This window comes from Onychostruthus taczanowskii, unplaced genomic scaffold, assembly GCF_017590055.1.
Source record: "Onychostruthus taczanowskii isolate IOZ18803 unplaced genomic scaffold, ASM1759005v1 scaffold57, whole genome shotgun sequence".
Taxonomy (NCBI): domain Eukaryota; kingdom Metazoa; phylum Chordata; class Aves; order Passeriformes; family Passeridae; genus Onychostruthus; species Onychostruthus taczanowskii.
The window spans coordinates 2,249,768-2,533,977 of NW_024503346.1; the positions used below are offsets into that span (position 1 = coordinate 2,249,768).

The window sequence follows — 284,210 nt, forward strand, 5'->3', positions numbered from 1 at the left end:
TCCACCAAGAGAAGCACCACCCAAAGCTTTTATGACTTTTGCAGGATAAAACCATCACCTGCTGAGGAGGGATTCCCAGGACATTATCCACAGGGAGCCTTGGAGCTCGTCTGTATAATCCCAAATAAATGTTGAGGTGTAAAAAGCATTATTCTCTATGCCACTAAAACACAACAATACAATTTAAGAGAGCTGAAAACCCCCAGTCTTATTGTAAATAAGTTAAAAAATAAAGAATGGTAGGGAGCAAGTTATTTCTACATATAAATCAGGATGTCTCAAGCTCCCAGGCACTGAAGGAGCAGCTTATTTAGGAAAATGGAATCAGCTCTCACTCCATAGGAAAGCTTTGTGCTCTCTGAAGGGGATAGAACTTCATGTCAAGAAGGTGCTTTTAAAATTTTTAATTAATTTTTTTTTAATTAATGCTCCAGGATGTTCACACAAAGGCACAGCTATCGACCACTGGATAGGATATATTTTTAATTGGGAGAGGCCTTGCCAGCTGAGCTATAAAAAAAGTACAAGCTGTTAAATAGAATAATGGTGAAGAAAGACTTGGGGGAAAAAAAGTAATGAGAGAAAAAAAAAAAAAGGAAAAAATCTTTAGTTAAAAGAGACTTAGCAGGATTTTGGAGCTGAAAAACCATGAACCTTATCATGAGCATCACAAATGCTGCTCAGGGATGCAGGGATCCTGAAGCCATGGAAATGGCTCTGGGATCCAGGATTATCTGACAGGAGTCCCATGGAAATGAAGAGAATTCAGATTTTGGCGCTGTGCTCACACACATCCAAGGCTGATCACACCCATCCCATGGGAATGGAGAGAATTCAGATTTTGGCGCTGTGCTCACACACATCCAAGGCTGATCACACCCATCCCATGGGAATGGAGAGAATTCAGATTTTGGCGCTGTGCTCACACACATCCAAGGCTGATCACACCCATCCCATGGGAATGGAGAGAATTCAGATTTTGGAGCTGTGCTCACACACATCCAAGGCTGATCACACACATCCCATGGGAATGAAGAGAATTCAGATTTTGGAGCTGTGCTCACACACATCCAAGGCTGATCACACACATCCCATGGAAATGAAGAGAATTCAGATTTTGGAGCTGTGCTCACACACATCCAAGGCTGATCACACACATCCCATGGGAATGAAGAGAATTCAGATTTTGGAGCTGTGCTCACACACATCCAGGGCTGGCAGTGGTGCTCTCAGGGCAGGGCACTGTGGAACAGGGATGCAAGGAACCAAGAAGGAATTGAATTTTCCTCTCTCAGGCAGAACGAGGGGTGGGAGCTGCAGATCCTGCAGGTGTCACTGCTCTGATGCTGACTCGAGGCAAACACAGCCAGCTTGGTGTGAAATTAAACACTTGAATTGCTTCTGCAAGTGTTTTTTATGTGAAATAAGTCTCAGGAGTGCTAATTTTGGTTCTGTTGCATTCCTTTTGCCTCTGGGGAGGGTAACTGGGAGCACAGCCCTAACAAGACTGCTGGAATACCCAACTGTGACTTTTTTCTGGCTCAGACATGGAAAAAAATCTTCCATCCCCACCTTCCAGCAGTGTCCAAGCATCCCTGCAGTGCTGGTGGTCACCCTTAGCCCTGAAATTCTCTGTGCAGCAGCAGCCAGGCTCTGTCCCCTGAGCTCCTGGGGTCTCCCCTTGTCACCATGGTCTTTTCTGAAAAATCCTTTGCCGGGATTTTTTGTCCCCAGAAACCTCAGAGGGAAAGAAAAACAATAATTATCTGCTGCTGTGGAATGCAAAAGGTGCATCTTTGATTGGTCCATGTTGGTTGTTTCTACTTAATGACCAACCATGGTCCAGCTGTGTGGACTGTCTGAGAGCCACGGGTTTTTGTTATTCCTTATTCCATTCTATTCCATTCCATTCCACTCCATTCCATCCCATTCTTTCCTGGCTTTCTGTCTGTATCATTTCTCTATTTCTTTTAGTATAGCATTTTTAATGTAATAGAATGTCATGAAATAATAAATCAGCCTTCTGAAACATGGAGTCAAGATTCTCATCTCTTCCCTCGTCCTGGGACCCCCGAACACAACGACAGCACCTGGAGCAGCAGAGGGGATGCTGAGGTGGAGAAGGAAGGGTTAAATTCCAGCCCTGTGGAGAAGGGTTAAATTCCAGCTGAGTGGAGAAGGGTTAAATTCCAGCTTGGTGGAGAAGGGTTAAATTCTAGCTGGTGGGGAAGGGTTAAATTCCAGCTTAGTGGAGAAGGGTTAAATTCCAGCTTGGTGGAGAAGGGTTAAATTCTAGCTTGTGGGGAAGGGTTAAATTCCAGCTTAGTGGAGAAGGGTTAAATTCCAGCTTGGTGGAGAAGGGTTAAATTCCAGTTTGGTGGAGAAGGAAGGGTTAAACTCCAGCTGGGTGGAGAAGAGTTAAATTCCAGCTGGGTGGGGAAGGGTTAAATTCCAGCTGGGTGGAGAAGGAAGAGTTAAACTCCAGCTGGTGGGGAAGGGTTAAATTCCAGCTTAGTGGAAAAGGGTTAAATTCCAGCTTGGTGGAGAAGGAAGGGTTAAACTCCAGCTTGGTGGAGAAGAGTTAAATTTCAGTTTAGTGGAAAAGGGTTAAATTCCAGCTTGGTGGAGAAGAATTAAATTCCAGCTGGGTGGAGAAGGGTTAAATTCCAGCTTACTGGAGAAGGGTTAAATTCCAGTTTGGTGGAGAAGGAAGGGTTAAATTCCAGCTGGGTGGAGAAGGAAGGGTTAAATTCCAGCTGGGTGGGGAAGGATTCAATTCCATCTGGGTGGAGAAGGGTTAAATTCCAGCTTAGTGGGGAAGAGTTAAATTCCACTGGGTGGAGAAGGGTTAAATTCCAGCTGAGTGGGGAAGAGTTAAATTCCACTGGGTGGAGGAGGGTTAAATTCCAGTTTGGTGGAGAAGGAAGAGTTAAATTCCAGCTGGGTGGGGAAGGGTTAAATTCCAGCTGGGTGGGGAAGGATTCAATTCCATCTGGGTGGAGAAGGGTTAAATTCCAGCTTAGTGGGGAAGAGTTAAATTCCACTGGGTGGAGAAGGGTTAAATTCCAGCTTAGTGGGGAAGAGTTAAATTCCAGCTGGGTGGGGAAGGGTTAAATTCCAGCTGGTGGAGAAGGAAGGGTTAAACTCCAGCTGGGTGGGGAAGGGTTAAACTCCAGCTGGTGGGGAAGGAAGGGTTAAACTCCAGCTCAGAGGGGGCTCTGCTGCTGGGGTGCTGAGGCCAGCTGAGCCTTCAGGGGCTCGGCCCCAGCTCCTCTCCGTGCTCAGCATTTCCATCCAAGCCCAAACCCTGGGCAGAAACGCCCAAAATAAATCAGATTACTTTCCTGAAAGAAATCAGATTCACTTTTCTCTCAGCCCACTCTGCCTGCAAACCTGGGAGGGAAAATGCCAGATTTTATCAATGCCCTTTTACAACTGTTTGCTGCTTTTAATGCTAAACACAATTTTGTCTTTGCATCTCCAGGCCTCCTTTTCCTCCCATACATTGAGCTCTAGATAATTATTCTAATTAAAACCAGGTAAAAACCAACAAACTCAACAGAAATATTTCCCCTTATAAAAACCATGGATAATTCCCTCTCATATCCATTCCTTAGATGCTTCATTACAGTTTTTATTTTGCTGCTCTGATGTTCTTCTCTTCCTGCCAATGCAACTCTTATATATTGATTAATTCCTGTAGCAATTATGGCAAAATACATGACATTTGCCATAAAAAGTGCTATTTTTTCATCCTGCTTAGTGGGCAAAATAAAACACTCAGCCAGACACTTTCTTCATTACATAGTAAGTTTGCAATGTTTTAATAGCAAAATAAACAAGAATCTGTTTAAATATTCCCCTCTGTGTGTAACAGCTCCCCATTTCATTATACAAATGTGTGAAGTGTTCTCTAGAAATTAGATCACCATACAGAATAATGAAAATAATAATTAAAACTGGGTCAGAAGTCGGGGTATTCAAAGGAAAAGACTGAAAAGAGAAATTATAGAAGGTCAAAAGTGGTTTTTTTTTCAATATATGGGAATCTCAAGGTAAAAAGCACAAAATTGAGAGGTAATTGGGATATTACAGGTTAAATACCACATAAAATTACAGATTTGAAATGGAATGTCTCTCAAAATCAAGGTGTTCTGCTGCACAGGTGAGCTTGGCAAGGTGCTGCTTATCAATAAAGGAAAAAACCAATTAAAAATTGTTTCCTGGGCTCCTCCTTCCCTCACCTGCCCATAAAATGTGTGTTCTCATGGTGTGACTTCAGCACAAGTCTTCCTGAACTCGCAGATGAAGGAAGAGATCCCCCCAAAGAGCTCCTGGGAGTCCAGGTCTGCCGGCTCCCCAAACCTCACCTGCAATTGGAAATAAAGAATATTTCACTTCAGCACACCTGAGTGATCCAAGCCAGGAGCTTAATGAAATTCAAAGAGCAGAGAAAAGTGAAATTCCTCCATTACTGTTCATATTAATACAAAGAAAAAGAGGAACAAGAGGTAAAAGAAGAAGGGGAAGAGGAGGAAGAAGCAAACTTTGAGCTGTCTGAAGTCTCCAGGGAACTGAGATCCAAAATATCCCAAATAAAAGTGATCTAGGGAGCTGACACGGAATTACCTCAGTAACCTGGGTCAATCTCTCTGGCTGGACCACAAATCTCCAGCTGGAGAGGAGAAAATTCAGCAAATCCTGAAGTTTTCTGGCTCTGCAGCTTGGCAGGTGAATCCATTCATGAAAGAAAATGTGCACCAAATGTCCTAATCCCAGGACCGGGATGTTGCTCCAGTTTCAGAGGTTATCACTGCATTTCTGTCCCTTTCCTTAAGATCTCTGACCACTGTTAACTATGGGATTTTCTTTCTTTTTCTACAGCCAGAATAAATATATGGCAAGTGGGAATTTCTTGCACTGCTTTCCCCTCCTTTCTTCCCTTTTAAAAAAGAAATGTAGCTTTATTTTCATTGCATTTTAATATGATATGTACCAGCACGTTGCTATAAAGCTTCTTCATTTCCTCACATCTTTTTGACAGCTGGGAGAGATCTCCTTCATATTTCTGAATTAAATCCTGTAATAAAATAAAATTTCTTAATTTGCTGTAGGAGCATAGGATTAAAGCAGGAATTAAACAGCAGTGAAAACATGGGATGTTGCTCCAGCTTCAGAGGTTACCACTGCATTTCTGTCCCTTTCCTTGAGATCTCTGACCACTGTTAAATATGGGATTTTCTTTCTTTTTCTACAGCCAGAATAAATATATGGCAAGTGGGAATTTCTTGCACTGCTTTCCCCTCCTTTCTTCCCTTTTAAAAAAGAAATGTAGCTTTATTTTCATTGCATTTTAATATGATATGTACCAGCACGTTGCTATATTTCTGTCCCTTTCCTTAAGATCTCTGACCACTGTTAACTATGGGATTTTCTTTCTTTTTCTACAGCCAGAATAAATATATGGCAAGTGGGAATTTCTTGCACTGCTTTCCCCTCCTTTCTTCCCTTTTAAAAAAGAAATGTAGCTTTATTTTCATTGCATTTTAATATGATATGTACCAGCACGTTGCTATAAAGCTTCTTCATTTCCTCACATCTTTTTGACAGCTGGGAGAGATCTCCTTCATATTTCTGAATTAAATCCTGTAATAAAATAAAATTTCTTAATTTGCTGTAGGAGCATAGGATTAAAGCAGGAATTAAACAGCAGTGAAAACAAAATCATGTCATAAAAATTTCACATTTCACAAAAGAGAAGCACACACATTCCCTTGCAAGAATTAAGACATCAAAGACAAAAAAAATAAATAAAATAAAAGGAACATTAACATTAGAGAATTTTAAGTGTATTATAAAATGACAAAACCTAAAAAGTGGCAGAGCCAGAGAAGCATCACAAGGCCCTGATTTCCAGAATATTTGGCCTTTTTTCCTGTGCAGCAAACACTGCCACTTCCAGGTGCTTAAGGGGCAGAAACAGGGCTCTAGAAACAAGCCTGGAAATAAAATTTCTTAACTTTGCCTTGTTTGTAACACGCAGATTTTAGATTTTTTTTTTTTCTTTTTGAATTCGGAAAACTTTTGCCTTGTTTGTAACACACAGATTTTAGATTTTTTTTTTCTTTTTGAATTCGGAAAACCATTTAAAATTATGAGCTAGTATTGGGTTAAACTACAGAGTTAGTGTAGGGACTAATTAGAGGGTTAACTTGGTTTAAGTATAAGTAGTTGGAGAATAAAAAGTAGGATCTTGAAAATATATGTGTTTTATAGCTGATTATATAAACAGATGATAAAGTATATGAAAATTGGTTATAAATACTATAATAATACTTTATAAATAATGTTTATTATAAAAATAAGTAGATTTATATTATATAATTAATATATTAGTAGTAAATGTTTGAGGAAATGAATATTTTTTAAACATTTATGCAGTATTAACAGTAGTAACTATTAATTAATATTATTTATAGAAGACAAAACAACTGTGAAAGAAACACCTGGAAGCACAAAGAGGCGTGGGACAGCACAGGTGGACATGGCCACTCAGAGTGGGGACACCTGAGCTGCCAGCAGCCCTCCAGGGCAGGCTTGGGTTGGACTCCAGGATGGATTTCCCATCCAAAAGGATTCCCAGCCCTGGCACAGCTGCCCAGGACAGGCTTGGGTTGGATTCCAGGATGGATTCCTTCATCTAAAAGGATTCCCAGCCCTGGCACAGCTGCCCAGGCAGGGCTGGGTTGGATTCCAGGATGGATTTCCCATCCAAAAGGATTCCCAGCCCTGGCACAGCTGCCCAGGGCAGGCTTGGGTTGGATTCCAGGATGGATTCCTTCATCTAAAAGGATTCCCAGTCCTGGCACAGCTGCCCAGGACAGGCTTGGGTTGGATTCCAGGATGGATTCCTTCATCTAAAAGGATTCCCAGTCCTGGCACAGCTGCCCAGGACAGGCTTGGGTTGGATTTCAGGATCAATTTCTCCATCCAAAAGGCTCTGCAGGGCTGGCATGGCTTTCCAGGGCAGGTTTAGGTTGGATTCCAGGAAGAATTTCTCCATCCAAAAGGATTCCCAGCCCTGGAACAGCTGCCCAGGGCAGGGCTGGGTGGGATTTCAGGATGAATTTCTCCATCCAAAAGGATTCCCAGCCCTGGAACAGCTGCCCAGGGCAGGGCTGGGTGGGATTTCAGGATGAATTTCCCATCCAAAAGGATTCCCAGCCCTGGCACAGCTGCCCAGGCAGGGCTGGGTTGGATTTCAGGATGGATTTCCCATCCAAAAGGATTCCCAGCCCTGGCAGAGCTGCCCAGGCAGGGCTGGGTTGGATTTCAGGATGAATTTTTAATCCAAAAGGTTTCCCAGCCCTGGCAGAGCTGCCCAGGCAGGGTTGGTGGGATTTCAGGATGAATTCCTCCATCCAAAAGGCTCTGCAGGGCTGGCACAGCTGCCCAGGACAGGCTTGGGTTGGATTTCAGGATCAATTTCTCCATCCAAAAGGCTCTGCAGGGCTGGCATGGCTTTCCAGGGCAGGTTTAGGTTGGATTCCAGGAAGAATTTCTCCATCCAAAAGGATTCCCAGCCCTGGCACAGCTGCCTAGGCCAGGTTTGGGTTGGATTTCAGGATCAATTTCTCCATCCAAAAGGATTCCCAGCCCTGGAACAGCTGCCCAGGGCAGGGCTGGGTGGGATTTCAGGATGAATTTCTCATCCAAAAGGATTCCCAGCCCTGGCATAGCTGCCTAGGCCAGGTTTGGGTTGGATTTCAGGATGAATTTCCCATCCAAAAGGATTCCCAGCCCTGGCACAGCTGCCCAGGGCAGAGGTGGAGCCCCCAGCCCTGCAGGGCTCAGAGGAAGGGGAGGTGGCATTTGGGGACACGGGTCAGCTCTGCTGGCTCTGCATTCTGTGCTCTTCAAGGATTTTTCCAACCTGAAGGATTGGAAATGATTGATGGATAATCAGGACTGGATGATTCTGTGGTCCAGGGCATGATCCTAAGGATGACCTTTAAGGTCCCTTCCAAACCATTCCATGATTCTTTGATCCTCTCTAAACCCTCTTCTGTCTGAGGGCAGAAGAAATTCTTTAAAATTCACTCTAAAATTCCTGTTAGTGCTTCTCAAGGACTGCCTGCTCCTCATCCTTGCCTGGGAAGTGAAAACAGGGTGCAGAAACTCTAAAAACCTTCCTACACTGCAAATTACAACATGAGACACCCTCAGAAGGGAATAAAAGGCACTTTCCCTCAAATTCTCCTTATTCCCGGGTGTCAGCACTAACTCCCAGGTTACTCCTCCCTTACTCCAGCCCACAGGGAGGTTGTGCTTGATTTACCTTTAGTTCCTTGCAAAACTGGGACTCCTGGGGCGTTGCCTTGCTTGCTTTGGGTTTGAGGAGCCTCCTGCACTGGACAAGGTTCTCCAATTCTTTTTTTAAAACTAAAAAAAAAAGGAACAGAAAATGAGGAATTTCACCAGCATGAAGAGCTGACCAAAGGGCTGCAATTGCTTCATTTAGGGCACAAGGAAAATAAAAGAGAATGTGGGTCTGCAATACATTTATCTAGGAGTGCTAAGTTCCTGGTGGGAGGTAGAGCTCCTGAAGGAGGCATTTCCTCAGGGAAAAAATGTGATCAGATCCCTGCAGGTGCAGGATAATGCAGAGGTCGAGAGCGTGGGAATGCAGCAGCATAAACCTGACCTTCCCTAGGCTGAGCACTGGGATCAGCCGTGGAAATAACAGCCTGAAAAGCCACATTTTGTGTAGGAAGCTCTGGGTTCCTTTAAAGATAAAAGAATAAAGATCCTCTGTGGAACAGTAAGAAATCAGTAAGAATTCTTGTCAGCTGGGACAGAGGGCACAGCCTGGGCTCTGGCAGCTCCTGCAGCTCCTCCAGGGTGTTCCTGGAGCTGGCAGAAGCTGCTTCCTTGGATTTTGGTGCATCTCCTCCCTCTGTGCCCTGCTGGGACTGCCCTGGAATCCACGGGGACAGCAGGAATCCACGGAGGGAAGAGCCCAGGCAATCCCACCTGGCTGCCCTGGTGATGCCTCAGGTTTGGCTTTTCTATTTTTCAGGTTCTGAGCTGCTTTAGTGTGTGGGTCTGCCTTAATTTATTCTTTAACCCTGTCCAGTCTCTAGCTCAGCCTGCCCAAGGCACCACTGAGGCCCCTCTTGGACATCTCCAACAGTTCTGTTCCCATTTCATAGCTTTGCCCAGCATTTCCCAAAACTGCCTTTAAAATACTCACTGGTTTTGAATTGTTTACTGAAGGTAAATGTTGCATTTAGTGATTTCTGTCTCCTAAAAGGTGGATTGGAATTCTTTGGAGCAGGATAAAGCACACTGCAGGAGCCTCGAGCTGCTCCCAGAGCTGACCCCAGGGCCCAGAAGGGGTGCAAGGGTTTGCCAACCCAAAAGTGAGAGTGAGCATCATTCAGATCTGTTACCAAAGGCTGAAATTGGCAATATTGGTCTGGACTTATGGCCAACACACGTCACACCTTCAAAACACAGATTTTTATAGATTTCAACATAAAAATTTCCACCCACTGACACTCTGCTATCAGCTCTCAAAGGGTTCAGTGTAAAACCCACTGAGCTCACAGGTCATGGGACTGTTCCATGGAGAGCTGGAAATCCATCCTACAAAATCCATCCTACAAAATCCATCCTACAAAATCCACCTTCCATTTCAACAACCTTGTTCTGCCCCTCCTGTTGATTTCACTGGTGCTGGAGTCCTTTTCAGAGAAGAAAACCAGTTTGTTTCCAGAAAGTTCTCGAACTCCAGGAAGTTTCTTCCGCTGCATTCCCACTCCCATCTCCAGAGACCCTCCCAGCCATCACTGTAATGGAGCACTTGTACCACTTAACTTTTGTATTTTATGATAAACTCTATTTACCATAAACTCTATTTACCAGTACATTTTTTTACATTTCTAAACCACCTGGACACACTTCAATATTTCTTTTCTTTTTTTAATTCCTCACAGCAACATGGCAGGTTAAGCATCTCCATGGCAACACTTCACCTCAATGTTCTGAACCTTTAACTCTCTTTACAAACTACAGAGGTGCAGTGAAAACCCGTTCCAAATGACTGCACAGTGCACGAAAATCTGCCTGTGAATGTAGAAACCACATTTACATACCATCAACTTCAGCACTGAGGCCCTTCATGGACGCTGGAAAGGAAGAGGGGAAAATCACGATGATGACATTTATAATGATAATTTCATTTATACAGTGAGAAGCACAGAAGTTGAAGGACTTCATTTTTTATTTGTTGATTATTTCCCCCCCTTCCCTCCTCTCACCATCAGGAACAGCTTCAAACTCTGTCAGCTCCTGAGGAAAGGTGGCCAGCTCGGGCTGGTGCAGGAGGATCTGTTCCACCAGGGCGTGGAGAAGGGTAAACGTCCTGTCCCTGCCCCTCAGCAGAGAGAGCTGCAACAGAGCAGAGCAAAAACACATCCTGAGCTATCAGCCCTCAAAAATAAATAAAACACCAAAAAGGAACAGCAGAGATGCTGACAGAACCCAGGAGTCACTGTCACATTTTCTGGAAAAATCCCTTCACCAGGATTTCTCTCCTGAGAAGCCTCAGAGAAAAAGGAAAACCAAAATTATCTAATTTGCTTCTCCTGTGTTTTGCTGCTTTGGAATGTGGTTTGGAGATTGTTTATCCAACAGGTGAATTGTTTTTACTTATTGACCAATCCAGCTGTGTCGAGGCTCTGGAGCAGAGAGTCATGAGTTTTCATTGTTACCCTTTAGCTTTCTGTCTGTATCTTTTCTCTATTCTTTAGTATAGATATAATATAATATAATATAATATAATATAATATAATATAATATAATATAATATAATATAATATTTGATATGATAATTAATATTATATAAGATTAATATAATAATATAAAATAATAGTTGATATAATTAATATTATATAATACCATTAATATAATATAATATAATGTAATATAATATAATATAATCCTTCCAAGAACATGGAGTCAGATTCCTTCCTTTCCTCACCATCGTGTGGGGACCCCAAAATACCACACCCAGGTGTATTTGGCAAGAATAGAAAACAACAGAATCAAACCTCTGCTTTTCATGTTGCTGCTTCACACACATTCCTGGCTCATACCTGCTGTCTAACCAGGGCCTGCAGCTCACACAATTCCTGATGCCAAGGGATTTTAATATCAGGGCAGGCAGCATTTTGATGTTCTGCCTCATTAGAGGCACATTCAGCAGCACAGAGCCAGAGCTGCTGCCTGAATGGGGAGCACAGCTTGTGATCCCAGGCACGAGAGAACTCAGTGCTCCACAGCAGTTTATTCTCCTCTAACCCAGGGCAGGTGGTAAAATCTGAGCTCCTCTTTAGGAATTATTGCCTCTCTCTGCATGAAAATAATTAAATTTATTGTTTTATAGCATTAGCATGCTAACAAATATTAGCCTACTAAGGCTAGCAAACCTCAGAACAGGATGACTTTAATCACAGGAAGACATTTACTCACTTTGGCCAGAGATGACAGTCGGAATCCTTTGGCCACCTCTTTCCCAGCTTTCTCATTCAGGTGGTTCCCCATGGCCAAAATGTACTCCAAGACAGCAACAAACTTGGGGCTGGACTGCAGCTGCCTGCTTGCCTGGATGTTCTGGATGATCAGCTGGAACACACAGACCTTTGTCACCATGACATTGTCTGAAAAATACCTTTGCCAGGATTTTTCTCCTGAGAAGCTGAGAAAAATTCTCAGAAAAGAAATGTAAACAATGACAATCTGATGGCTTTGGAATGTGGTCTGGAGGTTGTTTACCTACAGGTGCATCTTTGATTGATTCCATGTGAATTGTTTTTGCTTAATGACCAATCCCATTCCAGCTGTGTTGGACTCCCTGAGTCGGTCATGGGTTTTTGTTATTATTTCCTCTCCTCACCTTCTGATGTATTCCTTTCTCTCTATAGTTTAATATAGCAATATAATATAATATAATATAATATAATATAATATAATATAATATAATATAATATAATATAATATAATATAATATAATATAATATATACTAATATAATATAATATAATATAATATAATATAATATAATATAATATAATATAATATAATATAATATAATATAATATAATATATACTATAATATAATATTAGACTAATATAGCATAATATAGCATAACAATATAATATAGCATAATATAATATAATGTAATATAATATAGTATAATATAATATAATATAATATAATTAATATAATATAATATAATCAGCCTTCTAAGGAATATGGAGTCAGATTCATCTCTTCCCTTGTCCTGGGGCCCACAAACACAGATAGACCTTCCTCAGACAGGCTGAAAATGGGGATTAACCCGTGGCATCTGTGCCCCCTGTGCCACCCCTCAGTGTCCCCACCTCCCTGTCCCAGTCCTGTCACGCTGTTCTTTTGAGTTCTTCTAAGCCTTCTGATCTTGACCTTCTTGCAACAAACTTCCTCACAGACTTTATGTAAATAATTGTTTTGCATTCTTTTCTGGAGGGGGAGAAATCTGATGGACTGTTGGTTTGTGCAGATAATATAATATAATATAATATAATATAATATAATATAATTAATATAATATAATCAGCCTTCTAAGGAATATGGAGTCAGATTCATCTCTTCCCTTGTCCTGGGGCCCACAAACACAGACAGACCTTCCTCAGACAGGCTGAAAATGGGGATTAACCCGTGGCATCTGTGCCCCCTGTGCCACCCCTCAGTGTCCCCACCTCCCTGTCCCAGTCCTGTCACGCTGTTCTTTTGAGTTCTTCTAAGCCTTCTGATCTTGACCTTCTTGCAACAAACTTCCTCACAGACTTTATGTAAATAATTGTTTTGCATTCTTTTCTGGAGGGGGAGAAATCTGATGGACTGTTGGTTTGTGCAGTGCCATTGGAGAGGTGGCACTGTCACCCTCCAACCCACTGTCACTTTTGGAAGTCTGTAAATGTTAGAGTCAGAGCTAAACTTCCCTCTTTTTCACCTTAGAAAACCCATTGTCCTCGTCTTTCTGTTTTGTGTCCTAGAGTGCCAAAATCCCTCAGGGATTTTCAGCAAGGCCAAACTCCCCCAGACAAAACTGTGCTGGCACAGCCACCCCAAAAAGGAGTCACATCCTTTGTGGCTGCCAAAACAACTGCAGCTCCTGTGCACAAAAAGGCTTTTGCTGTTTGGGTGCCCAAATTTCAGGGATCAGGGGAAGCAGAGTCTGGAGCTCCATCCTTCACCTCCCTCCCTTCCATTTACACCAGCTCAATGCTCTTATCAAAATTCTTAGCACAGTTTCCCCACAAGGAAGAATAATAAATTCCTGTACTCAAACTCAGTATAATTCAGTTTTCCCAGGGAAGCCACCTCCCTTCTAGGCCTACAGGCACAGGAGGGGATTTTGTTTTCCGTTAAAAAATCTGTATTTTTTTAGTACCACACCTCTTTTCATCAGTCACCAACACAGAAATTTAAAAACAGGGAGAGGATGAAGCACATGGGTGCACTGAAAGCTGTTGTTAAAGAATTTATAGCCCAGCTCAGGGCCAGAGGTTGCTGAAAGCCAAAATTGACATTGCCCCTCAGGATTTTAGGTGTATATTTTGTGGTTTAAAATACGTGCTAGCATGTATAAGAACACACTTAGACACTAATTAGCTCTTCAGTGAACATTAAATATCCATCAAAGCAAACAGTGCGTGGAATTACTTCCAAATATTCAATATTTGGCTTTAGTGGAGGACAGCAGAGGTGCAGCTGCTCCAGGCAGGGTCAGGAATGTCTGCATCTCCCCTGTGCTTTCCATCTGCTCCTCTTCTGAGCTTCCCTCACTGCTACTGTGCTTTGAATCACAGCCAGGCAAAGGATAACTCACAGAACTTCCACATTTTATTTTCATTCCCGTGCAGAACGAGGGCAAAACCTCTGAAGCATTTTTGTGGTGTGGAAATGCTTGTTTTGAATCAAAGCATGGACAAAAGCTGGCAGGTAAGGCAGGGCTTGGAACAGCAGGATCCAGGCACCAGAGTGGCACTTGTTTGTTTGCATCCCCCCACCCTTAGGTCATCCTGGGAAAAGGCAGAGAGGGACTTGGGCTCTGGCTCCCAAAAATTGCAGTCCAGAGGTGTAATCCTTAGGGGGAACAGCTCCTTCAGTCTTCAGGAAATAATAAATCTCCTGGAGATTTGCCAAATGAACTTCCTCTTTGCCTTAGACTGATTCTTTCAGCTCATGGGGCCAGAACCTCCCCACAAAGGGAATTGAATTTTAAAGGTGAAATTCACTTCTGTCTCATCCAAAGGAGGAAAGTTTAATATCTCCAGTAAAATGTTGAAGATCTCTTCCTGTTCTTTTCTCTCTCTTTTGTGGAAGTCTCTCCTACTGCCACGCCCAGTACCCTGAACCTTGGTGGAATAAGGACGATATCAAACACACAAGTGGAAAAAAAAAACCCAAAATAATCCTCCCAAACTACACAGCCTTGAAATGTGTGATTTGGGCCTCTCTTATCAAAGTGCCAGGATGACAGACACACCAGGAGGGCTCCAGTACTCACAGGCTCCAGGTCTCTGATGCTCTCGGGGAGCTCACGGACGCTGAGCAGCAGATCCAGCCTCTGGCCCAGCTGGGGGATTTTACACATCTGCACAGAATGGAGCAGAACAGGAATAAAAAACTCACATTTATACCAAAACATGCATATTCCTTTCATTATTTACTGAGCAATTCAGCTGGGCCATTGCTTGCCTAATTTCTGTGTTCATTTATTCATTTTATTCTGGGCCTTGACCCTGTGGATACACTCTGGCACAGGCCTGCAAATTCACTGTATGCTCCTGGGCAGACATGATTAAAATCAAGTGCAGTCCTTTCTTGTGAGCAAAAATGGCTAAATACCTATAGTTTTATAGATTATGGCTTCTAGATTTTGGGAATCTAGATTTAGATCAGGATAAATGACCTGTAGGAAGAGGAGGGAGTGTGACTTGGAGACACAAAGGGATCCATTATTCTCTTTTTGTTATCTATCTGTCCCAAGTCTTCATCAGAATAATCCTTTCATACTGATTCTGGGTGAGACTGTAAATTTGAGTTCTAAACAACAGCTTCTTGCAGTGGTTTTAGCTTGGAGAATGTCCTAAAACTAGGATGTGGTGTCTTTTAACATTGAAACTCCTCACCTCTAACATAAACTGGTCAACCACGTGCAGCTCTGAGCAAGGACCCTTGAAGGACAGGTACCTTTCTGCATCTTTGGGTGTGGGCAAATATCTGTGAAGGGAAAATTAAAATTAGGGGTCCTCTTCATTCTGTATTCTGATAAAATAATTCTGCCATTCCTTGCCCTGGAGTTTCCTACATTTTGTGTGGTTTGTGTGGTTCATATTTACTGCTTATCCTTTGGAGGCATTTGAACCAACTGGGAGATGGGAAGCAAGAGTGATCTGCAGACACCTCTGGATATCTGGAGATGATTCCATGTAGATAAGGCTTGAAAACAGCCAGGATGTCCAGCTGCAGACATTCAGAGAATTTAGAATGACAGAATATTTTTAAAAAGGTGAAACCATGAGATAGAGGAGTTCAGGCCCTGATTCCCAAAGAGGTTGGATCCTTTCTTATCTCTGTTATGTTATAATCACAGAATATCCTGTTATCACAGAATCACAGAATATTCTGGGCTGGAAGGGACCCACAAGGATCATTTCTGTTATCACAGAATATCCTGGGCTGGAAGGGACCCACAAGGATCATTTCTGTTATCTCATAATCACAAAATATTCTGGGTTGGAAGGGACAAGGATCATCCTGTCCCTCCTGGCTCAGACACCCCAACAACCCCAGCCTGGGAGGGTTTCTCTTCTTTATGTTGATTTTTACAGGGTTTTTTTATTTGCTGAAACAGTGGCAGCACAAAACACAGCCCCACAGCTTCCTCCCAAGGTCACAGAATATCCTCCAGGGCCACAGATTTTCACAAGATTGATGTCTTCAAATATGCCTCCACTTGGAAAAACAAACACAGCAGCACAGCTGCCTTCCTTTGGAGATCTTCCTGCCTGTCTGAGCCACCACGGGGGGAATTCACAGCATTTCTTCAGAAAAACTGAATCCATGTCACAGCTCACATGTGAGCAGAGTAAAGAAGCTGAAATAAGTATTCAGGTCTGCTCTCTTTACTTTCTCTTAAAACAAACTTCTAAATTTGCAGCAAGAGTGATTAAACATTCATGGGCAGAGCTATACATCTCCAGTAAAAGTCAGGGAATTGACTCAAAGATGGAAAAAAGCAAATATTTTAGCACGTTAAACACAGAACAAACACTAAGATTTATTTTGCTGCTGTCAATAATTAATATGACATTTCAATTGCAAAGTTGCTGGGGTTTGAATTAACTCTAGGTTGTAGCAGAGGAAAATGTAATCCTTTCAGCCCACTTTACCATTAAGAAAAAAAATGAATTTTCATTTAAAAATAAGTTAGCTGTAGGCAAATGAAAGGGTGTTTACTCATCATTAAAAATAGTTTGAGCTTTTAAGCAAATTCATAGAACGTATTTCAAAAGGTGACAGCAAACATCTTCATTTAATCAGCAGTCTGATACCCCATAAAATTCTTTAGCTGCATTATGCATAGAAAATGGAAATAACAGATTATCTGGAAGGTTTAAAGCTTAAAGCATTAAACAATGGGAGCCATGAGAAAGGAGGCACAAAACCACGTCAACGCATTCCATAAATATCTTTGTACATGAATGCAGCTCTAATGGAATTTGCGCAATGAAAAAGATTCTTATTTCTCTGAAAAAAAAGTTAAGAGAGGCACGGAGTGCTTTGCTGGGAAGACATGAGGATAAAGAATCATCCAGAGATGGAGAGGTTTCTGTATCAAATTCATTCTTGAAGTTGCCAGTGATATCCCACCACTTCCACTGGATGCATGAGCAGGACACTTTGACTTTAAATATTTTTCACTCTCCAATAGCAGGATTTTGACATCTTTAAGTAATTTTCTCTCTCCTGATGCCTTGGGTATTAGCTTTTCTATTTTTCAGGTTCTGTGCTGCTTTAGTGTGTGGGTCTGGATTCATATTATGGGATGGTGAGCTCTGTGCACAGAGCAGGGAGACAAAACAATTCCTGCTCCAGCTGGGCACCAAGGACAAATGATCCAAATCTCAGCCCAAGAGCACAAACCCCGTGGGCTGCAGAGAGAAAAACAAGCAGGATGGGAGTGCAGGGGCTGAGCTGGAATTGGACACTGAACTGCAATGTGCACATGGAGCAGAGCTGATCCCAGGGAGAGACCCCGGGAGCGCTCGTGCATTTTGGGACCATTTGGGTTCATCCTGGGTGCAGCCCTGGCTGGGCTCTTGTGCTGCCCAAGGTGGATCCATGGAGGAGATCCTTTGAATCAATCCCTGCTTTATTCTTTAGCTCTGTCCACCCTCTGTTCCAGCTCAGCCTGCCCAAGGCATCACTCCAATAGAAGGATTTTTGACATCTTTAAATATTTTTCACTCTCCAATAGTAGGATTTTGACACTATGCCCTGGCTTAGCCACCCTGACAGGTACAATTTGCACTGAGAGGAATTTTCCAGCCCTGGACTGTAATGAGTTTTTATTATTCATTCTTGTTAAGCCTTCTGATGTATTCTTTCTCTGTAGTTTAGTACAGTTTTAGTATAGCATTAATATGATATGATATTATATGATATGATATGATATAATATAATATAATATAATATAATATAATATAATATAATACCAAGCCTTCATTTTGAGATGAATCTCAACTGTTTCAGTTACACTCAAAACTCTCAGGATGGAAAAAAAAAATTCAGTTTCCTCTCAGTGCAAGATTTGCACATGGATTCATCGATTTTGGCAGTAAATAACAATTCCAGGGACAGAATCCTTGAAGCCAGATAACATGGCTTGAATCCTTGAAATTATACAGCACAGAGCAATACAACAATCAATACCCCTTACACATTCCACTGCTGGGAATATTCCCTCAGCATTATTGCCATCAAAGAAAGACTTCAAGGAAAAAAAAATATGATATTTCAAGCTTCATTGCCATCATTATTATTATTATTGTCTGATGGCAAAGAGCCCAGAGGCCACAAATCAGTGATGCCACAGCAATTTCAGCAGCCTGGAGATCCTGGACTGAGGCTGCAGTGCCAGGACTGAATCCTGTGTGACAATTCACTTGTGGGGAATTTTGGAAGGAATTTGAGATGGGACTTTTGAGTTGATTTTTGATAATGCTGTTTATTTTTCTTATTTTCTACACAGGTAGGAAGGGTGAGTTCAGCTCACATCATTACAGCATGGTTCAGAAGTTCACAATATCCTTTTAACTTTTAAGGAGTTATTAACTAATAAAACACTGCTAACAAGGATATTTTTGATTTTGACTCAATCAACACCATTTAAATAGCCAGTGTCCCACCCATGTCCCTTCATACCTCAAAAAGCATGACACAGAATGGCATTAATTCCATGTTTCATGTCCCTGACATCACTTCCCAAGCACAGATCTGATTCTGCAGACTTCAAAATTACTGTCTCAGATCAGGATTTTAAGGCCAAAATTAAACTGATTCCACAAGCAACAGAAACATCAATTATTTACTTCCTCACTTTCTCTGTCAGTGTCCTCTTTTCCCCAGATTTCTTTAGCAAACATTCATTTTTTGTCTCATTTTGAAGCAAGAATCAGTTGTGGTTCAGAAGTTCACAATACCCTTTTAACTTTTAAGGAGTCATTAACTAATAAAACACTGCTAACAAGGATATTTTTGGTTTTGACTCCATCAAAACCATTTAAATAGCCAGTGTCCCACCCATGTCCCTTCATACCTCAAAAAGCATCACACAGAATTACATTAATTCCATGTTTCATGTCCCTGACATCACTTCCCAAGCACAGATCTGATTCTGCAGACTTCAAAATTACTGTCTCAGATCAGGATTTTAAGGCCAAAATTAAACTGATTCCACAAGCAACAGAAACATCAATTATTTACTTCCTCACTTTCTCTGTCAGTGTCCTCTTTTCCCCAGATTTCTTTAGCAAACATTCATTTTTTGTCTCATTTTGAAGCAAGAATCAGTTTCACACCAAGCTTCTGCATGTAAAAATGTTTATTAAAATGCCCCAAATATCACAGGGGGACTGAGATGGAACAGATCCCACTCCAGGATCCCACTTCTTTCCTTTCCTTCTACAAGGAAGGAAACTATTCAAAATTATTCAAAAAGATAAAATCCAGTTCCTGTGGATTTCACAGCCCAATAGTTTGCTCACACTGAAATCTGTCCAGCTGCAGAAATGTCCACCCTGCTCTAAAGCCCCAATCCCTGCCACTCACACAAATATTCCCAATTCCCACCATCCCACAAAGCTCCTTTAACTCTTCTCTGCCTTCCTCCTCTCCCAACCAACTTTCCAAACTTCACATCACTTGCAGAAGATTCTGCCTTCTCCAAAAGGTCCCAAACCCAAACAATTCCCCCCAAAATTACCTTCTCAGTGCTGTAATCTGCTCATCTGTGAGCCCACCACTCTCCTCGTGGATGATGAAGAGTTTGTCCTTCAGCTCACTTGGTTTTATACGGAAACTCTTAAGAAAAATGTCTGGAGAAAAAGGATTCTGGGGTTACTTGGAAGGAAATGCTCAAGGGAAGGGAAATCACCCAAGTAGCTCATCAATGCTTAGCAGAATTTAAAAAAAAATTTAAAAAACCAAAAAAAACCCCAAACAACCAGAATATAAAATATTTAGCAGCTGCTACCATAAGGCAAAATCTCAGTCTTCATATTTGCTTTAAATTTACATAGCAGTCATCAAGGAAAAACAAATCTGAGGATGATTTTCTTGTCTCTTACTGATACCTGCTCCCTGTGTGGCAGGAATTTCTTTTTTCAACAAGAATCCATTAGAGAACTTTGCTTTTATTTGTATTTTCTCCTACACTGGCCTTGAATTTAGCATGGAAATCTCTCAGAACTCTCTTTTTCCTCTAGTGTTCCACTCAAAATCTCCAGAATTTGGAACCTACTGGCATTTTGGAGCTTCATCTTTTTATTCATTAATTTAAGGACTGTGGTTTGCAGCACTTGCAGGAAGATTAATCAGAATTCTCAGGAACAAATTAACTTTTGATCTGAGTAATGTCCATTATAACAAGGATATGCCAAAACCCTCACTGCTGAGAATAAGACACCTCTGTACAGGATTCAAGGCAATCCCATGGCAGGAAGAAATGACAAGCAGGACTCCATCGATATCAGAGGGCTAATTAATTACTTTATTATACTATATTATTCTATATTATATTACACGGCATCTAAACTGAATCTACACAAGAACTCAACCAGATCTTGTGGCTGTCTCCTGACTGACAGGACACAGCTTGCAGAGATGGGTCAAAGAAAGAAAACCCCATCACTCTGGGTAAACAATCTCCATATTCCCTTCTATTTCTGCACAAACACAGGCGCAGCAAATGAAATAAAAATTGTCTTTTATTTCTCTGAAGCTCCTCACTGCAATTCCCAGAAAATATCCTTGAGAAGCTGCCCCTTGCTTTTCTCTGTGGAGAGAAATGTGGCCACAGCTCTGCTGTACCAGATCATTAATCATGTACTCACAGGTAGTGGTGGTCTCTGGTGTGCAGGGAGAAGGTGCTGCAGCCACTGTCCCTGCTCTCCCCCACGCTCACAGCTGCCAGGGGAATTGTGGCTGCAGGGCTCCTGCCCCCCAGCCCCAGGCAGTACAAGGCCAATTCTCCTTCCCGCAGCTCTGCCAGGCACCTGGGGGACAAGGGATGGAGACACAGCTCATTCCTCACTGCTGTCTTCTTTACACAGCCTGGCCCTTTTAAAGCACTTTCCAATGTCAATAAATCTCCACATTTTTACAGCATCCTCCATGGAACAGTCAAAAATATCAATAGCAGAGAATAAAATCTTTGAGATGTTATTTGAGAGTTTCTTGTTTTCATCTGACACCTAAAGAAAGTGTGACATAAAATCTGAGCAGCCTGCCATGCCCAGTGAGAGCTAAAATTAAATCTGATCATCAATTCAAAATCACTCAAGTCCTGTTGATTTTTCAGCCATGCTCTGTCCCTCCCTCTCCATTTGCTTCTCTTGTTTATTTGGGGTAGTGGATCTTTGGGACTCTGAGCTTTTAAAGGAATCCACCTGTGGATTCCAGCAGTGCATAAGTCTCCAGAGTTTCTGTGCCTTCCAGGTTTCACTCCACCAAGCTATAAACAAATCCCCAAATTTAGTTCCCCATCATCCAGCCCAATATCCCTCTCCTGGAACTCCTGTTACTCCATGGCAACTCATCCTGGACCCATCATTCCCAGGAGTCACTAGGCAGGAAAGGCTTAAAGTATTCTGCTCTTGAGGGCTTCCAGCAGAGGTGACTGTGCCAAAATTTAGAGAAAAGCTCTTTAAATTAGAATTAATCCTGGAAGAAATAGCCTGAGCATGCAGAGCTTCCATTGCAGCAGAGTCCTGTGCTTTGGCCTCTCCTCTGGAATTCTGCCCTGCTCTTTTAACTAAGGTCCCAACAAGAGGCTGGGCTTTGCTGTGGGTTTATTCTTATTTAACATTTTGCCTCCTCCTTTTTCTGGAGGGTTTCTGCCTTTCTTTTTCATTCTGGCAGTTCTACAAAACTCTCCCTCCACTCTCTCTTCAAGGTGTGGATGGTTGATTAAGGTGTTCTGTGAAGAATTTAAGTAAGTTTAGCTGCTCCAGAACAAATTAAACATAAAATAAAAATTGCATGAATTCCCATATAAGCAGTCAAAGTGATAAGAATTGTTTAATGGGGCTGGCAGTGCTATTGATCTCTCCTTTCTTCCAGCATGGACTTATGGTTTAATCGGATCTCCAGATGCTCCCACCATCACTTACTTTGCCAGAAAAAAAAAAAGAAAAAAAAAAGGAGGAAGAGAGAGGATTAATATTGAGAAGCACACAACAAGGGCTTTGCTTCACAAGATAAATAGAAATCAATTTTTGTTTGTTAACAAACCTGTTCAGTGTTGCAAGGTAACAAATCCTGGACACACTCGAGGATGGTGTGTTTACAGCACATACAGTGGCAGCCTTTTAAAACCAATTAAAATCATTTTCTGTGAAGTGTGAAGTCTTTTGAGATAATTACTCTGTGCAGATAATTACAATGTAAATTTTTTTTCATTAGCTAGACAGAATTTCTTTCCTCTCTCTTCCTCTCCTTTGATGGTTTAAGAAATTTCCAGGTGTTTTAGGAGCTGTCTCAGAATGGGGAGCAAACCATGGAAAACCACTGGATTACTGAGAATGGAGGGAAAAAGTCATGAGAGAAACAAAGTCCCAGCATCAAATTGGTTCTGAGCACCATCACCATTAGAGGTTTGTGCTGCCAATGCTCCCAGCAGGCTCCAGATCACAACTTTGGTTTTCTGGGTGCCCTGGCAGCTCATTGTAGCGCTTCCTTCTCATGCAGACTGGGCATCTACCTTTACACTTTAAAAAAAAAACTAAATAATAAAATTACTATCAGCACATTCAAATCGAAATGCATCTATCAGAAGTTTGAACAAAATCCAGAGCTCATACTTCACCCATTCAGTGGAGGTCAAGGTGTTCTGCTGCAGATCCAGCAGCCCTTCGTGGATCACATCACATTCTGCAGCTCTCCCAGGGCAGGACTCTGCTGCTCTCTTGTAAGAATTGCTCTGAATAACTCTGCTCAGCAGGTAGATTATCTAGATAATAAGTGGCAGCAGAGAGAAAACTATTTTTCACATACATTCCCTTGAATAAGACATCAATAGTTGGATTTTACAAGTACAGGGCCACAGTCAAATGGGCAAAATAAATCAGCATAAAATAACTCAGGTCTTTCTATGATGCAAAACTCCTTAACTGCAATTTGGTTTTGTCCACACAATCCTAAACCTGTCAGTCTAAGCAGAATATAATTTTACTCTGAAGGGGTTACTGTAAACCAGAACTTTTTAATTCATGTACAAAGCAGTCCAGGACAAAGTTTCTGCTCAGCTCAGTTCAAGCCCACACAACACTCGATTGATTCAGCTGAAATTCTCAGACAATGCTCAAAGATGAACCACTGGCTCTTTTCTCAGCATGAGGACAATCCTAATTCATCCTTAATATGGGGCACGTTATGAAATATCTTATACAGAGAACAAAAAGTGCTTGCAAAGCTCCATTAGGATTCAGCTGTGCACATCACCAGCTTTGTTTGCTTGTTTTAACACTCCAGAGCAGTTCCAGCCATGCTGTGGCTGCAGAGCTGCCCCCACTCTCCCATCTCATCTCGAGCTGCCTTTACATCTCCTCTGAACTGTGCCAAAATCTGAGGCCAGGCTCCACCTCGAGCTCACACTGCCTTGGTTCCATGTCCCAGCAGAACAAATCCATCCCTCCTGCCCTGCCTATAGGATTCAAAGCGACCCCCATGGCAGGGAGAAATGATGAGGAGGACTCCATTGATATCAGAAGGCTAATTAATTACTTTATTGTATTATAACAAAGTATTAATATAGAATTATATTATAGTATTATAGCATTATAATAGTAGCATATTATATGTAATGTAATATAATATAATATAATGTAATATAATATAATGTAATATAATGTAATATTATGTTATGTTATGTCATGTTATGTTATATTATTCTATATTATATTATATTGTATTATATTATATTATATTATTCTATGTTATTCTATGTTACTCTATATTATATTATTATTTATTATATTACACTACATCTAAACTGAATCTGCACAAGCACTCAACTCCCCTGCTCAGAATCTCTTTCCTTTCTCCTAACCAACCAGACACAGCTTGCAGAGATGGTTCAAAGAAACAAAGCCCCATCACTCTGGGTAAACAATCTCCATATTCCATTCTACTTTGGCACAAACACAGGCACAGAAAATGAAATAAAAATTGTTTTTTCTTTCTCTGAGGATCCTCGCTGCGATTCCCAGAAAATATCCCTGGGAAGCTGTGCCTTGCTGTTCTCTGGGGAGGGAAATGCAGCCACAGCTGGCTGCACACTGCCCAGCAGTGCTGGAGCCTCCACCCAGCTGGGATTCACTGCAGCGCTTTCCCCAGCTCACCTTCCTTTTGTCATCCAGGGACACAGCCTCCAGCTCGTAGTGCTGCCTGCCGTGGAAGAGGATGCTGAAACGCCTCCTCTCCGAGTCCTCGCAGCCTCTGACTTGTGAGAAAGGGAACTGCTTCCTGATAGTGCCCTTCTCGATGTTAAAAATGGTCCTGCTGCTGAAATCAAGCTGCGAGAGAAAGTTCTGCATCACTCCAGGCAAGTGATGGTAAAAAAACTACTAAATCTTTGTTGGAAGGCAAAGGCAGAATCCCAGTTTTGCCAGGTGAAGGTGTTTAGATAAAAGGGCAGAATAAATATAATTTTAAAATTACATTCCACCATCAAGAATATAGTGTTTGTTTTAGTGACAAAATGCTCAATGTTTTTTTTAGTGACAAACCCCCCCCCATATATTCCTTGTAAGCTGTGTTTCCACACGTCTCTTTTGATGAATATGCATCAATTTATCACTCTGGGATATTATTTCTTTTTAAATTCTCCTTGTCTCACAAAACCCAGAGCAGAAACTTCCCCTTCAGCACAAACTAACAGCAGAACCACTCGTCCAGTTCCTCACTCCTTCGGTCTCTGAAATGCAGGGGGCTAGAAAAGCAGTTCTAAGTTAGAAGTTAAAACTTGTACACACCACACCACCAAATTCCCACACTGTGCCCTTTCCCTCGGTCCTGTTTATAGCAGGAAACCTCCAAAGCAGAACCTTTCTCAAGATTATCTCTGACTTTTGAAGGCTGCTGGTAATTAGAGAACTGAAATTAAGATAATCCAGGTTCCCAGACTGATAACTTCCACATCTACTACACATCTCTCCATTTTTCCACTTTATGTCTAAAGAAATAATCTTTTCATTCCAAGAAATGGTGGATAATGCTGGAAAAATTATATTTTGTACAGTTAAGATGTAGTAAATAAAAACCACCCTGTAGCATGCATGATTTGGATTGTTCACTATCAAATGTTGTCCAAACTGAAAGAAGTTTTAGTGAAATCCAGGAAAAAACATGAAACCTCTGTTCCTGACTTCATGAAACAGGGAATCACCATCAGGTGTTGTTGACAGAAGCTGGCTTTATTATATTTTATACACTGCACCAAAAGTGAGAATTGTCAAGGTTACCTGCAGGATCCGTTTCTGCCACCGGTAGTGTTTGTATTTGTAGATAATGAAGTTAAATTGGGAGCCAGTTAACAAATCCTGGGGATCCTGGAAAGCAGAACAGAAATCAGGAACACATCCCTGATAATGTGTTCCTGATTTGTTTGGCCACCCAGATCCTGCTGTGCTCAGGTGAGATCTCTCTGTGAGCAGAAACAACACTGGAGCCCTGCAGGAGAATTCCACGTGGAGACAGATGGAAAAATCCTCCTGATTTTTGCTAATCACCTTAATGAAGGTGGAGAGAGAGAGAGAGTATTTCCAAGGGCAGGGACAGGACACAGGGAATGGCTTCACACTGACAGAGAGTGAGTTTGGATTGAATATGAAGAAGAAATTCTTTACTCTGAGCCCTGGAGAAGAGAAGCCTTGCAGGGCCTGAAGGAGCTGCAGGAAAAGATGGAGAGAGAGGATTTACAGGGGATGGAGGGACAGCACACAGGGAATGGCTTCACACTGAAATTGAGGAGGTTTAATGGGATATTGGGAGGAAATCCCTCCCTGTGAGGGTGGGCAGGCCCTGGATCCCTGGCAGTGCCCAAGGCCAGGCTGGACAGGGCTTGGGACAGTGGGAGGTGCAGGGATGTGGTACAGGATGAATTTAAGGTCCCTTCCAACCCAAACCAGTCTGTGATTCTGCAGTTCTGGGATTCTGCCCCACATTTATTAATGCAGGACTCGTTGTTACAGAGAAGTGGCACAGGATGAGCTTCAAGGTCCCTTCCAACCCAAACCAGTCTGTGATTCTGCAGTTCTGGGATTCTGCCCCACATTTATTAATGCAGGACTCGTTGTTACCCTTGGAATAACAACCCTTGTGTGGGTTTGAGCTCCTCAACCCAGGCAATGCCAGCATTTCCAAGGAGCAGCATCACACAGGGCACAGGCAGCACCAGCCAGCTGCTCCTGCCCTGTCGGGTTGGGAATTGGGCTCTTTGTGATTCCCAAACCAGGATTGTATCCTGGAGAGCAACCCAGACACCCTCTCAGCTCAGCAGGGCTCTCCAGAACATCTGAACGTGTTACCAAACTCATCAAAGGAGCAGCCTCACCTTTCCAGCATACACTTCCTTCTGTGCCAAATGCAGAGCTCCTTCAATGCTCACTTCTTTATTTTTCACCATGTTCATGATTTTGAGGATTTTTTCCTGGCTTAACTAGGAGGAAGAAAAAAAAAGAAAAAGATCAATCAAATGTTTTTAGAGACTGGTTTTTCATCTGGCTGTGGAGGATACAGAGTGCTTGTGACACAACCACGGTAGCTGCCATAAAATTACAATTTCACTCATATTTTATGTTCTACTGACAACCTGCCCAGCAAATACAATCTCTCTTTGAAACCTGGTCAAAGTCCACGAGACATCAAATATACAGGGGCCTTTACAACTTCAGAAGATGTGTTGGTAATATCTGGAGATAGAACTGCCAGGGGGAAACCCTCTTGAGTTAGAAACCCTGGCAAGAAGTGAAAACATCAATTTTGCATGGCAGTCTGTCTCATCCTGAGTGCAAAGCCCTGCACACAGGACAACATGAAAGAAAAATCAGGAATATTTGAAATATTCAGGATGAAGAGGGGGCAAACTGCTGTTGGTACGGGGAGGTGCAGCTGCCACGGGGACTCAGTGAAGCGCAGGAAAAGCCAGAGTTCCACTTCCCCTTTTTCTCTGCCCAAAACAGGAGCTTGAGCTGCCAGTGAACTCCCAGAGGAATTTCTGTCACTCCTGAGTGCAGCAGGTGTGGCTGTGATGGCAAACAGGAGCCAAGCCAAGAATAAAGGAGAGGGGAGGCTCGGGGGGCACAGGAGTGCAGCTGTGACACAGCTGGCAAGGCAGAGCTGGGGTTTTGGGGGGAAAAACAACCTTTGAGACAGACCCTGCGTGACAGCCACTCCCCACAGTGACCTCCCTGCTTGCTGCTGGGATTTGAAATGGCCACATTTTCACACCTCCCATGCACTGGGTGGGATGAGATCGGGATGAGTGTCGTATTTGTGGGGTTCCCAGAGGAAGGGAGGAATGATGAACCTGGCTCCTCGTTCTCAGAAGGCTAATTGATTATTTTATTATCTATAAAGGAGGAATGACGAACCTGGCTCTTCATTCTCAGAAGGCTAATTGATTATTTTATTATCTATATTATATTAAAGAATACTAAACTATACTATGCTAAAGAATACAGAAAGGATACAGACAGAAGGCTAAAAATATAATAATGAAAACTCGTGACTCTCTCCAGAGTCCTGACACAGCTTGGCCCTGATTGGCCAATAAATCAAAATAATTCACATGAAACCAATGAAACAACCACCTGTGGGTAAACAGTCTCCAAACATGAGTCTCTCTCACATTCCACATGAGCACAACACAGAATGAAAATGAAATAAGAATTGTTTTCCTTTTTCTCTGAAGCTTCTCAGCTTCCCAGGAGAAAATCCTGGGCAAAGAGATTTTCCCAGAAAATATGAATGTGACAGACAAGACAATTCCCCACTGGACAGGCTCTATGTGAGCAAACAGGAATGTGGATCTATCGGAACTGGAAAACAGAGTTACCTCCAGGCAAAGCTGTGCCAGCCCCAAAGTGCAGGAGCCTGTTGAACTCAGGAAGTGTTTTTGCCTCTTTGGCCTTTTGGAGAAAGAGTCAAAGAATTTTTGCAGCACAATGACAATTCTAATTTCATTTTTTTTCAAATTTAATGTTTTAAGATATTTTCTTTTTTTAAAAAATTGCAGAAAGTAAGAGATTCAACTCAGCACTCAACTCTTCTTTCTCCTTACCTTCACCAAAATCTCTTCTACACTCAAATTCATTTCTGCCCAAGACATGAGAGCAAGAAGAAACATTTCTTAATTTGCTTAGTAATGGACAAGGGAAAAAAATGTTTACAAAAGAGAAACAAATCATTCTGTGTATTGAAATCCAGGGAGGTTTGTTAGGGAGTCAGACTCCTGACAGAGAATCCATCCCCAAGGAGCACAAAAGAAACTCTGCTTGGAGCAGGTTATTTTTAACAGCACCTCGTTATTTTACACCTCTCTTAACTCTCTGCACATCTGGAAGCAGGAGGGAAACATTTCCAAAGCCAAGAGAGGTAAAAAAGGCATTTTTCAGTTCATGAGAACTGTCAGAATTATTTGTCACAAGTCTGCCTGGCTCACTTAGGTTGTTGACAATCACATTTCACGGTATTTTTACTTGCAAATAAGACTTCTGTACCAGACCCTGACCTTTATCATTTTGTGTCTCTGGGGCTTTTCTCTCAGCATGACACAATTTTTGTCATGTGTTTGTTTTGGTTACATTTTTCTTAAAAAGAAAATAAATTTGTCATGTTATCCACCAAAATGCCACTAAGCCAGTCTGTGCTATGTTGCCTAATAAAATGTGACTGGAGCAACCAAACTGAATGTTTCATACAAGACTGAATACCAAAACTTAGAAACAAAAATAAATTCTTCTATTACAAAGCAGGCACATTAAGGAAATACACGAGATTGTGTTAATAATGCACTCACTCACCTGCCAGGTTACAGCAGCTTGTTTAAAACAGATTAAATTGTCATCACCCTCCCCAAATTCAGCAGAGCCACACAAGTGCTTTGAAAGAACTCACAATTGAAGGAAGAGCCTGGGACTCCAGACTTTCTCTGGAAGGAGAGCTGAGGTTTTTCTCTTTTTGGCCTGGTATAAAATATGTGTTTAGTGGGGAGAGAGGAGATTTCCGCCCTGCTCTGGGGCAGCTGCCAGCAGTGCCCTGCACATGGCCCCTCCCAGGCTTTCCTGCCTCTCCCACTGACCTAAAAGGACCCACTAGAGTGTTTGCAGGGAGTCTGGATGCTGTAGAACACCACTGGGAAAATCCCAGATCTGCCAGGAGCCCGTGAAGGAAAAGGGTTAAAGCCACATCATCCAGGAGGGTCTGAGCAGGGCAGATGTCAGAGCCCAGGACACCCTCTGGTGCCCCTGGCAGGGGGCCAAAGACACTTGGGATTTCAATCCTAACCCGTGGAGCAAATGACCAACCTTGTGTGAAGAATCACAAGTCACAGAAGTTTATGTAGAGTGATAATGAATGAATCACAGGGTGAAAAATGGAGTTTTGGGGATTTTACTATGGGAGTCTAGGAGGTAAGATGGAAGGATGTGGGTGTTGTCCTGTCCTTCTTCCTTCTTCTTCCTAGCCTCCATCTTGTGGGAGATGTTGGCACATTTGGACTGGTTTAGAATAGAAGCTGACAGTCTAACACAGGTGATAGGTATTGGAAAATAATGATAAATAAAGTACGCATAATTCATAGTATAAAATGTGGACACCAGCCCGGGGGTGGGCAGTGTGCCCTTGACAGACCTGCTGAGCAGAGCTCTTTGGGTCAGAAAAGGAATGTTTTAGATAAGAGACAATAAACAACCTTGTGAACCAGAGCTGAAGAATTCTGACTCTTTCTTTGACCCATTGGGCTGGGAAAAGAGACTCTCGGGGTCATGCTGACAGCAGGATGAGAGGCAGAGGGAACACCCAGCACCCGGGGCACTGCCCAGGGGTAAAACACCAAAAGTGCTCCTCTGGCTGCTCTCTCTGACCCTCACCCTGCAGTTCACTGCCCCAGAGGGTCACAGGATGGCTCTGGCTCCTGGGCACCCCCTGAGCTCTCTGGGCTTCCCCAGGGGACAATCCCCCCTGCCAGCCGAGAGCCCTTCCCTGCGCTGCCTGCAGAGGAATTGGAGCCAGTGGTGGCTTTGGCTCAGCTTGTTCTTATTCCTCTTATCCCACAGCATGAGGCAATCCCATGCAGAAATGCTCCTGGGATGCGTGCATGTGCACCCACGGGGGCACAGAGCAGGAAATGTGGCTCCCCATCCCCCAGAGGTGTCACCCACACTGGTGTGACAGGGTCAGACATCATCCCAGGCACACCTGGGGGCGATCACAGCTCACCCAGCCCCACAGAGGTGTCACTCACACTGGTGTGACAGGGTCAGACATCATCCCAGGCACACCTGGGGGAGATCACAGCTCACCCAGCCCCACAGAAGTGTCCCAAACACTGGTGTGACAGGGACAGACAACATCCCAGGCACACCTGGGGGAGATCACAGCTCACCCAGCCCCACAGAAGTGTCCCAAACACTGGTGTGACAGGGACAGACAACATCCCAGGCACACCTGGGGGAGATAACAGCTCACCCAGCCCCACAGAAGTGTCACAAACACTGGTGTGACAGGGACAGACATCATCCCAGGCACACCTGGGGGGATATCAGAGCTCACCCAGCCCTGTTCTATCATCTCTGGAGGCACAGAGCAGGAAATGTGGCTCCCCATCCCACAGAGGTGTCACACACACTGGTGTGACAGGATCAGACATCATCCCAGGCACACCTGGGGGAGATCACAGCTCACCCAGCCCCACAGAAGTGTCACACACACTGGTGTGACAGGGTCAAACATCATCCCAGGCACACCTGGGGGAGATCACAGCTCACCCAGCCCTGTTGTATCATCTCTGGAGGCACAGAGCAGGAAATGTGGCTCCCCATCCCACAGAAGTGTCACAAACACTGGTGTGACAGGGTCAGACATCATCCCAGGCACACCTGGGGGGAAATCAGAGCTCACCCACCCTGCTCTAGCATCTCCTGAGACAACAAAGCCCAGTCATGCAGAAATCCTGCTCCCTGCACCGAAGAGAGGTTTTCATTCAGCTCTAGCCAAGCTTTTCATTGTTAAGCATTCCTTACTCTTGTCCTGATGAAACATTGAACAGCCTCACCTGCTCCCTGCAGGAGCAGAGCCAGCAGCTCCTGGGTGTGCAGGATGCAGAGGGAAGGGGCTGGGAGGGCTTCTTCCAAATCCTCTGCCCTCCAGCAGCAGCTTCTGGCTTCAAGGAAAAGGATCAGGTCAGGGCTAATTGCTGCTTTACAGAGAATTCATTAATTTTGAGGCATAAATCTGGCTGAAGTTCGCTCCGCTGCATGCTGAATGTGTCATTTTCAAGACAACAGACACAATCTGGATTGCCTTAAAGCTCCAGCTTGGTGTTATCAACTTCTCTCTCCTAATTTATTCACTTTCACCGGGTTTGAACTCAGCCCAAAATGTGCTGAGTGCTCCCAAACATTTCCAGGGCAGTGGTTTTCTCCTAGGACTGGGGTATCTGAAAGGCCTTCAGTTTCAATTTACATGAAATCCCAAACCAGGTGACTGATGTGGTATTTTTATGTGGCAATTCCACCTTTTGCAACCCAGAGACAGGCTAATATTATTTGTCAAACAGAGCTGCTATTCATCATTTAAATTATCCATCTGTAATAATGTTTTCCATTATTTTTTGCAGATCCATATCTGGCTGAATAATGCCTGTCAACATTTATTCAAAGAAGAAGGGATTCATCAAACAGGAGCTTGATTTCCTTGAAAATATTGGAAATTCTGCCACTTCCAGGAGGAGCTGGAGGAACCCAAAGACATTTTGTTGTAAGTTATTTCTTACTGGTATAAAGGTATGGAGTGATTGATTGCAACAACATCAAAATCTCCAAGAACAGTTCTCAAAACCATGAAGCTACAAACTGGTGCCCATTGTCCACAGCATGGTCACAATGCCAACAATTTTAACTATTTTCAGTATTGAAAATACCACCATATTGAGAAATCTCGAAGCCTTAACATTTCTTAAAATTCCCTCTGAAAAAAATGACACTTTCTAGGTCTCACAGGAGGAAAACACTTCAGATTTTCCCTCAGTCACCAACACGGAGCCTCCTGCTCCACCAGCTCTGAGAACTCATCAGGAAATGACACTTGGAAAGTAATTTCACTGTGAAAATTCAGGATAAATTGCGTGGAGCTGCTTGCACAGGAGACTGATGTACTTTTGTGCTACTTGATCACTGTTTCATCAGTGATCTGCTGAAGGACTGGAGATTATTTTTATTAAATTTGCAGATTTTGATGGGCAGCTGGAGAGAACTGAGAGGGGGATTCAAATTCCAAACAACCTTGACAAACGAGAGCAGCAATAATCTATAATTCAGCAAGCAGAGGGGGAAAAAAATCTGGATGCTCAGCAGGAGCTGCCAGCTTCACAAGCACTGGCTGAAGAACATATTTTTTGCAAAAAAAGCCCAGAAGTTTGAGCAGCTTGCAAAGTGACAGCAGTTCCCACCGTGGTGCTGCTGCAATAAAAGGGAATTTCCCTTGGGGAGATTCCAGACAGCAGCAAAACACTGAAATAAGAGTGCTCAGCACTGATCCTGCTGGAATGGGTGGGAAGATTTCCATGAAAAGAGCTGGATGATCCAGCTCAGGATAGTGAGAGTAAGCAGAGCTTTGGAAAAATGGGATTTCCAAGGGAAGGATTGGGATTTCACAGCCTGGGGCAGGCACGGGTTCATAAGGGAAGGAGCAGGAGGCTCTCTCTGTGGTGAGGTAACGAAAAATGTGAGAGAAAATTACAGCAAAAGAGATTAATTACAGCAAAAGAGAGAAATTACAGCAAAAGAGAGAAATTACAGCAAAAGAGAGAAATTACAGCAAAAGAGGTTCTGCTGAGATGTTTGGAAAATATAAGAATAACACTGAGCCATCCAAGGAAAATTATGGAGTCTCTTATCACTGCACATCCTTAAGAAGACTTAAACAAATGCTTTGGCCCATATCTAACCTTGTTCTGCACTTTAATTCAGTGCAAACCTACAAAGAACTGAAGGTTCCATTGCTTTTCCAGGGGAAAGGGGCAGGCAGAGATTTAAAAATGTTGGAAAACTCCATCCAGCCTGTGAGCCTTTATTTCCAAGGCAGAGATTTCCCTGGAAATCTCCTCCAGGCACCATTGCTGCTTTGTCAGAAGCAGCCTCAGCATCACCACAGTCTGTGGCCTGAATATTTTAAATTAGACTTGATTTCAAAACAATCCTTCAGTGTGAACTTACCCAGAGTACAGTTTCAGTACAGTTTAAATGCTCTGCTCCAAAATGGACAGAAATAGAATGAAGGAGGTGGCTCATACAGGAGCATTTCAGTTTGCTACTGAAATAATAACATTCTGTGCCCTTAGTGATGGCAATTTAAATAATCCACAGTGATAAGAAGTATCAAGGATTATCATATTTGCTTATTAATGTGAGAGTCAAATTAATTTTGTGAAGAAACAAAGATTGCTGGGCTATTTTACAGCCACATCTAATTTTTTAGGAGAAAAACATGCATCCTTCTGCTCACAACCTCACCTTGTGCCCTCATGTCTTGTAACAGAAAGATTAATTCTAAATCTAATGCTAAAATTGCTAAATGCTGAACAAGAGATTTCATCCTGCTGGAGGTTTATTAAATCACATTAGCACCTGCTAAGCAAAAGGTATGAAGTGTGGCAGAGAGAAAGCAGCAGTGATTTCATGCACGTTTAACTGAGGATCCAGGGGCTCCACGAGTGTCTTCTTAATTAGCTGGAACATTTAATGAACAAACCCTTCATTATGTACTAATCAAAACATGGATTAAGAGCTTGCAAAAAGAAATAAAAATAAAAACCCAACGAGCATCCATCTGCTGATGTATCATTTCTGACCTGGCTTTTCCTTTCCCCGGGATTCTGGGTTGTTCATAAATCATCCCAGCAAAATCTTGAGGTAAATTTCTCCTTGTCCATCTCCTCCTAAACTCTGACAGATTCAGCAGGATGTGATCCTTGTCTCTATCAATGGTTTTGTTCTGTTCAGTTCTCAGCACTTTAAAAATAGACTGTTTTTTCCAAATGGGCCAATTCCTCAGGATCACCTACCTGGACATCTATTTAAGCTGGGTCTTAAAGTCAGAAAATAATTTCTGTTAAAAAAAAAAAAAAGGCTTGGGAATATTCATTGTGCTCCCACGAGAATGAATATTGGGAATATTCATTCTGCCACTTCCAGAAGGAGCTGGAGGAACCCAAAGACATTTTGTTGTAAGTTATTTCTTACTGGTATATAAAAATATATTTTATTGTAATTTATTTCTTACTGGTATGAAGGTGTGGAGTGATTAATTGTAACAACATATGAATCTCCAAGGAATTTGGGCAATATTGAGAAAGGAACATGGAGCTCCAAATGGCTCAGGAGCAGGAAATTTAACTTTGTTTGGGTGTGAGGAGGAGAGGATGTGCTTCAGGCCTGTCCCTCAGGCCACCAGAGCTGCAGCTAAGGCTGAGTGCACCTTCATGAACACACACATCAGAAAATATGGACTCATTTGGCCTCATTTAAATAGAATTAATCCCTTGGTAAGTATACGGTGAAAATCCACTTTAAACTACTTTAGAAAAGACCAGGGAAATAAAAAAAAAATAATAATTGAAAAAAAGAAATAGGGGGGAAAAAATCAATCATCTAAGAGAGGTGGCCTTTAAGAAAAAGTCCAATGAAAATTGTAGGGGAAATCCACGGGGATAAAGTGCTTTAAAGCAGTTGATTAAAGTAAAGCAGGGTGGAAAAGCAAAAGGCTCTGACCTTGCAGCATGATCTTAGCAGCTCTCAGATGAAAAGCCTCAGGAAAACACAAAGCCTGCTTTTAAAAGGAGCTCACAAGAAGTTTCAAACTGGTTTTTCTCAGGCACAGTTTGCCTTTGTGGGTATTTTGGTGCTCCTGCAAGCCGAGCTCCGTGCCTGTGCTTTCCTGGGGGTGAAAGTCGGTGACAAGTGGCACCACCTGGCCGTGGTTTCCTGTTTGCTCTCAGTCAGTAAAGCCCTCTCTGGAGGCAGAAATTTGATTATTTCCACACCTGTGCTGCCCCTGAGCCCCCGGCAGAGCAAGAGGGAAGATGAGAGATCCCTGAGAGATCTCCCTGTGTGTCTGTGCCAGCCAGAAACCCCCGGGCCAGGACCAGCAGGGAGAGGGGAAAAACCCTGCAGGGCTGGGCTTGTGCCCTCCCAACCCCTCTGGCATCAACAGCTGCTCCACAGGGATGGCAGCACCTCAGCATCTCCTGCAGCAGTGCCAGATGGGAGCTGCAATCTTATGGCACTTCAGCTGGAGCAACTGATGTGTGGCAAGCTCAAGAATCCAGTGTTTGGGTCACCCATCCTTGCCCTTGTGATTGTCTCCTCTGCCTCTGCTCGGAGGAGAAAAACTTCCAAAATGTGCAAGAGCAGCCCCTGCCCTTTTCCCCTGTGACAAAGCAGAAAGCCACAAAGAGGTTTTGTTTTCCTCCTCGTCTGTGTGATTGCTCTGGGGTTTGCCAGAGCCTGGCCTGGCAAAACTCTCACACCTGGGGAACAAGGGGAGCCAAGCAAGCCGGGCTGGATCCACCCAGCTCTCACCCTTGGCCAGCCAGGAGAGCTCAGAGCCTGCACACAACACAACTCTCCTTTGCCCTGATTCCTCTTCTCCCTGATTCCTCTCTTCCTTAACTGGTCTTTTCCCTGATTGCTCTTCTCCCTGATTCCTCTCTTCCCTGATTCTTCTTTTCCCTGATTCATCTTTCCCTCTGCCAATCCCCTGTTTTCCCTGACTGTTCTTCTTCTCCCTGATTCCTCTTTTCCCTGATTGCTCTTCTCCCTGGTTCATCTTTCCCTCTGCCAATCCCCTCTTTTCCCTGATTCATCTTTCCCTCTGCCAATCCCCTGTTTTCCCTGACTGTTCTTCTTCTCCCTGATTCCTCTTTTCCCTGACTGCTCTTCTCCCTGATTGCTCTTCTCTCTGGTTCATCTTTCCCTCTGCCAATCCTCTCTATTCCCTGATTCCTCTTTTCCCTCTGCCAATCCCATCAGCTGTCCCAGGCACAGAGGAGCTTCCCACGACTCAGTTATCCAGGTATTCCCAAATATTGAAACAAGCAGACTGCTCCAAGTCTCTGTGTGTGGCAGGCACTCAGACAAATCCACAGTGCTGCAAGCTGATGTGTGTTCAACCCTGGCATATCAATCACCTCAGATTCCTGTAGGATTATCAAAAGACTGCTTTTGCCTATAATACAAAGCACTTTTTCTTCCTTCCAATTACCTTATGGAAATTTTTAGCACAGATAATATAAAGTGTTAATAAATCCTCTCTAGCATGGCAGGAGAAAGACTGATTTTTCTCTCCTTGTATCAGGAAAACTTTGCACATTTCAACTTTCTCAAGAATAAAGCACAGAAAAATATTGTCTCCTGCACACCTTCTGCAAACACTCTGTGATATATTAGAGCAGGCTGAGCTCATATCACATAATAGTCCATTACACCAAAACCTACTGCAAATCCCTTGCCAATAAAGCACAAAGTCATCCCCAGTTTCTGATAAACCATCTCAGCCACACACAACCAGCAGCACTTCCACACCAGCCATAACACTTTGTGCTTTACCTGTGAAAAAGTGTCTGCTGTTCTTGTATTATCCATGTCTGGGGAAATTCTATTTGTTTCATCAGTATCCTACAGGGTGCCAAGGAGCAGTTTATTCATGAATCACACCTGCTTCTCCACAGCATGCTGCTCCTCTCTCTCTCTGCCTCTCTCTCTTATGAAATCTTGCAGCCAATGGCTTTTATTAAGTGTTACTTCCTTTTATGCTGAGAACTGAAAGAAACAATAATGATGCTTTCCTTCCTTATGGCAGCTCTGTGGAAAGACCCAAAAAAAAAAAAAAAAAAAAAGAAGTAGAAGTTGTTTGTTTGCTTTTCCTGAACTGATATTTATGTTCTAGAGCCTTCCTGAAATCACTGAGCCCTGAATACTGAAATGGTGATTTATTACTATTTATTATGATTGATTACATTGCATCTGTCTGAACACCCAACATATGTCAGTTCCCACATAAATTCCATGCTAAATGTAAGGGAGTTTGCCTGAGGAGCTACAAACACAATGCTGAGTGTTCCCAGCAGTGTTTTTATGCACAGCAGCAATTTTAACACGTCTCAAACTCCAGCATGGGTAGCTGCACATTGGGGGGGAGCACCTGCAGCTTAATGCACAAGATCCCTCTAAAGATAAACAGCGTTTTAAACGTTCTCTTTGCTGTCTGTACTTCTGGAGAGAATTGTGATTAGGAGAGGGAATTACCAGCAAAGCATTCCTGAAATCAAACCCCAGCCCTGACAAAAATTGTTCAGCAGCTGCAGGGAAAGCACACCTTGGGTTTCCCCTCCTTTCTCTGGTGACTCCTGCAACATCACAAACCCGTGTCAGAATCAATGTGGAGGCTGAAAGTTCTGAGGAGACACAGCTGGAAGGTGAAACTCTGCACATTTTGAAAGTTCTTCTCCTCCAAGCAGAGGCAGAGGAGAAAATCAAAAGCTCTGAAACGTCAATGCAAAGCAGAGTTTTTAAGAAGCAACAGGAATTGAAAACGTTTGGGGTTGATGAAGGTTGAGTTCCTTCCTCTGCTGCTCTAAAAGCAGATTTTTAACAGAAACAAGGCAGGAAGCTGAGGGGGTCGGGGCAGAGCAGGTGCCACTGGATCTCTGTGAGCCCAGGGTGGGCTCTGGCTCAGCCCCCACTCTTGTATTTGGGGGTGCCCTGACATTGGAAGGAAATGATGAATCTGACTCCATGTCCTCAGAAGGCTAATTTATTATTTTATTATCTATATTATGTTAAAGAATACTAAACTATACTAAAGAATACAGAAAGGATGCAGACAGAAGGCTAAAGATACTAATGAAAAACTCGTGACTCTTTCCAGAGTCCTGACACAGCTTGACCCCAATTGGCCAATAAGTAAAAACAATTCACATGAAACCAATGAAACAATCACTTGTGGGTAAACAATCACCAAACACATTCCAAAGCAGCAAAACACAGGAGAAGCAAATTAGATAATATTGTTTTCCTTTTTCTCTGAGGCTTCTCAGCTTCCCAGGAGAGAAATCCTGGCGAAGGGATTTTTGCAGAAAATACCACAGTGACACCCTCACAGTACAAATCTCATCCATCAGTGCCAGAGCTCTGAAGGTAGAAGTGGAAGAGAAAGGATTAGGGAAGAACTCTCCCAGATCACTCGAGGCACTGGAAATTAAATGGAAGGTCAATACCTGCTGATATAACCAGGGTTTAATCGTTTGAACTGATTAAAAGTAATTCTTTGATGGAATGTTAGCTTAACACAGCCAATAATATAACAGTGCCTGACTAAATCCAGCTCTTCTAAAGAAATATTTAATAAAAGATTGTCTTTCAATGCCCTCAATTCTGAGTGCTCTGTGTCTAGTGTGACAGATGGAAATTTTTCACTAAACTAGAAAAAGGATTCCTGGGAAACACCTTTCTTTGACAATTATCTGAAGCCATTTGGATAAAATAAAATAGCAACTAATTCCCTCAGAATCACATTTCTAGAACTGGCCTGTTCCCACTTAGAATGCTCAGCCCTTGAGGAACAACTATTTCCTTTGGAAATTAGAGAATCCCAAGGAACTTCTCTTCCTAACATGATTTCAGCAGCACAGAACATTTCAGAGTGGGGAAATGACAGGTTTTCCTCACAAAGGCTCTGCAGACATGAGGGTCCTTCCCCTCTGCAAGGCCACAGAGGCTGGGAGCAAGCACTTAATCAGAGCAGAGCTCAATTGCTGCCCTTGGAGCAAACATTTTCAATTAATCTGAAGCCCTAAATTACACCTTCCTTGAATAAAGGCTCTGGTGTAATTTCCCTTTCTTTGCTCTCAGTGAATGGATTCCAGCACATGCCAGAATCAGGAGCTGCAGCAAATTCCCTGCTGGAACAAACCACCCTCCAGAGGGGATGGAAATCATGGGGGAAAGGGCTTGGAACCAACCTGGAAGAACAAGAACTCTTTGTGCATTGCCTGAGCAAGGCACCAGGTGAATGTTTTGGACCAGCAGTGCAAGTTTTGCTGTAGGAAAACATCAGCTCTGTTCAGCCTGGCCTGGGACACTTCCACAGCTGCTCTGGCACCCTGTGCCAGGGCCTCACCACCCTCACAGGAGGAAATTTTTCCTAATATCCCATCTAAACCTCTTCTCTGTCAGTTTGGAGCCATTCCCTGTGTGCTGTCCCTCCATCCCTTGGAAATCCTCTCTCCATCTTTCCTGCAGGCCCTGCAAGGCCACACTGAGCTCACCCCAGAGCTTCTCCAGGTTGAACTATCCCGATTCTCCCCCTAAACCTCACGGTTTTTAGGCTAAAAGGACTGGATTCTCTCAGATTTACTCCCAGAGGTTCTGAACAACTTTTCCCAAACTTCCTTCCAGCCACGAGGTGTGAGCATCCCCTCCAATCTCCTGGTCTCTGTTATCTCACAGTGACTTCACAGGCCACAAACCGAACTCCCTGCCTGCTCCCTGAAATTCTAAACCCCAAGGGGTTTTCCAATATCAGATAACCCCATGTGGACTCATTGTTCTGTGCTTTTTGTTGAAGGTAAAGAAAAAAACTCTAAATCTATGACCAGTATGTTTTCAGTCAACCTAAAAATGTGTTTAATAGGCAAAACTCTCTTTTTCATTTCATTAAAGAATTTTCCTAAACCTTTTCTTACCTAAGAAATTAATATCATTAAATAAGTTATTCCAGGTTAAAAGAATGGGACCTGAATGAAATTATTCTTTAAATAAATCCATAAACACAGCATGAACTTCATAAACACATTTTTGCCTCTCATTCAAGCATGAATGTTCCTGCAAGGCCGGAATGCTCTCACAAAGAATTTCAGAGTTGAAAAACAAAGCCTTTCCCTGAAAACTTGCTTCACCTGAAAATTACTGCCTAAGCCTGTTTTATAAAAGGGCCTTTTCTTTTTTTTTTTTCCTGTGGAAATGGTGCTGGAACAGAGAAGAAGTCAGAGCTCCTCGTGACTTTATGGGGGTTTGACCTCAGCATTCCTCTTCATTTCCCACGATGGAGATTCCAACAAGATCTGAACAAAATCCAACCAGACCCATTAGACAGAAACCCTCTCCCAGGAGATTTTGCTTTTTCTGTTTCCTCAGTGCTGATCTAGCACAGAAATGGATGGTATTGAAGATTCCAGTAATTTCTATTTGGCCTAATTTTGATTCTGGTTTTAAGCAAGGAAAATATTGATGCACGACAGTTTGTGCTGCACTGAACTGGAAGATGCATTAAAAACAAAGGGGGGGAAAGAGGGGGGAGTATGAGAACAGAAGAGGAGTAATTTAAAGTTAAAACTCCTGTGAAACAAAATTCAGGTCGAGGGTGACATCTAGTGATGCTCAGCACAAATTTTGCCCATTTTTGCAGCACCCCCACTCATGAAGAAGATTTAAACTTTTACCATGTTTCAACAGATATGCCACGAAATAAATATTTTCCCATAAAATGTGAGTTTAAATTTTTGGGGGGTAATATGAGTTAATTTTTTTAATTAATTCAGTATTCTGAATGCATAATGGGAGGAACCATAAAAGGAAAAAAAGTAAAAGTAGGAACTTGGAGGTAGAGAAAATTCATCTGCTCATTGAAATGAAGAAGTTGGTACACAAGGCCTGATTGACGGAAGTGTCATTTTTTGGCTTCTTTTCTTATTTTTCACTTATTTTACAATACATCTGCAAAGCACAGTGGTAGCTTGACACATAAATAAAGCAAATCAGTAATTAGCAATGGAGCTATTAGTAATTCCCTTGATTGATAGTGCACAAACTATTCAGCTGCTGAATTTTGAACAACAAAACTGTTCCCAGCAGCTTTCTGCCTTAGACAGTGGTTCAGCATCAAGGAAAGGGACAGCCCACACATTTCCAAAAATAACAATTCTTCATCTACCTGAGCAATTTCCTTTGAGCTCCTCACTGTGTGCAGCAAACGGCAATAGAGGAAATCATGGAAACACAGAATCTCTGGGTTGAAAAAGAAATTTAAAGCTCATCTCGTTCCATCCCCTGCCATGGGACACCTTCCACTATCCCAGGTTGCTCCAAACCCTGTCCAACCTGGCCTTGAACAATTCCAGGAAAAGCCAAAGAACCAATTCATAATTTAATTAATTTTTCAACTGCTTCAAACTCATTTCATGCAGAAGTGTCACCCTCTGAATCTCCCTGGTGATCTGACCTTGTTAATTCTGATGCTGCACCCAAAAGTCAAGAAGTTAAACCCGCAATATTCCAATGTCCAGAGGAAGTGACAGCTCCACAGATCTGCTCCTCTGTGACACAAGGTGGCACCAGAAACTGCCTGAATTTCAGGCTATAAAAAGTGGATCATAAAGCAAAACCTTTGAAGAGTTTGTGGATTTAAATGAGAGGAGTCAGAAAGCCAGGGACTCTCAGGGACTGTGCCAGGGAATGGCTCCGGGAATGCCGGCACTGCAGGGGCAAGCAGCACCTGCTGAAAGGTCTGAAACAGCAAGGAACTCCCTGTGGAATCAAAGGTGGAGCTAAAGCAGTCCTGAGGGCAGCTGGACCATCTTCTGAAAGCTGGGAAAGAGCAGCACCCTCTAAAGGGGCACAGAGCCAGGGTCTTGCGTGGTCCAGGATGGATTTTCCTCCTGGAAGAGCTCTGTGACCAAGGGGTGCCCCTTCTCCTGCAGCCTCCTTTTGAAACTTCAGTCCTTTCATCATTAAAACAGATATTCTGCTTTTGGCAAACCAAATATTATTTTTTTTAATTACAAAATATTAAAAATCATAACAGGAGATTGCAGCTGCCTCCTCCCCCCCTCCTTACCTGCCTGGTCTGGACAGAACAGGCTGGGGCAGCTCTGCCCCAGTGCCTGGCTCTGTTTTCAGTCTTGGGCAGCAAGATGAGAATAAAGCAAAGGTTCCCCACTGTGCCCCAGGTCAGGGATGTCACTGGAGCTCCTCACCCACCTGTGCCCTGCACAGGGAATTCCATTGCAGTCAGGAATTGCAGACAATATCCAAGCACTCCCCAAAATCCTCACCATTTTCACATCCAGTGGTGGAATTTGAAGCCCAAGCAAGGCACTGAAACACCCAGCTTCAGCAAGCAGGAGTGCAGGGCCATCTTTCCTGAAGCTGTGGCACAGAGAACACCAGCCAGCTTTCCTCCACCAGGACTGACAGAATTGCTGTTCAGAGGAGGAAATCCGTGGAAATCAACCTCACCTTTGGGCAGCACTGTGGCACAGGGGCTGGGGAGCATCCCCAGGGGAAGAGGCCTGAAATCCATGGAAATCAACCTCACCTTTGGGCAGCACTGTGGCACAGGGGCTGGGGAGCATCCCCAGGGGAAGAGCCCTGAGGACACAATCCTGGGCAGCAGCAGCCACAAATCTGAAAAGGGCTAAACTGAGCCCAGACCTGGCAGTGTTCCCTCCAGGAAGAATTCATCATTATTTTCTGTTTTACACTGTAGGGAGCACTCAGCTGTGCCCTCTTCTGTGTTTTTGCTCTTAGGAAACCTCAGTCATCGATGTTTGCCAGCCACAGGCTGTTACTGAGAGCTTTTGGAAATTCCAGCCTCTGCTTCAGGGAGTTATTCAGGCTCTTTGCTCTTTTTTATCACCAGGCTCTTTGCTGAGGAATGGGAAGAGCAGGAGGAGTCTGCACAGCTTGGCTGTGTTCACTCCTCACTTCCCTCTTCACAAGGAAATTAAGGAAATTTCCAGCAAAAATCCCTGTCCTGCTGCAGAGGAGAAAACTCAGATCCCAGGCTGAGTGAGCTTCCTGCTCTGCTTTTCATGGAGTGAGAGGGAAAGGAGAATTAAACTGAGGAGAAAAAAAACCCCTGTCTTGTAGTTAAGATACAGGAATGATGTACCTGGCCTCCAATCTCAGCTCTGCACAATGCTCAAAGCAGTATTTTATGCTCTGACACTTAATTAGCCAGGGAAGGAACAATAACCCACGAGGCAGGGGGTGAATGTGCAGCAGTGACAGATCTCTGGACACCCCGTTAGCACCGAGGCTCTCCTTCCACACAAGCCTTTCAATCTGGCATGGCTCAAATCAAGAAAATCCTGAGTGATAATATCTCTAGATATTATATCTAGACACAGCTATTAGGTTAAAAGATGTGGCTGGGGGTGTGTATTCTATCCTCACATCTTCCCCTGAGAGCACCTTAATTTCAAAATTATAACAATTTGGAGAGAAAGAGTTTACATTTTCCATTTCAGGGGAGGCTCCTGCCTTTTGTATATAAATCTGCCTTTTCAAACCAAGACAGATCTCTATCCAAAAATAATGAATAACCACCAGAAGACAATAACAGCACAGATTCAAAGAGGGGGTTGGGGAGGAGTAGGGGGGCACTGAGGGGTCACTCTGCCCCTCTGCAGTAGGCTGTGGAGCAATGACACAAAACCCTTCTGTGGGCCAAGGAGCTCCTCAGGTCAGGCTTGATTGCTTGGAGGTTCTGGCACCTGCGTCCTCCAGGGCACTGGCCTGGAAGAGCAAGGCTGCAGAACATTTTGGGAGCTTTCCAAGCAGCCACAAAGGTGTGAAATCAGCTGCAATTCCATTATTTCTGCCATCAGAAGTGGTGCAGGATGAGTGACAGATGTAACCTTTTCATGACACCCCCTTTTCTTTTCAAGACAATATTCAGAGCAAACAAAACTTTAACCTCAGCTTCTGCTTTTGTGCCAAATGGGAAAACGTGCTATTCAGAAACACCTAACTATAGATTATTATTAGACTCAAAGATGTGTAAATAACCTTGTACTCTTCGACTGTGACTAAAAAGAAGGAAAGAAACAGTAGAATAGCTAGTTGTCACTTCTGTTTTCCATAATAAATTCATTCAAGGTTACATGAATCATATAGGCTTTCCAAATCTATTTTGCTTTCTAAATCAAGGCAGTTCTGTTTCTGACAGAAAATATTCTGTATTGTCACCCTGTAGTCTGACATTACTGAAAACAGCTGGCTCCCTTTGCAAACTGCAGAATCTGGAAGAAAAAAAAAATAACAAAACTCTCTAACCCTGAAGAACATTTAAATCCCATTTTATTGTTGAGGAGCAACATTTTGGAGGGCAGCAAATTCCTTGTTATCCCCAAACCATAACAAATAACCAGTCTCTCTCTGTCCTAGAAGTTATTGGCAAAACCAGCGCAGATAAAAGCACTGAAGCTGGAATTTTTATAACCATAGGACACCATCTTCCACACAGAGCAGGAAACCCTTGGACTAAATTAGAAAGGCAGAAGTTAGGCCTAACTGGTAAATAAAATTAAAGGATTGGGTCTCATTGTGGGGCTTTTTTCTGTCCTTCTTGTCTGGAAAGCTGCAGCACTGCAAGTACTGCAACAAAATGAGGAGCTTTGAGCATTAGCAGAACCATTGGTCCCAATATCCCTCCATCCACAGCATGCACAGCTCAGTAAAATGATCTTTAAATCTTTCCAGCCTCCAAAATCCCTCAGTTCTCTCTGGTCCAGGAATGAGGTCAGTCAGCAGCAGCAGTCGGGTTTGAAAATGCCAAATTCACCCATCCCTCAGCCCCAGCAACACAGGGCAAGGAGATTCAGGAAGCTTCCAGGGAGATGAGGAAGATATCCCAGGAATATCTGGCCCTGATGAAGCTGAAGAGCAGCATGCAGCTGGATCAATCACGTCTGCTTGTCTCTCACTCTGCAAATGAGAGAACAAAACTGACACTGAGCATTATTGGTCTAAAGCCCTTAAAATCCCTTTCACATGAGAAGCACCTGCAGCTGCTGGGGAGTGTTTTGCAATCAGGTCTGCTTTGTCTCCTTTTACGCAGGGATGAGAAGGAAAATTGTCCAAAATGTCCCAAAGTTGAGTCTGCTTAAATTAACCTTTTAACTGGCTGAAATTATAGAAATCTTCATCTGAAAGCCTCCTCATTGCAATCAGGATTTCGTGCTCCTTCTCCTCACTAATCACAGTTTGGCAGGCTGCCTCCCCACTTGCTGAAGGAAAACTGAGTGGATAACATCCCAAAGATGCAAACTCCTGGTGCTTGGCTTCAGCAGGGTCTCAGCTCCTTGGGTAAGGTGAGGATTTACTTTTCCATTGTGAAAATTGTGCCAGCAATGTGGTGCAGACAAATTTAACTTCCACTGACCTCAGCTGGTGTCAGATTCATCCTTGCCTCAGATTAGAAAATAACATTATCAGCTATGGGCATGACTGGGAGCTGTAGGAACTACAACTTCTTGGAGGAAGAGCATGGAAATCTTTCCATTTTTGTATTCAATACCTGATATTGCAAGTGATCCTGAAGCCTGTAACTCTGACAGGACAAAAATTGCTCTTGGAAAGCTGGTACCTCAGGACATTGAAGAAAAACACAGCATTTCACTGGACAGAACTTAATCACTTGTGTGTTTACTTTGGTCTCTTCACCTGCCAGGTTCTTGTGAGGCTCCTAAGTCCAGATTTTTTTGAATTATCATGAATTAGAAACCATTTTATATAATTTTATGTATTTTATAATCACTTTATATAATAGAAAATGTCCCAAAGTGTGTTTCTGCTCTTTATCATAACGAGTGATCTGTGTTCCAGTGAAAATTAGTAAAGAGGTTTTTTCTTTAATTAAGTCAGCAAGATACTGAAGAAACACACAGCATTTCACTAGACAGAACTTAATTAGCTGTATGTTTACTTTGGTCTCCTCACCTGCCAGGTTCTTGTGATGCTCCTAAGTCCAGATAATTTTTGAGTTATCATGAATTAGAAATAATTTTGTATAATTTTATGTATTTTATAATCACTTTATATAATAGAAAATGTCCCAAAGTGTGTTTCTGCTCTTTATCATAACGAGTGATCTGTGTTCCAGTGAAAATTAGTAAAGAGGTTTTTTCTTTAATTAAGTCAGCAGTCAAGCAGTTCATGTTCTACAAGTGCTGAATCAAATCTGAAGTTTCCTTTATTTTGTCAAGTATTCCATTATCAAAAACTTAAACTCTACTGAGCCAGCCCTTGAGCAGAGGTCAGCAGAGCTCTGAGCAGCCTCTGTGAAGTGCCCAGGTGGTGAATTCCAGCCTGGGCTCGCAGATATTCCCAATCAAACCCGAGTGCACACTCCAGAAATGGGCACAGAATTCAAAACCAGCATCGTTTGCTTTGCTGAGAGAAAATATTTCATCTTTTAAGTCCTTTTCCATAAAGAATAACACAGAAAAAAAGGCCTTCAGGAGTTTTTCACTCACTGGTTTGGCTACTTGAAACTTCAGGACAACAATAATTCCCTGCTGCATGGGAGAAAATATTTGCTTATTATCCTCTAATTTCCTTTAAAATTGCCACTTTTGTCTGGCAGAAACTGTTGTTAAAAAGAGTGAAAATAAAGGAAAGTGATACACATTTATCAGCCATTATCAGCCTAGTCTCATGTCAAGCATTAAACAAGATTTTTCATTCAACAACATCACAGGGGAATTCTCTTAGGAAATTCCATGATACACATTTAGCAGTAAATGCTACTTTACCTTTCCCTGAAGATTAAATAGTTCCACTAGTGAAGAAACAACTGAGAAATAACAGCATAAAAAAAAAAATTAGCCTTGTTTTTAACTGCCTTGTGAAACATGGCAGAGGTTTTACCTGGGCAAATAGTTCATTTCTGCTGGTAGACAAAACAACCAAATCTTTACTTTCCCTTCATCACAGCCAGTAATTCATTGACTGTGCAGACATCCTCTTATTTACAGCTTATTTTTCTTAGAAAAGGAGTTATTTTAGGACAGAACATGAATGAGAGTAATGTAGACATCACAATAAATCTGATTTCCACATTTAACCCACTGCACCTTTGTGGGCTAGGGGCAGGTTGTCCTGACCTTTTTTAAGGATTGCTCAGGATTCTTCAGAGGATCCATCTGCTATGATTGAAGCACACAAAACTTTTGTTAGAGATTCTTGGGCTAGATAATAATTTCAAGTTTGGAAGCCTCAGACTGTGAAGGGCAGCCCTGGCGTGAGTAGAGAGGCAGAGATGGTGGCAGGGCTGGATCAGAGGCCCTGAAGGAAAGGTCTGACAGTGCAAAACTGACAAATCCAGCTTTGTGCTCGGGATGTCTCATCTTTTCTGGCCAAGAAAGGAATGGGAATTGGGTCCTGCACATCCCTGGCAGGGGCACAGCTCAGGAGCCCAGAATACAGAACAGCACAGAGGAATTTTCCCCCGAACACGCTCCAAAAGGATGAGGCTGCTGATAAATATTGTCAAATCTGGGCCTTTAACATCATTTTTGTGGGGTTTTAAACAATCATTATAGAAGCACAGGGGGTGTTTTCCTCAGTAAAAGTGCCCTAGTTAGAGAACAGGTTTTAACTGCAGCAGCCCACCCAAGTGCTGGAGTTTGCACATAGAAAATTTTGAGCTCGAGGTGCATCCCAAAAGGTTTCTGTTTCTCAGCTGAGTGAGAGCCTGAAGCCCATCTCCAGAACCCACCCCCACTAAATCTCTCTGGGGGCTGAAAAGCTCCTCTGCAGTCAGAATCAGTCTAGGGGTCAAGTAAAACAAGCATGAGAATCCCCCCTTGTCCCTATAAACTTCTGGGGGTGTGAAAGCTTCTAAGAAATACTCAGAGAAGGGGGATTCTGGCAGCCAAACCCACAGAGATTTCTTTCCTACCTGTTTGAGGAGCACAGCTGTGAGAGCCTGAGTCACGCCAGGTTTTTGAAATACACATTTCCTCTCCATCTGCAGGGAACAAAACAGGTCAGGGATTCTGGCCTGGAGGCTGAAAGAATAAAACATGGGAAGGAGATACAGAGGTGAAACAGAGAGGGAGTGAACAATGGTGCAAGGGATGTTTTTCCTCCCAAGGACTCGTTCTCCCCTGGCCTCTGGCCCCAGGGCTGTGGGACTCAAACATGGCTTGAGAGCTCCAGGAGTGCCAGCTGCATAGCAACTACAGGGACAGCAGCAAGGATTGTTCACTCACCAGGGGATGGAAAAACAACAGGTTTGGGGTTTGGGTCCAGGGAGTGACCAAGAACACAGCTGAAGGAGGACTCTGCTCCCTGGGTGCCAAACAAATGTGCCTGGGGAGCAGGCTGTGAGCGGATCATTGGTCAGAGATGCAGGACAAGAGGTGAGGAGGGCATTTCAGACGCTGATTTCAGCGGATGGTGACACTTTCTGGACACTGCCAGAGCTGCAAGGAAACCCTCAGATGTTCCATGAGCTTCCTGACTCACCCTGAGCCAGCACAGCCCAGAGATGCCAGCCTTGGCTGGGCCAGCCAGGCTGTTTTCCACGGTGGATCTGCACTGCCAGCAGCCCTGAGCAGCCCCAGGCTGCAGCTCCCTCCCTCCAGGCCTTGGCAAAGAGGTGGAAGAGCAAAGGACAAGGAAAACTCGGGGAATACACACAGACATTCCCATCCCTAACTCTCCAACCTTCTCTTCACCAGGTTCTGATGGCAAGGAGACCCAAACCAAGCTATAATTTCATTTTCTACACCATGGACTGGAGCAATGCTCTGCCCTTACTCTGCTCTCTTGTCCAAGACGAGTGGACTTCACTGTCCAGGAGACTGAGGACAGGATTGTGTGACATCATTCTGGCAATTTTCCACTCCTCAGGTGCAGAGCAGCATTGCCAGGACACAAATCCACTGCAGCACTGGGGTGGATGTGAGAGCACCCTGCCTGCTTTGCAATAATTGCAATTGCCATTATTTTTACATTGCAATAATCCAGTCACTCCCTGGATCCCTGGACATGAAGCAGGAACTGGCAGCTGAGGAGAAGCAACTTTCTAGATGAGAATACAAAATATTTTGTGACAGATCACGGAGGATTTCCAGTGCTGAGCAGAGAAATCCTTTTGGAAATAAGGGCTCACATGTTGCTGTCTTTCATGCAGACACAGCTTCTCCCCCTCTCAGCACATGTCTCAGAGCCAGTGTGAGTTTGCTATCACACAGGAGGCTCCAGCCCACTATTTTTAGTGCTTAATGGCAAAGCTGATGGTGCCATTAATCCACTTGGGTGTACAACATTCCATTTCCACTTCAAATTGCACCTCAGTGCAAATGGTGGCTTGTCCTGCTGTCACATACATTCAGAAATTCATGATGCAACACATTTAATGACTTCCTATCCCAGCATATTACCTGTGCCACTTGGTGAGCAAATCCCCAGCTATTTATTCACTTAAAATTGCTGCACTGGAAACTGTCCTTGTAAATCTGTCACCTGGAGGTTAAATTTGAGAAGTGCTGCCTCTTGGTATTGAATTATGGGTGCAAGACAATAATTCTGCGAGCTCACAATGAAACTGGGAGAGATTTGTTACTTTTTAAAGCTACAAACCTGCAACAGAAGCCCCAAACATTAACATAAGTGACATTGCACTTGATTCCAAAGTATTTCTGCAAAAACATGAGGTGGGAAGTGTTTAGACATCAGCAAGTGCTTTTAAAAAAATCAAACTAAGAAAATTGCACCACGGAAATATACAGGGAATGAAGTGCAAGGAAAATCTGCCTTATGCTTGCCTGCTTACATGTGATAAATGAAAATCTCCTCAGTGCTGCCGAGGTTTAAATGGGTACAATCCCAGTTAAGACGAGTCCTAGCGGTTACCCAAAGATGCACGGAGGGCGTACGAGCATCCTGCCTGCCCCAAACCCTCCCACGGGGCAGGCAGAAAGTTTTTCCGGATGAAAAGCCCGTTTTGCAGAGGGATTTTACGGCCAAGCCACGCTGCTGGGTCTCTGCAGAGGGCGCCAGACGGTTTGGGATGTGCCGGGATGCCTCTCCAGGTGCTCCAGCTGTCACTCACAAAGGTGCTCGCTCTCCAGTGGCCAATGCTCTGCTCGCAGGGTGAAGTAGGAGTTGGTTTTTTCTTTCTTGCATGTATAAATCCCTTCGTTCTCGTCTCCTTTCTTCCCACTGAAATAGCAACAGATGCTTGGCTGAGCTGCAGCATGCTGGCAGCCCAGCTGCCCCGGCAGACGGGGAAACTCCCGGCTTTTCATCACCGGGAGAGCTGAGCCCAGCCATGTCCTGCTGCCGATTCCTCCCTGCAGAGAGAGCTGTTTGCTGCCGACAGGCTTTGGAGCTCACTTTCTTCTAAAGGAAAGAGCAGCCTGGCATAAAATTCACTGTAAATGCAGATTGATTGATGTTTGCCCTGGTAAAAGTGACTAAAGTCCTGCTTGATTGCACCCCATATGCACAGCAGCAGCTTGGAAGGATTCGTTTTCCCTTTTTCTTTGTTTTTTCTCTTTTTAACCTGTGCTGCCTCAGGTCCCCAGTCACTGGTGAGCTCAGCTGCTCTGCTGACAATGAACACCACACGCTTTGCATTCTCATTCCAGCCCGTGCTGCTCAACACCACCGAGGACTTCAACGACTCCATCCCGACCAACCGGAGCGGCGATGGATTTTGCGAGCAGGTCTTCATCAAAGCCGAGGTCTTCTTGACTTTGGGGATCATCAGCCTGCTGGAGAACATCCTTGTCATCCTGGCAGTGCTGAAGAACGGGAACCTGCACTCCCCCATGTATTTCTTCCTCTGCAGCCTGGCTGTGGCAGATATGTTGGTGAGCATGTCGAACGCCCTGGAGACCATCATGATCGCAATCCTCAGCAACGGCTACCTGATCATTGACGACCGCTTCATCCAGCACATGGACAATGTTTTTGACTCAATGATTTGTATTTCTCTGGTAGCCTCCATTTGCAACCTCTTGGTCATAGCCATCGACAGGTACATCACTATTTTCTATGCCCTCCGTTACCACAGCATCATGACGGTGAAGAAAGCCCTGACCCTCATTGTGCTCATTTGGGTGGCTTGCATCATCTGTGGCATCATTTTCATTGCCTACTCGGAGAGCAAAACTGTCATTGTGTGTCTCATCACCATGTTCTTCACCATGCTGCTGCTGATGGCCTCGCTGTACGTGCACATGTTCCTGTTTGCCCGCCTGCACGTCAAGCGCATCGCGGCGCTGCCCGTCGAGGGCGTGCCCCCGCAGCGCACCTGCATGAAGGGGGCCGTCACCATCACCATCCTCCTGGGGGTCTTCATTGTCTGCTGGGCGCCTTTCTTCCTCCACCTCATCCTCATCATCTCCTGCCCCATGAACCCCTACTGCATCTGCTACACCGCGCACTTCAACACCTACCTGGTGCTGATCATGTGCAACTCGGTCATTGACCCGCTCATTTACGCCTTCAGGAGCCTGGAGATGAGGAAGACTTTCAAAGAAATCGTGTGTTGCTGCTATGGCATGAGTGTGGGACAGTGCATGCTGTAAACACATGGTTTTGGGTGGAAAAAACACGGCCTAGGTGTATAAATATCAATATATTGGTGTATATATTGAGATACAGAGCAGCTCACTTTAAACGCAGTGCCTGAAGGAAGGGTGCAGGAAAGACAAAAGCCTCCTACATGATGCCTTGTTTCCTACTTTTTAGAGTGAAAACCGGTTTCAACTGAATTATTTGACATTTTTTAAATAGTTATAATGGAAGGAAATCCAGAGTGGCTTACAAAACAGCTTCAAAAACTTGCTGGGAAAAAGGAATCCTGAAAGGGAATGCCACTTTCTAGAGACTGAGATAATATTCCCTCTAGCATTCATTTGTGCCTGTTGCTTTATCTCCATGCCACTGCCAACAAGTCAGTGTTTTCTAAAAGATTTCATTGCTAACCTCTCTGGAAAGCTATTTTTCCAAACACCAACAGATAACAGCATTGTTCTACACCCACCTTTTAATGAAAGAATAGGTTGACATTTTTGCTGCTTGCAGCCCGAGTACAGTTTTCAAAGGGTGAAAGCAAACATTTCTCTTGCTCTGAAACCAGTTATCACTACAGTGACAGTGACAGCGTGGCTTCAACAGCTGCCTGACAGGATTGACTCCTGTGAAGGCTTTTGCATTATTTATTGTGATAGAAGAGTATTAGACCCTTGAATTTTTGATTATTTTTTTTAAAGCTGGAATGCCCTGGTCAGCGTAGTAATTGCTATGTTTGTAAAAACTCACAGAAGCCTCCTTTTGATAAACCCTCACTAACAAGATCTGTGGATCTGAACAGCAGAAAGAGCTAAAATGCAAAATACTTTGAATGCAGCTTTGTGTAAAAGCTGCAGGGAGTCCTTAGAAGGATCCACCTCTAAGTTCAGCAGCTGGAAGGAAGTGTGTGGCAGAGAGGACTTTATCCATTGAGAAATAAATCTCCTGGGGCAGGACAATATAAATGTCCTTCCTTCAGCTCTAGCCTGCACTCAGGGGCTGGCTGCTCCTGCCCTGGGGACAGGAGAGCACCAGGGCTGGCTGCCACCCTCTGCAAGCCCCTGTGCCAATGGCACACAAAGCAAGCACCTGCAGCTACCCCAGTTCAGTCTTTGCCTTGTGCAGGACAAACCCTGCAGGTGGCCTCCAGCCAGCAGTGTCCCCGAGCCAGGGCTGCTGCAGACATGGCACGGGCAGTGGCACCACCAGTGCCAGGCTGAGAACGCCCTGAGCCATCCTAAAGGCTGCTTGGCACCTTTCTGCTACCTTGCTTTCAGTGGGGGGGGATCCCCAAACCCTCAGAGTTGTCTGATGCTTTCAAACATCTCAAAGATCTCATCAGACTTAAAACTCTGGTTTATTCCCCCCACCTTCTTCTTTTGGGTGAAGTTACTGGGTTGATTTTTTATATTTTTTTTTCTGGGACTGCACTCTGCCAGGTGAGAATCTGTTCATGCATCCAGAACTTCTCCAGCTCGTGTGTCCCCAGTTCTGCCCCACACTGGTGCTGGTGTTCCAGTGCCAGTGGCTCCAGACCCAGCCCTGCTGCCTGTGGGGAGTCACATTTCCCACTCTGCACCTCCTGGCCTGGGTTTGATCCTCAGCACCCCACAGGGAGCAGCCCCATCTCCCAATCTCATGGGCTGGATAATCCTCCTGGGGCCAAGAACCACCTCTCCCCATGCTCCAGCCACACTCTGTCCCACCACACACCAACCTCACGTTCCCAATTTCTGCTGCCCTCTGATCACACCCAAAATTCCCTAATTGAGTTCTCACTTCCTCTCATAATCACATCCTCCAGACTTCCCCCTTTCCAGCACTCTCTCTGTTCCAACACTTACCCAATCCTATAACCATTCATTTTAGAAAGGTTAAATTTAAATTTAAAAAAAAAATAAAGCAAAACCTCACTGTGGAGCAGAACAGGCACAAATGAAAATTCTCCTGTTTCAAGAAGAGACCAAAGACAATCCCAGTGACTGGCAGAGCCAAATGCTTTCAGCTTTATGTGTGTGTCACAAAGCCCAGCTCAGCAGCACCAAGCTGTGCTCTGCTAGCCCAGCCTGTCACACCTTGCAGCAGCTGATGTGGCACAGGCAGGTGAAATCAGCATGGGGAACCACAGAACTTTTGTGGTGTGCAAAGACTGTGCCTACCTGTTGTAAAAAATCTCTGCTTTTTCTCAGTGTTCTGTATCCCTACACTCTGGAGCATGGTTTGCCATGATGTTCTGCCTCAGGTTATTGTGTATTTAGCTCTTGTTGCACCTGATGTCCTACTTATTTCTCTGATGTCCTCCCTTTTTTCTCTTTTAAAAGCAATTTTAGCAGGACTGATTCACACAGTGCTTTGCCTTTATGCAAAACATACTCTGCTGAATAAAATCTGGAGAGATCACTGAGAATCATGTTTGCTTCTGTCAGAGCAGCACACCACAGCAAACCAGTCTGGGGGCTCACAAAACTGAAAACAGACTCTAACACTGGGCAAAAACCTCTTAGTTCAGAGAATCTTGGAATGGTTTGGGTTGGAAGGGACCTTTGTCAGCCAGTCCCAGCCCTGCCATGGGCAGGGACAGCTCCCACTGTCCCAGCTGCTCCTGGTCTGGAACTCTCCACTCTGCCCACAGAGCTCCACAAAAAGGAGGGGGAAAAGCCAAACTTTCAGTGCCATGTGCAAACACGACAGGAAGAGAATCCATAAAACCCCCCAAAGATCCCTCAGCCCTCGTGGCACCAGGTTATCCAGGAGGTGGGGTGGGTTTGTTCAGCCCCAGGTGCTCACCCTCAGCTCTGAGCCCTGCTTTGGAATTCTGTGCGGCACTGATGGATCCAGGGCTGCAGGATCTCAGCAAGGCTGGCCCTGCTGGGAAGGAAAAGAGGGAAGGACCATGGGGCTGAACCCCAAAACAGCAGTTACAGAGGGAATACTCACAGCTACTGACCCAGGGGGGAAGGGGAAGGGGAAATGGGAAACGAAAGGGAAAATGGGAAGGGAAATGGAAGGGAAAAGGAAAATTGAAGGGGGAAGAAAGGGAAATGGAAAGGGGAAAGGGAAAGGGAAAGGGAAAGGGAAAGGGAAAGGGAAAGGGAAAGGGAAAGGGAAAGGGAAAGGGAAAGGGAAAGGGAAAGGGAAAGGGGAAAGGGGAAAAGGGAAAGGGAAAGGGGAAAAGGAAGGGAAATGGAAGGGTAAAGAGAAAGAGAAAAGAAGAGGGAAAGGAAGGGAAATGGAAGGGGAGAGGAAGGGGAAAGGAAGGGAAGAACAGGACTGCACTGCAACCAGTAGGACAAACATTTTGATGAGAGGGGAGCCCTGGAAGTGGTGCTCAGCCACCCCCAGGGACAGAATGCAGCAGGAGACACAAACCCAGGGGCAGTGCCAGCCCAGCCCCACTGCCCAGCCCTGCACCCTGGGGCTGTGCACACAGCAACCCAGCCCAGCCCGGGCAGGGCAGGGCCCCAGGGTCCCTGCTGGCAACCAGAGCAGCATTTCCAGCTGGGAATCTGCCCCTGAGCAGGGCTGCAGTGAAATGCCACCACTTGCAGAGCTGTCGCTTGTAAAACAACATCTCATCTGCTCATAACAAGAAATGTTTCTTCCTTGAGGAGAGTGCTGGGCTGAACAAGATATGTGCAGTCTCTCCCAGATGGTCTAAGAAATTACAGGGTAAATTATATCTTTTGCATCTAAAGGTATCATTATTATGGATTTATTGAGTCAGTTTTTCTGCAGGAAAATCAAGAAGTTCACAGACACTGTAGGATTGCCATTTGCTCAAAGATGTGTTAGGAAATCCTCATATATTTAAGACAAATATTTGAATTCCCAGGAACATGAGTTATCCTGCTAAGTCAACTCAGCACAGCATATTCTGCCAATTACAGACACATTTGTTTCTTTCATATTAAACTCAGCACTGTGCAGGCAATTTCCCCATCAATAATGTCTAAATATTTCATAATTGACAGCATTTGTATTAATGGGCAAATAACCAAGTCAGGCACAGAACTCTGCAGTCAAACAAGGTCATTATTGAGGCCATTAGTACAAACATTACATTGCCACTGAAATAAGAAGTTTCTATTTGTTGAGGCCTAGGTGGGGACCAGGGTTTGCTGTTTGGTGGCTTCACCTAAACCACTGAGGTGATCTGGGAGACCCTACAAATGGGGTGTCACACTGGAAACCCCTTTTATGTTTGCAGCCCAGTCTCAGCTCCACAGCCCTGGGACAGCACGAGGGACACCAGGGGACCTGGGCACTGAGACCCAGCAGGGGCACAGCAGCTGATCCACAGCTCCCTGGCCCCACATCCAGCGCAAAACCCACTCTTACGGGGTGATTCAAGTCTTCAGAGTGAAATAGAGGAGGGTTGGATGGGATATTGGGCAGGAATTGCTCCCTGGCAGGGTGGGCAGGCCCTGGCACAGGTGCCCAGAGCAGCTCTGGCTGCCCTGGATCCCTGGCAGTGCCCAAGGCTTGGAGCAGCCTGGGACAGTGGGAGGTGTCCCTGCCATGGCAGGGGTGACACTGGGTGGGATTCAAGGTCCCTCCCAACCCAAATCAGTCCACAATCCTCCAGCCCTGCCTGCAGCCAGGAATGTTAACACACCAGGAGCTCCTTCTGGCAGTGCAATGCAGATTTTCCTCAGCCAGGGTGAACACCTCTAAGGAAAGATGAGGTAAAAAAGAGAGTCAGGAGAAGGCAGGGTGGGTTCAGAGCATCAGCAGGTGTGCAAACAGCCCTGGGTGCCGTGGTGATGTTTGAGAAGTGGGAGAGGGCCAGCCCTGAGGGTGAATATCTTTGGTGCCAGGCAGGAGACAAGAAGTGTGAAATCAAGAGTCTGCAGCTAATTAGGACAGAGATCATCCTTGTTCCTGCCTGATCTCACAAAGCCTGCACGTTACTCCTGTCTTCAGCCTTCAAGACCAAAGAGCCTCTTCACAAAGCCCTTGTCTCTCAAAGTGAGTCTGAGCTTATTCTTCACTTGGGCAAAACACCAGACCTTGCACTTGCAGCCTTTTATTGCCTCTACTTACAGTCAATTATGTGCTGCTTGTGAAGAAGTTTGCCTTTAGTAATCTTAAAATTGTACAGCATGTACTTGGAAAGGTCTAAATCTAAATCAAGGACTCGTAATTTCAGGGTTTGAAATGGTACAGGGAGAGTAAATAAATGTCATCTTTCATTTTCAAATTTCTCTGCATGAAAGGAACTGACTTGGCGAATCCAAAACTTTTGGCAAAACAAAACAGAAAGGAGGAAGGACCAAATACGAGGCATGCAGTAAATTTCTCTTTAAGAAAGTAATTAATGTGTTTGAACATCCAGCTTGATGTACAAAACTTAAACCAAACACTTCAGTGCTGCCATCACAAGGGGAACTGCATTGTCTCTGATGTTTATGTAACAGAACATCTATTTCTCCTGAAGGACAGCTGTGTGTCTCACTGAAAGCAGGGGCTATTTAAAACCACAGATCAAGGCACAATACCAACTCCTGCATTGTGCTGTGACCTGAACATTCAGCTCCAGGGGAAGGCAACAGCAAAAATGGACACAATGCCCACCAGTGAACACCACAGCAGTGCTAAAACAGATCTTTTTTTTAAAGCAGAATCAGCTACAGTTCTCTAAAAGCAGTTTTCCTCTCAGGTTTGTTTAAGCTGACAGGGACACCAACAAATCAGGGCTGGAAGAAGCTGCCTTGGGTCTCTGGCTGCCACTCTGTGCCCCCTGCCAGCCACACCCCAGGGCTCTGGGCAGTCTCTCAGCTCTCTCCCTCCTCTGCACTCCTCTGTTCTGTTGTTCCTCAAATGAAACTCAACAGATAAATAATTCCCCCCATTCCCTCTGTAATATTTGACAGTGCTTCCCTGTTTAATGCTGGAAGAAGTCTAAAAAAAACCCCCAATAATCCACATGTAACGTGGCACAAAGCTGCCATGCCATAAATAAACCTACAGCTGTGTGGCTCCAGTTGCTGGGATGTCATTCCTATCCCCCCAAAAGAGCAATTGTGTGCCCAGGAGCAGCTCTGAGCAACTTCCTCTTGGCAAATCCACTTTGGAGAGGCCAGAAGTAAACATTTCAAATCAACCCAGGTAAATTCAATCAGCCAGCATCACCCACAGGAGATTGTTCATGAAATCAAAGAATCCTTTGATTAAAAAGAGAAGCAGCAGGAAAATGTGCACTGAGACACAATTTAACAGTTCCTGTTGGATCAGGAATTGTGTGTGTTTGTAGACAAAGGGACAGTTGCATATTTCAGTGGTAAAAAGCTTTTACTAATGAGACATTGTTCTCTTTGGCTACCTGCATTTAGACAAAAAAAAACACAGGGGTTTTGCTTTTAACTAAGCAAGAGAAGTTGAAACTGAAATTATTTCCAATTGAAAACAAGTACAAGTGGACTTGTGGGTGTAATAACAGTGCAAGCATTGTTTCCACCACTGATTCATGGAATTTAGACTTATTGTGGATGATCTGATATGCAATTTGATAAGTGTATCCTTTTGTTATTGCCCAAAATCCATAGATTCTCTTGTTCTTAACACAAGTCTCTTTCAAATACAAACCAGACGTTTCATAAATTCTGTTACAAAGATAATAACTACTAAATACTAAGTTTTAAATGCTGGAAAAATGGGAATGACATTGAAAACAAGCAAATTATCATAGAACAGTACGTTTTTATCAAGAGATAAAAGAGTGCAGTTCTTTCTTTTTCAGAATTTCTATGAGTGGGTAATAAACAAGTACAAAATCTATTGAAATTAAACCAGGTATACATGGAATCAGACAGGGCACACATAAGTGACCAAATATTCTTCTTAAAAACCCATTCATCAAGCAGAAAAAACATGATATTCTCCAAGTTTCAATTCATTGCTTTCTTTTCTCATATCACAATATCTAACTTGGTTTGGGTTTGATTTCTACCTTCTCTGGCTGTTTATTTGGCAGCTTCACCAGGAGCTGACACACCACTGTGACTTCTTCTTGTAAAGGGTTTTTTCTCTTGTAGTAAAATATCTCCTTTGCTGGCTGACAGAAAAAGCTGCAGCAGCTGCACTTCCCATGCTCAGCTATTTCCAGAGGCAAACACAGAAATGAGGCAAGGAAACATTTGCCTCCACCCCGCTCCCTGAGCAAGAAGATTTTGTATTATTTTATCTACCTTTCATTTGGTTTGATGGGAATTAGTCCCAAACACTGCTCATTCCCAAAAGGAAAACCTCCAAAAGATTCCAGAAAATTTTGCCCTGTGGCTTTGGCCTTTCTATTTCAGTATTGTTAATTTCTGTTAGCTAAAAACATATTGTACTTGTAAGGGTTAAATGGCAAATAAGCCAATAATCCTTTAAAACTTAAAATACAGACATTTAAAGCACCCAAGACCAAATAACAAATTTCAATAAGGAATAACAATTTTTTTTTTTTGTTCAAATAACAAAAAATATTCTAACAGGTATCTCAGTTCTGTGCGATAGCACAAGCACAGTGAAAATCAATGCTCTCCTTCCAAATGGAACCCATTATTTCTCAGGCAGGGTGGATTTTAAATATCATCTTTTGACCTACGTGCAGCTCCTTACCAGAACCTAAGTGCTGTTAAATTACTGACAGGCTGAACGGAGGAGAAATATTCAAGCCCAGCTCAATTATTATGTGCAAAGCAATATGTGGAGAGGTGTTGGATTTCCCACTGGGCACCTCAGGTTTGCTTTTCTTTAGGAAAGCTGCAGAAAGGGCTTTGCTCTGCTCTGGTTGGTGCCTTGCAGACCAAAATGGGACTTAAGTGGTACCATGGACAGAAGCATCTCTTGCATCCCTCCCTGCTGGGGCTCCCTCCTGAAGGAACAGGATTTCTTATTTAGCCACCAAAACCTGCTGCTCAGGAGATCTCATCCTGGAAGGGGAGATATCAGAGAATATGTAGGGGACTCCACATCTTCATCAAAGTCAAATAATGAAACTAGAAAAGTTGGCAGGGAGGATGTTTAGCCCAGGGAGCAGCATTTTCAGGAGACAGCTCAGGGAGCAGAATTTCCTGGGAGAGCTGGAGCTATGTGACAGTTTTGTGCTTTGTTTTCTTAAATGCTGTCCCTTTGGAAGTTCTCCTTAATGAAAAATTATTCAGCTATCCCGAAGTAATGCTTTCCTTTCAATGTGATAATTAATACCAATTTGTTGCCTAACTGCTGAGAAGAAAAGGCAAATAACTTCTGAGACATATGCACAAATATTGCTATTTGGAAAATTAAATCACTGCTGGACTGCCCCCTTCCTTGCTCTGTTGGGGGCTGGAATGAGCAGGACATGCAACACAAGGTTTAATATTACTTTTTCTGAAGAGATAAGTACATCTGGACAGCTCTGTAAATGGTGAGCAAGAGCCCTCCACGATCAAAACCACCACATCAAAGAACTTGGAGCAATCTGATACTCCAAATAAAGGCAAAGATGGAATTAACTAAGAATGCAGCTCCCACATTGAAGCAGCAGTGAATACAAGGTCATTAAGCCATCTGCATAATCAGTGAGCATGTGTTAAAAGCAAAAAGTAATTTCTGTAAGGGAGAAAAGTCTGGAAAAGGCCTTTTCTGATTGAAAAGTTGTAATTGTTGCCCAAAAAAATTGCTTGGCACGCTCATGTTAATGCTGTAATGAATGGATTTCAAACATCATTTTGTTTTCTTTGTGAATCCAACAGCGCCTGGTCCAGTGAGCTGGAAGCTGGGTAATCACACCCACTTTGGCTGGACATTTATGGGGTCTAAGTAGCCAAGATGGGCATTTCACATCCTGCAGTTGGTAACTCACAGTAAAAAATAGCAGCTTGTTAAGAACCTTCCAGTCACCATGAGTTGTAGATGCATTTATGCATATTTATATATATTAATATTTATATATATATATGCATTTATAGCTGTGCATGTACAAGCCGTGTTTCACTTTGCTGATGAAGCCACACTTGGAATCAGTGGCTGACAATTCATAGAAAATCTGGAATTATCTGGGTTTTGCAGTCACATTTGTTGCTTGCACATATGAAAGTTGTTTTTGTTCATGTTGTTTTAATGAGAATTTAAGCACCCTGAGTTCTGCTGCCTTACACCCAGCTAGTTTCAATTAAAAAGTGGAAAACAAACAAGATCCACACATTTACAAGGGTCATTTGAAGACAAACTGGCACAAAGCCATTTATAATTTACTTATAAAGATGAACAAATGGTTCTCTTCTAGACATTCTATCAACTTAATCCAAGCTTATGATTTTTATCTTATTTTGTGGAACTACTAAACACAGATGGAGAAATTGGATGGAGAATTAGAAAATGAAGGTGACTTTTTTAAAAAATTCTTTTTCTCCCCTTTTAATTTCTCTGTGTGGTTAAAGACATGCTGGGGCCAAACTTCAGGCTAAGAAAGTGGGATAAGGCCAAAAGAATTGGGGTTGTTCAGCCTGGGGAAGAAAAGCTTTGGGGTGAGCTCAGTGTGACCTTCAGGGCCTGAAGGAGCTGCAGGAAAATGGAGAGAGGATTTACAGGGGATGGAGGGACAGCACACAGGGAATGGCTCCAAACTGACAGAGAGGAGGGTAAAATGGGATATTGGGCAGGAATTTTTCTCTGTGAGGGTGGGGAGGCCGTGGGTTGGAATTCCCAGAGCAGCTGTGGCTGCCCCTGGATCCCTGGCAGTGCCCAAGGCCAGGCTGGAGCCCCCTGGGACAGTGGAAGGTGTCCCTGTCCACGGAATGAGAGGAGCTTTAAATTCCTTCCAACCCAAAGAACTCTGTGATTTTATGAAATTTATTCAGAGAATGGGAGCATTGAGTTCTGGAAGAGAACAACATCTTGACCACAAGAACCACAAACTGTGAAGTGCTGAGCACTCCTCATGCAAATCCATCCAAAGCTTGACTCCAAACCTATCTCAGCAGGGCAGCACTCCTGAACATTCAAATCCATCCAAAGCTTGACTCCAAACCTATCTCAGCAGGGCAGCACTCCTGAACATTCCCAACCATATCATGTTTTGGAATAACAAATGAGTGAGAAGCCCTCTGAGGAGCCCAGCACAGCTCCCCAGCAGAGCCCCAAACCCGCAGCTCAAATGAAATAAAGCAAATTTAGGCAGCCAGGGGATGCTGTGGCTTGGGGAGCTCGCCCACCTGCAGAGGGTTTGCACATCTTGGCCCAAATAACCACAATGAGGCTGTCTGCAGGTGGGCACAGTGGGCAGGTGGGCACTGCTCTGCCACCCCGGGCCAGGAGCAGGAACAGAACCAGGACCAGAAGCAGAACCAGGACCAGGACCAGGACCAGGAGCAAGACCATGACCAGGACCAGAACCAGGACCAGAAGCAGAAGCAGAAACAGAAGCAGAAGCAGGACCAGGACCACAACCATGACCAGGACCACGACCAGGACCAGAACCAGAACCAGCACCACAACCAGAACCAGAACCAGGACCAAGACCAGAACCAGGACCATGACCATGACCAGGAGCAGAAGCAGAAGCAGAAGTAGAACCAGAACCAGGACCATGACCAGGATCAGAACCAGAACCAGGACCAAGACTAGAACCAGGACCATGACCATGACCAGAACCAGGAGCAGGAGGAGGAGCAGACACTCCACAAAAGCCCTGTCCTGCAGGAGGGCCTGGATTCAAGCAGCTCCATCAGCAGTTCTGCCTTCTCCACCTGGCCACAAGTGTTTATGGACACAAGCAATGTGCCAGTGCTTCCCTGAAATTCATGCTGATCAGCTCTGGAAGGAAATCAGTATTAGGAAGCAGAACAACAAATAATTGCCACGGACCAGTACTGCAAAACAGCCAATTTGGCTGAGATTCAAATGAAAAATTACTATTACTCGGCCTTCATTTGCTATCTGCTGTATCAGAAACTGTTATTAATCATATTCCCAGTTCAGACTCCAGAAATAATACAGTTTAATACCCAGCAGGAAGTGATACATCAACATAATCACCAGAGTGTACATATTTTGGCTGAATAATTGCTTTCTTTCGAGGGAGGAAGATTATGGCCCGTCACAATTCTTGCTTTGACAAAAAACTTCCTTTTAAACAGACACCACTATGGGAAGAGTCACTCAAGTGGAAAAATATAAGTATTGGATGGAACAGTGCACATTAAATGGCAATTAGTGCAGTTCCTTATTAAAAGCCAAACCCAAACCAAACCACAAACCCCAGACAAATTACAAATCAATTACCTCTTACTGTCAAGCACATGATAATTAAAGCTTTCTTGATGCCACACTGTGAGGGACTGGCAGGGGTTTTCTAGTCTGAAAAATGCTGCAAGCTCTGACTTGTTACACTGGCCCACTTCAGTCACAAAAATGCTTGAGAATGTCCAAAAACTGCTCCCAAAATCTGGCAGAGGGCTTCCCAGATGGCTCAGGTGCTGGGGGAAGCCTCACTGGGAGAAGAACTCCTGAGCAGTGAGACTGGAAGCAGCTACAAGCTACAGCAGCAACACAAGTGGCCCTCTGGTCACTATGTGGTGTGGCTGCTGAAATGCAAATATTTACAACTCCAAATTCTCCATTTACATTCTCCAAATAAAACGAAACTGCCAGCAGCTGCTGGCCACGGACATTGAAGGAAGTGTCCACAGGGAATGAATGGGAGGAAAGACATTTCCAGTGCTTCAGCACTCCTTATATCATCAGTGATTCTTTTCATGCTGCTTTTATTGTCTTGGATGGTGACAATGGGTGGCACCTTCCCTGGGCTCCCTCAGGAAGCAGATTTGTGCATTGCTTGTCTCCTGGCTGCTCTCGTTTGTGACATGCTGCCACAATTCCACATCCGTGCCTCTCATTCTCCTGGTCCTGTTAGAAAATGGGGGTTTTTTGGACAATAGATGATTCTTCTCTCTTTGGGGGGCTCCTGCAAAGCCAAAAAAACCAGCTGTGAGGCTCACAGTGGTGTTTCTGAACAGTGGGAAGAGATCATCCCGAAATCTCACTCTGATTTACCCTGGCTGTGCCAACCTGATCACATTTTCACTTCAGCCATGCTGCCACTTAAAAGTTTGCCATAATGCACTGGAAAGGGATTTTTTTTTTTTTTACTCCTCCACATAATAAAAGGAAGGAAGACTGGAAAGACCCTGCTACATCTATAATCAAAGGCAGACTTCATACAGCTTTTAACAAATTTCATTACATGTTTCAAAATGACCAACACGGGATTTTGTGATTACTGCTGCAAGCACTAGGTCTGAAAAGAATGTAAAATAGTTTAAAAAGGAGGAAGGCTTGTGCCACACATGGTAAATATTTCATGCTGAATTTATCTAAGAGACCTCTTTTCCTCAATACCTTGTTCCAGTGCCAGTTTTCCACCCAGGTTTGAGGTAACTCACCTCAAGAGGGGCTGCAGGAGAATTCCTGTTGGCAGAGCAAGTGGAGAGGCCCAAAGCAGGAGGCTTCTCCAGCCCCTTCAGAAACTGAAGAATCAACCATTTTCCTGCCCCTTCCCAAGGTTTTTGAGTGTTTTTGATGTTTAGAGGTGGATTTTGATTGTCTTTGGTGTTTAGAGGCAGTGTTGGGGTCACAAGGAGACTCGATGAGCTTAAAGTACCCTCGCCATTATTGATCCAACATCAGTAATTCCATGGCTCTACAAACTCCCCCCTGAGAGCTGTTCCAAAGGGTTTCATCCCTTTTGGAAAGCACAGCTGTTCCAAATGGTTTCATCCTCTTTGGAAAGCACAGCTGCTCCCCATCTACCCTAATGGTGCAGCTCATGCCAAAGACCAGCAGCTCCATGTCAGGACTGGGGAGAGCTGTAATACAAATACTGATTTAATTTAGACACTTAATGCTTCCTTCTCCTCTCACTCAGTTCCCTTCTCCTCCAGGAGATGAATTCATGTTTTATGGAGGTATTTTTATGCTACAGGGATAAGGGTTTAACTACAGAGTAAAACAGCCAGGACACACCAAAAGTTCAAAGAACCAGGAACACTCAGTTCTTTTCTTTCCTAGGACCTATTGGCACAAAATGATGGTGTGTTTTTTTTTTTCCATCTTCTCACCTCTACCATCAATAGCAAAGATCTTCCTCACAGCAGTTTCAGCAGGAGGAGGTAACTGGAGGACATAACACAGCACTGTTTTCAAGGAAAATTGTTTTCAGGTACCTGCCAAGCACCATCAATACATTAATCATGGTTGTGCTGACACAGCCAGGCAGGCACAGCCCTCCAGCAGTGCTCTGCTCACTGGCAGGTGCTGGGGCTGCTTTTATCATCCTTGAATATGTAAATTACTAACAAATATTTCTGGTTTTTCAGAGAAAAACTTCTCAGAGTCCACCTGGTGTTGGTTACACAGTCCAAGACCAGCTTGTAGGAAATAGAAGCAAAGATTAAACAGTTCCTGCAGATTGCTTTTCATGATGGTGAAAATGGGATTCTTGATGGACACTTCAAACCAAGCACTACTTGGATAATCACAGAAAAATTAAAGCTGGGGAAATCTTTGCAGCCATTCAGGTCTGCAGCCCAGCACGAGAAATTCACCTCCACAAGAAGAAAACCAGGGGGTCCTTGCTGTGTCAAGTGTGGGTAAAACGTGTTCCAGCTGAGCAGCTGGGCAGCAGCTCGGCTTCGGGGGAGCTCTGGGATGTCCCCAGGCCTTTGTGCAGGCTGGGTGGTGGCAGCCTGTGAGTCACCATTCCAGGGAAAGCAGAGCTGGATCCGTGTCCCTGCCTGAAACTCCTCCAGCTCCTCTCACATCAGCACCAGCCTCAGGAGAGGAGCAGCCCGGTGGCCCTGCCACTGAGGAGGTCCCTCCTTGGAGAGGGAACAGAGTCCTTGTCCTTGTTTGCTTACAGGGACAGGCACCCCAGAATGCAGGGACAGTGTGCTGTGACAGTGTGCAGGGACAGTGTGGACAATGTGCAGTGACAATGTGCTGTGACTGTGCAGTGACAGTGTGCAGGGACAGTGTGCAGGGACAGTGTGCAGTGACAATGTACAGTGACAATGTGCAGGGACAATGTGCAGGGACAATGTGCAGTGACAATATGCAGTGACGATTTTCTGTGACAATGTGCAGTGACTGTGTGCAGCGACAATGCACAGTGACAATGTGCTGTGACAGTGCACAGTGATAATGTGCAGGGACAATGTGCAGTGACAATATGCAGTGACAATGTGCAGTGACAATTTGCTGTGACAGTGGGCAGTGACAATGCACAGTGACAATGCACAGTGACAATGTGCAGTGACAATGTGCAGTGACAATGCGCAGTGACAGTGTGCAGTGACAATGTGCTGTGACAATTTGCTGTGACAGTGTGGAGGGACAATGCACAGTGACAATGTGCAGTGACAATGTGCAGTGACAATTTGCTGTGACAGTGTGCAGGAACAATGTGCAGTGACAGTGTGCAGTGACAATGCACAGTGACAATGTACAGTGACAGTGCACAGTGACAATGTACAGTGACAATGTGCAGTGACAGTGCACAGTGACAATGTGCAGTGACAATGTGCAGTGACAGTGTGCAGTGACAATGTGCAGGGACAATGTGCAGTGACAATGCACAGTGACAATGCACAGCGACAATGTGCAGTGACAATGTGCAGTGACAATGTGCAGGGACAGTGTGCAGTGACAATGTGCAGTGACAATGCGCAGTGACAATGTGCAGTGACAATGTGCAGTGACAATGCACAGTGACAATGTGCAGGGACAATGCACAGTGACAATGTGCTGTGACAATGTGCTGTATCCCTTTGCTGTGTGGAGACACGGTGCTTCAATATGAGCCACCAAAACTGAGGAATTTCTGTCACCTTGCTCAGGCTTTTTACTGTCGAATCTACAATCCTTAACTGCAAATTTACAGCTTCCAGAAACCTTCCAGAATCACAAATACATGCTAAGAAAACCTTTTTTGTTTTGCTTTGTGGTATCTAAAGATAAAAGAATTTTCCATGCAGAACTCGAGTGTTAATCCTTCCCCATGTCTTGTAGATGAACTCATTCTCTTTTGCAGCATCTAAAGGGACTTCAAGAGAGCTGGAGAGGGACTTTTACAGGGACAAGGAGTGACAGGGGCATGGCTTCAAGATGACAGAGGGAAGACTGGGATTAATTACAAGGAAACAATTCTTTATTTACCCAGAGGGTGGGCAGGCCCTGGCACAGGTGCCCAGAGCAGCTGGGGCTGCCCCTGGATCCCTGGCAGTGCCCAAGGCCAGGCTGGGCAGCGCTGGAGCAGCCTAGGACAGTGGGAGGTGTCCCTGCCCATGGCTGGGGTGGAGATTCCTTTAAGCTCCCTCTCCAAGCAAATCATTCTGTGAATGGAACTGTTCCAGACGAGAACATTTTCTGTTTCCTGTGCTGGTGACGTGGATGCTATGGCACACTGCACTCCAAGCACTTGCTGCAACCATTTAATGCTTTCATTTTTTTCATTATATGTAATTTGGGACTCCTGGACAAGGAAGTGAGGAGTGCATGGACAACCAAAACAGCTAAAAGCTTTCAATTAGCTCAGTACATCGTTCAGTGCAATTAACATCAAAATGAGTTTGGATTTGTAATTTTTTAAGCCAGCTTCAGAAACAGCTGCAGTGCTTAACTTTTAAAATCACTTCAGCATCACAACAATCTCAAAACTCTTGCTGCACTCAGGGAACTGAAGTAGTTTCCTTTCTACTAAAATTAGTGCAATTATAGCTGCCTTAATGATGCCCCAAGCAGAGTGGAGAGCATGTGGACATTTTATTTTCTGTCCAAGAACAAGTTAGAGGCCATTTCTCCCTCTAAAAGCCTCAGGGAATCAGGAAGGTTTGTAAGAAAAGCAAAGCAACAGAATGGAGACTTGTTCAATCTCTCACCCACCCTCCTGTGCCACACACAGAGATAAAAGTCCTAAAAAGAAAAGAAGTTAATCTGTGCCAAGGTGGAAGATGTGTCCACATCTCTGGGCACTCCCTGCTGAGCTGTGCTTGAGGATGGCTGCACACTCAGGGTGCTGGACACTGCTGGCAGGGTAGCAGAGCTATTTGTCCAACCTGGGGGAAATTAGGTCCTGAAAACAGAGCTGGAGATTCTCCTGCAGGAGCCCTGCAGCTCCTGAACTGCATGACATGACCAGACCAAGCTTTTCGTCTCGCTGAGAGTGACCAGTCCTGCTTCGAGCAACACAAATTATCAGCAAAGCCTCTAAAAGCACTGCTACATGCTGTTTAAATATTTTGCATTATTAATGAGGAAAAGGATCACAGTTTCATTAAATGTCACTGCCCAATTAGAAAGGCCAAGCAACACAAAGGCACAACACTTGTACTGCTTTTTTATAATGAGCTGGGTGCTGATTCTTGTTGATCACCAAAGGACTTGTACAATCTTTGCCATTATATAGGAAATGGCCCCGTGAATGTGTCAGGTGCCTCCTTCAGGAGAGACAGCGTTTTACAGACTGGCAGAGCTCGGGAAATGGCACAGCAATGGAAAACAAAGATCCTTGGGAAAGGATTTTTCACATGGAATGGAAAATAAAGATCCTTGGGAAAGGATTTTTCACATGGAATGGAAAACAAAGATCCTTGGGAAAGGATTTTTCACATGGAATGGAAAACAAAGATCCTTGGAAAAGGACTTTTCATATGAGATGGAAAACAAAGATTCTTGGGAAAGGATTTTTCCAGACCTGGTAAGGGCCTGCTGGAAAAGGAACTGATCAGGGTGACTGTTAGCACAAGCAAGTTCCAATCTGCTGCTTCAATCCATTTATTGGGCTGCTTGGATGCAAAGCTGAACTAACTTGCATTGATTTGTAATAACTTGCCCAAACTCACTCAGATTATCCATATGGTGACCTAATATACCCTTATGGATGGAGAATGTCCCATTCTCTTCCTCCTCCCAGTTTCCAAGAACCCTATCCTGGGAAGAACAGAACTGTATAGCTTGAATTTCAGTGGGAGGCTTCTCAGACTGCAGCATCTGTGCAGATTTCAAATGTTTCTGAATGAAAAGAATCAGGAGATAAATGAGAATGAACTAACTCATCAGCATAATCAAAATAATAATTTAGTCACATTACAACTCAGACAGAAACAACACCCCAAATGGGAAGCAGGATATAATTAGCCTCACTTTCAAGCAGTATTAATGAGCCCAACAATCTGGTTAATATATCTGCTGAGTAATTGATGTATGCAAATTTAATGTTTCTATTGCCATTAATGGCAAGGAGAAGTTTGAGAGGAAATGACAGAATATGTTTGAATTAATGCTCTGCAAGGGGAAAGGCAGAGCACTGACTGCTGTTTTAGCAGCCTGAATCCCAGACACTGATTCATCCACTCCCACATCTCAGGAACAGCTGGAGGACCTGGCCTGACCTGGGGAGTGGAGGGGGTTTGGTTCTCATTTCCACAGGGTGGAGTCTGAACTACCTGGGAAAGGTTAAAGGTTCTGCTGAATCCTCAGCAGGGTCAGGATTTCACATCCAACACCCACTGCTGATTTTTGGGAGAGATGGAATTAGATGTACAGAATCTGATGTTTACAAAGGATGCTCTGAAAAAGCAACAGAAGCAATCCTGTGTATTTTTAAAGAGCAGGGTTGAATAGGGGGGAAATAAATTCATCATACCACAAATGAATTTGTCACACAGATAAAATAAACTTCACTATCTGATCATCACATAGGATTCAGCACAATGGGAAAAAAAAAAGCCAAACCCCAAGAATAATTAAGCCAATGTGCATAGCAGATTCTGAATCGAGCAAATTTGCTGCACTGAGCCTAGAATTTAAATGATCTTGTCTGTGGATGACTAAAGGTTACTGCTCTCACAGTTCAAATGGAAAAATGTGTTCATCAAAAACATATCTATTAGCCTCACAATAGTAAGCACTCCGTGAATACAAAGAAGTTTCTTAGGAATAGGTAATGCTGAAGGCTTACCCAGAAACGAGGGAGCTGCCAATTTTCAGAAACAATTACTCAATTTGCCAGCAAACATATTTTCCTTCCTAGCTCTGGAAGGAGAGGCCTGGTTGTACTCAGACACTAATGCCCATGTTTGCAGCTCTATATACTTCGGTATTTTTAATTTTCTGGTAACTTGTCTTGATATAATTTTAGAGATTCTATTAAATATTTTATAGAGCAGCCCGTTGTAAATCAATCTCTGACATAATGTACCATTATTTCCCATAGATCTTTTTCTGCAGCTCAAATGCATTTCAATAAAGCTCTAAAAGCCCTGGCAATGACAACACTGTGTGTTGTGCATCACCATGGCAATGCTTCAGAAAATAGCTTTGATTTGGGGTCGGAAAGATCAAACATTAGATTAGATTGAAAGTACAGAGTTCATCTCGATACAACCTGAAACTATCATGGCCTAACTGTCTGTTCTCAGCTGCTGAGATTGGAGGCAAGACTGAGGCAGGAGGAATCCTGCAGGATGCTGAGGGGATTCAGACCTTCAACAGGACACAGTCAGAAAGCCTCAGTTCAGGGTTGAGGTCCAGTTTCCCAGAGCCAGGAATTCAAATTTTGAGCCAGCCTATGTCAAAAGGCAAGATTTCAAAAGAATTAATAAGAATTCAAAAGAAGAAATTGTTCTGGATGGTCTGTGGCTTTCTGTATCACTTAACCTTTCACTTAATCCTTCAATTATGCAGCTGGACTGCTCTAAGATGTGAAATGGTGCTTTTGCCTTGGGTGTGAAAGAGAAAATGGTACATTTGAAAGCTTTCCTGCTCAGTTGTCACCCCCCGGAGCCCTCTCTGGATAACCCCTGGCTGTGACAAGCAGCCCTGCTGTGGCCTGGGACAGCTGGATGTGGTTTGGCTCCCCTGAGTGCAGATTCCAGTCCCAGCTCTTCTGCAATTCATCCCTCCACACCCCCAAACCCACCCAGAGCTGCCCCAAGCTGGCAGCTCCATGGTTAATCTCGGCCCTAGAAAAGCCTAACAGCAGGAAAGGAACTTTTTTACTAGAGGGGGTTGGTTGAGAGGTTTTTCATGTGGTTTTGTTGTTTGGGCTGTTTGGTTGGTTGGGTTTTGTTTTTTTAACCACAGATACTTTTTCATGTTTTGTTGTTTGGGCTGATTGGTTGGTTGGGTTTTGTTTTTTTTTAACCACAGATACTTTTTCAAAGGACAAAAAAAACCCCCTGTTTGTGGGGTCAAGGTGGGTGGGAGAAACCCACAGATTATTCCTTCCTTCTTTCCTCCTCCTCCCCTCTTAGGGTAGCTTCACAACTTGATTCAGAGAAACAGCCATTGTTTCAAGTCGAGTGAAATTCCTTCCTGTCCCCTAGCACGGAATATTCTCTCTCCATGGAAGGATCCCTCTTCAAAACCCCCTCTCACTCTGCCTGCAGAGCCAGGCCACTCAAGCTCAGGGTGTCCCAGCACTCAGAGGCTGCTGCTCTGTGCAGACAGAAAAGCAATCAAGGGCTCAGTGGCAGAAATTTCTCTTTAGTCACACAAAGGATTTTTAAGGACTCTTCCAGAACTGGTAACTTGCAGAGGTCAGTTCTGTCAGCCCAGGGCACAAAACCACAGGAGCACAGAAAATGGAAGAAGGGAACAAAGAATGGACGTGGAGGAGGCAGGGAGTTATCACTGGGCAGTTCAATCCCAGCTCTGTGTGTGATACATCTGCTTAAATTCAAAAATGGCAAAAATATGTGAAGGAGAAAAATCTTGTGTTAGTTTGGAGGCTGGGGTAGCCACCCTGGAGAGCTCGTGCAAGGTTTCATCACTGCAAGATGAAAATCAAACACAAGAGACAAAGAAACAAATGACCTATGAGTGATACAGGGGAGAACTCATCAGCAATGCTTAACTGCAGACTGAGGGTGACTCAGAGCCAGGATATATGAAAGAGAGATGTCAAGGCATGGAAAAAACAAAACAAAATTTAAAATATTCACTGGTTCTTCCAAAAGCTTGTGTCATCCATGTACTCTTTTATGAATACAAAAGTAACTAAAATTGAAAGTATTCCATTGGAAGTAAAACTGTGTTTAAGAGCACTTTCCAGGGTCTGTTCTCATCCAGGGACATAAAATAAGACATGGAACTGCTCAGGCAGTAATGTCAGCTTTGTAAAACCAAGAGATGACTTATTTACTGGTTAATACTCTGCCAGACTATGACTTCTTATGGGAAAGCCAGGATTTAATATGAGCTTTGCTGTCAGCAGAGTTGCAGGATGGGGCACTCAGCCTGTTCCCTCCCTGGGGATATTTCAGATGCACAGAATATCCATGTGTGAGCCTCTTCTCTGCCTTACTCAGAGCCCCAGAATCCCAGAAAGCCCATCTAAAGCCACGGGAAATCAGATTTCCTTCAGCTTTGCTTCCACTGAGCAGTCCAAAGCAGGCAGAGCTTTTCAGTGTTGGAAGTGTTCTGTTAACTTCAAATTCTTTGCTCATTTCTATGGGCAGCTCTCTGTTAAAGGATGAGGATTTTGTCTTCAGCTCCGTGAATTTAAATCACTTCAGCCAAATTGAGATTACCTGATAATGGATGAATCACCTCTAGGTCATTAGAACTGCACCTTCTGAAGCTGGCACTGAACTCCGAGGGGAATTTAAAGGAATTGGATGTTTTTCTGCTTCACCTTCTGGGCCAAGAGAGCTGAGCCAGGAGCTCAGGAGATAAACCCAGTGTGACAGTGGCAGCCTGAAGGGGCTCAGGCTGCTGAGACTCTGCCAGATCATTAATTAGTCCTTCATTAAGGTTCAGGATCTGCATATTGGATTAATGCTGGGAAGCAGCTGGCCAGCAAGGAGCTGTCCCACACCCCCACGTGCAGCCAGCAGGAGACACAAGTCAGCGCCACAACAGCCCACAGAGATCATTAAAAAGCACATTACAAAAGGATTTATTCTTCAATAAAATAAAATTTCTTGTGAATGAGGAAGCAGCTACATTCAAACTTTTCTGAAACAGAGGACAAGAGTTGTTTGGGCTTTTTATGGAGTCCCAAATACAGCTTTGAAGTACTTGCTCAGCACCAGAATTCTTTTTATCTTATGTGCTTCAAGAAATATTCAAAAAGCCACTAAATTCTTCTGAGGTACAGTTAAACCTGAGCCTGAGAGCTCACAGTAGTCTTACACTGTGGTCTAAGAAAGAAAGTGAAGAAGAAATCGGAATTGTTTGCAAATCAGAGACAAATCTGTTAATCAGATTTTTTTTCCTGTGCTCATACACCCCCAGAAACCCCAAAAAACCCAAGGTAGAACCAGCATTCATTACAGGCTATTCATCTGGGTTTGTTTGCTAGTTGCCAACCTCTGAGCATTCAAATGTGCAACCTTCAAGTCCTTTCATATTAACAAAGATATGAGAACGGGAATGTCACAAACTCTGTGACCTTTATGAAATGCACAACTGCATGTTTAGAAGAAAATTGTATATTTAGAAGAGAAAAACAGTTGGTAATGTTCCGTGATCTTCAAAAAATGTCCAGAAAGTTGAATATTGGACATTCTTGACCTTTCTAATACACAGATGCTCCAGCTACAGAAGAAAAATGTAAAGTTGGCTCCTGGTATTCTACAGAAGGAAATAAAAAGCTGGATGAGGTGAGGTTTTTAAGTTAATGTTAGGAATTTTTTTTCCTAAAAATAATGGTCCCTCCATTCATGTGGAGCATTTGTGACAACGAAAATAAAAGCATGTAATATAGACCCTAATTTGTGAGCACCTATGGCTGCTGCCTTAGAAAGTCAATTCAGATGTTGACACCAACCAGTTAAATATAATGTAGGTCCCCATGGAAATTATTCCAAATTTTATCTTCAGTCCACTCCATTTAAAGTATGCAAGAAATTATTGTTAAGCATTTTTTGAAAGCTCCAGTGGCTTATGCAAGAACCCCTATTGTTAACCTAGATGGAAAACACTTTTCTAGCTGGCATTTTACATCATTTTTAAATATATAAATCTACTGCTGAGCATGAATATACAGCTTAAAATTTCAATTGGATTGGCATTGTCCACTGAAGTATTTCCTGTGAACTAATTATCTCCTCATTCCTTCAACTAAAAATCTGAACAGTCCCAAGGTTTTTTAATCATTTCTTGCTTACACCATGCTTTGCTACAAGGCCAGGCTGTGTTTGGCAACGTGGGCAGAGGCAAATGTTGCCACGTGCTTCCAGGGTCACATTTTCTATCCCTAAAAGGGAAACTTTCTCAAAGGAGGGAAATTCCAGTTCCTGGTGCTGCTCAGTGCAGAACAGCTCAGAGGAGCAGGCAGGAATGGCACAGGGGAGCCAGGGCTGCCCCTCTGCATCTGAGGAGAACATCTGGTTCTGGAGAACCAGCTGTGCAGACACCTGGGGAGAAATCCTGCTCCAAGAGAAACTGTGGGAGACACCTGGGGAGAACATCTGGTTCCAGGAGTAACAAGAAACACCTGTGGGAGACATCTGGGGAGAAATCCTGCTCCAAGAGAAACTGTGGGAGACGCTGGGGGACAATATCTGGTACAAGGAGAAACACCTGGGGAGAAATCCTGTTCCAAGATAAACAGCTGTGGGAAACACCTGGGGACATCTGGTTCCAGGAGAAACAGCTGTGCAGACTCCTGGGCAGAAATCCTGCTCCAAGAGAAACTGTGGGAGACTGGAGCTGCCAGAGGAGCCACTGTGGGCCCTCTCAACCTCCCCACTCTGTGATCCCAGAGCAGCACAAGCTCAAGACTATTTCTTCCCAGTTTCACCTGTGTGCACTTGCTGGAGGTGACTCAGGAGCTGCTTTATGTAAGTTATTGATCTGGGGTCTATCAGCTGCTAAAAATTCCTGTCTGCCACCGGTGGGTGAGAAAATCTACTCAGCTGTCACAGCTGGATGACACTGTCATAAGAGTAGAGGACGGCTGACCTGGCTCTTAATTAACATGCCCAGTTTCTATTAATTTCATCATCTCCAGCCCTGGTGGTGATGTCACAGTGGAGCAGCAGTGATCCAGTCCTGTTGCATTAATAATGGACATTTTCTGTAGTCACCATCCCCTGGCAGCTGCTTCTCAAATTACTTCTGTCCCCACTCCCACCCTCTGCTGCTTCTCAAATCACTTCTGCCCCCATTCCCAGCCTGGTCTTTCCCTTCCCTGACCCTGCAGTTACCAGGAGAGGCAGAGGTGCTCAGCAGAGGATTTTTCCAGGTGGGTTTCCTCCTTTTTTCACTGCCTGTTTTCATGGCAGGTTATTATTCTGGGGTCTCTGTGGGTGCTGATTTCTCTGTTTGTCACCTCAGTGCCATCTCCTCAACTTCAAAATGGACCAAAGAGTTCATCATTTCCTCCTAAAGTCTTGATTTTGCTCTGAAAACTAAAAAGAAAGAATCTGAACTAAGCCTGAGCCCTTTCTGCTCACTGAGAATTAAATGCTGATGTTAAATACTGGCTTACAAAAGACTGCCATGTTCACCAGGAGAGTAAAGTGAAGATAAAACAGAATTATAAATGCTCATGTAACTTCTGTCTGCACAGAATTTCCTGTCACAAGCGTTTAGAAACACTTCACCCCTCACAAAACCAGAATTCAACAGCTCTGGGCCTCACTGCATCAGAGTGAACTGCTTCACACCAGCTTTTAGAATCAATTATTTTGGCATAAAAATCCATAAAATATGTGTACATTTTTCTTCCATTCTTTAAATAGCTTTTAATGTTATTTCCATGGAAACCACTTAGAAACACATGCCTGATGTTTGTGGGTTCAAGCATCATCCAGGAACTCCAAACCCCAAAGGCTGCATCAATAAGCTGAATTCCTAAGGTCCATTCCCAGCCATTGATACACACTGATGTTTATTTGCTTCACAAACCAGCAGAAAACAGAGCTGCTTAACACAGAGAAGTTTAAAGCAGACAATGTGTATTTTAGGCCTTTTTCTCCAGTACAATTACTTTTCCTGCAGTACTGTCAGAGGCAGCTGAAGTAACAGTTTTAATAACAGGCAAAACTGGGTTTTGTAACACCAAAAATAAGGAGTTATTTCTTTTCAGGCCAGCAAAATTCATTGCCACATTGGCAGCAGCAGAACTTCTCCCAACTCTCCTAACTTCTTGGTTAGCTGTGGTGAATGTCACATCCATTAAAACCTGATTATTCCAAAAACAACTCAGAACAAAGCAGGCAGCACCAGAGAAAGCTGAGGGTTTCTGGTTATTAGCAAACTCTTCAGTTTCTCAAGGGTTTAATACATCTGACACCCAATTAGAAGCAAAATATTCTCCCAATTTATTATTTTTCTTAATTATCTTGAAAGCATTTCTAGAAGGCAAGTGACCAATTAGTCTGTGGGGTGAGACACCACAGAAACCACTTGGGGTTTCCACAGAACTGGGTCTGCTGTTCTGTCAGACTGGTAATTAAGGCACGGATCACTCTGATTTATATCAATTTTATAATTGCAACACTACTCATGTCACTGAGCTGCACCCAGCTAAACCAAGACTGTTTTCAGGTTGTTTCTTTAGGATCTTTTGGAATTGGGTTATTTTTTAGGGCTTATCCAGGCTTCTGGAAAAAGAAGATCTGTTCACAGATGGCTTTTCTTCTTCTTAACCTTCCCTTCTACTTCTTCTGTTCTTCTTTGCTTTGAATGCTTAAGAACCTTTGTACAACATTCCAGGTTCTTATAGCTTTCCAATTTTCAGCTCTCCTTTCTGATTCCCCTTTTAAATTCACATTACTCTATCTCCTTGCTCTTCTTTCCCATTTTACCAGCTCTGGGATCACAACAGTGTAGTTAAGAATTTGCCTCAGCAAGCTCAAGCGAGCAGTCTGTGACAAACCAATAAATTTGCTAAAACCATGAATAATAAGTGAATTCTCATGCACTATCCCACAGGATAACAAATAATGAAGAATATGTTACTCATTATTAATAAGCAATAATGAATAATGGGATATTGGGAAGAAATTCCTCCCTGTGAGGGAGGTGAGGCCCTGGCACAGGGGCCCAGGGCAGCTGTGGCTGCTCCTGGATCCCTGGCAGTGCTCAAGGCTGGGCTGGGGAGGGCTGGAGCAGACTGGGACAGTGGGAGGTGTCCCTGCCCATGGCTGGGGTGACACTGGGTGATCTTTAAGATCCCCTCCAACTCAAACTATTCCATGATTCTCTGATGGGATTGCATGATATTCCCAGCAGATCTGCTCATACTTGGCAGTGGCTCTGGGCTGAGCCCAAGCAGGCTGAGCTCCCAGAATGTGCTTGAGGCCTTCTCAGCATGAAGAGCCCCCTTTTGTCTGTGCACAGCCAGCTGAGGCACAGCAAGCCTGGCTCCCCACAAGACCTGGGGGGTGAGGGCTGCCTGGGGCCACTTTCACCCCTGGCAGAGCCCCAAGGCCTGTGCCCATCCCTGCTCCAGGAGCTGCCTGCACCGGGCTGCTGAAGGAGCCCCTTCCCAGCAGCTGGTTTCAAAGTGAGCAGTGAGTCATAAATGCACTTCAGCATTCAGCCCAGCTGTGAAAAGCCAGCAGTGCCATCCATTGACTGAAGGATGTAAGGCATGTGCCTGGCAGGGCAGAAATGCCATCAGCAGGCTGGCAACACCCCTCCACTCATCAGAGTTTGGCAAAGTCTTCCTGACTGGAGCCTGGTCTCCAGCAAGTTCCTGCAGCGCCTGGTCAGATATGTGAATTAAAGGATATGTCAGCTGTCAGGTATGTTAAAGGATATGTCAGCTGTCAGGTACGTTAAAGGACATGTCAGCTGTCAGGTATGTTAAAGGATTTCACTGATACACACAGAACATCTCTGCTCACACCCGGTGTGAGGGATGGGCGCCTGTGCCAGTGTCACAGAGAACACAGCGAGTCACAGGGTGGGCACACTCCCAGAGGCACAGAACAGGCTCTCTCCTCCTCCTGAGGTCACACAATCAACACCAGCATAAAGCAAGATCAGAACCAGGCACTCCTGGCACTACAGCGCAGCTGGGAACAGGGCACCACATGCCCAGAGCCCCAGAAAAGGTTCCTTATTTTGTAAAATCTCAAAGCCGACAACCTCAGACACAATGACTCTATTTATAGTGGTGCTACTTCACCAATTCACACTTGAAAACATGGCATAAGTCTTTTATAAATGATAGGTTAGATGCTTTAACAGAATGTTCCCCATTTTTAAATGTTAGGAAGATCAGCAGACTAAAAAGCTGCTTATATCTGTGGCTGTAACTGACATTGTTCCCTAGCCATGGGCTCATTATAAGCGACTCACATCTGTGAAGTGCCTGTTTATATGCAACATTATCACTATTTAAAGTTTGGTCACTCAAGTAGTTTCAATTTTTGGTGTATCTCAAATTCTGGCTGAAAAGGAGAGCAGAAGAAGACACCAAAAGAAGGCACCTCTCCTGCTGGCGTCAGGACACTTAGAATCAGAGAAACATGGAATGGTTTGGGTTGGAACTTGCCATGGACAAGGACACCTCCCACTGTCCCAGGCTGTTCCAAGCCCTGCCCAGCCTGGCCTTGGGCACTGCCAGGGATCCAGGGGCAGCCCCAGCTGCTCTGGGCACCTGTGCCAGGGCCTCACCTCCCTCACAGGGAGGAATTTTTTTCTGATATCCCATCTAACCCTCTGCCAGATGCAAGAACAGAGATGAGGTGCAAGCATGGGGACCTCCCCTCGTGCAGAACTTGCTGTTTGCTCTTCTGCTGAGCCGGCAGGATTTGAGGACCCCTTGGTCCCTTTCTCCTGCTCTGGGGCTGTTCACAGGTGGGTTTTTCCTTCTGGCCAGCCCCAGCAGGACCTGCAGTGCAAAGCAAAGCCGTCTGTTCCAGACTCCAGGCGCTGTCCCTTCAGCACAGAGCGCGTCACTCCTCCCCAAGGCCGTGTCCCAGCACAGCCGCACAGCACCTGCAAGATGTGGTGACAATTTCCAGTAACCTCGGACAAACAGGGGCTAATCACCGTGCCCAGCAATTCACAGCAGCTTTTTCTGAGTACAGATTGAATATTGCATTGCACTAAACCGTCTGAGCAGAATCTCATTATGGCATTATGCAGTGAGAGGTGGAAAAGAGGGAATGTGGCCTTGGCTGTTACTTGTTCCATCTAAATGGACTGACAATTGGCTTCACAGCAATATTGGTGAGGAGCAAAGGGCAGCAAAATCTGCCCTTGGGAATGCGAGTTATGAGCTGCTACAAGAGGATGTTATCAACTATTTACACAGCTTTCAACCTGAAGGGGAAGAGGACAACTGGCTCTTGTACTGGGAAAACAATTTGAAATTGCTGAACATTTAGAAAAACAAATACAAACCACATAGAACGGTTTGGGTTGGAGGGGAGTTTCAAGATTATCCAGTCCCACCATGGGCAGGGACACCTCCCACTGTCCCAGGCTGCCCCAAGCCCCGTCCAACCTGGCCTTGGACAATCTCTTCCCTAATTGCCTGGCACATCTCTTGCTTGTTTTTTCTTAAGTTCTCATGAAGCTAAATTGTCATCAGTAGTGAGAGGAATCAAAAATTAAATCTAAATAAGAAGCTTTTAAATTTAAAGAAGAATCTCAGTGGGAATTTGAAAGTCCGTGGGAATCAGATGAGGCGTGACACACCTCGAGGAGGCAAAGCAGTTTAAACACTCAGCTTCCAAATTTGGCCCCATCATTTTTCACTTCACAAAATACCACTTTGCCCGTGTTAGTGGCAGCAGATGTTAGACAGAACTCAGCACACGGCACCGTTTGCAGCCTCTCTGTGTTCAGTAATCAGCACAACACACAGCACTTTTGCTGGGCTACTCCAAGTTTGAAAGCTCTTTTCTAGAGGTGCAGGTCTGGAGCAGACACCTCACCTCAGAGTGGGCTGCACTGAATGACAAATAGAGTGGGCTGCACTGAATGACAAATAAATAACCACCAAAAATCTTCTCCAAATGCCAAACCCCAGGTACAGGAGTGACTGTTTGCACTGCAGTGCAACATAAATATCAGTCTAAGGGTAGAAGATGATAAATTCTTCACAGACATGAGTTATGCAAACTTTCCTGGGTACCAAAAAAGATGAGTTTGTGTTAAAGCCTGTGTTCCCGTGGGGAATGGCTCCATGACAAACACATCTCAAGGAACCAGCAATGGGTGCAGCAGTTATTGCTCCTCACACGTAGCCCAGGTTTCAGCAAGGTGAGAGCTGCAGTGCTTCTGTGAAGGGAGTTTTGTGTGGCCCATGACATAAATAGGGCAGGAGATTTTTCTCCTTTTTAATGTCTTTATTAAAGAGATTCAGCTCAGGTGGGGAAAAATCGACGGGTTGTCCCCACGCCGCCGCTGTCCCCAAGAGTGGCACGGAGGAGGAGGAGGGTGATGATGCAGCTCTGTCCGCTGGTCTGCAGGCAGAGCTGGGGACTGCGTCCTCACGGGAGATTCGCAGATTCCTGCTTTTTGGTCCAACACTTCGGGTCCCCTCCTTAGTGAACATCCTTCAGGTCAGGGTGTGAAGCAAAAAGGATCCACGCAGGCACTGGACTTCACGCCCATCCTTAGACATCACCTAGGGTCCCCTAATTCTATATTGGTTCGTTGGTTTTAGGGGTTTTCCTAGAAAACGGGAAATTTTTGGAGCGGTGCATTCCTCATCTGCATACGTGGTCCCAGGCCACTCCTATTCTCCTGGGCTGCGTGTCCAGGTGTAGCTCCGGGGCAAGCATTGGGAGGACAATGGCTAAATCACCAACCATTGACGGGCAATTAAAGAACTCTTTACAATTAAGCTAATTTAACAGCAACTGGTCCCACCGGTTTTAGCTCTGTAACCTTAAACAAAAATAGGTATCTTTTTATTCATAACAGCCCAGAGCTCCCAGAGCCAGGGCAGAGGAGCTGTTTGGGCATGGAGCTGAGCCACCCCGTTAGGGTGACATGGTGGGTGCCAAGGAAGAGGCTTCTGCTGTCACTCCTGGAGTTCAGCATCTCCGTGAGGAAATAAGCTCCCTGCTCTGCCGGGCTATCAATCCCACACCCCCAGGATGCGATTCGCACTCACTCACATCCAAAAGGCTGCACATCACACCAGCCAAATGGAAAAACACCTCATCAGAGGATCACTGGAGAGGATCTTGTGGAGAGGAGAATTAATGCTGCTGCCTTGTGTCAACCAAGGTGTTGGAAAATATACCAAGTTTAATTTTTTTTTTAACTTTAGTCAGTTTTCACAGAATCACAGAATGAACTAGGTTGGAAAAGACTTTTGATATCATCAAATCCAAACTCTGTTCTCTCTTGCCCCGGGGGAAGGGAATTAGAGTTTCTTTCCATGGGTATTGTCTCAACAGACTGAGAGTAGCACAGAAGAGCTCAAAGGATAACATCCATCAATGGCTATTAATGAACCATCAACTCCAAACAACAGCCCTGGGGTGCTCTGAGACACCTGGTCTGGGGAAAAAGAAATAAGAATGAGGAGCAAATTAGCATCAGAAGCCATCTGTAACCAATAGGAAACCAAATACTAAGAACTACATTACTTGCAACCAATGTACATTGAACCAGTGAATCTCTGTGGGTTTTGACTGCACAAAATTGGTGGAAAATCCAGTAAAATCCGTGTGTCATGGAATGATTTTCTCTGCATATCCGGGCTGTGTGTGGATGAAATTATTTCTGTGATACATCCTGGCCAGAACAACATCCTGGCCAGAAATAAAGTAATGCCTTGATTCTTTAACCCTAAAAATATCATTGGAGGGTTTTTAGATTTCCCGCAGGTGACAAAGGGACAAAGATGCTGAAAGAATTCTGCTTCCTCCCCAGAAAAGGAGCGAGCCTCATTGCTCAGCAGCACCAGTCTGCTCCCCCCCACACGAATCAGCAGCAAAACCCACTGACACGAGCAATGTGGATATTCTCACTTCTATTTTCCTCTGATTTGACTTTACACCTCTTTTTGCCCAGCCAGACTAAGGGGTTAAAGAGTAAGACCTGCTGGGTAGGGGAAATTCCCCCTTGTGCAGAGGATCCACATAAATTGCCCGATTAAGGAGGATTTGGGTTGAGCCCACAGTTCCCCTTGCTTGGACAATCACAGATCCCCACACATCTCCAGGACAGGTCCACACAGCCCCATTCTTCAAGGATTTCCGGGTAAAATAAACAAGTAATTATTTCTTTGCTGTCCTGTTGAAAAATTTTTCTTACCTTGAAGTCCTCTCAAAGATGAAGGCTGGATTTCACTGGATTTAGAAATCCTAGTACTGCAGTCTTCTCCCATTTGAATAGATTTAATGACTTTCTACTGGTTTTGCTTGAGAAGAAAGATGTCCCTGAAAGCTGATTGTATTTACTTGAGGATCCGTGACCCAGAACTTCACTAATAAATATGTTTATCAACTGCATGTGGATATTCCTTTCCTGGTATCATTTTTATTCTTATTTAACTTATCAACTAGCCCCATTATCTCACCTTCATGATTCAAACACTCTCGGAACATGATGTGAAAAAGCCAATGTACTAAAGAACAGGGCTACTTAAAACTAGTTCACATGCCATGCCCTTAATTTACTATAATATGAAAAAATTTACCTTAGCTTCTGTTTTAAATGAGGTTCATGATCAGTTCACAGCTCATCTCATTACATTTATATGCATGGCATTACTACATCTGTAATAATGCTAAATGACACAGCTTCCAGCACGAAGAAGAAATTGCCTCCCACTCTCACACAGGAACCACTTCCTACGTGTCCATTAGAAGGCATTAAATTTTGGTGCCAGCTCATTCACAATCCCTGAATTATTTGTAGATTAAATAATTCTAAAAACATGTAATGAATCTGCTCTCATGCAATTTAGAAAACTTAGCAGACTTCTAAGATTTCTTCACCATCAAAACATCCTTGTAGTCTGGCTAAGGCACTCTCTCAAGCTGTTACTGAATTCCTGATCACATTTATCCCTGCAAATGGATTTCACTCCTAAAGCAGCTCACTGCAGAGTCCCACAGGCAGCAGTGCTTGTATTTAGCTTGGACTCTCAGCAAAGCACAGACTGAACAACTCTGCATCCTGGATTTCTGGTTACAGAAACTGCACATTAGAGCACACTTCAGTTCTGTCACTGTTCCTACAGCACTGTCAAACCAAGAGAGATTTTGACTTCAGAAAGTCAAATTATGGATGGGAAATTGTTATCTAAGAGGTTTATAATAGATACCTTGATAAAGAGTACCCCCAATGTTACTACACTATACACATTCTGGTAAAAGCATGACAAACCTTTCTGACAAATTATAGAGAATGGTCATTATGGAAAAGTCCTTGCCACACAGGAATTCAAATGCATCTCCTGGTGACATTATACCTACTGCCTCTTCAATAGCTCTCAGCTCAACTCCCAGCTTTCCTTTTACTGATGATAAACAGTGACTGCAATAACACAAATAACACAAAACCAGAGCAGCACTCTCTGGCTGTAGGAAAATTGCAAATGGAAAAAAAGAGTTTATCTACATAGAGACAATCTGAGAGATGGAACAGGGGTTCAGACAGAACATGAATATGGTAGAGAAAGTGCGTCAGTAATTTAGGTTTGGTTCTAAATAACACATCCCTGAGCCAGCTGGAATTGGGGCTCACATCTGCACACCCCACACTCGTGTTTCAGGACTGCAGAACACACTGTTGAGATCTGTGCATGTTTTAGCATTTTGCAGCATGCCTCTTTTCAGTATATGTTATATTTAGTGTAGACACCAAAACATTTTGAGATGTGTTTTTGTAAATATGTGTGTCTGTGCAGAAGCCTTTTTTTAGCATTTTGCAGCATGTCTCTTTTCAGTTTATCTTGTATATGTAGACACCAAAACATTTTGAGATGTGTTTTTGTAAATATGTGTGTCTGTGCAGAAGCCTTTCCTTGAGCTGTTTCTGAAAGCTGTACCTTCTCCCCTTTGTTTTAGTTACAATGAGCAGGACAGAGCTAATGTCTTTTTCTTATAAACCATCTTCACATTAAGGTGTCTCCAGCCTGGCTGCTGGCTCCTTTTTCACTGAGCATACATCACTGGGTGTTTATCATATTGCTCCTTCCTGCTTCCCAACAAAACCTCCCACTGAGCTTTGGAGGCAGCAGACAGCCAGGCTGTGCATATACAGCTGCCAGCCCTAATGCTTTCATGCCTCATTAAGTGACCTCCTGCTCTTTTCTGCACTTGCCCAGGATTTTTGGATGTCCAGCAGCAGCCACACATCTGTCACAGGAGAGCAGCTCCGTGGTCTCTGTCCCACAGCGGCTCTGATGGATCTCCCAGACAGACACAGTGTCCCTGTGCAGAGCCCAGAGCTGCCACTGACATCTCCTGTGCTGAAACCAGAATTAACTCCTGGGATTTTTTTATTATTCAGAAAGAAAATGGACAAAGTTGTAGTCAGAGCACTGCCATGTCAATATCATCTGCCTGCTCCAGTGGTGTTGGTGTGTAAAAGTCACAGAAAACACAGAGCAAACTGCTTTGGAGCAGTAATAGACATTGAAATTGTGTTCTGAGAAACTATTCTTCTCCAAAGCATTCAGAGAGGGGCTGGATTTATGAAGCAAGAGCTACAGGCAGTGTAAAGCCCTGGAACTGGCAGTGCTGTTGAGACAGAACAGATCGTTTCAATACAAGCACAGCTCTCAGCCTCTCTTCTCCTGAGATCCTCCCTGGAACCCATCTGTTCCAGGAGCCCTGCACTCGGCAGCACTGCACCACGCCGTGCTGTCCTGTGCAGCTCCACTCCAGGCTCCTGAAAGGAAAATTCTTCTTATTCATCGACACAGCTCTCCCATTGTCCTCAGGCCTGTGTGCTCACATGGAAACACAGCGTGCCTGAAGAGGAAAGGCTTTGCAGCCGGGAGAGAGCAGGATTTTATTGCTAGGGCTTGACCTGGGGATGCAGTTTCAGGGATATTCACCCTTCACCCTGCCATGAGCAGCTTGGTGGCACAGAAAAATGCTTTTTTTTCCTGCATTTCAGAAAAATGCAGAGATGAAACCCTTGTGACCACAGTTACGAGGGCACCCTCTGCAAGGTGCTGGCAGCTCCCAGCTGTGTCGGTGGTCATGCACTGGAGGAACGGGATGGCATCCAGAGGGACCTGGACAAGCTTCAGAGGTGGGACTGTGCGAACCTGGTGAAGCTCATTCAGCAGGGCCATGTGCAAGGTGCTGCTCTTGTGGCAGGAGCCAGGGAACAGCTGGAGCTGTGCCAGGGAGGGTTAGGTTGGATATTGGGAAAGGTTCTTTCCCCAGAGGTGCTGGGCACTGCCCAGGCTCCCCACGGAACGGGAACAGCCCCGAGGCTGCGCATTTGGACACCGGGATGCCAGGGTGGGATCGTTGGGGTACGAATTTCCCCCCTCTACATTTGAAGCCATTCCCCTGTGCCCTGTCACTTCAGTTCCTGAGCCAGTTCCTGACTCATTTGTTGGGATTGTTGGGATGTCCTGTGCAGAGCTCAGAGCAGGACTGGATCATCCGTGTGGGTCCAGCACAACTCGGGATTTCTCTAGCTCGGTGACCACTTATAAACACCTGGAGCGAAATGACAAGGGAAAATGACTTCAAAACGAAAGAGGGAAGGATTAGACTATTAGGGTGAAATTCTTGGCAGTGAGGATGGGGAGCCCTAGCACAGCTCTGCCGAGAGGAGCCGTGGCTGCCACATCCCTGAGGCGTCCAAGGCCAGGCTGGACACGGCTGGGACGAACCCGCCGCGCCACAAGATATCCGCGCCTCACGAACGCGAACGCTGCGGCTTTAAGGAGGCGGTCGGGGCGTGTGCCCGGCCCGTCATGCCGCTCGGGGGGCCGGGCCGCTGCCGTGTGCCGGCGGTGCCGCCATGTACCGCCTGTGCCGGCTGTCCCCGCTGCTGTCCCCGCTCCGCCTGCCCCGCTCCCCCTGCCCCGCCTGGGCCGCGCTCCCGCCGGGGCCGGGCCCGCGCCGCGCCAGCGCCAAGGTACGTGAGGGCTGAGGGGCCCGGCTGCACTAAATGCCCCGATCTCACAGCGCTCCTCAGCTTTTTGGGGGTGTCTTTCAGGGTTTTTTTCACCTCCATCCCTTCTCTCAGCCCCCATGGGGTCAATAAATCGTGTTTGTCGCGGGTTTCTGGGGGAGCTGGTTCGCACCTGCCGGTGGGCACGTTGGCAGTGTGGGCTTTCTGCGGTTTAATGTCTGCGGCGTAATTTGCACTGTGGTTTCTGCTGCCTCGTTGCGAAGCATCACGGGGTGTTTTAGATGTGTTTTCATGCTTTAAATCGCCTGAATGATGCTAATAAAATCGGCTTTTTAGCTGAAATATTGTCGCAGAGTGACATGGAAATAGGCAGAAGCTTTACTTGCTAAGCTGGATATTATTCCCTATGTGACTGCCTTGGGTACTCCAAATAATATCAGTTGAAATATATTGTTTTGTTTCAATACCATTCCTGGTGTGTGAGCCTGTGAATACAGGGGAATTGGAATGGACTTGAAAGATCAGAACAAGCAATTTTTCAGTCCTTATAATCCATCCTTAAGACTCAGAGCTCATAAGCCACAAAAGAAAAATCTAAAGTTTTAAAACTACAAGGATCAGGATAAGCTGAGCCACACAATTTCCTGTTTCTATATTTGTATGACTTCCTGTCAATATGAAATGCAACGTAACAGAAATAATTACAAAAGAGAAAAACAAACAGATGTGGGGTTAGGGTTTGGGCGGGTGGTGTGCTTACCTTGGGGGTTGTAAGACTGTCTTGTGTGCTAATTTACAATCTTAGCAAGTCCAATAATTAATCAAGAATATTTTTCTTCGAATTTGTATGCTTTGAAACCACAGTGAGACAGTGGTGGCAGGCACTTGGTGGCTCTACCTGTCCTGTGGTGGCTGTCACATTGTCACAACTGGTGCTGAGCTCAGCTGGAAGGAGAGGACTCCTCTAATGTTTCCTGACAATTGCTGACTAATTAGAGACAAATCCTGAGGCTTTTGTGGAAATGTTTTCTTCCTGTCAGTATTTCTTCTCGGGCGAGCGTGGGGAGTTTCCAAGAGCTGCCAGCACAGCTGCCCTCCTTTGATTTTTTTTCAGATTGCTTTGGGGTATGGTTTAGTATGAACTTATGCACTTGAAATGTACCCAAATAAAAATCTATCAATGACTTCTGCTGTGACAAAGATTTTCAGTGCAGCTGGGCTGTTGACACCAGCCCTGGCGTGTCCCTGCAGTTGTTGTCTGCACTGTAGCAACAGAGTTGCTTGTTGCTGTCAACACTTGCAGTTCTTGCTTTGATCAGCTCAGCATTAAGGGTGATTTATAGGAACTTAAACTTTGGTTCTCTTTCCATCAGGGAGCTGTTCTTAAATGGTACCAGGTGGGCTTCCAGTGCTTCTGGCTGCTTAGCCCTGGAGCAAAAAGCAGTGTTCCAGGAGTCACTGGGTAAAGCTGGGCAGTGGCTGGAAGCAAATAGCTCTCACACCTCAGCCTCACGGCTCCAGCAGCTGTGTGGGTGTGCCTTGGCACACACTGCCATCAAATAATCTGGTTTTAATTATGAAACCTGAATTGTGTAAGAATTTACACCAAGATCAGTGCATTCCTTTGACAGGAATAGGTGGGAGAAGGGAGCTTGTGGGAAGAAATGCTCTGCCACAGCATCTGCTGTGCTGATGTGGAAGAGCAGAAGTGAGTTTCTGTCTTCCCAAATCACTCTGTGTGCAAGACACTTCTTTCATCATTTCAGCTAACTGTAATATGATTTTGTGCTTAATGCTAACAAATACTTCTAATTGTTTTCTTTTCAGGATGCAGCTGAACCCCTCAAAAACACAGCCACTGGTCCCAGTGCTGAAAACAAGAAACTCAACAAATCCCAGCAGCTGAAACAAGTTTTTAAAGAATATGGTGCTGTAGGGGTTTCCTTCCATGTTGGAATTTCCTTAGTATCTCTGGGAATCTTCTACCTGGCTGTGTCAAGGTGAGGTTTGTACAGCTGTCTGTCACCTCCAGGTAGTGGTAAAAGTAAAATACATTTACCATTGTGCTTATCTCTGACAGGAGACAGGCACTTTGTGCCTATTGAACCTATAGTTACCTCTGAGTTTTGAGTATGGATGGGTCCATAAATGGACATTTATGGTCCATAAATGGACACATGGTCATTTTGCACAGGTTCATCAGCAGGGAAAACAGCAGGCACAGCACCACCATAACTGACCAGGCAGAAAATGTATTTGTTCTGCAGATATATTTGTTCTTGCTTGGTCTGGAGAGATAGAGCCATGCAAAAGTGCTCTGGGGCTTAGAGATAAAGGTATTTTTCTGGGTGTTGAACACAGTTTGTGCAGTTGAACTGCAGAAAATAACAGCCACTAGAAGAGGATTAGAGTGCAAATACAGGAGTCAGGTGGGGAGTTGTGTGTGTGGCTTTGTTGGAACACATGTCACACAAGGTATTCCAGCTGAGGAGACAAGGGAACGTGTTATTACCCCAAACATTCCCTGCTGCTTATTCCTGACTCCAGTGGGAATACGTGAATGCCTGATTTCTCCTGTTTACTACATTGTGGCACAGGGTGACAACATTTTTTTCCTGATGAAATCTGCTATGTCTGTATTAATGAATTTGGTGGATAACGCCCATTTGAGCTCCTCAACACTTCCTTCACTTGCTCGATTTTAGATAATTTGTCATTTCGTAACACCAAACCTAACAGCAGCTACCTCATTTTGGTTCGCGCTCAGGTGATAAATTCCCCCGAGACACAGAATAAAGCTTAACATAAATTTGTGAAGCCGAAAACTCCGACGCAAACTCACGGTAACTTTTAAGAAGAAAGTTTTAAGAACCCCTTTGCAGACAAACCTCACCTCTAAAGCCCGAGTTAGAACCGCGGCACGCGAACAAAACCGCGGCAGTCGCTCTTTGTAACCCTGAGCTAACGCGGCGTCTCCTCTGTGCGCAGCGGCGTGGACGTGAGCGCGGCGCTGCTCGAGCTGGGTTTCAGCGAGGCCTCTCTGCAGTCCCGGATGGCGGCAGGCGCCGGCACCTTCGTGCTGGCCTACGCCGCGCACAAGCTCTTCGCCCCCGTGCGCATCGGCATCACCGTGGTGTCCGTGCCCTTCCTGGTGCGCTACTGCCGCAAGGCCGGCTTCTTCAAACCCCCTGCCTCCGGCCCCTGAGCCTGCCTGCGGCTCTCCGGGTGAAAGGTTTCTTTCAAAGACTTGTCTGGGTTCAGGTCCGTCTTGTGTTTCTTAATTGTTCTTTCAGGTGAATGTCACTGTGAGAAGTGCTGTCCTTGTCTCTTTTCGCTTTTGCCGCTTATTCTTAGGACAAACCTGTTCAAACGGGATGTGATTTGCATTTCAAGTGGGAATATAAATGCTTGACAATGACCGCAGTTCTGGGTCTTTATAAGCCAGCTTTTGAGCCTTTTTCTTTTCAAAACGGAGTCATAGCTTTCATTTATTGCTGCATAGCTGAGAAACTGTGAGATTCTCCTTCCAACAGAATAAACAATATCTCACTACATGGGTAGTTCTCTTGACAAGGGTATGTATTGGAATCTAAAGTGGCAGGTGGGTGTTTCTTTTGTTAGGAGAGACTTTTATTATAGCCCTTCTTGCAGCACAGCACAGGCATTGAACTCGCTTCAGTGGGAGTACCCATATGATTAATTATTGCAGTCATAATTGGTTTAGTCACAATAGGTGAAGCACTGTTCTGAAACTTTGTGTATTGCTTCCATAGTCCAAGACTGCATTGTTTGAAAATGTACTGGCTAGGAGCCAGCCTTACTAAAGTCCCTTTGTTTTTAAATGTTTGTAGACTCAGAAAAAACCCTGAGCCTACTGAAATCAGTGTAACCACAATTACCTGTGTGAACATACTCCAAACAGCATCAAGGCAGAGAGGAGCTGGGGGGTTGTCAATAGTTTGAGATCTGGCTTTGTACTGGAAACACTTCTTTTAAAATCTTAAAACTAACCCCAGCTGCTTTCTGCTCCTGTGTGTGAAACTCAAATCATCTGCACCAGAAGTGCAAACATTCCAATTCCCAGCTTCCCAGGAAGAATTCCTGTGCTTTGGGCTGAGACTGGTGAATGTAGCAATGAGGGGGCTTTGCCTTCCTTATGGGGACGCTGGTGTTAGAATACAGTTACAGGTGTGGATATCCACATTCCACATTCCACTCAACCTGCAGGCTGATCCTAAAACAGAAGAATTACTGTCACCCTGGGGTAAGCCTGGCTTTTGGGCTCAGCCTGTGCTGCTGTGAGAGCCTGAGCAAGAGCTGGGGCTGTTTGGGACCTGCTGCCTGCTCTTCTCTGAGTTCTCTTTGTGCTTGCACTTACCCCAAGGTGGCTCTGACAGATCTGTTCAGACAGAGCTCTGATTTAAGTAAAATAGCAGCAAAATACCCTGGAATAGCTTTCTAGTTTTGCTAAAATTTAGTGAATAGAGAGGAAGAAAGGGTGGAGTTATGATAAGAGCTGGCTGAGGGAAGAAAGGAGGAGCAAATAACTTCTTGTTATGAGCAGCCTCTTGCCTCCCCCTCAGCCAGAACATTAAATTGCACCTTAACTCCTTCCCCCCCAACAGAAAGGCCCAGGTTTCATGTGGACCAAGGATAAGACTTCAAAATAACTTTGAGGCAGCTTTGTTTACTTAAGTTAGAATAATTTCTGAAAAGGAGGCTTTGTCTTAAATGTAATAAAGAAGGAATAGTCAAAAGTTTTTTTCAAAATCATATGAAACCATTTAAAATCATTTAGAAGTCAGTAGGAGGCACCAGCACTAAACTAGAGTTTTCTTGCTGTAAAGAAACAGCTTCATATAAATTGTGGCCAGAATTCTGATTACTTATGTGGTTGTATAAACTACTGGCAGTTTGTTTAGATGAAGATTTTTGCAAAGTATATTTTAAATTAATTTGAGAATATATTTTGAATTCTGGAGTCCTTGCTTGCAGAAGGATCATTTTTTAAAACTGTTTGTAAAATAGCAAAAAGTCTTATTCTGAAAAGACAATAAAATTGCTTTCTCTTAGTTTGCTTTAAGTGTTTTCCTGGAAAAGAGTTGGCCTTGATTTTGGTGGCAAGGGGCCTGACCCTTGGTACAGTTTAAGAAATGTCTTATAAACATCTGGTGTTGTTACTTGCTGAACATAATTTGAAAGTACTTCTGAGAGAAAGGGCTAGAAAATGTTTGAATAAATTCATTGGAAAAAGGACAGAGCAGGCCAAGCTTTCAATAAACCCAGCAGTTTAAGTAGCAACACATTTGGTACTTACCTTGCAATCCTAAATTGGGATTGTGGGATGGTCAATGACTGGGTGGTACCAGCACTTTGAGCTTCCTTTTTGACAGAGGTGGGAATTATACTTTAGGAATTCACCTCTGGAAGCAGGAGCTCTGCAGAGCCAAGCAGCCACAAGGAACCTCACCGTGCTGGGTGCAGTATAACAAGTCTTTATTTTACAAATTGAGTGCTCACATTTAAAACTAGAGACAAAATCAATTGCCACATCATTTTTAGAACACTTGAAAAAGGCATTCACCTCGCTCAGTTTCAGGTCACACCACAGGTAAGACACCCTGGGCAGCCCAGGGAGGGAGGAGCAGGCATCTCCAGGATATTGCACTGTTCCATAAGCCAGAACAACTTCCTTGTGGTGGAACAACGAACCATTTTCAGCACAAGAGCTTCACACTTACACCAGCAAACCTGGCCCACATGGAGCTGATTCAAGTACATTAAATATTCCACAAGCTCCAGCTAGAAGTCAAATAAATTTATGCTGCAATTCGAGTTTAAGACACCAGCCAACCCAAGGACTTGCATCCCAATTGCCACTAGATTCCAAGACCTGCTTTCCCTATTGTAAGCATTACAGTAGTCACAGTACGAGGCTCCTCTGTGCATCCCACGAGTCACCCTCCTGCAGCTATGTTTTGGATGGGGCAGCACCATCACTCTTCCTGCTGGTGGGAACCTTGGTCGAGTTTGCTGTGATCCAGGGATGGAGAAGTACATCCTTCAGGGGCAGGCGGTGGAAGGGGTTGTGCTTCAGGAGCTTGGAAATCAAATCCCTCGCACCTTCTGTTACAAATGGAGGAAACTTGAATTCCACCTAAGGGAAAAAGGACATTAAGAATCATGCAAAAGTTCTACAGCAATAACCAAATCATTGAACCAAAGGGCTCCACTCAAGTTACCCCTTGGAAGCTGTGCTAGCCTTGCAGGCTTGTGCAACTTCTTCCTACTGAGATGAGACAAAAAATCACTTCATTACAACCCTGAACAAGCTTCTCACTGCTTGTGAAAGTATTTGTATATTCTTGTGATTGTTTTCATTATGCTTCAAACTTGCTGAAACCTTTCTGGAACTAAAAGCATGACCCAGATAAGCACTGGCACTTACCCTGGAAATAGCTCTGTAGGTTTCTTGATAGGTTTTTGTTTCAAAAGGTGGTTTCCCTACAAGGAACTCATAGCACAGAACTCCCAGGCTCCAAATGTCCACCTTTTCATCATGTGTCCTTCCCTCAATCATTTCAGGAGGCAGGTAGTCAAGTGTCCCACAGAGAGTTGTTCTCCTGAAGAAAAGTCCAAGTTAATCATTGATTAAGATAATTAGAGGGTCTATTTCAAGAGCCAGATAAGATGCTGGCAATCATCTGTGCCTCAGCACCACCAGAACAGCTGGGAAAGCCAGCAGGATGTTTTCTACTTCTCCTGAAGGTCTCAGTCCCTGCAATGTCAGTCTTAGCTCCTTTCTTCACCCCACGTGCTAGAACAAACCTGTTCCTCCCTCCTCAGGTGCAATTTCCCACCCTCTCAAAAATGACCAAATTCCCAGAGTAATGTGTGAGTCCAAGTGGAGGTTTGGCATCTCAGGGACCATGGTAACCCTACACCAACCTTCCTTTGAGGGTCAGCGAGGTTTGAAGTAAAATGCAGGACAACAGCCCTCCTCTGTCACACCAGTGTCCTGTTAGGCCCTTGGTTATAGAACACTTTCCCCAGCATTTCAAGAAGCTCCCACGTACCTCCCTTCCACAACAGTGTGACAAAAACTGACACTGCAGAAGGATTTCAGTGCACAAGAGACTGAAGTCTCACCTAGAGGATGGAGCATGCACAGACCACCCAAAGTCAGCAATTTTTAACTCTCCATTTGATCCCAGCAGCAAGTTCTCTGGCTTGATGTCTCTGTGGATGACACGCTTGGAGTGACAGTACGAGAGGGCATCTGCAAGTTCTGTGATGTACTGGGTGCAGAAAGAACAACCTTTAAGCCACAATCTTTAAGATACTGTCACCTGAGTTTATCTGGCTGCAGCACAGCCTTTTTGAGCCATAATTATAATTGTAAGTTAAAGCAATTATCCCTTAACCCTTGAAGCCTGGCAATACAGGCTGTGCCTTGCAATATTAAGCAATTCTGAACATAAATTCTCCACAGCCCTAAGTCTTCCCAATGATTCCTGCCCAGAAGCCAACTAGCAGCTCAGGAATCTGTTTCCCCCAGCAGAGTACAGAACTTGGTCTGAAGGGCTGGCTCTATCCTGCAGATTTCCCAGAGACAGAGGAATGGAACCACCTACAGTAGCAGTTCTTTGCTCATCAAACTTGGTGAGCCTCTGAAGCTCCCTGTAGACCTCCCCACGAGGTGCATGCTCCAGGATCAGGTAGACTCTTGTCACATCATGGAAGTAGCCATATAATCTGAGAATGTTGGGGTGCCTGCAAAGAGATTTCAATGTTCTTCTGAAAAGTTTCTCCAAAACTTTTGACTTCCCCATCCTGCTCCCCCCACCTTTCAAGGCAAGCATGGGAATTTCAGCTCATCCACGTTCCTTCAGCTCACAATAAAGAGATCTTATCATAAAGAAGAAGCCTCATCATAATCCAGGTAACTTTGTTTATTTGCATGCAAACAAAGCAGAGTAAATAGTCACTAAACTTTACCTAAGGTGAGATTGTATTTCCACTTCTCTTCGTAGTTGATGTTCTACACCAGCCTCCTCAAGCTGTGTTTTAAAGAGCACTTTCAGTGCAAGAATAAATTTGCTCTGTTTTTCACGTGCCAGGTACACATTCCCAAATTTTCCTTTCCCCAGAGGACGACCAATTTCAAAATCATCAAGAGACCATTGCCTTCTGCAAGAGGAAAGTTAAAAGCTGGAGGTTTGTGTTGGCTTTCACTCAAATTTACAGTTTACAGCATTACTGTTCAAGAGATGTTTAGTGCTCTAAACTAGATTTTGGTCTTTAAGAAAAGACCAAGAGAATAAAGGCATTGAGATTTTTCAAAAGGAAGTTCTGAAAGCTATTTTTCCCCTCATTAAGCTTCTGCAGACACTACACCAACCACACTACTACAAAAGGAAGACTGTTTACCAAGCTGGTCTCCTTTAGATACTCCTAACCCAGACACATCCAGGGCATGGCAAAACAACTTAAAGTTGCCATAAACAAATCCAACTTCATCCCAAACCAGACTCCAGCCTCCTGCCCAGATGAAGGAGGCTTTGTTTTCAGGAGTACATCTCGTGACTGGGGCAGCAGCTATCAGTGCTCTCCCATGGGAAGAGCTCTGCATTTAGCTCAATTTTCTTTAGATTACAGCAAGTCCTTGCCCCTGACAATTACCAGGTCAAAGGCTGCTTTCCTGGTGTTGTGTCTGCACAGTGTGGGAGTCACCAGGCTCCACAGCCAAAGGAGCTCCAGCAGGGCTCAGATATCTAGAATTCAGGCATAAAACTTACTTTTTAGTCTCTTCACTTTTCTTCTTGGTCTCTTCAGTTTTTTGTTTCGAGGTGCTTTCTGCTTCAGGGTTTTGTGCTGCGTACAGAGAAGGAAATCAATTTATGAACCAGACTCATGGGAACACACACACAGGAACAAATCTAACCCCTCTGCATCATCCGAAGCAGCTTTTAGAATCCATTCAGTGACATTTTAAGCAACATAGCATAGCTGACTGCTGGGAAAGAAACAGCACTGGCAAAATGCAATTTTAAAAGCTTTCTGAGCATAAAAACCCATGAGTTCTTTCCCCCTCCCCAAAGAAAAGTATCCTTGTGCACAAATCTTGGAAAATGTGAGGTCTGAATGCATTTACATTAACTCCCAGCTGGCTGCTGAGCACCTGGAAGTTTTTAACACCATACTGCCTCTAATTGGTTCATTTAGAGATAAATTCACAAGGATGGTGCAGCAACACCCGAGGTGAACCATGTGCTGCTCTTCTGGTTGGGGACACAACCAAGAACTTCCCTCCAGGGCTGTCCCTGGACCAGCAGCAGCTTTGGGAGCGTCACAGCTGCGACCACACGGAAATCACCCTCACAATTACCAGGTGCTGCAGCCTGGGGAGGCTTTTCAGTGCTCTTGCTCGCAGCCTGAGGTCTCACAGCAGCCTGCTGGGGCAGCTTGGCTCGGAGCTGCTGCGCCGTTTGGCTGCTGGGCAGTTTTTGGGCGGACGGCGCGGGTTTTTGGGGCTGCACCGGGACTCGCTGGGCGAAGTTTGCGGGACACAGAACTCGGGCTGGAGCTCCGCTGGTGAGGGAGCGGCTCTGGGCTGAGTGCTGCGACACAGGGACGCGCCTGGGGGCATCCCCGATGGGATTGGTGCCCTGCAAAGGGAGAGGGGAACGCGTTAATTGTGCGACAGCACAGCGGGACCTTCGCAGCCCCGCTCAGGATGGCAAAACCTCTGTAACAGAAACACTAAAAATCATGTATTTAGTTGATTAAAAGGAAATGTTGCTTGTGCTGGTCCAAAAACTTATCAGACCTATTTGGTTTTATATAAAATAGTGAGAAAGTGCCTGTATTTCAGGAGAAAATACAATAAGGAGGATCTTGAGCACTGCTGCACATATGTATCAATAGTAACAATCAATTTGCACAGTGCTTACTTCTAAAAGTTGTATCTAAAATCATTTGATTATACACACTTGCTTTCTCTTTAAGGGCTCTTAAATACTTATAAAGGGCTTAAATACTTATAAGGGCTCTTAAATACTTATAAAGAGGATTTCCCCACTTAATTGGATATGCTAGTATTAGCGATAATTTAAAAAGTCAGCTCTGGGCTGTTTTCTCTAGGAGAAAGCTACTTAAAGATAAATTACTAGTTGGAAACCTGTAGTTAATATGCGATGGGGAGGAAAAACCCCAAAAGTAAAAACTGCAACTCCCTAAACCGACCAGAATTTTCATGGCAAACCCCCAGGCATCGAGACCAACGATGCAGCAGAGATAACTGCTCAGGAAGAGGAGCTCAGACCGCCTGTTTCACACCTTTACCTTGGCAAAGCGGCCTGGGAACGCGGCGTGGTTCTCCTTCATGTTCCTGTCCATAGCGCCAGAGCGGGAGCGGCCCTTACGGCTCTGGCTGAGGGCGAGAGAGAGCCAGCGGGGCTCAGCGAGCGGAGCACAGGAACTCTGAGCTCCCTTATCAATTACCGCTCTCTATCGATAGCGGGCCCGTATCGATACCCCCACACGTTCCCAGGCCCGGCGCGCACCCCGAACCCGCCGCCTCAGGGCCGCCGGAGCTGTTTGAATTCAACCCGCCGCGCCTTAAATACCCCTTTAAACCCCCGCCGCCCGCCATTGGCCGCCCTCCCGCGGCCCGCGGACGCTGATTGGCTTCTTCCGCGGGCGGCCCTCCCGCCCATTGGCTGCCGGGTGCGCTCCGCCGCGCCGCGAGGGGCGCACGCGCCGCGCCCGCCCCTCCGCCGGCGTTGTCGCCGCGCGGCGCGTTACGCACTTTGCGTAGCGCCGCGCCCCCGGCGCGCGCCGCCCGCGCACTTCCCGCCGGCCGAGCCGCCGCTTCCGCTACGCAAATCGCGTAACGCGCCGCGCTCCCACCTGTGGCCGCCGCCGCCTCCGCTCCGGTCCGCGCCCGGGAGCGCCGCCAGGTCAGTCCCGCTCCCGCCAGACTCCCCCCGAGACACCCCCATCCACCCCCGGGCGAGGCCGGGGAGCGGCGCTGCTGCCACCGCGCGCGGGGCCGAGCGCGAGCGGGGCCATTGTGTGGGTGCCCCCCCGGACGGGGCCGAGCAGGGCCGGAGCCTCCCGGTGCGTCCCGGCCGAGCGGCCCCCGGGCAGCGCCACGTGCCGCCAGCGCTTCAGGGCGAGCGCCGAGTGCCAAGGCACCGCCCGGCCCGGCCTGAGCGACGCGCGGACCCCTCGCAGCGCCCGGACCCGCGCGGCTCCCGAGGAGGCGCCGGGACAGCGGGAGCGCGGCCGCTCAGCGAACGCGGCCCGCGAGTAGCGCAGCGAGCGCGGCGTGAGGCGCTGCTGCCCCGCGGCCGCGGAGCCCGCGGGTCCCTGCGAGGCGCCGCGGAGCGAGGGAACTCCGGTCGGCGCTTGGGGCTCGTGAAGAACTGCGATCCAAGGCAACTTTTCACTGTCTCCGCGGTGCTGAAAACAAGAGCGAAGGAGAGCCCTGGTTGTGTGTGTTGGTGTTTACAAGCGGTTCAGGATAGGTAAAAAGAAGATGTCGGGTCGCCGTGTCGCTGCAGCGTGTGACAGACGACAGCTGCCCCGGGGCATGGGGAGCATGGCAGCGCCGCTGCTCGACCCGCGCCCGCTCCGGCTGCCCTTTCTCGAGGCTGACGTGAGTAGCACTCGGGGACGGGACGGTTTGCGCTGGGGACGGGGCCGGGCCCGCCCGCAGCGCCGGGCAGCAGCGCCGGCCGCTTCATTCCCAGCCCGTTCACGTCGCCGTGTTTGGGATCCGGGGTCTGGCGGAAGCGGCGCTCCGGAGCTTTGCGGCTGCGACACAAAAGAACCCCCCGGCTCCCCCCGCGATCCCGCCGGGGGCCGGGCCAAGCGCCGCTCCCCCGCCCGCGATCCCGCCCCGAGCGCGGCTCTGCGGCCTCCGCCGAGGCCCCGCTGCCCCCGGAAGGGGAGCGGGGATGGACCCTCGGGATCCCCGGAAGGGGAGGAATGGGGAGAGCGACCCCCGGGATCCCTGGAAGGGAGAATGGGGAGCGGGACCCCCGGAAGGGGCGGAATGGAGAGAAGGACCCCCGGGATCCCTGGAGAGGAAAATGGGGAGCGGGACCCCCGGAATGGAGAGAAGGGACCCCCGGAAGGAGAGGAATGGCGAGAGGGACCCCCGGGATCCCTGGAGAGGAAAATGGGGAGCGGGACCCCCGGAAGGGGCGGAATGGAGAGAAGGACCCCCGGGATCCCCAGAATTGAGAGAAGGGACCCCCGGAAGGGGAGGAATGGCGAGAGGGACCCCCGGAAGGGGGAACGGGGAGAAGGACCCCGGGATCCCCGGCGTGGGGGGTGAGGGATAGGGATCGGGACCCCCAGAGCGGGGTCGGGACCCCCGCGATCTCCCCCCACCGTGGGGGGGGGGGGGGGGCTCCCGCCTCCCCGCCGCGTGACGCGGGGGGCGTGGCGCCCGCGTGACGCCGCCCCGTTGTGTCGCCCCCCCCTCCCCAAGAGCCGCCTCCCATCGATGTGCGGGCGCTCGATGCAGCAGCCTTCGCGGAGGAGCGTCCTGCGGGCCCGGCCGCCCCCGCCGCTGCCGCCGCCGCCGCTCGATGCGCTCCGCGCTCCCGCCGCCATCTTAGGGGCAGAGCGCGGGCGGCAGAAGGAAGGCTCGGTACGTACCGGCACCGCCGGGGCCGCCCGCCCGCGGGGCTCCGGCACCGCCCCGAGCGGCGCTCCGCCGCGGCCGCGGGCGGCGGGGCCGGCGCGGTGCTGTCCTGCGCGCCCCGTGCATCCATCCATCCATCCGGCGCAGCCCGGGCCGCCGGCAGCACCGGGGCTCCTTTGGCACATGCTGCCGGCCCTGCTGCCGCTCGGCACGGGCCGCCTGCGTCTGTGGCCCACATTTTCATTTACACAGAAAACAAGCGCAACAGGTTTTTCCTCTCCTTTTCCTTCCCTTTCCGCCCCCCTTTTCCTCCCTCTTGCCTCTCCCTTTTCGTTTTTCTCCTCTCTCCTCTTCTTCCTTTTTCCCCTTTCTTCCCCGTTCTCCCGTCTTCCTACCCTTTTCCCCTTCTTTTCCTGTCCTTTTCCTCCTCTTTATCCTGCCTCTTCGTCCCCCTCCTCCCTTTTCCTTCTCTTTCTCCCACCTTTTCTTCACTCTTTCCTCTTCTTTCTCTCCCTTTTTCCTCCTCTTCCCCCCTCCCACTTTCCTCCCCCCACCTCTGCTTTCCACCAAAACCACAGCAATATTTGGTGCCTGCCCTGAGATTTGTTCTAAGGTTCTGGCGGTTTCATGCAACTCTTGTATGTGATTTTTGTTCTTCATTCCAGGCCCCCCCAAGGCAGTCCCTGCTCACAATGTATAGGACAAAAGTCAGTTTGAAAGACCGTCAGCAACTTTACAAACTGATAATTAGCCAGCTGCTCTATGATGGATACATCAACATTGCCAATGGCTTGATAAATGAGATCAAACCACAGTCTGTCTGTGCACCCTCTGAACAACTGCTGCACCTAATTAAGTTAGGTAAGCTGGAATCCAAAGCTGACATAAAAGTCTAGTTTCTAATTCCCCAGTGAATTAAGAGGTTGGTGTCACTGCAAAGACACCTTTGATGCAAAGGTGGTGTCTGGTAATGGCACAGCACTTGCACATCTGGCTACAGCCTTGGCCTCTGTGGGGTTTGGAAGGGCATTCCTGTTTCATCACCAACAAACCAGATCCCTGAGTGTTGCCCAAATCTGTTTGAACTCCCATAAGGACACTCAGGGTGGCTTCTCAAAACATCCCAGTGAACAGGATCACTGAGCCCCCAGATCTGAGGGAAAATCTCACAGTTCTGCTGACTTCAGAAAGAAATCATTCCAATCCGGTTGTTCTGACAGTGTTGGAGAGGGAGCGAGTCCTTCCATTGGCAATCTTTGCTGGCTTGTGTGGATCAGTCCCCAGCAAACAGCTGCACACTCTGGGCTCTCAGCAGGGCTGTCACCTGTTCTGTCCCTGTGCTTCCCTCTGGGAATGCCACAGTGTGGGGAGAACAGGGAAACCCCTGAGCTGCTGCTGGAACGAGCTGACCGAGTCCTGGAAGAGCTCTGCTCGTGGCACCATGTGGAACTCAGCTGGTTCTGCTGCCTGAGCTAGCTGAGTTCTGAGGGTATAAATCTGTGAAGCTTTGTGTCTGCTTGAAATGCAAATTCTAGACTTGAAATGAGCAGATGAAAGCAGCAGGAAGATCACCGCTGGGCTGAAAACTCTTGTGTCTGCCCTGCTGCCCCTTGCAGTGCTGAACTCTGGTCTGTAGCTGCATCTTGGAAATCAAAGTCTGTGAAGTGGGCTTGAAGCCCAGCAAGTTTTTTCCCTTGCAGTGCAGGGATAATTTAGCTTCAGTGCCATAAAATAGGAAGAGAATCAGTAAATGCTTTGAGTTTTATACTTTAAAACTCATGTAATAGTGCTGGGGCTTGTTGCTGCTCTGTGAAAAGCTGACCAGAGGCCTGTGGATGGTCAGTGGCTGATTGTCAGTGAATTTATCAGCATTCCCAGAGCATTGATCAGCATTCCCAGTCCTCACTGGGGCATTCCCAGAGCATTGATCAGCATTCCCAGTCCTCACTGGGGCATTCCCAGAGCATTGATCAGCATTCCCAGTCCTCACTGGGGCATTCCCAGAGCATTGATCAGCATTCCCAGTCCTCACTGGGGCATTCCCAGAGCATTGATCAGCATTCCCAGTCCTCACTGGGGCATTCCCAGAGCATTGATCAGCATTCCCAGTCCTCACTGGGGCATTCCCAGAGCATTGATCAGCATTCCCAGTCCTCACTGGGGCATTCCCAGAGCATTGATCAGCATTCCCAGTCCTCACTGGGGCATTCCCAGAGCATTGATCAGCATTCCCAGTCCTCACTGGGGCATTCCCAGAGCATTGATCAGCATTCCCAGTCCTCACTGGGGCATTCCCAGAGCATTGATCAGCATTCCCAGTCCTCACTGGGGCATTCCCAGAGCATTGATCAGCATTCCCAGTCCTCACTGGGGCATTCCCAGAGCATTGATCAGCATTCCCAGTCCTCACTGGGGCATTCCCAGAGCATTGATCAGCATTCCCAGTCCTCACTGGGGCATTCCCAGAGCATTGATCAGCATTCCCAGTCCTCACTGGGGCATTCCCAGAGCATTGATCAGCATTCCCAGTCCTCACTGGGGCATTCCCAGAGCATTGATCAGCATTCCCAGTCCTCACTGGGGCATTCCCAGAGCATTGATCAGCATTCCCAGTCCTCACTGGGGCATTCCCAGAGCATTGATCAGCATTCCCAGTCCTCACTGGGGCATTCCCAGAGCATTGATCAGCATTCCCAGTCCTCACTGGGGCATTCCCAGAGCATTGATCAGCATTCCCAGTCCTCACTGGGGCATTCCCAGAGCATTGATCAGCATTCCCAGTCCTCACTGGGGCATTCCCAGAGCATTGATCAGCATTCCCAGTCCTCACTGGGGCATTCCCAGAGCATTGATCAGCATTCCCAGTCCTCACTGGGGCATTCCCAGAGCACTGAGCAGCATTCCCAATCTTCACTGGGGGTATTCCCAGAGCACTGATCCGCATTCCCAGTCCTCACTGGGGTATTCCTAGGACATTGCTCAGCATTCCCAGTCCTCCCTGGGGCGCTCCCAGAGCCCCTGAGGATCTGTGCCTGCTCCAGCACAGCCCAGCTCTCCCTCCCTCCTCCCCAGCGCTGTGGGACCGAACCTGCCGTGCCAGCTCAGCTGTGCCCCCAGGCTGCCTTTGCCCAGCCTTCCCCGGAGCCGTGGCAGGCTCTGGGAAGGGGCTGCCAGCGCTGAGTGTCCCCCTGCGTGTCCCCAGGCATGGAGAACGACGACAGCGCCGTGCAGTACGCCATCGGCCGCTCGGACACCGTGGCGCCGGGCACCGGCATCGACCTGGAGTTCGACGCCGACGTGCAGACCATGTCCCCCGAGGCGTCCGAGTACGAGACCTGCTACGTGACCTCCCACAAGGGGCCCTGCCGCGTGGCCACCTACAGCAGGGACGGGCAGCTGATAGCCACGGGCTCGGCCGACGCCTCCATCAAAATCCTGGACACCGAGAGGATGCTGGCCAAGAGTGCCATGCCCATCGAGGTGAGGGATTGGGAGTTGTGGCTGTGCCATGCCCATCGAGGTGAGGGATTGGGAGTTGTGTCTGTGCCATGGCCATCGAGGTGAGGGATTGGGAATTGTGTCTGTGCCATGCCCATCGAGGTGAGGGATTGGGAGTTGTGTCTGTGCCATGCCCATCGAGGTGAGGGATTGGGAATTGTGTCAGTGCCATGCCTATTGAGATGAGGGATTGGGAATTGTGTCTGTGCCATCCCATCGAGGTTGAGGGATTGGGAATAGTGGCTCTGCCATGCCCATCGAGGCGAGGGATTGGGAATTGTGTCTGTGCCATGCCCATCGAGGTGAGGGATTGGGAATTGTGGCTGTGCCATGCCCATCGAAGTAAGGGATTGGGAATTGTGTCTGTGCCATGCCCATCGAGGTGAGGGATTGGGAATTGTGTCTGTGCGATCCCATCGAGGTGAGGGATTGGGAATTGTGGCTGTGCCATGCCCATCGAGGTGAGGGATTGGGGATTGTGTCTGTGCCATCCCCATCGAGGTGAGGGATGGGAAATGTGTCTGTGCCATGCCCATCGAGGGGAGGGATTGGGAATTGTGTCTGTGCCATCCCCATCGAGGTGAGGGATGGGAAATGTGTCTGTGCCATGCCCATCGAGGTGAGGGATTTTGAATTGTGTCTGTGCCATGGCCATCGAGGGGAGGGATTGGGAATTGTGTCTGTGCCATGCCCATTGAGGTGAGGGATTGTAATCAATTGGAGTCCTGTCCATGCCATGCCTATTGAGATAAGGGATTGTAACCACTCTGGGAATTGTGTCCATGCCATGCCCATTAAAATAATGAATTGTAATCAATTGGAATCCTGTCCATGCCACGCCCATTGGGATAATGGATTGTAATCACTTTTGGGATCCTGTCCATGCCATGCCCATTGGGACAACAGATTGTAATCACTTTTGGGATCCTGTCCATGCCATGCCCATTGGGACAACAGATTGTAATCACTTTTGGGATCCTGTCCATGCCATGCCCATTGGGATAATGGATTGTAACCCTTCTGGGAGGTCTCTCCATGTCATATCTGTACCCTGTGGCCACCTCAGTGGGTTGGACTAAATAACTGTCTCAACATAGTGCTTACTCCAGCAGCTGCTCATAAAATCCCTTTGAAGGAAGAAGAAAGGAAGAAGAACCAGGCTGCCCAGGGGGGTGTCACCGCTGGCAGCAGGGAGAGAACTGAGCCAGGGGTGGCTCCTGCTGGTCGTGGCTGTAATGTCTGAGCACAGTTCATGTTAAACCCACTTGTGGCTGTGCAGCCCCCATGGCCATCTGTGTTTTCACTGGGTATTTCAGAACTGTTTCACACATTGATTTGCTTTATCTTTCTCCAAGACAGTTATCAGGTGGCAATGAAAAGTGGGATTTTTTTGCACAGAGCACCCATCAAATTCTCAGCAGAGAGCTGCAGTTTCAGTGCAGCTTCTCTCAATTCTTCCCAGCAGTCAGTGTTTTGCTTTGGGCTGTTTATGAAGGTGATGTTTTCTTGCACCAGCTCTCTGCTACTGAAGTAGTTTGTCCTTGAGCCAAGTTGTTTTGACCTTCATAAAGACAGGGATCTTACTTGTTGACCTATAAAGGGTCTTCAAATAACCAAGAGAACAGATTGTGTGCCTGGTCGTGTCAGAGAGGAGCTGCTGTTCAGCCACTCTGGCAAGCCAAAAACCTACTTTTCTTGTCAAAAACTTGCTTTATTTTCCAAGAGCAGCAACATGTTGAATGTTCTTTGTAGGTCATGATGAATGAGACAGCACAGCAGAACATGGAGAACCACCCTGTGATCCGGACTCTGTACGATCACGTGGATGAAGTGACGTGTTTGGCTTTCCACCCAACAGAACAGATCCTGGCTTCTGGCTCAAGGGACTACACACTTAAATTGTTTGATTATTCAAAACCTTCTGCCAAAAGAGCCTTCAAATACATCCAGGTGAGATACTGCTCAGAGCAGGCGAAGCTCAGATGTCTGAGTGCTGAGGTGGTGTGAGCTGGGCTGTGCCTCAGGTGATCAGAGGGTGCAGGAGCACACAGGTGCAGCATTTGCTGACCTTACAGAGATTGTGTCTTAATTCTGTGCTTCATGGACACTTGTATTTAAGTCTAGAAGCTGTCAGCTTTTTATTCATTAGACCAACTCTGATCTGAATTAACTTGGAAGTCAGTTCTGTTATCTTTGAGCATTTGGGAGTAGGTGGTCGTGGGCCTGGGGGGTGATATCCTAAAATAAGGGGGCACTGCAGGCTGCTCTAGGACAAAAACTACAATGCAGCCAGGGGCAGCCTGTCATTTCAGTCCCACAGGAAACATTTTCCACTTTGTGCTGATAATTCCAGTAGGTTTTTACCACTTTACCACCACCAGCACCGACCCTTCCAGCTGAGCTTTCTTCCTTCTTCACCCCGCCGTGTGTTTTTCATCCAACAGGAAGCAGAGATGTTACGCTCCATTTCTTTCCACCCTTCTGGGGATTTCATCCTGGTGGGGACCCAGCACCCAACCCTTCGTCTGTACGACATCAACACCTTCCAGTGCTTCGTGTCCTGCAACCCCCAGGACCAGCACACCGACGCCATCTGCTCCGTCAACTACAACGCCAGCGCCAACATGTACGTGACAGGCAGCAAGGATGGCTGCATCAAACTCTGGGATGGGGTCTCCAACCGCTGCATCACCACCTTCGAGAAGGCACACGATGGTGCTGAAGTCTGTTCTGCTATTTTTTCCAAAAATTCCAAGTATATTTTGTCCAGTGGGAAAGACTCTGTGGCTAAACTCTGGGAGATATCCACTGGCCGGACGCTGGTGAAATACACAGGTATGTGGCAGGTGACCTTCCAGACTCCTTCTTTTTCAGGTGCTGAGACATGGCAGGGCTGGAAATACTGTCAGAAAATAAGAATTCCAAAAGGCAATGGAGAAACTGCTGTTTTGAGGACAAATTGCCCAAGATTTTTAAAAACATTTCCATTAGAGCAATTCCAGAAGAGTAGCTGTGGTTCTGTGTGTCCATGTTAACATATTTTAGTCTGAGTAGATTTTGGAGAATTTTCTGTCATTACTCACTCCAATGTTCTGGAGGGAAGTTACCCCTGAATTGGGGAAAAGTAAGAAGAAACACTTCAGGGCAGTTGATTTAACCATTAACTCTGTGGCTCTGTAGCCATGGCAATACTCTGAAATGTACCTGCAGCTGGTTTGTTCCCTTTTTTGTGTATTTTTTCCCAAGGATGCAGTTGAGTGCAAGGTACTCACCCTTGGAGCAAGGTGACAGTGCCATGCTTGGATCTCGGCAGAATTTAGGGAAAAACAAAGGCTGTGGAAGCTTTGCATGTGACAACAGCTGTGTGAGAGGCTTTGGGGTCAAGCACTGATGTGCTTAAGCAGTAGGAGCACAAAAGATGCTGGAAATGGTGTGTGGCAGCTTTTGGGGTTTGTAGGTCCCTGTTTGCAGTCCAGCTCCGCTGCTCGCGGCCAGCAGGGAGCAGCACCTTCCCGGGAAAACGTGCAGGGAGGATCCGTGCACTGCCCTGCCTCTCTGGGAGACACGTTTTACCTGAGGGTATGGCCAAGGGAGCTCCTACAGCGTGTGCTGTGTGAGAGATACACTGAAAAGTCCTCAAGGATCGTCATATCTGTGGGTTCTTTCTCCTTGGTCACAGCTGAAAGCCTCATGCAGAAATACCAGGCAGAAATACTCTTAGGTGAAGGATTGGACATGGCACAGCTGGAGTAGGTATTCCTTCTGTCTCCTAAGGAATTTTAGCATATATACATGGACAGCAGGAGGAATTTCCTCGTGGAAAAGGTGGTCAGGCCTTGGCAGGGGCTGCCCAGGGAGGTGTTCAGGGAGCACCTGGACATGGTGCCCAATGCTCTGAGCTGGTGACAAGGTGGGGAGGGGGCACAGGCTGGACTCAAACCTTTCTGGTCCTGTGATACAAGTTCAAAAGAATATTTGTTACTGCACCACCTGTTGCTTGTGGAAGTGGTTGAATGTCACTAGAGGACACAAAGCAACACGATGTGGACTCTGCTGCTCTTTCCAAGGTAAAAAGGGCAGTTTATTTTCTGACTCCTACATTTATAGATTTCTAAGAGTGACAGTGGTTTGGAGGGTGAAAGTGCCACCTGTCCAATGACACTGGACAATCCAAAAGTCCATCAAATTTCTCTTCCATAAAAGAATGCAAAACAGTAAGTTATTTACAGAAAGTGTGCGAGAAAGTTCGTTACAAGAATGTAAATATCAGAAGGCTTAGAAAACCATAAAAAATCAAGGTGACAGTTGAACAGCAGAGAAAAATTGATAGAAAATTGATACTGAGAGAAAATGATTCATAGGTATGAAGACTTCTAATTGTGCTGGCTGTGTTTAGGTGCTGGTCTGAGCGGGCGCCAGGTGCACAGGACTCAGGCTGTGTTCAACCACACCGAGGATTACGTGCTGCTGCCGGACGAGAGGACCATCAGCCTGTGCTGCTGGGACTCCAGGACTGCAGAGCGCAGGAACCTCCTGTCCCTGGGCCACAACAGCATCGTGCGCTGCATCGTGCACTCCCCCACCAACCCCGGCTTCATGACCTGCAGCGACGACTACAGGGCCAGGTTCTGGTACAGGAGATCCACCACAGACTGAGGAGAGCTCCCCAAGCAGGGATTTCCCAGCTCCTGCCCCCCTGGGGGATGGTGCTGCCAGCAGCTGCCTCCGGGGAAGCCGTGCTGGGCTGGTTTGGATTCTGTCAGATGTGACAGGAAAATAGCAAATATTGAGACTCTTTACCCCACGCTAATTTTTTTTATTAGTGTGCGTGGTTTAATTTTTGTAAGTCATCTCTAATTGTACTGAAGAGAGGGAGTGGAGAATAAAATGATCCTGGCAGGAAGGACTAAGCTTGTTCCCCTGCCTGTGAATCACACACGAGATAAAGGGACTGTGTCCTGCTCAGAAGGAGCCAGTTCTGCTCTGTGTTGTGCCTGTGCAATCCCACTGAACTCTGGCAGAGAGTAGATCACACAAAGAGCAGCAAAACTTGGTGTAGAAACTTTAACGAAGCCTTAAGCTGCCTTCAGCCACAATTCATTATTTGTAAAGCTCTGGTTTGTATCTTTCAGTCTGATTCATCAGGTTTTGATGAATTCTTTCTGGTGTTTTTTGCTTATTGGCCAGGTAGGCCGTCAGTTCTGAGTTGTGCCACAAGAATTCAAACAGGATTTTAAATTGTTTAGATGAATTCAAGAAGTGGTCTTCTAGTTCTTGTGTTAAAGTCAGACTTCATCTCATCCTCTTCTGAATTTATCTTAACAAGTGGGACCTCAAAACAATTCCTAATAGTTTTAAGGAATATCCACATTGCAGTTAAAATGTGGCAGTGCTGCTGCAGGTGAAAATGAGAATAATTTTGCCTTAGAGACCTTTAATATCCTCTCAAAGAAAGAAACTTGTGCATCTGAATTTTTGTATGTGTACCTCAGAAATGTCACTGTTTCATCTGAGAAATCTTCATCTATGTCTTACACAGCGCTTCAATTACATTATCTTTTAATTAGTCACAAACCCGGTGCCCATCATTGAGAAACTGTGCTTAAAATTTCTCTAAGTTGGAAAATTCACTACTTATTCTCCCAGAGATCTGCCTGAGCAGAGTCTTAAACTTGTTTTTTGAGGCCTCCTCGTGCAGAGCTCTTGGGCATCACAGCTGGGAGGCTCCTTTGGTCAGAGCTCAGCACTTGCCTTTGTGAGGGTTTTTAAATGTGAGGTGGTTCTTGCTGCTGGATTAACTTCCATTACACTGAGGAATTGTCAAGGGCTGGTGAGGGTACAGGTTTTGTCTGTATTTAAATAAAGATTGCCTTTTAAAAAGCTCTTTGATACATAAAGAAGGAATTGTATTTGTTTTCTGTATAACAACGGAGAAATTGTCAGATATGGGAGGCTTGGGGACTTGGGAATGATGAATTTGTTGTGTTCCACCTGAATCAGGTACAACTACAGACTCAAAATGTAGAACGTGGGATATTTTTATTTAAATAATGACATTTCATTTTCTCTTGAAAAGCTCCCTCTATGCAGAACATTTCTGAGGCTGAATCCTGTTTGCTGCTCCTCTGCCTCTGCGTTGGTGACCCTCAGCAGCAGTGGTGCTGGTGGCCTTTTTGGTGGAGAAACAAGGAGCAGCAGAGCTGGGGGCAGGGAAAAGGGAAGTCCTGACACAGTCACTGGGGCGTGATGTGGGATGGGTGACAGCAGTGAGTTTTTTATTTTTGGAGTGCCACCTTTTTGTAAATTCTGCTAAAGCACCTGTCTGTAATTCATCTTGTTACCGATGTTTGGAATCTGCTTTTAAACGCTCTTTTTGTGGTTTCTGTGTGAAAGCACCGCTGTGGCTGTGAACAGTGGGAGCTCTCACCTCAAGCTTCCGTGGTTCTGGGGGCTTGAACTCACAGTGCAAGAGCAAAAAGTTACCTTTTGAACACAAAACCATCCTGTCCTTGGCACCCTGCTGCCTTTCATACCCTGGACATCCTCCTGAGGCCACAAGGTTGGTGGATTTCTGTTGGAGAAAGAAGGGCTGGGAAAAACTGAACTCATCCTATTGAGGGAGAAAATGCAACCTGGGGTGAAATTCAATGTGCAGGGCCAGGCTGGATGGGCTTGGAACAACCTGCTCTGCTGGAAGTGTCCCTGCCCGTGGAATGAGGTGGTCCCTAAGCCCCTTCCAACCCAAACCATTCCCTGACTCTGGGAACACCTTTCCCCGTGGGAGTGTGGAGCTGCCTTAAATTCCTGACGGGCTCCTGCTTCCTGCTGCTGTGAGAGCCGAGACTGCCTGGAAAGAGGGAGAAGCTGGCAGTGAAACCCTGCCCTGCTGGGCCTGGCAGGGCTGTCTTATCAGGGCTGTGCCACAGCCCCGCTCTCACTGCTGCAAAAGAGGAAACGGGAGCACAGGCAGAGGGCTCAGACTTCCCACTGCTTAACTGCGACAAGCTGGTGCAGGAAGACCAAGGAAAATCCCACTTGACGCGGCATTTTCTCACTTCCAGTGGCCAAAAGGGCTTTTTTTTTGGGTTTTATCCTGCCCTCCTTTCATCTTCTGTTGTCTGAGTTGTTATCTTACCTCGTCTCCGAGTTGCTCGGGGCAGAGCTGTCAGATGGACTCGGCTGAGGGGAGTTCCCTGCCCGGGCACGGCTGAAGTGTCCCAGCCCTGCTGGCTCTGACTGCTCCGAGTGCACAATGACAACGATGGACGCCAGCCCAAGGAGCAGCACTGCTGCAAAGGTGGGTCTGGATTTTGGGCAGGGAAGGGTTTGGTGTTTGAATTCATTGGGATTCTTGGTGATGTTGGAAGTAGCAGCGATGAGACCCCTCCGGTTGTGGCCTTCATGGCCAGAGGGACACTGAGGGGCTGGAGCGTGGCCAGGGAGGGGAATGGAGCTGGGGAGGGATGGAGAATTCCTGAGGGAGCTGGGAAGGGATGGAGAATTCCTCAGGGGGCTGGAAAGGGATGGAGAATCCTGAGGGAGCTGGGAAGGGATGGAGAATTCCTGAGGAGGTGGGAAGGGAATGGAGAATCCTGAGGAGCTGGGAAGGGATGGAGAATTCCTGAGGAGCTGGGAAGGGATGGAGAATTCCTGAGGAGCTGGGAAGGGATGGAGAGTTCCTGAGGAGTTGGGAAGGGATGGAGAATTCCTGAGGAGCTGGGAAGGGGCTCAGCCTGGAGCACAGGAGCTCAGGGGCCCTTGTGGCTCTGCACAGCTCCTGCCAGGAGGGGACAGCCGGGGGTCGGGCTGTGCTCCAGGGAACAGGGACAGGAGCAGAGGGAATGGCCCCAGGGGGCTCGGGGGGGCGGGGTACCAGTAGGAATTTCCCCATGGAAAGGGGCAGGAATTGGAGCTGCCCAGGGAGGGTTGGAGTGCCCATCCCTGGAGGTGTCCAAGGAATTCCTGGAGGTGGCACTCGGGGCTCTGGGCTGGGGACAAGGTGGCATCAGGCACAGCTGGGAACTGTGGTCTCAGAGGTCTCTGCCAGGCTCAGGTCTGTGTTCTGTGAAGTGTTTGGGTTCCTCATCTCGGGGCACAGAAGGCTCTGATGTCCCCCTGTGCTTTTCATGGTGACAAAACCACTGACAGGGAGAAATGGCTTCCTGGTGAGGATCCTGGATAAAGCAGAATTGAAAACCAACAAGTACCTGGAAATAAGCACATTTGTGAAATTATAAAGATATAATGTCAAGGTCCCACCTTACTGCTGTGCTGCAGTGACATTAGAGACACAGATCCTTTCTTTGCCAGCCCTGCTGCCCTCTTGCATGACATAATTTCTTTATGTTACATGTAAACCAGAAAACATTTTGAAACACTCTGTGTTCCTATTTTGAAAGACTGGACGCAGTGTATAAGGTTTGTTACACTTATTTCTGTTTCCATATTCCATCTAGATTAATTTTCTATACATCAGAGGCTCTGCTGCTGTAAGGGTTGGAGAATGCTGAAATCTCAGTTCAAAGTCAATGCCTTGCTGTCCTGCTGACTGCAAGTTTAAGTGTACTGGAATTGGGATTTTCATTGTGGATTATGATCTCAGTGTTTACTGTAAATAAACTGCCTCCTGGAAATTTAACACAAAATGTTATTGGGGGGGAAAAGCTTAGTAGGAGCTCAATGAGTCATTTTTTTACACTCCAAATTTTCCATCAAGGCTTGTAAAGAGCAGGGGGCTACTTTTCACATTGAGTCATCAGGAACTGAGGCAGGGTATTTTTCATCTCTAGAAGAATTTTCTATTTCTACATATATTTCCAATTCTCTTGAGTGGATTGTCAATAAATCAATGTAATGGTAGCAAACTGATTAGCTGTTCTTCTGTGAGCATTTTAGACATGGCCAGAGCCCACCCAGTCAACTTCAGCTGAGTAATAAAACACCAAAATCCTTTCTGCAGCATCATTTATGAGCTCTTTATAAATCCCCTACCACCCTGGCAGTACTGTTTATTACAATACTTATATTAAAACACAAAGGTTTGGTTTTGTTTTTTTTTTAATTTCTCTCTGCACTCCTTGAAGCACCAACCCTGAGCAGCATTGCTGTGACAGGAAACGCTCTGCAATGATCCCTGTGCCCCAACTATTGCACCTGCAGGGGAAAACCCCTGTGAGAGGAGCTCAGGGTGAGCTCAGCCAGGGCTGGGCTTTGGTTGTTGTTGTTGTTGTGGTTGTTGTTGGTGGTGTTGTCATTGCCAGGGGCAGCACAGGAAGCCTTGCAGCCCTTGCTGCAACTTCAAACCCCCGTGGGCTCAGGGACTCCTGCAGTGGCACAGCTTTGGCTGAGGGAGAATGGGAGAGGGTTTGGATGTGCTTGAAGTGGGTCTGGAGTTTCTCTCTCCTGAAATGCCCCGTTCACATCTCCCCACCTCGCCCACAAATGCAGGTGTGGGGCTGACAGAGAGCTCACCTGCAAGGAGCTGGAGCTGCTGGAGAGGGTCCAGAGGAGGCTCCAGGGTGGGCAGGGGATGGGGCAGCTCTGCTGGCACAGCTGGCATTGTTCCCCCGGACAGGAGAAGCTCTGGGGGGAGCTCAGTGTGGCCTGGAGGAGCCAAGAGCAAAGATGGAGAGAGGATTTCCAAGGGGTGGAGGGACAGCACTCAGGGAATGGCTTCAAACTAACAGAAAAGAGGTTTAGGTTGGATATTAGGGAAAAAATCCTTCCCTGTGAGGGTGGGCAGGCCCTGGCACAGGTGCCCAGAGCAGCTGGGGCTGTTCTGGAGCCCTGGCAGTGCCCAAGGCCAGCCTGGACAGGGCTGTGAGCCCCTGGTACAGTGGGAGGGGTCCCCGCCATGGCAGGAAATCCCTCTGGGGTTCATTCATGGGAACATTTAAATTTATTTGAAAGTAGTTCTGTGGACACAACTGTGGGTTTGTAACTGATATTTCTCCATCATTTCAACTGCTGGAGCACCTGAAAAACTCCAGGGTAGCAAGTGGATGGCTCCTGATCACAGCATGAAGTGTCTGAAGGGGTCAAACTTCTGCTCCTGATGTTTAAAAAATAAAAAAGAAAGAAGAGAAAAACCAAAAAGGCGCTGAAATGGGCTGGTTTGTGCCAGCAATTCTTTCTCCTCTGGACAGCAGCTGGTTTGCTCCAGCCCAGAGGTGTAGATTTGGTTGATGAAGCTTTTCAATTCAGCATTTTCTATTGAAGATATTAGAGTCTTTTCTAGCTACAGGATCGTGGCTTTGGGAGCCAGTGTCTAATTTAATCTTGAAGCTACTGTGGAAAGAGGAAGGAAGAGGAGAAAAAACAAAAAGGCGCTGAAATGGGCTGGTTTGTGCCAGCAATTCTTTCTCCTCTGGACAGCAGCTGGTTTGCTCCAGCCCAGAGGTGTAGATTTGGTTGATGAAGCTTTTCAATTCAGCATTTTCTATTGAAGATATTAAAGTCTTTTCTAGCTACAGGATCGTGGCTTTGGGAGCCAGTGTCTAATTTAATCTTGAAGCTACTGTGGAAAGAGGAAGGAAGAGGCTTTTACCAGAGAAAAGCCAGCGAGTACAAAGGCAAAACCAGTAAAAATTTGCTAACTCCCAAGATATCCTGAGTCCAAAGTGGTAAAACGTGTGCACCAGCATGACCAGGACTCAGCTGTGGCCAAGCAAATAGCAACCATTAATCATTTTAAATAACATTCTACCTTAACTGTATTTAAGTCCAAGAAACAAAACCCTTCAGCTGCAGATCATGTTTAGCTTTCCTCCTTGGGTTTTCTGCCTCTGCAGGGTGAGGTGGTTTTGCAGGGGATTTATAACCACAAAGGGGATCTGTTCAGTTTTCTAAAGACAGATTAAAAGTGTATCAAAACTCACACCACTTTGAAGTAAAAAAAAAAAAATAAATAAATAAAATAAAAACAACTAAACAAACAAACAAAAACCCCAAACATAACAAACCAGGAGTAAAAAATGCTGCAGCAAAAAAGCTTCCAAATGCAGCCCTTTTGCTGGTGCAGCCCTGCTGCCCTGGGTTTTGTGCTCAGAGCAGGGCAGGCACTCCCTGCAGGGGAGTCTGTGTGTCCTGCACATCACCAGCTGCAGCCAGGGGCTCCCTGGAGAGAATTCTGCCACGTAATGAGCTCCCCCCACTGCCAGAGCTGCTTTCCTGGGGCTCCCAGCGAGCAGGAGGGGGCAGAGGCTGAGCTTTCCCTCTGCAGGCTTCCAGCCAGAGCCTCCAGAGCTGCCTGAGCCGCTCACAGGGCTGGGGACATCCTCCTCCTCCTCCTCCTCAGGTGATGGACTAACAGGGAAACGCAGCAAAATGAAGGTCAGTGGAAGCTCTGGGTTCTTTTCTTTCTGCTGCAGTTGATTTTGTGACTTTCTGATTTTATTTGTAGTGGACAGAGGGTAAAATCTGCATCCTGCAGGGTCTCTTTGCAATGTGTGCGTTCAGCTGATTTGCACATCATTAACGGAGCACGTGGTCTTAGTTTTTAAAATATAATCCAAATTAACTGTTTCTCAAGAGCATCAGCGTGGCAGAGGAGGGTGAGGGTTTGTTCTGTGTACACTGAGTAATGACAAGTTTATTAAAAATGATCATGAGTGACTCAGACTGGTCACTTCCACATTCTCTTGGAAAAAACGAGGTTAAGAGTTGAGCAGTGTATTACCTCAAAAGAGATGATGTTTTTGCATTGACCCCTAGAAAATGGGTAATGGAAATGTCTCAAGAATTGAGGTCACTGTGTGATGAGGAAAATGCCAAGTAATTTCAGTCTGTGAGCCTGGGAAAGCCTTTGCACTCGAGGCTAAGGACTGGCCACATCCTGCAGAGCTGTCTGCAAGGGGACCTGGGGCTCACAAGAGGAAAGCAGTGCTCATTTTTAGCAAATACTCTTTTCTCCTGGTGCAGGGGGGATGAGTGATGGACCAAACCCATTTTGCAGCGGTTTGTTGCAGTTTTCCCCAGCCCAGGCTGGGCTTTGTGCTGAGCAGGGCTCGGGCTGTGACAAGGAGTGGCTCAGCTGGGCAGGGCAGGGCTGTGCTGTCACCATGTGTCCCCTGCTAATGACAGCCAAGAGTCCAGCTGCTGCCTGGACCTGGGGACTCACGGCACGGATCAGCCCAGCTGGAAACCCCGCTCTGCCCGGAGAAATGTGACAATGGCAGTGACAGTCGTCCAGAAACCATCCACACCTCGATTTATTCAGTGCACCTCATTGCTCAGAAACACGAGCCTTGCGGGGCTGCGCAGAGGGCAGGGCGAGCACAAGGTTTTGGGGGGTGGGCACAAGATTTTGGAGGGATAAGCACAAGATTTTGGGGGGTGAGGATAAGATTTGGGTGGTGAGGACAAGATTTGGGGGGTGAGGACAAAATTTTGGGGGATGAGCACAAGATTTGGGGGGTGAGGACAAGATTTTGGAGGGGTGAGCACAAGATTTGGGGGGTGAGGACAAGATTTGGGTGGTAAGGACAAGATTTGGGTGGTGAGGACAAGATTTTGGGGGTGATCAGTGCAGCCAGAGAGCCCCAGGGGGCTGCAGCTGTGGGAGCTGTGCTGCTGCTGCCACACCAGGGACAAAGGGCACAGCACGCAGGGACAGCACCCTGGCACCTCCAGCAGCAGCAATTCCTGAAAATTTCCAGTTTTTCAAAGAAAATGTTTTGCCTGATTCACAGGAGGGTGAGGACCCTGCTCTGAGGAGGACACTTGTACCCAGCAGAACTTTCTCTGTAAAGCCACATTTAGGAATAAATGTAGTCAGGTGTCATCAAGATACTAAAAGCTTTAAAAAAGTCAAAAAACCCTAAAGTGATTGGGTGCATAAGGGAAAAAGAAAGGTCTGAGGACCCAAAGGCCAGGAATGCTCCCACAGGGAGTGCAGGGAGCAGCAGGAAGTTTTTGTTTTCCCTTGAACTTGGGCATGAGAGCACTCCTGTAAAAATGCTCTGAAATCCTGGCTGCACTTGCCCCTTCTGGTGATTTTAACACAGCCAGGATTTGATTGACTTTATTTGTGGAGAAAAGAGAGTTTGGGGGAAATTAGCAGAACTCCAGCTTGTAATTCTCACCTCTGCAGCAGTGCCCTGTGTGAAGCTGCAGGATCTGTAAGCTTGATTTTTTAACATGTATTTTTTTCTGTATTTGATCAAATTTAGAATTCAAAACCTGCTGATCAGCACCTGCTTCCACCCCCACAAAATCAATTAAAGCAATAAAAGCAAGTCCTGATGTTCATTCCTCCTTGAAGCCCACACAAAACTTCTGTATGAGCTGAACATTTATTTTCCAAAATACAAACACACAAAAGAAATGCAGAAGGACCTTCTGCGGGTCACAGGAAATGCTGCACACACAGGTGGAGAATGATGTGAGCTTTTAAGGTAAATTCTCCTTTTTTCCTGTGGATGTTGATGTGAACCCTCTACAATTAACTGAGCAAAATTTAAGTGACTCAACGTGGTCTGGGGTTTAAAAGGGAATTCTCAGGGAAGGCTGTTCCCAGCTAAGGGATGATGGAGAATGTTTATTTCTGCAGCTTTGCTGGGAGGTGAAGAGATTAACTGGAAGCTGCTCTGTAAACATGTCAGAGGTGTCTCTGATGCATGAGCAGAACTGTTTAGCAAACACAACCCTCTATCTCTTCCTCCTCAAATATTTTAGTCCCACTTTCCTGCAGTAAAAGAGCTCACTCATATATTGATGTGCTACACGAGAAATATTTCTCTTGATCCACAAAAACTCCCAGGATTAAACTGTCCACATAAACTCCCAGGATTAAACTATTTGCATGATCTCAATAGGGGTTTTTAGGAAGCAAATTGAAGATAATAAATGAAAAATATCTTTTTATCTGAAATGCTGTGCCCGTTCACATGAAATAATACAGGGTAGCAAACTGAGATTTCCAAATACAAACTGAGTGGGATGGGGGCAGAGAGAAATTATTTTGTGAGGCTTGTGGGCAAGATGCTGAAATTATCACGTGCTGTACATCACTGTGTTCACTTGGATTTTTCCAGCAATGTTTGTATCTATTTAATAATGATATTTCTTTCTGTTGCATGAAGATCAGGCTTGGGATAGGAGAGGCATCAGGAGATTTTGGTAACAGTGGGATGTTTCATCCTTAGCATAAATATCTATTGTGTACACAGAGCACAGATGTCACTGCGAGGGTATAAAATTTTACATTATAGAACTGGGCACTGATCAGCTTTACTGCCCTTAATTACAACTTCTCCATTAATAAACATGAGGCAGCAGCTTTCATCCCTATGACTCCCAAGGGCTGCCAAGGCTTTGTAGAGGGACCAGGGCTGGATAAGGATCTGCCAGCAACAAAGATGTGAGAAGTGCGGTTTGGGAGGGGAATTACTCTCTCCAGTAAAGGAGATGCTCTTGCAGCTAGATGAGAACTTTTGGAGTGAAGCTGTTCCACAGACCCTGCACTGTCAATCCCTCCAGTGTGGGGCCCTGCTTTGTCCTGGGCTGCCTGTGGGCTCTGGGGGTCCCAGTGCCTCGGGAGGGGCTGCAGGGAACACTTTTTTCTTCTTTTCCGGGTCTGTGCTTTGTCAGCAGCTTGTTTAAACCCAGTCAGTGAGAGCAGAGCCCCAGCACTGCCTCTCAAGGTGCTCTTTGTGGGGCTTTTAGGATGTTCTTTGTCTTAGGAGAGGTTTTACAGGGCTGCTGATGGGGACGAGGCAGCAAGGAAAGAAGGAAAACCACATGGACCTCACCTGAGTTGCTTTAGTGCTTTTTTTAAGGACAGAACACACAAAGCACCAGAGAACACTGCACAGCCAGAGCTCTGCTGGCTAACAGGGAAAAATGCAGATCCCAGTGCCCCCCAGCACAGCCCCTCCTCTCTGAGCATCCCGGAGGGCTCGGGATCCCGGGAATGCCGCGTTTGTTTAGAGTCAGGGCAGGGCAGGGATGCCTGTGCTCCCAGGAGAGGAGGGGGTGCCACAGTGATGCCTCACACACCTCCGGGGGGCTGGGGGAGCAGGCAGGGCTGGGCTCTGGCACAGCCTGCCCTGCAGATAACCCAGCCATGGCCCTGCAGACAGAGAGAGCACCCACCTCCTGCAGCTCCTGCTGTGGTGCTGAGACACTCTGCACCCTCTTGGAATACTCTGCACCACCCTGGAATCCTCTGCACCACCCTGGAATACTCTGCACCTCCCTGAAATACTGTGTACCTCCCTGAAATAATCTGTACCCTCCTGAAATGCTCTGCACCCTCCTGAAGCACTCTGCACCTTCCTGAAATGCTCTGCACCTTCCTGAAATTCTCTACACCTTCCTGAAATGCTCTGCACCTTCCTGAAACACTCTGCATTTTGCTGAAATACTCTGCACATTGCTGAAATATTGAAACACCGACAGGGGATGGCAAAGATGTGCTCTCCAACTCCACAGTACTGAGGGTTTGTCCTGAAACTTGGAATTTAATTAAGCCCTGCCTTAGCTGGAAAACCTTTAGGGTTTGTTGTTTGGTTTTTTTTCTTCTCTTTTAATGTCTTTTTTTTTACAGCTCCACTGACCCTGCTTGTGTGAGGTCTGACAATCTCTCAGTTCAGTCATGTTCTGCAGACTGGAGTTTTTTAGGGCTTGTCTCCATCACTTCTCTGGTCAAAGTCTTCATTTTTCCATCCCAGCTCTCTGGATGGGAGATGATCCATGAACAGATCTGTTTTCCAGCTAGGTCAGGTTCCTCAGAGTGCCCTATGATTTAATTGATTCATTAATTAACCTTCTTGGTTTGATTTGGGATGATTCTGGAGGTTCCTGGGTTTGTGTTGATCACAGGTGTGAGCCCACATGCCCCAGTGTGAGCTCCAGAAATGCAAAATCTGAGCCACAGTGTTCTGCTCAGCCTGGCCTCGGGCTGGGGGCTGCTGGCCTGGGATATTTGCATTTCTTGGTTGGCCAAACCAAGGGAATATGTGCTGAGCCTCGAGCAGGGACCCCTCTGATGCAAAGGTTTGTGTCTCTCATTATAAAATTAGGCTCAGCAGCATCTTGAGTGTGCTGTTTCCACAGGAAAAGGGAAATGTCAATATTTAGATGCCTTTTAAAACCACAGTGTGAACCAAAGGTTCCTCTCAGCTGTGTGGGTGCAAATAGGAAGGGCAGCCTTGCTGTGTGTGCCAGGCTCAGATCCTGAGCCCAGCCTTCCTGCCCTTCACCCATTTCCTGCGTGTGCCTGGATAAGGCTCTTCCCTTTGGAAAAGGGGCAGAGTTTTCCTCTGCCCACCCTCCTCGGGGCTGAAGAAGAGGATTTGTCCTCCAGAAGTGCAGCATCCAGCCCAAGGAGCCAGCAGTGTTGATGAATAACAGGAAAAGTTGGCTGTTCTCCTTTTTTTGTAGTGTAGAGCCCAGGCCCAGCCCAGGGGGGATTCCTGGGGGCCTGACTCCAACATTTGGCTTTGTCCCAATCCAAAGTGGACTCCCATGCTCAAGGCAAAAGCCAGGCTGGACCATGAGGCCAAGGGGGCTGCTGTCCAGCCCTGGCAGCTGCCCTGGTGCCACAAAAAGCCATTGTTCATGAAATGCCTGCAGCCAACAGCGGGCCCTGGTCGCCAGCTGAGCTGACAAATTTGAGTTCTTGAGCTGCAGCTTCAGGCCAGCTGCTGCCTCACAGCAAATGCTCTGCACAAAAATACAAGGCATCACGTTTCCTATTTGGGTGCTATCTCTCTGGACATTACTTGCACTTTCTGATAAGAAATTCATGCTGAGGCACAGCCAGTGTCCCACTGACTGGGGAGCAGACAGTCCATTTTAAAGCTAAAAGCAAAATCTATCTTGTACTGAAAAAAAAACTAAAAAATTACATCTGCAGATTTCTCTTTGCAAAAATGCCTCGGGTGACTAAAGCTACCTGCTGGCTCTGGCTGCTCCATCCCTGGAAGTGCCCAAGGCCAGGCTGGACAGGGCTTGGAGCAACCAGGGACAGTGGGGCAGGGGGTGGGATGAGATGAGATGAGATTTAAGGTTCTTTCCCACCCAAAGCATTCCATGATTCTGTGATCTTGTAATGAGTAAGTATGAGATGAAGAATTCACAGAATGACAATGAGAAAAACCCTATCTTTTATATAGGGATCACAGACTAGATCCCTATTTTTCATATTTCAGAATCATTAGGGTTGAAAAGGACCTCTGGAGATCACTGAGTCCAGCTCCCAGCCAAGGCAGGGTCACTGGAGCAGGTGGGAGGAATGCATCCAGGTGGGTTTGGGGTGACTCCCCAGAGGGAGATCCAAACCTCCCTGGGCAGCTGTTCCAGGGCTCTCATGGAAAGAGGTTCTTCCTCATTTTGAGGTGGAATTTCTTGTGTTTTACTTACAAATCCAATATATGTAAGTCTAATATAATAAATCTAAATAATGAAGATTAGCAGTGCTCTTCAAAAGCCTCAGGCAGGAAAAGGTGATGATGAAACATATCACAGTAATCTTACTATTATCTATTTCTTTATTGCACTGACCACAGCACACACAAGGTATGGGAATAAATCACATGGACTCAATTTTCTTCATGGTGGAACAAGCCCCTTCTTTATTCACATAACTGGTTTTTATACAGTTTTACAGACCTTGTGGGTTAGCAGCTTTCTTGCCAATCACTTTATTGGTCAGTAACAAGTTGTTATCCTGTATTGATTGGTCAAACTCTGGTCTGTAGTGCAGGGAAAGTTGTTTGTGAGAGATAGTTTTCATTTTTCTAACAGTGTAAAACCAGTTTACACAGGTGCAGGTTGTTTTTCACCCAGGAGTAGATTGTTATGTTAACAACTGCTCACACCAGGATTGCTTCACATGGGAATTGCAAAGTGCCAGCTTGCCTTAGAAGAAATGACAGGCCAGGCAGAGCAGGCTGATTTTATGAAGCCTTTCTTGATGATTTTCCTACCTCACTGCAACCATAAAGTGCCACATTTAACTCTGGCACCAGTGCTCCAGAGAGGCTGCTCAGTGTGAAAAGGGGTGGGTGAATCAAACCGAGATCCAAGTGGGAAGGGGATCCCAGCAGGGTGAGAACCAGGTGGAAAGCAGATTCCATCAGGGTGGGAACCAGATGGAAGGGATCCCAGCAGGGTGAGAACCAGGTGGAAAGCAGATTCCATCAGGGTGGGAGCCAGGTGGAAGGGATCCCAGCAGGGTGAGATCCAGGTGGAAAGCAGATTCCATCAGGGTGGGAACCAGATGGAAGGGATCCCAGCAGGGTGAGAACCAGGTGGGAAGGGGATCCTAGGAGGGTGAGAACCAAGTGGGAAGGGGATCCCAGCAGGGTGAGATCCAGGTGGAAGGGCATCCCAGCAGGGTGAGATCCAGGTGGAAAGGGGATCCCAGCAGGATGGGAACCAGGTGGGAAGCAGATCCCAGCAGGGTGGGAACCAGGTGGAAAGCGGATCCCAGCAGGGTGGGAACCAGGTGGGAAGGGATCCCAGCAGGGTGGGAACGCCGAGCTGGAAGCGAGGAGCCTGGCGGTGGGTGCGACACTGCGACACTGTGACAATGTGGGTGCGCTCCCTGTCCCCAGCACAGCCTGGCCAAGGCTCTCTACGACAACAAGGCGGAGTGCTCGGACGAGCTGGCGTTCCGCAGAGGGGACATCGTGACGGTGCTGGAGCAGCACGTGGCGGGCAGCGAGGGCTGGTGGCGCTGCTCCCTGCACGGCCACCACGGGCTGGCCCCCGCCAACCGCCTGCAGCTCCTGCCGCCCTCCACAGCCCACGGCCCCGCCGAGCCGCCAGCCACGCTCAGCATCTACCAGGTGCCCTCCGTGCCCAAGGCCACGCTGGCCTCGGCCACCTACGAGAAGATGGAGGGCTGGGTGCAGCCCCAGGCCGTGTACCAGGTGCCGGCCCTGGCGGCGCGGCTGCTCAGCGAGAGGACCAAGCGCTCCACGCAGCAGGTGAGCTCTGGAAAAGCAGATGTTGTTGTTTAAAACGATGGCTGGGAGGGGGGGGAAAAAAGGAAGCCTGAGATTTTCGGTGGTGTTTGCAGCAGAAGAATGATGGTGTTTAGGAAACTCCCATCAATTTATAGAATAGTGTGAGAAATGCTGCTCTGGGCGACAGATGAGAGTCTCTGCATTCCGTGCTCCCTCACCTTTCTGACAGTTTGAAACAGCTGTAAAACAGGGCAGGAAGTAAAGAATATACCATTTGTCTGGGAGAATCTATAAATGATTTACAAAGTTAAAATAACAAGAGACAGGACTTTCTCCAGCAGCCATCCAGAGCCCTCTGGGCACATGTGGAGTCTCTGCATCCATCTGCACAGGAACATGATTCATCATTTTTTAAAAATCACCCTTTGGTGTGTGATTGCTGGGTTTGGTCTGGTTTTCACTGTCTCCAGCAGCTCAGCAAGCTCAGAATTCTGCTGCCTCTCTCTTGTGCTGTCACTGGGCTTGCACCAAGCTGCAGCCCCTGCCAGATGCAGAAGGACACAAAGTTTTGTTGTGTGCCCTCAGCCAGTTTCTCTCCCAGCCTATTTCTGCTGCTGAGATGTTGACCAAGGTGTACAGGAGGGGAGCTGCCACCAGTTCCCTCAGTTACTGAGGAGAACAAACTGGTTTTCTAAGGTTTCATTGCAGCTCCCTTGCCTGGCTCTTCTTTCTCCCAGCTCCTCAAATGTACATGGAACATGCAATTTGATTACATCTCGCTGGTTTTAACATCAAAACCTTGTGCTTTCTTCAGGAAAAAATGAGTGGGGAATGTTTCATAATGAAAGGGAAATGGAGCAGGTGGGCACAGAGTTCAAGTGCAAGGTTTTGTTCAGTTCTGTGAGCTCTCCAGCCCTGGGTGGCTCTTTATTCTGTGTACGGAAATCACATTTGAAATTCTAATTGAAAAAGAAAAGGAAGAAAATCCAGCTATATAGTGTTTTAGGCTGATTTAATGATCGTTTGATTTATGGGGCTCATTCAGCCACCTTGCCTCCTGCTGTGTGGAAGGCCAGTCATGGAAACCATGCTGCTTCCTGCTGGGTGGCAGGTGGGTGCTGGAAAACAACAAACTCAGGGCATCCCTGCTGACCAAAACCTCATTTTCAGCTCTGCAGCTGCACTGCACAACCATAACTCAAAGTCAAACCGAGTACAGCTACAAGAGACTCTTCTGCACTTGCTGTCATTGATTTCTCCACAATTCCTGACCCTAAAGGAGCCATTTGCAAACTGAATCAGAAACTGGCATCAATTTTCCATGTTGTGCCAGCAAATCAGGTGGAAAATGTCATCTATTCATTATGTGGATGAATGGCCTGGCAGAGCAGCTCCTTGGCTCTCCCTGCCTCATCTCATGAATTTATCCACCTAAGCTGTGCCTAGTCTAAGAATGAAAAAGAGTGAAGGAGGAAAAAGAAATGTCCCAGCCTCTGATGATTATCCAGAAGTTGAGAGTGGGGCTGCCTGTGGCACAGTGTCCCAGCTGTCCCCACACCAGCTGCACCCTGGTGGTCACAAGCTGTCCCCAAGGCAGGGGAGCTCAGGGAGCACAGAACAATCCAGGCCATCCCACAGAGATCCTGTGGCACAGCTGGCAAAGCTCCTGCCATACTCAGCTGTCCTCTGAGCAGCTGGGAAAAGCCACTGTGAGTCTTTGAGGGAGCTGGTTGAAAGCAGTGAAACAAGAATAAATCCCTCAGAGCCTGGGTGTTTTCACCCCACAGAGAAACCTCCTTGCTTCTGCCTCACACCCAGGGCACCTTCTGGTTCTGCTGCCACTGACAGGACTTGCAGAAGTACCAGGATGTGATATCCAGTGAGTTTCCTTTCTGCTGGATTCTCAGATTTGTCCATCTGGAAGCAGACCTGGCCTAAGGATGGCTTTTATCTTTTACCCTTTCCCTCAGGGAAGCTGTGCCTCTTTTGCAAGGAAGGTGCTCATACTCAGGCACAGGTTGCCCAGGATTCCCCATCCCTGGAGCAGTTCCAGGCCACATTGGAGGGGGTTTGGAGCAGCCTGGGATAGTGGAAGGTGTTCCTGCCCTCTGCAGGGGGTGGAAGAGATGCTCTTGTAGATCCCTCCCAACCCAGAGCATTTTGTGACTCTGTGATTCTCCATCACAGCACTAAGAGGATTTGTGTTCACTCCTCATTCCCTGTTTCCAGGTGAGAGCTGAACCAGGCAGAGTGAAGCTGCACTCTCCTTCCTCCATCATATTTCCCCTACATTTAGCTGCTGCAGGACTTGCACAATGGCAATCACTCTCTCCAGCTGAAAACCAGTTTAAAGTTTAAAATTTCCTGTAATATCTCACCCCAGCAGTGTTTCTGGAGGTTTGCAGGGGCCCATTTATATATTAGCTGAGGGCAGCCAGGCTAAAGGCAGGCTGCATGAACAAAATTCCATCTTTTCGTGGTTGATTCTAAAAAAGAAAAATCCTAACCCAGCATTCATATTTTGTGACATTAATTGTCCCACAGATCTGGTCATGGCAGCTCAAATTATGATTTAATCAAAAAGGAGAATCTGACTGCAAAGATATAATTCCCTGTTTCTGGAGCTGGACAGGACATCAAGGTTTAATCCTTCCAAATGAGTCACTAGTTCATAACTACAGAATAATGCTCAGCCTGCACTTTTCTGCTGCTCTGACATTAAATTGGCTTGACCCAATGACTGTGGGCTTGGAGAAGTTGAAATTTCCCCACTTCCTTTTTTAAGTGGTTCTGCTTTTGGGCAGTTTAAAGGTTTTAAGTGATAACTGCAGCTGGATTTTCTCCAAATCTTTTCTGCCCTGTGGTTTGTAAGGCAGATTGTTTTTGTGCCAGTTCAGATCTTATCTAAAATGTACCAAACATGCTAGTAAAGGAGAATTATTTGAGAATAAACATGCTATTGCTCCTAAGGTCAGTTCCTATCTCGCACCTTCAGTGAAGAGCTGAAGTTTTTTATCACTTAGGAGTGACTACTCCAGCAGTGGCTTTTTCAGCTAAATGACTTTTCAAAGCTTCCTGTTGATGCAGTTTTATTATTATTATTTATTTTTTCTCCCCTCCAAGCACCTGTTTACCCTCCCCAGAGCCTGCAGGGCCTCAGCCCCAAACATCAGGGGTGAGGTGTACGATGTCCCCTCCTCGCAGCACCGCTCCCTGCTCCCACAGGTGAGTCCTGCCCCCTCCCTCCCTGCAGCTGCCACCTCAGAGCAGATCTGCAGTCAATTCCACTGTCACCCTGCTTGATTTTTGCCAATTTGGGAAGAAATAATCTCTTTTTAGCTCAAAACCTCAGTTCTCCTGAGTTTCTTAGACATTTAGAGCAATGTGTCTTAAATCTGGCGTGTTTCTAATAAACACTTCCATTTTTTCTGTCAGTAACACTGATAGAAAAACACTGATAGATATCAGTGACACTGATACAGAAAATTCAAAAAGACATCTCTAGTGTCACCCTCTCTACCTTGGAATCCATGGGAAAATGCCTTACTGACAGAAAAAAATGGAAGTGTTTATTAGAAATGCACCAGATTTAAAACACATTGCTCTGAATTTCTTAGAAAGTCTGGAGAACTGAGACTTTTGAGCTAAAAATGGATGATTTTCTTCCCAATTTTACAAAAAGCAAACGGGGTGACAGTAGAATTGACCTGTCACCCGCTCTGCCTCGGAATCCCTGAGGAAAGCTGGGGGTGTCATTTGGTGGGGGTGTCTTGGGGATGTTTAGAGAAGAGTCACAAGCGCATGCCCAGCAAGAAATTAAATGTCACCTCCCCACCCTCCTCCTAGAAATAACACACCCTGGCTTTGGTCACATCCCCATGATGTGTCCTGTTACATAATCCTGTCCCTGGTGCTGTCCCACTCCCCTGGGCTCAGTGAATGTCTCATTTCTTCCACCTCTGAGAGGGGACAGGCACCAGTCCCCAGCCTGTCCTGTCACCTCCCACAGCAAGGAGTGAGTGGCACTGCAGCACATCCAGGGCTCCCCACTCCCTGCTGCCCCTGGCAGTGCAGGCTGGAGCCCAGTCCATCATTATCCACAGATTTCCTGGGTGACCCCTGCTCAGACCCAGACCTACTCATGCGTGGCCCAAAGCCTTTGATCCCACTCAAGGCCCCAGTGGGCTCTAAGGAGGATCAAAATAAACCAATTTTCTTCCCTTTGAGCAGAGTGGTGCCACTCCCCCCAGCACACGGAAGGGCTCCATGCTGGGCAGATCCCCTGAGCAGAAGCAGAAGCAGCTGTACAACATCCCATCCAAGCCAGAAAAAGGAGGAGCTGGCAGCCAGGACTCACCAGCAGGCAATGTAAGTAAGGCTTGGTGGGCACAGAAGAATCTGTCACTCCTAGCATGCCTGCCTTGGAGCAGGGACAGGTTTCCCATCTCCTCCCCACTGTTTCTTACACAACAAATGGTCCTGAGTGTCCCTTTTCCAGCTTAGACTCCAGCTGTATGCACAAATATTTGTATCAAGCAAAATTTAAAGTCATTGAAGATGTTTGAGCAGAGTCAGTGGTGTCTGTTGGTGAGTTATTGCTTGAAAGGGTGTGCATGTGAGTGGGGAAAAAAATCAAGTGTCTACAGATTTCACTGGCTGGGGACTCTGCTGTAGGATCTAATCACCTGTGCTCCAAATATTTTACCTTTGATACATGCAGCTTGTGCATGTTGGAAAATAAAAAATAGAGGCAGCCTTTCTGTGGTGCTGTTCCACTGACATCAGTGGAGTTGCACACATCTGTGTGCTCTGAGAATTCAGTTCTGCTTCTCATTCTTGTTCAAAAAGATGGTTTATGAACCCTCTGTGCTCTGTTGCAGTTATATGATGTCCCTCCCAAAAGAGAGCTCGATGACTCAGAAAATAAATCTCAGAAGAAGTGCTGGGGCCATTACAACACCTTGCCAAACCCTCGGAAATCCGAATGGATTTACGATATTCCAGTATCCCCTGAAAATTCCGGGTTCAAAGCCAACCCTCCTGGGCAGCCTGTGGAGAAGCAGGTGCTGTATGACATTCCCCCAGCCAGGTACAAGGCTGCAGCCACAGCCACTGAAGGCAGGGCTGGGAATCCACAGCTGTACGACATTCCACCGGCCCAGCGGAAATTAACGCTTCCAGCAATCCCCCTGTACGACGTTCCACCCTCACGGGACGTGCTCCTCCTGCCACAGAACAGCAGCTCTGAGCTGCCCCCGAGGCTCCTGGCTGCCAAGGCTGAGAATCAGATCTCTGAGGAGAACGTTTATGATATTCCCAAAGGTTTGCCCAGTGCTGGACACTCCAAAGAGATGGAAAACAGTGATGGCTCGAGAGACCAAGCACACGGTGCTTCTCCACAGCTCTCCTTGGATGCCAAGTCAGAAAATGACAGTTTGTGTGTCTCTAGTGTGGACAGCAGAAGCAGCACTCTCTCCTCATCCTCCAGCTCTGCTGCTGAGTCATTTTCTACACTGTCGCCATCACCAGAGCCTGTCCAAGAAATCAAACTGGAGCTGGAAGCAGCCATCGAGACCCTGACTCGGCTGCAGCACGGCGTGTCCAGCTCCATCGCCAGTTTAATGATCTTTGTGAGCAGCAAGTGGAGATTGCAGGAGCACCTGGAGAAAAGCCTGGAGGAGATCCACAGAGCAGTGGACCACATAAAGGTATCACTTGGCGAGTTCCTGGCCTTTGCTCAAGCCCTGAAGGGAAACGCCTCCAACCTCACGGATAACAACCTGCAGGCCAGAATTAAAAAGCAGCTGGAAATCCTCATGAATTCCTACAAAATATTGACAGAAACGAGGGAAGCTCTCAACAGCTGCAGCTGGTCCCTGGAGGCTTTGGTGCTCAGGAAGCCCCAGAACAACCCTGATGACCTGGATCGCTTCGTTATGGTGGCCAGGACAATTCCAGACGATATCAAGAGGTTTGTGTCCATCATCATCGCCAACGGGAAGCTGCTCTTCAGGAAGAACGAGAAGGAGCAAGAAAAGAAGCAGCCAGAAGTGAACCTGGAATGCAAAATGGCAAAACAAATCCCAGTGCCAAGAAGAGTAGAAATTGAGTCACTCCAGAGAAATGCTCCTCAGAAATCCAGCCAAAGCCAGGTCCCTGTGGAGAAACCAGAAGAAAATTGCAGCGAGGATTGTGATTATGTCCAGTTACAGGTCAGTGACACGGGGGTTTATTTTCTGTACTCCTCACCCTTTGCAGGTGTTGGGCTGTTAACATCAGCACTATTCCACCTTTGCAGTGCCACATTCAGTTTGCTCTATGTCCCACTTTCCAGGCTTTACGAAGATCCAGGACTTTGTGACAGTGCTGGATGGCACGTGTACAATGAGCAGTAGAGAGAGTGAGAGAAAATCAAAATTTTTATCACTCTTGCCAGCTTAAATTCATTTGGGAAGTAGGTTTCATTGGAAGTTAGCAACACCTTACGTCTCTTTTCACTCACAGTTCTCTTCCTGCCACTACATTGTGTCTAGCACGACAGGAGATGTTCCTTCCTAACTTGATGTGTCATGGAAATCCTGTTTGCATAGAAATTAAACTCTGTGAATTATCACATTTATTTGTTGGAATCATTCTGGATGATTGTAAGAATCTCCTTAGAATCACTAAAGTATCTACTAAGAATATCTCCCTTAGTTTCCCAAAGAAATGCTGATTGTCCTTAAAATTTAGGGAATGTTACATTGAAATGTTTTGTTGATGTTGCTTTCAGTCTCAGATTTTGCAAGATCAGGCACTGCATTTTTAGGAGGAAAAAACCTACAGCTCCTTCTAATAAATCCCCCACTTCTATTTGCAACATGAAGGCTGCAGAACAAGCAGTTGTTTCCCCGTGAAATAAGAGAAAACCACATTTTTATTTAAATACTTTATGTAGTTGTTTCAACTTTGCTTTCATTTCAATTTGTAACAGGCACAGAAAGTCATTTCAGGTAAAGAAGTAGCAAAGAAGAGTACAGAGTCAAACCCAAAGGTATTTCTGACTTGGAAAATATTATTTATGAGGGCTTTTAGTCCCTGATTTCTGTGCTTGCTAAACTCAGAATAATCTGCATTCAGACACCCATGTCTACACATAGAGACCTATTTGCTTCTCAGAGATCATTTTCCCAGAATTACTGCTGAAAACCTGTGAAGAACACTTATTTACCTCAATCAAACAACTCCAGTTTGATGTCATACCATTTATTTTATTGCCTTTCAGCATCATTTGAGATAAGGCTGTGAGGATCAGTATTTCAAAGTATCTTGTCGTGCACTAGCACAAAATTGCCTTGTTTTGTGCATTTTAATCATTCATAACCCTGATTAGATCCATTAAAGATCAATGTTTTGTATTATTTGAAAGCTTCAAGGCCAGGCTGTGTAAAGGATTGATGTTCAGCTGCAGCACTTTGCGTGCTATCCAATATTAAAATTGTATTTAGGAGGAAAAAAGCAATCAGGAGAATTTCCAACACTTTATGGAAAGAGAAATTACTGTAAAGGCTCCGGGGTGTGGCGATTTGGAGACCACAAAAATTCAGGGTAGAGCAACCACAGAAACAACCAGCGTGTGACGCCAGGCTGAATCTATTTCTATTTTAACCCTTTCTCCAGGTCTTGCCATGTGCAAAAAAGACTGAAAACGCCAGCAGGAAAATCCCCCTCCCCGAGCACTGCAGGCTGTGCTTCGCTGCCCTGCACAAGGCCATCGGCGTGTTCACCGCCAGCCTCAGCAGCCAGCAGCCCCCCGAAATCTTCATCTCCCACAGCAAACTCATCATCATGGTGGGCCAGAGGCTGGTGGATTCCCTGTGCCAGGAGAGCCAGGAGAGGGAGGCCCGGAGCGACGTCCTGCACGGCAGCAGCCGCTTCTGCAGCCTCCTGAAGAAGCTGGCCCTGGCCACCAAGAGCGCGGCCCTCACGTACCCCAACGCCGAGGCCAGCCGGGAGCTGCAGGAGCACACCGAGGAGCTGGCCCAGTACGCGCAGCAGTTCCGAGCCATGCTGGACTGAGGGACCGCTGCTCCTCGGGGCACTGCTCGCACACAGCTCCCTGAGGGACTCGCTGCCCGCAGGTGAAGATCCCCACGCTCAGAATTCCCTCCAGGAATTCCCTGGTAGCAGGTGAAGATCCCCACACTCAGAATTCCCTCCAGGGACTCACTGGCTGCAGGTGAAGATCCCCACTCAGAACTCCCACCAGGAATTCCCTGGGTGCCAGTGCAAGTGAAGATCCCCCTACTCAGAATTCCCTCCAGGAACTCCCTGGATGTCAGTGCAGGTGAAGATCCCCACGCTCAGAATTCCCTCCAGGGACTCACTGGTAGCAGGTGAAGATCCCCACACTCAGAATTCCTTCCAGGAATTGCCTGATAGCAGGTAAAGATTCCCTCACTCAGAACTCCCACCAGGAATTCCCTGGGTGCTGGTTCATGTGAAGATCCCCACACTCAGAATTCCCACCAGGAATTCCCTGGATACCTCTACAGGTGAAGATCCCCCCACTCAAAATTCTCACCAGGAATTCCCTGGGTGTACTGTTGGCAGGTGAAGATCTCCATTCAGAATTCCCACCAGGAATTCCCTGGGTGCTGGTTCTGGTGAAGATGCCCACACTCAGAATTCCCACCAGGAATTCCCTGGGTGCTCTGGTAGCCAGGGGAAGATCCCCACAGCAGCTGATGCAGAAGAATTAAATCTGCACTTTCCACTCTTCACGTCCTGCCTGGAAATGTCATTGTCACAGCAGCTGGGTGGGAATGTTTGCTGTGTATTGGAGCAAAAGTTGTTGATTATGGGACTGATTTCTTATTTTTTATTCTCTATGTATGTCTGATAAATGTATTTTCCTTTTTAATTTTTTTTCTGTTCCTGTAAAGTCTGTCTTCTTCACCTTCACATCCTGCCTGGAAATGTCATTGTCACAGCAGCTGGGTGGGAATGTTTGCTGTGTATTGGAGCAAAAGTTGTTGATTATGGGACTGATTTCTTATTTTTTATTCTCTATGTATGTCTGATAAATGTATTTTCCTTTTTAATTGTTTTTTTTTCTGTTCCTGTAAAGTCTGTCTTTAAATGTAGCTGCACAATGTTCTGTAACTTATGATATTCCAATATCAATAGTTTCCTGAGGAGTTTACTCAAAATTTGTAATGTCAGGTTTGGTTTGGGTTTTTTTCAACAGCTGCAAAGCTAATTTTTGGTTTTAACAAATGCAACACAGTGCAAAATCTGGTGAGTAGGAAATGCACCAGGCTGGTACTTGAGCACAGAAAAAAACTTTGGGAGAAGTCCTGACTCCTGATAAATCCCCAGGAAGCACATCATCCTCTGTCACAGCCCAGAGCTCCCAGAGCACTTCTCCATCTGGGGAAAAAAACATTTCTTTCAGTCCCTAAAGGTGCACAGGCTCTGAGCAGCTGGACAGTTGATGTTATTCCCTACTGGAATTCCATTTATTTCGGTCACTAGAGGTGCAGAGCTTTGGGCAGCTGGACAGGTGATGTTATTCCCTGCTGGAATTCCCGCTCTGGGCTCCAGCCCAGCCCTCAGAGCCTTGGCCTGTGCAGGTTTTTAACTTTATCCCCCAGTTTTCTGGACATAAAAAATTCTGGGTGTGACAAAGACACTCCGGCCTCGCGCGGCTACACCCGCGCTAATTGTAATTAGTTCTGCGAATTAATTTATTTTACGGCTACAAGGCCCGGCCTTTGCTGGGTGTCCGCCCTCACAAGGGACAATCACGGCGTGAGCAGCCCCGGGGAGCCGCTGCCCCCTCAGCATCGTTCTCCTTGTCACCCCCGTGTTTTCGGGGTGATTTATCGCCGACATGGGTCACTATCACCGCGACATCACACTCGGGACAGCGCTCGCATCCCCCCGGGAATTCTGTGGAGCAAACTCGCTCCTGTGCCGCCCCTGACGGAGCTGAGGGCGGGACGCGCCTCCTCAGCGCCCCCGCCAGCCCGCACCGCCTCGGGAGCGCCTCGTTTGGCCGGAAATCCTCCCAAAATGGATATCCCGGGGGATTTCCTCATAAAAACCAGGGATAAACCTGCGGGAAAGGGGCGGGAAGGCCGCTGGGAACACCCTCCTCCCCTCCCGCTGAGGTGGTACGTTCCTCGCGCCCCCGGTCCCGGCGCGATGGGCTCGCCCGGCGCGCCCCGCCCGAGACCCATGGCCACGCCCCCAGCCACCCGTTGCTAAGCAACAGTGATCGCTGCTAAGTTATCGTTGCTAGGCAATAGCGTCATTGGAGTGCGCCGGAAGTGGCTCGGCGTACGCGGAAGTGCGCAGGGAAGGAGAACCCGGAAGCGCCATGGGATGCGATGGCGGCACCATCCCCAAGCGGCACGAGCTGGTCAAGGGGCCCCGCAAAGTCGAGAAGGTCCGGGCGGGGGAGGATCTGTGATGGCTGGGGGGCTGCGGGGAGGGGGAGCCCCGGCCCGGGGGCTCTGTGTCCTGTGCGGGGGCTTGGACGGGAAGTTCAGCGAGGCCAAGGGCCGGGGCCTGCCCTGGGCTCACTGCAGCCCCGAGAGCGCTGCGGGCTGGGAGAGAGGGGCTGGGAACGGAGCTGGCAAGGGGCTGGAGAATTCCTGAGGGAGCTGGAAAGGAAAGGGAGAATTCCTGAGGGAGCTGAAGAGTTCCTGAGGAGCTGGGAAGGGGCTGGAGAATTCCTGAGGAACTGGGAAGGGCTGGAGAATTCCTGAGGGAGCTGGAAAGGGAATGGAGAATTCCTGAGGAGCTGGGAAGGGCTGGAGAATTCCTGAGGAGCTGGGAAGGGATGGAGAATTCTGAGGAGCTGAGAAGGGAATGGAGAATCCTGAGGAGCTGGGAAGGGGCTCAGCCTGGAGTACAGGAGCTCAGGGGCCCTTGTGGCTCTGCACAGCTCCTGCCAGGAGGGGACAGCCGGGAGGTCGGGCTCTGCTCCAGGGAACAGGGACAGGAGCAGAGGGAACGGCCCCAGGGGGGCTCAGGGGGGCACCAGCAGGAATTTCCCCGTGGAAAGGGGGCAGGAATTGGAGCTGCCCAGGGAGGGTTGGAGAATGCATCAGGAATTTTACCAAAGTCTTTGGCTGGAGCTGTTTTATGAATTATCCGAGTGCACAAAGCGGGTTTGGTAAGAAACCCCAGTGCTTCAAGTGCGAGCTGATTTTGTGCTTAAATCATTTACAGATTTTGTAACTAATGAGGGTTTTTTTTCCCCTCCAGGTTGACAAAGTGGCTGAGCTGGTGGCCAGGTGGTTCTACTGTGCCCTGAGCCAGGAGAAGCTGCGTCCACCCATCGTGGCCTGTGAGCTGGGCAGGTGGGACTGCTGCCATGGCCACCTCAGGAGCTAAAAAAGAAATAGAAATATGAATTCTAAATACAAAATTTAATAGGATAAAATTATTTATTATCTATGTGTAAAATATATTAAATTAATATATTTAATATACTATATATAAAATTATATATATACTATATACAAAAATTCATATAAAATATGAATTCAATTTAAATTATACATTAAAATTCTAAATATAAAATTAAATAATACAAAATTAATTTAAATATATTGAAATAATTCAATATGAAAATGTTAAATAAATTGAAATTATAGATATAGAATTATATATACAACATTAAATAATAAAAATTAAAATATATTTTAATAAAATTTAATGCAGTGTATTAGCTATCAATAATATCATATAATATATTATAACATATTAGTATATTAAAATTAATTAGATATATGGTCAATTAAACTTATAAATATAAAATTATACAGAATTAAATAATATAAATATAAAATATATTTAAATTCAAATTAATATATTAATTATAGCAACAATTTAATAATTAATAAAGTTAATATATTAATTATATTGTAATATATTAAATTTATTAAATATAAGCTATAAAAGCAATTAAAATTATAAATATAAAATTACACACTATGGCAAGCCAATATAACCACTGGGATTTTTCTGTTCCAGGCTGTACAACAAAGATGCCATCATTGAATATTTGTTGGACAAATCCCCTGATAAAACCCCCATGGAATCTGCATCCCACATCAAGAGCATTAAGGTAAACAGCTTGTGTTTGATGTGAGAGGTTAAAATCAGATGTTAAATCCCTGAGTCATGCTGTAAAATCTCTGTTTGCTCATGCTCCCACTGTGGATTGAAGTGTTTAAACAACAAAACACAGTGGCAGAAATATTAAGGATTGTTTTCATGCCTCAGAAATCACAGGGAAAAAGCTTAAGGTTTCACAGAATCACAGAATCCCTGGGTTGGGAGAGACCTTCCAGATCTCTGAGTCCAGCCCAGCCCAACAGCTGAGCCAGAGCCTGGCCCCCAGTGCCACATCCAGGCTTTGTTAAACCCCCCCAGGGATGGTGCCTGCACCACCTCCCCGGGCAGCCATTCCAGAACTTTCTGTAAAAAACCTTTTCCTGCTGTCCAGCCTGTATTCCCTTGGTGCAGCTGGAGTGTGTGCTCTGGTTGTGTCAGTGCCTGCAGACAGAGCCCAGCCCCAGCTGAGCACAGGCACCTCTCAGGAGCTGTGCAGAGTGAGGAGGGCACCCCTGAGCCTCCTTTGCTCCAGGTGAGCACCCCCAGCTCCCTCAGTGGTCCTCACAGGGTTTGTGTTCTGGACACTTTCCAACCTTTCCACGTCCTTCCTAAATTGGGGGACCCAGAGCTGGACACAGCACTCGAGGTGTGCCCTCAGCAGTGCCCAGCAAGGGGAGCACTGACCTCCCTGTCCTGCTGGCCCCTCTGTCCCTGCTGCAGGATTGTGTTTTCCCTTTGCAGAACGTGACAGAGCTGCAGCTGGTGGACAACCCAGCCTGGTGTGGGGACAAGGAGAGCATCAAGGGGGACAAGTACGACGACCCGCAGGCTGCACGCTTCATCTGCCCCGTGGTGGGGCTGGAGATGAACGGCAGGCACAGGTCAGGGCTGGGGCTGCAAACTGCACACAGGGCAGGGAAACTGCCTGGGAAGTGGAAATCGTGTGCTGACCCAGGGCTTGGGGGGAATGTCTGTCTGGCTGTCAGCTTTCAGGCTTGAACTTTCACAGTTCAAGAGGTTTCTGGGTGTTCTTTCGTGGTATATTTAAGAGGAAAGGTAAGAGTTAGCCTGTTCTTGAATAAATTAAGATGTGTAATGAAGGAGTAGGGGGGAAATGTTGGCAGGGAAAAAATGCTTAAAGGTTGTTTGGGGGGTGAAGCGCAGGAGATGAGATGTGACCTCCCTTGGATTCACATCAAGCACTTGGAATCATTGATTGATTTGGGTTGGGAAGGACCTTAAAGCTCCTCCAGTGCCACCCCTGCCAAGGACACCTTCCACTGTCCCAGGGGGCTCCAGGCTTCATTCCACCTGGCCTTGGGCACTGCCAGGGATCCAGGGGCAGCCACAGCTGCTCTGGGCAAGAATATTCCTCCCCAATGCCTGCCCTCTGTCAGTTTGGAGCCATTCCATGTGTGCTGTCCCTCCATCCCTTGGAAATCCTCTCTCTCCATCTTTCCTGCAGCTCCTTCAGGCCCTGTGAGGCCACACTGAGCTCACCCCAGAGCTTCTCCTGCCCAGGTGAACAATCCCAGCTCTGCCAGCCTTTCCTCACGTTCTGTCTCTCCCTGTGTTAGGATCAGACTGGAGATGGATTCTCTGTCCCAACCCTGCAGTAAATCTGTATTTTACTGCTCTGGGGCAGAGGATTTCCTCACAGCCTGGTTTGGGCAGAGCAGCAATTGCTTTGTCACCTGAGGGATGAGGAGTTCACAGCTTAATGGTTGCAAAGAATTTCTTCCTCCAGAGAGGGATTAGCCAGGAGATACTCAACATAAAAAAACCAAAATACCTGTTGTGGTTTAATGTAGCCAATACTTTTCATTCATTTTTTGCATTGTGCAAATTAATAATAAATGAATTATGCACTTAACTATGCTGATAGTTTGATTAGATGCAAGAACTTGTAAAGCAGGTGAGCTGTGACCTGCCAGCAGTGCACAGATCTCTCCTAGATTTCTTAAAATTATTGTGTGTTGTCTTTTCTTGGAAGGTTTTGCTTCCTGAGAAACTGTGGCTGTGTGTTCTCTGAGCGTGCTCTCAAGGAAATTAAAGCAGAAGTTTGTCACAAGGTGAGTTTTGCCAGCTGTGGAAGCAGCTGGGCCACGTGCATGTTTATATAATTGCATTCACTGCTCTAAAAAGGGAGTTTTTATCTCAGTATGCAAATTGAAACTGAACTTGTGAAAGTTCTGTTCCATGATGGCCTCAGGTGTTTCTTCATGGCTTTTTAATTTAAAAAAAATATTCTAAATAATTATAAAAATGAGTATTTTTGTTCTCAGAGTGTGATTTGGCAGTAGCTGCTTTTTTCCCAATATTTGGTACTAATTTCAGTTTTTTGCAGGCTTGGGGGTTTTGTTTGATTGGTAATTTTTATTTCCTGAATGCACATGGCTTGTGTTTTATCAGTACCTGTTCTATGGTTAAACTGCTTGTAAGTTCAGGTTATGTTTTGTATTTTTGAAGGACATTGGGTGTTGCTTTTTTCTTTATTTTTGGGTGGGGCCAACTTTGTAGAATTCTCAGCAGTTCTATAAATTATTGTAGAAAATACTGACAATTTCACATAGCTGATCTCATTGTAAAGGTTTTTTTGTAGCTAAGAACAATGATAAAATGAGCAAATACCCTTTTTTCCTATCACTGCTTTCATTATCAGCAAGATTTGTGGTGAGAGTTGCCCCACTAGGGCAGTTATTTAATTTCTCTGAACACCCTGATATTAGATAAAACATGGAGTATATTTATATTAAACAAGACCTGGGAAGGAAACACTTTTGTCTTGGTAAATTGTTGAATATTGTAAGGTTTAATCTCATATTGCTGCTTTCAGTGCTCATTTTGTTCTGTCCTAATGGCTTTGTTTCCTCTTGGCAGATAATCATTTATTTTTAATGAGGTTTTTTTGTTTGCATCTAAATTTTTGTTGATGGATGGGTGTAACCAGAGCATAAAATGCAGGAATGAGATGTTTTGTCCATGGTTTGACCAGTCTGATAATTTGATAAAAACAAAATGGATCTCACATATTTTTCCCTGGCTTTTTTTTTCAGTAATGAGTATTTAACATGCAGCTGGAAATTCTTCACAATATTCAGAAAGATTCTTCTAGAAATAATTAAATGGATATAATATTTAGTCTGTCATGGCTGGGTTTTGATGCACAAAGACAGTGGTGACCAGCTGAGAAAACACACAGAGTAAGGTCAGAGAGTGATTTGGCAGATTTTGGGTCTGTTCTGATGCTGTTCTCCTTCAGAACCAAGAAGGGGAGTAAAACTCTTCTGAACAGGAGCAGAGGGAAGAGGTGCTTTGTGGTATCTCACAGTTTGTTGATGTCCAAAGCACTAATTAGCAGCATTAAAATGATGCTTTAATTTGGAAGCTGTCTCTCTGAGAAGTTCCTGTGGATGTAAAATATGCTGGGAGTGGTGTGGGGACAGGACAGAGGTTATGGGACTGGTGCTGGAAGTCCTTCTGGGGGTCACTTTGAAAGTTAAGGACAAGATTACATTTAAAATGTACTTTCTTGGATCACTTCAGAGTTTATTTTGGACCTGTTTTCAGAGTCAAGTAAACACAGACTTGAACTAGTGCCCTAACTCTGAAGCTCTGTGCCATATCAAACACTTAACCCCAGGTTTAATTTAGATATGAAGCTTTCTGAAACAGATTTCATGCCTGTGGCTGTCAGATCCAGAGCTGGGTGTGCAGCAGTGGTTCCAGGGTCACTTTGGCACTTTCTGCTCTTGGGGCACCAAATTAACAAATATTTGCTGAGGTCTGAAAGTTGTGATTGATCAACTCTTTAACATAATAACACAGAATTCATAAAGGCTTTTCATGTGTGTTTCAAGGTGATGTGGTCATGGTAATCACAGTAATGAGTTGAATACTATTTATTACTTGAGAATGGTTTAATGATGATTTTCCTAACGTTTTGTTTCAAATCCAAAATCCTTTAAGCAAAGAAGGTCATGCTGCAAAGAAATTCTTAAGCTGACATGGCTTAAGTCATATCAGAATTGTATTTTCAGAGGCTTTTTTGTGCAGGTTTTTTGCCTGGTTCAATTTCTGCAAAAGGAGCCCATGATATACAGTGCCTGGCTATTGAACTTTTCATTTTAATTCAATTTGGAAATGATGCACAACAATTGTTCTGTGTGGTGGTGCCAGGGCTGAAAGCTGGAGACTGGATTTGCTGCAATGATGGCAATAAGGAACCTTCCATTCCCATTTTAAAAGACATCATGGAGTGGATAAATGCTGGCAGTGCCCCACAGTGGACTGGAGAGAAATTAATTATGAATATTGCTGTGATTAGTACATGCCAGACACCCATTAGCTTCAGTAATGGTTTGGAGAGAGGCTCTCAACAAGCTCAGCATGAACATGTGCCTGGCTTTTATTTTCCTTTTCTTTTTTAGCTTTATTTCCCTCCATAAAAAAAGCATCTCCAGCAATATTTAGCCACAGGATAAATCCTGGATTATCCATGAAACCAAGCACAGGCCTTTGGGTTGAGTTTGTAAATAAATAGGGACTAGATGGCCTTTCTTTAGGTTAAAGTTCATTTGCAAGAAATGATGTTTCCAATAAACATTTGTGGGAAAATGAGGAGGAAAGTTCCAGCAACCTGGGAATAAGTTTGGAACAAGGAACTTTCATGTCCTGTTGTTGGGTGATTGGATTTCTTTGGGAATAGGCTCAATCTGTAGGCAGTTTTCTTGCAAAAACTCAGGGATGTTTTGGGTGCATATTGAAGATTGCATTGAAATTGCTCCTTTTTAAATTTATATTTTATTTATATTTATTTTTTAATTTATATATTTTTTTATATTTATTTATTTCATTTCTGTTTATAATTTGCAGTTTTTAATCAAGTGAGTTGTCCAGGTGTTACTGCACTTGCTGCAGGCTCTTTGCTTCTCTCAGTCAGGGATGGAAAAACGTTTGAAAAACGGCTTTTTGCTCAGTTTTCCTGCAGTCCCTGGCCTCAGATCTTCCCTGTCTCCTTGCCCTAAACTCCTGCAGAGACTCAGAACAGAGACTTGGAGATAAACATGTGTTCCAGGATCCTTCTGTTATTAGGAGCAAAGCCTGGGAAGGGCAGCAGTGATGTTGCCATGCTACAAAATGAAATTAGGGATGTGGCTGGCCATGGGAAACAAAAACAACCCCTCACCCCCCAGTGGCATGGGCTGTGTCATAAACTGGTTATCACTTATGTACAAGCTCTGAAATTTTAGCATCAACTTCATTATTCAAAACATTTCACTGGACGTTCAGTGGCCATGACTTTAATTTGTTGTTTCTCCATATTTTATCTTTGTTCAGTCACTGCTTCCATTCTATTATTTTCATGCTTTGGCTGTGGACGTGAGGAATATTGACTTCCCAGCTAAATAAGTCACTTAATGAATGATGAACTCCCCCCTTGAATTGAGACATTCTTTGGGAATGACCCCACTGCCACCAGAATAAATCAAACCCGTTTATTTAGGGAGCGCGGGACTGTGCTTTACCCTCGGCGCCCAGAGCGAAGCCGTGCCTGTAAATACCCACATTTTCTGCTGTTTCCTGCCAGCACGCTGCACATCTGCAGGGCAGGGGGCTGAGCTCACACTTGCAGCTGCATGTTGAAGTGGCTGTGCTCCTGCAGGCGCCAGTGCTGCTCCACGGGCACCTGAGCCTGGCGCAGCACCTTGAGCCGCAGCCGCCGCTCCAGGCACTCCAGCGCCAGCGGGTTCCTGGCAGCCTCAAACTTGTTGGCGAACAGATGGGGGGACTCAATGATCCACTGCAGATCCCCCAGGCCATAAATGCAGATGTCTCTGATGTAATGACCTGCAGAGATAAATTGGAGAGGCGTGGCAGCAGCGGGAAGATGAACGGAAGCGTTTTTGAAAAGGAGTTTTGCAGCTTTGGATTTCTGCATAGAAATCAAGCTGGAGGATAATGGCACAATATTATAAAGATATTTAAAATGTTTATGTTTTACGTAAATGGATGTTTGTTACTTCCAGCTGCTTCCCTGCTGTGTTGCTCTGCTTAATAAAATCTTGTAGTTGGGCATCAGATGTTCTGAGCTCCTACTGGGATTCCCTGCTCAATCACACCCGGGCTCAGCCTGCACACTTAGGGATTTTAATTATTTCTGCATGCTTGCCATGTGGTCAGCACTATTCTTTCGTATTGTTGTTCAAATTGAAGGGATTTAAGCCAATGTTGGTGGAAGTTCCTGACAAACATCCTTGTCAGGTAAAGCCCCTCCACCGAGAAGTGATCAAATCAGTGCATTGGTAATTAGGGACTGAAAGAAGGGTTGTCAGTGTGTGGATACTGTGCTCATCTCAAAATACATCAAATATGTAACTAATAAATTAATATAACACATGTCTCAAAATCTCTTCAATTGGATATAGTGCAGTAATTTATAGGGTGCCTTGTTTTATTTAATACTTCCAAGATATTATATATGACCACCGAAGCACATTTAATAGCTGGTTTAAATAATATGTAATCACCAATTAATGCTTACCAGTGAATCAAATTTAAGTTCATGATCAAAATTCACGTTACCTTTGCAGCCTTTGTGTGAGAGCCCTTCTTGATCTTTCCATTTAATGGCTCTTAGGTCTCCTTGCCAGCCTGCATTGGGTGTAGCCCCTGGAGCATCTTTAAAAACAAAAGGCTCTGATAAGATTCTTTACTACTTATTACAGGGAGAATATTCACTGCTGGACACTTCTTAACTGCAGTCACATTAAGTATTTATTTGCAGATATTTATGTCATAAGAACAGATATCATTCTCAGTATTACCACTTTTTAAAATTTCTTCAGAGCAAAAGCTTTCATGCAGCAAAAACTTCTTTTTCACTAGAATGTTTCCAACTCCTGCTCTGCACTGAAGTAGTAATTTCCTGCAATCAAGCTTTGTTTCTCAGCCACCAGATGTGGCTTCAGCAAAGCTGAAGAAATTACTTTTATTTCTGCAATTCAGAGCAGTTCATCTCCGAGCTCGCAGCCTCTCCCTGCCCTGCTGGGGTTATTTGTGGCAGAAATGCCAAACTCTTACCAGGTAAACGATTGAGGGTGACCCAGTAGTGCTCATCAGGGCTGTAGGTGTCCCTGGACCACTCCAGCAGAGCTTTAGCCCGGGCATCACTCAGTGTGAACTCCACAAAGGCCTTGGTGAGGATGTAATAGGCACTGCCAAAATAGATGGTCAGGTTGTGTGGGGGCTGAGCTTTCCTGACCTTTGCTGGGTACACGTATGGCACTCCAGAATGCACGTACTCCCTGTAGCTCACCTCTGTCCTGTGCTTCACATGCAGGGGCTGCACTATCCCAGGAGTGATATTTTTACCATTCCATTTACTTTTTATGTATTCTATGATTTCTTTGTTTGTTTTCAAGGGGTAATCTTGACCACACAGATTAATAACATAATTCCACTGAACTCTGGAGTTAACGAGGTCTCTCATGCAATTAATATCAGCTTGTAATCTTGAAAACCCTCCATAAACAACGTGCTCTCTTTTGGAGGAAATAAAAATATTTTCAAAGCAGTTAACGATGTTCTGTACAGCAGTTTTATAGTCTCTGGGTGACTTTTCATCAATGTGGATGCAGTAAATATTCTGAGGCATATAAATAGCTCTTAGCAGCCTCACAAACATTTCCAGTTCCTTGTGAATTGTAATAATGTATGCCAAGGAGAAATTTCCTTCTTCCTCTGACAGTGGTCTGGTGATAAAATGCAAAGTCTTCAGGACTGTGGAGCAGCTGCAGGAGGTCTGAATGCAGCTGAGGGCTTTGGGCTGGAAGGACTTCTGACAAAAGTTTCCAATTCTAAACGCTGCAGGTTTCCCCACAAAAAGAGCAGAGCAAAGTTCATCTGGGTAAAAACCACACTCCGCTCTTTTGACACGGAATTTTTGCTCATCTGACTCATAAAGTGGAACCTTTAGGTAAATGAAGGTGTAGATGAACATACAGACAGCAGCACACACTAAAAATCTTGATTTCTTTGCATGAAGTGGGTTCATCTTTTACTTCCAGATCCTGTCTTCTTATGATAGTCCAGTTAAACATTCAGATCATCTGAAAGGAAAAGTGAAACAGAGGGAAAGAACCTTTCTGTTTGTTTTTTAATGATGTCCTGTTAGTGCTGCATTTATAAATGTTGGGATTACTACCAGGAGGAACTGTGTGTGCCCACACTGAGTGCACTCAGCCCTGGGAATGCAGAGCCACGAGGCAGGAATTTTGTCTTTCCAGCACAAAATGATCTCAGAATGATACAAAAGGACCCAAAATGGCTTTGAATTCTTTACTGCTTGACCAAGGGGTCTCAGCCCCTCAGGTGGGAGATTCCTGTGCTCAGAGGTGAGCCCAGGGAAGAAGTGAGCTCTGAGTGCTCAGGAGCAGCTGCTGCTGAGATTTCCTCAAGGCCTGGAAAACTTGAAGTTCTGCCAGAGGATCAGAATTCAGTAAATTAAATCAACAGAAAATTTATTAAATAAACAGAAGGAAGAGGCTAAAACATAATCCACGAAATACACTGGGTTTTATCCTTATAAAGTCAGCTAATGTTTCTGACTCTGAGATGATTTTTTTTTTTCTTCTGACATCTTTGTATTTGAGCTTTGGAAAACTGAACAAGGGGACAAAACTCATTTCTTATTTTTGGTATTTATGCATACCCTGAGATAAGCACACAACTGCCAGTACTGGCATTCTGAGATATCCAATTTACAGCAGTATTAGCACGGGAGTTTTTCCATTGTGGTCTTTTCCTTACCTTTGCCTTGTTGAACAGTCAGAAAAATGAGGCAGCAGTGTGAATCCCACAGCAATTACATGAAGTCTTTATCCTTGAAGCACTTGGTATTAAAATTCTAGAGAAAAATATCAAGGAGAAGGTGCATCAACTGCCATTAAGCTTAATAGATAATTTTAAAAATATTTTAATTTAAAGGTAATTAAATTTCTCTTCTTTCATTCAATTATTTTTTTAAACAGAGTTTGCAATTCACTTTGAAATATTTTACATTTAGCAGCTGTCAAAATCATGAAGTATTTAGCTTTACACAAGAACAGAGAAAAATAGATTTTTATAAAGACAGTTTCATTAGAGGAATGCTGCTGTGGTTAGAAGGCTCGAGGTTTTCATTACAAAGAAGTGGAAAATACTTCTTTTTAATAAAAAAAAAATCAGTATCTCCCTTAAAAGCTTGAAAATAAAGAGAGCATTGTAGTTAAAGCACCAACAAGACATAAAATTCAAAAAGCATTAAGAAAACAAATTGAACTGAGGGAAGGGATCCTCCATATTCCCACATTTTTAACATCTTATTAGTCTGTTGGGAAAGAATGTATTTATCTTCTGGTCCTTACTGGTATGCACTGGATTTCATGCTGGAATGGTGCCTCCTTCCCACTGAGCATTCCAGAAAGCAGAGCTGGCTGTTAGGTGCAGGGCTCCTCCATTTTCCTGGGATGTTCTTCAGGCAGCTCAAAGAAAAACAGGAGGGAATCAGCTCCCAGGAGAATCTTTTTGCCTTGGAGCTCCTCAGGGATCCATTTAGTGGGTAAACAACCTTGATGGGAGCCTTCCATCCATCTGAGCAAAAAGCTGCAGCAGATCAAGTCCGTGTCAACCTTTGGATGCTGTGCAGAAAGCAGGAGAGCAGGGGTGCCACTGCAAGGTGAAAAGCAGGATTTTTGCATTAAAAATGAAATTCAATCCCTCCTGTGCCAGAGCCCAGAGGGGTTTCTGTGAGGACCATGATGTACATACCCAAGTGCTGGAATTGGGGAAACACTGATTTCTGTGGAGCCCTAATTACACAATACTACTTGAACTTGTAAAGAAGAAGGTGAAGGACTAGCTTCTGCTCTAAAACTTCTATTTTGCTTTATATATATATATTACTATATTCTAAAATTTTACATTTTAAGTTTTCTACTATGTGAGATTACACACTTCTATTCAAACTACACACTTAGAATCTATTATTTAATTTTGGAAGCTTTCCTTATGGCTTCAGGTTAAATGTAGTGTTCTCTCAGGGGTTAGTGTCTGATAGTACAGAAAGTTTAAAATTTTTAGCAACTAGGGTTCTAACAGAGCTGGACTTGGACAAACTCTTTATTCTGAGGAAATTATTGGTAGGAGGAACATTAAGATTCCTCTGAATTATTGAACATCACAAGATCTCTGCTGTGTCACGGGGAAGTTTCATTCTGAATATAAGAATTACACTAAAAACAGCAGGCAGCTGTAAAAATATTTAGGATTTTATACCTGATTAAATATAAAACATCTTAACACCAAGATTGTGGGTTCAGTCCCTGTACAGGTCATTTACCTGGGGCTGAACTCAGTGATCCTTGTGGGTCCCTTCCAACTTGGAATATTCTCTGAACCTGTCCAGAATGAGGGTGCTTGGCAGGTTTTTTTTATTTAAATACATTTTGGACAGGTTGCAAAGTGTAATTCTAGGGAGCCAAGCTGTAAGCTGCATGTTTCATACACCTGAATTTTTATTACCCTTCAAGTAATAGCTTCTGGGGCTGTTTCAGGCTGTTAAGTGCTTACCATGGTTTTTTTCCTACTGGACTGTGTGACATCTAGAAATTGTATTTTTATGGCAGCATAAAAGTACACAAACACCCCATAATCAGGTAAGAGGCAGCAATTCCTCTCCAGTGTTAACATCTTTATGGGCAACTGCAAGAAGAGAATTTGACATCTTCCAGCCTCGTGAGGACATTATGGGATGAAACCTTTTTGGTACCAGATTTAGAGCTGGAATTGCAGCTGTCAGTGCCACTGGATATGAAATTTGTTGTTTAACAGGATCCTCTCAGCCCTGTCTGTTGGAAAGATTATTATCCCAAATTTCCTGCTGCCCTTGAGGAGCAAGAGATCCCGCTGGGAATGTCCACTGTCCATAATGATCCTGCTGGGACTGTCTTGCCCTTGAGTCTTATTATGTAAGAGTGCTATGACAAGTACTTTCTGTTAGCACAGTGTCTCTGAAACTCAGCATTTCTTACGTTATGCACAGGTTTTCTAAATCTGGAGGATGAAGTTGTATGAATTTTTAAATCTCCTGCGAGTAGCGTGTGGCATTCTTGGAAAAAAAGAAAAAAAAAGCAGGGATTTTCAAGCACCTCTGTGGATGCATTTAAGGACATTGCTTAACAGAAAATTGTTGTAAGCCTAAGATGCTCTGTCTCAATTAACAAAGTAAACTCTAGAGGAAAGGGGAATTATGATGATGCCTGGAAAAAGCCTGTGAAAGTCAGCTCAGCATGGAGACCCCATTAGCACACACTGTTTTGCAGTAACAACTCCTTTTGCTTTTTGCTGTTTCTCCAGCCATTGCATTTAGGACTGCACTTTGAAACATTCTGGTTTCTCTGTGCTCTTTGCTTTTGTTTAATATTAAAGTTTAGATCAAGTTTGCTTTGTATGACCTCGTAATTTAGTGAGACAAATGACTTGGGATTGCTTCATCTGCTAATGAAATGCTGAAAAAGCATTAAATACTTATTTCAACTTTTTTATACCTGTTTTTTTTTCTGTTTGAAAGGTATTTGTGCAGGCATTGATGTAGACATTTTATAAACCAGGGAAGACTTAATTCAATCCTTAAAAAAATGTTAAAATCAGTTCTTTTAAATGCTTTTTCCATTGCTTTGGTTTCTGTTTAAAAGGGGGTCAGGACATGGAGTCTGCTTTTGGACTTTGAGATGCATTGAGTAAAAACATTTCGCCATCAAACCCAGTTATTTAAATCATTATTTAAAAACACTGCGTAATTTGCATATACAGCAAATTTATTAAGTTTTAATGTTCGTCTTTGCTCACAGTAACTTAAAACAAAAACAATGAAAGCTATTTAAAATAAAAACATTGAAAGCTATTTAAACCTTAGTTCTAGAGCTGTAAAAAATAAGTTGTGGTTTTTACAATACAATTAGTACTAATGACCTCCATCCTTCTGTGCGTCCATCACAACGTAGGTGATGTAGGTGATGCAGCCTTACCTGGTGCAGACCCAGCCAGGGGATGGCAGCTGTGATTTTTGTAAGATAATTAGTATTAATGACCTCCATCCTCCCTCTGTGCATCCATCAAAAATGTAGACATTTTATAAACAAGGGAAGACTTAATCCTTAAAAAAATGTTAAAATCAGTTCTTTTAAATGCTTTTTCCATTGCTTTGGTTTTTGTTTAAAAGGGGGTCAGGACATGGAATCTGCTTTTGGACTTTGAGATGCATTGAGTAAAAACATTTCGCCATCAAACCCAGTTATTTAAATCATTATTTAAAAACACTGTGTAATTTGCATATACAGCAAATTTATTAAGTTTTAATGTTCGTCTTTGCTCACAGTAACTTAAAACAAAAACAATGAAAGCTATTTAAAATAAAAACATTGAAAGCTATTTAAACCTTAGTTCTAGAGCTGTAAAAAATAAGTTGTGGTTTTTACAATACAATTAGTACTAATGACCTCCATCCTTCTGTGCGTCCATCACAACGTAGGTGATGTAGGTGATGCAGCCTTACCTGGTGCAGACCCAGCCAGGGGATGGCAGCTGTGATTTTTGTAAGATAATTAGTATTAATGACCTCCATCCTCCCTCTGTGCATCCATCAAAACGTCAAGAAGGAGGAAAAAAAGCTAACCTGACAGCAGATTTGCTAGTTTTCTCAGTAAAATGACCAGTTGGCATAAGGAAAAAGGAGGAACCTGCGTGCTGCGATGAAAACGATGCAGCCTTACCTGGTGCAGGCTCAGCCAGGGCACGGCAGCTGTGATTTTTATCACACAATTACTACTAATGACCTGCATCCTCCTTCTGTGCATCCATCACAACGTAAAGAAGGGGAAAAAATTAATCTGACTGCAGATTTGCATGTTTCCTCTGTAAAATTGACCAGTTGGCATAAGGAAAAAGCAAGACTTGCGTGCTGCAGCCTTACCTGGTGCAGGCTCAATCAGGGGATGGCAACTGTGATTTCTATAAGACAATTAGTACTAATGACCTCCATCCAGAGAAGGGGGGAAAAAAATTAACCTGACTGCAGATTTGCGTGTTTCCTCAGTAAAATGACCAGTTTACATCAGGAAAAGCAAGGACGTGCTGCGATGTAGGCGATGCAGCCTTACCTGGTGCAGGCTCAGCCAGGGGACGGCAGCTGTGATTTCTGTAAGACAATTAGTACTAATGACCTCCATCCAAAGAAAGGGGGGAGAAGAATTAACCTGACTGCAGATTTGCATGTTTCCTCAGTAAAATTGACCAGTTTACATAAGGAAAAAGCAAGGACGTGCTGCGATGTAGGCGATGCAGCCTTACCTGGTGCAGGCTCAGCCAGGGGACGGCAGCTGTGATTTTTATAAGACAATTAGTACTAATGACCTCCATCCAAAGAAAGGGGGGAGAAGAATTAACCTGACTGCAGATTTGCATGTTTCCTCAGTAAAATGACCAGTTGGCTTAAGGAAAAAGGAGTAACCTGCATGCTGCGATGTAGGCGATGCAGCCTTACCTGGTGCAGAGGCAGCCGGGGCTCGGCGGCGGAGCTGGACGCGGGGCTCATTGTCCTTCACGGGGCCGGAGCCGCCGCCGTTAACCATTAACGGGAGCCCCGCATCCCGCCCGCATTGCTGTCCCGGGAATGCCGCTCCTGCCTTCCCTGCCAAGGCTTCGGCTGCCGGGGAATATTGCCGAGGAGAGGGAATAACGCTGTGCCCTCCTCACACCTCAGCTGAGCCCCCGAGCTGCGCTGGAGAAGTGGGAGCACTGGGACCTGCCTCCTCCTCTTCCTCCTCCTCCTCCCTCTGCCCTTAACTGTTCGCCTGCCGAAACTTTCCAGTTCCAGCAGGGAATTGCTGCTGCCGGGCATTTCCAGTGGCTAGGAGCTGAAAAGAGAATAAATCTGCTTGAGGCACAGACCTCACTTGGGAGAAGCAGCTTAGCGGAAGTTAGGAAGAATTAAGGCGTAAGTTAACAAAGTAATTAAATATAAGTGCCTCTTATAAATGTATCCACCTCTGCAAAACGGGGATCAAGCTCTGAGCAGGCCGAGGAGATAAGAAAAAAGGGTTTGAATGGAACTGCTGGCACTTCTGCAAAACAGGGTCTGGCCCTGGTGGGTGAGGAGATAAGGAAGAGGTTTAAATGTGGCTGCTGTGTCTGAAGGCTTCTGTAAGCAAAGGAGGAAAATAAGAAGAGCTGATACAAAAAGCTAGAAAAACATATTGGTAATGGATAGGAAACAGAAGGACATAATAATAATAAATCACAGCTGTAAACAGAATGTAGGTCTTGTAGCAGTAAAGTGAGGTGTGTGTGATGAATGCGTGTGGTAGAACCGTGTGCCGTGGTTGGAGCCCTGAGATAAAGAAACCACGAATTCTGTAAGACCCCAGCCCTTCAAACTCTAACTTTTAGATAAGCAAACAAACAAGGGCAGACGCCAGAGTTTAAAATTATAAAAGTCTGTGTGAAATGAACCCCCGGCAGAAATGCACAAGGAGGTGTTAACCCTATGTGTTCTCTGGTGCCAGAAAAGTGCTGTACTGTACAGTACCTGCTGTGGAGCAGATTGCTTTGAACCATCCTTCACACACACAGTCTTTGCTGTTGCAGCCTGTTAAAGGTTCTTTAATAAGTGGAAAGTTCAGCTTAAATGTGCTGGGATTGGGAGGAAACATCCTGATAAAAATACCATGTTGGTGAGAAATAAACAGGGAGAAAACCTCAAAGTTAAGGCACAGCTGCAGGTATGACAGGTACAAAATTATCTCTGATTTTTAAGAGAAACTCTGTAAATTGAGGCTTTTTCTTGGTTTGGAAGTAGATGCTGCAGCTCCTGAGTGGAAGTTCACATTCTGTGAATCACTAGGTGGGGAATTTCCACTGCTCCCAAGTTGTCCTTTACTCCCTGACCCATTGCATGTCTGGGTTGGCTGACAATGTGAAAAAACATGTTCAGCAGATCTTACACTCCTGAACTTTTAATGGCTAAACCTCTGGAAAATTCTATCTTAAAACAAGTTTTACTTAACTGTGGCAAGCAAGAATAATCTTTAATACATGAGCTTGTGTGGCTGGGAGGTGAACAGTGAGATGGTCCATGGGTGTTTAATCCTCCCTCCTAAATGTTTGAAGAGGGACACTCTTGCCTCTTGGCCATCCATGTCCTGGTGGCAATTGTGCATTTCCTGGTAATGGTCATGTTCAGGAGGACTGCAGGAATTCACTGTTAAAATGAGAGAAAGAGCCTTTAGGATTCTCTGAAGACATCAGACTGTAACACTGGTGTAAATATTTAGATATGAAAACATATTTGCCTGTTGTTTATTTGTATTGCATTAAGACTGGAGTCTTAATGTAATACAAATAAACTGGACAGGACTACATTTTAGATGCCATAAAAAGAAATAAATGTGTCCTTGTAGTTTACAGCAAGAAATAATGTACAACTCTTGTCTTAGGCAGCTGAAACTGTAAACTCTAGAATTCAGGAAGTCAAATTAAGAGTTCATTACTAGTTTTAAAATCCTGTATTTTATACTTTAAGAAAGACAAAAAATATGTCATTTAGGAATGTCCTCTACTCAAGGTGCTAAGAACTACAGGAGGTACCTTCATCTGTGTTTAAAGGCCAAGATAAACAAGGTACAGCAGAGGAGACCCTGTGATACAATAAAACAAACATTTTCCCCAAGACCTTAATTAATCTGAAGGAAGAAACATCTGAATTTGCAGAACTGAAACTTCTTTCTGCTTTTTATCTCATTAAGATGTTTGGAAGGGTATAGTCTCTGACATAATCCAATGTTGTCATGGCAAAATTTTTTTTTTTCAGGGAATGGAAAGAGCACTGTCTTCATTTCCTTGGTTCTTGTAAATACTTCTCAGTTTTGAACAATTCCGTCTGTGTTTTCCAGATGGGAGCCTTGGATTTGCTTGCTCTTTTAAAATGCAACATTTAATGAAATTAGAGTCTGCTGACAAAATAATGTTTGAAAAAATGCTGTGTTAGGAACCACCCTAGAAATTGTGGGGCTTCTGGAAATGCATTTGTGGGGCTGCTTTAGAACCAAGTCAGCTGCCAGCTCCTGCCTCAGCATGGAGATTGAAATTCTTGATTTTGGAGCCTTCTCACTCCCAAGTGTGAGGTCACACCAGGCTGGGATTTCTGATTGAGTAGAAATGGAAAAATATGGGCTACTCCCCCATTTCTTGGGTGTGATTTATGCTCTTCCTGCCTGCTGTGCCTCTCTCCAGCCCCTGTTTCTCCTCTCAATCTCAGGTTCATTTCTGAAACTGTGCTCAGTACTCGAGCAAAGTCCTGCCCATATGTCCTTTCATTTATTTAATTTCCACTGCAAATACAGGAGTAACCTTTCTAAACCTTTGTTTAAAAAAAAGAAGAGTAATGGCAGAGGCAGGATTATAAATTAATCTTGCAGATTAATAGAAAGCTTCTGCATTTAACAAAATAACACAAAAAAAAAAAAAAAAAAAAACCAAAAGCAATCAACCAAAAAAAAAAAACAAACCAAAAACAAGCGAACAAAAAAACCCCCAAAAATAACAACAACAACAACAAAATGCCAAAACAAATAAAGCAAAAAAAAGCAAGTTGAGATCTTGGACAAGAAAACATCATGGTCAATGGGCTGGTACATCAAATGATTGCAAATGTGCACAGGAAAACATCTGTGCCTTCAACCATGAAACAAATGTGGAGGTACACAGGGCACATTACAGCCATTATCCAGATTAATTTATGAAAGTAGTTGGAAACTTGGGAGTGTTTGATAAATCAGATAAGGGTATGGTCTCTGTGATACAATCCAGTGAGGCAGCAAGGCAAGGGTAATGAATTATTCTGCTTTTATGACTCCTTTTTATTCCCACTGTAAAATTAAAACAAACAAACAAACCCAAACAAAAAAGCCCCTTCATGTTTTCCTGTCTACCAGTTGAAGAGAAAAATTTGCTGTCTGTTCCACATGTGGAGGAATAACACCTTTGCTCCCATCAGTTGTTTCTTATCTCACTGAGGTGAAAGACAAATTCAAGAGCAGAATGGCATCCAGGTCTTAATCAAATGCATTCATGACTAAAAATCAGAAATACTTCTGGGTTTTAGCCGTGGGGTTCAGTAAATTGAGTAGATTCTAATTAGGAATACTTTCAGGTACATTTGTGCCAGTAGAACAAGGAAACCATGAACAGAAAATACACAAGTAAAAGAATTAGTTCAGTGTTGTTTATAGGAGACAGAAAAAGAAATATGCAGTTTTGTCCTTTCTGTTCTTTCATGAAGTGTGGAGTTCCCTTTCAAGAGGAAGATGTGATTGTCCTTAATGGTAATAAAGAGGATGTGGAAATTCTGAAGAAAAGGATGGAGGAAAGAAGACTTAAAAGTAAATTAGAAAAGGTAAGATGTTTGTACATTATTTATTATAAAATTGGAAGAATTCTTGTCTGCAAGGAATCTGCTCTTAGATTTGCTGATCTTTATAAAGATGGAGGAATTTACTCCATGAGCTGTGCTGTATTTAAACACTACTTTGAAAAGCAATGGAGTTTTTTGTGTGTATTTGACCAATAACGTCTTGAAGTTGTAGATCCTGAACTTTTTCCTGACCTTGTGCACTCAAAATGGGTAAAATCGACTCTTGCAGCAATATTTCAGGGTTTTCTTGAAATGAATTCATTCTAGTAATGAGCTACATCATCCCTCTATTTCTTGTGGCAGTTCCTGATGATGGCATCAGTTTTTTGATCTTATAAAATAAAATGTCTTTTATTGGCCTCTGTCAGAAACAGGATGTTGGGATCTGTGCATTCCTGGGCTGTGAGAGTGTGGAAATTGATCATGTTTTGTGGTTCTCCCCATCCTCAGCAATCACTGCTGCCCTGATTCCCACCATGCTGTTGAGGCTTTTGCATTTTTATGTGTGCCCAGGTAAAATGCAGTGGAAATGAAATCCTTGCAGCTCTGCCCTGTGAGCTGGGAGCTGTTCTGTGCTGCTGAGCTGTCAAATGACACTTCTGCATTTGGGGATTTTGTCAGCACTGCTGTTTTGCCCTGAGCTCCCTGGAGGATGCCAAAGCAAGCAAATCTTTAGTGCTGACTCAGTTCAGGGTGCTCAGGCTTAGCTGGATCTCAGAAGCATAAATCATAAATCATAAATCTGATGCTTTCAGCCTCTGAGACTTGAGATGGAGGTTTCATCCCTTGATTTTGCCATGCAAATATCTCCCTGGTTTGTTTTCAAACTAATGCTTGTTTACTTGCTGGGGAGCATATGATTCCTTCTCATCACAGGGGCTTTATTCTTCTGTGCCAGTGCAGCATCACTGGGCCTGGGCAATACATCAAAAGGATGCTTTTCCATAAAAATCCTGCTGCTCTGTTTCCTGTTTTTCATAGTCTCTGCATCTCATGTCTGATGGCTTCTGGCATAAGAGTGATAATCTCATGGTGTCTATTCAGAGGGTTTTTTTCTTTTTTTCCCCTCAGTACTTGGTAGTTAAAAGTTGGGGTGAAAAAAATAAATTTATAATTTGTTGCTAGACTGTTGCAGATCTCAGCAGATGAGTGAGTGGTTGGTTGCATTGGTTTTCTTTAGAAAAGGGCCCTAACAAAGCACCTGTAGCTTTGGAGCAAATAATTTTGAATACGCTGGAAGGTAACGCTGCCCACAATTTCAGCAAAGGGCCTGAGTGTGCAGGGCAGTTAGGTGACAGTGGCTTCAGGTGACAGCAGAAAAGGACACCGGGGCTCTGTGCCCTGGGGGAACATGCAAATGGGATTTGTTTGGTTAGTGGAGAATTACAGGATAGGATTTGCAAATCTCTCAGCCTCAGGTGGTGACCTTGGTGCCCCAGCTGGTCCCTGCAGCTGGAACCAGCTCTGCTGTCCCTGCACATCTGAGCCTGGGAGCCCCAGTCCCAGTGGCAGCACAATTCCCACTTCTGGCACTGTTTCCCTTCCCTTCCCTTCCCTTCCCTTCCCTTCCCTTCCCTTCCCTTCCCTTCCCTTCCCTTCCCTGTTTGAGCCAGGAAGCACAAACCCCTTTTATTTATCCCCATGAAATAAAAACTCAGGAAGATTTTTTATCCCGGGACCAGGATAAAAAATGATTCAGGCTCAGCTGTCACCGTGCCCTTACTGAAATCTCTCCAGTCTGTATTCTGCTGGGTGAATTTATGCATGAAGTTACTCTATATTCTGTGGAGTTACAAACATCTGGGAAATGGCTTTGCTTTGGACATCCACCTGTACCTAAAGATGGGAATCCCCTGCACTGGGGTTTTCCAGAGGACAGAAGGACAGGACAGGGCTGTGGAAGGTTGGATGGGCTGAGCCTTAAGGTCCTGCCCACCCAAACCTTTCCATGGTTTGACTCCAGCAGAGCCAGGTTTGCAGCAGAGCCCTGATCCTCTGCCACCCCCTCCTGGGTCAGCTTTGCAGCAACATTTGCTGTGACATTTTAAACTCTGCTTCACAGCAGGGGTTCTCCTGAGCTTTAGAACAGAGTTAAATGTATTTATTTTCTTGGAGTTTGTGCAGCTGTCTTAGAACGTGTTCACAATTCAGAATGTATCCAGTGAGAATAATGCTAATGACTGTTCTAATGCATCTTTCTTTTTATGTAATCAAAGCCAGTAATGGGATTCTTCTTGTTTTTTCTGTTTCTTAATCTGTACAAACATAAATTAATTTGGAAAATCTGCTGCACAGATGCTTTTTAAAAAGATTAACTATTTGCATCTTTTCTTCCCAAGCAATCCTGCAGCTAAGGGTCCAGTTATTGGCAGGTACCCAGGAGGGATTTTTTAATGGGCTAAACAAAATTGAGTGGATACAAGATTCCAGATTCTTCTGACATTTTTATTGAAAAACATCTTTATTTATTACAACTAATTGTGTGTTATTAATGTTGTGCAATTTACTGTCCTGTTGGGTGGGTTCAGATGATCAGTTAATGAGAGTAACACACCCCCCTTTCAAAGTATACAAACCAAAATATTAAATCCAGACAAATCCAATTTTGTCCTGCATAGTTTTCTTTAATGTAACTGCAGGGTTCTCAAGATTATTCTTTTTTCCATGTAGAAATAATACAAAAAATGTGGAAGTAAGAGTTCTAATGGGTAAGAAATAAAAATGTTCTGAATTCAATTGTGTGTCTATCAAATGTGAGTTGGGAGTTTTATCTCCTTTCAGTCTGTTACAGATTTCTGCTTGTGTTGTTTCAGAAATCAAAGAAAGGCAAGACTGCAGCAGCAGCAGCTTCTCAGCAAGAGCCTTCTGCAGGTAATATTCTCCAAATTCTGTGTCACCTTCTGAGTCTTGAAGCTGTCAGGATTCCATTTTTCTGGGTGTTTTTTTTTTATTTTTTAGATTCTCCTGGTCCTTCGAAAGCTAAGAGTGGAAAGGATTGTGTCAATTCCAGCTCTGGGGAGAACAGGCAGATAATCTTCACCAAAAGTTCAGGTTGGTGGCTAATCCTGATGTGAAAAGGGAACCAGATTTGCTTTTTTATGTCATTCTAATATTGCTTTAAGCTGGGAACCTGGCTTAATGAGATTAGAGATTCTTATTTGCACACTCATGGGTTTGCTGTGTCTTTTCCTGGCTGTGATGCAGTGGAAGAGAATTTGCAGTTTCTTGATGTACAGTTGATCAAAAACTATGTTATGGCACTTTATTTGGATGAATTTTGTTAAAAAACCCTGATTATTTAACTTTAATCCTGTTTTACCTGCTGATTTGCTGTGTGTCCTTGGGAACACTGGAATAGAACTTTAGGATGAACTGATGAACCTACAGCAGCCCTTAAACCCAAAGAATGGTGCCTTCTCTTTAGTTCATATTTAATCTGCTATTTAATGTCCCCAGACTGATATTTTCAAACAGAATGGGTACATTTTTAAGGTCAGTCTGAGGTTTCTGTGGGAAGAATTAAATCTGTACCTTAAAAAAAACAAAATCATTTGAAGAATCTGAGAATGATGATCTGTAGATAAACTGGGAGAAGCTGAAATTCCATCAGCAATGCCTGACCTGCCCTCTACTGTCTGCTTTTATACAAGAGAAACTTTTAAATTAAAATACTTCATCCCAGATGATGGGAATTGCTCCTGGATGTTGAGCAACCTCATAATTCTAATAATATTAATGATTTTTTTTTTATTTTTCTGAGGATGTAAAAAAAAAAGTACCTTTTGAAACTGTTTCTGTTGGGGTTGCACACTCAATTCTGTGAGGATTTAGGGTTGCACACACAATTCTGTGAGGATTTGGGGTTGCACACCCAATTCTGTGAGGATTTAGGGTTGCACTCACAATTCTGTGGGGATTTGAGGTTGCACACACAATTCTGTGAGGATTTCACAATTCTGTGGGGATTTGAGGTTGCACACACAATTCTGTGAGGATTTGGGGTTGCACACACAATTCTTGGGAACCCCTGTGCCTGAGTTTGACTCAGGATGTTGAATTTCTGCATTCATTTCTCTGCACCAGAGACTTGGCTTTTTCAGACACCATCCTGCAGCTTGGGAGATGAAATAGTAAAACAAAAAAAGGGATTTTTATGCAGCAGTAGATAAAATACCCTGAAAAAAATGGTATGAGGAACAGAGGATGGGCATTTCCCCACTGCAGACATCAAATGATGCAGAGCATTGTTGTTGGTCATAACTTTGCAAAGAAGGAAGGGAGCAGAGGGATTCCCTGGGGAAAGGTGTGGCACAAGTTCAGTTTTTGGCATTTGAGAGCTGATTTCCAAACAATACTGCAGGCTGCTGGGGGCTTTCATGCTGCTAAAGAGAGCTCAGCCATTTTTCACTTGGAGGAATAAATGTTATCAGTACTGAATTGCAGTGCAGGAGATTTGCAGAATTCCTCTCTCGAGATTTCTAAATGTATTTTGAGTGTGAATTCTAAAAGCTGTTGCATCTAGTTATGGGAGATATTTATGAGAGAGCTGAAAAATGTGTATATTTTTATTTTCAAACACTGTTTTTCATCTTTATTTAAATACCTATATCCACTGTAAGCTGGCATGCTTCATTCTGTTCCTTTTTCCCCTCAGAGAATGGAAACCCATCAGTCCCAGGAAAAGTCAATAAAGCTCCCACCACCACCAAGAGATCCATTGCAGACAGCGAGGACAAGTCTGAGGCTTACAAATCTATTTTTACAACTCACAGCTCAGCAAAACGCTCCAAGGAGGAGTGTTCCAACTGGGTTACTCACACAGCTTACTATTTCTGAAACAATGAGGAGCACCCATGGCTCCTCTCCTCCCCTTGGCTCTCTGTGTCCAGCTCTGCTGCAGAGCTCTGGTCCTGGCTGCAGTTCCTGTGTGTAAGCTGGTTGCAAAGCTGTTCATAGCTGGTGAGCCTGTGTCAGCTGCAGCTTCTGGTAAATCAGAAGCAGATCAGCAGAATCCATGTTGTAGCAGCAGATTTCGTTCTGAAATGTTGGAATTTTTGCACAAAAATTCTCCTTTTCTCCTCCCAGTTGGGTGTTGTCCTCAGTCACAGTGTCCTCAGGAGGAGAGGAGAAGTTCCTCCTCTCCTCCTCTGTTGATTTGTGCCACAAAATAATTGTGTAATTACAGTTTTCATTGTATTACTACAGAATTCAAACCCTCTGACAGCAAAAATAGAAATAATGCCTTTTTTTTTTTTTTTCAAGCTAACTGGGCCCTCAGTAGAACTCTATATTTCTAAAAGGTTCTGCAGGTATTTTCAAATAATTTACCTTTTGACAGAGTAGATGAGAGCACAGTCAAGCAAATGTTTGTGCAACATCCTTGTCCATATTGTAGCCTGTTTCTACCAGCAGAATATTCCCTTGTTAATGTTTCAGTCCTGTGATACCCACATGGAATGACCAGAGGGAAGGCTGGAAGTTTTTCCCTTTCCTCCCTCCCTCTTTTAAAATTGAAATCTGCTTTTCTAATCTTGGCACAAACCAACCAGAATAGAAATGCAGAAAGTAGGAGGCTTTAAAAACCACTGCATGATGTTACCTTGTTACCTTTGTGTGTGAAAATGATTAATTATCCTTGTAATATAATTTTAAAAGTGTCTCCATTTATAATTGGCAGTAGTTACCTGGAGATTCAAATGCTGTGTTGATATTTGCATAGGTGGTCTCCATGATTCAAACAGCTTGAATGAAACTGCTGGGATTTTATTATTATTTTGATAGGTATAATTAAAAATTGGTTTGCTGTAGAATTTATATGGTGGTAAGAATTTTTTGTTTCCCAGAGATGTGAGCACATCAAACAGTTTGAGGTTTGCTGCAGCTTCCAGGAAGCACTCAGGCACATTTGGTATGCATGGCTGGGGATCAGCTTTGTTCTCCTTCTTCTGTATTCTTTTCATTTTGATCCTTTATTATTTGTTGCTTACAGATAATGACATTTCTGCACTAAAGGTGTCCCATAGTAGAGCTTTTATTTGCAGTTTAATTCTGTTTGACAGTACATATTAAAATCCTGTTGGTGTTTTATAGGACTGCACTTTTCTTTTACTTCCAGCACTTATAAATCCTAAAGGCAATTAATGTAATGCTTTTGATTTAGCTAATACTTTGCTAAAAATACACAGAGAAACACAAATATTCAGTTTATTTCTCTTTGTTAGTGATAAATTAGGCAGACTCCAAGCTGTTGGCCCTAGGTTTTCCTGCCCACTGGGCCATAATAGTGACTCCTTTTTTCTTCTGCTCTGCTCATCTATTAAAACAAATTCCTGCCTAATTCTTCCTGTACCCCTGAGTTCACCAGCTCATGCTCTGCCTCGCTGCCAGGGTCGTGCCCAATATTCCACCATCCCCACCTTAAAACATTTATGGTTTGTGGAAGTGTTTGCAGTGGGGGCTTTTCCTTCCCTTTGCAGAGCTGCAGCTGGGAAGGAAGGTGAGATACTGCTGGCATGTGGAATATGAAATGTGGTTGGAATATGAAATATTTCTGGCCTGTTCTTGCCACAGCTGGTGGCAAAAGGAGCCCAAAGTGCCACTTGTGCTGTTGGCAGCCCAGGATGGGCAGCGGGCACTGCAGCTTTGACTTGGCACTTTTTAATGGATTCAAGGGAATAGTTTGCTGCAGGATGTTTGCTTTGTTGTGGTTTGCTTTTTTGTTGGAGAGGGCAATTTAATTTTCTTTTAATGTAGGTGAATTTGAATGCTGGTGAAAGTTGAAAACTGCAGAAGCCTTAGAATCTGAAATCTGTGTTTTTGGAGATGCCACGTGAGTCTCTGGCAGCGCTGCATCCAGGGGAATGCTCTTCTGGGGAATTCATGGGACAGTTTTGTTTCCATGCTGTTCAAGCCTTGGCCTCTCTTCTGAAAAGCTCAAAAAAGAATCCAGTTAGTGCCAGTTGTATAACTGGAGGCTGTTTTTTGGTGTGGAATTTGGGGATTGGATTGAAATGCAGCAAATTCCTTCTCACAGTGGTGGTGAAACTGGCCCAGGTGTGCACAAGGGAAGGTTCTGTGTCCTGAACTCCCATCCTGGAGCTGCCTGGCTGGCATGGGACAGCCTCAGTCCTTTCCACACTGGTGCCTCTGAATCCCAAAACCTGAGGGAGTTCCCACACCCAGCCCATCCTCCGTGCTCAGAGCTGCAGCTTCATTTGTTCTCCAGCTGCCACACCATGAGATCATCACATGCCACTCAAATTGGCCAAAAAAGCTGAAAATTCCCTTCAAAACATGATGCCTGTTAGATTAAAATATTTCTTACTAATGTCCTATTCTTAGCTGAACTGAACAAACAGAGTTGTCTGTGAGTGTCCTGCCTTGCTGTGAGCCCAGACCCCAGTGCAGTTGGGAGATTTTCCTTCAGATTCAGACCCTGCCAAATAGTTTCTTGGTTGCATTTAAAAATAAAAAGGCTGTTTAGACATTACAATCCACAGAGGGTCTGAAATCAGCGTGTCCTAAGCTGAATACAAATCACAGACAAAAAGGGTTTTGTTGGGAGGGTCACAAATGGAACTGATTACTGCTAGACAGTGTGGGTTTCCTTCTGGAGGATGGAGCTGATAGAATTCCTTCCTGACAGCTAGAAATTATAATTGAGTTGGGGTTTTTTTCTGTGCTTCAAACTTAACCAAGCTTCAAAATGAGTAAGAGGGATGGAATCCAAATCCATCTGCAGCTCTGCCTGTAAACCAGGGTTTTAATTTAAATCCCCATCCAAGGGCCCAGATCCTGGGGAGGTGCTGCTGCCAACGTCAGAGCTGTGGCTTTATCAGGCACTGAGCTTCGTGTGGATTCAAGGATCTCTTCCAGGTCAGTGACAGAATTCAATTTACAGACTGACCACAGATCTCATTGGGGAGAGAACCGGTTTCATTATGGCTTTGAGTAAAATGAAATTCTCTTTGGAAAATGTTTCCCTGCCAGCTCTTTGTGACACATCCAGCAGAACCCAGCCTTTGTGTTGGATCTCTGAGAGGTTTTCTCAAAAGTCGGGGGCTCACTGGTGGAGAAACCCCTTCCCCTTGCAGAAGTGTTCAGCTCTGACTGCTCTGCTGCTTTTTCCACCCAGTTTTTCCTTTTTTTTCCTCTCATTTGCCTCTTTCTTTCTGCTGCCTTCAGAAATTTCCTCAGTGATGGAGGAGGGCAGGGAGCAGGGAATGAGGAGGGTGATGATGCTCTGGTTTTTCAGCCCCTTTTGCTCCCTCAGAGCTGATCTGCATTTGTCCTGCAGCCAAAACTGGGTAAATTTTCTCCTTCTTCCAAGTCATGTCCTAAATTAGACAGCAGCTGGAGTCAGGATACGCTTGAAGTTTGTCACTCCTCCATCAGCCGGAATTTGGAATTTCCCCATGGAAAGGGGGGCAGGAATTGGAGCTGCCCAGGGAGGGTTGGAGTGCCCATCCCTGGAGGTGCCCAAGGAATTCCTGGAGGTGGCACTCAGAGCTCTGGGCTGGGGACAAGGTGGGGATCAGGCACAGCCTGGACTGGATGATCCTGCAGCTCTTTTCCAGCCATAATAATTCCATAATTCTATGAAAGGCTGACCTGACTCTAAATTCTATGCTGTTAGCCTAAAATAGAAACAATTTGACAGTGTAAGTTTTCCCAGCAGTCATGAATATCACATTTTTGTGCTATGAGTTTCCTCTTTTGTTTTTTTGTTTTTGGGTTTTTTTTTTTCTTTTTAATTAAGAGCAATTTCTTTTAATTAAAGCTAATTCCAAGGAATGCCTTGGTCTCAGTGATAAGTGAGGTTTGCCCTGCCTTGGAAGGGCTGCTGTGCTGGCCGGGATGGGTGCAGCTTTCTCAACTTGCCTACAAAGCTAAAGAAATGCAAAGCAGCTTATTGCTCAATTCTGCTGACTTTAGCAACTGGGGAGGACAAATTAAAAAAAGAAAAAGAAGAATATCTAGTCTCAACCTGGGCATTTAATGGGTCCCAAAATGTGCTGAACTCTTTAGTCTAAATGGGCTCTTTAGTGTGGTGTCAAATGAGTTAAAAAGCGAGGGAGCTTTACAAAGCTGCCTTCATTGTTTAAACTTGTTTCACTCATGTTAAGGCTAATGTACATTTATTCAGACTGACAAAGTGCTGAATTTACACAACAGGGATAGTAATAATTAGGTCAGATACTTTTCAAATGGCAGCGGGGGGGTGGGAATACTTGACTCTTTCATGCTGATGAATGGCAATGATTATTAGCGCTGGCCAGGCCAACCACAATACCTGCAAATGCTCCTCTCATTGCCACCTCCCAGCTGCTGGGAGCAGGCATTCCCGATGGCAGCACGTGGATTTTTAGGGAGCCCGGAGCCCAGCTTTGAATCTGAGCTCCTCTTCACCGCTGCCATCTGCCCGGAACCAATAAATTATATGAACAAAATTGAAAAGTCGGCCATTAAAACGGCATTTTCTGCTCGAATGGATGGAGTTGAGCTCTGATCTTTAAATTGCCCAGTTCTTACGCATTTATCGAGTTGCCCTTAACCATCCCCAGCCCCGTGTCCGCACCTCGCACCTTCCCCAGGTGTTTGGTGCTGCTGACTCCTGGGACAGAGCCCGGGTTAGTCAGCCCGTGGAGCTCATCCAGCACAGCAGGGTTTGTTTCTCCAAGAGCTTTTTTTTCCCCTTGTCTTTCCTAATATTTGAACAAGCGCTGTTGAATTCAGTGCCGCCCAACCTGCTCGCATTTGAATTGCTGTCAGCCGGGCCGGCCGGGGCTGCTTGGATCTCTGAAGCTGCAGCCATTCACTCCCCCACTGAGATTTCAGCTACTCATCTGGTTTGCATGTTCCCATTCCTTTGGGAATCATTAAACCTTCCCAGCGCTCCGCTCCCAATGGGTGCAGAGGGGAGGCTCCATGGACACCGCCAGCCACGGCTCCAGTGGGCAAAATCCGCAAAAAAAAAGCTGGAATTTCACTGAATAGTCCAAGTTTCGGTGCCCCACACACCTTTTCCCCCAGCTCCCTGCGAACGAGCGCCTGTAAATGAGTGAGGCTCCTGGGGATGCAGCCCGGGGAATGCGGGATCCGCAGCCCGGGAATGCGGGATCCGCAGCCCGGGGAATGCGGGATCCGCAGCCCGGGGAATGCGGGATCCGCAGCCCGGGAATGAGGGACCCGCAGCCCGGGGAATGCGGGATCCGCAGCCCGGGGAATGCGGGATCCGCAGCCCGGGAATGAGGGACCCGCAGCCCGGGGAATGCGGGATCCGCAGCCCGGGGAATGCGGGATCCGCAGCCCGGGAATGAGGGACCCGCAGCCCGGGAATGCGGGACCCGCAGCCTGGGGAATGCGGGATCCGCAGTCCGGGGACCGGGCGCCTGGAGCATCCCGAAATGCATGGATCCCGAAGGGAAGGGCTGGGCCGGAGCCGCCGCGGCACGGGGCTGGACTGAGCCTCTTGAAGAGTTTTTGGGTTTATTTTGTTTTATTTGAGGAATTTGGAGCCAAAATCAGCCCGCGGGCTGAGGCCGGGCTGCGCTTCCGGGTCGCGGCCACGAGGGGGCGGCAGCGGCTCGGGCACGGCAGCGGCGGGAGCGCCCCGCGCTGGGACAGAGGGACAGAGAGAGGGGACAGGGGGACAGAGGGACAGAGAGAGGGGACAGAGGGACAGAGAGAGGGGACAGGGGGACAGAGGGACAGAGAGATGGGACAGAGGGACAGAGAGAGGGGACAGCAGGGGACAGAGGGACAGAGAGAGGGGACAGAGAGAGGGGACAGGGGGACAGAGAGAGGGGACAGGGGGACAGAGGGACAGAGAGATGGGACAGAGGGACAGAGAGAGGGGGCAGGAGGGGACAGAGGGACAGAGAGAGGGGACAGAGAGAGGGGACAGAGGGACAGAGAGAGGGGACAGAGAGAGGGGACAGGGGGACAGAGAGGGATAAAGAGGGACAGAGAGGACAGAGAGGGATACAGAAGGGACAGAGAGAGGGGATTGAGGGGACAGACACAGAGGGGACAGAGGAGGGATAGAGGGGAGAGAGGGGATAGTGGGGACAGAGAGGGACAGAAAAGGACAGAGAAGTGATAGAGGGGACAGGAGGGAATAGAGAGGGAAAGAGAGAGAGGATAGAGGGGACAAAGAGGGGAGAGAGAGGGGACAGGAGGGGATAGAGAGGGAAGAGGAGGGGACGAGGTGGCACAGAAGGGGACGGGAGACACAGAGGGACAGAGCGGGACAGGGCTGACAGGAGGGGGACAGAGTGGAACGGGGGGAACAGGGAGGGACAGAGCGGTCCCTCCGCAAGCCCCGACCCTTCCAGAGCAGCCTTTGCTGCCCGCAGTGCCCGGGCTGGCCGGGCCGTGCCATCCCGAGCCGTGCCAGGGCTGCCCTGTGCCACCCCCGGCCCTGCCCTGCGGCTCCGCGGGACAAGTGGCGCTGGTGTCCCCTGGCACAGCTCTGCTGGGACAATCTGGGATTTCGGGATCAATCCATCGCCTCTGCCGTCCTCTGCTGCTCTCCCGGCTGGTTCATACCCGCGGTGTTTGAGGACATTTAATATCGAGGAGCTCGTTAATGTGACAAGAGGTGGCTGCGCACAGGGAGAGGCAGAGCCCGGCTGCCCAGGGCACGGCTCCCGAGGGACAACAGCAGGGTTGATTTCGCTGCTTCATGCACTGATTTTTCAAAGCGAGTCGGTCAGAAAATAAAGTTTGTGACACAGAAAATTCCAGTCTTTCAGAGCTTGTTTCCGTCCCAGATCAGAATGAAAAGCACAAACTGCTCCCCCAAGAAATGTTCTGTAAGATGATGATTTGGGAGAGTTGTTCCAGCCATGTTCAAATATTTTCTTAATAAAAACAAGCTACTCAGAGAATTAACATTGTATATATCTTAATTTGAAATGAAATCATTTTGCTCTGTCACCTCCTAAAAGCAGTGTAAATAGCTGCATGCTTAGGATTTAAATCCTATTTTCTGCCATCTGTATGAACTTGAAACATTTTCTCCTTGCAGTGTTTAGTGCTTCACGTTTGATTTGGAGAGATCCTGGAGTCAAGTTGGAATTTCAGAAACAAAAGAGGGAAAGAAAAACTTGTCTTCTATTTTAGGGTCCTGCAGTACTGGAAATGCAAAGGCTGCAGAGTGAATATTTAATAAGTGCATGAGAATCCAAAAAAGTGTAAAGCAAATGCCATGCAGCAGTCGCCTTGCCTCGTTCAACTAGAGCAGCATTAAGACATTAAAAATAGATTTACAGATTTCATAATGCGATTGCAACATTCACACAGGTTGGGATTTTTAATTTAACTTTGAACTGGATCATGCAGATTGCAGGGAGACCAGAATGGACTTTATTCTAATGGGAGAATTTGCCTTATGCAGGATTAACATATCAAAGGCAGGGCAGGATTTTGGGAGAAGATGGCACAACCATCTGATCTGGCTGCTGTGGGGTTGGCACCCAGGGAGGCTGTTGGCACTGGAGGAGAGTTTCAGACCACGAATTTGGGTGGCACTTGCTCTGCTCTTGTCACGTTCCTTGTGTTGTCCACTGGGCTTGGTACAGGCTGCTGAGCTGTGCTTCAACCTTCCCTTGGTGTTTGAGGTCTGGGCAAACAGAGGTGGCACCATCCTGGTTTAAAACAGTGACTAAACAGACAAGACATGGCTTGGCACTGTGGCTGGGCGAGTTAGTGCCATCCCCTCCTGACCCCTCCCTCACAGGTGCCACCACAGCCTCACTCAGGGGTGGTTGGTGATGTTGGCTTCGACATCAGTTGAAAAATTCTTGATGGGAAAGGAGCTCAGGTCAGGCAGGGACTCCCAGAGTTTGTGTCCCTAGCAGGGCTGGGGAGCTGCAGCGTTTGGAGGTGGGAAAGGTGATGAGCAGAATGGACAGGGGCAGTCCTGGCTCCAGGATGGGGCAGGCCATCCTTGCAGCTCTCTTTTCCCTTGCTCTGGATGCTCCCCTTGGGAAGCACTGGGGCAACTGCTGCCCTTCAAACAGCCCCAGCAATGGAATCCTCTGCTGTTCCACCCCAGCAGGACCAAACCCACCCTGCCCACGCACACACAGAGAGGCAGGACACCCCTCTGAGCCCCCTGCCCCTGCCAAGGGGTCGTTTTGTGTCTGTCAGGCTTCACTGTGCACCCCAACACGAGGACATCAGGTGGCACCATGCCACCTGGGATATCCATCAGCCCAGGAGCAGTCTGGTGTGAAAATGTGAAAATGTGAAAATGTGAAAATCCACCTCTTTGAGCAGGGGCTCTCCTCAACAGCTGAATTCCCAGTGTCACATTAGTGAGCTTTTCCTGGCAGGGTGGAAGGAAACACTCTGCTTCCACTCAGCCCTCAGCTGTGGAGAATTCTGCGTGCTCTGCAGGGCTGGTGTCTTGTATTTGCAGGGTTTCCAGATGAAGGAAGGAAATTATGAACCTGACTCCACGTCCTCAGAAGGCTAATTTATTGTTTTATGATCTACATAATATTAAAGAATACTAAACTACACTGTACTAAAGAATACAGGAAGGATACTTACAGAAGACTAAAAAGATAATAATGAAAACTCGTGACTCTCTCCAGAACCCAAACACAGCTTGGCACTGATTGGTCATAAAGTTAAAAGAATTCACATGAAACCAATGGAACAATCACCTGTGGGTAAACAATCCCCAAACACATTCCAAAGGAGCAAAACACAGGAGAAGCAAATTAGATAACATTGTTTTCCTTTTTCTCTGAGGCTTCTCAGCCTCCCAGGAGAGAAATCCTGGGCAAGAGGATTTTTCCAGAAAATATGACTGCCACGCTGGTGGCATGTCACCATCACAGGGATTCTCCCTGTTTCCCAGTCAGAAAATGGTTCATATGAAAACAACCCAGCGATGGCATGAACAAAAGGAATGATCAAAACTCTCTAATTTTGTCTGAGAGCTCTGGAGCCTTCTGGGAAGCATCACAAAACCCCCAGCACGGAGCAGCCACGGACAGCACAGACACGGAGCAGCGTTGAGCAAGAGCCTTGACCAGAGCAACCATTATTGATTTCAAAACATCCCAGAGCTGCGTGGCCACAACAATCCAGGGCAAAACTGGAGCAGTCAGAGCAGAGCAGAGCAGGGCAGGCTTGCTGCTCACACGCTGCTGGAGATCCCTTCGTGCAGATATGCAACAGCTGCAGGGTTTCGTGCAGGGACTTGCCCTTGTGTTGAGTTGGAGTGTGGGCACGGGCTCCGGGAGGGGAAGGAATGCTGGCTGGAAGGAGCAGGGAGGGAGCTTCTGCATCTGCAGTGAGAATTCCTGCTGAATTGGAGCTCCTGAGGGAGAGGTGACCAGCTCTGTGCAGCAGCTTGGGCTGGGCATTGCCTGGGAGCTGGGCTATTTCTGTATATCTTCAGAAATGGAAAATGAGGTGCTTTGTGAGCTCGTGGTGCTGCCGGGTGAGAGCTGTCCTGAGGATGAGGATGCTGTGTTTTGCCAGAGCACAAATTAAGCTCTTGCTGTAACACTTGGCCTTTTTTGAAATCACTTTCCAGCCAGCTACAGCAGCTCAGAGCTTCGTGGGCCTTTTCCAAACAGCCTGTGCATGATAGCAAAAAAAATAAACTCATATTCACTGTGTGCTGATCCCTCACACGCACTGGGAAGAGGCTGAGGAATCACAAAGTGGAGCAGGCTGAGAGCTGGCCTCTATTAGCAGCTGGTCAGAAACAGCAAACCCAGCAAATCCCTGCCTTTGGAGGGCACAGACACTGCCCAGAGTGGCCATTTTTTACACCAAAATGTTGGATTTTGACGGTGCAGCAAAACTGCCAAGAAGGAGATTACACCACACAAGACACCCAAAGTGTCACAGTGGTTTTGTGTGATCTTTTCACGTGATCTCTTTGCCTTGTTTCTTCTAAAGCAGAATCACCTGCCTGAGGAACCTGGGCTGGCTCAGAGGTTGAGATCCATCCACAGTGCTGGGTAAAATTCATGGTAGCATTTGCAACTGTATTTGCTGATTTTATCTGTTCTCCTTTTCAGGTTATCCTGTGTTTAATGAGAGGGGGAGTTTTTTCCTGAGATAAAATTTCAGATTTATCTGAAGCAAAGAAGCAAGTGCTTGTGGAATGGGTTCATTCCTCCCCATCAGAGCTGGGTTCAAGACTTAGAGATTATTGAAACTGTTTTCACTCATTCGGCTTGGAGCATTCCCATAGGATTTTTAACCTCTGAGCATGTTTCCTTTCATCAGCAGGGATTGCAGAAGCCTGCAATGACTTTTTCTCCTTTGGTACAAAAGTGAAATATGAATTTATAGCGCGATTGCATTGAGATTTCAGAACTGTGCTGCAAAAATCGAAGTTGCTGTGATCTTACCTGCCTGGAGATTACAGGCAAATAACACTTGCTAAACACCCCATACCTCAGATGATATATTGAGCTCCAGAGTATTTTTATTAAGCTGCCCTGAAATTATTCCCAAAGGATGCAAACCTCGGCTTAGCTAAAACTGCTACCCACAGTCTTTAAAGAACATTCTGAAACCTTTTTGCTAAACAATCTGCTCAGCTGTTACCAGGTTTTACCCAATATTCAAATGACACTTCTTCCTTTTCAAGCCTTGCCAAGCTGAGGTTATTAAGAAAGAGATACAAATTAAAAGGATTAAAAATGCAACTCTAATTAAACACATATGAGCAGTTAAAAGTCAGCTCTGCCTTGGTTATCTGTGCGCACAGAAATATCACACACAACTTAAAACAGCCAAAGTCTCCATTAGGAGCTTGCTGAAGGCACCACCAGTGAAATAACACACTGTGCCTTCTCTGCAGCTTCTTCTGGGTAGGTTTTGAAGTATTTTTTAGAATGAGATGAGCCATTGCTCTCCCCACTTGCAAAGAAGAAGGAGCTGAGGGGGAGAGGAAGGAGAGGAGAGGAGCATTCTCCCCTTGCATCTCCATGAGCTTGAACTCTGTGTCCTCATCTCTTGTTTTGTTGGAAGGAAATGATGAATCTGACTCCACGTCCTCAGAAGGCTAATTTATTATTTTGTGATCTATATAATATTAAAGAATACTAAACTAATGAAAACAGAAAGGATACAGGCAGAAGGCTAGAAGGTACTAGAGAAAACTCATGACTCCTTCCAGAGTCCCAACACAGCTTGGCACTGACTGGTCATAAAGTTAAAACAATTCACATGAAACCAATGAAACAATCACCTGGGGTAAACAATCCCCAAACACATTCCAAATCAGCAAAACACAGGAGAAGCAAATCAGATAATTATTGTTTTCCTTTTCCTCTGAGCCTTCTCAGCCTCCCAGGAGAAGAATCCTGGGCAAGGGGATTTTTCAGGAAATGTGACAGTGACACTCATCCACGGAGCAGAGCTCTGCTTGTCCCCAAAATCTGTGGCAGTGGCACGGGGTGGGGGTGGCTGGCCTTCCCCAGCAGACCTGGGGTTTCTTTTCAGAAGAATGTGCAACAAAAACATATCAAGCCACGTTGAATCTCTATGACGAAAGTGAGTTGGTATCTCTTAAATAAGTATCCAAACAAGCCCTTGAAGACACATAATCACCAAACAGCCTCTGTGATCACAGCTCGGTGTTTTAAAGGATTAGGGGGGGATTAGGACGTTTGTAAATTCCTCACCAACCTTTTGTACAGGCAGGATGGAATATTTTTTAAAGAATTCACAGACTGTCTGTTAAAAGCCTTTATTCCCCTGATTTGTGCTGGGTGTGGACTGCTTTGGGATTTTTTAAAAGGTAGCATAACGTGGCTCATCAATCCAGGCTGCATATAAATCCTGCTTTGTGTGATTCCTAATAGGTTTCTGCTCCTCATGAAGAATGGGAAAACCTCCTTGCACTGGAGAATAACAGGTCCTTTCATTCTGCCACTGCTGCTGCTGGTTTAACACCCCACCCAAGGGAAGGATATCACCTGGTGGGAAAAGTGAGTGGGGTTTGATCCCCAAAAAGTGTTCCAGAAAAGCCTCTGGTGCTCTGGTTCTTGTGGGCCAGTCATGATTGGCTTGAACATTCACAGGAAATAATCAGGGTTCACCAGACAGGATCACAGGACTTTCCTGCTTTTGCTGGGAGTGGGAGAAGCTGGACAGGGAAGGAGAGGAGCACCCTGCATCCAGGTGAGGTGAGCTGACATCGTTTGGATGCAGTGAGGAATAGACAGGGATGTTCAGAGCATCCCTTGGGCCAAAGGAATAGGAAATACTACATTTTAAAAAAATCTGTTTGCTTGAATGGTTCATTTTTCCATATTCCTTTTGGCTGCTGAGGATGGAATTCCTGTGCTGCCCAGCTCTGCCAGCTCCCAGCAAGGTGCAGCAATCCTTGCCTCTCTGCAGGTATCCTAAGGACAGGCAACAAAAACAGCCTGCAAACTGTGAGCTTTTAGCTAATTATTGCTCTCCAAAAAAATGTCTGAATTTTCAAAGCTCTGCAACTGACATTTCCTCTGTAATTTTATCACTTTTTCTTTAGCCAAAAGCTAATCTTGACCATGAAATCTGCTTCTTGTGTATGATCTCCTGCTTGTCTGGAGACATCTCAGAGCTGTGATCCTGGAGACCTTCAGGGACTGGAGAACATTTCTGGACACCTCCTTAGGTGAGCAAAATCTGCCTCTGACAGTTCTGCCCCTTCTCATCTGCATTTTCTGATTTCTCTTATTTTTCCTGTTTTTACCAAGGTACAGCCATAAGGAATTGAAAAGTTAGATGAAAGATTAGGATGGATAGATAGATAGATAGATAGATAGATAGATAGATGGATGATAATGGATTTCCCTGGGAAGTGTCCAAGCCTGGATGGGCTTGGAGCAGCCTGGACTGGTGGAAGGTGTTCCTGCCCACGGCAGGGGTGGAATGAGATCAGCTTTAAGGTCCCTTCCAACCAAACCTTCTGTGATTCCATGATTTAGGGGGGTGAGGGAGGGTCCCCTCAATATCAGCCTTCTGACCCTTTGCTGTTGTCTGAGCTGGGGACTCGGGTGAAAATTGGGTTTTTGGTAAAAATCCAAGCACCAGCATCGTCCCTTCCAGGGAAACTGGGGGGATCCCACCCCAGGTCTGTTTGACAGGTCCTTTGCTCCCTGCTGGCTCTCCTTTGCATGTATTCAGAGCAGGGTGCATTTGCCAGGTTCTGAGTGGGGATTCAGGGCACAGGGATGTGAATTTTTGTCGCTGCTTGTCCCTCAGAGGTGGCCCGTGAGTTTTGGCCCCGGGGCCAGGCTGAGGAGCTCCAGGAGCTCTAAGCAGAGGTGCTCCCCTGCAGAAACACAGCCAGGGGCTTTGGCAGGGTCAGCCCTGAGCAAAGGCAGTAACCCACAGCACTTTAATGAACCCGTGAGCCGCTGAAATGCCGTCACCTGTCAGGGAGAGCAGAGCCAGCCCCGCTGTGAAATGGGAGAAATGTCCCGGTCTGAAAGCAGAGGAGTAGGTGGAAACCTTCCCCTTAGAAGTGGGGAGGGATCGGTACACACAGGCCCGGCAGCAGCCCATTATTGCTAATTGCAGCTTCACCTTTTAGCTAGGTATTAAAAAAATGAGCTAATCCTTGAATATTTAATGTCCTGTTTCTTCATGAGCACGGAGATTAATTGGGAAATGGGAGTGACTGGGAGAGAGGGGCAGGAAGCAGAGCAGCCCTGGGGTGCCTGCCCTCCCTCCTTGCTGAGCAGGGCAATGGAAGAACACTCTAAAAAATGAGGGTTTTGCTCTGTTTGCTCTCCTTCTCTCCTCCTCCGTCCTTTAGTAATTCCTGGGTGTCTGATAGCGACTTTCCAGGTCAGGAGTCTCCAGTTAACAGCCGGGAAATGCCCTTCCCATTGGTCATTATTGCCTAATTAGCAACTTGCAATATTTCACAAGCGATGACAATGACACCAGGTGCCCTTTGCAGGGGTGGGGGCTGCAGAGCACTTGGCAGCATTTTCCTGGGAAACTGGGCAGGGAAATGCAGAGCTGAGGACGTGGCCAGGCCCAGGAGAGGTGCCTCCAATCCCAGGAGGAAATTTGTATTTTTCCAAATACAGAGCCTAGGAATGGCCTCTCTCTCTACCTGCCAGGGAGAGTGGTGGGAGAGGGAAGTGAATTTTAATGTCCCGGGTGCTGACCTGGAAAAGCAAAGCAGAAACTGCCAAGGAGGCTTTGGAGGCTCAGCTCCCTGCTGGGCATCTTGTCCCCATGGGAGTCCTCTGGAGCACGTTAATTCATTGATCCAGCAGAAAATGCACCCAGCAGAGGCAATGCATGGAGTGACCCATGGGTCCTGCTGCTGAGAGAGCTCAAAAAAAGGAAGAGAAGTCCCCCACTCCCTTTTTGGCCCCGCTGAGCTGTTGGTGCTCCAGAAAAGAGCAGCCTGAGGCCATGTGCAGTGCCAGTGAGTCCAGGCACTGCTGCCCCATCCAGCAGCCCAGGAGAGCAGGGATCATCCCTGGTTCATCCCTGCTGAGATGGGGACACGCTGTGACACACTGTGCACACCCCCACCACCACCCCAGCCAGCTGACCCCTTAAAAACCATCATAACACTGAACCAGATTGCTTCAGTGTGGGCATGGAATTGCTCATCTGGCCCCTGGATGCCTCCAGACAGGATTTGGCATCTCCTGGCAGCTCAGGGAGTTACTGTGGGGCAGCCAAATCCATGTCACTAATTAAAGTGAGCTGCTTCTGCAGGCTCTGAGTGTTTGGTGGGGCACAGGGCTGTCCCAGAGCCTGTGGAATGAATGCAGAGTGCACAGCTGCTCCTGGGGAGGGTGTCCTGTAGGGCCTGAGAGCTCCTTTCCTGTCAGGATCCTTGCAGGGAAGGATCACAAGGTGTGGAAATGTTCTCCTGGGTTAAATCACCAAATGAAAGGTGTCGAGCCAAACAGGAGTACACCTGAAATAGTATTTACTGCTATAAATGGTGCAGAAAATGAATGTGGATGGAATTTGGCTGAGCCATTTTAAATGCACTTTGCAGGTTGCAGTTGCTCACTGGAGATCCCTGGGCTGCAGCCAACGTCTCTGTTTGCTCTTTTTTTTTTTTATTTGTGCTAATAGTCCACCTGTGATAAGAGAGAAAAATAATAGAGATAAAACCAGCCTGTCACTGCAGCATTGCCGAGGGTGGGAAGAACATGGCAAAGCAACTGAAGGTTCTCTGTTGAGAATGAGTTTTTAGAGGGTCACAGGTGAAGATCAGTGAGGAGCACAGCTCCTGCTCCATTCATCACCAGGTATCCAAACCCTGGATAAATCCCAGGCTAGTCCTAGGCCGTGTTTGCTTTTTCTCAGACCAGTTTCCCAGCTAATGCTTTTCAGAGACAGGTCTGAAATTAAGATTTCCATATTTATGTGCCTATTAACATAGATACATGAAAAAAACTTAATGAGCTTATGTAACAAATTGCTGTGTGACATTGTAAACGAGTGGGGAGAGGATCTGTACTTAGGGAGATAAGGATGGCATTTGCAATGGCACCAGCTGGGGAAAATTACAAGGAGCAGCAATTGCATGGTGCAGGGAGAGACTGCCCTGAGACTGCAGCCTCCAGGGGCTGTCCCCAGCCAGGTGTGTGCGTGGGGAGCCTGCCCAGAGCCTCCTGCTCAGCTCACAGCCTCCACCCAGGGGTTTTCCATGTCCCAGGGATGGGATGAGGCTGTGCTCGGGGTCAGCCTCCCCGCGGTGGGCAAGGTGCTCTGGGCAGGTCTGCAGGGAGCAGGGCTGTCCCCTAGAGCTGGCTGGATGTGTCAGGGGTTGGGAGGCCTCCAGCCACTGCTCTGTGCCTGCTCCAGAGGGAATTGGTGTCCCAGGCACGGCGAGGGCTCCCGGAGCTCCCGGGTCACCTCTGGGCAGCTTGGGGCAGGGGCAGGTTGAGCTGGAGGTTTGTAGCTTGTAGATATGCTTTAGATGTGCCTGCTTCCCCCTCTAAACAAGGAAATACCTCAGCCCAAAACTGCCAGGGCAGGAGGACAGGGTGCTGCCTGCGTGTGTGGGTAGTGCAGGGCTGCTGAAGACAGGCAGAGCGTGGCAGATTTTCAGTCTGGGGCTGCTGGAGATGTGAATTCTCCTCCCCTGCTTGTGTGCAAAAGGATCCTCAGCACAGACCATGGGCACAGCACAGTCTCCTGAGATCCTGAGGGAGGTTTTTAGGGAGGGAGAGCTCAGGATTTAAAAAGGAGAGTGCCCAAACTCTTCCCTCTTCCCCTTGGTGCAGTTTTATACAGACAGTCAACAGCGTGGGGCTCTTCCACTCATCATCCCAGGAAACCAGCACTGGGCAGAAACTGTGGCAGCAGAAGAGTGAGCTCATCCCTCCCTCCATGCACTGGGAAACCTCCCTGTGACCATCCACACCCCTCTGTTATTAATCAGGGCCAGCTTTGGGCTCCAGAAGGCGCTGAGGGCTCGGAGAAATTTGGCTGGAAAGAGCCACGGGCACAGGGGGCAGTGGCTCGTGCCCTGGCATGGACAAGGAGCCTGGGCATTCCTGGAGCTCTGGAGGACCCTCACACATGGCCCTGTTTCCCTGGCCACCGGGGTGGCTTTACTGGTGTGTGGGACAGAGCAGAGGATCCCTGTCCCCACCAGGGAACAATACAGTGATTTGGGAGCAGGGAATAACCTCAACTCCCTGTCCCCAGCAGGGAGCACCACGGGGACTGGGGAGCAGGGATTTTGAAGCACCACAGGGAATGAGGAGCAGGGATTTGGGAGCACCGCGGGGATTTGGAAGCAGGGAGCACTGCAGAGATTTGGGAGAAGGGAGCACCGTGGGGATTTGGGAGAAGGGAGCACCGCAGGGATTCGAGAGCACCGCAGGGATTTGGGAGAAGGGAGCACTGCAGAGATTTGGGATTCAGGAGCACCGCAGGGATTCGAGAGCACCGCAGGGATTTGGGAGCAGGGAGCACCGCGGGGATTCGGGAGCAGGGAGCACCGCGGGGATTCGGGAGCAGGGAGCACCGCAGGGATTTGGGAGCAGGGAGCACTGCAGGGATTCAGGAGCACCGCGGGGATTCGGGAGCAGGAGCAGCCCTGGTGCACGCTCGGCGCCGTGTCCCGGTGCTGTGTGAGCAGCCCCCGGGAGCAGCAGATTCCCGGCGCGGGGAAAGGAGCGAGGATGCTCCGGCAGAGCAGCGGGCTGACCCCGCTGGCACCAGAGCGCTTTAGCGGGGTGCTCTGTCTGCAGGAGCAGCGCTCCATCCTCCGCTGGCACAGCTCCCCTCGGGCTGCAGGGAAAAGCATCCATCCCGGGGGGCTCGGAGCCCTCGGGGCACCGTGCCAGCCTCCCCCGGGCCAGCCGTGCCCCAGAGCCGGGCTGGGCTCGGGTCACTGGGCACCGTGACCCTCCCTGCTCTGGGCTCCCCCGGCATTTGCATGGGCGCAGCCTGACCTGCTTCCAGCCCTGTCTGCCGCTGGATTTGCATCTGTTGAGCTGAGCTGGTTTTGTTTCGCTGTTGTGATTGTTTTCAATTCTAATGCAGCCCGGCACAAGGAAGTGGTGACCTCGTTCCTCGCTCAGCATCGGGGCTGCCTCTCAAAGGCACCATCCATCTTGCACCAGTGCGGCTCCCACTGTAAAAACCGCCTTCCCTGCCCTCCGAATTCCCTCTCATTCCAAAGCAGAGTCCCCGGTGTCCCCCCTCCAGCTCACATCCCCCAAGGCTTCCTTCCCTCAGCTGCTGTCCAAGTCTCCCAGCGTTGTTAATCCCAGCTCTCTGGACACCCAGCTCACCCAACAATCCCAATTTGGATCAGGGGTGCAGCAGGGCTGCCTTCCTGCTGAGCCAGCCAAAGCACGGGTTTGGGGTCAGCTTTGGAGCTTCTGTGAATTGGTTTTGGGGACAGGATGACAGACCAGGTCAGGCTGCAATGGCGTGGGCAAAAGACATCTTACACAGCAGAAAACTGCTGCAAGTTAATGCCAGCTTCATTTTCAATACATTTGCATTGGTAGAGTGAATTTATACTGGCTTAGTGCTTTCCAGTGTTGGATTTTTGTAGGAGGAGGAGGAAGAAATTTAAAGCTGCTTGTGCTGTGTTGCCTGGTGGTGTCTGGACTGTGGCTCCCAGGGAACCCAGAAATGCAGATGCCTGAAATGCTGCCCCATTTGAACTGAGGCACCCTGAGTCATCTTGCCTCTGTTTTGTGGGTTTTTAATAGAAGAAAAATCACCTGGACATCCCAAACCTGTGTCCCTCTGCAACCCCACCTGCATGAAATCACCTGAAAGAGGCTTCAAACCAGGGTGAATTCTTTCACCTCAGAGTATCTCCTCTGTGCCTCTGCAGCACTAGTGCCACAGGAATTTTCACAGATAATTTTACGTGGAAAAAATAAATCTGTTAAAAAACCCACACAGCTCCTGCATGTGTTGGCTAGAGTAACCAAAATCAAGTCCTTGAGAGAGCTTTCCCCCCATTGGTGATGCAGTTCAGATTTTGACCAGCTGAGTTTGATGGAGAACTACAGGAAAAAATGGCTATTTAGAGGGATTAGAAGTTTTCAAGAAACTGGACCATGGAAGTAAGAGAGTAACTGAATATTTACTTAAATTGCCTACAGGGAAAATCCTCAGCTTCAACTCACATGACCCATTGTCCTGACATCAAGGTCAGTTTATTTATTTCATCACCCCTGAGGAGTGAAAGGTAACTAGAAATAAGGGAACTGACTGCTGCTTTGGGAATTCCTTCCCTCCTGCCCAGGGCCTGTCTGCATCTCTGCTTTATATTGTGCCCAAAATCACCTTGGAAGGTGTTCAGACGATTTTCCTCTCATGGCTGTGTGTATCTATGGATGTACATGGAGAATGAGTGTTTTAAAAAAGACCTTTTACACATTTGATTGATACCCTGACTGCAGGATTTTGAGGGCTGCAGGACCCCTCAAGGTCAGTGGTGGAGAAGACCCTTTGTACCTGGTGCCCATTTCTGCCCACAGAGGAACCTTCCCCAACCATCAGCACTGTGCCCCAGCAGTTGTTTGCATGGAACACCATCACCAGCTTTTATTTTTTACAATAAGAATTGTGTCTATTGAGCCAAGAGCCTGTTTATCTTTTTACTTACAGGAAATAACCTAAGTAAATATATGACTCCTGATTTCACTTTTAGCATTGTGGTGTTTTGGTTGTTTGGGGGTTTTGATCTTTTATTTTGAGCCAGTTTCCTGCAAGGGGGAGCTGGATTTGATTACACACAGCTCAGCAATGACAGCCTTTGCAGCAAGACTGGCTAACAGCTCCTGATGGACATAAAAAGGAGGGAATTTTAAAAAATCAGAGCATCTCTCCAGAATGGAAGGTTCATTCCACTAAAGGCAAAATGTCAAAGCCCTGAGGAGGCACCTCGGCGTACCAGGACAGAGATGGGATCAGGAACCACAGCTCCCACTCCTCTCCTGCTTCCACCAGAATTGAATCCAGCTCTGGCCACTGCTGGGATCATTATCCTTGTTTTATGAATGAGCAGACCAGGGTAAATGCAGCTGCTGTCACATTTGTGGTCATCCCCTGCCTCAAGGACAGGGACGGGCTGGGAATCTGGGTGTTCCTGTGCCTTGTCCCATGCTGTGGCTTCAGGCAGGCTCCTGTGAACTCTCTCTCTCCCAGGTATCCATCTCCTGCCTCAAACCATCCAGCCTGACAGAACTTCTCATGCACAAAAGCCAGAGAAACTCCTCTGCAGGAGCCCCAGGCAGCTGCACTTCGCTGCTGAACCTCTGCCACATGCCGTGGAGCATCTCACCCAGGGCCCAAAAGTGCCTGGTGCCAAAGCCTGTCACTTCTGCCCAGGAATTGCCAAACATCCTCTGTGCTGCAGGCTCACGGCACACCATGGCCAGGGGACTCTGCTCCTCCAGCTCCAGAGGGAAGGAGCAGGAGGAAAACATAGCTGGGATGGTGTTTATTAAGCAAATTAATAGGCTGGGGGAAAATAAGCAAGTGTGGGCACTTCTTGCTTCCTGCAGAGGTGAGGACTGGAAGCTGAGGCAGGGATTAAGTCCTGTCAGTGCAGCCCCTCTCCACTCCCCACCACCTTCACTTTTGGGGGGCCCAGCACTCTCACATCCCTGATGGGTGCAGACTGCACCTCCCACCCTGGTGTAGAATCACAGAACGGCTTTGGCTGGGAGGCACCTTAAAGATGATCCAGTTCCAACCCCCTGCCCTGGGCAGGGACACCTCCCGCTAGCCCAGGTGGCTCCAAGCCCCGTCCAGCCTGGCCTTGGGCACCCCTGACAGCGGGGCAGGTGCGCGGAGCCCCAGCCCCGGGCTGCGGGAGCCTCGGGGGAGCTGCCCGGGGCTCTGCGGCTCAGCCAGCGGCTCCCGAGCGGCCGCTGCCCCGCCGGGGGGAGCACGAGGAGGGCGAGGAAAAGGCTCCCGTCAGGCAGGGATTCCAGGGATGCTCCCGGTGCCGGCAGCCGCGGGGAAGCGCGCACAGATACGCACCGCCCCCCGCATCCCCCGGGGCGCCGCGAAGGGAGGAGAAACGGCGGAACAGCGGGGAAAAAAAACCCAAACCAAACACTTAAAATGTGCCGGCCGTGCCGCGGCGGTGCGATCCGTGCGGCAGCGGGGAGCGGCCGGGCTGGGCTGTGTCTCGCTGCCTTCCCGGGGCGGGGGCGGCCGGGCTTGGGGAGGGGGCGGACAGCGGGAGGGGATGCGGTGGGGATGCTCCGCGCCTCTCCGCGCCCCTCCGCGGGGGCGGCCGCCCACGGCCGTGCTGCGGAGCATCGCCTGGCACGTACGTACCGCGGCACCGGGACCCCCTGAGCCCCCCGGGAGCCCTCCCGGCCCCGTGGCTCGGCCCCCCGGCTGCGGGACGGGATGGGGGGGACAGCCCGCTCTCCGCCCCTCCCCGCTGGGGAAGTTCCGCGGAGTCTCCCGGGGCCGCGGGGCAGCAGCTGCCTTTGTGGAGCTCTGCAGGAGCCGAGGCGACAATCCGGACAGGTTGCTGCAGCCTCATTAACAATACAGATATGTGCGTGTTTAAATAATTTTTAGAGGAAGAAGGATGTAACTAATTAGCATCCCCACGCTCTCTTTTAATTGCTGCCAAATAGGAAAACTACTGCGTGTGACAGAGGCGCAGCAGTGGGCTCTGGCTCCCCTCCCGAAGCGTGTTCACGCCTGGGGGTGCTTCGTGCTCCCCACGGGAAACTGCAGCCTCGTCAAAAAGGGAACTAATCCCCCTCGAAGCAAGGCGCCTCTTCTGCTTGGAATCAGGGGATATCCCCGGAGTAAGAGCACTAATTTTAAAATATTTATTTATTATTATTTTTTAATAAGTAAATAAAAGCCGCCACCTGTCAGGAGCCACCTCCCTGCCCGGCTGCTGATCGGACCCTGCTCTGCGCCGTGTCCGGGGAGGTTCTGTGTTCCTGCAGCAGGGACACCCTGGCTGCCTGCGCATCCCCCGTGCCCCGCAGCGTGCTGGAAGCGGAGCGTTTGTTTGAGCTCCGCGGGGACCCGCGGCCCGCCCGGTCTGAGCGGAGCGCGGAACGCCGCGCTGCCGGGAGGGAGCGGCTCAAGGAGCGTTTATCCCCTCCCCGAGCCCTCGGAGAACACCGGAGCAGCTGAGCCGCCCGTGTGCCCGGCCGCACCACAGCATCCCTCGGCAGCAGCACCCGGGCAGGGCCCGCATCCATCACCTGCCGGGCACCCGGTGCAGGGCACGGGCAGTGCCCACCTTCCCTTCCCTTCCCTTCCCTACCCTTCCCTTCCCTTCCCTACCCTTCCCTTCCCTTCCCTACCCTTCCCTTCCCTTCCCTACCCTTCCCTTCCCTTCCCTACCCTTCCCTTCCCTTCCCTACCCTTCCCTTCCCTTCCCTACCCTTCCCTTCCCTTCCCTACCCTTCCCTTCCCTTCCCTTCCCTTCTGCTCCCCGCGGGTCCCGGCCCCTGGCAGCAGCTGCGAGCACAGAGCGAGGAGCAAGTGGATGTACGGGAAAGTTTCTCTCAAACTTGGTGGTGTTCAGCCTCCTCTCTGCTCTCTTGGCTTGCTGCTTAGGAAGCCAAGTGTTATTTCTTGTTTAGGTGATTTTTTTATATATCCCTCGTTCTCTTCCATGCTTCTATTTATGAATATTATTCCTAGATATACAATAAATAACGCGAATGCATCTTCGTGATTTTGGCCACCAAAAACACCGCAAAGGTGTTCAAGGCACTGACAATCCCAAAGAATGATAAAATCGTGTCCGTTTCTCAGTGTGACATTTCTGAGCAGAAACAAAATCTGGCTTCTGAGGTCATAATAAAAATAACCAACGTTTTTACAATTCTCCTTTGGAAGGAACAAGAGCTGATCCCAAACCAGGGAGGCTCGACGGTTCCCCTCCTCGTTTCTTTCTAAATCCTTCTTGTCCCTTTAATACAAATGAACTTCAAGCTCCCCCTGTATTTTATTATTTAGATTCCTAGTCTTAATGACGCCAGGAGCAGCGCAAGCACACTCGCTAATAATCGTCGCGAACTACATTTCAAAGAAACATCCCTGGAAGAAAAACACCGTCGTTAAAAAAAATAAAAATAAATAGAGACTCCACCAAAAATGATAATGTGGAGTCGCTGATGATGATGGGCTTAATGCGACTGCTGCAAATCAGCACCTGCGTGGTAGATAAGGCAGATAACACCTCCAACAGTTACTTCCAGCACCCCCGTCCTCCTCGGGTTTATTTTTAGATCATTCATTTAGTCTGATGGAGGGGGTTATGGTGTTTAGATTTTTTTAAGTTTTAATTAGCGTTCTTGTTATTTTTCTTCCCTGATCTTTAGAGGAGGGGAGTGGGGGGAAAGTGAGTGAAGTGCGAGCTGGTTAAATCTGGAGACGTGGGTCTATCTCGGGCCTTTAATAGCAGCTCTCAGGCGGCTCGTCCCCGGGCACTGATAGCCGAGATCTCCGCAGCCAGCACTGTCCAGGGTCAGCTTTTGTCTCTGCCACAATAAACAAACACTTGCTCCTCTCATGTAAATGAGCAGCGATCCGGATGCACCTTGAAACACTGGGAGAAGTCGTTGCTTTTGAAAACGATGTTCATTTTGTCTGACACACATAACTGCATAGATCAAATGCCTGAAGAAAGGTAGCAATTTGGCAGGGAAGTATTTTCTAAGCTTAGATGAAAGTGTGCTCACGGCGTCCGAAAATGCCTGTCTCACCTCCCACCTGCTTCCCCAGCCCCGAGTTTGCGCGAAAAGATTAGACAGGCGGGATTTTCGTTCAAAAAAAAAAAAAAAAAAGTTTAAAAAAAATTAAAATAAAAAGAAACCGATGCGAAGAACCAGTCGCACAATTCACAGAGCCCCGGATCGGGGACGCTGAATCAGGGCTGCTTTACCTACCGGGGCTTCGACACCACTGCAATAATCTTGTCGGATCATTAAGTAAATTATACCTTAAACATTGGTAGCTTACAAGTTGTAATCAGTAATTCAAACTCTTGACAATTATGCAAATGAAACCCCGGCTGCGCTCGGACTTTCTCGCTTTCGCTACGAGGACTTTTCCCGAGTTTATTTCGCCCCAAAAAAACTGCCGGGCGTGGGGGGCGGCTCACTGTGGGGGTTTAGCAGAACCTTTCCACGCGTGGAGGAGCGGGGAACACGCGGCACGGCTCCCAAAACCCGCGCAGCACGGGGGGACCTGCGGCGGGGGGCACCCACGCGTGTCCCCTTCCCCGCGGGGCGGCACCCACGGCCCCCGCACCCCGAGGGGGCGGCGGAGGGGGGGTCCGGCTCCGCGCTGCCCGCGGAAGGAGTGGCTTGGGGCTGCGCGCTCCCTCCTGAGTGGCTGGCGGCCGCGGCGCCCGAGCCATCCCTGGGGAGGAGTTAGGATAATCCTATTGCCATTAAGGGCGTCTGGGCAGGGAAAAAAACCCCGAGTGACCACGAGAGCGGAGGGTTAGTCCGTCAGCTGCCTTCATGCCTGCCAACTGAGCTCCGTCCGGGGGGCCGCTGCTCTTCCCCAGCGCCGGCGTGGATTTACCGCCCGTGGCGGGGGCCGAGCCGTTCTGTTCGCCGCGCCGCGCACCTGGTCCGGACGCTGGACGCCATGTTGTGGAAACTAGCAGATAATGTCAAGTACGAAGAGGACTGCGAGGTGAGGGGCTGCGGGGAGGGGTCGCCGCTGGGGGACGGGGGTGCTGCGCGGGGCAGCGCGGGGCTCCGCCGCCCCCGGGCCGCGCTGCGCGCCCCGCTCGCTGCCAGCCCAGCCGCCTCCCCGCCGGGAGAGCAGCGGTCCCTGCCCCAAGAGCCAAGAGCCCGCTTGGCTTTTTTTTCTTTTCTTTTTTTTTTTTTTTTTTTTTTTTTCCTTTGGGGGGCGGTTTTTTCCTTTGGAGGTGCGAATTTTTATTTTCGTATTTTTTATATTTTTGTATTTTTCTTTACCGAGTTTTTTGAGCTCTCGAATTAAATGGGCTCCAGCTGGGAGAACCGAGCTCGCATCCCGCATGGGGCAGCGCCGTGCGGGAGCGGGGGGACCGCGGGGCGGTCGGAGCGCACCGCACCGCAGCGGGCGGGATGCGGAGGGGCCGGCAGGTAGCAGCTGCTGAGCCGGGCAGGGCGAACCCTTCCTTCCCACGTTGTTCCTCCCCGGCAGCAGCTCCCAGCCGCCGCGAGGTGCTCCCGGGTTTTGATCTCTCCGAACTCTCGTCTGTGTCCCCCGCGCCCCCCCGGCTCCGCTGGTCCGCCTGCTCGGCTCCTACAGATTAGTGCAGTCCCCGCTTCACGGTCCATTGGGACCCCATTCACCTCTTATTAACTAGCCCTGTTATTTTAATGACCGTGAAGCCAGAAGCTGCTAAATCCCTGGATCAGCTCAATGTAGACATTTCAGCTTTGAGCGCTGGGACTGGAAATCGGGGCAGCAGCAGCGATGGCACGGCTGGAGGCAGCACCGCGCTCCCTCCCCGTCGGGCAGAGCCGGCAGCCCTGGCCCGGGCGCCCCTCGGGGGTGGGAAGGATGGCAGTGCCGGGGGTCCCCATCGCTCCCAGAGCGGCTCCGCAGCCCCCCCGGCCCCTCCGCCTCCTCCCCAGCCGAGGCAGCGCGGCGGAAACGCGGCTGCGTCTCTGATTTGAATTTTTCTGATTTTAATGCTTCTTCTGCTGACTTGCACAAGCGGGAGAAGGGTTGGTCTGGTGTAGTTGCGATGAGGAGAGCAGCGAGAACTGGTTTGTAACCTCTTCCCTGGGAGCGGGGCTGATTTCTTCCGCGAAGTGCCTCAAACACCAAACTCCCTGGGCAGGAGCGGGGCGGCTCTCGCTCTCCTCTCTCCTTCCCACCATCCGCGGCCACCGCGTCCCCCGACCCCGCTGACGGCCACCCCGTTGTTCCCCACCCCTGTGTGCTTTCCAGGACCGGCACGATGGCAGCAGCAACGGGAACCCGCGGCTGCCGCACCTCTCCGCCGTCAGCCAGCACCTGTACAGCCCGGCCCCGCCGCTCTCGCACTCGGGCGCCTCCGACTTCCAGCCCCCCTACTTCCCCCCTCCGTACCAGCCGCTGCCTTACTCCCAGTCCAGCGACCCCTACTCGCACCTCGGGGACCCCTTCTCCATCAACCCTCTGCACCAGCCGCCGCCGCCGCCGCCCAGCCAGCAGCAGAGCGCTTGGCCGAACCGGCAGAGCCAGGAGCCGGCGGGGCTGGCCCCGCACGGCCGCCCCGGGCTGGTGCCGCACCTCTCGGCGCTGGAGAGCGGCTCTGCCGGCAGCCGCCGGGAGACTTTCCGGCGCTCCGAGCTGCTGCTGCCCCACGGGCACGGGCTGGACGCCTCGGCGCTGGCCGATAACCTGGGCCTGCACGACATGGCCCACCAGATGGAGGAGGTGCAGGTAAGGAGCGCCCGGACCCGCCTCGTTCCGCACATCCCCATCCCCGTCCATGCTGGGAATTCTTCATTTTCTCCCCTTCGCCCCTCAGGGTGCGGGTGTGCGGGAAGGGGGTGCGTTTCCCAAAAGCCGCCGGCTTTTTCCCCTCTCGGTTCTTCCAGGTGCGAAACTTTCTCCCCCTTTCTCTTTCCAGAATGTGGAGGATCAACACTTACTAATGCATGACCAGACAGTCATTAGAAAAGGTCAGTAAGGTGGCACCGCAGTTTTACTTTCCCTTGTCAATAGTTAAAAGTTTCGTGACGCACCGGTGAAGTGACGCCCTATTATTTTTATAAAGACCGATCCTTTGGGATCGGGAGGGCGGAGGAGTTTTTATTTCACTCTTTGTCGCTGGATTTTGCTAATGCGGGAAGGTGGCGGCGGGGACAAACTGCCCTGGGGTGTTTGTCCGGGGACACGACTGTCCCTCCTCCTGTGCTCTTGTGTTATGGCTTTAATCGGAACCAGGACCTTGAACCGATTTTAATCTTTCCTGAAGTACGTGTGTGTAAAGTGACACGGGGCTTTTCTTTTGTTTGTTTGGCTTTTTTTTTTTGTTTGTTTGTTTTTGTTTTGTTTTATTTTTGTTGCTGATAGCACTCGAAGATCGTTTTCTTTCCCTTTTTCCCCATTTTTTTAACCTCTTTTGAGAAAAGACTGAGTTCGCTGGCAGAAGACTGTTTGGCTTTATCTTAATCGAAATTGGTTTGTAGCTGAGGTTTTGAGGAAGGAGGAAGACGTATTGACTCAATTTACAGTAATTTAGGTTTTTTTTCTTGCTTTTGTTTTTAAACAAATTTGTGCTTAAAAAAAAAAAAAATCAGAAGTTTCCTCTGAAGACTTCAAACAAATACCTAACTGAGGAAAAGCAGAAGTGTGTGTCAGAGCGCTGATTGCTGCCTTTAGCTCATGGGAGAATAATTTTGCTGTCAGATGCACCACTGACAAATCTTCCCCCTCCGGGAGTGGGGCCGACCTCGGCTCTTTAACCCTTTCAGCAGCAGCACTGGGTGGATTCGCGAGGGGATGGAAAAGCCGGATCTGTGGTTTGCTCCTTCCAAAGCCTTTGTTGTCCCTCCTCACCTAAAGGCTGAAACTCTTAACGAGGAGCAGCTCCTTACTTTCGGTTCTCCCCTGGGCTGCGTCCCTCTCTGCTGTGCTGCTGTCTGGTAGGAATTTGTTGGGATTAAATTCCAAAGGCGGTTTCTTAAATCTGCGTGTGCGAGGTGGAAGATGAAGCCCAGCAGGAGCCGGGAGGTTTCTCCCTGCCCTGGCTTGGGAAGAGTTTTGGCAGTAGCTGGAGGACGCTAATTCGGAGTCTGTTGTAGTATGGAGTTTTCGTGAGCACGGCTTTGCAACCTTGCATCCTGCTGCTCCCCAGCAGTGGGGTTTGTGTGCCTTGAGAAGCATTCTTGGTTGTGTTCGGCAGCTCCTTGCAATCCAGTGGCAAAATCCAGCTAGTTTTGGGGCCCTTTTGGTCCCTGGGTTGCAGATGGGTGCTGGGGATTTGGGCCAGTGATGTGAGCATTTAACACCAAACAAAATCCTCTCTCCCGGCTTGTTTTTATAGAAAGAAAACTCACTTGCCGCTTCCTATTTATTTTCCCCTTTTATAAAATCCCTGCTTTCCCTCTTCCACCCTCAGGTCCCATCTCCCTAACGAAAAACAGCGCTCTGAGCCTGCCCTGCCAGAAGGATGGGTTAATTGGGGTGGTGATCAACCCCAACGAGGTGTTCTGCTCCGTCCCGGGGAGGCTGTCCCTGCTCAGCTCCACGTCCAAGTACAAAGTGACAGTGGCAGAGGTGCAGAGGCGGCTCTCGCCCCCGGAGTGCCTCAATGCCTCCCTGCTAGGAGGAGTCCTGCGAAGGTAGGATGGAGCCTCCCTGCCCTGCCAGCCTCCCCATGTGCCCCTGTTTGTATTTTCCTTGTTGTGCTGTGTGTGGAAGGTAGGATGGAGCATTCCTTTCCCTGCCAGCCTCCCCCCGTGTTTGTTTCCCCATTTTGTTGTGTGTGGAAGGCAGGATGGAGCCTCCCTTCCCTGCCATCCTCCCCTGCTGCCTGTGTCTGTATTTTCCTTGCTTTGCTGTGTGTGGAAGGTAGGTTGGACCCTCCCTGTCCTGCCAGCCTCCCCCCGTGTCCCTGTTTGTGTTTGCCTTGTTTTGCTGTGTGTGAGCAGCCACATCAGCACAGCCACAGAGCCTCTCAGCCAGCTCCTGAGTTTTGAGCAGCCCAACCACGCTGAATCCTAATAGGCTTTGGAAATAAAACTTCTTTGCACTTGTGCTGCCTCTGGAGAAGTGCTATTAACAGCTCTGACAGCAATTCTCATTCCCTGTTTAGAGCTGAGGTTTTTGTCTTGAAACCAGCACGTGGAGCTGTCTCTGATTCCCAAGACCCTATGGAATGATTTTTTTATTTAATCTAATGCTCCTGATTAATCATTACAAGGACATTTTCCACATCCTTTTTTGCATATACTTAATTTGGCTTGTGATCATTCTACAACTGTTGGTTTCAGTGGTGCAGTTTGAAATATTTTGATTTTGACCTGCTGTGTTTCATCCTGGCTGGATTGAAGTAGAGGATTTAAAAAGTAGGTCACTTGAAAAGAGCCTGTTTTTTATCTTCTCCCCACCCCAGTAGAACCCTATTGAATGTCAGTAACTGGAATTTCTCATCTTAAAAAGACGTGCTCCCTGAAGATAAATAAGGCCATTTTTTTCTCTTTAATTACAGAGCCAAATCTAAAAATGGTGGCAGATCATTAAGGGAAAAACTGGATAAAATTGGCTTGAATCTTCCTGCTGGCAGAAGGAAAGCTGCAAATGTGACACTATTGACATCTTTGGTGGAAGGTCAGTCCCGAGTGTGTCTTAAAAATAAACTTTCTCCCCTTGTGCACAGCTTTTATCCTCTAGGCAAAGCATGGAAAGGTTAGAAAGTCCCTGAAAGTAATATGGGTTTTTTGTTTGTTTTGGAGTGAGCGTGGTGGGGATGTTGCAGCAGCTGAGGAAGGGCTGTGCTGCCTTTGAGGGGCTCTCCTCTGCCTCGTGAGCCCTGCTCACACAACCCCAGCCACTGCTCCTCTTTCTGGCAGGGATGCAGAATTCCTGCCTGCCAGGATGTGCCCAAGGCACCTTTGTCCACTCTGTCTCCTGAGGGTTGTTTTGGGTTTCAAAGGCAAGGCAAAAGGGGTGAAACTCCTGGAATTAGTGGCTTTGGTTTCTTGTTGGGAAACTTGGGGACTCTGGGACAGCCGAGTGCAGTCCTGCCCTACCTCAGCGCTGTCCTCAGAAGCTTTGCTAATAAACAAGCTTATAAAGTGAGATTTATAGCTTCTGACTTCCTGCTAGGAAACTGGAGCCCCTTTAATGTGGGCCATGCTCTGTGGACCCTCTGCCAGTGAAGCTGACCTGAAGGGTGTGTGTTCATGTACGTGTGTGGTTCACATTTGGTGTTCCTGTTTCAAGCAGCTCCTGGTAGTGGCACAATTTAACAGGAATACAAGCAGCAGCTGAAATGGAAAGAGTGAAAAATCATCTAACAATACCTTCCTGCTGTTTATAATGCAGCAACTTGCATTTAAAAGCTTTGCTTGGAAGTTTTGGAGAGCTGATGTGTGTGCATATGTACGCAGGCATATTGCACTGATCACACCAATCTCTTTTATTTTAAGCCTGATCAAATTGTTTTAATGAAAAAGAAGTGGCCTGGTTATACACCTTGCAGTTTGGTTTTCTGTCTGAAAATTCTTATAAAAAAATATTTCAAAAGCATACTAGACTGAAAACTTTTATTATAATGTGGGGTTTAGTTGGCAGATATTTTTAAATATCAGTGGACAATTTGATCTTGACTGAATTGTGTTCTTTGCTGTGCAGTTGTTCTGGATAGAGACAGGAATTTTTCTTTCTAGTGTAAAAGCAAGAGAATTCTTTTTTGTAGCAGTCACCCTGTAAATCTCTTTTTTCTTGATACAAACTTACAAAGAAACTGATCCATCAATTAAAAAATGTTAGTAAGTGACAGAACGGTGTCACTTTCCAAAACAGGAATACACTTCAAAAACCCACAACGTTTTTTCCTTAATGTCCCTGATTTCCTTACAATAAATGATATTTTACAATTTTACAAGCCCTCCCTTTCACCACCCAGGTGAAGCTGTGCATCTTGCTCGTGACTTTGGCTACGTGTGTGAGACAGAATTTCCTTCCAAAGCAGTGGCTGAATATTTAACCAGACCACACATGGGCCGCAACGAGATGGCAAACAGGAAGAACATGCTGCTTGCTGCAAAGTAAGTTTTCAGCTTGGATTTTAATTCTTCTCCCCTTTTTGAACGTGTTTTTGTCTGACTGTGACTGTCTGCGACTGGGGGATAGTTTGGTGGATTTTTGCGTGTAATTTTAATTAGGAAGATGAAGCAATTCTTTTTATTTGGTTTTGGTTTGAATTCAGCTCTGGCAGCAGTTTTATTTCAGTCTGAACCAATAATAAGGGTAACAATCCTGTAGGTAACTAAAGCAGTTTGGACCAGTTCTGTTCAATTGCAGTAAAAACTTCATGAAAAGTCCTACACCGGGACAGCCCTAAGGAAAAGGTGTCCCTAGGTGTGGCAGGGCCGGGGATGTGGAGCAGGTTTGGCCTGGGATGTGACCAGGAGTGGAGAAGGAGAAGCTCAGCCCTGTGTGCTCACAGCTGCCCTTGGCAGCAGCAGCTCCTGGATCCCGTGGGACTCAGGGAGCCAGGAGATGCTGGAGAGTCCCTTTTTCCCTGTTATGGCTGGAGATTTTTATAGTTCACTGGAAGCATCCTTTGGTAGGTGTGGAAAGTCCCTGTGCTTCAACAAATCCCTGCTGCAGGCCTGGGTGAAGGGGAAGGAAGGGGGAAGGAGGGGAGCTTTGCTCTGGCTGTTCTGCAGACCCTTGTGCCTGTGAATAAACCCATCCTGAGTGGGTCCCTGGGCTGAGTTAAGCTTATCTCAAACTGGTGCTTGCAGGGCTCAACTTTCCCCTTTCCCCTGCTGAGTTCCTCTCCCAGGCTCAGGTTTAGCAGAGCTTCAGTTCATGGTTTGCTCTGCTCTGAGGTGTTTTCTGGTTTGGGGTCGATGGAATTCCCTGCTCTTGGCAGAACCCTCACTCTGCAAGAGGAGCTGAGAAAAACCTGCCTAAACTGCTGAGAAAGTTGCCCTGGCTTTGTGCTCACAACAGGAGTGTAAAACACAATCCTGGTGTTGAATCCATCCAGCCTTCTTTTAAAAGAGATCTTCTTTTACAAGAATAGATACCTTAAAAATGTATAAATTTAGAAATCTAGTCTCCCTTGCCTATAGTTTGAACATTGTTCTGATTTTTCCTGAGCACTCCTCCTTGCTCCTGAGTATTTTCCTTATTGGCATTGTTACTGGCACTAATAAAAATCCCCTGGAAGATGTTTGTGATTGAGAAATTGTGATAAAGTGATGATTCTGTTAAGATTGCTCAGCTCCTGTGAAATCCCTTCAAGGGGACAGATTTACAAGCAGCAAACAACATATGCTGGAGCATTATTAAGCACTCGTGTTTTGCCAGGCATATGTGTTAGTGTTTGCAGGATCAGGGCCTCGGCCTCCCTACATATACATGGAATATACACAACTAAATTAAATCTCCTCTTCAGCTGCTCCAGCCTTTCTGCACCACTCAGCTGCAGCTGGGAAAGTTCTCAGAGAAACCAGCACTGAATTCCCATTCCCCACTCCAAATCTGGAGCAAATGATGCGGAGCCAGGCAGGCACCAGAGGTGCAGAGTTGATTTTGCAGAGTGTTTTTGTGATGGGGATGCAACAGAAGGTTCATCAGGAAGTGGTGTTAATAAACAGAAACCTAGAAATCTAATCCAGTTTGAACGTAATGCTGGTTTTTTTTTTTTTGTTTTAATTTTAGCCATTGAATTTCTCATAGTTCCCGCCACAAATGCCCAATATTTGATGCAGATCTCTTTGTTATTTTTTGCTGATTTCAGTTTATTTGCGTGGTGTAAAGCGTGAGCCCTTTGTGTGTTGCAGGCAGATCTGTAAGGAATTCACAGACCTCCTCACTCAGGACAGAACCCCCCTTGGAAACACGAGGCCCAGCCCCATCTTGGACCCTGGCATCCAGGGCTGTTTGACTCATTTTAGCCTGATCACACATGGCTTTGGGAGCGCTGCCATCTGTGCTGCCATGACATCCGTGCAGAACTACCTAAATGAAGCGTTAAAAATAGCAGACAAATCCTACATGAACGCTGGCGACCAGAGCCCCGCAGAGACCAACAAAACCATTGACAAAATGGACAAGCACAGGAAGTGAAAGGAAAACCAGACTTTGCCCTTCCTCCTACACAGACTCTGATCTTCTTGCCAGGGGGAACATAGAGATTTGGGTGGTTTTATTTTTTCTCTTTTGTTTTGTTTATTTTTTTTTTTCCTTTTTTTTTTTTTTTTTTTTTTTTTTTTTTTTTTTTTTTTAAAAAAGGATTTATTTTTTCTCTTTTGTTTTGGTTTTTTTTTTTTCCTTTTTTTTTTTTTTTTTTTTTAAGAAACTAGGGGAAAAAGGGGAGGGAAAAAAAAATCATTCAGGATCTTCACTCCTGCTGGATCCGTGAGACAAGTCTTGCTAAAAGCTGCAGTATCCCTGTTGTGTGGAAGCAATTACCTGAAGATAAGTACTTGGGACAAGTGTATTGAATCCTTTGCTGTTACAGTGGTGCTATAAAGGGGGGGTTGACGGAATTATCCACAGAGATTTATTTAGATTCCTTTTCCACATCTCAGTATCTCGTGGGTGACCAGCTTCATGTGTAGTTTTTAAGAGATTTTTAGATGGAAGCCTGTTTTGCTCTCTGATACAATTTCAGGGGTTCATTCTCTCGAAATGCAACAGTAACAATGAAACAGTATTAAGCAGTGGTATAGAGATTTATGTACATTAAAATTTTTTATAAACACCTGAAAATAGTAAGATGATTCTGTGGGATTGTTTTTTTAAATCTGTTCAGTTTCTTTTTTTTTTTTGTTCTCTTCTACTTTATTTTTTTCTTTATTTTCAGATTAACATAGAGTACTAAAATCCTACTAGACTTAAGATGGCATTTGACATGCTAATTTTTTACAGAAATATTCAGGCTTTTAAACTGCAGCAATGTTGGCTGTAGTTTATATTATCTTGGTATTTTTTTAATGAGGACTAGTTCAAAATGAAAATACTTTTAGAAAATTCACTTTCTGTGTCTAAGGATATTGCAGCTTTATTCATATATTTATATTGTCTTGTTTTTAAATTTGGGGGGGAAACTTGAAAGAATAGGCACATAACTTTTTTTTTTTTTTTTACTTTTTTTTTTTTGCCTACTAAGGCCAAAAAATACTTCCAGGGAGGCTTTATGTGTATTAAGGGAAGCAGTGTGTTGAATGTAAATATTTATTTATGTGTAATTTAATCGGATTTGTAAATAATGGTGAACTTTTTAATACTTTTTTTTATAAATGGGTTTCAAATTTTAATTTTGGTAAGTATTTCAAAGGTAATGGGTAAGCTAAACATATCTTTAGGTTTATGCACAGGTATGTTATACAGGGTATTTAAGACTTTTTTTTTTTTTTTTAATCTCGATTCTTGCCACTGAAGATTAGATTTAATCTGAGGTGTTTGTTCACAAAGCAATAATTTTGTGCATCATTCACCTGGTAACTGAGTAGACATGCAAAAAAAACAAAAAAAACCCGAGTGTGTGAGTTAGTGTGTATGTGAATAACGGAGGTTCTGAGCTATCTTCACATATTTGTAAATGTTCCCACTATAATTCTGATGTATATGATAACCATATAATAAAAGTATTCTGGCTAGAAGCATGGAATGTTTTGTTAACTGAGAGCAGCTCTGTTTTCTTTCTCTGCTGGGGGAATGTGGGGCGAGTAGCACTAGAGGACATTATGTATTGAGTCATAATTGCAGCACTTTGTTCGGATTAACAGAACAGAAAGATGAAGCTGTTTGCCAGTAAAACTAATGGTTTCAATTAAACACGTTATGTATCTCCAAGAATCTTTTCTTTTTTTTTTTTTTTTTTCCCCCTTCCTAAGATGTCATGGTCTTGCCTTCTGCCTGCTTAACTAGGCAGCTCAAACACAAACTCTGCGAGGCTGCTTCTCAATAAAAACCAATCCCACCAGCTCTGTCTCCTGCTCAATCTGCTTCTATTGCAATAATCTGTCTCCAAATATTCATAAAAACCCAGGGTGGAGAATTTGAGAGGTCTCCCATCTGGTTTTGGCCGAATTTCACTGATTTGGGAAGGTTTACGTTTTGCAGGAAGTCCTCAAAGTGCTTTGTGCCACAGGAGTGAGGCAGGAGCTGGGATTTTTACTGTCTCAGATGCAAAATAGTGGAACAAACTTTCCTGAAGCGAAATTTAGCTGTTTTTTCCAGTGCTTTCTGAAAAAGAACCTAAAACTGGGCTTTAGTGTGTGTCCTTGGCCCTGCAAGAGCTGATCAGCCCTAGAGGAAGGTGGCACTGAGCTGACAAGTGAGAATTCAGTTCACATCATGGCACTGTTTCTTCCAGAGACGTGTAAAAGAGGCAAAATGTACCATTTCTGAACCCCTTGCTTATAAACCGTTTTTATGTTCTCATTTCCCTTTAAAGGATAAAGGAAAACCACTGGAGGTGTGCAGGGAGAAGAAAGGAAAGGGAAGGACAAAGAAATGAATGCCTGTCAGTGGTGAGCTGGGTTTGAGTTGCAATCCAGTCCCCTTCTCTCCTAAAGAGGTGTGAAATTCCAGCCTTTGCATTTGTTAGACTCATTGTAGCATTTCAGAAATGAGCATTTTGGACCATCTGTAGGCACAGGCACAGCCAGGACACATGATGACTAACAGAACTTCTGAAAAACACAAACAAGCTGCCCTTCTGAAGGGTATTTTTATGGATTTTATATATTTATACACAGAAATCTGCTGGGTACGGTGAGAGCTTGTTTAGAGAATGCAATGCTCCAGTTCTGTTCCTTTTTTCCTCTTTCTGCTGCTGGGCTGCTTACCCAGCATATATAGGAAGATATTTGAGCTACCAGACAATGGAATCTTGCTTTCTTTTTTTTAATTTTTTTTTATTAATGCACAAAACCAGGCAGTGAAATAATTGCCCCTTGGGATAGGAAATAAGGATGTTTCCATTTATTCCTGCATGCATTCAAGCAAAGCCAGTCAATTGTCTCATGTACTGACTCGGGTTCTATTCATATGTGTGGGACATTGGAAATGTGGAGTTTCCATTACCTTAGAGCTTTTCTTTATTCTATATTTCAACTGGGATATTCTTTTGAAGCTCAACCACCTTCTAAGCTGTGCCAGCACCATGAAACAACAACAATGTCTTCTGTTCCATCCCCTGAAAAGGACAGTTTAACTTGTCTCACCCAAAGTTATGAATCTTAAGGAATATGCACAGTCAAGAAGGCACATGCTTCTTCCTGATCCTCAAAATTTCATGGTTTTACACTGATTATTCCTGAGCTGGCTAAAAGATAAAAGAAGTTCTAATGTGAGACTCTTCAGAAATGCCATTTTTCATTTCATTTGGACCATTCACATCACTCTGTCCAATCTTTTCCCTTGCCCATCTCCCATCAAAAGAAGAGGTTTGGTCATAATGTGAAGGAAAAAGGCTTTAAACTATCAGGAGTTTAAAAGGAAAAATTATTAAAGCCCTAGCCTCCTACAAAAATTTGATACATAACCATAAAATAGTCGAATTCACGTTACTCAGTAAAAAATTGCCTTGTGAAAAAAGAAAATATTTCAGCCATCTGTGGCTTGGGTGGCAGCAGCAGTTGGGCATCAGGATGTTGGATCCCAGGTGGATCCATGGCAGGCAAGGAGCTGCTCCTTCCCCCTGTGGCAACCAGGGCATGGCCTTGGCCACCCCATCACCTGAGAGAGCCCCGATTGCCACACAGCATTAATTGCAACCCTGAGCATTAGTCAAGAGTCCACCTCATCAAACTGTGTGACTTCATGGCATTGCTGCTTTCAGTTTAAAAAGAAATTTTTTCATGGTGTTTGCAGCTTCAGAGAAAAATAATGATGTGAAACTAGTAAAATATTAAATAAAAATTGAACTTTTTTCTTAATTTAGTAACTTATTTCAGTCCACTTTATTCTTGATTCAGTTTTAATTTGCCCTCCACTTATTTCACTGTTATTTATTGTTTCTCCCTGACTCTTGGCTGCAGCCCTGCTGCCTGTTCCTTCAGAATTTTGCAATATGAGTAAACCCAGAAATGCAGCTTGAAATGGGTCTGCCTTGCTGTGGTAGCTGGTTGTGCTTTGTTGCAGCCCTTTTTTCTCTGTTTTCTTTTCCTGCATGGAGTGTTTACGAACATCCTTGTAGATATTTTGGCCTAATTATGGTTTGGAGCCTCCCTCTTGACAGGGGTTTGGGCTGCCTTTGGCAACTTGTTCTGCAATAACAGCTGCATCATTTTATTTTATTTTGTTTCATTTTAATTTTCTTAGAAAAAATGGGGTACTGTTCACACTTTGTTCCCAAACTGTTACTTCACTAAGAGAACACAAGGTTAGGGACAAAGAGCTTCCCTGTCACTAAAATAAATCTCTGAATTATGTGTTTTTTGATAACGCAGGTTTTGTGTGGGGAACCTGGAGCCAGGTTTTCAAAGCCTACAGGGTCCATCTGGGATGGTGACCCAAGGAGCTGAGCCACAGGAAATGCACTGGGGAATTCGTTCCCACAGCCAGACATGTTTTTGTGAAATCTGGGTGTTATCCAAGCAGTTGTGGCTGTCAGGACATTTCTCTGGTGCCATTCCTGTGCCTCATGTCCCACCAGCCATGGGTGACCCTCTCTGCCAAAATTCCTCAGGGGCTCCCCTGGAACCATTTTTTAGGAGATTTTTAGATTCTGTTCTGTATCATTTGCTGCCTTCTCCCTCTTCCATCTTCACTTTCACAGGGTTATAGAAATAAGTTTATTGCCAGTTTCAGATGCCACTCTGCAGTCACTGGATGCTCCTCTGTGTCTCACAGGGATGTTCCAGCTGGTTTCCATGTACCATTGTTGTGTAAGGGCTGCCCACAAATATTCCCTTTTTCCTCTCTTTTAGCTAAACAGTCCTTTTTAACTGATTCTTGTGAAGGCCTTTCTCACAGGCTACTACTGTGCCATGACACATTCCCTAAATATTCGTACAGAATATTTTAATTTAAAATTAACAGCATGGAATAATACAGACACTTGCTCTGTGCCACAAAACTCAAATACTTGTGAGTGCAGCAAAGTCCAGAGATCGACAATGAACCAAGTAACAGGAGAGAGCTTTTAGGTGAGCATAGAGTTTATATTTCTGGGTCAGTCAGCATAAAACCAAGCGGGAAGTGGCAGTTTAAACCAAAGGTTGGAAAGATAATGTTCTCCAGCTGATTGCTGCAATAAAACAATTATTTGTAATTAACTGAAATTGGTTTTTAGTGACAGAAAGTGGTTGAAAATTTTGCTAACTCCCTTGCTAAAGAGAGAAGGGAAAATATTTGATTTCAGCTCGAAACGACTTCTGCCCAGTCTTTATCCTGTCCTTCCCTCTTTGCATCACATCAACTCCACAGAGAAAGGAAAAGACCCCAAAATTCACAAAGAGCTGCAGGTGTGGGGTCTGTGAAGAGCTGAGAACACAAAGCTGAGCTGGGTGCTGGATTTGAGCTGGAGCAGCTGGGATGGAGGCACACATATTTTGGAGAAACAGTAATTAACTTCCAGCACAGCACTAGGACAGCTAGCTGGGACCAGTAATCTTCTCCAACTCTTGCAGCAAAATTTGCCTGAGCTCATTTGTCAAGCTTTGACTCTTTAAATCCGTAACTCTAATTAATTAAGAATCTCTTAATTACCCAAAAATAGTGCTCTATATTTAGTGTTAAGGTGTGGTGAAATCCAGAGAAAACATGAGAGAAGCTGGAGGATGTTCAGAGCAGGAGATGCCAGGAAAATGTGTGTTTTCAGAGATGCAGGGGAAGCCAAATGGTCAAAATGTCAGTGACCTCTAGGGCAGGTCCTAAACTGCCAGAAATCATTGTCCAGATCTTGGACACGGATCCTTGTGCTCCTAAAAAAGAAGTGACCACCAAACTTGTCAGCAGAGATGCTGATACTAGAGACCCAAAACTGAGAAACCCTTGGCATTTAAACAAACAACAAAAAAGTGTTAGTTTCTAAACCAAAAGCACATGTGATGAGGCTCTGGTTCTTTACAGCCTTAACAAGAAACACAGGTGGGGACAGCGCTGCAAACATCAATGCAGGAGGAAAAAACCCGTTCACAGCTGAATGTCCTATTACTTATTAAGTTAAAAACGTATCGCTTTTAACCGGTCTGTAAGCAGCCGATGTGACTCAGACAAAGGTGTAATGTGGACAGAGGCATCACTTGGAGCTAAAGTTTGGCCTTTCTGTAGAGGATCCTGTTTTCCAGAGCTCACGCGAGTTCCTAGAAGCCCAGGGTTCAGCGTTTGGGGATCTTTCTGTGCGGTCAGCTGAGTGGGACCAGCTGGATTTGGGGCCGCTCGGCTTCAGCAGAGCAGCAGGTATAAACCTGAAACTCTTCTTGCTGCCCCTTCCTGAGGATTTGTCAGCACCATCCTCCAGCAAAGGTAAGCTCTGCTGGCAGAGCGGAGCCAGGGCACATCTGCATGTGTATGAGGTCGTTGTGAGGACGTTAAGGGAGGAAAACCTATGCATGTTTCTGTGTGAGTGCCGGGCTGTCCCTTCAGAGCCTCAAGCACCGCTTCCTCGCCCCAATAACGGAGAATCTTTGTGCTGCTGGCAAACAAACGCCTGTACTTAGTGGCTTTGTCTGCTGGCAGATAAAGCTTGATAAGATGCTGGTGAGGCTGTTGTGAGGCGTTCCTGTTAATTTTCCCGCAGAGACAGAAATGCGCTCCACAAATGTCCCCAGAAACTCACTCCGCAAAAATTGCTGGGCTGGGGGGAGGATTCGGTGATTTCTGTTGGCGTTTGAGGTAAAAATTGTTTCTGGTGATTTTCTTCACGACTTATGTGATTGTGTAGTTAAAAACAACATGAACATAAAAGCAATCCTTTTTTTCGTATTTGCCGGCAAGGTAGGGCAGTGATTGGCATCAGAGACGTAAGAATGAGAATGAGTATTTGGGTGAGAACTCAAAAGGTGAGAGAAAGGTGTTAAATCGATTACGGCTTTTCTTTTGTATTCATTTTCCTCAGATAAGTCACCATGAAAGAAAAAAAAACAAAAAAACAAAACCAATAAAAAACGTTTGTCGGTCAGGATGAGGGAAATATTCTCCTTTTCTTGAAAACCTCGAGGCTTCTACCTTGGCAGAGCTGTGTGGGGCGTGAGGGGATGCTCCGAGCGCGGGGTCCCGGCTGTCCCCCCTGTGTCCCGGCTGTCCCCGGTGCCGGTGGGTGCTGTCCCCGCTGTGTCCCGGCTGTCCCCGGTGCCGGTGGGTGCTGTCCCCGCTGTGTCCCGGCTGTCCCCGGTGCCGGTGGGTGCTGTCCCCCCTGTGTTCCAGCTGTCCCCGGTGCCGGTGGGTGCTGTCCCGGCCCCGGGCCCTGCTCGGGTCCCGGCCGGCCCCGGCAGCTCCCGGCTCGCCGCGCGGTCCCGCAGCAGGCCCCGGCCTGCCGGGGCTGGGCCATGGCAGCGGATCACAGCCGGGCCGGGGGGCATGCAGCCCCAGGCCAGCTTCTTACATAAACCCCGCAGTTTGCATAAGATGAAAACTGAGGAAACTTTTTTTTTTTTTTTTTTTTTTTTTTTTTTTTGGTTAACAAAAAAAACAGAAATAAAAAAAAACTTTTCAAAAGGCTATCAGAAACTTGCAGTTTCCAGAATGGCAGTGCCGGTAATTGGTCAGAAAGGATTTCAAGGGTGACTGATTTGGAAATCTGTCATAATGTACTTGGGGAAAACAATTACCCGGAGGTAGGGCCGTAAACAGAAAGGAAATGTTGTGCTGGTGATGAGGAGCTGGTCCCTTTTGGAGGAGATGTTTCTCCAGACCTGTTGGAGACCACACGTAGGAGAAATCCCTCCTTCCACAGCAGGGCTGTGGCAGGGAGAGCCAAAGATTGTGGAGTCACCAATCCAGGGCATTTTTAATTCCTGGGGGTGACTCAGATATTGTTGCAGAGGTCAATACCTGGCCTGGCATCTCCAAAAATGCACCTGAAGCTTAAACTTGGTGAGTGCTGGCTTGCTGGGAGCAGTGGGCTCGGTGCAGGGACCACCAGGTGGATCAGTGCTGATCCCTCCTGTGCTGGGCTCGCTGCTTCCCACAGAGGCTGAGCCTCCACAAGTTCTTCAGTGGAAAAAATTATGTGGAAGTGAGGCAAAAAAATTCCAGGGAACTGTAAAGCTTGGATGTTGTCTCTGTTGTGATGCATTAGGAAGTGCTGGCTGGTGTTTGTGAAATATCCCAGGGTGTAGCTATGGCCATGGAGCTCATGAGCTACAGCTGCTGCATTGAAAGAAATTAATAAAATTGCCATTGAAAAAAAAATATAAAATTGCCATTGGAAAAAATATATAAAATTGCCTTTAAATATATATATATATATATATAAAATTGACTTTAAATAAATATATATATAAAATTGCCATTTAAAAAATTATTTTAAATAAATTTATTTGCCATTTTAAAATAATAAAATTGCCGTGTCAGTTGCCATCCCTGCTGGCTGGATGTAGAGCTGGGCTGGGAAATAGAGTCATCTGCTCCCCTGGAAGTGAAACCTGGGCCCTGTGAAGCTGCAGCAGGGCAGGTGCCCAGCTCCCTCTCTGGAATGGGGTGTCCAGGCTGGGCAGAGCTGGCTGGAAGTTACTGCCAGCTGCTGCTGAAGGAACTGGTTCTCATTTTAATGGCTGGTTGAGCTGAGCCAACCAAACTGCTCCGGATGTTGTCTCTGTTGTGATGCATTAGGAAGTGCTGGCTGGTGTTTGTGAAATATCCCAGGGTGTAGCTATGGCCATGGAGCTCATGAGCTACAGCTGCTGCATTGAAAGAAATTAATAAAATTGCCATTGAAAAAAAAATATAAAATTGCCATTGGAAAAAATATATAAAATTGCCTTTAAATATATATATATATATATATAAAATTGACTTTAAATAAATATATATATAAAATTGCCATTTAAAAAATTATTTTAAATAAATTTATTTGCCATTTTAAAATAATAAAATTGCCGTGTCAGTTGCCATCCCTGCTGGATGGATGTAGGGCTGGGAAATAGAGTCATCTGCTCCCCTGGAAGTGAAACCTGGGCCCTGTGAAGCTGCAGCAGGGCAGGTGCCCAGCTCCCTCTCTGGAATGGGGTGTCCAGGCTGGGCAGAGCTGGCTGGAAGTTACTGCCAGCTGCTGCTGAAGGAACTGGTTCTCATTTTAATGGCTGGTTGAGCTGAGCCAACCAAACTGCTCCCAGCACAGCCCTGTGCCTGTAGGTGATGAAGGGACTTGAATGAGAGAAGCCCTGGCTTTCCTGAGAGGCTTTGTTTTAGCAGGGTTTAGTTCCCCAGCTCCCCCATTCCCTGCAGGACTCCCAAAGTTGTGGTGTTCAGCTTTTCCCCAGGCCATGGCAGAGATGTCCATGGCTATGTCTGTGTCATTTTCCATCTGTGTGTACAGGGAAAAGCAGTGGCAGCTGCCTGCTCTGAATTTGGGAGGTGAAATTAATTTCTGGTCACAGTGAGCTGCTTCTGGAGTATTTACTGTTAGATCAGGCCCTTCATTTTGACTGCAGTAAGTCACAGTGAAATACCTAAACACTTTGCACCACTAAAAAGGCAAATATCTCCTTGTCATGGGACTGTGAGGGCTGTGAAATCTGCCCTTGTCAGCATGGCCTTAAAAAGTGGTTGTACGAGGAATAGGACTTGTCTAGTGAAAAATTGTACATATTAAAATTTTTGTTATGTTTCTTTCTCCTCATCCCTCCCCTTTTACATCTCTTACGAATTTACTGGTTGGGGAGGGGGAAATCTCCTGCCTTGTACCAGGGTGTGAACTTAAAAACAGGATAAAAGGAAATAAACCTGTTGAAATAGAGGACTGCATGGAGGAGCAGCTCCATGCCTGTGCTAATAGGCTTCATTTAACTGCAGCATTTTTTATCTCTGGATGTTTTTCTGCTTCTTTCCTCCAATTTTTCCTTTGGGTTTACATCCCTGCCCTTTCAAATGTGTCCCTGCACAGATCCACTGTGAGGTTATACTGCATTTATGAGGATGACACAAGAAAAGCTGACTCTTCCTGTGGTTCCTGTGTGCCCTTCCCTGAATTCTGACCATGGCCTGCATCTGCGAGTGTTTAGGGATGTCATCACACCTGCCAAGGTGCTCCTTCCACCTCTCTGTCCCTTTCTAGGCCACTCTCAATCACCTTTGAATGTTTTTTTTCCACAGCCAGGCTCTTATTGGTAGTGCCGAGGGACAAGATGGGAAGCAATGGGCAGAAACTGATGCACAGGGAATTCCACCAAAAAATGGGGTAGCACATTACTGTGAGGGTGAGCTGAGCACTGGAACAGGCTGCCCTGAGAGGCTGTGGAGTCTCTTTCCCTGGGGATATTCAAAATCCATCTGGACACAGTCCTGAGGATGGTGCTCAGGGGACCCTGCTTGAGCAGAGGCTGGGCTGGGTGACCTGCAGTGATCCCTCCTGACCTGACCCACTCTGGGAGCTTCTGTGAAAGGTGGAAATGGTGATTACAGGATGCACTGCAGCTGGGATGTTGTGGAACAGCCTCCCTTGGGACTTTAATGAGCTTCATTACAATAATGAGTCCAGCAAACCTGTCTGTGTTGCTGCTGCTGGGTGTGAGAGCTGATTCCTGGAGCTGGTGACTTGATGTCTGGCTGTGGAAGTCTCTTTAGTTGGTGCTTGTGCCCTGTACTTATTTCTGAGGTTTGAAACGCCATCATATGCAGGCAACTTTGGGACTGTGTCCCAAGTACTTTGTAGGCAGCAGAAGTTGTTGTTCCCAGCTTACCCAAATGAGCAGTTTGAAGGGAAGAAGGTTCTTGTGTCTGAGGAAGAAACATGAAATTTACAAAGCCTGAACTGGGCAAATAATGAAAGAACTAAACTTTTCCTTTCTAATTTTTTTTCGCGTTTTTAGTGAGTGCTCCCTCTGGGATGTATTAGCTGACCTTTACAATACAAGGGAAAGGTGTCAAAGAACACCACCTCAAAAATATGTATCTAAAAACCCCTGAGGCCCAGACTCTTTCTTCCACCAGAGTTAAAACCCAGAGCCACCAGGCAGGTAGGAGATGCCATCCCTGGGGAGGGAAGAGGCTGGGGAATGCACAGCTGCTCTTTGGGGCTGAGCTGGCCACAGCAGGGCCAGCTGAGGGGAGCCTTCCACAGCCCCTTCCACACGAGGAGCACTGTGAGCATTTCTGGTGAGTCACTGCTGGGCTACAGCCCTGCCCAGCCGTGCTGCTGCCTTGAACCATTTTGTAATGTAGAGGTTATTCTTCCTGTTCCTTCTCCTGGCAGGGCTAAGTTGTTGTGACAGTGATGTTGCTGGCTGCTGCTATTAACCCAGCCCTCCTGGAGATGCAGGAGTCAGGCTGGATGTGGAGTGAGATGCACAGTCAGATTCACCATCCCTGCTCTGTCCTTTGTTGTTCTGAGTCCTGTCAGAGCACCACAGCCACCTGTGTGTGAGGGCTACAAACTGGGGAGGGATGGGAGCTCCTTTTCCATCACGTCCCAGTGCTGGACCACATCACCTTATTATCCAAGAGGGTCACTTGTCTGGCTGCACCTCTGATTTTTCCATGCAGTCATGCATTTCTACTGCATGCTTCAGCTTCCTGCCTCATCAATGCAGCCCTTATGCAGCCCTCAGCATCTCTGAGGGTGAATCACAGCCCAGCTCACCCTTGGGGATGTGCTGGGGGAAAGACTGCCTGGGTGCTTTGTGCTGAGGGGCAGAGGGAACATCCAGAAGTGCCTTGCTCTTGCTCTCCCAGGGATGCCTGGACCAGGCTTGGGGTGGATTCCATTCCCAGCTTGTGCTGGGAGAAAGTGGCTGTGTGTGGCACCTGGAAGCTCTCCTGGAAGCACCCGTGGAGTTTCCCATGTGCCACGACAGGGAGCTCATTAAAGCCAGCCCCTGGCACAGATTGCTCCTCACGGGATTATTTCCACACATTCCCCACCAAAACAGCCTCTCCTGCTGCATGAGCTCCTCTTCAGCCCAGGCCCTTGGAGCAGGGAGTGTGTTTTGGTGGGTTTTGACCATAATTTCCCATCCAGTTTGAGAGAGTCCCTCACTGGAGCTGTCCAGGTTTCCTCTCCTGTATTTCCTGCTGGGTGGGGTGTCCATGCACAGCCAGGTCTGTCAGCAATGCTGCGGACCTTACCATGAAAAAAGGTGTGAGAGCACAAAATGCTGTCCAGGACAGCTGGGAAAAGGGTGAGGAACAGCCCTGCTATCCCTGTGGAGGTGCTCAAAGCACTGCAGGGATCTCCTGCAGCCATTCCAGGACTTGTGCTGGAGCAGGGGAGAAGTGTGGGGGGTTGGTGTGTCTTTTAATTTTGTCTCCATTTCTCACCATCCAAACTTATTTATATTGACAATGCACTAAGTTAGTTTTCCACAAATCAAGTCTGTTTTGCTCATGGCAGCAGCTGTTCAGTAGTTTTTATGTGGAGCCATGAGTTTAATTTTCTTTTCTCTCCTGGTGAGGAAGAGTGGGGCTGTGGGTGGCTGTAGGCTGAGATCAACCCACCACACTTGTGCAGCTCTGCGTTCACCCAGTGCTTAAACTGTATCCTTGCTTTTATCACAAACTTTTCCTTCTCTGCTGTTTAGCCTGGTGTCCACAGGTCTCTAATTCAGCAGGAACCCTCCAGATAAATCCCTTAGTCAGTGTGTAGGGAGTACCACAGCTGAAATGGGCCAGGCTTCAGGGTCTGGATTCCCTGGGCTGTGAGGGTTACAAAGGCTCTGTGTAATCTCCTACAGTCCAACCAGATTTTCCTCAAAATTGGGAGCAACACACTTAGAATTTTCAGCCATACCTAAAATTCTATGGCTAAAAATTTTAACTAGGGCTGTGTGTGTGCTTATGATGGCTCCAGATGCAGCTACAGGAAACTCTGTGTGCAAGGAATGCCCAAGGAAAGCTGCACTCCCAGCTCTGCATGCACAGGTCCAAACACTTGGATTCATTCTTAAAGATGTGCATAAAACTCCTTCCCCTTCACTTGGTTTTACTGTAACTGACAAAGCTGCCTGACTCAAGCATTTCAGAAATCGAATGCTTAAGATTTCACTGTGTATTTTTTGGCTTCAAAGTGATTTTGTTGTGTCCCCAGAGCCCGGTTAAATCCTTAGTTATAATGATTGCACACTGAAGGGTGCTGTTACATAGAAATGCTGTCCCATAATGGCTTCGTTGCTGTGGAAAATCCGATGTTATTTGGTCATTCCCTACGAGTTCCCTAAGCCATCAAGACATTTGCCTCAAGGCTACAAACACAAAGCTACAGGCAAAACCCTCTGGACATAATGAGTGGGCATTTATGCAGAACTAAAAACTGGAACAGCTGAGCAGTAGATCTATGAATAGCAAGCATGCCTCTAAGCACAAAAGACATCATTCTGCAATAAAGGGGTTTATAATGGTTCTGACATCTTGTATGTCAAGATCATGCTACGTTGTTGTAACTTTTTTTTCCCCTGTTTGTTTGTTTGAGCCGTGTTCCTTAAGGAAGGTGTGAGTAATTAAAGGGTGTGAAGGAAACCCTGTAGCTGGGTAAGAACAAAAATTGGGCAACAGGCACTTTTGGCAAGATCGATCATTTTGATCATGTGTGCTGGGGAACAAGCTTATTGCTCCCATGCTCTATTCCCAGTTCCACCCTTCAGGATTTCTTAGGGGGTTCCTCTTGTATCAGCAGCTCTAATAGGCTCAGATCTAATGTTAGCTGAGAAGTGTCTTCTGATGGAAACACAAAGATTGGACTAACCATAAACTACAGGGTCAGGGAGTCAGGCAATACAAAGAAGGGTAATAAAATTCAGAGTGATTTGGATCAATGGGGAGCTGGAGGAGCTTCCTGCTGAGAAATGGACCCCAGCGAGGTCTCAGGCCTTTGCAAATCATCCATAGGCACTTCCTAAGAGATGGCAGGAGCGAGATGGAAAGGGATGTGTGGCTCTTACACCAGGAGCATAATGAAAACCCAGAGCAGAAATTGGAGCTGGAATTAGAATATAGAAACAGCCTAGAGGAAAAACAGGAGGGGAAAGGGGATGTAAGAATACACAAGATGATAAATCATTATCTGTTTGCATCCACATGTATCTGATCAGTTCTTGAGATGCTGTTGATTTCCAAGTTGGTGTGGAGTTTTAGTGTTTTTTTTTTTCTTTTTCTTTTTTTTCTGTATTTTCCTTGTGCCAACGTGCTGTGGGACTGGGAAGGGATGTGCCAGCCCTTTGTGACTGGGAAAACAAATTCAAACATGTTTTGGGATCCTTGCAAAGCAGTTTGGGCCTCTCAAAAGCATCCATTGTAGGGATGAGCAAAGGCAGTACTGTGAAGTTCCTACAGGAGAATGTGGTGCAGGGATTAGGTGCTGCCTCTGAGAAGTGATGGCAGTCTCCACTGTAAAGCAGCACAAACACCTGAGCTGGTTGTGACTGTGGCACAATAACCCAGCCCCTCACTTTGGGAAGCAAATTTCCCTTCCACCAGCACAGCAAGTGCAGAGATCAGTGCTAGAGAGCCCAGAAAGTTGGCAGAAAACTGGAGCAGCCTACAATCCAGCTGTGCACTCATTTCCTCATGTCCAAAAGCTTTGCACAGCCACAAGCAAATTGTTTCTCCCCTTGGCATGTACCTTTCTTATCACTGAAAACCAGGTACTGTGTCTATTTGCATCACACCATGAAGAGAATCTAAACTGCAAGATGTCAGATATGAAAGGATAATACTTGAGTTGCTTAGGAAGGCAAAGGGATTAATTTAATTATCCCTCCATCTTCTTCCTTGCAGCTGATGGCTTTTCCTGCCAGGAGAGAGACTCCTGAGGCCCTGCTGGGACAATGACAGCTCTGGCCTGCTGGTAAGTGATGGCTCTGTACTTTTGAGAAGTTAATTGATAGAGCAGCGGGACTGAGCTGTTCCCTTCACAAAATGCCAAGCTAAACCCAAGGATTGCTACTTGGTCAGAGTGACGCTGGCTGTGGTTTTCTGAAGGCCAGGCTGTCTTGGAAATCTGTCCCTGCTGTGTGTTGCAGGGAATGGTCCTACTGGGCAGTCTGCTCCTGCAGTCAGATTTTTTTCTGCTCTGTTTGTACCAATAGTGTTTCAGGCACGGATTCTAATTTTTTTCTCTGGAAAGCATCTTTTACTGTTGCATATTTTAGTAGCATCTCTGTCTGTGAGTGGCAGAGAAGAGGTGATTTGGTAAAGAGGGGCCTTTGACTGAAACCTGCTTCAGTTATTTGGATGTTTGACTGGAGATGTGTATTTTTGGCTGTTAAACAAAATATCCATTTATAAAATGAAAATCGGGTATTCAAATACCTGTGGTTTTATATGCCAGCAAGTGAAGGGTAAAAAAGATGCATGGTGTCAGCAAAACTATAAGATTGAGGCTCGTGCTTGCCTGGAGTGGTGGTGGTTCTTCACCAAGGGTCTCGTGGCACAGAGAAGAAACAGAGAGGTTGGTTCTCATCTCCTGCTGTGGGTGTGTGTTGTCCATCACTAGAGGCCCCTCAGGACCTGCAAGAAATGCAGGAGAGGAGTAAATCCCCCAGGTTTGTGCACTGAGAGTCTGTAACCTGGTCTCTGATCCCACATCTACTCTTGACTTTGAGACCTGACTCTGCTTTTTCACCCCTTTATGTCCAAGTGTCCCTGGAAGCTGCAGCCTGCATTGCCCAGGAGGATGTGAGAGTTACTCCTTTGTCATGTAATGAAACCCTTCCAAGCAGTCCAGGAATTCTGCTCACAGAACATCTCCCTTATCAACTCCTCCTGTACAAACTGCATAATCCCCACTAGCCTGAGCAGCACTGCAAGCTTATTTGCTTTGTGATTTGTGGTTGGATCATTGCATTTCAGCCTTTACCAATGAAAGGAAATTACTAACAAGACACTGGTATTTACATTAATTGTGGCTTTGGGGAGATAGTCCAAAGAAAATTATGTTAAAGCCAGTTATTATGTGTCTCCCTAACAATTAGAATGAAACCCAAAGTTTATAAAACAAAAGTTGATCTCAAACAGATTTTAGCTGCTACTTGATATTTTCCCTAGAAAGGGCTGAGGGGAAAAAGGGAGCTTTATATTTTTTCTTCCTCCTTTCTTTCATCCTTTTAAAAACAGTGGAATGAAAGTGGCTGGAAAGGTAGCATGTCTACAACTGCAAGAAAAACTCCTGATTTGCAATGAGCAGGATCTCAGCTTCCCAGGAGGTCTCACAGAGTGGGTCAGTTGTCACACATGCCAGACACTAAATGTCAGGGTTTCCTTGGTTGAAGCTGTTGATTTTCATCGGTTTTGTTTCACCTCAAAGCAGTTTTGTGCAGCTCTGTAGCTTGAGCAGAGGTTTTGCTCTAAAACCTTCAAGGTACTCCCAGCTTCTTTCATGTGAATCCCACGAGATAATCTGTGAGTGTGCTAGGACTTCTTGCTCCTACTGCAATTTGAACTATTTCTGGACACTAATTCAATGCTTTTTATGATGCTAGATGTATGATGAAAAGTAATTTAAGATTTCTCAGGATGACTCACTTGCCAGCATAGCAGATCCAAGAAACAAACACAGATGTGAGATTTAAATTCTCCTTTGGCATAAAACACTGCCTCATGCTATAAACCACAAACTATGCCCAGTGGAGACTGGAACACTATTCTTTTTTTAGCTTCAACTAGTCAGGTAACTTCTGGCTGCAGAGGTGAGCAGGGACTCGTGCACCTTGTTCTCTCACTAAATATCAGTGCTGCTTGTACATCCTCGCTAATGGTGGGATTTGTCTCCTCCAGCTCTGGATACCTGACCTGAGCCTCTGGGGGAGGCTCTGTGGTGAGGAAATGCAGGCATTTCTGAAGGATGAATCATCTGCCTTGCTGTCAATGTCTATTTTAGGGACATGCCTGAAGTGAGGTGAAATGAAATCCTTCCCCAAAAATTCTTCTGTAAGAAGGGGGATTTTGGATGCTCTGGGGAGGTAGCCTGGGCTTCCTTTCCTCAGATGACCCCGTGAGCAGACACTCCCTGACGTCAGTGCACAAGTCCTGAGCAGATCCAGGCACAGGAATGTGTGTTCTGGCACGGGGCAGGCACCCAGGCGTGCTCCTGCTGACCTGGCTCTGGGCTTATTCTGCTCCCCCTTCCCCTCTCAGAGGCAAAATGGACTGCACTGATATGTGGCTGGCCACCAAGAGGCTGCAGACTAAAAGTGTAACTGGGTTTAATTATTAAGGTATAATTGAGGTCTTTGTGTTTATAGGATAATTGTTTCTTTTTTAATATAATTCAAACTTTGCAATACAAGAAACAGGCCTGAACCTGTGGATGGAGTGCTGGAAACTGTCTAAGAAGATTAAGGTCTCTTAATTGATTTCACATAAACAGGTGTGACTGAATTCATCAGAAGAAGGTTAAGACTAAATGTATTCTGCTAATTATGTGAAAATTGCCAGAGTGTGCTGGGTTGAGCAATTGCCTTCCCTTTGCAAGTGGGATCATTCCTCAACTGTACATCAAATGGGAAAAATGACATTTCCTAAGCAAGTGAGCCAACCTGTCACATGCTGAGCTTTATTTTGAAATTTCTTTGCTTGTAGACATGCTGGCAGAGGTGGATTTGGCAAGAGGACATGGGAATGTCCCTGTGTGCTATACCTGACTGGCAGTGTGGGAGGACAGGTGTCAGAGCAGGGCTGTGTCATTCTCTAAACTTCAGGAATCTGCACCATTGGGAATTCTGGAGAACTGAAGGAGTAACTGTGTTTAAAGCACTTGCTCCTTGCTCTCAATGTTTCTGTGACCTCTTAAGTCAATTTTTTATTGTTTAGTTCACTTTAGGCACTGGAAGAGCAGAGCATGGACATTTCAGCAGTACATGGAACACCTTTTGTATTGGGTTTCAAAACAGCCTCTGGAGTATAAAACTCCTCACCCAGCTGACAAACAAACTGATTTATTCTGTTTACTCTGCACTCTTTGCCATGTGTTCTCCTAATATTACATCTTGAGGGAACAAGATGGAATTGACAGTGTTGAATGCAGCTGTGGAAAGGACAAAACTCCTGCTTTTGAGACATCCACCTCCGACTGTGCAGGTGTGACAATAAATTGTGTGAGGAGCTAAAAGTGTCCCAGCACAGCATCACCAGGGCCCTGCAATTACTCACTGGTGCTCCCAACAAAACCATTTGCTGATGAAATTGTTTCTTTGAGTCTCCAAACTGAAGGGTGACTTGTATTTAAGGTGTGATTTCAGCAGCACATTTGCATAGAGATGCTCTAAAATTAGTTCAGTTGCCTAAAAGGCTGTTTTGTAATAGCAAAGATATTGTTTGTAACATTTAAAATTAATATAGAAAATAATATGCCTCATGTATTTTTGTCTTTTCCTATTTTAATTTTGAGACCCAAATGCAGACTTACATCAGTGAGCAGTGAGTGATGATTTAGTAGCACTTTGTGTTTTACTCAAGTTAAAGTGAACAACTAGCAGGTTGTTCAGGAGCAAAATCTTAAATTAAATCCTTATTTAAAAAAACCCCTCACTTAATTGCACCTCTGCAGAATTCTGGAACACCATCTTCTGAGTGCAGATGCACAATTTTATGTATATTTAAGATATTCACCATCCATTCAGATTTTCAGCTCATTTTTTTGGAGATGAGGCTTTCTGAAGTACAAATCTTATTACTCTTAGGGAATACCAGCAGGAAAACCTGTCTGTGTCTGCATTTTGGAAAAGGGATGTAGTGGTTCTACCTGCACCTGCTGAACACCAGCTAAAGTTGTGCTGTTTCCAAAAGAAAAAAAAAAAAAAAAGGCATTATAAATGAATGAAACTTAGCAGAAGATATCAGACATAATCCTCCACTCACTTTGCTAGAGCATTAGGAGGAAAATAATTTCCATATTTAGGTGCCATAATTTGGGAAAAAAATGGACCAGGTGAAAAGAATCTAAAAAGGAAGGGAAAAAGAATTTACGAAAAAAGATTGAACCTGGGTTGCTTTTCTTGCAGACAAGACCAGGGTGGCTTTAGAAACCTTCAGAAAGATGGAAGAGAGTTTATCCTCTGTGCACATTCACCCATAAAAATTAATTTCTTGACTACAAAGCTAGACATCAGAAAACCATTCTTACTGTGAGGGGGTATTTGTAATAGATTGTGAGTTTCAGCTGAGGAAAAGATGAGACAAACATCAGGTTGGAGTGGGGAGGGGAATAGCTGGAAGATTGTTTGAGATCCCTTCCAGCCCTGTTGTTCTAATTTTATGATTTATTTTTTTAATAATTGCTGTAAGCACTCTTGTACAATGAGTTAGAAGAAGTAATTTTATAAAGTTGTAACTTCAGTTACTGAAAAATCATTTCTTATCCCAAGTAAACATGTCATCTTCATTTTCCTGTCCTGGACTACAATTTTTTTTTCTAGAAAAATGTCTTCCTTTAAATGGAACACAATGAAGAAGCTCTTGGGCAGTTTCCTGCCAGCTTTTCCAGAAATATATCTATAAGTGAAAGAAAAAACTCTCATCAGAACATATTGTCTGCAGGAGAGAAAAAAATTAAGTCTTGAGTTCTGTTGATGTGAAAAAGGATCAGTGTCTGACGCTGGCTCACTCTCATTCAAGTTTAAATTTATTTTGCAAATAGAAGCCTTGCTTCTTGCCATCTGCTTCAAACATCTCCTTCAGGCTGACTTTTGGCTGCTCGTCATAGGAACTCTTTATTCTCTACATCCAAAGTTTCTTTGATTTCCGAAGGGGATGAATGCCCTGATTCCTTTGCTCCTTTGAAAACTCAAGCTGTTTTTTAGTTTGGTTGTTTTTTTTTTTTTTTCTTTTTAATCAAGACCTGGCTGAGAGGGCTTTGCAATTGATAGGATTTAAGCACATGCCTTAAAATATTAAGATAAATTGGGTACTTCCTATTTGTTTGCTGCCTGACACGAAGCTCATTTTACGAGCTCGTTCAGGCTCCCACCTCGCTGCTTTTGTGCTGACGTTAATCAGACCCTAAAATCCAAAGTTGCTCCATGAATTTGGAGCAGGGAAGGATTGTGAGAGGCAGTTTGGAGGGACAGGAGTCTCAGTCAGAGCCAGTGCTGCTCCATGGCAGGGGATGCAAAAGGCAGAGAGCTTAACTCCTCTGAATGCAAACCAGTCCTGGCAAAATATCTTCAGGGCATGGCTGCAAAGGGGGAAATGATTGATTGAAATAGATTTCCAAGTGATTTATCTAATCCAGAGTTATTTGCCACATCCTCTCCAACTGATGAAAAAACAACATAATGCACTGAAAGGGTTTTGCTCTCCAAGGTGTGAGGTTATACAGGAATTACTGGTATTTTTTTAGTGATTGGAAGCACTTAATTCTTGGCCCCCTGCCTCATAATACAGCTCAGGCTGGTACAAGCAGTTCTGCAAAACATATAATTTTACTTCACTTGTTTTAATGATCAGGAAACATCTACTTTTAACCTGATCTCTGCTGTGCAATTACAAATGTTTTGATGGAAACACTTTTTTAAAATTAGTTTCATTCCCATAATGACTGTAGTTAGACTGTTCCATTAATAAGCAAAAGAATTGCAGTCTCTCATCAGGTTGTTTAGCTTTCCAAATCCAAATTTGTTTCTGTTAAGAAACTGGATCAGAGTTGATTCTTTTAAAAAGATTTAGAAAACCCCCTCAACTTTGGAGAAATTAGATTTAAAACCAAGCTCTCTTTTCCAGGTAATTTACTATTTAATTGATAAACATCTTTGAATGTTTCTGTTCAAAACGAAAAAAAACCCATGAGGTCTCAATCTTGAAGTGTGTTTTTAAAATTTATTTTCTTGTGCTGGTGTGGAAATTGTGAATGGAACAACAATCTCGGTGTGTGTGGCAGATAAGTCTGGAAATAAGCTAAAATTGTAGGTGAGAAGAATATTCATGCTACTTAAAAAAAAAAAAACACCTTTATTTCTACTAACTAGTGAAAGAAGAGGGTAAATCAGGCTGGATTTTGAAGATTTAGGGCCATAAATACTGTCAATAAATGCTTCTGGCCTTTTTGGAAGAAACTTAAAAACTGCTGAGGTTTTTGGGGGAGCTGGCTGTGAAATGTCAGGAATTCCGAGGTGGGATGTGTGTGAGTCCTTCCGTGGGAATGTGGCTGGCTGTCCCTGGCTGCAGATTGAGGTATTATTGTGTAAATGAAACGTTGGGTATTCATTTTCCACAGAGCAGATTCAGTAATTATTGTGCTCACCCAGTAGATGACAGCTGTTATCATTCTGATGAAAAGAGCCCTAAATTAAAACCCTGTTGCTTTGCATAGATCCCTGTCAGAAACAAATGTTCATTTTCTTGGTTGGTCAACCTCCTTCATCGAGTCCTCTGGCAGGTATAAATAAGGTCCAGATCTTTATTTTTGTTTACTCTGTTGTTTCCTGGTGTGCTGATAATTTTGCAGCTGAGAGGATAAATCCACAATTAAATTTTGTTGGATTTTGTGTTTGATTCTTCAGCCAATACCGGGGCATTTTACACATGTGCAAAGGCTAAAAACTACCCAGATCTTTTTAGGTTCTCCTTGTAAAATGTGGTGCAGTTGGAGAGAAGATGTTTGATGGTCAGGGTATGTTCCTAGCACAGATCTCTGCACACACAGATCAGGGGCTGTTGGAAAAGCAGCAAATTTCCTCCCTCTTCCCGTGATGACTCTGCACAGCCAGGACAGGGAGGTGCTCCTTGTACACCTCTTGTTTTCTATGAAAATCTTTGGAAACCTTTCCAGTTATAGGAGATTAAACCCTTTAATGTGTCATCATTTCAGGCCGGATGTCAACTGCCGAGCAGCTCTGCTCTGTGCAGATAATGAGGGGAAAAATGAGCTTGTTGATAGGACAGGTTTGATAAACACAACAGCTCCTTGTGCAGGGGGGTTTAGGGTATTAGGAAAGCTCTGACATGTGAGGGGACATTGGGGCTGAGTGAAGGTTTTGAACATGAACATCCCACTACAAAATCCCACAGATATATAACTTTACCTAGCAGTCATTCCAGATTTCTGCTAAAACTACAACCTGTCACTGTTACCTTTGCTTGGAATGATTTCTGTTTCACAAGAACAAAATTCAGGCCACCAAGAACCCTGTTTGTGTATTTCTTTTTTATTTAAACCTCCCCTGTGTGTTGTAGCTGCTGTTCCAAAGGTGCTGAATAAAAAGAGCTAGGATGGAGAAGGGTGGGTGCAGGGCAAAACCTTGGATTTCATGCGGGGTTTGAGGGCTCTTATTCTGTGAAATTAAGTAAAGCACAGCTTGAAGGGCAGCAGAAGTCTGAAACACCCAAAGATCCTGGGGAAAATTTGGATCTGCTTGGGGTTCCTAACTTTGTTTCCATACTGGGAATTGTTCATAAAGCAAATAAAAATCACTGGAGTGTCCCCTGGAAACAAAGCAGTCTGATCAATTTAAGAATGCAAGATTCTTTATTTTTTTGAAGGCAGTGGTAAATCATCTCTTTAGAAAAATGCAGTGCATGTCCCAAAACAGAAGAGTAACAATAAAAACTCTCTTGAGCAAATATTGCAAAAGAAACTTTAAATAAAATCAAGCCCTCTATCTGTGTAAAATGGTTTGCTGCAAACTATCTTTTCTGCAATATCACTGGTCCAGGAGTAATTAAACCAGGCTTCTCCAGAGAAATGCCTCCCTGAGATTTTACAGAGGAGAATCATTTGGCACTTCACAGAATTACAGTTTTGTTTTGGTTTTTTTTTCCCTTTTGCCTACAGCTTCAAGGATAGTGGGAATATTGCCTGTGGATGTCATTATTTCAGTGCCTGCACCATTTGCATGCTCAAAGTCTTTGGAGTTTCCATGTTGTACAGATTCTCCCTGGCTACCTGGCTGAGAGGAAATGTGAGTTTAATGGGTTTTGTGCTTGTAAGAGCTGGCTGGGCTGGAGATAAATGTCGTAGCTCCAAGGACTTGTGAGAGTCTCACAGATCCCTCTGGAGAGGGAGACGTGATGGCGCTTTGGTGCCTTTTAACTCAGCTACAGGTCTGAAGTTTGCTGGGGTTTCTAAGATTGAAAATTGCCAGGAGCCTTTTTTTTCTTTTTTTTTTTTTTTCTTTCCCCTCCATTGTTCTGCTTTGGATGGATGAAACAAGTCAGGGCTCTCTCCAAACAGACTCGTGTGCAACTTTCCCAAAGCAGGCAGCTGTCTTTATTTTCTTTGGTTTCTCTTGGTGGCTGAGTAGTTTGCAGGCTCTGAGAGGGCTGTGGGGAGGGAGGAGCTCAGTGCTGGCTCTAGGAATTGTCCTTTCTCACCCTGGCCTGGCTGGGACGGGGAGGTTTCATGGAAAATCAGGACAGGCTCCTCATTGCTGGGCTGTGCCTCGGGCCCCTGTGCAAGCGGTTGCAATTTTGGTTTCTGTGAACACTCTAACTTCACAATTTCCTGAGTGCTTGTGCCATTTATTTATGCCTGCCTTTTATTTATATTCATAGAAGTGCATGCAGACACAGAACTGAGGCTTACAAAAAGTTCAAGCCAATACTTGCCATTTTTTCGGAGATATTTTCACAGCTCTAATATTCAAACGCTGCTTTTACTAATTAAGTTTTCTTAATTATATGATTTGCAAGATTAAAAGGCCACTGCCAATATAAACCACATATTGCCCCTGAACTGTTAGATTATTAAATTGAATTTTTAAATTAATTTTTACTTGCCATGATTTGTATTCTGTTTGTTCTGTGCTATTTTAAGCTTGGATAATAAATATCATGTCAGTCTCATATTCATTTGTGGACAATTCCAAGTTTTCAGTGCTACAGGGTAAGGGTTTGAAAGGCAACAACACAATTTTTTGTTTTGTTTCAAAGAATTGTTTTTTTTTTTTTTTTAATTCTTCATCTTACGCTATAGAGAAGGCTTTTATTTTTAAACAAAATAAAAAAAAACTAGGCTAAATATAAGTTGACAGCATCTCTTGAAATGATATTCTTGTTTATGACAGTGTAGAGGAGAGGCACAAAAAGTCAGAGGTCATTTTTTATATGCAGCAAATTCTCATATGCAAGAATGTCTGGATGTGTAAAGTGTCTGTACAAGACTTGAGTCATCTCTTCCCCTCTGATGGGATTTCTTAAGGCTATGGCTGCAAAAACTGCTTGTGATAAGAACATCTCCCTGCTCATGTGTTTTGTAACCCTGGCATGTCCTGCTTGAAGCCCCTTCCTGCTCACTGGCCGTGGCCACAGCTCGTCACTGACCCAGGAGGGTGACTGGGCACTGCCAATAAAATCCCTGGGCAAAGCAGGAGCTGAGTGCAGACTCAGGGGCTGGGGAGGGCAGAGGGCAGAGCTGGGGCTGCAGGGAGGCACCAGGGCATGGAATTGGTGGGAGCAATGAAGCCCCAGCCACGCCACAGGAAATAGAGGGAGGCACCTTGGCAGTGCTGGTTCATCAGCTGTGCCCATCACCACTGGGAATGACCCCTCTGTCCCAGAGCTCAGACACAGGGCTGTGCTCAGGGATCTGCTTTAGGGGTGCTGAGCTCTGTGGGTGTGTGCCAGTGTGGTTTGGGAGCTGCTGGGGTTTGCCCGGAGTGCCCTGGTCCCCTGCCAGTGCCATGGGGGGCAGGTGTGTGGGGCCAGGGCAGGGCAGAACCTGCTGGAGGTGACACCTGGAGGTGTCCTGGTGTCACCCTCTGTGCTCAGATGCTGGGATGTGCAAGTGGAAGCCCCAGAGAGATGCAGGGATAAGGTGGAGCAACTTCACAGATAATCCCAAATCCTTGTTGAAAGCTGAGGAGGTGGGCACGGGGAGCTCTGCCTTTAGGTCCAGAGCACGATGGATTAATCTAATTTCACTTTTGGCTCCTCCAAGCTGGCCACCTTCAGCAAGCTGAAAGCAGAGCTCACTTCATGGTGAGCAGAAACTTGCATAACAGCTAATTGGTAGTTTGTTGTGTAATGGAGGAAAAGTGAAACTCCTTAGCAAAATTGCCTCTTTATTTCCTAAATTTCAAATACTGAGGGCCAACACTGCAAGGTGCTATACAGAGCTATACCAGATTATCAAGTGGTTAAATTGATATAATAAATTTTCTGCTCTTACACTACAGAATTCTATTTCTGCCAGGAAGGGCAATAAGGAAATATTGGTTAGGCATGGCAGTGACTTGAATTCAGAATTCATGTGGAAAAACTAAGATTCTGAAAATTTGTTGTTGCAAATGCATCTTGAAGAAAATACAAGGTTCTTGACCGTTTGTTTCCTACTGCCACTCAGTGTTTCAAATAAAATTTGTTGGGCATGTGCACACAGTCTTAGATATTGTGGAAGGAAGGATTTTCATATAAAGAAAACGGTCAATATTTTTGGCATCTGACAGAATGTATTTAACAGAGCTTGAAATGGTGAGGATGGGGAGCATGGAGAGAAGCTATTTTTCAGTCTGTGACTTCCTGAAAAATCACACTGGAAAAACCCCCACCATGTGTGAGCACATGCAGAGGGTGATGGTGCAGAAATGCCATTGGCTTTAGACATGTCTTGATAAGGACCTTTCTTAGAGCCATGAGTCCCTTTCAGAATGCTGCCTCTGTTATGCTGCTGTCCCAGTTTATGACTTTTTTTTTTTTTTTCCCACTGGAAAAGATCTTGGATTGAGGGATTGTCCTGATGATCTGTTCAGTGTTCCAAGGGGGCTGATTAATCTGAAAAACCCAACAAGACAGCTGAAACTGCTGCCAAAAACTGTCATCCGTTCTGCTCTCTCAACTGCCAGCTTTCTGTGCTCTTGCTGCAGAGACAGGTCTACTCTTAAAGATGCAGCCTGACATTTCCTAATGCAGCAGCAACAGGGTAAATGATGGGGGAGTGATTTGGGGGCCTGAGTCTTCCCTTCATTCTGTCACTTCCCAGTGGTTGTGTTTCTCTCCCGAGGTAGCACTGAGCTCAGTACAGCTATTAATTCTGTCTGCTGAATGCAATTAATCCAGCGGCACAGAGGATGGGAATATTCTGGGAGGGGAAAGTGGCTCTTGAAGGTCGACATGGAGTTTGTGTGGCTTTTTTTTGGTGCATCACACAGCAGCAGGAAAGGTGAATTACTCCTGAGCTGTGTTTCCTATACACTCGCTCAAAGCAATAATAATAATGCTTTATTCCTGCTGTGTGTGAGTGCTGGTGCTAAGCATGAGAAAAGGGGGCTCCTTGAAGGGAGGGATTTTGGAGCTCTGCAAGGAGCAAGGTGGTCAAGCTCTCCCTTGCCTGATCCACACCCTCTGTTTACGTGGGCTGGGGATGGAAGGCAGGAAAGCCCATGGCAAGAGCCTCCAGCCCCAAACTGAGATTGTGACACCTCCACACCAAGGTCCTGGGCTTTTCAGAAACCATCTCTGGGTGCCTTGTTGGGACTCCCTAAGAAAACTCTTCAGCTGTGGAAGCATAAGTCAAAAGAAAAAAATATTTTGAAAGTAAACTGAATAACTGCAACTGAAAGCTTGAGGGAATGTTTAATGGGGCCATTAATAAACGACTCAGGCAGCCAATGGGACATAGCCTTTGGTCTCATGCCTTGCACTGCTGCAGAGGCTCCCTGTAATGAACACACAAAACGTGCCCCATCAAGCCTTGGTGCTTGAGCACAAAACACTCCTGAGTTTAATATATGCTGGATGGCAAAGTGGTGCCTCCAGTAAACATCTTGGACATCCAGTGCTGAGAAAAACCTTGTTAGAGGATGGATTTTTCTAACAGGGGAATCTTTAACTCTTTTCAGAATTGTAAAGAATATCCAAATGTTCTGGGTAATGGAGAGGAACAACCTTCTGAACTTAAACCCCTGTGTTAACCCCACCACGTTTGCAAGTGGTGAGAGGTGTGAATGTCTCCAGGACTGTTCTGCTGAGTTAGCAGCATGTTTTGATCTTGGCTAGAGCTGCAGAAAACAGAGCATTGTAATAGCAATCATCAGTGTTCTGGATGCTCGATAGGACAGTGCAGGGTGCTACAGAAGCCCCTAACTAAAGGTTAAATTTGATTAAATACACTCGCAGCAAACTGGTTTGGTAGTGCCAATTAACTTGGAAATGCAGCAGTGTTTCATTGCTTTAGGAATGAATGGTACTTATTGGCTTCTTATATAACAGTTTGACTTCCTCATCCAGTCAGAAAATTGAGCATCTGTCAGACCATCAACCCATAAATGTCTTCATTAGATCTGATAAACAGACCGTGGCAAGCCAGAAAGTTGGAAGGTCCCACCCTTCTGCCTGGGGGGCTGGACTCACTTAACAGGCTTAAAAAGGAGGGATCTGTGTAGAACTGGAAGAAGAAACGCTCTGGGTGAGCCAGAGAGGAGAGCGGAGCTGCTCTGAGACGTGCCCAGGTGCAGCACTGAAATAACCTCTCTCAGGGCCACTGGGACTCTTCCCCATCCCTGTTACCAAACAAACAAAACCTTGGCAAGTACCCGGTTCAGGAAGCTGTCCCCAGACACATTGCTGGGTGTGATCCCAATAAAGCTGGGCTCGAGCCTGCTGCCAGCTGAGATCCCTCTGGAAAGCACCAGGGCTGTGGAGGAAGGAGCTCTGTGACCCAGACTGTGTTTTGCACCAGACTAGTGATGTTTTCTGGAGCTCCTGCTGAGCCCTCCTGATGCTTTGGCTCCAAATATTCTGCTCCTGCTTTTGTGGTGCTGCACAAAGAATTGGCATGACAAGCCAGGGGCGCATCACCCACAAAATGTTGTTTCTCCTGGCTAAGTTTTGGAACTATTAGAGCAGCCTCACCTGGAGTGCTTGTGCAGCCTCTCTGCCTGACCTCGGTGCAATAAAGCCAGTGGCTTTGGCAGCAGAGGTGTTGACAATATTACAGTAGAAGGTGGAAGTCCTTAATCACACAGGGCTGTGTGGATGTTTTGTTATTTCCACTAATAAGAATGGAGAAGGCACAGGCAGATGAGCCTTTAAGTGCTGTTCTTCTGAGTCTTCCTTCAAAGCCAGAAATTCTTTTTTATCTCCCACAAACTCCTACCTCATTCTGTGCTCTGACAAATCTGTCCCTTTAAATAAAGCTGCTGCTCTTGCACAACCTTTGGTCTTGCAAAATGCAAAGCCATCTGTTACAACCTCAATTACAGGTTAGAGGAGACAGAAACTCATTTGATGGACTGCAAGAGCAGGATTTACCTTCTCTGAGTGTCTGAGGGAAAAGACCAACCTTTATGACAGAGGCCAGGTCAAGAATGGGGAGTTTTGTCTGTTAAACTAAATTGAAGAGAGGGAACACTCTAAGAGAGAGATTGAGTTCATACCTAACTTTTAAATGAAATATAAATGTCTCTGTGTGTATAGTGGTATGTACAAACCATTTTTTAAAAATTCTCCCCGAAGTCTGTAAATGTTCCTGAAGTGCAGTTCTGCATTTTAAGATTCCATACCCTCATGAAGAAAAACTCAAAGCACTGATACTCACTTGAGTTGCTGCTTGTGTAGTGTTATTGAGACAAAATAGAGTTTCTGTTGTTTGTTCTTTGCAAGCTCAACCTGAGCAAAAAAATTAGTGCATGTGAGTTCAAGTGGACAGGCTCATGACTTTGGTTTTTACTGGGAAATCAATATCTCAGAGATTTTAGTCTTTGTAATGCTGTAATCACCTAATTTTCTATTTTTTTTTAATTTAAAAGTTTGTAAATGTAGTAGCAGGAAAAAGTCAAACTAAGTATATGGGGAAAGCCTCTAAGAGATGTCAAAATGTAGCTTAAAAATAGATCCTCTTTGTTTTCACTCCCCTGTGGGTAATTAATGGATTCCCAGAATGTACAATCAAGCTTTAGTTTTGATGCTTGGGGTAGTCATTAATGAAGTAGTCACTCCACCAATTAAACCAGAGCTGTAGAGCAGCAGAAATGTATATTTTAGATATTTTCTTCTTACTCTGTTGCAATTCCCTTGGGAATAGGAAGCCCAGGTGCCCATCCTGGCTGTTCCTGGGTGAACACTTGGCTCCAAGAGTTGTTGCTCACATGGGGCACATAGGCTGGGCTCTGTCCTAACCCTGGGATTCTCCTCCCCTTCCAGGTGAGACAAAACCAGAGCTCAGGTCACCAGTAAAGTTCCCCTTCCCCCTCCTGTCCAGCAGCCTGGGATGGGTTTGATTTATCTCTGTGTGTTGGAGCAGAGGGAGATGAGTGCTGTGCGCAGGGAAAGAATCTGAGACAAACCTGAATGTGCTGAGTTAAAAAAAAAAAAAAAAAAAAAAAAAAAAAAAAAGTAGGTGAAAGCAGTAAAAATGGCAACTATGCCAGTCCTTCCTACTCTGCTTTTCTGCTACATTCTTCTTATACAATGGTGAGAGCTGTTGGAAGGAGCACTGTTGAAAGATGGGGGATTTAAGAGAGCTGTGATGGCTCTGTTGGATTGCTGCCTGTATTTGGACTGTATTTATTATTCTCCTTCTATTAAGGTGCTTAAGTATTCAGAGTTGGGTTTAGACAAGAAATAAATATCTGAGCAGCTGTGACTACATGTCTCTTGGTGATTAGTCATCACTACAACTCTTCAGAGTTGGATTTACCAGCAAATTGTTAAAATTCCCCCAAATGGAGGGCAGCACAGTGGAGAAAATTGAGGTTTATTTTGCTGTGTTTGGCTGGAAGTTTAACCTGGAGCAATCCAAGAGGGAGAACAGATCCTGACCTGGCACAGGAGAATGAGCTATTTAGGATTTTCCTTCCTTGCAGGTGCTGCTTTCTGCAGCTCACCTGCCAGGACCTGGGGGAAATTCAGAGAACAGGTAGAGATTTATCAATGATTCTTGCTGGTGAGAGCAAAGAGAATTGTTAAACTCAGGCAGGAGGAGCCTGATTCCATCTGCACTGCGCTGATGGAGTCTCCAAGTGTTCAGCATCCCGTGGCTTTGGCTCTGCTGGGAGAGGCCAGGAAGGATGGAACACTGATTTCAACCTCAGGGAGGCTTCTGCACATCCAGGTTTATTTTCCTGAGAATACCAAGAGAAGTGATCTCTGTTCTATATTTCTGGCTAATGTAATACATTGCAGTACAAGTCCACGTTCTGTTATTATCCTTGGGTTTGTTTTGTTTTTAGAAGAATGAAACATCACCATTTTCTCCCTCTTCTAAAACTGAAGGAAGGATGCCTACACTTACAGTAGAAAAAAAAAAAAACCAAAAAACACCTGCTTGTTTTGGTCCCACAAAAGGAGTTTTGCTAGAAAGCAAAATAACTTGTGCATCTCTCCTGACCACGTTGAAGGAGAGGATTATTTTTGTCCTCTAACAAATCCCACAGCAAGTCTTTGCTTTAGTTTAGGACAATGTTTTTCATTGGGTAGGACAGAGGGAACAAAACTGGAGTTTTGGAAAGCCATCCCTTCTCAGCAAACATTCAGACAGCTGGGTGAGGGAAGGCCCATCCACCATGGAAAATGCTGACTGGGAGAGTGGGGAAATTGGGATTTGGTTTTCCTGCCCTGCACAGGAAAATAAGCAGGGCAGGAAAACCATTCACATAAGCAGGGTAACCTGGAGCATTTTGCTTGCAGGTGGGGCTATTCCTATCCTGGAAGTGTCCCTGATTTGGTGCAGAAATCTCTTGAAAAGGTCCTGTGGAGAAGTTTAATAGTTGTTGATGCCTTTGTAATTTTTAGGGGTGGTGGTACCAACTAATTTAGACTATTTCATGTTTGTAATAATTTTGACTTCAATTCTTATCCCCCACCAAAACTTGTGAAATGGATGTAGAGCGAAGAAATACTAGTAAAGCCCCACAATTTCTGGTGTCAGATGACTGCAGATGATAAATCACATCTTTTATCAATAGCTGGATGTGTGATACCTGGTTTATCTGTTGGGGAGATCAATTTGTAACACATGAGTTTCTTGGTCCACTATGAAAATTAGAGAACAATTTGTGGCCAAATGTTCCATGGCTCATAATTTTGGTAGGATTAGGATGAATTTTCCATACCACCTGTCTGCCCTTCTTGTTTAATCCAGAAAAATTTGATTCTGGCTGCCTCCCTTGAGGTCTTGGCTTCTCACTTGGGAGTTATTGTGTAGCCATTGCTCTGAGTGAAGCCTCAGGAATTACTCACTGGATATATTACATGCCATAAAAATACTCAATGTGCTTTTGAGTAAAATGGGGTTTGGGTGTTTCCAGCAGAAGTAGGTAATTCTTGAAAATTTTAGGTTTTTTCTTCATATCCCAGCTACTCTAGGAAAAAACCAAAAGACCCCAGAATAACAACAGGAAAAAGAAACCCAAACCCCAGAAGGTCCAAAAAGAGCTCATCTTATCAAGGTGTAGGAAAGATCAATCTATTGAAGTCTGTTTTTCCAATGTTTTATTTGCCACATTCCCATCTCTGGGGAGGATTCCTGCTCCACAAGAGCTGTCTGCTCTGAGCAGTGAGGTCCCATGGGGACAAAATAAATCCTCAAGTGGTGGTGGGCTGAATTTCCTCACTCAAGCTTTTTAAAATTCAAGAATGTGTTAATTCAAGCATCCCCAAGCTTCAGGAGTACCGATTATGCAAGCAGAGAACATATTTTTTCCCCCTCTTTCAACAAATAGCTGAATATTTGCACTGTGGTGAGGCTGGGGAGGCACAAGCTGCGTTCCACAGGCAAAGCAAGGTGCAGTTCCTGCCCTGACTTGTAGGTGTTTTTCTAATTAAATCCTTTGCTAATGATAAGACTTTTGCTTTCACTTTGTTATTTTTGGTTTTCTGATCCCTTTTAATAGAATTAATATGATTTTTTAAAAAATGTGACTCTTTATGACAATGGTTCAGGGAAAGGGAGCCCTCAGTTCTGGCTGTACCCTGAGGGGTCCCAGGCAGAGATGCAGATGATTTAACTGGTCCCAGCAGAATTCCAGCCTGGCTTTCCTGCAAGGAGAGCCATGGACTGTGTTCTCAGATCTGAAGGAAGAAACACATCCCATATTTTCATTGCTTTAGAGGAATCTCTGAATGTTTAAAGGCTCTCTGGCTTGAAAGAATTGAAATTAGTTTCTTGATGGCACAGTACAAAACTGAACGAGCAGGAAAGTGCTTATTGACAAGACAGGTGTGCCATTTCCCTCTTTGTTGGTATCATTGAGTGACAATTGGGAATACAACAATCTAGCACATTTTTCAGTGCTTTGGTACTGCACAGTATCTTTTTGTGTAGCCAGGGCTGGGCTGTGTGGGTGGAGGGATCCAGGACTGTTCTCATCAGCAGCTGAACTGGTCTGGCAGTTCCTTTATAGATTAAACTTTGAGGTGCATTTGCTGAATGCTGCAAACTGAGGATTTAAAATCCTATTTTTGATGAGTTTTATTTTCCCCCCAGTCCTGCCCATTGAGTGCAGAGTTTGGTAGTACATGAGCAAATCTTACCTTAGTTTATTTATTTATTTTGAAAAGCCTTCAATTTAAGAGAGCTTCCTCTAAGTCCAGCAAGCGAAAAAAAAAAAAAAATTACAGAATCCTCTGTGAAGCAAAGGAACTTTCATAAGCCTGCATGGCTGTAGGCTATGCAGAAGGTATATGTACAACCCTGAGAAAGGAATTTGTGAGTGCTGTGGGCAGCTGAAAAGCCTGGTAGACATTGGGCATCATGTAGGATTGTGGCAAAGCAATGGCAGGGTGGTTGGGTTTGACAACTAACAACATCACAGGGCTTTGACAGAATAAGAACTTACACGTGGTGTCAATCATTCTCCACATGCCACTTCCAATTTGTCTTGCTGGGAGAGGACATCTGTCCCCAGTGGCATCTGGAATGCAGCTGCCAATGTCACAGCACCAAGGACACCGTGGAGCAGAGCGTGGGGTGCTGCACTCGGGGCCTTGGTGCTGCCTTGGTGCAGTGGGAACTGGGGACAGAAGACTCTGGGATGTCCCCTCCTCTGAAGGACCAGCTCCCAAAGTGGACTGAGGGAGAGCTGTAGGTGGCACAGAGGCCAAGCCATGGCTCCAGGTGTTCTTTCAAGTCAGTGAAGAACAGGAGTGAGTTTGCAGCACTAAGGTCAGGACACTTGGAATGGGCTTGAGTTCATATTAATGTTGCTGATTGGGCTCTTCTGCCCTGGTTCTAGCTTAGCTCTAAGGGGATGAGTATTTCCTCCTTCTAAACTTAATTGAATTTTCACTGTCTTAAGAGGATAAATATCTTTTATTCCATTTTTTAAAGCTGTAGAGAGTGCAGCATGAATGTCTCAGTATTTTCCTGCTACCATTTTCATGTGTTTTTCTATAAATCAATAATAGGTCCAGATAGAAACTTTACTTTCCTTTTTAAAGACAGGTATCTCCATGCCACTTAAGGAGCTTGTCTTTTACAGGGGGCCTGTGGCTGATGGGCTTTTGTGTTGGAGAAAGTGCAAGGTCTCTCACTGAGAGAACCGATGCTGTCTTGGGATTGAACATTTGTCAGGTGTCCCTCTCCCTGTTGATTTCCTGATGCCTTTGGAAGTGTGAGATTGCACTTTGCTTCCCTCTCTGAGTGAGTTTAATTGGTCAGTAGATTGAAATGATGTTGAGGCAGCAATGGGAGCTCACGTGTATTCTCCAGCCTGGCTTTTATGTGAAATCAGACCAAAAGCAAGCCAGACACCAGAGGTGGGCTGGCTGATCTACTCTCCTTATATCCTGCCCTCATCCAGACAGAAATGGGAAAGAAGGGCCTGGATGAGGCTGGAATATCCTGCAGAGGCTGGGAGGGAGCTTTGTTGCTCTGCTCAGAAGAAGCCCTCGGTGCCACTGAGGGAGGGAGCAGAGCTGCATTGCCAAACCTGCTCGAGATGCCAGAAGAAGAGCAGAGCTGAACTGCTCAGGCTGAGGCTGCTGTGACTGTGTCCCCTCCAGCTGCTGTGAGCTGGTTCCCTCATTGTTTGCACAATTTTCTTCAGTGCACAAAGTCCCACCCAGAGTGAGCCCTGTGCAGGAGCTACAGACAGGAGTGGAGTTTGAGTTGTGAGTCTGCACAGATCGCCTTGCTTTGATTAAAAGGCTGCACATGGCAGGGAAGGAGGGCTGTGTTTGCAAGTCTGCCTATGCTATGGTTGTATTTCATCTCTGTTTTAATCTTCTGAGCACCAATATCCAAATGCCAGTGCAGTCCAGACGGGTTCTTCATCCTCTTGCTCCTCCCACCGCTGTGGGTGTTTTTTATCATGTTTGTATTGGGGGGTACACAAGTTGTTCTGTGTCTGCTCTGGCTGCCTCTGCCAGAAGTGAAGCAGTTCCACCACGCCCTGGGGCAGTGTCTGAGTGCCTGGTGGTGACAGCTCTTGGTGGCAGGAGTGGCTGTGCTTGTGCACATGGGGCTGGCGCAGCAGGACCATGAGGGAGGCTCTGCTTCCACACACAGAGCAAGTGATCAGAGAAAAGAGGGAGGAACTCACAGGTCAGAGCTGTAAATAAACTCCTCATGGATTTTGAGTGCTGTGAGAAAGAAGCCTTTGCGTTGACTGATGCTCTCCTGCCTCTTTTAAAATGTTGTGTTACAGATTTATGACCCTGTTCTGGGGAGAGAAATAAATAAGAGCAGTAGGGTGGCCAGCACATAGAAAACTGTGATATTATTTGGTACAACTGTAATGCTCTAGAGAAAAGTGGGTGTAAGAGTGTAAGGCTACTCCAAATTGCAAACCTCCAGTGCACTCTCAGAGTTTCCCATTTGTTACTTTACCCTCAGCTAAGTGATTAGCAGTAGTAAAAAACATGTGCAAGCTGTGTCATCTCCGTGTGAGGCTGAGCACAAGTGCAAATTCATAGCTATGAAAATCTGCTATTTTGATTCTTTCTGCTTTATTTTGAATGCTTAGTGATGTGCCCAGAATTCTACTGCTGCCCAGGCAAAGCTCCAAAGAATGATGGGCTCGCCTCCCGTTTTTATTTGGAGTTTTACAAACTGTAATAAAAGAGCACCCAGACAATGCTCTGGGCACTGCATATGATCTTATTTAAAAAATACACTTGTAAACAAATGGCTTCATCAACCACCTCAGATCAGATCAAATAAAACTGGCTATATTTATTCTGCTGCTGAGTTAAGAGCCATCTGTGGCTCTCTATTAACAGAGTATTTACATGCAGATCCAAATGCTCTGGAAATGGGAATTGTCTTTTCTCTAGGAATCCCACAGTGCTTTCCACCCCCCAGGTTCTTACAGTGAAAGGGGAAAAGAGACTCTGTGGTGAGTTAGGAGGATTAAATCCCTGGTTTGCACTGACTTGTGGGCAGATATTCCAAAGGCTGGGAGCTGCAAGGAAGTTTGTTTGGAAATGGGGTGAGAGAGAGTGAAGTGCAGGGCTGGAACAGATTGTATTGAATTTCTGAATCTAACAATCTGATTTTTGTCTCATTTATAGAACTGTAGAGTGCAAATACATATGAATTCTAGTAAGAACAGTCATATAAGAGTACAAAAGAGGTACAAATTAAAGTCAAGAACCAACTGTGAAGAAATCACATCCCTCCAGATATGATAAATGTCAGGGTAAGGGTGATCTGCCTTTTGATTTGATCCCTTTTTTTATATGGTTGACTTCTAAATAGCTATTTTTTCAAGTGATGACATATTGTTAGATCAGTGCTTCAGTGTCAAAATGGCTGCCTATTTTAAAGGAAAAACTAGTAATAAATAGGTTCTTATTCTGAGCCCTGGAAATGAGTATGCAGCTTTCAAGGAATATGCCTGTGCACCTTTGGCTCAGGATTTCTCTCCAGCTGTGTGACTGGGGAGCAGAAACTCCTCAAGGAGTTGCTGGAGAGCCCTTGGGGTGTTTGGCCAGGAAGAGCAGTGCAGCCTTCTGCTCTCCTAAGAGCAGCACTGACAGAGCACAGGTTGGGAATGGAAACCACGGAGTCATCTTTGCTTACATTTCCTTAAAGGTGGTTCCATCCTGGAGCCAGAGTAGGTGAAATTGCTTTTAGATATGGGTGGCCAAGGAAGGGACATCTCTGAGAGTCGCTGTCCCCAACAGAAGAGGACAGTGGGTGTGTTAGGGTGGACAGGGACAATCACACAGAGGTGCCATGGGCCTGGGGCTGCCCAGCAGCCCAGCAGTGCCCTTGCTTTGCTTTTTCTTTTTATTTTTTCTTCTAAAGTGTTTGCAAAATGTAGAAAAATGCAGCAGGTCCAGAAAAACTGGAACTGTTTGGTGCAATTACTCAGAGCAACTGCTTAGCGCAGGCAAACCATAGCAAACCCCTGCCTAGAAAGTGCTGTAAATGCAGAGGTTTAGTAATAAGGAAAAAAATATTTTTAATAACTGCAGTCCTCCTTGAGGAGAAACCAGAGCTCAAATATAAGCCTGATTTATGGTAAGGATGGCATGAAGTTTCTTTATGAAAACTGCAGAGACTCACAGAGAGCAGTTCCATGGAATTCAGGGAAAGCAGAGGAGATGAGCAAAGGGGGATGCTCCTCCTGGATCACATCTGGTATCTGGAAAATTTATAATTGTCCATAATCTACAGTGGAATTGTTTGTGTTGTTAGAGCATGTCACATGGCAGTGTTGAAGTGTGTTGAAACAGCAATAAGAACACCAAGAGTGCAACACCATTACTGGGAAATGGCCTAAAAGTCTTGAATAACACAATTTCCAGCTTTTCTGTCACTCTAGGATTGGTGACTTTCCTGGATGTTGTTTAGTCCAAAAGCCTCAGACCTGAAATTTGAAAAACTGGTCAAACACAAGCAAAATGCATGAAGTATTTATTGTTTTTGTGCAGGAGCCCTTAGACCATGTGAAAATCTGGTCCTTGCACCTGTAGATGATCAGTCAGTACCTCCTGCACTCGAGGGATGTTGGCAGCTCAGTGCAACACTTGACTGATGTCCTGCAAACTCAAGACTTCTTCTCTCCTCCACAGCAGGGCACAAACTGCCTCCTGGATCCTCCTCATCCATGTGCAGTGTTGGGGGAACTAATTATAATCCAGGATTTATTGCAGAAAACTCTGTGTGTGTACTCTATTAACAACCCTCACAACGTCTTTCAAGGTTCTCCTTAGCAAGGGCAACTGCTGCTGGCATTTTGGCTCCCCTTCAAACCAGTCTTGTCAGCAAGAAAAACCATATGAACTTGGAGATTGAAATCAGTTGCCCCAGGGTACCAGGTCCGGTTTCATTTTAACAATAAAAGAATCTGATGCCTTTTAGCAGGCAGGTAGTTATTGCCTAGATGAAGGAAGAGTTGTAATAGTAAATCTAGAATTGCATTCAGATGTGACATCAGCTGATATATAAGTACTGCATGTCTTGCCATATCCACCCACTCTTTCTATATGCAGGGAAATCCGAACCGAGGGAAAAGTCAAATGTTGGGCTGGCTCCCCCAACTCCACAATTATGTGCCAGTGATCCTGAACTTCCTCTCCATTTGCAGGTTAGCTAGAGGGGCCTGAATCCTAATGCTGTGCTCAACTCCATGCACTGTTTACATTAACCTACAAAAGCTTGAGCGTGTCTGTGTCTGCAGACACAGAAGACTTGGGGACACAATAAATGTTTGAAAATTCCTGGAAAATTACTGTTATGGAAAGGCTCTCCTTTGTAGACTGAGTTGTAGCTGTTTTGCACTGATCTCCTGTGACTGAGGTGGTTTATTGGAGACAAATATTTGGTTGACTGATTCCTACTAGAACTGGGGATGGGAGGCATTCATTTGTGGGGTGCACACCTGTCACTATGGCAGAATAAGCCAGCTTTGCCCCAGCAAAGGGAGGAATCATGGATTAGTTACTACCTGAACCTCTTGCTGTTATGTCAGGTATCCCATAATAGGTGTAAAGCCTTGGAGTTTTATCCAGACAGTTCCTCAATGTTGTCACCATTACAAAACTTTTGCAAACTCCCAGCAGGGATAAACAAAGGGAAAGTTGGTATTGTTCTCCTTCAAGAGAGATTCCCAATTAATTTTTTTACCAAGTGCACTGTTGTTTTACTGCATCTTGTCTTTGAGGCTGTGAAAATGAACCTTTGAGTGGCTCATAGCTGGTTGCTCTGGCAGGGCTGTTGGTGTTGTGTTAATTGCAATCCCAGAGCCAGTTCCATGCCCAGCAGGACAGTGGCTCTCAATGGCACCGAGCAGCTGTTGATGGTGGCTGTAATTACTGCCCTGATCTATTGATCAAGTGGAGAAGGGGGGGAAAGCCCTGCTGGGCTCCAGCCTAACAGCTCCCCTTATGAATAACCTTCCTGAAGGTGCCACTCATTCTTCTGCTCAAATACGGTGGAATTAATCTCACCCGTGCGGCTTAATCAGCACAAGATGCATTTGGCACATTGTGGGGAAGGAAACTGCTCTCTGCCATCCAGCCCAGGCTGGGCTGTAGCTGCCAAGATAAACAGGGTTGTGGATGAGGACATCCTGGGTTTCTGTCAGCATCCAGAGTTTAGTATCAGAAAGAAATGGAATTTTTGCTTGTTGGTTGTCTCCCACCTACAAAATGTGGTGAGTCCCAGTTTGCAACCAAGCTGAAATCTCAGGGCATGGATTCCTGCAGTGGCTGCCTGGGAAAAGTTCTCCTTTCCTGTTAAAGTTCTTTTCAGGTGTGTGGTTTTCTCTTCCATGGGCACAAAGGTAAACCAGCAGATCTTGTGCCTGCCTGCAATGTCTGTGCACCACTGCAATGGGGAAAGCTGGGCAGGACAATGAGATTAGGTGCTGTTTCTGGGTTTGATTGGGGAGAAAAAGTGGAAAATGTGAATTGCTGTAAGTTAAAAACAAAACCCCTTGAAAGCAATTATTTTGATCTAATTGCTTTGTGGTATTGTTTTAACTTCAGCTGTTTAAAACTCAAACTTCAGAAAGATGATCTGTCATCAAAAGACATAAAAATTGAAATCTGGAAATTACAAATGGTACAATTTAATATGAAATGTTTTCACTGGGGGGAAAAAAGCTGTCCAAATTCAGTAAGAGACTTCATTTTACAGGCAATCTACCACTTTGATGAAGTAGTTTTATCAGTATATCTCAAAGGAGTTTCACCATCTCTCTCTTATCTATGTGGGTTAATTTTTCTCGATGGAATTGCTTTGTCTTTCTTGTGTCTTCAAATTGATAGCAAGCTGATCCTTTACTCAGCCTCCTCCCTTTTGATCTGATGCTACATTTGTCTCAGTCATAGAAAATGTTGCTCAACAGGATATCAGTGCCTTTGACCTTTTCCTGGGATGCACAGTCCCATGCAATGCCCCACCACACGTGCCTTAAAGAAGGAGTTTGCAATCTTTGCAGGTTGAGCAAGGTAGAACTGGGCTGCTTTCATCTTTGTACAGCTTTAAGCAATCCAGAGATGACATTATTTCAGTTACATGGGTTTGCCTCACTGTGGCTGGTAGGATCCACTAAAACAATGTCAGGTATGTTCAGTGGAAAGCCTTCAAAAGGAAAAATAAATTTTAAAAAACCAACAGTGTTGTTTTCTCCAATGACAGTAGAAAATTCATTTTTGCATGGAAATCAATCAATTTTAAAAAGAGGCAGAAGGAAGAGGGGGAAATGCCATTATTTTGTTTATTCTTCTAGTAGTTAATTTTCTTTGCCCTTGGGAGCTACTTTATAAAGAGTACATAAAAGATTTGTTCTGTTTGCTTGGGGATTGGGGAAGATGGAGCCACCAGATCTTCCTGATATTTGTGCCAGGCTCATGGAAAGAAAAAAAACTTGCAGGAGTTTTTGTCTACCTCTAAGTTTACCAGTTATTTCATGTGATCAAAACTTTTGAATTTCTCTGATCATAATAATGAATATTATAGTATTTCCATTTTTATCAAGTTGTTTAGGTCTCTTCAATTGGCATTAGACTGCTTTGACACAGAGGATCTTCCAGTGTGACCCACAGAGCACAGAACTCTGGACTCAAATGTTTGCTATCCAACCAGACTTGGAAATTTTGGAGGAATTTTTTCAGAGGTACTTCAAACTTCCCCTCTTGGTACAGTTTCAGCTGGCTGCAGGAATTCAGTATGGGATAGGTAAAACTGCAGGCTGGTAGCACCATGTAATCTACCTGACAGCTTTTTTTCACTTACTCATTTATCAGCCTAAAAGCTAAAGCAAATAGGGATGCAACCTGTATAGCTGTTGAATAATTTTAGTGAGCTTAACCACATGTTTAGCCTGAGGAAAAAAAAGCAGTTAATTTTATATCTAAATTTTTATTTTTTTTTATCCAAAGCAAAGGACCCTCCTTTTTCCTGAAGGCAATTTCAAGCTGTTATTCAAGAATGAAAATTGATAATTGTTATATCTGTACTCAGTTGATCTTAATTTTAGTGGAGCTCCAGGCTAGCAAATATGAAAATATCATCTTGCTGGCTGATAAACTGGTTAAATGCATTGGTGCAGGATTTTGATGAAGTAGCAATAGTTAATATTTGTTGCTTAGCAAAGAGCAGTTATAATCCTGGCTTTGGAGTAAATCCAAATAGGGAGGGAGAAAGAAGTCATTCAGCAGCAGCACGAAGTGGTTTTTTTATCTATGCAGACACACACAAACATTGTTAGACAGCATAAAGTGCTCTCGTAGCAGATTGTTTGCTCTCCCTGCTGCTGAGAGGAATCTCCTCAGCACACGGAGGTTCCAGTGCCTGCACCCAGACCCTGTCCAACTCAAACACTGGATCACAGACCATCCCAGGGAATAGACTTTTCACCCCACGTCAGTGAAATAATTACAGAAATGTGTGCAGCAGTTGCCTTTGTCTCACCTGTGTGAAGGGCAGGAGGCTCTTTGGGAAAGCCCCTAAAGGTGGGTGAGCTGCCCTGCAAACAGGGACCTGGAACCAATGCAGTCATGGAAAAATGCCCCATCTGTAAATCCAGGATGGTGCTGCCTGCCTGCACACCAGGGTTTTACAAATCCCTGTTCACACTGGTAAAAAAGAGTTTATCCTTTTGACCGGGTGTAGTTACAGAAATGCAGGGTTGTGCTACCCATTTGCACAGTGACAGTTCTTTCAGTCCATATATTAATTAATTTTTAATTATTAATGTCTTGTCTTGAGAAATACCTTTTTCTTGCTTTCTCCTTCCAGAACTGCGTTCCCTGGGATACCTCCACTACTGGGTTAGGTTGATTAAAGGCAGGGTTGATTTCAGCTTTAGGCATCAAAAAGACACTTTCCTGCTTTTCATTAATTGTCATGTCTGGTACTTCATTGTGTCCGGTCCTCTGATCTTAAAAGGTACAGCATCACCTGGCTTTTCCCTAGAAAGCATTGTTTTTAAATGAATTAGTACTTTGTCTTTTTTTCCTCCAAATGGCTTTGCGGTGTTTCTGATGGAAGTGTTGAAAAGAGATTCTGCCTCATCACAGGATTGGAATTGGCCAGATGGATGTTGAGGAATTAGAGTAATATCTCCTGAAACTGAGTCAAGCGTAGCACTGGATCTTCTGCAGGAATATTTAAGGAGAAAAGTTATTTCTGCAGTGCATCTGCTCGGGAGGCAGCAGAGCTTCCCAGCTGTGTGTGCAGCACTAATTCAGTGATAACTTCTTCTGTTAGAGTGGAACTTTTTGCAATGTCATTTGCATTGGGGGTTTTAGATCAGCTGGTTGAGTCTAAAATCTTCTTCCATTCCACAGGCAATTGAGTTTTTTGGGTGTATACAAGTTTTTGTGGTTTAATAAGATGAGAAAAAAGTCAGCAACTGAGACTATTTCAGCAACTTGAATACTGCTGTGATGAAAGAAACCAGATATTATGGATTCATTCTGGGGCATGAAAACATTTATGAAGTATGAATTTATTAAAGGCCTTAAAGTACTTAAGACAGCTGCTGTGCATCTTGCAGCTCTACATGTAGGTTTTATTTGAATATATATAACACTATTGCCAACAAAGATGGCAATCAGAGGTGAACCTTGCAGTGTAGCACGGTGTTCCCCAGGATAACAATGTTCAGAGGGTAACTGGAGGGATTTTAATTTAAAGCACATGCAGTCCACTCTCCCAACTCAGCCTGCAGGAAGCAAAAGCAGAAAATGAGTGCCATGTGGAGATGAGGTGGTGATAACTCCATGGAGAGGCAGAGGTGCCAGCTCAGCAGTGTCACACGATGATTGCGATGGTTATGCAAACTCCCAAGATGAGAAATCCTCCCTGTGCAGGTGAGAAGATAAAATAAGGCCCTTAGAGGCAAAGCAATCCGGGCTTCTGTCGATGGCTTGGTGATAAAGGAGCAATGTCAGACACTGAGAGCAAGAGCTGAGGCTTCTCATCGTCCAGTCTTCAGTCCCACCCTTTCATTCCCTGCTTTTCTTTCTTCTGTAACTCAGAGATGCTTTTACTGCCCTCAGTGCTGGTCTCTAACTTGTACAAGCACATCATTTTAACTGTGAGTTTCCATAAAAACATTAAAGAAACAGAGAAGATAAGTGACTTGCCAAAGGCCAAACAAAGCACCTGAGGTGGAGTTGGGCACAGAACCCAGTTCTCCAGGCTCGTTTGTTTAACTGCTTTTCCTATTTTCCACCACTTTCTGTCCTCTGTCAGTTCCTCTATTCTTGTTTGAAGCATGGGGGACTTTATAACCCTGCGTTTCTCACAACAGTATGAAAGCTCTACACGAGAGAAATGCTCGTCATTGTTTCTGTTCAAAGATGGGGGCGTTTCTAGACATGTCACATCTGAAAAGTGAGTGACTTTTGGCACCTAGTCCTCAGTGTTCTGACATGAGGGACACATGCAAGGAATATCAAATACCTGGCTGAAGCCAGACTGTGCCTCTCTAAGCATACTGTGCTTTTTTTTCTATGCTGAAGGTCTAAAAAGGGAATTTTCTCTGCCTCTCTAGACAGGGGAGCCCCTTTTAGGTATTATCTGCTGTACAAATATTGGCCTACTCCTTAAAGCCAGTTTCATAGAAAGTTGAAGGCAGTCTAAGAAGGAGAACATATCCTTTTATATGCATTGGATAAGGTAAATGATATCAAATAAAATGAAGGATTAAAGCATGCCCGAGCTTGAAGCAATAGATATAAAAAGGACAGGAATTATTGTTTACTTACATTTTTCAGCTGGGTGTGTGCAGTCAGTTTTGCTGAGGATTTATGTATCACATCAGTTAATTTGCAGCCTGTGCCAGCTGCCATGGGGAGCACCACACCAGCAGCTCTGCCCTGAGCTGCCCAGCAGCTGTGGGCACTTGCCCAAGCCCCTGCCCACCTGATGCCATCTTCTCCTTACACTTTTCCCCTGGTTAAACTTCTATTTTCTCACCATTTCTTCTAGTTACTTCAGCATTGATCACCAATGGTTTTGTAGTTAAAATCCACCCAGAGATCTTTTCTTCTTTCTTCTTTTTTTTTCCCCTCTTTTCCTTCTTTTTTTCCCTCTTTTCCTTCTTTTTTGTTTTAAATTGTTGTGGTTTAGGATCTTTGTTCTCTGGTTATCACAATGTTTCAAAGCACAATAGTGCCAAGATATCTCCTAGAAATTGTGTAGAAAGTGCTGCGGCTTACACCTTCAACAGAGTAAAATATATGTTGCAATGATTTATGTGATTTACACATCACATTTTATACTCCACATTGCTAATAAGCAGTGTGACAGTCAAAATCAGGATGAGTAATATAGCAACAAAATTAATGAAGTAAAAGAATTCTGAGAGTCTGAGAGACAAATCAATATAATTATACTCCACATAAAAAATTAGGAACTGTGCAAAGTTAAAGCATTAGAAGAGCAATGGAACAGAGATAGTTACACAGTTGGAAATACACATATATTTACAACTGTTTAACCACAGCTATGTAAGAATTTCTATAAAGAGTTTAAACAAACAGAAAAGATTGCAGTCTATACACTCTGCTCTGAAGTGAGCTGGCCCAACAATGGAATTGTTCTCCAGCAATCAATCAAACCCTTACGAAGCATTTCACATTTCTAATGGCCAATAAGTAGGAATAACTCCAGCAACTCCAATTTCCCTCTGTTTCATCAATGAAACCAGCAGTTGGGTTTGGCTTTTGGAGTGTTCTGTGTGAGATAGTTGGAAAGTTTAGGTGAGTTGCTGATGTAGCAGGGATTACATTTAGGTTTCCATAGAGAATTCAGACCTCAGTGCTTTGTTCTTCAGAGTTGTTTTAAATTCCTGCAGCAGCTGTGAGGCAGAGGGCTGGAGGTGGGATTAAGGGTTGGGATGTGGGCAGGGGTCCAGAGGAACTGGGATGGAGAGTGGTGATCTCTGGGAGCTCTTGGCTAGTCTCAGTCTGGGATTGCTTGCTGGTAGCTAAAGTGTGGCAGTCTGAGTGCAGAGAGGCTGATTGATTATTTAAACTAGAGCTGAGGTTTTCTGAGACATCACAATGCAAAAAGAAACATCCAAAAATCATTTCTCCACCCCATCTCAGCTTTGAGCCTTAAAACAAGGCTTCGATTTAGAAATGATTTCTGAAGTTTTGGAAAGCACGAGCAGCAGATCTGCATCTCCTCCCAGCTTTGCACCATGGCTGCAGCAGTGACCAACAGCCTCAGGAGAGAGTTTCTTTCCAGGTTCAAACAGGGAGAAAGATGGATCTCCTGGCTCCTGGAGGAGGGAAGCAGAGCTGAGCTGTGGCCAAACATGAGGTGTGTTGGGCTTTGCTGTCCCAATAACTGTGGGGAGGCTTTGCAGTGCAGGACAGCCAAGAATGGGTAGAGAGAGGCCACAGGAATGCTTCCTGATCCATAATTTTTCACTGGAGAGGTGTAACTACCCTGGATCCAGTTGGCTTTGCCTGGAGTTACCTTCCTAGGAAAGCAGAGCTAACTAATGGCAGCTGACAAGCCCGTGTAGGTGAACTCCAGGGGCTCATCCAGGTTTTTCTCCATGACTTTTGTAGCTGCCTCAATCCTCCTGTCCTGCACTCAGGACACGAGAGGAGGCTGGAGGAAGAGTAGATGACCCTGGAGCACTCAATGGTGAGAGCAGCAACATGGAAGCCCAGAAGTCAAGGTTCACTTAGAGCATTTATTTTGCTCTGTTTCACACCCAGTATTCCTCCTCTTAACCAGATCAAACTTTACCAGGCATTATGCAGTGGGTTGATCCACAGAAAAGTTCTTTCAGAATGAAAAATCTGTTTGCTGGTGGGGAAAGGGTAACGTAGCAACTCTTGTGTACTTTGGTGAAAAAGCACTGCATAAAAGAGGGACTCTCTTTATGTTTCCCTGGGTGATTCAGGCTGGCTGGGTGTGGCAGCCAGGGAAATGTGATCCACCAACTATTTACATAAACCAAAAACTGTTTGTCTAAGTACCAGGAGACAAGGGCTAAGCTGGGTGAAGTGCTGTAAAGAATTCTTTCTGCAGAATGATCCCTATTTGCCATCCAAAGAGGCAGACAGATGCTTATATAATACAATTTAAATTTTTGAGGAATAGTTAAAATCTCCTAACAGCATGGTCAAGCTTTGTCCTCTACCCCCTTGAGAGCTGAGTGTGTGGATGGAGAAAGAATGGTGGAGGAGTGCCTCCCAAAATTCTCTCTTGAAGCCTTCAAAAAATAGAGAGAAAAAATACACTACAATGCTAAAAAAAAAAAAAAAATTGTTGCAAAAATTATTTCAATTTTGTACAATGTTTACCAGAGCCACTGCAGAAATTTCATAATCATGTAATTAACCATTCTGCCTGTCAAGTGGGTCTAGTTTCAGCTAATACTAACCATGTAAAGCTCTAATATGCAAATGAACTGGCAGAATGGAGTTCAGAATTTAACATTAGGTGCTGATTTCACTACTGATAAATTGCTTTGATCCATTGAGTCATGCCTTGTTGTCCTTCCAAATGAATGCAAGCACCTTCTCCTAGAATTGAGTCACCCCTGGAGATGGGGGCCAGCCTGACCTCGCTGCTGTCCATGTAACCCTCAAGTGGTTTAAAACCTAGGACATGTTTATCCTCATGGAGTTATTGTGAGGTCAAGAAATGCTGTTCTTTCCATTTTACAGCAATGGGGATGAGGTGTGAACTTTTGAAATGTGTTGAAGCAGCAAAGTCTTGAAATTAGCTCGAGCTGCAACACCTGACAGCTCATGCTCATTTCTATGGGAGATGGATGATTTCCCCAAGATAACTCAGGAAAACTGGAGCAGACAGCAGAGTTAATCCAGCTCTGTGTTCTAGGCAGCAAATTTTCTTGCTCTGATGGAGTGAAATTTTCTGCTATCCTTTGTTATTCTAGAAATAATGCATTTATGGTGTGGCATTTATGCTTTCTTCACTCAGATGATCTGAGTGCATCTGTAGAAGCCAAAGTCCCTGAAACAGGAAAAAGTAAAGCACAGTAGTGCAAGTTTTTGATATTCACCTTGAACACCAGCTCCTCCTTGGCACTTTGCTGCCTCGCTATCCTTGGTGTGTGGTGCTGGGTGGGTGGAACAAGGCAAAGGATGACTGTTCCTGCAGAAAAGTCAGGGCTGTTTTCAGCAAGAGAGGATCCACTTCTGCAAGAGCAGTGAAATGTGCTCTTCTGCTGTGATTGTGATGAGGGATTTTGGGCTACAACCATGGAACAGTTCATGTATTGGTTGCTGTTTGCCCTCCAGAGGCAAAGCCAAATCTGAAAGTACGGCTTTCGTGTGAGACACTTCCACTGCCATCAATGCTTGATGATGTTCAAATGCATAAAGGGAATTCTTTAAAGGCACAGACAGTTGACAGAGAGGTCCCAGATGCAAGAGGACTGATTTGAAAGGCCTGTGTGTTCAATACAGCTGTACATGTCTTCCCACAGGTGAGTCTGGGAAAGGATATAGCACATTTTCCCCAGGACAGCTCCATGCATTTTCTATTCCTGATCAAGATCTATTCATTGGGCAAGTGCTGTTTAATCAAGCAGCAGGAAAAGGGTGTGTGCTGTCTTCAGTAGTACAAAGAAATCTCATTCAAAGACAGTCCCGTTCTTAAAAGGCTGGTGTTTAAATTAGACCTGCCCAGACAGGTCTGGCATGTTTTGTGTGACCCCCTTTTACTGTGGATGTTCCGGTTATAACCATCTCACTGCTTCCAGTTAAAATAAAAACACAACTGCCATGGAAAACGTGGAGCAAACCAAGCTCCCAACACTTGTCAGCCCCTGTTTAATGATAAACCACTGCTACTGGAAAGTAGCTACAAGGAAAAATTTTAGAAAAGTACATAGAAGAGGAAATTCAGTAGAGAAATTTAGAAGATAGTGTGAAAATTGATAAGGGAAGAGAGGGAGAAATTATGTCTTTTTGGTTTATTCCAGTATTTGGGCTTCATGGGTTTTGATGCCATTTGGACCTAAATGCATTGATTGCTGGTACAAACCAAGCAGAGCATGTCCATCTCTGCTGCATTAGAAGAAGAAACTGCATATCATCTTTAATGGTCAGAAAAATGGTGTTCTTGGCTTTTATCCTTTTCTTGGTCCTTTATCTCTACTCTTCCAATGTTTCCTATAAAGATGATGAGTCTTAGAGGACACCAAGGCTTATTTTAGTCATGTTGCCATGATATGCTGTAGCTTTATAAAGAAATGGTCATGTGCTGTGGGATGTGCAGCTTTTCTGGTGCAAGAGCAGATCACCCTGGCCTCTCCTTCCGTCCATATGCTCAGGTTTTTCCCTGTTAAGTCCCTTGGTGTGTTACAGCCTGCCTCTCTCTCCTTCAGTCTCCTGGCAGAGGTGACAGATGCTCAGCTCAGGTCTGCAGTGAGTCATGTGTAGAGAATGAATGATCCATCTGCAAACTGGGGAGAGACTCCCTGGGAACCACTCCCAGGCCCTGCTGCTCCTGGGGATAAGTCCAGCAGTGCCTCTTTCACCAGGTGTTCAGTTCCCCTTCAGCCCTGTGGTGCTGCAGTGTCTGCAGAGAGGAGGAAGGTGTTGAAGTGTGCTGACAACCAATGGTGTACCCCTTGAGGCAGCCTCAGCCTCCCCTTTCTCCTCGTGGTATTGTTGAAGCCAAGGAAGATGTTATGTACAAAAGCATCTTATCCCTGCTCACACAGCACGGGAGAGAAGGAGACTTTGCTTTTGCTGGATGTGAGGTGGAGCAGGGCAGAAATATCATCCTTAAACTCTGCTTTCTGTCCTGAGTTATTTCTCCACAAGCAGCTTAGGACATTTTCCAGGATTCATTGCAAATAACTTTAAGTCTGGACTCAGACAAAAAGTAAATGAGTTGTTGCAGGCAGGAGAAATCATGGATGCTCCAAAATAACAATCTCACATGCAGGAAAGAGCAGGTGCTGCTTTATTGATCAAGAAATGAGGGAGGTTTTGCCCAGTTGCTGAAGGGAATGAACACTGGTGAGATAAACAGGATGATAAGAGTTCAAACATCCCACTCCCCTAAGGATTAAAAGGAAGCACAAACCTGTCCATGTGAGGTCCTGCAGCATGCAAGTGAAATTCCATATGTATCCAGGAGGATCTGCCATCACTTCTAGAGATTTTAATACAGATCCATTGCAAAGGAGGGGAGCTCAGAGATTTGCCTTCCCTCACTTACGTGAACTCAGTGTTGAAATCTTCCATCAAGTGTAGAAATTGCTGCCTCGTGGTTAGATTTTTCCAGATTGCCCCACTGCAGTCACAATGTCTAATCCCCCACCTCATTGTTGGGGAAAATCTTTGTCATCATCTTTCCTGTGTGCCAATTCCTGCCAGCTTTGGGAGGCAGAAAGGAGGTGGGAGGTCTGTGGGATCCTGGAGAGCTGCAGCTCTCTGGAGCCTGTTGCTCTCAGCAGAAAGGCCCAAAGGAGCCATTTAGGAAGAATTGCTTAGTCTATAGTGATTTGGAGATTTACCATTATAACTCCTTCTGATAATCCCTTTTAAAAGCTGGATTTGAAGTAGATCAGGTCTAAGACAAGGCAGTTTCTGTGGGTATTGTAGCTTTCTGAAGATTGCGTGTGGTACTTTGGTGAGCATAAAAATGTCATGTAAAAATCACCTCCTTCTGCCTGACATTCTCAGGTAGCAAAAGCTTCTATTGTAGATGGGAATGTACAGACAGGACCCTATTGTGTTTTGTTTTTTTTTTACTGAATTTGAGAAAATCTGATGAACAGTTGCATTTTTTTCACCCAGGCTTAGTTCAGTGTAGGGGTGCCACGTCATGTCTCAATCAAGTCAAGCCTCTGAAGGCAGTGGTGATACTGCTCAGAGATCAAACTGAGTCCAAGAACTAAGTTACGCTTTGATAAAATTCCTTTTTTCTTACTTTCTTTTTTTAATCTTATTTTTCTTTTATTTGTCCATCTTTTATATTTTGTAAAATATGTACAGAGATTGCAGTATTTCCATACCACAGCTGGGGTGGGGATGTTTGCTAAGCCAGAATCCCAGGTGCTAAAAATGCTGGAATACTTTCTTGTTCCAGTGTCTGAGGCACTTGCCTGCCTGTTTCCACCACTGTGTCACTCTCAGCAGTGCAGTTTATCAGGCTTCCAAGGAAAAGCTCTTGTCAGAGTGGGAAAAGACCCAATAGTACCTGTGTAGGCAATCTCAGAAATTGCATAAACACATCCAAATGCTATCTTGAGACTGTGAGGCATTGCAGAGCATGAAAGAATTACTTAATATCATGGAACAGCTAGCTGGTTCTGTTTTGCCTAAAAATGTGTTAGGAATATTTCTGATGCTAAGGCTTGTTCATTTCTTAGGGAGCTGTAGAACAGATATATTTACAAGTATGAGTAATGGGAAACAGAATTTCTGCACAATGCAGACAATCCTTTCATGTTACATCATTCAAAGCAGGGTATTCACATGGGATATATTCAGGCAAAACTCCACAGCCAGAAGACCAGGCTCCTCTGCTTGGCTGTGCTTTTAATGTAGGAAACTTTTGGTTAAGATTTGTGGGTATCTTTCACACAATGCATCAAAGAGCTGAAAAGTTGAGGATAATCATTCCCACACATGAATCTACGTGCGCTGCAGTGCGAGCCCTTCTGTGCTTCCTGCACTTCAAACATCATCCCTACATTTGCTCTTGGAGGTCTCCAGCAGTGTAGACAGCTCAAGAGACACTTCTGAGATTACTGAGTTAGCAATCCAATGAAAAACTGTAATATTAAAAAAAAAAAAAAAGAGGAAATCAGTGTAGTAGAGAAGTGTGTTAAGGAATACATTTATTTTCTATGGATAAATTTCTTCATAAGGCAGAAATCAAAATTTGCTTTTAGAATACACATTTCAAATCAAAGGGAATCAATGCGAATTTGCTGTCTTGGAATGACTGACATGTCATGAAGAGCAGTTTAGACTTTATGTTACGATAAATGATGTTATGAAGGGAAGAAAAAAAAATGCAGATTTCGTGCTTTTTTGTTGTTTCACAATTGTTTGCATTTTCCAATAAGGCGTCTAGTTCTGAAATGTTAACGAGTCTTTGGATTCCTCAGTGAGATCCCAAATACCTTAGAGTCAGGAACTTGAGTTTCCAGAAAACATGTAGCACCATGTGAATATACAAAAATCTGGCAGCATAAATGAATGTGTAAATGTACATAAAGCTCGTAGTTAGTCATGCAAACACCGAGCTGCAGACCCGGCCTGTGCGCGCTGTGTAGGCCGAGGTAAACGTGACACAGCCCTGTGCCTATCTCTGCCCTGGCTGCTGGCAGGGTGTCTCCATCCTGACACACAACAATCTTCGCATTCCTGTCCCACCTGCAGCCAGAGTGAATTTAATGGGGGAAACTCGGTGCTGAACTGTCCCGCCTCAGCACGGGCCTGCGGAGAGCGCGGAGCCAGGCCTGTGCTGGGCACGGCGCAGAAAGAATATGGGCATTGGGTTTGGGCAAAATCCTGTCTTTGTCCTCTTCTTTGAGAGTGAAAGGGTGAGTGGGGAGAGAGGATTTTTGGTGGCTTTTCAGAGACAGACTGACCCACCAGACCCTCACAGAGTTCAGGCCAGGCCCCCCCATGAGTGCTGAGGAGCCAGCCATGCAACCAGATGCCACTGCTGGCAGCGCTGAGGAGAAAAAGCATCCAGACTTGGCACTTGACTCTTGCATCTGCCAGGCTTTTCCCCCATAAATGGCCCTGTGTGCCACTCCAGAGAAGGGGCTGTGCCGAGGGGAATGAGCTCCATGGGGAATGAGCTCTGTGCGCCATGAGGAGGAAGCTGCCTGATGTGCCCAGCACTGCCCTTGCTCACTGGGCTGCCTTTCCAACACCCCTAGAGTTCAGGAGTTCCTGGTTTGGCACTGCTTTTGGTCGAGTATTTAACAGCACAATTGTTTGGAGAAGTGAAGCAGTGCTGTGGTTTTGATGTGCTCAGTGCTCTGCTGACACCTGGGCCCCAGCTCTGTGCAGGGCTGTAGCCATCTGGGGCACGCAGTCCCTACTGCCAATACTGCCTGACCCCGCTGCCCAGCCTGGTACAGGGGCTGACAGCTCTGCCAAGCTGCTTGGCAATCCATTTCTTAGCAAAAAAATTACATTTAGGGGTTTTTTTAGGGTGGTGATCTTTTCCAGGGCAAGAGAAAAAAAAAATAATTCAGCTACACTTTCTCTATAAACATAATCTGTACACACCTAATCCTGATTACAGTATTGCCAGCACTGAATTTCACACATTTAGTTATGAACAAACACTCCTTTGCAATGCCATGAGTTACCTGAATTTTGAGCACTTCATATGAACTAACAAGAGGCAGTGTGTTTTATTTTGGATTTTCTGTGTTGGCCCAAAGCTGTATCACAATGTTGTCTTTGGCCCGGACTGGCATCTGCACTGAACATTTAAAATAACAGATGGTTGTCCAGGCCTTCAAGATAAGTCCTTGAAGAGAGGTGGCACCTCTCTGACACTTTCCTTGTACTTCAGTCAATGTTTGCTGTGTTTGCTTCAGCGTTCACACTCAGGGAGCTGCTGCTGTGGGGAGCAGGGGACCTGTGGAGAAGAGGTTGCCAAGTTTTGTGGGATGGTGCCATGCTGGAGTGAAGGGAATGAGCACTTCTGCTATGAAACCAGGCTGAGATGGGATTGTTCAGCCTGGAGAGGAAAATGGAGATGTTCTAGCACCTTCCAGTACCTAAAGGGATCCTGAGAGAGATGGGGAGAGACTTTTGACAGGGGTATGTAGTGACTGGACACAGGGAATGGCCTTAAACTGACAGAGGGCAGGGTTAGATGGAATATTGGGAAGGAATTCCCTGTGAAGGTGGTGAGGCGCTGGCACAGGTGCCCAGAGCAGCTGTGGCTGCCCCTGGATCCCTGGCAGTGCCCAAGGTTGGGCTGGACAGGGCTTGGAGCAGCCTGGGACAGTGGGAGGTGTCCCTGCCATGGCTGGGGTGGAACTGGATGGACTTGGAAGTCCCCTCTGACCCAAACCATACTATGGCTCTATAACTTGCAGTAGAGTATTTTCAGATGTATAAAGACACCTCAGGGCACCATGAATTGCTTCCTTTCACCCCTTCTTGGCAAAAGATTTATGATTAAAAATATGTGGACCATAAGTCTGATTTTGCTGAAAACTTATTGGAAGAATCTAATTGAAGAAACAGAATGCCAAAACTTTAACAAAGGCTTTTTTTCTTCCCCCATCTGTTTGATCAGGTGTCTTGGTATAGAAGGTATTTTAACAAAAGGTTGTGCAGATGGTAAGGGAAAACATTCAACTGTTTGACTAAAAATCATTTCCTCTCTCAAAGAGGGAGTGCTTTCACAGGTCTCATTAGTTCAACTGTTATAACTTCCAGGAGTTGCCACAGGGTACAAAATGCTTGGGTTTGGTGGCACAAATTTATAAGCAAGAAAAAAAAAATCAGTGAAAGAAAAACTAAGTGAATGCTCAGATAGCTTTAATTTTAGAGTACACATCCAAAAGAATGACATACTTCCTCATTTGCTCTATAAATATTATATATTCCTTTATTTGCCACACCATGTGAACTCCAATATTGCTTTGCCACCTCTGTTGTGCAGGCTGGGTGTTAATTGTGGCTGGTGTAGCAATGCATGGAGCCAGTGCTGATTCACAGGGCTGCTGCCTGCTCGGGGCTCCTCTCATTACCTTGTTATTTTGCTGCAGTGGGATCAGCTCTGTGCTGGTGCTGTGCAAGCAGAAAGATAGTCTGGAGGAGTCTGCAGTCTCAGACAGCCTGTGTGCCTTACTCCAAACTGTAAGGTCTGTCTGATTCTGCTGAGTGAGTCACAGTTTTGTTTTGCCATATTCAGATGACACCTCCTCCTCTCAGTGAAAACACGCTGGAATAGCCTGGCAGCATAACCAGACAACAAAAGAGTGCTGCTGATGGCTGACAGCTCTGACAGGTGCATTTGAAACTGGAGTCAGTTTTGTCATGGCGCACAGAAAGGAGCTTTGACGCCGGGAAAATAAGTAGATTTTTGAAATGTAATTTTGTAACTCTGCCAAATTAACAACTCCAAACATTGTGATCTCCAAGCAGGGTTTTCGAGATGTAGATTTGTTTGTTTTGTGAGAGCACCTAAATATTTCATTCTTTAGCAGAGGATTTGCCGTGGTGGCTGGGGGAAGATTTGCCCATCCTGCTTTGAGGACAGCAGGATGACTCTGGGGTTCTGCAGCGCTCCGAGCGCACTTCTGTTCCAGCCCTGTAGTTTCTCATCACAAATTGCCTTGACTGGTTCAATGATTTTTGTCATTGTACAGGTCACTAACGTTCAGTCATAATCTGAAGCAGAATTCTTGTGTTAGCCTTTTGCAGAGTTTGGGTTCATCGTGTTTGTGCTGTGGGAGGAAAACAGGAACCCAGGGCCCTGCTAAAAGCAAATGCCTTGCATGAGAGGTGTTTTATTTTTTTTTTCTTTTACCATAATCTGTACTTATAAAGGTCATCATTTAGAAATTCTAAATGATTAGGGATTTTGTTTTACCTGTAATCTATATTCAGCTGTCTGAAGCTTATAAAGGTCATCATATGAGAGAAATTTAGAAATTCTAAATGATTAGGGATTTTGTTTTACCTGTAATCTATATTCAGCTGTCTGAAAAGGTCTGGTTTTTGAGGAAAACTTACAGGAACTTTAAGATCATAAATATGATCACTTGACTTCAGACACAGATGAACGAAGAAGAAACCGTCTTTAAACAAATGTGCTAAAGCAAATGGAATAAAATAGATTTAGTGTGTTTGGGGTGTAATTCTGAGGTATTGGTGAATTTAGGACAAGCACTGACTATAGAAGGGTCTGTCTTGAATTCTTCACATGCTAAGAAAACATTAAAACATTTTTGGTAGAAAAAGTATGATGTTAGTTTGATAATGGTTTGATAGATTAATAATTTGTGTTTGTCTCACAATCAGACATACAAGTCTTAGGCTGCATAAACTGGGGTCTTCAAAAGGCCCTCAATTTTCTCACATTGGTAGTTTTCCATTAAAAGAGTATATTAACAGCATTAGCACCAATATGAGGCTTTGGTTGTCATTTTAGGGTGATCGTTTCAAGCATGCTCCCCTCCTCCTTGGAAGATACAGCCCTCCCTTTCTGGGTGTGAAATGGTAGAATTTTACATGTCTAAAATGAATTAATTTTTTTACCCCTCAGTGTGAATATCTTCTGAGCATGCAAACTAGTCAGCTAAATTAAGGTAGGGACCATAGCATTTTTGTTTGGAAAATTACATCTAGTTCTTTATAACGTTGGCTCCATGTTTAAAGAAGTCTCAGTGTATATTTTTACATGCACAATTCACAGCTGCAGACAAGCCTAACTAGCATTTGGACTTGACTTTCTTCTTGAAAAAAATCTGACTCTCAAATGCATTCTTTTCTTGTGAGGCTTAGGAATATTGATTTAATTTTTTTTTTCCTAATGGCTTATGTGTCAGACCACCCTTTACTTCTAGTACTGAAGTGAAGTGACAGTCTATGGCTGGCTGTGGAATAAGTGATGTCTTGGTCATGGCCCAACACAGATTTCAGGCACAGCACTTGTGCCTCCCTTGCCAGCCTCTGAGGCTAAAAGTCTGCCTCTGTCCCAGTATCTCATCTGCTTTCTCACTTGGACTCGAAAACAAAGGTCAGGCCTTGACTTTACAGGTCAGTGCAATGAGTGGCAACAAACTGCACTGAGCAGGGGAAAGAAAAAACCCTTTAAATTTGTGTGCTGGGGTCAGACGCAGGCAGGACACGAGGTTTGTGCTCTGTTCTCCCAGCACAGGGCGAGTTTTCCCCCCTGCTCTCCACACTGTGAGGTGCTGGGGGCCTTTAGCTCCCAAATTCTTCAGCACAGCCAATTCCCAGTGACCTGTAGGAGCCTGAGAGCCTCCCCCATGGAGCAGCAGTGTGTGTGTGACAAGGGGCTGTAAAGAGGGATTTGGGAGCACATCACTTTCCTGTCTAATGAAGAGTGTGATATTTTAAGGCTAAGACATCACTTTCACTGTTTGTTTTATGAAAGTTCTGTGTCGTTGTTTTATCTTTATTTCCATTTGCTTAAAATTCTCCTACCTGGAGCCCTGAACACATATGTTCCTGTATATATATATTAAATATAAATATATATGCACACACACACGCACACCATGTTAACATACAAATCTCTCATTTCTGTATTTTAAGCTCTGCCAAAAAAAGCAGTTTAGAAGTGAACACAGACCAATTCTTGATCTGAGCCCAGAAGGGACTGCAGATTCTGTGATTACACCTCTTGTTCTGCTCAGTAAAATGAAGCACAGCTTGGCTGAGAACGTGCTGAAGGTCCTAAACAAGTCTGGCAGTGCTGAGAATCCTGTGGAGGTGTTTTGCTTCTTGGTACATTCATGTGACAAACTGTTGGATGTGGTGCTTTAAGCTGGGGAAGGGCTTTACAAACAAACAAGGAACACTGAGGGAACAAACCCAACATTTTATAGAGTGCTATGCAAAAGTGTACTAAAAAAATCATTCTGAAAAACCAATGTGGTGCTTCTGATATTTCTCTGGAGAGAAGTTCAGAAGCTTCCTAGTATTTCCTTCCAACTTGGGTTTATCAGATTATTGACATGGAATTAACCAGAGAAAAAAATGTCAGATAAGTGGGGAGAAAAAGATCAAATGTTTCCTGAGACATAAGGAAACAGCTAAAATGGTGTCGAGCATTGCCTTATTCTTCTAGTTTGAATATTATGCCTCCCAAAAAATAAAAGGAGAGGGAAGCAAGTGTGAAAAGCACCATGTGATGATTGGCCTGTCCTGTTGGGCAACTAATGGAGACTCAGCTGTTTGCTGTTATCCAGCCTGGGATTAGAGGATAAACATGTCTGGGATTTAGCATAGGTAGTGCAGGGCTGGTTCCCATGCTCTGGGATGGGTGTACAGGGCCTTGCTCTGTGTTGTTACCTGTGAGTAGGGAATGGGTAAACAGTCCCTGTCCTGTCCCCTTGGAGCCACAGCATGGAAGGGACACTCAAAAAATCCAAGCTGCTGCCTAAAATACTACAGAAAAAAAGCACTGAACATCAGTTCTCTAGGTTAATTTATCTGCTGGTTGTGCACCTGAGTTCTCAGCACAGTTTTACACTGGGTTGCTGTCCCATGGAGATCTTTGCCATGTCACTGTAAGGAGAGCTGATTTAAGTGGCTCTAGGTGTGTTAGAAGGTGCTTTCACACAAAGGTAAAATAAGATTGTGCTGCCTGATAGGGGTAAAAAACCCCCATGATCCTTGTTTTAGTTAATCCTAGAGCAGAATTCCCTAGTGGGAAAATGAATTGTTAAAGGCTTTCCCCTACAGTATAAGAACTTGAGGAAGGAAATTCAAGGAAAATATCAAGGCAAGTGGGAAGTGAGGGACACCAGGAGCTAGGTTTGTCGTGTTATTGCTGAGCTAGTTTCAATCCCACCATGGTCAGATACCAGAAACCTGAATTGTCTTCACTTCCTGGGAGTCAATTCATGTTTTGGTGGAGTTCAAGGAGGACTTGTAGGACAAGCAAAGCAGCTCTCTATGAAGTTTATGAAAACTTGTGATGTATTTTGTAACATCCACACACTGGATCCAAATCTCAGATATCCCATTAATTATAATTTTTTTGCAATGTAGGCAACCTGCAGTGACCCACTGATGACAAGCACAGGGGCAAGATGTTCCAGGAATTTCTTAGCCACAGATGAAGTTTGGGAAAGGAATTGGGTGCATAACCAGGCTTTCTTCCCAATAAAGTGTTTAAATCCTGACATTTTGAGGAAATCAAAAATTTGCCTGAATATAGGTTTGGCAGATAATTTATCCTACAAAGTAAGGAAAGGAGTGGTGAATGCGGAAGTGTTTTCTTTTTTTTAAAATTAAAGTTATTGATTTTCATTCCAGAATGACAGTTTTCTTTGTTAAATAATTGCTGTAATTCAAAGAAATATTCCCTTTTGAGTAAAAAAGAATGTTTCTCTTTGAATCAATTATAAGGTCTGTGTGTGTACAAATTTTTCTTTCACTAGGCAAAAATTGCAATAATTAGAGGCTGTGATTCACATATAACAGAAGGCTAAAAAAGAAGAGTAGCCATGTTTTGCCTTTTTGCATGTGTTTATTCTTGCTATTTAGAATTTAGTAACAGGAGAATAAATACATTTGCTGGGAAAAGCGGAAATTGTTGATGAGAAAACAGTGGGGATTTCTTTTTTCTTTCCTTGTGTCCATTGGGCAAATATGCAGATTTTCTTCTACCTCTTGTTTGCTTTCTTGCCCCATGCAATAATAGAATGAGTGAACTGCAGGATATTTTTGCCCTCTTATGCAAATTACACGTCAGTACATAATTACCTGTTAGAGTAATTGCTTGGTTCCTACACAGAGGTAGCAACTATATGGAAATAAAGCACACAAATACCTGAATATTTTGGTATTTGTTTCATGTGCATGAAAATATGCGTCACAGTTTCTGTGTAAAGATGATCATCTCATTTCTAGTGAAATGCAAACGAGTTCTGAGCAGCATATCTCAAGATCTAAATTCAATTAGGCCCATGTAATGATCTGTCAGGAGAGTATTACATGCAAGGTTTTCTAGATATCAAACCCTTTCTATCTTGTATCAAACACTTGAAGAAAATAATTGTGAATTAGGAGAATGAAGTACAGTCTGCCTCAGGATCGTGAGATTTCCTCTCGAGGATGCTCCCACAGGTCTCACAAAAGAACAGGGTATTTATCACCCTACCAATGATTCCTTCTGCACAGAAGGATTATATGAGGACAGGCTTAAAAATCACCTTTGGCAAAAGTCAGTGCTTGGATTGGGTTCTCTTGATCTGGATTATTCCAAGTATTCTGTAATGAACATGTGCCTTTTGCTGAATTTCTTGAAGTCTCCCTAAATCTTTTCACCTCTTACACCCCAGACAGCTGCAAATTTTTTATATATTTGTGGTGTTTGGTCCAGATGAAAGAAGACAGAGACCTCAGCCTGACTGGGGCCATTGGAAGTGATGGGTGCTTGGGATTGTTCCCTTTTCCCTGGAAACACTGAAGTGCCCCCAGGATGGCTCCAGCGTGGAGGGATTCCACATGGCTGATTCAGTCTGGATTGTTTATCTTTTGAACACCACTGACCACAAATTACCTGGCCTTCTGTGGTCATTAATTAATAGACTCCATTAGTGAGCAGCCAATTACAGGGTGATTATTTTTCCCTTATATCCTTGGCTCTTTGCATCCCTGCTTTCCTTTTGTCCACAAGGCCAAGTAAGGGATGCAGCCAGCCCAGATTCCACATGGGAGTGACCCCATTGCTGCTGTACCCTCATCTGTCCTCATTTTTCTGATGCTTTTGATGCCATCACTCAGCTCCCACTTCCTAAAATCTTTGTACTTTTGCTTCCTGTGCCTTCACTCTCACAATTGTTGCATTGCTCACCGTGTATGTGTTTCCTTGTAGATGTGTCTCTAGTTATCTCTGAAAGTCACCTGCTCTGTGATGAGAAAAGGAATGATGGCATTGGTATAATTATTTCAATTTTTTATTCTTTGAAGGGGTTGGTATTGAACATGGAAATGGAAAGACAGCAAGAAGTCTTTTGCAAAGATGGTATCTCATATCTTATAAAAAGATGGGAAAAATCCTTTCATTAAGTGGAAAGATAAACAGATTTCTAGATGCAGTAAATTCTGTGCTTTCAGCCATTCATTTCAGTAGCTGGATAGCTGAATTGTGGCAAGCTGGCCCAACACATCCTGGGAATTTATGGGAATGAAGTAGAATGAGGGCAATGCAGGTGAAGGAGGAGTTTCTCCAGGCTCCCAGTGCAAACTGGTCCAACTGGAGGCTGGGATGCTTTTAAAACAGCCTGTTTCTGGGCGGAGCAGTCCCCTAAAGCACCTGTGTTCAGCAGTGCCTTTGAAGAATGCTTTGCAATCTGTGAGCACAATCTCACTCCTGCTCAAGCTGCAGATCTAACCGAGGCCCGAGATTTGGAGGTGTGGTGGCAGCCTTTAAAAGCAATGATTTATAAACACAAACTGTAGCTAAATTTTTCAGGGAACTGGATCTGCAGACATCAATGGCACGATTAGAAACACCGTGGGGAGTACATGCATAAAGCTTCTTTTAATTCTGGGCTTTTCAAGCGTTTAATAGCTTGACAGCAACATTTTAATAACAGCCCACTAGGCCCAGTTTTGGCATTCACCACACACGGAAACAGCTCCTGGAACTTGTCCATGGAACAGAGAATTCTGTTTCTGCAGGCTAGAGCTCATGTGGAGATAGAGGCGAGATAGAGCACTTGGAATTCAGGACACTTTTCCATCACTGGGTGCTTGGGAACGTTCCATACTCCTGTACCAAAGCCACCCCTCTGCAGGGGGCTGTGCTCCATGAATTTTTCAACACACATTTTCTTCCTGAGCTGACTTCCCCAAGCAGTGCTGAAGGAAGTTGTCGTGCAGCAGTGGAGTTTTTTGGTTGTGGAATTTTGTGGCGTGCTCCGAGCCCCTGTCAGTGACAAGGCAGAATGGGGGTCACGTCTGGAGACCCTTTGGAAGCACTCCTGAATAGCAGGGCTCCTGTCAGTAGTTACTGCCTTGGAAAAAAGGAAAAGGTTCAACCCTTCTGAACCTTGGTTTTAACCTTAAGAAGGGAAAGTACTTTAAGAAATAAAAAAAGACAATTTAAACTCAAGTGAGTTTCAACGGACTCAAAAAATCGTATTTCCTGGTAGTACCGTATCTTTGATTCTCTCTTTTGTTGCGTCTTGTACAATGCTTGTAGCTCTGAAGGAAAAATGTAAATATAGTTATTCAGTAACTATAGTTATTGAATAGTTCAACTATAGTTATTCAATGCTTTATCCAAGGAGATTTTTCCTCCCGCTGGGTTCTGCTGTTAATGGAGAGCAGAGGACAGAGTCCCTCTGGATTCCTGAGCAAGTAATCAAACACAATATCTTCAATATTGAAAACTTTCAATGCTGCAGAGCATATACTTGTTTTTAAGCACGTGAATGATCCCATTGCCATCAAATGTTTCTTTTGGTGCTTGATTTGGTTCAGTTTCCCATTAGAAATTGGAAAAACTCAGGTGTCAAAAGCTAGCTTTTTCTGATGTCATTCTGGCCAAAATAAACCATCCAAGCCAAATGCTTTGAAGTGCACTCTGACGTCAAAACCTGTGTAAAAAGTGGGAGCACCTTTGGTTCAGATGATGTTGTTGCTGTATATGCTGACTGGTATCAGCCATAGTTTCAGGATGATTTATCAATTATTTCCCTTTCTCCATTAATGTTGGTGGCAGGTCCAGGTTGGGGTCATTCCTCTCCTGTGCCAGACTGGACCCTTGGGGTACAGCTCATTACTTTGTTATTTTCCACTGAGTAGAAGCTGTAAAAAAGCCTTTAAAATGTGCAAAATAGGACTACACATTTTGTAGTTGGGTTTTTTGTTTCTAGATGATAAAGGAGCATTGACATCAAAATGTGCAAAATAGAAGGACTACACATTTTCTTTCTAGATGATAAAGGAGCATTGACATCCTCACAAAAAAGCCTTGCCTTGCATCAGAAACAACACATTTTAAAATACAGATAGTTTTAAAGATATTTTTCAACCCTTCCATTTGGATTTCTCCCAGGATTAAGTTGCTGCACTGATGATTGCAGTGGTTAGATTAGTGATTTAGGTGACTGGTTTTGAGGTATATAAAAGCAGGTTTTAGATGTTTATTACATTTCACTGCTTCTTTTAAGGTAGTAAAGCCCCACATTTCAATGTAAAGATGTTTATTGCAGAAAAATCAGGACCAAAATAAACAGTTAAGATTTGAACAAAACTGATCACTCAACAGCATTTATATGATCCATAGACTTTAATCCCTCTTACCAGGGAATCTTCTCTGGGTTCAGTGGCACTGTTTGTTTTAGTTCCCTAAAAAATGCACATGATGGGAAGAGGTATGTTGATAATAATGTGCTGTGAATAGCATGAAGGCATTCTGTGCACAGCGTACCATATCATCCATCATTAAGTTTTTCTTCTCCCTCTCTCTTGCTAATGGCAGCGAATCAAATATTTAAATGCATTTGTTAGTCCTACTTGCAACTGTAAGAGTATGTGCAGCAGGAAGGAAACAGCTTGTGTAGCACAAAATGAAGCTGTAAAGTGCATTTTAAACTGGAGATTTGGTAATGGACACAGAGCAAATGAACTCAGAGAATTAACATTAGAATTTGCACTTTAAATGCTTCCTAATTGGCACCTCTTGGGATCCATTTTGAACTCACCCAACACGATTTTTTTTTTTTTACTGAAAACAGTCAGTTTGGGCTGACAGCACCTGGGTCATAGTGAATGAGAGATGATGATGTATTTGGCAGCTTTTCTAGTTGAGCACTGACAAGTCTTGTTCTCTAAAGAAAAAAATCAAAACATATCAATCCACATGCTCACTGTACTGAGGAACTTCGTTGTCATATCTTTCAAATTGTTTTAATGTTTCAGCACTGCAGAAGTGAAGGCATAACAGAAGGAGACAACTATATGCAGTTTCACTTTGTTGAAAACAACTACATAAGGAAAGCAGAACATAACTAGCAGAGTCCTGATAAGGTCATGTCAAACAAATTAATAGGAGATGGAAAAGCAAAGCTTAAAAATAATTCTTTTAAGATGATAGTCCTGCTGTATGGAAGTTGGGCCAGCCCATCCAGTCCTTCTCTTGGCTTCCTGCCTTGTGTGTCCCCAGGATTCTGGGCTGTCTGGATGTGAGTATTGACTAATCCTTTTCTGGAGTGTTTGTGTGTGTGCTGACCCTGTCTGCCACCCAGGCCTCATTAGAGCTGTGTTCACTGAGTGCCATCCAAGAGCCACATCCTGCCCTCTCTCCCAGATGGCAGAAAGACAAGACAAGGTGACATCAGCCTGGTTTTAGATCATTTCTGAGTGCAGAACTCCTGGCTCTCCAGAGCGTGCACCACTTCCAGTGGCTCTGCAGCTGGAAACCCTCCTCTCTGTGGGGTGGATTTGTGACACATCAGGCAACTGGGGTTGATTTTTGGTCCTGGATCACTGCACAGCTCTGCAGCCTCAAATGGGCTCCTGTGGTGCCATCACAGGGTGATCCAAGCCAAGAGGTAGAAGAGGGAGAGTGTGGAGGAGATAATCTCCTCATTCCTTTGGGAGAAGGGTTGATTCCAGCCTCAGCAGGGGCATAAATGCTAAGAAAAGGTTAAGGCTTTGGGGAAAAGGGCCTTTATCATCTCCATGCCTTTTGGGCTGCACCAGCACTGTGGACACATGATTTCCAGCCTTACCTAAATGCTACAGACTCAGGCAGTTCCTTTAATTCTGACTTCTGGGTGGATCACCACACAGAAATTCTGTGTTTTTCTCACAACAGAACTTTACAGTTTTACTTATGAATACTTAAATTCTCAGTTACAATCAAGAAAAATAACATTGAATGCAAATATGTAGCTGGCTTTTTTTACTCTTTCAACACTAGGGGCCAAATCTCCAAAACGTATTCATTAATATGGCTGAGCTTTATTGAAAGACTTCATTAACTAAAGAATAGGATAAATATATAATATATTCTTTTTTTTTTACTATTACTACCTTTGTTGTGAAGAAATTGAGAGTCCAGGGGAAAAAGAGGATAGACCAGTAAAAAGATGCCCTGGCATAAAAAATTGTAACAACATTATCTGTGACCTTGAATTTGTTCTTTCTGCCTCATCCTATCAAACTGCCTAAGGATTTCTCATTTTAGGAATCATTTTTTTGTTCTGCATTGAAAATAATCGAGTCTCAATAGGTTTGTGTTTAAATACAGCCTTGTTTGCTTCCCTGTAACCTGTTGCTCAGTTCTACTGACTAAATGTCCTGAGGCACAGTCTTCTCATCCTTTTGTCAGTGGAATCTACTTAATTATTCACCTTAGAGCAAAGATGTTACAATTATAGCCTTCCCTTTGTGTCAGTAACCAAGCATCTCTTTGACTGTTATGTTAACTGTTTCAGAATTAAAATATCTGCCTATAAATCTGGCCCCTTTATTCATGTGAATTCATGGGGCCTGTTACTAAGATGAGAAGTTTGGGGTTTAATCTGATAACCACTATTTCACAGATCACATAGATGAATCTAAAATTCTGATTAAAGGAGTGTGGGAAAGCATTTATGCATTTATTTTAGTTTGTTTGATTTTGTTTTTGTTTCTTTTTTTTTTTCCAAAGGACTTCTGTGGGCTTGGGATCTGGCACTCTCTTTTTCTTCTGTAATGATTTACAATTATCTCCCTTCTATCCTCAACAATACTTGTGAAAGGAGCTGCCACTTTCAATAATTCCCAGTCCTGGAACCTTCCTGTAAATTTCCCTGTGTTTCCTGACCTCTCTCTTCTAGGAAAGAAGGAACCCAGAGTGTTTTCCCTGTTGTTTGCAGCAAATGCTTATTAACATATTTACCATTGTTGACCCTGCTCACACACATCTTTAATCAACCCCACTCGGGTAAATCAGTGATAAAATTATCACTGTTTCTCCGCTGAAGTTTTGGCAGTCAGTGTTTATGTGTGTGTGCAAACAGGAAAACAAAGTTTTGAAGGTTTCCCTATAAGAGACTCATAAGTGTGACACAACGTCTTAAGCTGGAAACTCTCAAAGTGAGAGTGGCTGTGGATTTTAAATGCCTCATTTTCCCATTTTAATTGGGACACTACAGACTCCAGTTTGGGACCTGCAGGAAATGAGGACTCAGCACCTTGGGAGGACTGGTCCCTGATCAAACAGCGCTGGGCTCATTGAAATCATTCTCTGTGCTCATGACACCATGCCATGCTTTTCAATCCCAAGGTTGGTTTTTGTATTTAGTGTAAAGGTCATGTTAGGATTAAAAACAATGAGCAGCTCACAGCGTGGCCAGTGACCCTGTGAGAGAAATGGGAACGCAGTTCACAGTGAAATCTACGTGTGCTGAGCACAGAGCTGTGGCCAAGAAGTGGAATTTTCTAATTACGTAGTCATTTTGAGAAGGAATGTGCTTGTTAGAACCAGGCCAGGTGTGCACTTGTGATGGGAGCTGGGGAGGCTGTGTAATTACACACCTTGCATAATATAAAGTTTACAATAGCCATACAATTGATGCAGCAAGATGTAAATACAGCAAGTTAAAGTGTCTGAAAGGACACCTGTAATCTAGCCTACAGCTAGTACAATTACATTTGAAACAGTCTTGCATTAAGATTTATTAGTGTGTTAAAGTTGCCACTATTCTAAAACAATAACAAAAAAGGGAAAAACTTCAGAACATTTCAACAATATCTTTTCAATGAGAAATGAAAGCTATTTGAAGACTCTTCCTGTAGTTTCCCGAAAAGTCACATTGAAATCACATTTCTTAAAATATTCTTCCATTCAATAATTATGCAGTAGTTTTCAGTAAATTGGTTTTATATTTGTAAAGGACTTTGCACAGTGTGTGTCTGCCCAAAAGATCACCAGAACTTTTCCCCCTATGCAACAAATTAAAAACATCAGGGCAAATTTAAAGACAGAGAGAGGAGGGGGGAAAAGAAAAATATTTCTACATTAGGTTATGCTGGGATTATGACAGTTTCGTTTGTAGGGGTTTAAGCTGAAAGATATCACTGAGAATGTTTAGTATTAGTGAAAAAGGCTCCTTGCAAAGGTGCTGTTCCCCTCTCAGCACTGCTGGGTGACCCCGGGAGCAGGGACAGGGACAGAGCCTCGCTGGGTGTTGTGCAGCACTCCCAGCACAAGGGATGAGATGCACGAGTGTCCTGGTGTCACCCCTTGCCAGGGAGTCCTGCAGTGTCCTGGTGCCATCCTGGGCACCTCATCCTGCCCTGCACCTGGCGAGGAGGTGACTCAGAGCCAGCACGGTGTCCCAGGGCCAGGCAGAGCCCGGGGAGGTGCTGGGACAAGCAGAGGGGCTGGGAGTGCCCGCGTGTCCTCAGAGCCTGGGGAGGTGCTGGGACAAGCAGAGGGGCTGGGAGTGCCTGGCCGTGCCTGCTGTGCCACAGCCCTGCCCGGGCAGCTCACACCTACAGGTGCCACACCTCGTGTGTGTGTGTGTGCAGGTGTGTGATGCATAAACATGAGGGCTCTTTGCATGAGCCAGCAACACCTTGGGAGAGGCTCGCAGGGCAGTGCTGGGATAATTCTGTGCTCTCTTTGTCACTGCAGGCCTTGGGTGTGCGTGGAGGAGCTCCTGTTAAAGCTCTGGTTTTACTGTCCCTGCTCTTGCTCTCCTCCCACACCAGATTCACTGTGATGCTCAGTTTGTTGTAGGACATGCAGCCCCCACCTGCTCCCCTTCAGCCATAAAACTGGATGAGCTAATTATAAAAAAAGGGAAAAATGAGTCTATTTGTCTGATGGAGGTGGGAGGTTACTGCTCAGTTTTCCTCCTTTGCTTGCTGCTGCTCTGTGAATAACAGAACAAGCCTCCAGGACAGGAACTTAGACCAAGTGATGCTCACAGCATTATTTCCTCCCCTGGCTGTTTGAACCACCCACCAGCTTTCCATGCCTTGAGGTAGGAAAAGGAGCATTGTGCTGGTGACCCATGGCAGGCAGGTACCAGTGACAACACCGAGGGCTGGTGGAGGGAAGATGTGTCCCAGAGGGGTGAAGTAATCCAAATAAAGGCTCTGAGCGTTGCAGGCAGTGCTGGCAGCTAACAGGTACTTTGTTGAGAGGAAAAGGTCACCTCCCTTCTTAAAAAACAACAGACTGAGCCCTTTAGTTCTCACAGCAAGCAATACTCTTCAATACTCATACAGCAATATTTGTGAGCTTTTTGTCTTCTTCCAAAAAAACCAAACCAAAAAATTCACGTGTCTTTGCTCTGCTCTCCATACTCTGACACAATGAGGGTCCCTGTCTTGCAGGCAAATTCCGCCCAAAAATCAGCCACATCCATCCGTGCACCCTGCCCCTGGAACACAGCAGGGAGGAGGTGGAGTCAGTGCCAGCTCTTTGCAGGCACAGAGATCCGAGTGACCTGCATTTCTCACCGAGCTGCACCTTCCCCCAGGCACCGGTGAGCGATTTAGCAATGGCAGTGGGAAGGGAGGTGAGCAGCAGCAGGGTGTGAGTGATGCCCAGGGGGCTCAGCAAACCCAGGTGCCCTCAAGACCCGTTAGGGGCATTGCCAGGGCTCCAGGAGCTCAGGCTGCCCTGAGCAGGGGATGGGAACTTGGCTGCACTGTTTGATCATGATCCATACCCAGCAAAGTGGAAAAATGACAAACAAAGGGATCTTTTTTGCTCGTAATTTAGAAGGAAGTGTAAAATCTGGTGTGACAAGTTTAGTAAAATAAAGGCACAGGAAAGAGCCATTCAGTGCTCACATGCATTTCATGAAGAAGAGGAGCTCATCTTCGCTCTGACCATTGCCTTGTAAATTTAGGAAAATAGCTATTTTGCAAACAATTCTTTGGATCTTCCTTATTATCACAATAAATTAACTCATCTTTCTTTCTATTTGAACACAGTTTTTGAATTGAATGTGACTGACACATAGGCAAATAACATTCAAGAAAGAGCAAGGGTTTGTTGGGAAAGGTGAAAGGAGAGACACATGAGAGAGAAATTAGGACTTTGTAGTGGAAATATGGAAACCTGCATGAGAAGGGAGCCGGCAGCAAAGTGCCTTGCAGAGGATTTGTACAAAGCTTTGTAAACCGTCCTTGCTCTTTTGACCTGCACTAAAAACTTCTTCCCATCAATGCTCATAGTCATTTTGACTTCATTTTACAGAAATTAGATTAAAAATTTAAAATGAGTAATTAGCACCGTGTAACTACCACTGGAGGATGATTGCAGTGGTGATGGGCAAAACAGCAACTTCCCCCTCACCACCTGAACCCATGTTAGAATTGTGGCTGATTTTTGTGTGAACTTTGCCTGCGAGGGAGGGACCTCCATTGTGTTAAGAGTATGGAGAGCAGAGCAAAGACAAATGAATTTTTTAGTTTGGGGTTGTTTTTTTTTTTTGGAAGAAGAGTGAAAAGCTCACAAATATTGCTGTATTTGTGAAGAGTATTGCTTGCTGTGAGAACCAAAGGGCTTAGTCTGCTAAGTTTTTTAAGAAGGGAGGTGACCTGGTTGCATGTCTAAGTGCCTCCAGGGCACAGCATGCAATATATGTTTCTAATCTAGTGAAGAAAGACATGGGAAGAAGCAAAGAGTGGAGGAGAAACCCATTAAGTTCACCTCAGAGGTAAAGCATCAAGTAACAGGGCATTGAGCCTTGAGGGGAAAAAAATTATGGCGTGAAATAACAGTTTCTCATCTCAATCAAGATATTATTCTAAAAGAAGGGTTTTATTCAAACATAAATGATTGGATTTAAAACAGATTACAACAGATAAGGGGAAGACCTGCAAATTCAGGGGTGGCCTGGTGGCCCAGGGTGGCTCTCTGTGGCTTTCCTAGGTTCGTTATGGTCTTAAATAAATTAGAGACATGTCAGATTGGAATAGCAGAGCTCTGACTCTCTTCCTTTGTCCATTCTGACTCAAACAATCTCTGCAAAGATATCTCTATTTGGAGGGTGGGAAGAGAGCACTGGGCCTTTCATTTACCAAACCTGTCACACTGTATTTTACACTCTCCTGTATATTATAAGAAATCTAAATCTTACAGTTGTGGCTAGATTCCAGTCCCTTTACATCATTTAGGTGGATAATTTGTTCCACTGTGTTTTTCTTTCTTCTCAGCTGTACTTTCCCTTTGAAGCCTCCAGCTACTGGATTGGGGAGGTAAATTAGAGTCTGTCTTAGGCCTGAATTGTGCCTCTTGTTTCAATTTTTGGAACTCACATAATGGATTCATCCCAGGGTTGCTTGCATTCAGAGGATTAAATGACTGGGACCCCCTTTCACAGAAGCTGCTGTGTGAAAATTGTTATGATACTTAAAAATGATCTTTTAGTACTTCCTTTCTTGAGGCTACAGGAGAAACAATGTTTTCTCTGTGTCATTAAGTGCAAAAAAAAAAAAAAGGTACTTGCTCAATTTTCAACATGTGCACTCCTTGGCTTGATGTTGCTTCTTTGGTGCATGTGCAGGTTCCTAAGGGTCATTTTTGCTCTCTGTAGTGGCAGATAGAGACACCTGTGTGAGAATTTGGCCCCAAATACTCAGCAAAGAATCACAGATATCTGATTTCATCAGGGAAATATTCTGGTGGCAATGTCTATGGTCATGGCAAAGCTGTAGTGAGATGTTTAAAGGGGATTCCTTTAGGGATTTTATGGATATGGTTTTGTTTTGTTTTTTTTTTATCATATATCCACTCAAATCTCACTAAACTTTGAAGCATCTGGAATCTAGCAAAGATTGGTGAAATGATAATGAAGGGAAAAAACAGCTTTGAGAAATAATGGGGATTTCACTTCCTGAACTGCCCTGGTGCCTTATTCCCTGCCACTGCCTGGCCACTGCTCTGGAGAGTTTTTAACCCATCAGATACCTCTGAGGGACCCATCAAAAATGGAGAAGATGAAAACTGATCCTTATAGTTTAAAAGTTCAAGGAAAATGCTTCCCCTTTTTAAAAGTGAGCTGGAAGGGTAAAACCCTCTCAGTTTTTCTTTTTTTTCTTTTAAAAGGTGACTCGTACAGCTCACCCTCATATCAACCTTGGGAATTGCAGAGTCTTTATCATCTGCTCAGAGATGTGAACATCTCTTTAATGCTAATTAATGCCTGTTCGTGATGGACACCTGCAATCCAAGGGCTGGATTTTTAAACTGCATCTTGGTGATCTCCATGTGTATTTCCAAGGAGCTGATCTGGACAGATTTATACCATTAATGCCTTTTTTTAATCTCGTACACATTTAGATTCTCTGTGTCCTAAACACAGACATATTTACAAGAAATAAAAATGTAAATGAAGAACTGGTTTGTGTTTGGTTAATGAGCAGAGCAGGAAGTGGGGATGTGCAAATGCCCAGCAGGCTCAGGGGTTAAACCTCTTCTCTTTAATTTTTACAATGGATTCTCAGCATCCAGTATAAACAAAACTCAGCAAATTATTCCTTGTGCTGTGCTCAGCTGTCCAATCACACACTCCTTTATTCCTTATTATATACATACTGCTTGAAAAGTATTTGAGGCAACTGGGAAAGGGCTGTGTGAGATGCAGGGGAAGTCTAAACCACCAGGAATTAAAATGTTAAGCTGCACAGTGTACGAGTCACATAACCAGGAAGTTATTATTTTAATCAATTCTTTAAATGTCCCAGACCTGAAGGAGAAAGTTAATGTAAAAGTTATAAGAGAAGCTTCTCAAAACAATGTGGGAGTGAAACAAAAAATAGTTATTAATTTAATCTGTGGTGGAACTTGGTGTGTAGAGATTCCTAAGTATTGATCATATTGTGGTGGTTCCTGCACATGTGGCAGGAGATGGGATGAGATGAGACCTCACTGAAGAATTTATTAATGAAAGATTGGCTCTGCTGTAAAGAGCTTGGATTTCAAATTCTTTGTTAAGTTTTCAGAAGAAAAGTCTGAAATTATAGATGAGAACAAAACACTAAAACCCCTCTGCAGAGTTGGAGTTTCTATAACTGTGGTGGACCTTGGGTGGGTTGGTGGCAGGTGTGGTAAATAGCTCCAGAAGGAAAGGAGGGATTGGTGTTGGATTGGGTCAGATTATCAGTACAAATATTCTGTTCTGTTGCAAACAGATATCTGCTGTCCCTCAGACCCACCACAGTCACCCCCACGTGTCTGATTGGAGGGCAAGAAGTTGCTAAATGTCAAAATTTTGCGTGTAGGAAATCTGTTTGGGAAGCCCTGATTTAGTCCTGCCACATTCCTACCACTCCAGCAGCTGAGTTTGAGGTTGGACTGGAGCAGGAAGATACAAAGTTCACCCTGGAGCATCTTAGTGATCCAGCAGTGGCAGGTTGGCCCTGCAGAGCAGATGGTCTTTGAGGTGGCCCAGAGTCGTGCTTCCAGTCTCACCAGTGAGCAAAACCAGGAGCTTCTTGAAGGGAGAGGTTTCTGGGGTGGGGTGGGAAAAATCACAGGAAAAGGAAATAAAAATTTAAAAATGCCTGCTGTGGATTTGGCAGGCAACAAAGAAAACCAAACTGGCTGAAGGAAAACTTTTGTCAAAAGCATTTTCTGCACAAAAACATGGTTTTAACCAAACCTTGGGATGGTCCAAATGATTTACCCCTTGCTCCCTTACAAAATAGTGATGGTCTTGATGAAATATTATTCAAAGAAACTAAGAGTGATACATTTAAAATTTCAGAGCAGCTTTTTCCTTAGAACATTTGTATTAAAAAAAGGGTAAAACAGTCAACACTGAGACACTCCTTCTCCATTGAAACAAGATATTTTGATTCATTAAATTGAAATTTTGTTCTGAAATATTTCACTTCAAGTTCTGTCCCTGTTGATATTTTGGTTTTTTTCCCTGATCCCAGATCACTATGGCTTTGTTGAATTTACATGTTTTACCTGGCAAAAAGTTCTTTATCTACTTAAATACTTTATCTATCTTTATCTATTCAGAAACTGATTTAGTGCAGCAGAGTTGAAGCACTACACAACACCAGTGTGCACAGAAGGCTGTTCTTGAATCTGCCTTTTTATTTTCACTCTTGCTCAGACCTCTCAATGCAGCAGCTTCAGAATGTGCATTCCTGAAAGCATCCACAATGGGATTGGAAGGTCACCAGGAGTCGGTTTAATGTGGTTTTTAGAAGGGGATGCTGAGGGCTGCAGTGGGTGCTGTGGCAGAGCTGCATCATCGCTGCAGGTGGTGTAATTTAGGATTGAAGGCCCAATCCTATCCCCCAGCTGTTAGCAGCTGTATTTAGTTGCATTTTCCCTGGGATTTCCTCCTTCCCCCTCCTGCAGCTCAGTGTTATTGGTCTCTCACTCCCCAGCCAAGCAGTGTAAGCCCAGGCTTGCTCAAGCACGTAACGTGCAGCAGAAATGTCAGACTTGTGCCGTCACCTGGGATCAGTCACAGCCCTTCCAAAGGGGCAGCAGCTCCACTGGAGCTGGGCTGGAGAGCACATGTGGTGCAAACACTTTCTGTGCATTTAATAAAGGATTCTCTGAGCTTGAAAAGCACCTTCAAATGAGGGATTGTCAACAAGCTCCTCCTCGCTGTCTATTGATTCCTTTGTGCAAAAGGAACTGTAATTATTGCCCATTCCAGAGAAAAACCACACCAAACATCAACTACTTAAGATTTTGGGGCATCTTCTGCTTATTTCTCAGGTCAGTGTTTCTGTGATAAGTTGAGATGTTGTGGTTATCCATGTCAGAGGCCAGACACAGCTCTCAGAGCCCTGAGGGAAAGGTGACAGGCATCAAAGTAGGTCTGCAAGGACCTTGTGCAACCCCTGGGCAACTCTTGCATCCCTGCTTTAAAAGGAAGCTTTCTTTGTTCCAAGATTTACATTTTGTTTTCTGCAGCAGGCTTTGTTTCTGCTTGAAGAATTCTTCTCTGTGGTTAAAAAGTCCCTTCGTGCTTGCTGCTGGCTGTGCAATGCCCGGTGAATGAGTTTTGATAATTTCTGTTGGGATTAATTAATTAATTGCAAATGTCTTCAGGCTAAATTGTGAGTTTGCATGTCAGGATGCTGTACATAATCAACAAAATCACTCAGGGGCTTGACATTATGGAGGTTACATGGAGATTGTGAGAGGAGCTCATTCATTCCACATTAGTCAAAACTTTCTATATGTTATTTATAGAACAGTTCCTCTTTTATGAATTCTCAGAGGCAGAGATTTAAGATTAAATGTAAGGATAATAACAGAAGCAGGGAGAAAATTCCACTGATTGCTCCTATTGGATGAAGTTGCAAAATGTTTGAATAGGGTGAGTTACAATTTTAATGGGAAGTAGGACTGGAATGAATAAAGATCTATAATGACATTTCAGGTTAGATGGAGTAGTGCTCTCCCAAATGAATGAGCACTAATGAAGCACTGTATGAACTTCTAGACACTGGCTATACCAGCAAGTGAAGGGCACTGGATGCATTATAAAGTCAGAGAAAGATCTTTAATTTGGATGTTATCAGCACCAACTGACCCATGAGAATAAACAGTGCATGAGGCACATAAAAAGCATTTCTTAAATCTATAAACCTGAACGTTTTGGCTTTTATCCTGATCCTAGATTATTTGGTTGTGGTTTTCTTTTTTTTCAATTTAACTGACATCTCCTGCCTTATAAAAAGTCTATTCAAGAGCTGCACTGAGTCCAGCAAAGTTGAGGCAAACGCAGCTACACAAAGGCTTTATGGTTTATAATGGAACAGGAGGCAGATTCTCCAAACATCTTTATACCTGTATTTTGAAATCACCATTTTAAATCCCCTGGGCAATAAAAGCATTATTGCTTCTGCTGGATTCACCACTTTTCATGCTCTTGGTAAAATGATCTTGTTGGTTCAAGTAAGTGCTTATGGTTTTGATCCATAGTAGATGGATTTTTTGGGGTTTTTTTCCTGGTAGTGAATGCAACTCATTGGTCTCAAGTCTGCAGCAGCTGTAGACCCAGAATGTCCCAGTCAGTCACCAGTTTTCCCCTGCAGGGCCTGGGAATACCCACCAGGCTGGCTGCCTTTCCCTGATCTATTTTAAGTGTTCATCAAAGCAGATTCTGAACTTCCACTTGGAATGCTCCACGAAGCAGCCCAGGACTTTGCAGACCTTGTGTTATTTACGTTTCTGGCTGGATGTTTTGATTGCATAATCAGGTGCACATGGAAATCTGGCACGCAGCAGAATGCTCTAAGCATGCGTGAAAACGCAGCATCCGCCTGGGGAGGCTGGACAGTGTTTAAAGGTGATCTTTGCTCTCAACTTCCAGGGCTTTTAAGGATGTTGCTGTAAGAACAGCAAAAGCAAAACTCTGCCTGGTTGAGCTGAAAACTGTGCTCCAAGAAAGTAGCTTTGTCTTGGCCTTTGATAACCATGTTTTGTTAAAAAGGGGATGTGAATAGTAATGCAAAAGTGGGTTTTGTTCAGCTTGTGGATGCTCTTTCCTCCTGAGCACCTGACTGTCTGAAGCATTATGGATTGGTGGGAAAAATGCAACTCTGTGTGCTGTTCACTAGAACTGGCCAGTTGTGCCTGCATTTATTTGATTTATATTTACAGTTATCTCTTATGCATGTGGAAATTAGACATGTCCTGCGAGTGTGTTGGAGCATATATTTCATTAAATCAAAAGAAGTTTATGTAAATAGATACCATAGTAAAATCTGCTGTTAAAATCCAGCATAGAGACAGCATTCCTGGATATTCTCCAGAGATGTTAGAGCTCCAGAATGCATCAGCACAGCTTGATCTCCCTTTTAGCTCTCTAGAAATTGCTTTTCAACAATCAGGGCCTGGACAGGCAGAAATGGAAGGCAAGGGCTGCTCTCCTCAGCTCTTGAGGTATAAAAGGGCTGGAGAAGCATCAGGGATTCCCAGGAACAGGAGGATGCTTCCAACCCAAATAATGCCAAAGGTGACCATGAAACTGCCTTTGGCAGGCTTGTGTTATCCATTGTCTTTGGGACAGACATCCCTGGAGCATCCTTTGAAATCTCTGTCATCCTGATAAACACTGATTCCCAATGGGTTTTTGGGACTGCTCTCTGCTTCTTTTTTAGGAGTATAATCTGTGATTCTTCCTGATCTTTCACGTTTTCATTTGGCCCACAGTACCATGGATGAGTTGAAATGTAACCTGCTTCTTCTTAGTCCAGATCTGGATCATACTTATGGTTGGCCCTCACTCTTTAATCAAATCCTCTTTGCAAAATCCCACCTTCAGAGTCTTCCACAGGGTGGGTTGGCTTTTTGTTGTTTGTTTTGTTTTGCTGTTTGTTTTTTAAAAATTTATTTATTGTTGGATTTCATCTGGTATGAAGGTTTAAACTACAGAAGTAATTTAAAATATCGTGGCATTTCCTTTCTTAATTAATCCCAACTGTTTTCCTTGGTAGCACAGAAAGTATCAGTATTTGATGAGGACGTTTTGCCTTCATCACTGGGGCAGTGGATTCTTCCTGCCGAGTCTGTAAACAGCAGACAAGCCACAGAGTTCAGCCTTCATGTTCTGCTTTTCATTAAGCCCAGACTAGAGGAGCACCCAGCTGTGTCTTCCTGTAAGGTCTGTCAGTCTTCCAAAGCTTGTTAACATGCTAATATAAAAGGAAATAGGGCTGACTTCAAGGAATTTACAACTAGTCTTAAACTTCAAAGAGTACAGCTACATCTCTTCAATACAACAACAACAACAACAACAAAAATCCTATAATAAAAGTTCTATTAGCCACGAGGACAGATCTGGGTGCATTGAACGCTTCAGCCATCATGCAGGATGCCACATTTCTTGTTGCAAGTTGCAACACAAAGCCTCCTGCAGTTGTGAAACTTTGTACATAGCTGGTAGGTTTGATCAGAGACAAGATAAATTGCTGTCCAGCCCACAATTAGGATATCAGGCATGAAGTTGTCAATCTCTCCTTCCCTGAACCTGTTTTCCATGTAAATGTTTGCGGGGGGATGGATGGTGGATCAGGTTTGAACAGTAGGCAGCATTCTCAGGTGGCAGGAATTGGAAGGACTCCTATGACTTCAAGGGGAATTTCTGAACCTCTGAGCAGCTGGCTGAGGAAACAGCTGCAGTGTCTCTGAAGGTGTTCGAACAAGGTGGGACACATTCTGTGGATTGTCATGGAAAAAGAGAGCACTGCTCTGTGGAACCCAGGAGAATGACCCAGGGCTGGCAACTGGACCTGCAGGAGGGCTTAGAGAAATGGGGCCAGCAGTGATGCTTCCCCAGTCTCCAGTGATTTGAGGATCAGGGGCTTCCTAAATTATAGAATTGATATCTTTATTTATATCAAGAAGCAATCCATTATTCCCCTCCCCTCATTTTCTTACTAAATCTCTTCTTTAGTTCAATGGATAACATGAAAGATTCACTGAAAATGCCTCTTTCTCCCCTTGGAGGGCTCTCTGCTCCTGGTGGATATGGATATTTCCACCCATAGCTTATAGGATATTTCAGGTCTTGCAGGAACATGGTGAAATGAGGTTCTGCATCCCTGAAGTTCTCAGATGGGAACATTTCATCAGTAGAGAGAGTAAATTGCTGTGTTTATCATCTGTGGATCAGATTTCTGGCAAAGGAAAAACATTTCAAACATTCAATAATGTACTGTTATTTTGATGTTTGAAAATATTTCCATTAAAATTCTCCTGGAGAAGGCTGAAGAATTTGGATGCATAGGAAAAAGGGCTGTTGCACAGCTGAGATAATTATATATTGAATGGCTTTGGCAGGGACCCTGAGCAATAAATGTGTCAGATGACACATTCCGGAGTCATTTGAGGAGATTTCTTCATGGAGTAATTTTTTAAACCAAGATTGAACTCTGTGTGTCAAGGAACTATAAGAATTTGTGTGTATTCACTTGACCTCAAAATTGGTTGCTTTGGTCACCCAGAAATATTAAAAGCAACTCAATGCAGGGATTAAAAAAAAATTTAAAAAAGCAAAGTAGCATATTAAACTCTGCTGTTCTTCACACTGTTCCTTCTGTGACAGCTTGTTAAAAATGTTGGGGGAATCGGTGCTGTTGTTACACTTTCATTATTTGGTGCTAATTAGAACAAACTTACACAGAATCAAGAGTGGCTTCTAAAGGGAGCTGATGGTTTAATAGGAATTAATTGAAAATGCAGCCCCCAGTGGTGCAGGAGGCCACAGGGAGCAATGGCACACGTTTAGATTCCCTCAGCTATGTGTTCTGTGCTTCTTGCAAAGGCAGCTGTGACTGCATCCACACTGGGAAAGCACAGGCTGGAAGATTGAAGACCTGGATGGCTGGGCTGGAACCAGAACCAAGCACAGCCACATCCAAGTTACATTTTCCAACTTCCTTTCACCTTGGAAAATGCAGAGATGTGGATGGCAACAGGTTGTGTATCAGCCCTGCTGCTGTGTCCAGAAATAGGATTTTCAAGGCAAAAATAACTGGTCAAATATCCCATAAACTAATTTTTACAGTTATTTCCCTTGTGTATTGATACCATTCATGGCTGCAGTTTCCATCCTCAGTTCACCTGGGGGTTCTCTCATGTGTAGGAATTTCTGTTCTTTCTGCTGGTTCCTGCTGGTCTTACCAAAGGTCACTGGAAAATAACCCCCTCTAAAACACAAATAAAATAATTCTGATGTAAAGAAACAAACTGCTCCGTAGAGCTTTTGTTTCTTTGACAGCAAAGCTGGGTGTTTAGGCGGTGATGTGCCATTTTTTTCAATGTTCTTGAAAATCCCATTTTAAGAGGAAAAAAAAAGATAGGAAAGGCTGCATCAGTCTTGTTAAATTCCTGGGGATGGAGCTAAACATGATATGGTGTGTATCTATTGCCTTCTGCCAAGAGCACCTCAATTTTGTCAGAGAAAAATGGTAGGAGACACTGTGCCATAAGCTGATAAGGTCATATTAAATCAGCTGTCCGTTGAGTCTCACATATTTTATATATAGACATCCCCTGAGGGGGCTGTGCTCAGACCCTGGGACAGCCAGCACAGAGGTGATGGCTGACAAGCACAGCAAATCAGCTAGAAGGAAACCACCCTTCTTTCTTTCTTTTTTTTTTTTTTTTTTTTTTTTTTTTTTTTTTTTAGAATGATGGTTATGTGGCATTGTGAGCATTTTAGCAGCAGTGGAGAACTTAGCAGTGAAGCCTTTGAGGTGAAGGATCCCAGCTGAGGCACTGGGACTTGACAGGGATTTGGGAGCAACCCCCTTCCTGCAGGAGTGGTAATGAGCAAGAGCAGGAAAACATGGAATTAATGTTAAAAAGGAAATCATGTTCCGCAGTAAAGTTATTAAAATTATCATAGAATTTGCTTTGGAAAAAAAAATCATTGCTTAATATAGCCTTAAGAATCTGGCACATGCTCGATGATGTTAATCCATCTGCTGACATTTCATCTTCCTCTTATTGGTTTTGTTTCCAGTTTTTTGATACCTCCAGCATTTTAGATGTTATGTTATTGAAGTCGTGGGTCTTGTAGAAAACAAATTACTCCATAGACTTAATTGCACCCATCTCGCTCTTTATCTTGTTGAGGTGAACTTATCTGCATTTCATTGTGGAAAAAAAAAAATCTGTGATAGGAAACAAACATACAAAAAGGGAGCAGGAGTTGATCACCTCTTGCCGTTTTCCCAAGAGCAAAATTAACAAGATAAGCCATTATTACCTGTCAGGTGTTATCTCAGCTCAAATATTCTGGGCCCTGGGTAGACCTGAGGAAACCTTGTGCCTTTGTGGCAAACTATAAAAAAATGTACTCGTATTTGTAGTATTTAGACAGTTAAGTTTGAGATCTTTTTCTCCCTGGGAAACTCCCTTGGTGGAGAAAGATTGTGTTAGAGGGAGCTTGGTGCATTTATCATACTGAAATGTGGAGCAAGAAAAGGAATACAGTTGAAATTATCATCTAAAATTCCAGTTTCACTGTTGTGATTTTGAATTTTGACTGAAAGCATCTTGGTTTTCCAGACTGCTCCCTTTCTCCTTACTGTCACCTCTGTGCTAGAATTCATATAGAATCTCCAGATCTCTTTTACTGGTCAATACTTGTGGTTTTGTGTTTCTTGATGCTTTTAGGTTGGATTTTCTTTGTAGCTGCTGCATTGTTTTAGACAGAATAATTCAAGGAGCCAGCAGATGAATGGCGTGTTGTACACATTTCTCAAGGTGTTCCAGATTCCCTCTTTAAACAAGCATGTGCTTGTGTGCAGTTCTGCTCATGGAGCTTTGTGGTTGATGTCTATAAGTTATTCCACTTGATGATGAATGTATGGATTCAGTGCTGGAATTAGCGGAGTGTGTGGATCAGGGAAGTCAAGGCAGGAGGGGAATCTGCGGGGAAAACCCAATTGAGTGGCTTACCCGAGACTTCTGAAGTAAGTTCCTTAATTTCTTTGTGTTTTCTCTTTTTGCTGCAAGGTTTTTCTTTGTTTGTACGTGTTTAATTAGTATCTCAAAAGCATATGCAAACGAGCTGTCTGGCTAAAGATTTTGGAGCACGCGGGAGTGGATGAAAGTGGTTGAGGAATACAAAGGAGCACCTACAGGGAAAACGTGCTTCTACCTCCTGTCCCTTGGTTGCCAACAAACCAAACTCCAACCTGGCTCTGCTGAAGCCAAATCTAAAACTTTTTGTGGCCAGGCTTTCCCCCTCAGGTTAAAATAGATATTTGACAAAGGTCCAACTCTTCAGTTGGTTGTAGAGTGTCCCAAAAAGACTGCTGAACTGCTTGGTGGGATGTGTCCATAGCCTAAATTACACTGTGGGATGATTCCCAGCAGGAGGATGGCCAGGAGGCACTGCTAAATCTGGCCCTTAGGAAAACTGACACTCTGTATGTTCCATGTAGGTTCTCCCACTCCCTTACTGTCAGAAAATGCTGAATTAGAAAGCTGTTATAAGATCCAGCTTTGTTAGAGAAACATATTCAGATAACGAGGAATTCAGGGATTTATTCACCGGATGATAGTGGATGAATGGTGTCTGTTTTCTGTGCATGAATTGTAATTGACTTTATTATGAGGTTCTCAATGTATTCGTTATTTGAGCTGATTTCCTGATTCATTCTTCGTCAGTGGATTGGCTGCCAGCACTTCATTGTGGGTTTCCAACATTTAAAATTTCAGCTCTTTGTAAAGGGTATCCAAGTCTTTTTCCTGGTTGGGAAAGGGGTTGATGCAAATATGAAAACTGAATGTGAATTTAAAATTCACTTTTTAAAACACCTTTAGAGTACATTATTTTTAGGCAAAACTTGTCTCAGTGCAACAGTCTCAAAACCTGTTCCTTTTCCTTGTCCTGATCAAGCAACATACCAAAGTCTTGAGTGACACGCAGGTTTTTGCTGTGGTATTTGCACAGATTGATGTGTAGGAGCTCACTTGAAGAATCAAACTGGAAAACAACTTGAATGCAGTGAAACAGAATATTCACAGGCTTATTTGCAGCTTTCTCTCACTTCTAATAATAAGTGTAAGTGTGGATCACTTGAGCTGTCTCGCTGTTCCCAGCTCTCTGCAAGTTCTTCAGGGATTTATTTCTCTCTCTCTCTCTAGGGCTGCCTGCTGGAAAACAGGAGACTCTCAGGCTAAACTCACCTTGCACACATACAGTGTTGACTTCTTATCACATCATCAATCTGTGACTCAAGACCAAATGCAACCCACACTCCAGTTATTTGACCCTCTGGAATTCTGCCTCCCTCTGAGCAGCACAGTTCTGTGTGTTGAATGTGCTGGGTGTTCCCAGGATATTCTCTTTTCCCCAGGTTTCTCTTCTCTTTGCTCTAGATTTATGCACAGGTAGAATTTCTGGGCATAAAATATGTGATGTAAAAGTGGAATGGAAGTTGACCTCTTTGGTGTTTGTATCAGCATCCTGAGACAGTAGTTCATCCTAATTTTCCTACTCTGGTTCTTCATGGGCTGGTCCGCTGCTAAGTCTGTGTGGTTGTGGCTGTAGAGGAACACCTTGGGATCTCAAACACTTCAGGATAAATTACTATATTCCCCCAGTCTTTCATTCCTCCATTTTTGGGTCAGGAACAACATGGAATGATGTTTTTGTGAAGTAGGATGCAGAAAGCTTTGTCTCCCGACTTTGGCATAGAAATTGAAATGCAACGAACCCTTGATAGAATTAAAGAGTTGGCAATGCTCTTCTGCTGCAAATGTGCAATTGTTGGTTGAATTGGATGCAGAGTTTTTGTATTCAGAGCCACAAAACCAGTAGTTTGAGCATTTCCAACTCCAGTTAGTGGCTGAGGAGGCAAGTTCATGCTGTCTCACCTTCCTGTCAGGGTCGTTGTACTTTGGGAAACTCTGAAGCAGAGAACAGGTTGGGGTTGACGATGACTGTGATAGTCAATGGTGCTGTGAAGCACAGTATTAATGCTCTGGGCATTACCCATTCATGTTAATTCTGGGATCTCCTGCCCTGTTAGAGATTGGTGGAATGTCAGCATATCCTAGGAGGCAGGAATTAACCCCACGTACGGATAGAATGATGACTAAATATAGCAAAGCTTTTGTGTGTGCAGTTCACGAGGAGTCACTTACTGATTATTTTCATTAACAGGCAAAATTTTTCCATCAACAAGAGTAAACCAAGCAAGTTTTGATTGGAAAAATTATCAGAGGATGAAAATAATTTAGAATATGTGTTCATGATGGTTTCCTTGGCATGTCAGAGCAATCACTAGTGTTTTTTTCTTGGTATTCAAAAGGTTGGAGAAGAAAGTAAAAAGTGAGGAAACAAAGCCTCTCTGAAGGGCTTCACACTTTAGATGTAGATATTATTATCAATCCCAATTTTAAGAGGTGTTCCTCAGTCCTTGTTTCTGAGGGACACAGGGATTAGAGCCTATCTCCAGTAATTTCTGTCCCTGATAATGATTTATTTATTTCATATACAGATAGAATGTATATGAGTGTATAGAGTGTTTATATACAGATAGAGTTCAGGGAGATTTAACATTCCCTCCTGCACAAGCTCTCACTCTTGTGATGAAAGTCTCCGGTTCAGAGTAGTCCCAGGTGCAGGATCCTCTCTCCTTCGAAGATTTTCTTCTCTTCCTACCCTAACTGGTCCTACTTGTCCTAGTGTAAATATTCAACTGAACTCTTTCTATAAATGAAGGAAAGAAATCCATGACAAAGCTCTCTCAGCACCTATTTTTTTAATAACAATATGGTTAATTATCTTTCAAATCTGCTGAACAATTAAAGACATTCCCATAAACAGCCCAGGCACTCCTCCAGCCCCCGTGCATTAACAGCATCATGCAGCAACTTCCATGAGCAACACAGCTTCCAAAAATGTGCAATTTGGCCCAAGAGACCAGTTGGTAAAAATCCTACATTCCTCTTCTTGCTGAAAATGGCTCTCTGAGCAATTTCAGAGTTGATAATTTGTTCAAACACCTTCTGAAGTGGCTCTCAGTGAGGAGAAAGTCTTTACATTTGCTAGATAATGTAAGGATGGACTCCACCAGCCCTGTCTACTTGGCAGGTGGAAGAAATGAGGCATAAAAGGGCTTTTTCCTCAATTTCCAGCAGGGGCTGGTGGCAGAGGAGGGAGGGAAGCCCAGGTGCAGAGAACCATGTGCTCCAGTCTCTCCCGAGTGCTCCAACTGCAACATTTCACCTCAGCCAGGAAATGTTGGCCTCACAATGCCGCATTTTATAATATATATAGAAAATGTGTGTATTTATATATATGACTTAAAAGGTAGGTGGATTTTTTTTCCATGTTAAATTTATAGGTAATTTACATAACTAATTTGTAAGCCAAAGTGTAAATGATGCTCAGCTGAAGTGACCATTTTGACAAGCAAGTGCAAACATTGTCAGAACATTGGCAGATCTGCTTTGGACAAGACTGAGCTTGACAGCTTTTTCTGTGTTCATCTGGATACTCTGGGGGGGCAGCAAGGGGGGAGTGTGTTTTGTTTGCTTTTAAGAGCTACTTAAGATTATAGCATTATAATGGTCTTTTTTTTTTTTTTTTTTTTTTTTAATTTTTCATCAAGTGATGTCATTTAAGATAATAAAAAAGCTGGCATGAAAACCAGAAAGCTGTGGGGTTCTTTTTCCCCGCGCTTTTTGGGCCCAATTCTGTTTAAACAAAAGAAATGTGGAATGCTCTGAACCATTTGACATAATAATTCAGCTCTGGTTAAAGATGATGACTTAAAGTAAGCTTGCAAGACCACTTATACCAATGTTAGATAGGGATTACAGGGATTGAGAGCAGGGAGACCAACATTTTAAAATCCCAGAAATATGCAAGGTAATTTTGTTTTTGGTTTGTTTTTTTTTTTTTTAAATCCTAGAATACTAAAATTGAGGATTTGAATGATTTTATATTCTGGAAATTTTGAAAGCCTACAACTTGACATAAAGCCCATGGAAAACTCATGGTGCTGTTAATTTTTTAAAAAAAAGTAGGCCATTTTTATTATAGAAAAAAATTATTTTTTAAATAGAATACAAGTTAGTTTTGGACATTTTGTGGCAAGTAGCAAGTTGGGGTTATCCAGGGTTAGAAAAACATGATTTCCCCATTCTTGCCTTGCCCAACTAGTGTGATGTCTCTAGGTCTAGTGGCTTTTTAACTCCAAAATATACAAAAGGAAAGATTCTAATTTTGCCTGTGGACCATTATTTATCATTGCTTTCCTTAATGATCTGCATCTGCTTTAATAAAAAGAATATTTAAGAAACCATAAAGAAAGCTAACCCAATTCTTATTTAATGCAGCATGTAATTAAATCTTTATTGAGATTTGAGAGCTGTGCAACCACAAAAGAAAAGAAAAGAAAACAAAAAATTTGGAGTGATCGTGTCTTTATATCCAGACACATACTGGGTAAAATCTGTGCAGGAAAACATTCTTCATAAGGACAGGTAAAAGATTGTGACTATTCCAGGAGTCTGTCCTGCATATATTAGGATTGCATGAGGCAGGATTATGGAAGTGAATAGTTCCCTCATAGGCAGTAAGATTTCTTTGTGATGTACCTAAACACACCTGCCTGCAAAATGAATCCCTGGATATTCCTGGTGTGCTTTAGCCACGGTGAGAATCAGGAGAGCAAATTAACACAGCTAGATTCTCTGGGGGTGCTGGCAGTGGACACAGCCTGTTCCCAGCTGGATGAGCTCTCCAGCTCATCCCTCAGTGGTGTATTTTGGGGTGGCCTGGCTGTGGTTCAGGCTCTGGTGTATTTTGGGGTGGCCAGGCTGTGGTTCAGGCTCTGGTGTATTTTGGGGTGGCCAGGCTGTGGTTCAGGCTCTGGTGTATTTTGGGGTGGCCAGGCTGTGGTTCAGGCTCTGGTGTATTTTGGGGTGGCCAGGCTGTGTTTCAGGCTCTGGTGTATTTTGGGGTGGCCAGGCTGTGGTTCAGGCTCTGGTGTATTTTGGGGTGGCCAGGCTGTGGTTCAGGCTCTGGTGTATTTTGGGGTGGCCAGGCTGTGGTTCAGGCTGTGGCTGGAGCACATGAGCAGCTCCATCTCCCTCCAGCTCTGCACTAGAATTTCTGCCCCATGGAAATCCTAGCAAGTGGTTCCTGCTCAGAAAGCTCAGCTTTCCCATTTTAGCACCAGGTTTTGCTGGAATGCACACAGAAATGTGCCCTATCAATTAACCCCCACTTATAACATGCAAAATCTCCCCACTGTCTCTACTGGTCTGCACCCAAAGATAGAATTATTAATTCTCTTCACACTGAATAAGGTGCCCAGAATGGAAAAATTGTTAGTTTTTTCACAGAGGTGTTATAAATGATATTTTGGATAACGGATCTGTGTTTTACTACATAGAGACAAGCTCATGTTTTCAGTAATAATTTTTACAGTTATGTAGCTTGTAGAACAGCAATTTTCCCTTTTACTTCCCTAAGAGTTCACTGAGAAATGGGAGAAACCCCCCTCTCCAGAATACAAGTTATCTTGTATTTTTGCTAACGTATGTAATTACTGATGTGGGTGTTCCCACATCTTAGAATGGAAAAAGTGCTTGCCAAGATTGAAAAACCATAGTAAGCAATATAAATGATTTCTCTCACACACCAGCGTTTCTTGCTGAGACAAGTGAACTGGAACTGTGTTTAAAACCGTATAATTATACTCCTATATATCATTTATTAAATCAGATTTCCCCCACCCTCTTTGCTTTCAAGTCACTTCTGAAAAACCTTGTATTTCAAGAGGTCTGAGAGCTGGGGTCCTCAGCACTTTCTTAACAATGAAACCCAGCAAAAATGTAAACAGCACATCTGGCCCCATGTGGTGTCCTGTGCCACCATTGCTCCTTGCTTTGATCTTTGCCATAGCTTTGTTGTCACTGAAGTCTGCACAGACATGAGGTAGTGTCATTTGGGGACTGCCCTGGTCATCCATGGAGCTTTTTGGCCATCCAGCCTGGATTCCTTCAAGGCACAGGCCATGAAATTCCACTTCTCCATTCCTCACTCATGCCCAGAACTGCCTGTTCAGGTAATCCACGGACTGGAGAGAGCTGCTTGTGGATTTCCTTATTTCACACTCATTTCTATGCTGTTTAAAATACAAAGAAGCTGACCCAGTGTTTTCACACCCCTGCAATAGAAGGACTATTAAATGATTTTTCCAGAGCACACAGATTGTGTATGCAAAGGTCCAGTACGCAAATCCTGACTTGTTTATGCCTCAGGTTGTGCATACAAAAAGCTGTTTAACTCAGAGCCAATATCTCTCTCTTTCCAGCACCCACACCTCCCTCAACCCACCTCCTCCAAGAGAGCCTGGGGAAAAGACTTTATAGCACTCTCCAAAAGGCTGGGGAACTGTGTTGGACACAGGGACTTCAGAATGTGACCTGGTGCCTTTGCCATTCTAATCCAAACAGAGGTTCCAGCTGTTGGCTTCTGAGCAGGGTCCTACCTTGGGAAGCTTCACTTTGTGTGAGGGGATATGGGGGCTCTTGCTGTTGAATTTGTGGGGTAGGTGGTGCCACTCAAGTCCTTAGAACTTTCCTCAGTTCGTTCAGTAAACTGCTAATTAAGATGTGATGGCATCTTCTGGGTCTTGCACTCTGTAGCTTAAGAGTTTAAGGGTTTCTCAGAGCTGTTGCTGTTTTCTGAGATCAGAGTCTGGACAGGGTTTTTCAGGTTTAAATGTTAATTCACGAGCAAGAGTTGCAGTTTTGTTTTATTGTGCTTTTTTTTTTTTTTTTTTTTGTCATTCTGTTACAGTCACTGAGAAAGGGAAATTGGATATTAATGGTTTGATATATCAAGGGAAGAAATTCTTTTACCACTCACTGATATGTGCACATGATGAAGATGCATTAGATTTCAGTTCAAATTTGCCATCAATCTTTTCTTTTTCTATTGCTTCTCTTCCACCTATCCTTCTCTTCTATCCTAAGGTGGCTGTGTTTGTTTGGGGCCGCTCTTTGCTTTTGCTCTTTTTCTGGTCAAGACGTATCCTTCTCTTCTATCCTAGGGTGGCTGTGTTTGTTTGGGGCCCCTCTTTGCTTTTGCTCTTTTTCTGGTCAATCCTTTTGAAGTTTTGTCAAGCAATGCTCCAGTTCTGCTTGAGTTTTTCTTTGGTTTTCCAGGATGAGAACAGATCTCCAGCAGTTCCCATGTGGTGCTGCTGTCTCCGAGATTCCTAAGTTCCAGCTCACGTATTTAAGGAAATGATTTGGTTTTGTTTTTCTTGGGGCTTAATTAATTTATTTAACAGTTCTCTTTTTTTGTGCTAGCCAATTTATCATGTGCTTTTACAAAACATAATATGAAATAAAACAAAACACCTTTATTTGAAGGAAGATGCTGAGAAGTATGGGAGTTATTTATGCTGATTGTTACTTTGTGACTACTTGAAAACTGTGATACTCAGGGCTATCCTTGTTAAGGAAATATTAATTCTCATGATTAGAAGGTACAAACCATACAAAAGATAAAGAAAACAAACCTGGCCATAAGGAAAAACAAACATGCACTGGGTGTTCTGCTCATGACCTACCATGAGCAGAAATCTGCTGAACTTACAGCAATGTTTGTCATAGGAAAACTTATAACACATTGTCCTTTTATTGAGTTTTATGCCTTTTATTAGCTTGCTAATCTAATTAGGAAGCCAGTTGGCACCCAGTACGCAGTGACGGAAGCAGCACCACCTATTCTTGTGGCAGCTTTGCTTGGGCTTTATGGGTGGTCTTTGTTCCTAAAGACTTATATGAATACCACATATTAGCTGAGCTGGTTCCCCCTTGATGTCTGTGTTGTATTGTACACATGTTGTCACTGTTTGACACTTAAACAATCCAGATTCTTACCCAGCCCATATTTAGTGCCATAACAAACTTCTGAGCATATGTTTTTGAGAGCAACAGTAACATCCATCACCGCAACGTGACAGATAAATAAGCACTACTGCAGAGCGTCCGCGTCTTCAGAGGGCAGAGCTGGACTGCAAGGTGTGTGCCAAGGGGATGTGGTCATCTGCCTTGCCCTCACTGAGCCTTTTATTCTTCTCCTTTTTTCAGTAAATCAAAACAGTTTCTGAAGAGACCTAAAAAAATTCACCCTGTCCATGTGAAAAGCACGTTGTTCCAAAGCTCTTCTAGGAAAACATTTCCTGTTTGGGGCTTTGGCTTGACACACAGGAGATGTAAGGCATAAAGCATTCCTCTTCCCTCTTCGTCTCAATGCCTCTGTCTTGCAGCGAGGAGCTCCGTGGAGCCCTGGCAGATGTGATGGGGACGTTCCTGCTCCCGTGAGTCTCCTCTTGTTTGTGCAAAATTCCTCTCCTTGAGTGCTTTTGCTCCAACAGACGTGGAGGGATTTCTTCTGGGTTTTGTTTGGTTGTTTTCGGTTGTTGCTGTTGTTTGGGATTTTTTTTTTTTTGAGGTGGTTTTTGTAGAACAGAAGAGGGAATCACACACGAGGAGCTTCAGGATTTGTGTTGTGCCTGGTGCTCTCTGAGCAAGACCAGAGGCTGACAAAGACTAATGGCAGCACAAAAGATTTAAAGTGTGGTCATGTCTTGTCTTAGCTGGGTAAACACATTCAATGAGAGCTTTGTCTGAACAAGGACAGAGAAGTTGAGCCTTGAACAAGGAAATAATTTATGTAAGTTTTAATGAATATTTAATGTGGAATGTTAATTATAAAAAAGAGGGTATGTATTTTGATGTCGTGCCTTTAAGTGTCAGATCATGCAGTGTCTCCCTGGCCTGAGGAGAATGATCACCTTGCTAATTACAGATGTTTATCAGTCCAGTGAGAGTACCCTGCCTTCATGCCAATATCTCTTTAAAAAAACAGGTGGTGTAGACAAAAAAGATCAAATATCTTTTAAATCAATATATGAGAACCATCTGCCTTTATTGCTTTTGTTGAGTTTCCTATTGATCAATATTGCTGAACACAAGAGAAGACAGTTATTAATAGAAGGTAAACAAGAAATTTCTTAGTGCTGGTTGTTTGTAATATAAACATAATTCTTAATGTTTTATTAAGATATGCAAATGCAAGAAGTTTTTTGGGCTGAAGTAGTATTTTTTGAAGATAAGTAGCATTTGTGAGGTAGCCTTTTTGTTGTGTACAAGTACAGCCTTCCACCCTCTTGGACCATGTGGAAGGAGACCCTTCAGACTATTCCCACCTCCCCTGAGGGGCCCGTGGGGTGGTTCTGCAGGCAGCAGATGCAGCTGAGGCTTCTACCACAGTGAAAATGAAAAAAAAAAAAAAAAATCAAAATTTTTTTACTCAGCATGTTCCAGTGCTCAAGAATAACCTATGATATGAACTGAAGCACAAAGGTGAAGTTACCAGATGCTGTCACAATACTGTTTTAAGACTCTTAGAGTCTCATTACAAAATCCAAGTGTGCATCAGCATTGGGTCCTACTTTTAAAGGGACATTTGTTTATATCTGACCTTGGTTTGAAATTCACCCGTCCTCATTAGGAAAATGAAGCCCAGCACCAGTGACCCTTCTGTCTTCCCCAAAGCACAAATACTTGAAGCTGCATCTAGGCCTGGACTCTGCCTCAATTTCATGCTCTGCATGTGTGTACAGCGAGTGAGAGACCAGGCAACACGCCTGGGAATAAACCACATCAGCTCTCAAAGGGAGATTTTAAAGTTTTAATATTATGCTTGTCTAGTTTGATCTCATATCTGGTCGTTGAATTGTATCATTGCAAGAAACATGAGAACAGCAGCATGACCATGAGGTATATTGTGTTACAGAATGAGGTTACACAGCACCAAAGCACCACCATATTTCAGTAACAAATGCAGCTTCTGGGGAGTTTTGTTATCATTGCATAAGCTTCACTGCTCCCTAGAAGATGACACTGATTCAGACAGAAAACACTAATTCAGTTCTTGCCAGCAGAGCCAATTGTCTCTCTGATTACATTAGACTGACAACTGGTTTTCAATGTCATTGTCAGCCGCAGCTTCTCTTACATGGTGCACTGGAGCATGAACTGGGCTCCCTTTATTTAATTATTTCTGCCCATTTCTGTTCTTCTGAATAAGGCAAATATGAGCCTCCCATCTCGTAGTCAGAAAAATGTCAGGTGTTTAGGTTACAAAACTCAGGCTTCATCAGTGGAGTCCAGCACCTTTTTAAAGGCAGACCCTGAATGTGTGTGTCACTCTAAAGAATTAATTTGAAATTATCGTATCTTTTTTTGTGTGTTGGTTGACTAGAAGTAACCTAGGATTTCTGCATGAAATAATTGTTTCATTAAATAATTTACTGAATATATTAATTTTTTTTCTTAATTAAGTGGTAACTGGAAGACTGCCTGTGAGCTGCCCGTTGTAGGCACTTGTTATTTAAAATTTGCTGTGCACTGCTGGTGTTTTTGGGCACATGAGCCCTGTGTCCATTCTGGGTTGGATGAGTGTGGAGCTCAGAGGGTGTCTGAATCTGACTGGGCTCTGTGCTGTTCCTCCTGCCCTGGGCTGATGCAGGGGATGGTGCTGAGGGTTGGCACTGGAGCTGTCACCTGGCAGGCAGGGCACAAATTTGGGCCTCAGCCTGTTCTCATTTGGGCAGCACAAGCAGCATGTGGGGCTCTCTGTGAAGCAAACCCCCCTTGTTCCAACCAGCTGTGCTCTTTGACAGGGAGTGATGGCCTTTGCAGTGTCACCACAGCCATGGGCTGACACCAGCTCCCTCCCTTGCAAGCAGCCCGTGGCCAGCTGAGGTACAGCCTGGCCACGAGCCAGAAAACATCTTCTCTTTCTCTGCTCTCGTGCCCAGGCTGTGCTTTGTTTGTTATCTGGAGCACAGGACTCCCCATGGAGCTCTGAGCTCCTTTTTACACCAATGTGTCCATGCTCAGCCTCTTCCCCTCCCTCCCATGTGTCCCTCCATGGAATTGGGACAGGAGGTTGCTAAGGGGATCTGCAGAGATGTTGCTCATCTGGGCAACACCTGGGCAAGATGTTGCAGCATCTTGATGTTGCTCATCAAGTTCTTTCCAATACCCTGCTGGTCACTGCTACTGCTCCTCAGCTGAAAAGGGATCAAGTGTGGAGGCAGCATTTTTACTTTGTAAAAATCTTTTTCTTCACCTTTTCTTGAATAGACATAGAAATTTGGGTTTTCCTTTCAATGTTTGCATTCCTGTTAAGGTCATACATGTATTGAAAAAAATATCAAGCTGAAATTCTTCACAAGGTCTTGTTTCTAGAGGAGCTGTGTGCGTGAGAAAAGCAAGAGGTTGGCAGTAAAATCAGGGGCGGTATTGGCAATGAAGGTTGCTATGCCAGACAAAATGCTGTTAAAATAATGTTTTTGCATTAGTTTTCTATGCTTTTATTAAAAGCACCCCAGAATGTCTTAGAACAGCAGGTAGTCAACAGCAGGAGGAAACTCCACGAGCAGTAGCCATGTGAAATGAAGTCCCATTAAATGCTTGCTGCCAACTTTGTGATTTCTCCATGCCTGCAGAATTAGAGATTTATGCTCTCAGAAACGTGTCTCCTCTTTCTGAATTCCCTTCCACTGCTCCCGTTGCCCAGAAGTCAAACAAAGCTAACCTCCTCCAGGTCCCAGAGTGAAAAAATGCAAACACACTGCATTTAAAAGTAGATTTAGCAACTCCAAAGTGGGCGATTTGGTTCCACCCATCAAACCTGAGTTCTCTGATCTGAAGTCAGATGGGTGCTACTCCTAGCGAGATGTGTGCCAAATCTAATTAAGCTTTGCATAATGTGCATCTTGGGTGATTTGATTTATTAGCTTTGTTTGAAGAAAGTAATAATAAAAAAAGAAAATGGCTTTGGTAATAAGCTGTTTGAATTCCCTGTGCAAGTAGGCACAGTCCCTCCTGGATCTCCCTGAAATGCTCTCGAGGTGCACGAGTTGCCCATGGACTGATGGTGGGAGCTGGAGCAAAAATTGTGTCTGGAACAGGGTCCTGCCTCCACTTCTGCCCTGGCTTTTGGCTCAGCACAGGTGTTTAAGTATTCCCCACTGGGGATAATGATTTCCACTCTCACAGCCACCATAAAACCCTGGAAGTTGTCTTTATCACCATTTATACCAGTGGAACCTGGTGCACAGAGGGATTGGAGACGGCTGTGGTGTAACACAGCAGAAACTTGCATTTGCACAAATGCTGGAAAAATACTCCCAAACCCCATGCTGGTGAAGCAGGGCTGCTTTTGATTCCTGGAATAGCTGTGTGTACCTCCTCTATTAATTTTTTAACTCAATACTGTGTGGTGCAGATGTGTCCTGTGGCTGAGATCCTCGAGATCTCAGGTCCTGTTGATTCTGGTGGCTGGCCATGGCATTGTCTCACATCCTGGAGCATTCCTGGAGCTGAGTTCTCACTTGCCATCCCAATAGTGGTTGTTTTCCTTGTCTTTGATGCCTTGTGGGTTACAGAGGAGGATTTCCTGCAGGGCTCCTGATAAGCCTGGCTCTTCTGCTGCTGATAAGAGATCCTTTTCCTCCTCCATCCCTCAGAGCACTGACTCGTAGATCCATTGCAGCATGGCCCAAGGTGAATCTCTGTTTGTAACCATCACTGGTGTTCATCACACACCATGGAAAGATTTGGAAAAGTGGCATGTACTGAAAATTAGATGCTGCCTTGGTGGCTGCAATACTGCCCTGGGATCAGTAGGAAAGGCAATTCCCTTGGGATCAGATCCACAGCAGTATTTTGGGATGTAACTGTAATTGAATGTGAGTAAGGAGCAAAAATCTGTAAACTCAGATTTTTGGTTTCCCAGAAGCAAAAATCTGGGACCTGAATATCAGGGCATCTTTTCCTAATTCCACTCCTGACCTACAGCAGGCACAAAACATGACCAAAGACTGGGCATCTGCAATTTCTGCTTCCAGGGAAAATGTCTGTGACTTGTACTTTGCATTTACAATGAGAACAGAGCCTTGAGGACCAGCAGTTGTGGTGTTGTGTTATCCTGGGGCCAAATAATGACTTGAAGACATCCTATAGTGGGAACGTTCCTACTGGAACTTAAAGGGAATTGTGTGTTTATCTTCCCTCTTTTTTGAGATGACCTCTCCTAAAAAAATCTTTCCTGTTTGCAACTTCGAAAGTGGGAATTAGATGCAGGATAGGATTTCTTCTTTGTTGATGAAACATTATTTTTTAATAATGTTTAATTTATGTTAAGCACATTTGAAAAATAATTGAAAAATTTTGGGAAAAATCCATAGGATAAAACGATTCAATGTAAATAATTCTTGCAGTTTAGTTTTTTCTGTTAAAAAATAAAAAAAAATTAAAAAAAAAAATAAAGTAAATGTGGTTATTTGGAAAAATCAAGCTTTGAGATGTTTTGGTAGCTTTAATGAGAATAAACTTTTATTCTTATTGCTAACAAAGGAAGAAATAATTTTCTTTACACTGGAATAGTAGACAAATTGAGGAAAATACATGGATTAGCACCAGTTTTATGCAAGCTAGATTTATCCAAAATTTGAGTTGTCCCAAAATGCTCCCTGAGGTTTTAATCATGATACTTGCTTAGTTTTAGCTTTTTACTTTTCTGATCAAACATACAGCTGAAGCTTGTGGCAGAAACATTCACCTAAAATACTAACATTAAAATGCAAATATTAAATAAATATCACCAAAACCATGGAATACATGTATTTTCTTACCAGAAAAGGATTCATAGCATTTCACCACAGTCAAGCAGAGGAAACAAGCTCTGCAGCCTTTGGTGTGTGATCAACATGGTTTGAATTTTGAATATTAAAATATTTAAAATTTTCTTACAGACCTTTAATATCTCCCATAACATATCTGGCAATTAATTTCAAATGCCACATCACTGGCAGAGGGGATTAATGTGTTTTGCCAGTAATTTTGTTTTTATCAGAGACAGATGTAAAATGGTTCATTATGAAAAATTCCCATTTCCATGCAGTTGGATATGAAATGAAAGTTTAGAGAAGACATTAAAAAGGTGTTTTCTGCTTCCCACAGTATCAATGGTTCATAATAGGCACCATTTTCCCCCTCCAGCTGTGCAATGACTCTTTTTCTGGGGGAAAATCAATGAGGCAGCTTTGGGGGGACGTTTTCTGTGGTTGTGCTGAACAGAAGGGTCTCACCCTACCTGTCCTTGCAGCTATGGACCCTCCTTTGTCCTTGAACAACAGCAACAGGGCGAGAGCTCCTCGTCTGGATTAACCCTGGGACGGAGGCTGAGGCGTTCAGCGGCACCCGAGAGCGCGAGCGCTCCGCTTCTGTTGAATTTTAATGGGTTTTGAATGCTTGGCTCCTCCAGGCTCCTCTGAAAACCTCAGCTTTGGTTCCTCTGCCTGCTCAGGGCCTGGACTAACACGGTTGAACCCAAGGGGCAAAAGCTCTTTGATGCCAGTCGGGCGCTCTGTTCCAAAAGCCGCCTGCGTGGCGGGAAACGGCAGCGCCGTGTGTGCACAGAGGGGCCTGTGGAGGGGCCAGGGGAAGAAGAGTTTATCTTTAAACTGGTTTGACTGACTTGCAGACACAATGCAGCTCAGCATCCGCCTCTGCTGACTCTGCACGCCGTGCCGGGCTCCGGCTCTCCGTGACTCAGAGGCAGCAGGAGCGCGATTACGGCTCCTGGCTCCAGCGTTGAGTCTGCTGGGAGGAGGAGAGTAATTCATTAATTTATTTGGGACACTGGATGGTTTCCTCGCTGTCTGCAAGAACAGGGTGTGAGCAGTCCCAGCTCCAGCTGCTGGCAGACGGGTTTTGCAAAAGCCAGTGTTCCTCAGCCACCAGCTGGAGCGGCCGAGCCGGGATGAGCCTCTTGTGCCAGCGTGGAGGGGTTGGGGGCTCCTAATTAAATTCTTACTATGCTCATGAGTTCAGTAATTAGAGGTTCAGTTTTTCAAAGCCTGCTAGGGGAATTTTGTATAGTGCTAAGTCTTTTTATTTTCACTGGAAACGATAGGGCTGAAGTGTCAGAGCTGTTTGGGATTTCCTTGAGAGAAAAGGAAACCAGGTGTGAACACCATCCTTAGGGGGCTTGGCAGCCTTGTACTGAGCTGGTACCTGAGCTTGCCTATTAATTGATGAGTCAAATAACCCCAGAAACCTGCAGGCTTACATTCCTCCTGCTAGTGCAAACTGGGAGCTGTTCCACTAAAGGACACGCTGGGATTATTGCAGAGCACTGCAGGTGGCACAAGAGTTTACTGTGATTTCTTTTTTGCTGTGCAATAAAATACTAAAATAATGTAAAAGTCTCCTTTATGGTGATTGCGTTTCAGACAGATGATTCTCCATCCTGACAATAGTTTAATCTTTTCCCTTTGAAATCCCAGGGAGCTGCATGGCTGTGAATGCAATGCCATAGAGGCAAAGCCACCCTACAATCTTGTATATGCAACTAAATTTATTCCTTATTCTGTGAGATGCAATTACCATAAATAGAAATCTACCAACATGTGCATTATTTAAAAGTGGAGGGTCGCTATCCTGACTGGAAATTTTGTGTAGTTCTGTAATATAAATATTTATTAATTATAACAGTAATAATGTCTTCTGTTTGCTTTCTGGATGTTTGCACTAATAAAAATCCACATTCCTGTGCACTGCAAGGACTAAATATGAAATATGCATTGCAAACATAATATTTCAAAGTTAGCATTTGTGGAGTACTCAGAGTAATAAGCTTGAGTGTTAGGAGACATTATTTCCCAAGACATTTAGAGAGTTCATTTTGCCATCAGTCTTAATCTCTGCAGAATGTGGCAAAGAAATTCAGTTTTGGCAGTTTAATGATTCCAAAAATGATTTGCAAAAAGGGGCATTCTGAAACCCTTTTATTTACTACAGATGATATTTTCAGGCAGGGTCGATTTTGGTGTGATTGATGTGTGCCAGTCACAGCATAGCCCCTTTCCCAATCAGAGCAGCAGTTTGGGCTCAGTTGTGGGTATTTTGGGTTCAGTTGTGGACAGAGCAGCCCAGCCCTGTGTTACAGCAGGAAAACCAGCCAACAGAAAATGCGGCTACAAAGACGCATCTTGGCTCCAAAGTCCATTTTTTAAGCTTGATTTCAAGAAGTACTGAAGGGAAAATCACTGCAGGGCTATGTATTTTAAATATCAAGCAGGATTTTTTAAAAGCATCTAAGTAGCTTCTAAACATAATTCCCCTTGCTTCTAAATGAGACTGGTCCTGAGAAATTTTAGGAGACTTTTCAAACCTACTTCAGGAGGTTAAAATAACATTTTCATATCTTAAGGAGTAAGATATTAAATGTTAAGTAGCTAGCATGAAGGATCAGTGATAATTGCTGCCCTTAAGTGGATGATTTTTAGCATTTAAGCAAAGCATTGGATTCTGTTATCCCGTTGTTCCATGGACCTACCTGAGGAACAAGCTCTTTCTAAAGGCAGGTTCAAAATCCAGATTTAATTTGTGAGTCAGCTGGAATGGAGCCTGTCAGAGGCATTTGCTCTTCTGTGGGTGGCTGAAGCACCAGGTCTTTTTAGGTTTGAAACTGTATTAAGTTTCACCAGCTTTATTCCATGGCTGATTTTTTGGGTCTAAAATACGACAAAAACATAAACACAACCTGGCATCTCCTCCTGGCTTGGCTTGCACAAGGCTTACGTAATTGTACTTTTTTTTGCTCGGAGGAACTATTTTGAAGTGATAATGGTTTTCTTAAGGAGATGCTGTGAAGATAAGCATCAAGTATTTATTTCCATAAAAACATCCATTCTCAGCCTTGAGATGAGCACCACCTTCATTTATTAAAACTGAGAATTTCTTAATAATATGATTGACTAATGAGCTATGGGACCCTGTAGAGGGGAGATGGCACCTACTCCCTGACTAGTCTGTAATTACAATCTGGGATGAGGGATTTGATCTTGCACTCATGCAAAGGGAATTTTCTGTTTGTAATGAAGTGGAGCAGAAATGAGGATGATTTAAGTTCACAGTAGGATAGCATTTTGTCTTTTTTATTTAAACTTTAATCTGGAATTTAACATCTCTAATCCCAGCCCCCAAACCTGTACCTCTGTATGACTGGGGTGGTGCAAGAGTGTGGGTCTCCAATGATATTTTGCAGTGATTCTTTAAATAACAGAGGCATATGGATATAGATTAATTTATATTTTTTACACCTTAATCAAGACTCTTCATATCTCAGAAAAGCAGCATATTTTGGAGGTGAGAAAGGGCCAGTGTCTGCCTTCACCCTTCCCATCTCCATGATTTCTCTGTCAAAAATGTTTGTATTGGGCAATTTTAGCTGTTCCCCAAATCTAGGTGACACAATCTCTCCTTGGAAATTTAGTCTTGCAAGTGAGATATCCATGTGTCAGACAATTAATTAATCACAATTCCACTCCCTAAAGTCAAATTCTGACTGCTAACACATTGAAACAATTTCTGTGTCATTGTCTTCAAATAGCTACATCCTATTTATGATTGCTAAGGAGAAGGTCGAAACCCCACTGGGAAAACCATAAAATCTCCCACATTTTTGAATTACTTTTCCTCTGGATCGGTGATTTTCATCATCTTCCAATGGGCTGAGTGCATTTCTTTATCAAATATTTAAGCTTTCTTGTTATGGGCTGAGTTTTTGAAAGTTATTGATCTAAGTCCCTGCCCTGCTCAGGTCTGGAGACCCCAACCTGAGGGTCACTTCTTGGGACAGGGCATCCCTAATTTTTACTCACTGCATTTTCATGAGTCATGGATTCCAGGGGTTTTACAAATCTGATGAATTTCAGTGCCTTTATTGGGGAGATCCAAACCAGTTCACAGATCTTTGGTGCTTGAGGTAGGAGGAAGAACAGTATTTCACTTTTCTTTCAGAGCAAGAGCAATGTTTTCATTTCCAAAGATCAGTATCAGGGAAATTGTCTTCCAAAAACCCCTGTTCAGGAGTGCAGCCATCTGGAAGATGTACTCCACTTAATGAAAAGCCATAGCTCAGTAAAAACTAAAAAATCATGACAATTTTCCCCGACCTTGAATTTTAAATGAGACTAAAGTTAGGTTTTTCTCCTTTTTTCTAATTAATTGCAGGGTCTTTTACTATACATTGACTTGTATTAATTTCTTCTCCTGTACAATTTTAAATTTAGGAAAACAATTCATCCTGTTAAAAATATTCAAAAATTTTTCTATAATGTTTTCAGCAATTGAAAAGTTGTGAAAAAGCTTAAAAAAGTATTTGGCTTGGCCCAAAGTAAAACAGTTTCTTTGTTTTTGAATACTTAACATTTATTTCTATGACATTGAGGGAAACATGAGAATGAATGACTGC

At 45.0% G+C, this 284,210-nt stretch overlaps 9 protein-coding genes across 11 annotated transcripts; 6 read left to right on the forward strand and 3 right to left on the reverse strand.

The window, feature by feature from the left end:
- Nucleotides 1-4,265: 4,265 nt before the first annotated feature.
- LOC121342987 (formin-like protein 6) lies at nucleotides 4,266-36,850 on the reverse strand. The gene is made up of 13 exons (XM_041417765.1): nucleotides 36,723-36,850; nucleotides 26,450-26,554; nucleotides 25,359-25,445; nucleotides 24,237-24,410; nucleotides 19,601-19,698; nucleotides 15,243-15,333; nucleotides 14,618-14,704; nucleotides 11,536-11,688; nucleotides 10,323-10,452; nucleotides 10,158-10,190; nucleotides 8,339-8,442; nucleotides 5,563-5,646; nucleotides 4,266-4,370 (listed from the first exon to the last, which is right to left on the reverse strand). Exons 1-13 carry the CDS (start codon nucleotides 36,756-36,758, stop codon nucleotides 4,266-4,268), a joined length of 1,287 nt encoding a protein of 428 aa, XP_041273699.1. The 5' UTR covers nucleotides 36,759-36,850.
- A 13,674-nt stretch (nucleotides 36,851-50,524) lies between these two features.
- MC3R (melanocortin 3 receptor) lies at nucleotides 50,525-51,502 on the forward strand. Its single transcript, XM_041417840.1, has one exon. The coding sequence runs from the start codon at nucleotides 50,525-50,527 to the stop codon at nucleotides 51,500-51,502; it is 978 nt and encodes a 325-aa protein (XP_041273774.1).
- Nucleotides 51,503-85,344: 33,842 nt separating this feature from the next.
- FAM210B (family with sequence similarity 210 member B) lies at nucleotides 85,345-90,565 on the forward strand. The gene is made up of 3 exons (XM_041417884.1): nucleotides 85,345-85,496; nucleotides 87,321-87,493; nucleotides 88,482-90,565. The coding sequence occupies exons 1-3, from the start codon at nucleotides 85,380-85,382 to the stop codon at nucleotides 88,696-88,698; spliced, it is 507 nt and encodes a 168-aa protein (XP_041273818.1). The 5' UTR covers nucleotides 85,345-85,379; the 3' UTR covers nucleotides 88,699-90,565.
- Nucleotides 90,566-90,985: 420 nt separating this feature from the next.
- Nucleotides 90,986-96,529, reverse strand: AURKA (aurora kinase A). The gene is made up of 9 exons (XM_041417798.1): nucleotides 96,405-96,529; nucleotides 95,838-95,925; nucleotides 94,882-95,161; nucleotides 94,292-94,367; nucleotides 93,492-93,683; nucleotides 93,128-93,266; nucleotides 92,643-92,791; nucleotides 91,942-92,116; nucleotides 90,986-91,650 (listed from the first exon to the last, which is right to left on the reverse strand). Exons 1-9 carry the CDS (start codon nucleotides 96,494-96,496, stop codon nucleotides 91,465-91,467), a joined length of 1,377 nt encoding a protein of 458 aa, XP_041273732.1. The 5' UTR covers nucleotides 96,497-96,529; the 3' UTR covers nucleotides 90,986-91,464.
- CSTF1 (cleavage stimulation factor subunit 1) lies at nucleotides 96,517-107,529 on the forward strand. 2 transcript variants are annotated; one of them, XM_041417796.1, is made up of 7 exons: nucleotides 96,520-97,155; nucleotides 97,996-98,157; nucleotides 98,817-99,012; nucleotides 101,354-101,631; nucleotides 103,402-103,599; nucleotides 104,094-104,484; nucleotides 106,046-107,529. In XM_041417796.1, exons 1-7 carry the CDS (start codon nucleotides 97,036-97,038, stop codon nucleotides 106,303-106,305), a joined length of 1,605 nt encoding a protein of 534 aa, XP_041273730.1. In that variant the 5' UTR covers nucleotides 96,520-97,035; the 3' UTR covers nucleotides 106,306-107,529. The 2 variants fall into 2 exon arrangements, with proteins under 2 accessions (XP_041273731.1, XP_041273730.1); XM_041417797.1 differs by lacking the exon at nucleotides 97,996-98,157 and having other exon boundaries at nucleotides 96,517-97,155.
- A 651-nt stretch (nucleotides 107,530-108,180) lies between these two features.
- CASS4 (Cas scaffold protein family member 4) lies at nucleotides 108,181-129,421 on the forward strand. Its single transcript, XM_041417935.1, has 6 exons — nucleotides 108,181-108,946; nucleotides 120,210-120,584; nucleotides 123,687-123,788; nucleotides 124,794-124,931; nucleotides 125,444-126,775; nucleotides 128,223-129,421. Exons 1-6 carry the CDS (start codon nucleotides 108,902-108,904, stop codon nucleotides 128,619-128,621), a joined length of 2,391 nt encoding a protein of 796 aa, XP_041273869.1. The 5' UTR covers nucleotides 108,181-108,901; the 3' UTR covers nucleotides 128,622-129,421.
- A 1,453-nt stretch (nucleotides 129,422-130,874) lies between these two features.
- On the forward strand, nucleotides 130,875-156,258 carry RTF2 (replication termination factor 2). Of its 2 annotated transcripts, XM_041417779.1 has the most exons (9): nucleotides 130,875-130,995; nucleotides 131,820-131,914; nucleotides 132,591-132,684; nucleotides 133,416-133,555; nucleotides 134,668-134,746; nucleotides 150,052-150,165; nucleotides 152,997-153,054; nucleotides 153,142-153,234; nucleotides 154,838-156,258. In XM_041417779.1, exons 1-9 carry the CDS (start codon nucleotides 130,927-130,929, stop codon nucleotides 155,017-155,019), a joined length of 924 nt encoding a protein of 307 aa, XP_041273713.1. In that variant the 5' UTR covers nucleotides 130,875-130,926; the 3' UTR covers nucleotides 155,020-156,258. The 2 variants fall into 2 exon arrangements, with proteins under 2 accessions (XP_041273713.1, XP_041273714.1); XM_041417780.1 differs by lacking the exon at nucleotides 150,052-150,165.
- LOC121343001 (beta-1,3-galactosyl-O-glycosyl-glycoprotein beta-1,6-N-acetylglucosaminyltransferase 7-like) lies at nucleotides 138,181-140,730 on the reverse strand. Its single transcript, XM_041417778.1, has 3 exons — nucleotides 139,758-140,730; nucleotides 139,260-139,355; nucleotides 138,181-138,524 (listed from the first exon to the last, which is right to left on the reverse strand). The coding sequence occupies exons 1-3, from the start codon at nucleotides 140,728-140,730 to the stop codon at nucleotides 138,298-138,300; spliced, it is 1,296 nt and encodes a 431-aa protein (XP_041273712.1). The 3' UTR covers nucleotides 138,181-138,297.
- A 23,016-nt stretch (nucleotides 156,259-179,274) lies between the features above and the next one.
- TFAP2C (transcription factor AP-2 gamma) lies at nucleotides 179,275-187,425 on the forward strand. The gene is made up of 7 exons (XM_041417803.1): nucleotides 179,275-179,322; nucleotides 180,577-181,053; nucleotides 181,244-181,295; nucleotides 182,738-182,960; nucleotides 183,830-183,948; nucleotides 185,249-185,390; nucleotides 187,140-187,425. Exons 1-7 carry the CDS (start codon nucleotides 179,275-179,277, stop codon nucleotides 187,423-187,425), a joined length of 1,347 nt encoding a protein of 448 aa, XP_041273737.1.
- Nucleotides 187,426-284,210: the final 96,785 nt, after the last annotated feature.

What these genes read in the sequence shown, in the direction of transcription:
- FAM210B (XM_041417884.1), top strand. Translation starts at nt 85,380, where the DNA reads ATGTACCGCCTGTGCCGGCTGTCCCCGCTGCTGTCCCCGCTCCGCCTG. An exon ending in CGCGCCGCGCCAGCGCCAAG is followed by an intron (nt 85,497 to 87,320) that starts GTACGTGAGGGC and finishes TTTTCTTTTCAG; the next exon opens with GATGCAGCTGAACCCCTCAA. An exon ending in TTCTACCTGGCTGTGTCAAG is followed by an intron (nt 87,494 to 88,481) that starts GTGAGGTTTGTA and finishes CTCTGTGCGCAG; the next exon opens with CGGCGTGGACGTGAGCGCGG.
- RTF2 (XM_041417779.1), top strand. Translation starts at nt 130,927, where the DNA reads ATGGGATGCGATGGCGGCACCATCCCCAAGCGGCACGAGCTGGTCAAG. An exon ending in GTGGCCTGTGAGCTGGGCAG is followed by an intron (nt 131,915 to 132,590) that starts GTGGGACTGCTG and finishes TTTCTGTTCCAG; the next exon opens with GCTGTACAACAAAGATGCCA. An exon ending in AATCTTCACCAAAAGTTCAG is followed by an intron (nt 153,235 to 154,837) that starts GTTGGTGGCTAA and finishes TTTTCCCCTCAG; the next exon opens with AGAATGGAAACCCATCAGTC.
- LOC121342987 (XM_041417765.1), bottom strand. Translation starts at nt 36,758, where the DNA reads ATGGATAATACAAGAACAGCAGACACTTTTTCACAG. An exon ending in CAGCAGACACTTTTTCACAG is followed by an intron (nt 26,555 to 36,722) that starts GTAAAGCACAAA and finishes TCTTCCTCCTAG; the next exon opens with TTAAGCCAGGAAAAAATCCT. An exon ending in AGCTTTATAGCAACGTGCTG is followed by an intron (nt 4,371 to 5,562) that starts GTACATATCATA and finishes TTCCAATTGCAG; the next exon opens with GTGAGGTTTGGGGAGCCGGC.
- CASS4 (XM_041417935.1), top strand. Translation starts at nt 108,902, where the DNA reads ATGACAACGATGGACGCCAGCCCAAGGAGCAGCACTGCTGCAAAG. An exon ending in GGAGCAGCACTGCTGCAAAG is followed by an intron (nt 108,947 to 120,209) that starts GTGGGTCTGGAT and finishes CCCTGTCCCCAG; the next exon opens with CACAGCCTGGCCAAGGCTCT. An exon ending in AGGACTCACCAGCAGGCAAT is followed by an intron (nt 124,932 to 125,443) that starts GTAAGTAAGGCT and finishes GCTCTGTTGCAG; the next exon opens with TTATATGATGTCCCTCCCAA.
- CSTF1 (XM_041417796.1), top strand. Translation starts at nt 97,036, where the DNA reads ATGTCGGGTCGCCGTGTCGCTGCAGCGTGTGACAGACGACAGCTGCCC. An exon ending in GAGCCTTCAAATACATCCAG is followed by an intron (nt 103,600 to 104,093) that starts GTGAGATACTGC and finishes TTCATCCAACAG; the next exon opens with GAAGCAGAGATGTTACGCTC. An exon ending in GACGCTGGTGAAATACACAG is followed by an intron (nt 104,485 to 106,045) that starts GTATGTGGCAGG and finishes GGCTGTGTTTAG; the next exon opens with GTGCTGGTCTGAGCGGGCGC.
- TFAP2C (XM_041417803.1), top strand. Translation starts at nt 179,275, where the DNA reads ATGTTGTGGAAACTAGCAGATAATGTCAAGTACGAAGAGGACTGCGAG. An exon ending in CTAGGAGGAGTCCTGCGAAG is followed by an intron (nt 182,961 to 183,829) that starts GTAGGATGGAGC and finishes CTTTAATTACAG; the next exon opens with AGCCAAATCTAAAAATGGTG. An exon ending in ATTGACATCTTTGGTGGAAG is followed by an intron (nt 183,949 to 185,248) that starts GTCAGTCCCGAG and finishes TTCACCACCCAG; the next exon opens with GTGAAGCTGTGCATCTTGCT.
- MC3R (XM_041417840.1), top strand. Translation starts at nt 50,525, where the DNA reads ATGAACACCACACGCTTTGCATTCTCATTCCAGCCCGTGCTGCTCAAC.
- LOC121343001 (XM_041417778.1), bottom strand. Translation starts at nt 140,730, where the DNA reads ATGAACCCACTTCATGCAAAGAAATCAAGATTTTTAGTGTGTGCTGCT. An exon ending in CACCCTCAATCGTTTACCTG is followed by an intron (nt 139,356 to 139,757) that starts GTAAGAGTTTGG and finishes TTGTTTTTAAAG; the next exon opens with ATGCTCCAGGGGCTACACCC. An exon ending in CTCACACAAAGGCTGCAAAG is followed by an intron (nt 138,525 to 139,259) that starts GTAACGTGAATT and finishes TTATCTCTGCAG; the next exon opens with GTCATTACATCAGAGACATC.
- AURKA (XM_041417798.1), bottom strand. Translation starts at nt 96,496, where the DNA reads ATGGGGGTGTCTCGGGGGGAGTCTGGCGGGAGCGGGACTGACCTGGCG. An exon ending in GAAATACAATCTCACCTTAG is followed by an intron (nt 93,267 to 93,491) that starts GTAAAGTTTAGT and finishes ATCTCTTTGCAG; the next exon opens with GCACCCCAACATTCTCAGAT. An exon ending in ATGAGCAAAGAACTGCTACT is followed by an intron (nt 92,792 to 93,127) that starts GTAGGTGGTTCC and finishes TTCTGCACCCAG; the next exon opens with TACATCACAGAACTTGCAGA.